Below are 251,319 nucleotides of genomic sequence, written 5' to 3'. Positions count from 1 at the left end.
CTCTTAGTAACAAATAAATTAAATTAACAAAATGATATTCTCTAATAATTTTTTAAAAATAAATGTTGGCAGTGGCGGTAGTGGAGGTGGAAAGTAGTAGTGGTGTAGGTGGTGGTGTTGGAAGGTAGCGGCGGTGACATTGGTGGAAGGCAATGGCGATGGCGGTGGCGATGGAAAGCGGCAGTAGTGTTGGTGGAAGGCGGTGGCAGTAGTGTGGTGGTTGTTGTCGAAGAAGATAGTAGTGTAGGTGGCGATGGTGGAAGCCAATGCAGGTGACTGTGGTGGTGGTGGTGGTGGAAGGCAGTGGAAATTGCAGTAGTGGTGGTGGTGTTGAAAGGCAATAGCGGTGGTAATGGTGGAAAGTGATGTGCGATGGTGAAAGTATGTGACAGTGACAATGGTGAAAGGTGGTGGTAGTGGTGGAAGGCAGTGGTAGTGGTGGTGGTGGTGAAAGGCAGATGTGGTTGTAGTGGAAGGTAGTGGTGATTTTTGGACTTGGAACATGAGGATTTTTTGGGAAGTTGATTTTTTAAAAAAATTTACTTAGGAATGGAATGACATTCCATATGTTTAGTTGTGAAATAGATTTTGAATAATATTTGCCTACTCACCGGTGAGTAAAAGAATTATGCTTATCACTCATATGGCTTAACAATATAGCGACAAGTGTCCCTCTGAAAAAAAAAAAAAGATTTGAAAATTTATTTAGGTTAAAACTAATAAAATCTAAATCAAATCCTAATTTAACTATTCTCTTTCTCATAAAATTCAAATCAAATAAAAAAAAATTATGTAGAAGGAATTGGATTAAACTTTTTTATGATGGTGAGACTTAAAAGTTCAATTGTAAACCTAACCACTCCCTGTTAGATAATTTGCATTAAAATAGACTTATTAACATTATTCAAATAAATAAAAGAAAGTATTTAGTCATGATTTGGTATAAAAATAAAATCTGTTTTCTTAAGAATTCTTTTAAGTTGATTAGTTATAAGACAATCATAAATTCATATTTATTTTCACATGTGGGACAAGACCCCATTAATAAGTGCAAACATCTACCTTTAAACAAACAATTTGGTCTTTCTTTTTCCTAATTTCTTTCCTTATCAACAAGAAGGCAACGAAGGGCTAAACAACACAAGCCACGCTCCAAAAGAAGAACATCATATATATATATATATATTAGTTCACGCAAAATCTTATCACCTATAATAAAAAATCCTAATCCATTTCCTTCTATGAATTTGATTTGAGCAAGTTACTTGTAGTTGTGATTCCTTATGACTTAGGGATTAGGGTAATAGGGCAGCATAAGAAAAAGATAGTCAGATATGGGTTTGATTTGGATCATATTAAATTTAATACAAATAACTTTTTAAATCTTTTGTTATTATTATTATTATTATTATTATTATTATTTTACATTGTAGGACACTTGTTATTTTGTTGTTGTACCATATTAGGATAAGCATGAACTTCCTATTCACCGGTGAGTAGGCAAGTATTATTCATAGATTTTTATTCCAATAAAATGATTATTCCCACTTTAAATTACATACCAAACAAATGAATGGTTGGAATGGGCATTACATTCCATTCCATTCCTGCACACCAAACATAACATAATGGTTTAATCTAAGTGGTATTTTAATAGGACAAAAGTATGCAATCTTTCTGAAATAATTAAAGTAGAAAGATTTAATCCATATGTTCCCTAATTTTTTTTGGATTTCTTTGAAGCAGCTTATGCTTATCTCCCTCTTCTATTGTCCAATAAAAGCTTCAATATTGCTGAATTGTAATCTCAGCTGCTGTAACTTCTATTTTTATATCATGGTACTAGGGGTAGCAATTTGGTCATACTCCCCTTTCCATCAATAATAGAATGGGTTTGGTAGGCCTTCAAACCATCACGATTTTGAGATTTTTAAAATTTTGGAAGGTTTTAGGCAAATTTTCAAATACGAGCACATACAAATCCGAAAGTCTATGACTCGTTTGTGAAAGAGGAGAGAAAAGTAAAATGTGTTTGACTTTGATTTCTATTTTTATTTTTATTTATTATTAATTTTTTTTGGGCCATGTTCTTAATTTGAGGCATTTCAAATTGAAGGCCCTACCTACCTGTGCCCAAGACAAGACCAGCCCTGCTTTAAATTATTAGGAGCGAATATAAGAAGGCTGTAGCCTTAGCTGACACCGCCAGTCGCCTAAGTCCCCTAACTAATAGAGTAGTATATATTTATACAAGCCTCTTAAAAATTTAATTTAATTCATCATATTACTAGGCCTAGCCAATAACATGTATCCAAAAATGATTAAACTCCTATTTTATATTATTTTTATATTTTTATTTATTTTTAGACACTTTTCTCTTCTGTCCCTCCCAACTAAAATCATCTCCGTCCTTGCAAACTTTCACTTCATGTGTATCTAACATAATGCTCCAAAGGATTTGAGTTAGTGTTTGGATCGTTTTTCTCAAATAGTTCCAACCATTTCTGTGAAGTGTTGCATAATAAACAATATTGTTAAATTATATTAAATGTTCTTCTCTAACAATTTATTAATGTTAACGAAATCTTGCTCATTGTTTCAATTTTTTTCAAAATAAAAAATCTTATTTTACTGTTTGCGTAATATTAGGTAAAAAGAGAAATCAACTAAAAATAGATTTTTATTTTTTACTTTGTAATTTTTCTTTTTAGTGAGACAGAGATTGCTAGAATAGAGGGGATGAACTTGGTGTGGGTCACGAGAATGAAAGGCATAGAGAATTTAATTTTAATTTTTTAAAAAAGGGTAAAAAGTAGAAGAAATTGTTGAGAACCGTTAAAGTAAATATTTTTTTTAACAATTTTTAGTAGGGCAAGTTCACAATTATAACAAAACATCCATAAAAAAAGTTAGAATATTATCCACCACTGATTCAATCCGTCTCTTCAGTCTTTTCAGTTTTCACGCAAACCACCCCTATACATATAAATAAATAAATAAATAAATATATATATATATATATATATATATATCTATATCATCACTTCTATTGTCACCGTCAGGAATCACGACAAAGGACTCATCAGTCCTCTCCCTCAAATCTTTCCATCGGCGCGCTCTCTCTATCGTGTGTTTGTGTGTGTGAAAAGTGATGGTTTCCATTTTCTCAATCATATTATTTAAAATAATTTCCTTATGAAATTGTAGTTGTTTTTTCTTATATTATTTTTTGTTTATAAAAAATTATTGAAGGAGGCTCAAATAAGGACACACTTGTTTAGAGAGCTGAGCACAATTCTACCAACTAAGTAATGAAAGGTATGTTGGCTGTTACTTGTCTCGCCCACTTGGAGAGCTGACTGATAATGTCGTTTTGGGTTGTTGGTGGTTACTTGCGTTTAAGCGTGTAATAAAATATTTGTTTTCTCTTCTGCATTTTTTTTTTTTTTTTCTTAGTTGGTTGTGCCTCCACTAAGACTACTTTAGGAAGTAAGGTCTAATAACCTAGGCCGTTGATTTATCTAATGTATTTTTTTAAAATAAATTGCATAAAATCTTTCTCCACTTTAAATTTTTGACTCAAAACACTTTTTTTTTTTTTTTTTAAAAAAAAAAAATTCACCCAAAACCTTTTAAACTATCCAATTATCGCAAAATGATTTATAATAATGAAAATGTCCGTAATATAAACTATAAGAAATTTAGGGGTTTTATTTTATTTTATTTTATTTTATTTTTTAATAAAGTAGAACTTAATTTTTTTTTTTTTTTAAAATTATACACCGTTAAATTGATGTTATAATGACAAAAATGTCACTTAATATAAATTTAACAAAAATTTGATTTTTTTTAAAATAATTATTTTATGTTCCTTTTTAATTTTTTAAAAATAAAAATTTAAGAAAATTTTAAAATTGTTCCAAGTCATTTTTCATTTTCTTATAGATGCAACATTAAATTTTATTTATAGAAATAATTTTTAACACCACCATGCTGAATGAGTTATTTATATTAATTTTAATCAGGACACTATTTTTAAAAATTTATATTAAGGGGCATTTTTATTATTATAATACTAGTTTGCAATAATTGGATAGTTCAATAAGGTTTAGGGTTATATTTTTTTAAGGAAGTTATTGTGCTAAAAATTAAAAGTTGGGGGAATTTTATTTAATTGTATTATTTTATTTAATTTTTAATTTTTAATTTTATTGGATAGTTTTTAATTAAAAGTTGGGGGATTTTAAGTTGATGTTTTAGATTTTTCTTTAAATTAACAATTGGGTTAATTAGGGTAGTTTTGATTAATTAAACAGGACATAACGAGACGGGAATGGACTTTCCAACATTATTCCTAGGACGGGGTTTGGTGATGGAACCGTTAAAAGGAAATAATGACCACATACATCAACAAAATGACGTTGACCTCACAGAACATACATATAAACCACACAAAATCATTGTCGAGAAAACACCAAATTTCAAGTGGAAAAATAAAACAATTAGCGTTAAATTATATGTACATTATAACATACCCTTGTTGTGACAAGCAAGTTGCACCGGAAGTTGCAGAACCGGCCCACTTGTCTAGATTCTGAGACAAGGTATGATGTTGTGTTACACTTGTAAGTGATTGTAGCAGCTGAATACTAAATTCAGACTCTATAAAAGAGACGTTGAATAGTGATATATCGAATAGTATTGCATGTGCCACCAGCAAATATATATTTTTTAAATTCAATTTATTTTTTTATTTTTTCTTTTAGATAACTCACATTTAAACGTGTGATTGTCACATTTAAGTGATTGTAGATGTTCGGTACTAAATTCACACTCTATAAAAAAGAGTACGTTGAATAGTGAGACATTACGTTCTTTTTAAGATCTCTCATCTTTTTTAGAGAATGCAGATATAATGTCCTAAAATATTACAAAATGGAAAAAAATGAAATATCCCAAAAGAAAATTAGACATTTATTTTGAGAAATGGAAATAGATAGTTGGCTTTACCACTAGTATCCAGTCCTTGATCGATTCAAAATGTTAAGTTTTTGAGTAATGTTACGTACCCATTCATATACTCAATATTCTTTCCATTTGAAATTTGATATGGGACAAGAACCTCTAACAAATACCACAATATAAATTGAGAAATACAAATTTAGTGGTATTAATTATTTTATTTTTTATTTTAAAAAAAACCTACCTACACATTTTGCCAACTTGAACATTCAACCTTCCACTTTCAAAAGTAAAATGAGATACCGATGAGCTACAATGCTTGGTACTATTTTTAGCTGACAAAATTTTTTAAAACATGAAAAATTAGTTGAGGGCAATTCTAAAGAATAGTAAGATAAATAATGGAGATTTTTTTTTAAATAATATTTTTTATTTACTCGCTCTGTCGCAAAATAATTGAATACTTTGGGACAATTTTGGGACGAAGGGAGTAATACATTTACAAAAACAAGAGGGGGCTGGGGTGACAGAGAGTGAAGAAATGAGAGAGAACCGATTACTTTCTTTTGGACCAAAAATAATATTATTGGAGACAAGAATATATAGTTGGGTAGTTTAAAAAATTGAGTGAAAAACACAGTGTGAGGATAGTTGATTACTATGGATGTGGAGTGGTAAATAATAAAAAATGTCTATCTTTTTATTTTTTGTTGTTTCAAAATAATTGTCCCAATTTAAAATTTAATGTAATATTTTTTAATATTCTTAATTTACTCTTCTTATCTTAAAATTATAAAAGCAATTATAATATCTGGACCCATCATAAAAGGATATATTTGAAAATTTCTTTCCTACCATTATAATAAAAAAAAATTAAAAATTACACACTTAAAACGTTAGATTCATAAGAAGGGATATTTTATATGGGACAGATGAGGTATTTATTATGACAATGAAGGCGCGGCATGGTACAAGCACCACACAATTAATGCAAGTCCATGTTATCATATCCTTCATTAAAAAAAAAAAAAAAAAAAAAAAAAAAAAAAAAAACAACTTTGATTCTTGTACTTGCTCTAAAATTACCCTCAATATTGACTATGTTACTATTCCTAATTGACACGATTAACGGTCTTCTTTGTAATGTCTGCGCCATTCTCAATATATATATACATATATTTCATTTTATGTCTAATTGGATTTACTTCAACCATTTCAAAACTAGTTCAATTCTAATTCTATCCCTTTTGTTTTGCCAGATATCCATCTCAACACTTGCATTTTTGCTGAGCTCACTTTACCCATGCATACATGTTTCTTGACTGGGCATAAATATTTAGTCTAAGAAAAAGAACAACTTATTTAAGGTCCGTTTGGTAATCGCTTTTGCTTAATTTGTGTTTTTGCTTTGACATGAAATAGAAGCATTGTTTTGCTTTAGCGTGTGTTTAACACTATTTTAAAGTTAGTTTGGTAACACAAATTTGTTGTAAAATTTTTTGAAAATAAAAAATATTATGATAGCATGTATTGGTAAAAAATGTTGCAAGTTTGAAAAATTAAATAGCTAATTAAAAATATCATTTTACAATTTATTTATTTATTTTTTTGAGATGCAAAAGCAACCTAAAGCATCATTTTTATGATTATGATTTTGACCTCTTTTTTCAAAAACGCTTCGGTACTAATCAAATGATAGCAAATTTTACCAAACATATAATTGCCAAACGGACCCTAATAGGATATGTTATCTAGTTGTTTAAAAGAAATAAAAACAGGAGCACCAATCATCGTATTAAAAACATAAGGACTATAAACACAAAAGGAAAAGAAATACTGTAATATATTAGTACATAATATTATCAAAATCATATTTAATTACTTAAGTAAAAAGACTAAAAATAATTACCAAATAAAAGAAATAACTCAATATTTTTCTAATAAATATGTTTTATGATTCGGAGTTGCATTAGAACAAATTAATAACGAATGTAAACTTTATTTACATCGTAAAGGCCATTTTTATGCGGGGTAGATATTGAGTGCAAGCACTCATTAATGATAATGTGTTATTTAAAAAAAAAAAAAATTGACCCACTTACTTATAAAATTGTTGATAACGAGATAATTTATTATATTTTATTGGATGGGTATATTAATGATGACGCATCCAATATTTATTGGTCTTAGTTCATTGACACTTGGTAGACCAATTCAATTTAGGTTCTCCAATTAAAAAAATGACCTCACAAAAATGTATTAATATATTAAAAAGAAATCTTAACAATCTGAATTGAACTAATCCACCACATATCAAATGGTTTAAAACCTTTTAATAATTTTTGATATGTAAGCCCAACCCTATATCTTGGATGATGACGAGAGAGAGGGTACTTCTCTTGCCTAAATTCTCACAATAGTTGGGTATTTTTTTAGAAGAGAAAACATGGCCTGCCAAACAATTTTTTACACGTCCAAAACAGGAGCAACACAAGCTGGAAGTTTAGATTGCTTGAGAAATGATTATCAACAGTATGCTAAGATTCACTAAAGCATTCTTTACTGTCATGGTCTTTTCAACCTATATGCTACCAATTAGTAATTTCATACAAATAAAAGAACACTTATTTCATAAAAAATTGATGAGCAATTTAACTATATTACTTTATCGACAGGACAATTAGTAATTTCATAGAAATAAAATGATACTAATTATTCTATGAAAATTGATGAGCATTTTATTTTTCCCTTTATCTTATAGTAGTTTTTAATTTTTTCATTTTTGGTATTCTAAATTAGTTATCAATTTTGAAAAGCCAAACAAATTAAATGCAACATTTATGTAATTATTCTTTTCAAAAATATTTTAACATGAGTTTTATATATTTAAAGTTTAAAAAATAAATTAATAATTTTTAAAAAAGGGCCAATGACAATTAATTGCATATCCTCCTTAAAAAGTTCAATGGCAACAAAAAAAAAGTGCGAATCAGTGTGACTAAATATCATATCTGCACGCTTAGTTGCAGTTTTAAGTCTTCTCAATATTTATTATTAAAGTAATAAAAGGTAAGTCTTGCGCTCCTAGAAAACTGGTAGTACGCTATAAAGTTGGTCGTTGCGCGTGTTTAAGCGCGTGATATTGTACTCTCAAAAAACTAGAAAACTGGTAATACGCTGATATTGTACTCTCAGAAAACTAATAATACGCTAGAAAGTTGGTTGTTACGCGCGTTTAAGCGCGTGATAACGTGCTTCTAGAAAACTGGTATTACGCTACACTAAAAAGTTGGTCGTTACACGCCTTTAAGCGCGTGATATCGCTCCAACAAAACCGGTACTACACTAGAAAGTTGATAGTACGAACACGTTAGGAATTTGAAGCACTATGCGTAGGTATATTGGTAATTTTATATGGATAAATTTGGAGATAGTGAGCGTCTCAATAATGCTATGTCACGGGCAGGCGTGCTTTGTCACGGGCAGCACTCGTGTACGGGCAAACTCATTCAGAATCATATGCCTGTTTCACGTGCAGCATTCCCATACGGCAGCGCTCATTCTGAATCATCATCATTCTACATGGCACAGAAAAAAATAATACACTTTAAATACGGGTGTGATGAGTTGAGGCATGTGATTCTCAGGCCGATGACCCAGTTTCGAATTTTCATTCTATTCGTTGTTTTAATGTTTTTTTTTTAAAATAATATATATATATATATATATATATATATATATATATATTATGAAATATGATACACTTCTATTATTATTAAAAGACAATACAGTTTTCTGATATGAAAGGTTGTTGTTACGAATGAAATTCTCAACTTATATATAAGCATCCTATGAAGTCCTATTGAGATATTTAACAATGCTTAACTTCTTAATCTTTTAAAAATTTTAAACACCATAAATATCAACAACCTTCATCAATATTTTAGAATCTTACAACTTTTTCTATACTAATGAGACTCCACCTAAATGTTGAAGACTCTAGAAATACTCAGCGCTCGCGTGTCACTTGATGGCACGGATCCCTCCAATTTTATTATTATTATTTTTATTTTGAGTGATAAAAATAAAAAAAAAAAAAAATGCTTACGGCTCCATATAACAAAGAAAAATATGTATATTTATCACAAAAATATGCATTATCAAAATGTTTAATGATCCTTAAAAATAAATGGTGTATGAATTTATTGTAAAGGAAAAAAAAAATTGTTTCGTGGCACCGTATAAATTCATATTCATTAAAATGTTTGTCTTCAATTTATAAATTCATGTTGGTAAATTCTATTGATCAGTTGCAGGTCTGACGGTTGTAATACATGGTGGGAAAACCGGTGGTACACTATCCGAACCCCACATTAACCTGTCTCCCCAATTGACGCAGTCCCATCAGCACAATTTCCAATCTGAGACAGCAAGTGGACTCAGACAATCATGGCAATCTAACGGCGGAAAAACGACTAGACATGAATCACAGATCCAACGGTCAGGAATCAATCACACCTCCACCAGGCTCACGTATACCAACACGTAGCACAACACCTCAAATTCCACTAATCCCCACTCGTACGCCTTCCGTTTTTTCTCGAAAAGCTCCGTGCAATCTTTTTTTGGCCTTCCTGCTAATAACAATACCCCCTCATCACACACACAAGCACACACACACCACACCACCCCCCTCCCCTCTCCCCCTTCTCTTTCCCTCTCTAGAACTTTCTCTCTCTATAATTGCTCTGAGGTCGCCGTCCGCACTGTTTGATCTGTCCAGGTAAAGTCAGTGCAGTGTCACCGACACCTGTTTGTCCTGCATGTGGGAGAGAGAGAGGAGAGAATGGACTGGAAGAGAAAGAGATAGAGAGATATATAGAGAGAGTATTTGTTGTGTATTTATTTTTTCATTTTTGGCTATTTGGGTTTGCTTTTCTTGTTCTGAGCAAACCCTAAATGGTGATGAAAAGTGGTAGATTTGAAGCCTTTCCTTAAATGGGTGTAACGGTTTACTCAGATCTGACTCATTTTTCTCTGTGGTACACATTTTTTATGATTTTAATGGGGTTGTTTCCTACCATTTTTGGGAAGAAAATCTTTTATTCCTTTTGACCCAATTTTTGTTATGAATTTCTCTTGTTGTTTTGGGACTTGTTGAGAACTGACAGAAGAGAGTGAGCACATGGAGGCAGATTGTATGAGTCCATACCATTGCTTTTGCGTGCTCACCTCTCTTTCTGTCAGCTTTCAGTGCCCAAATTCGATCCACTCTCAAGTACTTTCTCTCTCTATACATCCCTTTCTATTTTTTTCTGTTCCGAATGATACTCCATTTTTGGGCCTGTGGGCGTGGTAGTTGAAGCAGCACCTGAGTGTGATATAATTGGCTCTATTTGTCGATTTACTCTTGTATTACATGTTTAAATCTCATATATTTAATTGTATTACATGTTTAAATTTGATTATTTAATTATATATATTTAATTATATTACTTTTGATGGCTTTCTTTGAGAAGGTAACCCTAATTACTGTGCTAAATTAACGGAAAACATGTATTATTATGAGATCATTATTATCACTGACCCTTTAGATATATATATATAGCTATATAACTTATCTACCTAGCTATAGGTCCTATATCTATAGGATGGTCCCAAAGCATCTCTCTTGTTTTTCTCTCCTTTTTTCAGTTTCTTACATTTTTTTTTCATCTTACGCATGCTATGTCTACACGATAATCGATTTAATTGGAGTTTGTTTTTCACCTGAATTAAGCCATAATCTGATAGAGCTTGAACTCTCATTCCAAAGGGGTACTTTTTATGATTTTGCTTTTCACTAGAATTTTGTTGCTTTTGCTCTCAGTTTAAATGGGTTTTGATTCAAATAGCTCTCGGTTCATATGGGTTTTGCTTCAAGTGCTTGAATCTTTGTTTTGTAACACTCTTTCTGCAAATGGGTTTTCCTATGATCATGCTTTATTTTCTATTTATTTATTTATTTTGTTTGGATTTCTGATTTTGAGGTAATTATAAAAAGGGTGTGTTAATATTCGCTTGTTACCCTCTTGGTGTTAGGTGATGATGTTATATTAGAAATAGAGGACATTTTGGCTTTTATTTCCGTCTTGTTCCTCGAGTTTTTGCAGGTCAGCATGGATTTATGAAGGAATTTAATTTCAAGTTCTATATTAAGGAGGATGATCTTCCAAATAATTTAAAAGCAGGTATATATGGATTTTTTTTTCTGTTAAAATGATTTGTAATATTGTCTTCCGTTCTGGATTCAAATTGGTCAAACGAACCGATCAATTTGCAATTGTTTTAACAGCCTTTGTTGCTTAGCATTAGCAGTCCAATCAATGCTCAATTTACTATGGGAATCTGTTGCTTACTGTTTCATAAGATCATTTCGGCTAATTATTTGCTGGTCTCACTTGCTGTATTCACTTCTGACATTGTTATATTGTGTGGATTTGATATGAAAAATAAAATGGTAGTATGATTAGTATCAAAATCAAAGACCTAATTAGCTATTGCGTAGAAAAATTGACCAGTATATTAATATATGCAAATGACCAATGATGCTGAAATTATAGAGTTATGTCATCCACTTTTGACAAATTAGGCCTTTGTTTCTGACTATACTATTTAGGACTTTCTGTGCAAGTGAATCCATTTGTGGGTGAGTTATGTAAGCACTGGATGAGATTTTCTCTGTAGTATTTGTTCAAGTAATGTAGGTTGGTAAAGCTGACATACTGTTTGTGCATTTATAAATATTTTATTTTTTATGCCCTATAATATGTTTGATATCTTAGCGCAGACATTATGTGAATCTTGTCACATTGGATTATTATTATTATTATTATTATTGTTATTATTATTTTTTAAATTTTCCAATCTCGATAAATAGTCTATTGTGCACTTCTTGTCAATTAACCACATTGAATTTCAGTTGGTGCATGCAAACAAGAAATGAACAGTTACTGGCTGATGCACTTGGACTGGAGCTCAAGACAAGCTTGGGTTTTTTTTAGAAGCATACTGTTGTCGATTTTTCTACAAACAGTAGAAATTTACATTTTCATGCTATTTAAACATATAAACTACCACACTTAGGCACTCATATCGATGGCATTTAGGCATATGCTAGGATGGTTATAATAAATTAATTTATGTGACATTAGTGTTTGCTTTGGACACTAGTTTGTACGTTGTGTATATTGTCTTCTTATGCTCCATTGTATTTGCTTAGGATACTTAGCTTGCAAGGTTATTTGTAAACACGATTGGTGTCACTTTTCCTACACAGTCTAGATGTTTGTACAGTTCTCTTTCTTTTATAATACTGTGACACTTAACTAAAAGGATATAGTATCTATGCTATGGGCTCTTGTCGGACAACTACAAGTTCTAACTGCAAGACTGATTATTTTAGTTATTCCAAGGAGGGAGAGCAAGTCTGTCAAGCAGCGATTTAAATTTTGTTTTGACAATCATCTCTCAAATATAATTTTGATATTTAATTGAGATGAAGAAGCTAATTGAAACCATACGTTTTTTTCTTGCACCAGCTGTTGGGCATATTAAAGTGTCTTAATTTGTAAAGAATCATGGACTATTGTATCTTGCTATATAGAGATGGAGAAGGTTAATTTCTGTTTTAAGCTAGTAATATAACATATTAAGCAGTCTAAAATTATCTGATGTTAAAAAATTTAAGAAAGCTTCTTTTGCTTTCCATGAAGATGGGAAGTGATCAAGAAAGAAAATTTGGAATTACAACTTTTTTTTGGGATATATGTATAGATAGATGATCTTTTGTTTCTTCATGTGTCTTCTTTTTATTCATAACGGAATGGCTTGATACCATGCTTTTCAGCTCTCATGGTTAACTTACTACTTTAGACAAAAATTTTGCTACAATAATTCATGATTGTAAGGTACTGTCTTTGACATGTTAGACATTTTTTTTTTTTTTCTTAGTTGATACTCACACACACGTCTTTATTGAGACTTGAACCCCTAACCTCCCTTTGGGAAGTAAGGGCTTGATAGCGCTAGGCCACTGGCCCGATGGTATGTTTGACAATTTTCTTGTGGACACATTTGTGAGCATTATATCTAACAATTGAATTAATTAATTAATTTTTTATTTTATTTTATTTTGTTTTTGCAATATTCTTATGCAGGCTATGCACTATTTTGCTAGGTTTGCACCAGTTCATTCATGCCTAACTTTCCATGGTGATGCAAGAGGTATTTGTGTGAAACCATGCTCTGGTGATTGTATGTTCTACCATGTATTTGTTGCTCAGTCTTCCATTGTGGGATCATCTTAGTCACTCTCTTTTATGAGCATCCAACTAGGTTTTTGGTAATTTTTTTTATTTTATTTTTTATTTTTTATTGTCCCTCTCAAATTGTCATTAACTTTAATATGCTATAAAGATTGTTAGATTGCCCAGGTACATATTACATGTTGACAAAGTAGTACAAACTTACAATTCTGACTTATTTTATCAAAAAAAGAAAAGAATAGAAAAAGTTAGAACTTGAATTATTAACATAGTAACTTGAAATGACTATTTTTTCAGAGCTGAAGTACATACAATTAAAACAAATTACATAAAAGTTTTGTGTCCATTGAACAAGATAATAAATTTGTTCCAATTTGGGTATAGGAATTCCATTTAAGATGCTCAGACATCTTGCAATTGACTAGTTGAATGTAGGAGCTTAAATGAGGTGACCTGATTTGAAATTAGTTGCTTGAAAGTCTTGAAACTTAGCATATTTTATCTTTCAACTTAAGCTTGAGTTTTAGTAGGCTTGTTCACATTTGCTTGACGGGTTGATCAGTTGATGAGAAAATGAAACAATTAATAAGTTCCCTTTAATTATGTAAGTTTTTATTAATTTTCTAATTACCTCTGGATTGATTATAGAGAATATTGTTTAAACATTCAACTAGTTTCCTTTAAAGGCTTCCAAAGCTTCCTTTGACAAGGACGGATCTAGTATTGAGTTGTAGATATGTTCTACTTGTACAACTTTTAACAAAGTGGTTGCCTTTGTGATACTCACGTAATCAAAGAGTTCAGTGTTCTTCTTAAACACTGACTCACATACTTAAACTTGTATTCTTAATGTCCTAGGAATTGAGAAAGTCGATCTCTATCCGAGTTGGACACACTAACATCTACTTGTCTCAAGGCCACTGATTATAGGGTTATGTTTAACACAATCTCTAAAAGGATACAACATTGGACAAGTATGAAGTTATCATATGCAGGTAGGTTGCGGCTAATCAAAGCTATTCTTTGTAGTATTTAACAATTAGGGTCAAGCCATTTCATCGTCCCTAAAAAAGTTATCATTGAAATAAACTTTATTCTCAAAGTTTTTTTTGCCTCAGGTTTAGATTTGAAGAAAGGTGTGGCATAAATTGCATGGACGAATGTTTCCAGGACAACATTCCTCCAATGATTTGTATAATGGGAAGATTAGTGTTTTTAAGGCATATTTATATATATAAAGGTTAAAATGGTAAATTCTCTATATAAACGGGGCGGGGTGACCTGTGACAACCTGTTGATATGATTCTAATAGGTTTTTGTTATTTTCAAATCATTTCTCTCTCCTAACTCATCTTGAACCACAACCCTGCTTATTTGAATTTTGAGCTAATAAACTCTTATTTATTTCAACTATTTGAGGTTACTTCTGTCATACATTAAGAACTGTTTAGTGTGCTTAGTGTTACAAGGTGAACTTGTCCCACATAGCATCAAGATGGGGAGGCCTTGGGCATATATGGCTCGGGTGTTAGCCCCACCTAACAACTTAAGTTTTTTGGATCGGATCGCGAAGCACTCAACCTGTTATAGTTGCTATTAGAGCTAGACCCATTCCTTGATCAAACGTCATACCAAGCGTCCTGCCCGAAGGGGTCCAGGTGAGCCACCTAGGTATGTAGGGTGGCCTGATTTCAACGAGGGCGTTGCGAGTTCGAGTGGGGGAGAATGTTTTATGGTGGACTTGTCCCACATCCGATCCAGATAGGGAGGGTCTTGGGCATATATGGGTTGGGTGTTAGCCCCACCTAATAGTTTAAGCTTTTGGGTCAGATCATAAAGCATCTAGCCCGTTACATTAGTCTCACTTTTAATGCAAACCATGCAATAAAACTATGCTTGGGGACGTGATATTTGAACCACACAAGTAGAGGCCATGTGTAAGAAGAGGCTGGAGGAGAAATGAATGAAATTGTGTGAGAAAATGAGAAAGTATATGTAAGAGATGGGGTTCAAATGACACCATCTCTTTCTCAAGAAGGTAAGGGATGAAATTGGGGTTGTGAGAATGGATTTTGATTTGAGGGAGGGGGAACAACCCACTGATTATTAAAAATTTGGCTATTAACTTCTACAAATAAGTCTAGTTGATGAATTTCTACATAAGTAACGCTTATTTGATTTACCAAGTGTCCATTTGGAAACCAAAAATCAAGCCACATTATAGTGTTTGTTCCATAGCACATCCTATGTTTAATTAATTCCTTTGCTAGGTCCCTGAGCTTAAAAAAAATTTCTCTATGCCCCTGAACTTAGAGAAATAGGCTTAATAATCCAAAAGATTTTCTTTTTGATGAGGTATTTATGCATCCAAGCAACTCAAAGACTCCTTTCTTCATGAAAATATTTTCAATAAATGCTTGTGGTTTACAACCTTGTTTGTGATATGTAGCTGTACTATTATGCAACTTTTATTTTATCAATCTTTTTCTTAGGTAACATGAAGGTTTTTTTCAAGAAGAAAAATATTCAGTCTTCTTATCTTTCAAGAGAGACGATTATAAGATAAATAGTAGAGGAAGGCTACCAAATCAGGAAGCCCACAAAATTAGCAAATCAAATCAGCAAATCTCTAGGCTATAAAACAAGAAACAGATTCTACTAAAATCTGAAATAGTAATTTCAGATTTTATTTTCAAAAATAGAGTTTCCTAATTTATTTCCTAGAAATCCGACACCCCCCTTCAAGTTGGAGCGTAGATATCTATCATGCCCAACTTGCTTATAAAGAGCTCAAAACTAGGTCTGAAAAGTCCTTTGGTGAAGATATCGGGTATTTGTTGAGTAGTAGGAACAAAAGGCATGCAAACAACTCCACTATCAATCTTCTCTTTTATGAAGTGTCTGTCAATCTCCACATGCTTCATGGGATTATGTTGTACTGGATTTTGTGCAATACTTATTGCAGTTTTGTTGTCATAGTACAACTTCGTTGGTATGTTCATTGGCATCCGCAGCTCGTCAAGAATTATCTTTAACTATAGTATCTCATAAACTCCGTTAGCCACAGCCCTATATTTAGCCTCGGCATTGCTCCTTGCAACCACATTTTGTTTTTTGCTTCGCCATATGACCAGATTTCCCCAAACATAAGTACAATATCCTGACGTGGATCTCCTTTCAATAACTGAGTCTGCCCAATCAGCATCAATGTATGCCTCTATATTCTATTGTGTGGTCTTCTAGAAGAGTAAACCCTTGCTTGGTGTACTTTTCAAGTATCTGAGAATTCGATAAACTGCTTCAAGATGTTTCTTGTAGGGTGAATGCATAAACTGGCTTACCAAACTCACAATAAAAGCAATATCGGGCTGTGTATGCGCTAGGTAAATTAACTTTCCCACCAACTTTTGATACCGAGTTGTATTCACTTGACCACCTTCCTTGTCATCTCCAAGTTTCTAATTGGGATCGATTGGAGTGTCTGCTAGCCTACAATCGCTCATCCCAGTCTCTTTAAAGAGGTCAAGGACATACTTCCGTTGGGAGACAACAATCCCTTTCTTCGACCGATCAACCTTCATTCCAAGGAAATACCTTAGAGATCCTAAGTCCTTGATCTTAAATGTTGATGAGAGGGAAGTCTTTAATCAATTCATCTCAAGTACGTCTTCTCTACTGAGAATTATATCGTCAACATACACAATCAGTATTGCTATCCTCCCATCCTGTGAATGTCTTATAAACATCGTATGATCACCTTGCCCTTGAGTATACCCCTGGCTTTTAACAAACTGAGTGAATTTCTCAAACCAGGCTCTTGGTGACTGTTTCAACCTATATAAGGACTTCTTCAATTTACACACCTTTGTGCTAAAATTTTCACCAAATCCTGGAGGTACATACATGTACACTTTTTCCTCCAGGTCTCCATTGAGGAATGCATTTTTTACGTCCAACTGTTACAGAGGCCAGTCACGATTAGCTACAAGTGACAAAAGAACTCTTACATAGTTTAGCTTTGCACTGGGGCAAATGTCTCCATGTAATCAATGCCATTGGTCTTAGTGAATGCATTGGCAACCAATCGAGCTTTATACTGTTCTAGAGAGCCATCAGATTTATACTTGACTGTAAACACCCATTTGCACCCTACAGTTGTCTTTCCTCTTGGTAGATCAACAAACTCAAGACAGCCTCCTTCCACTCAGGAATTTTTAGAGCATCCTGCACATTATTAGGAATCTCCATACAAGATAATTGTGAGGTAAAAACACAAAAAATAGGTGAGAGATGTTCATATGACACATAATTGGACAGTAGATACTAGGTGCAAGACCTCATACCCTTCCGGACAGCAATGGGAATTTCAGAATCATCAAACTCAGGATTGGAATTAGACCCAGGTTCAGAACTAGAGGACTTAGAACTCGAAGATGAAATGGGCTGAACATGAGGTAAAAGCTCGGTGAGGAAATTATCTGGAGGGTTTACAGATTCTGAGCAGTGCAAAGGATTGGAAGACCCTTTCTCTCGAGTTGTCCTCTGTCGCGAGTAGACAAGGTTAAATGGTACCAACGCTGTGTTTCTTTTTCCTGTTTCTCCTTTATTAGTCATTATAGGATCATGAACATCATAAGATGGCATTGTAGGAAGACCTGCCTTTTCAGTATCTAAAAAACTCGACTCATTTTCTCCTGGTAAAATAAAGCTTGGGTTTTCAGGTTGAATAATCAAAGTTGGAGAAGGATCATTTTGCGAGTCTTCAGTTGGAAAAAATCATGAAAAACAGCCGAATCTTTGTTTTGGTTCCCCCCTGAAGATGAGGTGTGAAATAGGGATGTAATTAAAAAAGGGTAATATCCATGGTAACAAACATTTTTTAGGAAATGGGTTCAAAACATTTATACCTCGTTTGAGTGGGAGCATAACCAACAAACACACATTTTGTGGCTCGGGGTTCAAGTTTTCCTTGATTATAACTATGAGTATGAACAAATGCGGTACAACCAAATATCTTTAGTGGTAAAGAAGAAGAAAGCCGATTTGTTGGATAAAACTTATGAAAAACATCAAAAGTTGTTTCAAAGCTTAAAACCTTAGTAGGCATTCGATTTATGAGATATATAACAGTAAGAAGGGCTTCACCCTAAAGATATTTAGGTACCTGATCGGTAAAAAACAATGCCCGAGCTACTTCCAATAAGTGTTTGTTTTTTCTTTCAGCTAAACCATTTTGTTGCGGAGTGTCGACACAATAGTTTTGATGAACAATTCTTTTTTCAAGAAAAAATTGGCCCAAAATGTTTTTGAAATATTCTCGACCATTATCATTTCACAATATTTGAATATTTTTTTGAAATTGTGTTTGTTCCATGGTGTAAAAATTTTTGAAAATTGTTTCCACTTCAGATTTTTCTTTCATCAAATAAACCCAACTTAATCTCGTGTCATCATCAATAAAATTCACAAACCATTTTTTGCCAGAATATGTAGATGTTTTACATAGGCCCCAGATGTCACTATGAACCACAGTAAATGGTGTAGTTGGTTTGTAGGGTTGGGTGGGTTGGGGGGGGGGGGGGGGGGAACAAACACCACATTGAAAGGAAGATGGAATTTTATTCCGAAATAAATTGGGAAATAAGTATTTTAAATATTGAAAACCAGGATGGCCTAACCTATAATGCCATAACATAATATCGTTTTCTTTGGAAATAGAAACATAATTTAAGGAAGTACTTTGACATCGTCTACTTGAGTCAGGTCCATCGTTAAAATAATAGAGTCCATCTTTTTCCTTAGCACTGCCAATCAACCTCCCCGTGGTCAATTCCTGAAACTCACAATAAGAAAAGTAGAAATTAGCTTGACACTGATGATTAGAGGTAATTTTACTGATGGACAACAAATTGTAAGATAAATTGGGAATGTGGAGCACATCATATAGGGTTAACAACGGAGTGAGTTTCATAGTTCCTATCCCGGCAATTACCGAGAGTGAACCATCTGCAATTTTGACCTTTTTATTGCCTGCACACGGACTATAGGATGAGAACAATTTGGAACAACCGATTATATGATCACTTGCGCCAGAATTAATTATCCAAGAATGAACAGGTTTAGGAATAACACCAAAAAACGCAGTAGCAAGAGAGTTACCCTTCTGTACCATAGAACAAGATGGAGTTAAAGACAGTTTTGGAGAAAACAATTTGTACAGGTAAAAGAGACTACATTCGAGTTGGTAGAAGACTCCTGAGTCTCTTCAGGAGTGGCTTGGTAGGCGCGACCGTCATGTTTGGATTTTGGCTTCCAATTTACTGGTTTACCGTGAAGCTCCCAACACATCTCCTTCGTATGCCACGGTTTTTTGGAATGCTCGTACCACGATTTCTTACGCCTGTTGTTGTCAGAATCAACACCTCTTGACACAAGAGCAGAGCTCTCAGGTTCCAGGTTGAAACTAGGTTCAGTGTTGCGCAATATGATTTTTTTCCTTGACTTCTCACATCTAACTTTAAAAAAACTTCCCGAATAGAGGCAATGGTTTTCTGCCGAGAGTGCGGCCTCGGATTTCACCCAAATTTCGATTAAAACCGGTTAAAAACATGTAAACGCTGTCGTTTTCCTCTCTCTTCTTGTGGCGAGCGTAGTCGTTCGAATTCTCCCAAACATCATCATAACATTGATCAAGTTCATGCCATAAAGTTACCAATTCGTTTTAATAAGTAACATCGCGATCATTCTGCTTGGATTTCCAAAGTTGAGTTTTCAACTAAAATATTTGAGAAGAATTCTCCAGGTTCGAATAAAGATCTCGAACGGCCTCCTAGACATTTTGAGCAGTGGGAAGAAATAGGTGAAGTTTTCCAATGGTAGGTTCTATGGGATTGATGAGCCAAGCACAAGAGAATTTTCGGACTGCCATTTTTTCAGATTAGGGTCACCAGCAGCAGGTTTCGATATTTCGCCAGTCAAATGCTCAATTTTGCCTCTGCCATCGATCACCAATTTTATGGACTGAGCCCACTTGAGATAGTTGTGCCCATTGAGTTTTGTAACTGTGAGATAAAGGGCTGAATTCTGGGAATAGTAATCTGCAGATACAGGTTTAGGATTGGGCGGAATATTCGTGGGAAAAATAGTTTTGGAAGTACCGAAAGAGACGGTAGGATTTCCTTGGGCCCCGGTCATCGCCGACTTATACGATATCATCAGAAAATAGAAAAAAAAGCACAAGGCTCTGATACCGTGAAGGTTTTTATAAGAAGAAAAATATTTAGTCTTCTTATCTTTCAAAAGAGACATTTACAAGATAAATAGTAGAGGAAGGCCACCAAATCAGGAAGCCCACAAAATCAGCAAATCAAACTAGCAAATCTCTAGGCTAGAAAATAAGAAACAGAAACTATTAAAATCTGAAATAGTAATTTCAGATTTTATTTTCAAAAATAGAATTTCCTAATTTATTTCCTAGAAATCTGACATGACATTTAAATTTGTCACTTGTAAGATTGAGTGACAGTTAAAATAACCTTGATGAGTTGAAGAGCACTGACCCCTTGCAAATGAAAGGAATAGAAAAGTCCAGTTTTTGACTTTAACAGTGATCCCATCCAGTAGGAATGCACACGGTCCGGTTTGGACCGGATTGGGAATATTTTGGGACCAAACCATTTATAACGGTTCCACTATTTTTGAAACCAGACCATACCATAATGTCCATGGAATCAAACCAAACCAAACCATGAAAAATTTGTTTGGTTCGATTCGGTTCGGTTTGTCGGTTTCAGTTGATTTCCTTTTTATTTTATTTTAATTTAGAGAGGCAAAGTTTAAAAAAACAAAAAATCAACTAACATTGATATAATACGCAAAAAAAAAAGAAAAAAAAAAGAAGAATGTTAAGAAGAAGAAAAGGAAAGAAAATTGAGATATATTTGAACAGGGAAATTTTACTTTTTTTAAAAGAAATTTAAGGAATTTAAAGAACAAAAGAAAGAAAGGGGGCACGTGAGAACTTTACTTGATTTAGGTTTAAGATATGATATACATAAATAAATATATATATATATATATATATATATATATATATATTATATAACATAGTAACGGTTCGGTCGGGGCTGGTTCGGTCCAGCACGACCCTGAACCAGGACCGGACCGAAAAATTATGGTTCCATAATTTTAGGCCTAAGATCAGACCAAACCGCTATACAACTAGCCCAAACCGCCCAATTAAGTACGGTCCAGTCCAATTTTTTGGTTTACCGGATTTTTTGAACACCCTACCATCGACTAATGTCTTACAATCTCTGGTTGAGATATCCTTTAATGATAAGGAAAGGGCAAGATAAGTAATTGGGAGAGTACCAGACTCAAATTGAAGGGGCTTAAGATATTAGATTTAGTTGGATTTTCAACTCTATAGAAGAAGGCTAGGCTTCACATATATCATATATGTGGTAGTAACCACTGATTACTTCACAAAATGGGTGGAGGCAATTCCTTTAACTACATGTGATCAAGTTGCCATGTTTTATTTTATCAAGAAGTACATAGTACATAGATTTGGTGTATATCCTAGAGACTATCATCACTGACCGAGGACTTCCATTTATCAGTGAGATGGTACATGGTTTTTCAAGAGAATATGGAATATAATTGACTAATTCCATGCCTGATTACGCCCCTGATATGGTAAAGGCTTTATTCAAAGCTGGCATAAGTGTTTGCACAAATTTAAGGTTTCCATAGGAGAAAAACATGATGTTATTTGCAAATGCCAAGTGGCTTAAGGCTAGTTTGCTACACCTCTAATGGTACTTAAAGTTTGGGTTTTGGGTAATGGAGCTGTTGATGGAAAGTGTATCCAACCCTCACAATAACAATTTTGCCTCCTTTAGTTTTTACTTTGAAAAAATCTACCGATGCTTATTTAGTAATTTTTTTTCCTAGTTAGTATTCATACACCCCCACTCCAAGGAATTGTTTGCATCTAGCAGGAATTGATCCTGAGACTTTATGCTTCATGAGCCACCAGGGCCCGAGTCTTTTCCAACTAGGCTAACCCCGTGGGGTTAAGTGCTTATTTAGTATTGATTTCTATACATATTTTAGCAAAATCAATTCTACTTTTATTTTGGGTTTAAGCAATGCAAAAATATAGGTTTTCTGATGTAAATCATTAATGGTGCTTTAGTCAGGATTGAGGCAGTCAATGGTGCCTTATATTGTGTTTAGTCAAAGTCTATTAAGTAGTAATTATGTGTGGAAATCTGAATATGTCATAGGAATAGTAGAAGTTGTTATAAATGCTATGTGGGTAGTTTAAAAGTTGGTCTAGAGAACTGAAGTGTCATTAATAGTCTTAATATAAAAAGGGATATCCCTATGTATCTGCGGAATCAAATCATAATCAATATCAATTGTTATTATTAGTTTGTAAACTTCTCTTAAGCTTTTTCCCAGATTTATGTTTAGAAATCTAGACTCTGACGGTGACTAGAGTATTTATAGTCTTTCTTACTATTGTAAGAAGACTTTTGTTCAATTATGTTTGCTTCAAGTGGTATCAGAGCCTTTCTCTTAGATCTGTGATTATTGTTGATCTATGGCTAGGCAAAGAAACAAGATAGCCATAAAAGGAAACTGTCAAAATATGCAACAAAAAATTGTAACATCAAATTTCTCGACTAAGCACTATTTTAGAACAATATGGAGTCATTTCCCATATGATTCCAAATATTAGGTTAGAAAAGGATGCTTGTTAGAGATTATCATATGTACTCTAGAAGTCCAAAATAGAGAGTTGCCAAATCACAAAGCACATGGACATCAAAGGTGAAGCATACTAAAGAACCTGAATTTTGGTCCTACACATGTGAGGATTCAAGATTCAAGTTTGCTAAGTTCTTAATAAATGTAAACAACCACAATAATGATGGAAAATAACTCCTGGTTGAGGAAGATCATGGGAATTATGTTGATATCAACTCAACTTTTGATGAATCCTTCGGAAGTGCATATGAGGAAGGTGAGACATCGAAGGAAAATTTTACTTTCAGGCTTCAAGAATTTGACAAAAAAGAGGAAGAACATGAAGATGAAATTTCTTTAGTGAATAATAGTGTTGATTTGCATTGGGATAGAAGAAATTCAGGTGATGCAATTGAATCAAATAATGCAACAACTGAAGTTCAATCTACCTCCAATGAAGTTGAGATTAAAGAGGATAAAAAGTTGGGTAAGAGGAAAGAAGACAAACCTAAGGAAGCATTAAACAACTTATCTAAAGTTAAAGAAATTGTCATTGTTCAAACTATTTCTTATGGATTTTCCAGTAATTTCTTGGTTAACATCGTGCCTACTACAAGTGCCAATACTTTAGTTGCAAATCTAAATCAGGGTTTTGTTGCCAAGAGCATGGATTTCCATCTAATGCAACAAACTATGCTTCCTTTTGGAATGAATATAGGTGATGTTGCATTGTGGGAAGTTAGTGGCAAGGAGAAGCTTGCTTCTAAAAATTTCTAGGTCAGAGACATTGGCTCATGTTTAATGAATCTACATGCATTTTTGGGTAATAAGTATATTGCGTCAATGAACAAAGCAATATTGAGTCTCGATGCCATCCTTTTGGGTGTTGCAAATTCCAAGCATATTGTGTAGATATATTCCTATCATGGTGGTGGGGATATACAAAACAACCTAGAGATTGATGCTTATGTTGATCTTGCTTTCTCTTATCCAAAATAATAGTTATGTTTCATAATTTGTGGAGAGGACAAGCTCAATAATGTGCTCAACAGCACTCCCCCCGTCATAAGCAACCCTGCTTGGACTCTACAAGCTCTCACAGCTCACCAAATACAATAAAATGTATGAACAATAACAATACTCAAGCATACATAAAAGAGAAGAGTGGTTGTTCAGCTCAAAGTAACAGACATCACCCAATAGAACTCATTATGTAACAGTTAGGGTTTGAGGGGTATAATTGGAAATTCGTGTCGCTCAAATTCTGAGATTAATCCCACAACCTTAGATCCTCAATAAAGATATGCTCAAATGATAAACATGATAAATGTAACATGTATATAGCAATACAGAAGCAATAAGCCTATAACAGTAGCAACAAATGAAGAACTAGGGTTTTGCAAGGCCAAAAATAGAAATGACCACAGTCTATCCAAAATCCAACTTCAACAGCCTTAATTCAACTTTATAAATTTGCTAGGTTGTAGATCAATTATAGTATAGCAAGATATAACCATAGTGTATGCAAATCAAAAGGCTAAACCGGTAAAAGTACTCAAATCACAGGTCTGAGATGTGAAAATCATTTGCATCCATATATGTCTCAAGAACAAGTGCTCAACAAATGTAAATAGCCAAAATATACACGTCTGAATCTTGACTTGGTACCACAGCAAGCTCAAACCATAGTGAACCCCTAATCCAACCTCTACACCGACAACAATTGAACCTTAGGCTTCAACAGAACAATGTGATTATTATAAGCATTCTTCTTACTGGATTTTCAACTCAAATCATCTACTATAATCTCAGGAAGAATGAACAATTTTTAGCTCTCGAGTCTCACATAATGCAGGTTCACTTTAGGGTTTCTAAAGAGGCTTAAAGCAGCTGCAATGCTATAATAGTGTATATATACACTTAGCAATTCAATTCAAGTCCTATTTCAATAAGGAAATACACTTGGTACCTACAGCCAATGATTGGCTAGGGAATATTATGACATTCCCTCACTTGAAAGGACCAATGTCCCTTTGCCAACTCAGCCATTTTGTCTTCTAGTGCACCCAAAAAATCACTGCTCACAGCAATGTTATATCAACATTCTTATTCATAACTTAGAGCTTAAGGAATGTAATCTCAGTGTATACATTCTCACACTAGGACCATAACAAAGTGTCACACACCAGGGCTCTGAGTAGAAAGACAAACACCTCTGAACATGCCACTCGTCACTCTCAGCACAGAACTGTTGTTGAGACTATATAAATAGTAATGCTGCTCAATGCAGAGTTGTTTAATACAATATAACATGCTGGACAAATGTACTAAGATATAATGCAACTGTGAAATGACCACATTGCCCCTGAATAACCCTGTAGCCAATTTTAATTCACAGAACCTTAATGAACTCAGAAAATAGGCTATGAACTGAAGTAAAATCACAATGTACCATCTTAAATCATTATAAAAGAGTACTACAAGATGGTAAATGACTAAAATTCTCCTGAGAGATGTTATAAGCCACTGTGTACAACAATGGTAAAGAGAAAACACCTTAACAGCCTTGTAAAACATAGATTTGACATTAGAAGGGCAACCACAATGAAATGCAGGGACCAATAATCTCCCCCTTTTGCCTTTAATGTTAAAATCTCTCAGATGAAATAAGAGTAAGATAGTGGAACAATATCACCTCTCAAATGCATAGATACAGTAGGCAAAAATAGATAACATAAAGTGATAAAAATAGTCTTAAGGATAAAAACTATCCTTATTTCAGTCTTTTTCTCCCCTTTTTTGATAGTGAAGGGCAAAAAGTGAGAATAACCAACAATATAAGCTCAGTAGGGAGGTGGAACAACCTTGAAAAGGTCTCTAGGGGTTGAAAAACTCTAAGGAAGAAGAAGTTTGGTTATGATATCTGCAAGTTGGTGTTCAGTGGGCAGATAAGTGATATCAATTAGGGCTTTTTGAACCTTATCTTTAAGAAAGTGATACCTGATATCAATGTGCTTGCTTCTGCAGTGGAGAATTGAATTTTTGCTAATGGCAATAACACTTTGATTATTATAGAAGTAGGGCTGCAAATGAGCTGAGCCGAGCCTAGCTTTGGCTTGCTTGGGCTCGGGTCGCCATAATCAAGGAGGTGCTCGGGCTCGGGCAAGCCTAGAATAGCCAAGATCAAGCCAAGATCAAGCTCGGCTCATCAGAAAATCGACGAGTTCGGGCTCGGCTCGGTTCGGGCTTATCTGTAGATACACAACACACACATATATATAACGAACACAGAGATACACAACACCTATTATCCTATAGATATCCAGCAAACATATTTACAAGTATATATAATACAAAATGGATTAATGTATATATATAACACAAATATATCATATATATCAATGTGTGGAGCTATATATCAATTTGCTTCAATAAGTACATCAATCTTAAGAATCAGAATGTGAACTTTACTTTAATACAAGTCTATAGAACACATGTATGCCAGTAGGGGAGAGAAAACCCTAACGTACCTCGATCTGGAAGGAGAAAGAGAATGCATGAGAGAAACGGTACATGAGGTATTGACCACTTCCTCATCGGGGCCTGGAGGGTGAGATCGAGGCGGTGATGGTGTTTGAAAAGTAAATTTTATGAACCCTAACTCTTACTTATCAAAAAAAAAAAAAAAAAGATCTATATATATATATATTTATTTATGCACATACATACCTTCAGGTTGTCTGAAATCATCTACAGCTAGCAATTATTTTCATTACTCTTCCATTGTTGTCTTCATAATACGAAATATTGAAGGGAGGCCAGTGAAGGAAGAATGGTTGTAGAGAAGAAAAGAAGTGAATAGAGAAGATGAGAGTGGCTGCGCTGCGATGCTTATTCTGTGGTAGAGAATGAACTAGAGAATATGGTTTGTTTGTTAACATAAATGGGTTGGGTTTTTAAAATGAATATGGGCCATTTTTGTTTGGGCTTTGTTATTTTGATTATAGTAATGGTTTTCAAATGGGTTTATCATGTATAATTGTAATGGACTCATACATTTGGGCTGGATCAAAAACTTATAAATGGCTAATAAACGAGCCTTACATGAGCCATGTTCACGAGCCCATGCGAGCCGAGCCTAACGTTGTTCGGGCTCAACTCGTTTACTAAGCGAGCCTAAAAATTGGGCTCGAGCTCAACTCGTTTACTTAACGAACGAGCCCGAGCCGATCCCTTAGCTAGCCAAGCTCGAGCTGTTCATGAACAACTCGGCTCATTTGTAGCCCTATATAAAAGAGCTTTGAAGGGCCTGGGAATTGAAGTCTAACATCTAAAAGTGTTGTTCTCATCCACAATAGTTGTGAAACAGCTTGTGAACTTCCCCAATCTTTTGAGTAGGTTTTTGTCTTAATAGAAGACATCATTGCAAAGTGACTGTAATCTTCTTCATCTTCAACCTCTAATTCACTTATCCTCTTCTTGGCTCTTGTTTGAATGCCATCTTTATAACTCCAAATGATGTTTTCAGGTTGAACTTGTTTCTGCAAGATGGGATGGGTGGTTTCTTTGTGAATAATTGGCTCTGTATGTGAAGTACTTGCTTCTTTTTATTATGGTAGTGGGCATTCATCTTAAGTGACATGGGGTTGAAGATTCTCATCAAATTTCACATGAATGGATTTAACCACTTTGGAGGTTCTGAGGTTGTAACACCTGCATGCTTTGTTCTTGGTTGAATACCCCAAAATTATCCTTTCATCTGACTTGGAATTAAACTTTTCCAAACTGTCAATGTGATTAAGGATGAAACACTTGCTCCCAAAGACTTTGAAATAGTGGACAGTTGCATGCTTTCCGAACCATAATTCAAATGGTGTTTTTGTATGTTGTACGCAACGAAATATTTAGAAAGTTTTGTATTTTTAAAAACAAATCTATCTCTTTCCAACTTTACTTATTTTAACAATTAAATAATTAATCTTATGCAAGATAAAATAAAGCGAAGTAAAGAGTTAGAGCTGACACTAGGATTTTTAGTGAGGAAATCCTAGTTGATAAAATACATCAACTATTTGCACGGGAAAAATCTCGTGAACTAAAGTAAACCGATCCACTATGTTTGAAAGAAAGTACACTAAACTTTGACTCTGGCTTACACCATATCGTTCTACCGAACACCAATTACTGACATTCCTCTGGCTTTGCGACGTCCCGTCCAACAGCAACTTGACCTTAGGCTTATGCTTGATATCCGTAGAAAAGTAGCAGGTAGATCAAACAACACTCCACAAATGCTTTGACCCTTTCAAAGTGTGATCGTTTTTACTTCTGTTCTTCAATATCTGAATTTGAGGTAGAAGTAGATCTGCTTTTCTCTAATCGATGTAGATGCAACTGTATGATCGCAATCATGATTTTGAACAACACTTTAAACTCAATATGTGTTTATGTGTGTGTTCTAGAAAGACTGTCAGAGAAATCTCTTGGATTTCTGTAAAAAAAAACATCTTCCTAAGACTTTTAAGAATAATGAATTGATACGCCAAAAGCCATAATAAACCTAGATGTGTATCAGGGTTTATGTAGAATTTTCAAAGATCTAATCCTTTAAAACATCTTAAACCAAATAGGACTTTTGATAACATCTTAAACCAACTAGGAATTTTAAAACTGATCAGGACAAAGTTACTTAAAACTGGAACAACAATGGTACCGGTAGCCAACTGTGGAACTGGTTTCTAAATGACAGAATGGTTTTCTTCGATAAACAGCTTCTTGAACTAGTTCCCAAATATGGTACCGGTTCCCACTTGACATAATCCAAATAGAACTTGGAAATTCTGTATTTTGGTAACTTGGAAAATATACCTTGTTGGTATTGTGTCCTCAGTGGGAAATGACTTCCTAAAAGTTGTTCTTTCCTTTTTCAATGATGTCAGTTTTTTATTTCTCTAATCGATGTAAATGCAACTGTATGATCATGATCAGGATTTTGAACAACACTCTAAACTCACTATGTGTTTATGTGTGTGTTCTAGAAAGACTGACAGAGACATCTTTTGGATTTTTTGTAAAAAAAATCTTCTCAAGGCTTTTAAGAATGATGAATTGATTGTGCAAAGGCCATAATAAACCTAGATATGTATCAGGGTTAATATAGAATTTTCAAAGACCTAATCCTTCAGAAAATAAAGAAAATTTCGTGCATATGACTTTTGATAAAATTCTAAACCAAATACGAATTTTAAAACTGATCAGGACAAAGTTACCTAAAAATGAAACAGCAGTGGTACTGGTAGTTAACTGTGGAACCGGTTCCCAAAGGACATAATGGTTTTCTTTGACGAATAGCTTCTTGAATTGGTTCCCAAATGTGGTACCGGTTCCCACTTGACAGAATCCAAATAGAACTTGGAAATTCTGTATTTTGGTAACTTGAAAAATATACCTTGTAGCTATTATGTCCTAAGTGGGAAATGACTTCCTAAAAGTTGTTCTGTCCTTTTTCGATGATCTCACTATTTTGTCTTTTGAACAACCTTTCCATTCCGCAGTTGATATTGATCCTGATATGGTAACTTGAATTACAACTCGACTAGGACTTGTTTTGACATTGAATATTGCCAATTACAAAATTTATATCTTACAGTTTTGGTTGAATTAGGCCTTATGATGTACGTTGCAGTGCTAACAACTTCAGCCGAAAAACCTTTTTCTAAACATTTCTCAAGGAGCATGGTTCTTTCCATTTCTTGCACAGCTCTGTTCTTCCTTTCCACTACACCGTTTTGTTGAGGAGTGGCCACAGTTGAGAACTCTTTCTTGATCCCTCTAGTATCATAGAAGCTTTCAAACTCTCTCATTGTGAATTCAATACTAAGATCTAATTAGAGTTTTTTGATAGTGCACCCTTTTTCATTTTCAACCAATTTTACATACTTAATGAATTGTACAATAACTTTAGACTTATCTTTGAGAAAGTACACCCAAGTCTTTCTATTGAAGTTATCAATTAATAGCATGAAGTACTTGCTTCCTCTAATACTTGTGGTTCTGGTAAGGCCATAGAGAGTCATGTGAATTAAATTAAGTGCTCTAGAGGTGTTGATTTCTTTGCTTGGGAATGAGACCGTAGTTTGTTTGCCCTATTGACATGCTCTTCAAGTACGATCTTCTTGAAACTTGAGCTCAGGTAAACCTTTGACAGTTTCAGCTTGAAGATCTTAGAGATATTATTGGATTGAACATGTCTAAGCCTTTTATGCCATAGTATTCCTTCATCAACAATTGAGAAATTGTACTGAGCTTGAGGATCTTCTTTTGAGATTGTAAACCTTGTCAATAGACCAGAGAAGAGGACTTTGTTTATATTGAGTTCAATTACCTTGCATATATCTTTGTTAAAACACACTCTCTTTCTTGTATCTTACAGTTGACTCACACTGAGAAGATTGTGTTTGAGCCCTTTAACATACAAGACTTCAGTGATCTTAGGTTGTTCTTCAGACTTGCATACAGTTCCTTTGCCAACAATTTTAGCCTTTAAGTTGTCCCCAAATACCACATTGACTCCATCAAACATCTTTAAGGAAGTGAACTTGGAGCTGTCACCTGTCATATGTCTTGAACAACCACTGTCAACATACCATCTGTCATTGAAGTCGTAAGCTTTAAAAACTGTGTAAACCAACTTATTCACTGAATTAAGCTTCTTAGAGATCCACATCATTTTGGTCTTTACAAAGGACCCTTTGTCTTTGACTTTCTGAGCTTGTAAGAGGTCTGACTTCTTCATATACACAAGAGTGAACTTGATGTTTTTAATAGCTGTAGTGACAAAGTCACACCTGTTAAGCTTTGGTGTAGTGTAGGTCCTATCAAGTATCTCATACTTAGGCCTGGCAAACTTTATAATAGGAAACTTGGCATACACTTTACCAATGAATGAGTTTGTTTAGCCTTGGTTGTAGTGTTATAGATGTAACCCATGCCTATTTTGCCAATTTGCTTTGTTGTATTCTTCCAAATCTCTGCAATCTTAAGTGATCTTTCCTTAAGAGCCTGTGAGAGTTCTTCTTTGCATCTTCTGATAGTCTACATCTCCTTGTTGGATTGAAGCTTCAAAAGACTAAACATAGTCAGAGATATTGAACACAGTGTTGGCAGTTTTAACTTGATATGCTTAACAAATAACTCTTTAGACTTTTGCAGCTTTGAGTCAAGCTTCTTGATTTGAGACTTCTGTTGATCACCCCTAACTGCTAATTTTTTGCATTCTTCAATTATTTCCTCACCTTCAGTATCACTGTCTTTTTCCACTTCACTTTGATCTTGAGGGGTTTCAAGAATTGCCATGAACAAGCAATCTACCTCTTGACTTTCATCAAGTTTTTCTTTTTCAGGAACAACATCCCAATCAGAGAGCAAGGCCTTTCTTCTAAATCTTCCTTTGTTATTGAAAGTATCACCCTTTTTCAGTTTAGGCCATTTGAGTTTGGACAATTAACCATATAGTGACCAGGTTTACTACAACCATAGCAGATTTGGTTCTGTGATTATGTCCTCCTTTTGAATCTGAATCTTCTGAATTTTTTAGCTAAATAAGCCACCTCATCTTCTTAAAGATCATCATTCTTAGACTTTTGTTCAGCTTCTTCAACAACTTTTTTGGCCTTAAGAGTAGTTTCTCTTCTGTGTTGAGTGGGACACCAATCTTCATCTCATAGGCTGTAAGTGAGGCTTGAGGATCATCATTCTTCATATGAGATAAATCCTTATCTTTAAGAATAGTGACATTAGCATTGAACCTTTAGGTTAAAGACCTCAAAATCTTCTTGCACACTTTAGAGTCTTACATCTTCACCAAGAGCCTTCATGTTGTTCACAATTTCATTAATTTTGAATAAGTAATCTGAGGCAGCCTCATTTTCTTCCATTTTATAGCTTTGGACTTTCAGCAATTGACTCTTGTTATCCTTTATCACATTATTACCTTCATGAGTAGCCTTGAGTGAGTCTTACATTTCCTTTGCAGTTTTTCAATTTTTTATCTAGGTAAACTCTTATTGTTTAAGAGCATAAAACAGAGCATGTTTAGCCTTTCCATCATTTGCTAAAGTTGCCTTGTCATTTGTTGAAGGATTGTCAGGACTGAAAACCACAATGCCAATGACTGTAGCTTGCCACACATCTTAAGATTGAGACATTAGAAAAGCTTCCATCCTTGTTTTCTATGAATCATAATTTGAACCATCAAAACCTGATGCTTTGTTTGTAGCTTGGCCTTCATCCATTGTAAGGATCTACTGCAGGTTGGTTGAAACCTCAAAAAGGCAGACCAAAGCTCTAATACCAATTGTTGGACCAAGAGGTGGGAGGGTGATTTGGACTATTTGAAATTCTTCTTTAAGCACAGTGATGATTACAATATAAAGCAAATATACTGTGACAACAGGGTTTATAAGGAAAACCCTTTCAATAGGAAAAAACCTTGGTTCTTAGCCTCAGCCAATAAAAGCTCCACTAGTTGTATGCAAATAGTTACACACTTAGCTGTCTCACACTCTACACACACCCTTATATAAGTTGAAACACTAGTTTTCAGATCCTCGACACATACACTAACTTCACTAGTTGTATGCAAGTAGTTACACACTCGGCTGTCTTACACTCTGCACACACCCTTGTACAAGTTGAAATTATACATTATTTACTCTGAAGTCTCCTACTCCGGCGTCTGTTGATTCTTTTTCTTATCATGTTATTGGATCTTTGGTTTTTTTTTTTGTTAGGGATTCATGTTATGCCACGGTCATATCTTATTGTAGCGACACTTCCACGCCTCAATCTCCATGACGAGATCAAAAGCTGTATAATCGGCAAAGACATGGTTTTTATGGTTATCAAAGCATAACAGAACGAGAATTTGTCTTGAAATCATGTCTGGTTGGCCGTTTTGATTGAGATGTGGGGTGTATTGAGCGGATTGAGATGTGGGTGACGAAGGCTTCAATGGTTTCGTGTGGGGTGACAGTATCATTCCTATTAGAAGACCTCTTTTTGTTCAGGCTACCATTGGAGGTTGAGGCACTAAGGGTTTTAAATTTAGGGAAGAAGAGATGGGGAGATGCCATATTATCCATCGATGTTTGGTATTTTGCAGTAGGATGCTCAGCAGTGAAAAATCAAGAAAGGATAAGAAGGGTGGCGATGTATGGCTTGCCTCTTCATCTCTGGTGCCAGAAACTATTCGAAGCCATAGGAGATCTATGTGGTGGATTCAGAGGTGTGGGGGCGGATGATATGGTAGGAGGTGAGAGAGTTATCCTCTATATCTCTGTCGGAGGTATGGTACCAGAGTTTGTCTTTGTTGAAGACCAGCGAATGGCCTTTAAGGTCAATTTGATGGAGGAAATCTCACCTTGTATTATTCCGAAGTCATATTATGATGTTGATTAGAGTTCCCATATCATGCTTGACGAAAGAAACAAAAAAATACGCCGATGGTAGCTGCAGGTCCATATCAGCCCTCAAAGACTGAGACGAGTATATGTTGACGCATCGATCACGAGTGGATAAAGTAGACCCTCGAGCAGTGCACATAACGCCCTTAATCAGTGCCCTTTAAATCTTCGTTATGATCACCCAACTGGCTACCAACCACGTGGGTGGGTACTTGGCGTTACAGGCGCCTTTCATGCCAAGGTCTTTGATGGGCCTAAGTTTGGGCCTGATTTGAATTATGGTTTTGTTATACCTATGGATAATGGGTTGTTATTACGTCATGGGCCACAGGCTACTAAGGAGCCAGCAACCACTTATCCATCTCTTTTTTGAATGACACAACTAGCCCACAACCACTGCCTAAACCCAGCCATGCTGTTTCTTTAGATTTTAACCCACATCGTGGTCTTCACAGCACTTTTTTTAACAGAGTGTAGTCTTCGATGGAGAAGAGGAGATGGATGTAGTTAAGTGCCGATGGGTTGAACATGGATGAGAGGGTTTTTTGACACAATACGTGTTGTTGTCCTGCTGCTTCTCTTCCATCTGGTTATGTTATGCCAACTGATAGAAGCTTCAGACCAACCAGGGGCTCTCATCTGGTTCGTTGTGGACACATGTGGTCTCATAATGATAAACAAAAGTGGGTTCGCACATCTTCAAATAATGATCCAGGTATATCTTTAGCCCATCATCTTAGGAGCCCTCCCTATGCTCTTTCTTCTTCTATTCCTCCTTGTAGGGTGTTAAGGAGTGATGTTGAGATGGAGAAAGGTATGTTGTCAGTTTTATCATCGGTGCCCGAAGATGAGGTTGGGTTGAATGAGGAAGGGATAGCTGGTTGTGGGACTGTCATTCCTAAGTGCATTGACTCAGAAATCTGTGCGGTCAAGGATTCGCCTGAGGGGTTCACGGTCTGTGTGGGACGTGATCTTCATTTTCAACTGGCAAACGACTCGGCAATGGCTTTGTTGAAAGAGCTTCGTCTTTGTGTTGCTTTGAAGGGATTTAACTATTTACCATATGGAGGAGTAGAGGCGACTGATACTTTTAACTTTTTGAATTTTGGGAAAGGTGATTCTGCTATAGATACGGAATCGTAAATGGATATGACTGCAGGTGGAATAGACAGTGCAATGGAAGAGATCAACGATCTGGCCTTCATTCAGCAGGTCTGTTCCAACGAAGTTATCCCATGGTCAGTGACTGATCAATCTAATATGGGATTGGTGGAACTGCTGGCTATTGTATGACCCATATGCTTTGAAACAGTGGCTGATTTGGGCAAGGAATGGGTAGTAGCAAATATAGGGGCTACTAGCGAGCTACTGGGTGTTTCATCAGATGGTAATAATGAACCGACATTGTCTATCCTTTAAGCTATTGTAGAAGGAAGAAAGGTCGCAGTGGTTGATAAGGTTAAGAAGTTGAGACCCTTAGCGTCTTGGAAAGGGGTACAGGAGGTTAAGAATCTTATTTCTTATGTTAATTATGAAGGGAAGAGAAGGGTGGTAAAGGAGAGAGGAAGGACCAGAAGCAGGAGTGGTAGAAGGGGAGGATGGGAGATAATTTTATCTGGTTTTTAATGAAGCTACGAATCATTACTTGGAATGTTCGTGGTCTCAACAATCTGGACAAAAAAGGGTGGTGAAATTAGCTTTAAGGGTGGTGAAAAAAAAAGTCTAGAAGAAACTAAGATGGCTTCTATGTCAGATGGGGCTGTTAGTAGTCTATAGGGAGGTAGGTTTGTGGAATAGGAGGCCTTGGATGCTTCAAGTACCTCTAACGGGATATTACTTATGTGGGATCGTAGATGGTTGTCTCGAATGGATGTGTGGATGGGGAGGTTTTCTATATCCTATGTGTTCAAAATGGTGGAGGATAATTTTAGATGGGTTTTCACTAGGGCCTCTAAACTGGTAGTGGATAGCGACAGACTATTCTTTTGGGAAGAGCTTTGTCATGTTTAAGGATTGTGGACTCTTCCTTGGTGTCTAGGTGGGGACTTTAATACTGTTAGGATCCCGTTAGAGAGGTCCATAGAAGGAAGGTGATTTTTATATATGACTTAGTTTTAAGATTTTATTAATGGGCATTTTCTCATTAATTTGCCTATTGAAGGGCAGCCTTTACCTGGTCTAATAGTAGAGATACGGTCACTTTATCAAGAATGGATAGATTCTTGATCTCTGGAGAGTAGGAAGAGAAATTCTCGGATGTTGTTCAGGCGGTTTTGGCATGGGTCACCTCTGATCTTGTTCCTCTGGTTCTTAACTGCGGGGGGTTGAGGTCTCAATGTTCCCCATTTCGATTCGAGAATATGTGGTTTAGTGCGGAGGACTTCTAAGGGAGGGTACGGTCTTATTGGGAGGATGCTATGGTTATAGGGTCTTCCGGTTTTGTATTAGCTAGGAAGCTCAGAGCTTTTAAAATCGAACTTAAGAGGTGGAATAAGGAAGTTTTTGGGAACCTTGAATGGCGAAAAAATAGAATACTTGCTGATTTTTTTGAGATTGGGCATCTTGAAGAGTCGAGTGGGGATGTGGAGTCTTTACGTTCGAGGAGAGCTTCTTGTCAGGCAGACTTTGATGAGATTGCCTGTATGGAAGAGATCTCATGGCGCCAGAAATCTCGGGCTTTATAGCTTAAAGAGTGTGACCGTAATACAAAATTTTTCCACATGCTTGTTAAAGCACACAGAAGGAGTAATCATATAGGGCGAATTTGGGTGGATGGTTCGGAGTTATGGAGGGAGGAAGAGGTGTGTGATGTGATTGCCTCTTTCTATCAGAAGTTATACACTGAGCCGTTAGGATGGAGACCCAGGCTGGACGGGCTTGATTTCGAGACTATTTCTACTACAGATAAAGATGGTATTGGGATGCCTTTTTCTGAAGAGGAGATGCTAAAGGCATTGTCGAGTTGCAATGGCAACAAAAGCCCCGGGGCCAGATAGGTTTACTATGCAATTTTTGTTGGAAAGTTGGGAGGTGGTGAGAAATGAGGTGTTGGGTACCTTTTAGGAGTTTCATTCTAATGGAGTGTTCGAGAAGTCGTTAAATGTTTCTTTCATTGCCCTCATCCTTAAGAAGGGCGGTGCTTACAATATTTAAGGATTTTAGGCCAATTAGCCTTGTGGGTTATATTTACAAGTTGATTGCTAAGGTTCTCGCTCTTTGGATAAGGGATGTCATGGATGGTATTATTTTGGATTCCCAGAATGCTTTTGTTAGAGGAAGGCAGATTCTTGGCTCAGTTCTTATTGTAGGTGAATGTGTAGATTCTAGATTGCGAAGTGGAGTCCCTTGAGTTTAATGTAAACTTGATATTGAAAAAGCTTATGATCATGTTAACTAGAATTTCCTGTTGTATCTACTTCAGAGAATGGGGTTTGGAAATAGATGTAGGAAATGGATAAAGGCTTGTCTTTCGTCTGTTAAGTTTTCTGTTCTTGTGAATGGATCTCCTGCTAGTTTTTTCGGGTGTTCTAGTGGATTGAGACAAGGTGATCCCCTGTCGTCTTTTCTCTTTCTTGTCGTAATGGAGGGCCTGAGTAGACTTATGAGGAGGGCAGAGGATCTCGGTCTTTTCAAGGGCTTCAGGGTGGGCAAAGATTTAACTCATCAAATAAAGATTTCTCATCTCCTGTTTGTAGATGATACTTTGGTCTTTTGTGACACTGAGGTGTCTCAACTTCGATATTTGAGGTTCATTTTTGTTTATTTTTAGGTAGTGTCTGGACTAAAGGTCAATGTGGCTAAGAGCGTGCTTGTCCCGGTTGGGGATGTTTAGGACATTTTATCTTTAGTTGCAGTTCTTGGGTGTAGGGTTAGTTCTTTCCCTATTCCTTATTTGGGTTTGTATTTGGGAGTCTCCTCAAGGAGGGTGGGGAGTTGTGACTCTCTGTTAGATAAATATGTTAAGAGGTTGGCATGATGGAAGAAGCAATATCTGTCGAAGGGGGGGGGGGGGGAAGTTAACTCTTATAAAGAGTACTTTTTTGAGCTTGCCTACTTATTTTTTTATCTATATTCCAAATCCCATGCTCTGTTGTTGAAAGGATTGAAAAGATCCAAAGGAATTTCCTCTAGGGTGGAAGAGGCAAAGAGTTTAAGTATCATCTTGTTAGATGGGATTAGGTTTGCAAGCCCATTAGGTTGGGTCATTTGGGTATCCGGAAGTTGGTTCCTTTTAATCAAGTTATCTTGGGTAAATGGTTATGGAGATTCGGTAGGGAGAGGCACCGCCCCTAGAGAAGGCTCATCTCATGTCATTTTGGGGAGGAGAGTGGCGGGTGGTCTACTCACCTAGTTTCTATGGTGGGAGGAGTTGGGTTGTGGAAATCTATTCGGAAGGATTGGGATGTTTTCTCTTCTCATATTAGATTTAAGGTATATAATGGTAGATATGTTCATTTTAGGAGGATTTATGGTGTGGTGATCAGCCATTATCTCGCACCTTCCCAAGTTTGTACAGTATCGCAACTGATAGACATGCCTGCGTAGTTGACTGCTATCGACTTAATAGTAGTGGGATTACATGGGATATGAGATTTCGGCGTTCCTTTCAGGATTAGGAGGTGGATGAGGTTTGTGTTCTATTAGACACGTTGTATAGACAGGAGGTAGTTGGCTGCGGTAGCGATGATATTAGGTGGTTCCCTCATCCCATGGTCGTTTTGAAGTACGATCCTTGTTTTGATGCCTAACCAATTTCATAGGCATTGATTTTCCATGGAAGACTATATGGCGTTCTACTGCTCCCCTAGAGTGTCATTTTTTGTTTGGACAGTTATATGGGGTAAGATTTTGACGATTGACAATTTGAGGATGAGAGGCAATTGTATTGTTAATTGGTGTTGCCTTTTCAAAAGTGATGGTGCATCGGTGGATCATGTCCTCCTGTATTGTCTAGTGGCGTACGACTGGTTTAGGTAATACCTGGATCTTTCAAGGGATTGATTAATGTATGGAGGGGATGTCGTGTGAGAAGCAGTGTTCACGATTTTTGGAGGGCAGTCTCGCAATGCGTTTGGTGGTGCGTTTGGAATGAAAGGAATAACAGAATGTTCGAAGGGAAAAAGTCATCCATGGTGATGCTGAAACTTCATATTATTCGTTCTATTTTTAGTTACGTGAAGAGGAGTTCTTATTCCTCTCCCGATGACTTAGTTAATTTCTTGGATTCTTTGGTCCTTAAAACCCGGTTCTACTCTTGTTTCGGGATGCGTTCCCCTTTTAAACGCTTTTTAATTGATTATTATTTATAAAAAAAAAAATGTCTCAAGAACAAGTGCTCAAACCCTGACTTAGTACAACAACAAATGTAAATAGCCAAAATATACCTGTCTCAACCTTGACTTAGTACCACAACAAGCTCAAACCATATTGAACCCCTAATCCAGCCTCTGCACCAGAAATTTGACAATAAATGAACCTCAGGCTTTAAGACTAACTTATACTTGGTTTCATTTCTCACCGCATGTTGATTCTTCCCTCTTCTCTCTCTACCCCTCCTGTCGCCGGAGTCTTCTACTCCGGTGTCTATTGATTTTCTCTTTCTGGTGCTGGATCCTTAGGTTTTTTTTTGTGTTATGATATGATCGTATCTTAATGTTGCGACACTATCTCACCTCAATTTCCATGGCGAGATTAAAAGATGCACAATCGGCAAAGACATGGTTTTTAGGGTTGATCATAAAAGCATTACGGAAAGATAAGCCATCCTAAAATCTTGCTTAGTTGGCTATTTTAATAGCGAAGTGGGCAGTATCGAGGGGATCACGACATGGTCGATGAAGGTTTGGAAGGTCTCGAGTAGGGTGAAGGTATCATCCCTACCAGACGGCCTCTTATTTTTTAGGCTACCTTCGGAGGCTGAAGTTTTACATGTTTTGGATTTAGGGAAGAAGAGATGGGGAGACGCCACTTTAGCTATCGACGTTTGGCACTTTGCAGTAGGATACTCAGCAGTGAAAAATTGTGAAATCAAAAGGGTTGCGATTCACGACTTGCCTTTTCATCTCTGGTGTCAAAAACTGTTCGAAGCTATTGGTGATCTGTGCAGAGGATTTAGAGGTGTGGAAGTGGATGATTTGGTGGGAGGTGAGAAAGTTCTCCTTTATGTCTCTATTGGAGGTAGGGTACCGCAGTTTATTTATGTTAAAGATCAGCGTGTGGCATTTAAGGTCAATCTGATGGAGGAAATCTCACATTGTATCCTCCCGAAGTCCTATTATGGAGTTGATAAGGGTTCCCGTCTTTGCTTGATGAAACGAACAAAGGAAGGCATTGCTGGCAGATGCAGTTCCATCTTAATTCTCAAGGACAGCGATGAGTGCTTCTTTACGCGCCGGCCGCGTCTAAGGAAAGCAAAATCCTGAGTAATGCACAAAACGCCCTTAAATAGTGCCCAATCAAATCCTTATTTTGATCGCCCAATTGGCCGCCAACCACGTAATAAAGAATGTGGCAATACAGGCACCTTTTATGCCAAAGTTAATGACGGGCCTAAGTTTGGGCCTAAATCTGGGCTGTCTTTAGATGACAAGCTGGACAATGGGCTATTTACATTCCATGGGCCAAAAGCTAGTAAGGAGTTTAAGAGGATTGTTTCTTGGGGCCTAATAACAACTTTACTATTTCTTTTTTAAATGTTAAGCCTAATCCGCAGCCTTTGGCTAAGCCCAGTCACAATTCTACTTTAGACGATATTCCACATCGTCGTTGAGAATAGTCTTCGACAGAGAAGAGGAGATGGAGGCATTTAAGTGTTGCAGGGTTGAACGCGGAGGAAAGGGCTTATCGACATAACACTTGTAGTTTTCTTGTAGCTTCTCTTCCATCTGGCTCTGTTCTACCACCTGACAAAAGCTTTAGATCAACCAAGGGCTATTAGCAGGGTCGCCACAGTAGGTGGTCCCGTAATGATAAGCAAAAGTGGGTTCGTACGTCTTCTGATCTAGGTATGTCTTCGGCCTACCATTTTAAAAGCCTTTTATACACTCCTCTTCCTCCTTCTTCTTCTTCTTCTATTCCTTCAGTGATGAGGAGTGAAATTGAACTGGCATCGGAGAAGTGCAGTGAGCTTTCAGTTATACGTGAAGCTGAGTATAGTTTGAATAAGGAAGGGAGGGATGCCTTTAGGCCTGTTTCAGGGTATGCTGACCCAGGGAATGTGCAGTTAAGGATTCATATAAGGGGGTTACGGTTTGTATGGGGAAGGATCTCCATTTTCAGTTATCTAATGCTGAGGCATTGGCTCTACTTAAAAAGCTCCGTCTGCATATAACATTGAATGGCTTTAATTGCTTGCTTGTTGCAAGGGTTGCAGAGAATGAGTCCGTTAGTTTCATGCGTGTAGCCTTGGAAGGTTTTAACTGTTTGCCAACTAAAGGGACTGAGGAGAATGCACTTGTTAGATATTTGGCTAATGGAGAAGATGGCTATTTTACAAGTTTGGTGTATGATAATAGGGGAGATACTGAAGATGATGATGACCAAGGTTCTATCCAACAGGTTTACTTTAATGAGCTAGCCCCTTAGCTGGAGAATGAATGTTCTAATGTGGAACCTTTGGGTGTTTTGTAACCTGATTCTTCTGCAGATATGGGAAATGACTGCGTGATTGATAATATAGGGGTCACTAGCGAGTTGCTGGGTGTCTCATCAGAGGGTAATAATGATCAAACTTTATCTATGCTTCAAAATATAGTGGAAGGAAGAGAGATTGCTGTGACCACTGAAGTAATGAACACCAGGCCTCTATCTTGGAAGGGGGCACATGAGGTCAAGAATCTAATTTTTGATGTGAACTATGAAGGGAAAAAAGGGGTGGTGAAGGAAAGGGGAAGGACCAAAAGTAGGAGTTTAAAGAAGGAGGGAGGGGAATTAATCTTATCCAGTTTTTAATGAAGTTACGAATTATTACTTGGAATGTTCGTGGTCTCAATGACCTGAATAAGAGGGGGGTAGTGAAGATAGCTTAAGGAAATGGGGGGGGGGGGGGGGGCAGGTGGTTTGCTTGCAAGAAACCAAGTTAGCATCCATTTCTGACGAGGTGGTTAGAAGCTTGTGGGGAGGAAGGTTTGTGGAATGGGAGGCCTTGGATGCTACAGGTTCTTCGGGTGGAATTTTAGTTATGTGGGATAACAGATGGTTGTCTAAAATGGATGTGTGGATGGGGAGATTTTTTGTTTCCTGTGAGTTTAAAATGGAGGAAGATGACTTCAGATGGGTCTTTTCTGAGGTCTATGGACCTGTTGTTGATAATGAGAGGAGCTAAGCCACGTTCAAGGAATGTGGTCTCTCCCTTGGTGCTTGGGAGGGGATTTTAATTCTGTTAGGTTACCGTTCGAGAGGTTTACTGGGGGAAGGAGGTCCTTAGATATGGATCAGTTTTCTGACTTCATCAATGAGCATCTTTTCATTGATCTTCCAATAAAAGGTGCAGCCTATACTTGGTCTAGTAGCAGGGATCCAATTACCCTCTCAAGACTGGACATATTTATGATATCTGGGGAGTGGGAAGAAAAATTTCCGGATGTTGTTTAGGCGGTCTTAGCAAAGGTTACCTCTGATCATATTACTTTGCTTTTGGATTGTGGGGGTGTTCTCGTAGAACCTCGTTCTGATTTGAGAATATGTGGTTGAGATCGGAGGATTTGCAAGGGAAAGTTCGATCTTGGTGGGAGGGAGCGATGGTTACAGGTGCGTCCAGCTTCATATTAACACAGAAGTTAAGAGCTCTCAAATTCGATTTGAAGCAATGGAATAAGGACGTTTTTGGGAATCTTGAATAGAGGAAGAATAGAGTCCTTGCTGAATTTTCTGAGATTAATTGTCTCGAGGAGATGGGTGGGGATGTGGAGTCTCTTTGTACTAGGAGAGCTTCCTGTCAGGCAGTTCTCGCTAAGATTGCTAGCATGAATGAGATTTCATGGCGACAAAAATCTGGGCTCTTTGGTTGAGAAGGGGGGATCGTAACACAAATTTTTTTCACAGACTAGCTAATGCTCACATAAGGAGTAATCACATTAGGCACATTCGGGTGGAAGGTGTAGAGCTGTGGAGGGAGGAAGAGGTGCGTAATGGGATAGTTTTTTTTTATCAAAAGCTTTACACAGAACCATTAGGTTGGAGGCCCAAACTTGATGGACTCATTTTTGAGGCTATTTCTGAGTTAGAGAAAGATGGGCTAGAGTTTCCTTTTACGGAAGAAAAAGTTCTAAAAGCCTTATCAAGTTGTAATGGGGATAAAGCTCTTTGGCCTGATGGGTTTACTATGCGCTTTTTGATGGAAAGTTGGGCGGTTGTGAGAGATGAGGTGATGGGTACCTTTCAGGAGTTTCATTCTACTGGTGTTTTTGAGAAGTCACTAAATGCTTCATTTATTGCCCTCATCCCTAGGAAGGGAAGCGCTTCTGACATTAAGGATTTCTGTCCTATTAGTTTGGTGGGCTGTATTTACAAACTTATAGCTAAGGTGCTTGCTCAAAGTATGAAAGGAGTTATAGATGGGATTATCTCAGATTCTCAGAATGCTTTTGCTAGAGGTCAGTAAATTCTTGATTCAGTTCTTATTGCAGGCGAATGTGTGGATTCAAGATTGCGCAGTGGTGTTCCTGGAGTTCTATGCAAACTTGATATTGAGAAAGCTTATGATCATGTAAATTGGAATTTTCTTCTCTATTTGCTACAACGAATGGGGTTTGGAAGTAGGTGGAAGAAATGGATTGAGACATGTCTTTCGTTTGTCAAGTTCTGAATTCTTTTGAATGGTTCTCCCGCTGGTTTTTTTGGGTGCTCTCGGGGTATAATACATGGTGATCCATTGTCATCTTTCCTCTTCTAATTATTATGGAGGGCTTAAGCAGACTTATGCATAGGGCAGTAGATATTGGGCTCATTAAGGGATTCAGGGAGGGAAGAGATATAAACCATCAGATGGAGATTTCTCATTTGCTATGACACTTTGGTTTTCTGTGATGCAGATGTGTCTTAACTTAGATACTTGAGGTGCATACTGGCTTGTTTAGGTAGTTTCCGAGCTAAAGGTAAACGTGGCTAAGAGCGTGCTTGTCCCGATTGGGAATGTTCAGGATATCTCTTCTTTAGGTGCAGTACTTGGATGTAGGGTAGATTCCTTTCCTATTCCTTATTTGGGTTTATCCTTAGGGGTCTCTTCCAGGTTAGTGGGGAGCTGGGATTCTGTGATTGACAGGTATGCAAAGCGGTTGGTAGGATGGAAGAAGCAACATTTGTCTAAGGGGGTAAAGTAACTCTTATTAAGAGCACTTTATTAAGTCTTCCCACATATTTTCTTTTTATGTTCCAAATTCCATGCTCCATTGCTGAAAGAATTGAAAAAATTCAAAGGGATTTTCTTTAGGGCGGAAGTGGAAAAGAGTTCAAGTATCACTTAGTTAAATGGGAGCAAGTTTGCAAGCCTATGAAGTTATGTGGTCTTGGTATTAGACGATTGATTCCTTTTAATCAAGCTATCTTGGGCAAATGGTTGTGGAGTTGGTTAAATTAATTTGTTTAACACGTTTAACCATAATCAAGTTATCTCAGTGAAGAATGTTAACAACGTGTTCAATGGCAGAAAACTCTCTTATAAGAGCATTATTTGTGAGGTAATGTTTTGTCACACCACATCCTACGCTGTGTAGATATTCTCAGCTTTGCATACCTTCCTCTTGGTGCTCACGTTTTGCTCAAAATGTGTTTACGTGGTTAAAGGAGTGTCAACACATATAAGTGTCACCAAACCATTCCCCTTTGGCGATGTGGACATCACAAGTCTCCCTCACGGGCTTATGTATGCTTGCCTATTTTTGGCTGGGGATTTGCTCCGATATAATTTGTTACAACCCACCCAACATGTGTAGATATTCTCTGTCGTGCACAGTCTCATTTCAATGCTAACATTTTTCCTCAAAACACATCTACATGGGTAAGGGGTGTCCACACATATAAATGCCAATGAATTTCCCCCACCCCCTCCCCCTAGCGATGTGGGATTTCACAGTTGGACTGCAAGTTAGACTTCAGCATCCTCATTTTCTTTGTCGCTTTAGTTATTGTTAGGAGCAGCTTGGTTGTTTGAGTTGGGTTTTGAATGGTGTTTGTCCATTTGGTGGCAAAGTGGGGGACATGGGAGAGGTCACTTGGACAATGAGCGGGGTATGAGACTAGAGGAGGAAGTGGTGGAGGATGTGGAGGTGCTAGATTTTAGAGTCTTAAGGAATTGTGGGTTTTGGTTAAATTTCATCATTTATAAGTTTAGTGGGCATTTTGATGCCATTAAGCTCATTTTAATTTGTTTTTATCAATGCTATTAAGTAATGAGTTAAGAATTTGAAGAGTTGTAAGTCTTATTAATTACCTTAATTATGAGGTAAGTCCACAAGTCATGTGTTAACCTTATGTAATGATTAAAGGCATGAGAGGTCTCTACCAGGGGATGGGATGGGGGGTGTAATTACCTTAATTATGAGGTAACTCCAATAGGTTGATACTTATAAATTTTAAATTCTACATCTCTACTATCAAACCTCTAACTCTATCCTTAATTAATTGAATTTTTAGACTCTTTAGTTAGTCCTAATGTCCTACATTAGTTTCGTATCATAGCCAAGTAGACGTTATGTCTACACGATCATAAAAAGAGTTAGTTATTTCAAATTGTGGAGTAGCTTAATGCATTGAATGAGGTTGATTGCCTCAAGATCTCAATCCAATGGTGTTACTTAATAATTGACCCAAAGGGGGAGGGGTGAATTGAGTCTTTGGCAAATAATAAAAACTAGTTAAATTAATTAATTTATGAAAATGATAATGAAGTAAAAATAGAAAAATATAATCGAACCTGCACAAATAAACGTAAAGAGATAAGTAAGGGAGAATCAAACACAGTCGTAACGTGGTTCAAATCTCTTGCATATGTCTATACCTTAAGATGCCCTCTTGAGGAATTCCATATCCACCAAGTCTCTCCGTCATGGGGTGGAGAGAAAACCTTTTACAAACAAGCTTCACAAACACTTTCTTGTTAAGTGAAATATCCTTCACTGTAGTCTTAAAGGGTTACACCAACACTTTTAGAATCCCATAAATAAGGTTGAAGTTTGAGTACAAGTATAATCTCTCAAAGAAAAGATATTCAAGTGACAACTCATTATCTCAGAGTTACTAGTGAATGAACAAATTGAAATCTCAAATCTAGGGAACAAATGTTAGATAAAAATGTTATCTTCAATAATGAGCTTAATTGTTGGTTAATACTTATAAATGTTCATGTAAATGAGTATTTATAGTTTATCTAAGAAATATGGTCGTTTGGAGCTTTAATTGTATGAGGGGATAATTGAACTAGCCATTAGATTTTAAAGTTGTGTAAGTTAGTCCATTAACTTCTGAATGTTAATCGAATGTATCAATATCTTAGTCGACAGAATGAATGTGTCCAATAACTGTTTGAGTATACTATTAAAACTCAAATTAAGTTGGAAAATTTGATTTCTGGAAGACTTCGATTGGTCCAACATGCCTGAGAAATTAAAGTGAAGATCCTGGAAAACTTGGACCGGTCCAAATTTCCATGGACCGATCTATGTGCTTGTGACATTATGGCATGAATTTGGTGTCGGGTCACAACGCGACCCGTTTACGACCCGATGACCATTTGGATGAGCTTTATATGCATCAGCCTAAGGGGTTTGAGATTATGGGAAAGAAAGATCATGTTTTAGTACTGAAGAAGTCCTTCTATAGGCTGATGTAGTCTCAGTCTCAGTCTCCTAGACAATGGTACAAGCGATTTGACACCTTTATGGTTGGGAATGGCTATTGTAAGAGTGAGTTTGATAAGTGTGTGTATCAGAAGAAGCTCTCAGATGGTTAGTATTTGTACTTTTATTTGTATATTGATGACACGTTGATAGCTTTCAAGAACATGTCTGAAATCAAAATGTTAAAGGCTCAACTCAGTAGTGAATTTGAGATGAAGGATCTTTGTGCTGTAAAAAGGATATTGGGTATGGGAGATTCATAGGGACAGAAGAGCAGGAAGATTGTATTTGTCACAGAAGAAATACATTAAAAAGACACTGGAACGCTTCGGTATGCAATCATCAAAGCCTTTGAGTATTCCATTGGCTGCCCACTTTAGGCTTTTAGCACGATTGTCACCATAGATCGAGGGCGAGGTGGAACATGTCTCGTGTTCCTTATGCTAGTGTAGTTGGTAGCATCATATAAATTATTATTGCACTGGGCTGGACATTTCACATGCAGTTACTGTTGTGAACAGATACATAGATAGACCTGGGAAGGTACATTGGCAGGCGAAAGGATTAGTTGGAGATTGTGGAGCTTGCCATAATTTGAGCCAAGGTGGAGATTTATGATGTGGCCCGAATTTAGAGTAAGGTCACACCCGTTGGATGATCTTTGTGTGGGCCCAAGCCTGATCAGTACTTTCTTATAGCCCGATATATAAAGGCGTTTAGGGTTTGGAGTGAGTAAAGATTTTGAGACACTGAAAATCATAGAGAAAGAGTGAGGGGCTGAAACTTGCAATCTCCTATTTTTCGCATAGTGAAGACTTTCGCTGGTTATAAACCATGGATATAGGCTTTGCCGAACCATGTATAATTCCGTTGTGATCTTTGTGTGTGGCTTGTTTATTTTCTGTCATTATTCTTTGTTTTATCTTGGGTTCATTGTGTTTGTCGTAACAGTGCCTGATAATCAATTTCCTTTTTCACTTAGGACTTTCCAAAAAGCCCAGACTTGTGGAGTAAATTGTTTCTCATCGGGTTGCTTCTATTTTAGAGTTGGAAATTGTTTTGGTAACTCTTTGATAAACAATAATTCTTATTCAATAAGGAATTGAATTTGAAGAGACTGTATATAGAATATGGTTTAAATAATGTTTTAGAGGGAAGAAAAGTGTGAATTTTGAAAGAAATAGTGAGTTGGGTTTGTGAGAAGAGAAGTTAGTCTGTAATCCCTTGATATTAAAGTAAAGATAGTTGTTATTTGCGTGTGGATATGGGCAATTTGAACCTCTTAAATCCTTTCTTGTTTTTGTGTACGCGTGCTTTCATTTGTTTTATTTGCTATTTTTTGAGTGAGATCCTAGGGTAATCCGTAACAACTGGTATCAGAGCCATGGCTATAACTTTTACAGATGTAAAGTACTTGGTCGAAAAGTGTGATAGAAGAAGGAACTTTAACGTATGGTAAGTTTGGATACAGGATGTACTAATTTAATATGGTTTAGAAAAGACACGCGTGACAAACTAAAGGAGATTTATGATGTAAAGTGGGAAATGATCAATTTAAGGGCGATGAGTGCTATTCGATTGGCATTGATAGATGATGTGGTGTACGATGTGATAAAAAAAGCTTCAATAACAAACATATGGAAGAAATTGAATAATCTTTATATAGGAAAGAATATCACCAACCGACTAATCCTAAAACAAAAGTTGGACACATTTCGTAGAAGACAAGGTGTAAGCTTGCAAGAACATTTGGTGAGTTTAATAAGATTGTTTGCAACGTATCTAAATTTGATGTTAAGTTGAGTGATGAGGATAAATCTATTAGCTTGTTTACATTGGTACACTCTACTCATAAACATTTATGCATTACTTTGCTTTATGGGAGAAATACAGAGCAAGTTATTAGTGCATTATTCTCCAATGAAAAGTTAAATGGTGAAGATCAACATGATGAGTCTTAAGCTCTTATTGCATAAGAAAAGAAGTTTGGAACTCCAAGGAATTTTGTGCCATTATTAGAGAATATATGCTTTAATTGTGAGGGTAAAGGGGAATCTTAAGTGTTGATGTCCAATAGGAAAGGAGAATGCATCTGTTGTTGTGTCTAAGGATATGAGTGGGGATGTGATGTTGATGAAGTCCTTTTAATGGTCGACAACAAGAAAGAAACTTAGGAGTTGATACTTGATTATTCTTGTTCCTTCCATATGTGTCATGAAAAGTGGTTTACCTCCTGCAAACCTGTAGTTAGTAAAATATTTATGGGGAATAATTCTTTTAGTGATGTTGTAGGATTTGGAATAATCAAAATAAGGATAACGAATGGATTGATAAGGACCTTAAGGAATGTATGTCATGTTCCAAGTGTTGAAAGGAATGTGATTTGTGTAGGGGCTTTTGGATACGAAAGGTTGTTGGTGTGAAGTAAAGAATGGGTTGATGAAGATTAGAAGAGGGCCACATATCATGCTTTTGGGAAGGAAAGTAAAAAAATATCTATGTTTTATTTGAAAGTACTTGGGTAGATGGAGCAGTTGCAAAGATAAAATGGAATCCTATTTCTAGATCCACTAGAGTAATGGATGTAACACCAACCTTCAACATGAAAGTAAGGGAAGTCTGATTCTTTGATGTGAGAGTAAATTCCCTGTTTGACTATTTAAACTTAGAGTTTACTCGCAATAGGGGAATGTGATGGAACGACGAAGAACGACAGGAAGGAAAAGTTTTTGTTTGAGGTGAAGAAAACTTTATTTAAGATGGAGCTATGGAGGAGCACGAAAAGATGAAATTTGAGTCAAGGTGGAGCTTATTAAAGTGCGTCTTAAATTCAGTTGAAAATTTTAATTTTGGAAGATTTGGACCGGTCTAACTTTTGTGGACCGGTGCAATATGCCTGAGAAATTAAAGTGAAGATTCTGAAAAAGTTGTACTGGTCCAACTTTCCATGAACTTGACAAACTTCGTTAACTTTAACAAGTTGGTATCTAACTTTCTACAAAAGGTTGTGAAACGTTATTTAGGCCAAGTTAATCGATTCACTTGAAACACTTAATCGACTAACTTCGGTCAAGTATGAAAATTGAATTCTTTTTAGTTTGAAATGAGGTTAGACATTCTTCAATTCAACTAATGGCCTCATAGCCTAATTATGTGGTTCTAGGGACCTTTAAATAATATTTTTCAATTCAATTGTGGGTTCTAGAGTCCACTAAGTTCAAAGTTGAGCTTTTAAACAACTCAATTCAAAATTAACTCTACAATTAATTTTAACGTTCACCAATAACTAATCTACCCAAGTATTGATCTTAAATTCACTGAGCTTTATGTTCCATCATCATGTTCTGGATCCATTTCGACTTCTCCATTAATATATATGAATCGCTTGAGTATAGATTAAAACCTTATTAACATAAGTGAAAGAATTAGTTCTACACTACAATTGTTTGTTATCATCAAAATTACCTAAACCATTAGGTTGAAACATTTAGGTTAACAAATAATATTACAACCGCTCAGAGTGACTTGGATTGATAGTATTTTTATTCTGCTAACTCAATACTATCTTGTTTCATTTTCTTTAGAAGCTTATATTGATTCCTTTTGGGTTGATGCATTCTCCTAAGAGGGACATATACTCCTTGGGCGGCGTTGGCTTTATGATCAAGTTGTGTATCACTATAAAAAAAAAAAAGGAGTACATATACTTTATTGTTTAATAGGAAAGATTACTTAAAATATAATGGGGAGAAGCCTGTAGATGATGTGAAAAGAAAACAAAAAACAAGGAGAAGCCTATAGATGATGTGAAAAGCAAACAAAAATTCCTCTATCTTCTTACAAAGAAGAGGTTTTAATTGGAAAGTAAATAGGGAGTGTCTAATATATGTTGTTGTAGCGAAAGAAATAAAAGTAGTTGTTGTCCATGATTCTCTAGTGGCATTGGAGGTTGCCAAAATACTGTCTAACTTCTCAAATTTTCCTCCCAAAGATCTCCTTAATGAACTCCCGAAGACCTCCCCTAATGAGCTCCCTTCTTTTTGTAATATCCAACATGCTATAGCCTTTGTATTGGGGTCTCCATTGCCTAACTTTGCAGCTAATACCATTAATTCAAGCGGCCATGCAGAACATTATAGGAAAATTAATGAGCTATTGTTCAAAGGATTTACTTTTAAGTCCTTTCATTCTCTCGGCTTTTCTCACACCAAATAAGGTTGGTTGTCGGCGCATGTGTAGTGATAGTCGCATAACTTGGTTACAATCAAATATTGGTTTCCTATTCCTCAAATCAATGATTTGTTGGACATTATAGTTTGTTCTTTAATAAGCGCTAAAAAGTGCGCATTTAAACCCCTTAAGCTCGAATGTTTTAGAACCTTATTCTATCTTATTTTTCCGTTTTAGTCTAATTTCATATTATTTTCCTTTTAGGCACTTATCCCCAAAATAAGTCAATTTAGCTGAATTAGAGCATTAAAAGAAGTAATCTCAAGCATAGTGGAAGAAAGGAGCAAAATGGTAAAGAAAGCCTTTTATGATCGATCGATCACACTGTGATCGTTCTAACCCTGCCATGATGGAACGAACCCCTTGTCCTTATCCTTAGGAAAATTTTCTATTCGATCGATCCAACCTTTCCTTTGATCGATTGAACCCTTTTGATTTTAATCACACTGTGATCGTTCCAACCCTGCCATGATGGAACGAACCCCTTGTCCTTATCCTTAAGAAAATTTTCTATTCGATCGATCCAACTTTTCCTTTGATCGATTGAACCCTTTTGATCTTATCCACACTTATCACTTTTGTCCTTTTTCCAAAAATATCTCAGCCTTGTCCTTATCCAAAAAGTGCACCGCCATGGTTCGATCGATCCGAGCAACCATGTGATCGATCGAACTGCCTCAAATTGCGTAAAAAGGTGATTTCAAGCCAAGTTAAATATATACTCGTGGTACAATCATTTGAAGGTCCTTGGCACGAGGTCTAACCATTGGGTGTGACATTTGAGCTACCAATATAAGGATTTTAGCTATTTTTAGTAAGGAGGTTGGTTAGTTAAAGAGGCTTGGTTAGAGATTAGAGAGAAATATATAATTTGGGAAAGTTCTTCCACTCATCTAGGGTTTCAACCAAGAACACAAGAGGAGGAGGATGAATTTTACCATGGAGATAGCCCTTGAAGGTTGGATGACAACTTCAATGAGTGGCTAAACTATTCTCTTGGGGCTAGAGATAGCCATGAGCATGCCTCTTAGATTTTGATGTTTTGTAATTAATGGGGATTTGTGTTGTTGTATTTCTTGTCTTGACATCTTATATATATAAATCTTGTTTCTATAGTGATTTGTGTAGTTTAATACTTCCAATTGATCATTTGATTTTATTCATATGTCTATGTATGCTAGAATGAATGTTCATGTGTTTATCTCTAGATTTTGTGACATTGATGCATGTCTATGTGTGTTGATATTATAAATCTAGTGATGGTCAAGGCATGGTGCTTAAATGGGTTACTCATGTAGTTTATTTGATGGTTAATACTTATTTCTTGATGGATTGTGCCTTCTCCTTAGTTTAATTAGTTTAGTTTTCATGTCACTAGCTTAGTTGTAGTGTAATTGCCTTACTTTCTTAGATAGGTGGATAATATATTCTTGTTGTTTGATGTTCCGTGCTTATGAATGCAAGTGGTATATTTATCTAATTTGTTGAGTGTGCATTAATTGTGGGCTTATGGAAGGATTAATGGCTTAATTTGATATGTTGTGCTATTCACTAGGTTGACTAGACAATATATGCTTACTTGGTCATCCATGCCAATATTTCAATTAATGGCACGCACTTTCATTTACAACACACAATCCCCTTAATCCGTCAAATATTGAATGTCTAGGAAGGTAATGCTTAGTGGTGAACTTTATGATCCAAGACTCATCTCTCATATTCTCTACACCTTATTTGTTTTAGTTGTTTTACATTGCATTTATTTAGTTTAAATTGTAGTATAATTCAACCAACAAACCATCTTTTGATCATTCGACCTGCTAATCTAACAAATTGATTCCAAAACACACTTTCTTTCCCTTGGGACGATCCCTGCTTACTCTAGCTACTTTTATAGTTAGTAGTGGCAGTGGCATTCTATAAATTCAAACTTGGCCATACTACACACTTTATTGTGCAATTTGGGAGCACACGACCTAGGCCACACCAAGTTTTGGTGCCGTTGCCGGGGATTAGGCAATGCCGTATTTTGGAAACAATTAGGAATTAATACTCTTTTGATCGTGTTTTTATTTTATTTTATTTTATTTTACTTTGTTTACTTATTGTGTTTGTTTTTTATTGGGTAGGTGCATTGAGCCAAGGGAAGTGAAGCAAAGGGAAGTTCTAAAGCAAGGAAGCAAGTTAAGCTAAGCTAAGCAAAATCATAAAACGCTAAAAATAAAAAAAATATTTTGCAAGGCATAGCAAAAAAAATTGAAAACTAATTTGAAGTTGCTTAAGGACCTTTTGTGAGCTTTTCTAACTCTCTCTCTAGTTAAATCGTCAGCCCGCGTGGTGGCAATTTATAAATTCTTAGATAAATCGTGAGCCCGCGTGGAGGCAATTTATTTTTCTTGCATATTGTTGAAAGCATGGGAGTATGGGTTTGTTGTTAATTGCTTTGTGTTGCGAAGGAGGAGTGCTAGTTTTTGTTGATTTTGTTGTTGTGTTGTTTAAAGTTTTGTGCGGTCTTTTCCCTACTTTTCATCTTGACCACTCCAATGGAAAATTTAGAGGGTAATCTTGGTTATTTAGACCCGGATTTCATGGAACATCTTCCTTTTAACCAATTTCCTCCCGGAGTTTAAGCTCCAATTTCTCCAATGATCCTTCGTGATCATTACAATTTCCATGAATACCATGCACTGACTTGTGTCATGCTTCCTAATTTTGGGGCCAATTAATATGAAATTAAGCCCGAGACTATTCAAATGTGTCCACTTTTTTGTGGCTTAGATGATGAAGAACCATAGAAACATCTTGATGATTTTCTTGAAATATGCTCCACCGTGAAATACATGAATGTCTTAGAAGAAGTTCTTAGGTTTTTCCTCTTTCTCTTTACTCTTAAAAATAAGGCAAAACATTGGTTCAACAATATGAGGGCAAATTCAATAACTTCTTGGATACAAATGCAAAATGAATTTTTAAAAAATTTTTACCCCGTAAGTTTGACCAATTCAATGAGAACCGCCATTAGAGAATTTTCTCACGGGGAAGGAGAACTTTTGTATGAGGCTTGGGAAAGATTGAATGATTTGCTAAAGAAATGTCCACATCATGGCATTCCAAAATGGCAAGTGGTTCAATATTTCTACGAAAGCTTATCCGACATTCACAAGGACATAGTTGATACATCATGTGGAGGTTCATATTTTGGGAAACATAAAGATGATGTTTGGCACCTTTTTGAAAATATGAGTGAAAATTCATTGCATAAATATCACACTTCTCGGGTGAGTCATGATTCTAATGAAAAAAAGAAAAATTTGAGTGTGTCAAATTGAAAGTCCAATGGAGATTGTAGCCGAGGTCAAAACTCTCACTAAAAGACTTGATCAATTTTTATTGAGTCAAAAACCGGCTACTCAATCATCTCATTTTCATAGTTATCATCCTTATCATTCTTGTAAGCCTTGCATAACATGTTCAAGTGTATTTCATACTACTTTTAATTATCCCCATGGACATGTGCTTGATGAACACTATGAACAAGTCAATGTTACATTTGCTCACCCTCATTCAAATGCTTATATTCTGGCGTGGAGTGAATATTCAAGTCCTTTTCAAGCTAAAAATTTTCAAAGTCGGTATGTTCCTCCTCATCAAAGAAATGAAGGTTCTCAAGGATTTGTTTCATCTTCTTCTTATCATCAAAGAATGAATCACTATTCTCATCCTCAAGTGTATGATTCTCAAATTTGCCCTCATCATCCTCGTGCAGTTTCTAGTAATTCCACATTTGAAGATAAGGTTTTGGTGGCTTTGGGTAGTTTGGAAATGAATACTAAATTATTACATTTTTGTCAATCAATATCGAAGCTTGAATCCCAAATTGGGATGATAGCTAATTCCTTGAATGAAAGAGAAATTGGTAAACTAACTAGCCAACCCGAAAGAAACCCAAAAGCCCAATACTTTGTGGAAGCGAATCCTACATCGGGGTACCCTTCCCAAGAGCAAGTGTAAGCCATTACCACTTTGAGAAGTGGTAGGCAAATTGATAATAGGGTTGAAAAACCAAGTGACGATAGTGAACTGGTGCAACCCAAAGTTAGTACCCGTCCCATTTCTTATCTTTCTCCTACTTCCTTGGAAGAAAATGTTCCCATTAAGAATTCTCAATCTTCTTCATCATCTCCTCAAGTTGCAAAATCTTATGACCTAAAAGCTCCATTTCCATATGCTTTGAGAGAGACTTCGCCTTTTGGGAGGCAAGAAGGAAAAATCCATGACAATGGTGGTGTTTAAACAAGTTAACGTCAATCTTTCTCTCTTGGATGCAATTAGGCAAATTCCACCTTATGTAAAAATTTTGAAAGACCTTTGCACACAAAAGAGAAAGAACAAGGGACAAGGCTCTAAAAAAGTGTTCCTCACGGAGCAAGTGAGTTCCATCATTCAACATAACACTCCACCTAAGTTCAATGATCCCGGTGCTCCGACCATCTCATGTGTGATTGGAAACCATGAAGTTCGTAGAGCTCTTCTTGACTTAGGAGCGAGTGTTAATTTGATTCCTTACTCCATTTATGTCCAGCTAGGTTTGAATGATTTGAAGCCAACCTCGGTGGTGCTTCAATTAGTCGATAGATCCTTCAAAACACCTAGAGGTATGGTTGAGGACATACTCATCAAAGTTGACAAGTTCTATTTCCCGGTTGATTTTGTGGTTTTTGATACCGAACCGATTTCCAATCCTACCAACCATATCCCAATCATCTTAGGAAGGCCATTTCTTGCCACTATGAATGCAACCATTAATTGTAGATCCGGTGTTATGGACCTTTCTTTTGGTAACATGATGGTTAAGCTTAATGTCTTCAATGCGAGTTGACATCCTATCAATAAAGACAAGTGTTGTCTCATAGATGTCTTGGATGAAGTTGTCGAGGAGTCCACTCCTTCCATGATTATGAAAAAACCAACCGAGGACAATATTTCATCTCTCCTTTCCGAGAATTCTCTTACATCTTGTCTCCTTGAAATGTATGGGAATTGTGGGTTCGATAATGAGGGATCAATGAGTGAGGTAAGCAATTTAATGGAATCCGTTGCAAGCTTGGATTTTCCACCTTGGAAAGCTCCAAAAGAACCTCTTCTTCCACTCTCCAGCACTCCACCTGTTCCATCTTTAATCTCCCCACCTACTTTTGAGCTTAAAACTCTTCCTTATAATCTTAAGTATGTCTTCTTAGGCCCGAAAGAGACTCTTCCGGTCATCATTTCTTTAAGTCTTGAAGAAGACCAAAAGAATGATCTTTTAAATGTGCTTAAAGAAAATAAGAAGCTATTAGATGGAGTGTGGTGGATCTAAAGGGAATTGACCCTTCCATTTGCATGCATCGCATTCTCATGGAAGAGGATGAGAAACCTTTTAGAAATGCCCAAAGGAGATTAAACCCAAACATAAAAGAAGTGGTTAAGAAGGAAGTTGTAAAGCTTTTAGATGCCAGTATAATTTATCCAATCTCTGATAGCAAATGGGTGAGTCCAACTCAAATAGTTCCCAAGAATTCGGGTGTATGCATTGATTACCGGAAGCAAAATGCCACCACTAGAAAAAATCACTTTCCTTTGCCATTCATTGATCAAATTCCAGAGAGATTGGCCGGGCAACAATATTATTACTTTCTTGATAGCTATTCGGGTTACAATCAAGTAGCCCTTGACCCTTAGACCAAGAGAAAATCACATTTACTTGTCCTTTTGGCACATTTGCCTATAGACGGATGCTATTTGGTATGTGCAATTCCCTTGCCACATTTTAAAGGTGTATGATGTCAATTTTCTTGGACATGGTAGAAGAGTATCTGGAAGTGTTCATGGATGATTTTTCGGTCTTTGGGTCTTCTTTTGATGCATGCCTTAAAAATTTGTCTTTAGTGCTTAAAAGATGCCACGAAATAAACCTCTTTCTTAGCTGGGAAAAGAGCCATTTCATGGTTCAAGAGGGGATTGTTTTGGGAAATTTCATCTCAAAATGGGGTATCGAGGTTGATAAAGCAAAAGTTGAGCTCATTTCTGAATTGCCTCCACCTTCCACGGTGAGAGAGGTCCACTCCTTTCTAGGTCATACCGGCTTCTATCGCCACTTTATCAAAGACTTTAGCGAACTTGCTAGACCCTTATGCAATCTTCTTGCCAAGAAGACCCCTTTTGTTTTTTACCAAGCATGCCTTGATGCTTTTCATACACTCCGTGGCTTACTGTCATCTGCTCCTATAATGCAATCTCCCAATTGGTCATTACCTTTTGAGATTATGTGTGATGCTTCTGATTATGCAATGGGAGCAGTTTGGGGACAAAGGGTAGGTAAACTTCCATGCACCATATACAATGCAAGCAAGACTTTTTTGGGAGCTCAATTGAATTACACTCTATTACCGAGAAAGAATTACTTGCTGTAGTGCACACTCTTGATAAATTCCGGTCCTACCTCTTAGGGTCAAAAGTCATTGTCTATTCTGATCATGCTACTTTGAGGCACCTTTTGACTAAGAAAGAAACTAAACCTCATCTAATCAGATGGATTTTGCTTCTTCAAGAACTTGATTTCGAAATCAAGTATAAGAAAGGCACTGAAAATGTGGTTGCTGATCATCTTTCAAGGTTAATGGTAGAATTTTCCCCAAGCCCGCCAATTCGTGATTCATTTCCGGATGAACAACTCTTCTATTGACCTTAAGGATTTCATCCAATGACAATCTAGGTGTTTTGATGATAACAAACCATTAATGGTGTTTATGGATTAATGTTCACATTGAGTGTTGTAGATGATTCACTTTCAAAGAAGAACCTCATTGAAGATCATAAAGACCATTCCAAGAATTCCATTACTTAAGATCACATCTATGGAAAGCAAAGGAGACAAAGAAAACATGAAGTTGCAAGGAACCATCCAAAGATAGATTGGACATCAATGATCAAGAAAGCAACTTAAAGAAAGGAAGAATACCTCAAAGTCTAAAAGTTCATGAACAAAGCTTGAAGAAAGGGGTAGATAGCTTGGTGAGTGCTAGCTTTAATTGTAATGTTATTTTTGAAGTAACTTCATTTGAAAGATCATCTCTATAGGATCATGCTTATCATCATTATCATTCATATGTTCCTATAGCAATAGACTATGCACTTCATTCATATATAATTGACATATGGAGTCTTTGCTAAAGAATGAGTTAATTTAAGCTTGATAAGCTTTGAAAGATGTCATCACTTAAGCTATAAATGCTAGGACCATGCACATCAATTATATGATTTATTTTGGTCTCTAGAAAGTAAAAGTAAGGCATTAAACTTAATATTTCATCTTTAAAGCCTTCGTTACCATGAATTGTTAAATGACTCTAGGACACAATGCACTTGTTTTTTAACATTCTTATATGTCCCTAGACCCTTAGAAACTGGACTTGAACTAAATTGAACCATACATCAAAGTCCTAGGTTCTAGAAAGATGGCTATCTCATAAAAAGCAATTTTCAGCCCATAAAATTTTCAGACCAGCCTGTACTAAAACTGCTATAACTATTTTTGTAGTTGGAGTTTTTAAGTAAGGCTAGGTGCATTAGAAAGCTGACTTCGAGCTATTAAGTTTAGACTCAAATTTCACCTAAAAAGGATTTGAATTGAATGAGATATGAGCATCACAATATGCATGTTTCTGGTCTGCAAAATTTATGACCTGGTTGCACTAAAACGGCTATAACTATTTTTGTGGTTGGAATTTTTGAGTAAGGCCAGTGGTGTTAGAAAACTGACTTCAAGGCAATGAATTTGGACTCAAATTTCACCTCATTTGGAGTTAAATGGACTGAGTTATGTCCATTTGAAGTCATGCTCTTTTCTGTCCAGTAGAAAAATTTCAAGAGGAAGTTTGTTCATGTCGACGCCTACTAAGCTCATGTCAACCAGTATCTAGGCAGTAGCAAAATCTCAAAAAGAAGGTTATTTACGTCGATTGGTTTGTAGCATACATCAATTGGTTTAGGAAGAAAATGTCAACCGGTTTGTAGCATACATTAACCGGTTCATGCAAAGAGGTCAACCGGTTTATGCCACATGTCGACCGGTTCTAGTTGATTTGCAGATTTCAAACTGCAATGGCTCTTTAACCCTTTGGGACTTTACCATTATGCCCCCAAATGGCTATATTCTTCTAAGGGCCTATAAATACACATTGTATGCACATTGTGGGCATGCAAGAGAACCAACAGAGAGACCTCCCTTTGGGGATGGAAATAGTCTATCATTTTGATAGAAATATCTTCTAGGAATCACCATGAAGCATTCATTTGATATCATTCATGTGATTCATCTTGCAAACTTAGAGTTGAGCTTTCATTTGATTATTTCAATTGTAACTCTAAGTATGAGAGCTTTGATTTGTATATTTGTCTATTTGAGAGACATTCATTGGAAGCTTCATTATATATCCATTCTTGAGAGAAGAATACCAAGAAGTTCTCTTTGCAAGGGAAAACTTGTTTCTCTTTCTCAACCCATAAAAGAAAGAAGGTGTTTCTCAAATGAGAGCATTTGGTAGAGCTCTCCACCCATAAGAGTGAGCAATAGTTTCTTCTTATCCGTCAAAAGAAAGAGAAGAGAGATGGCTTCAATATAAGGTCGGTTCTTCACCCACAAGCAAAAACATGTAAAGGTTTGCTCTCCACCCATAAGGAGGAGCCATAGTGGAATCCTTGAGAAGTTTTCTCAAGGTATGGACGTAGGCCGAGGTTGTGCCAAACCATGTACATCGTGTGTCCCTTGGTTTGCATTTTCTTTTCTCTCTAATCTCTACTCTCTTTACATTTGATTGCATCTTTATTTGCTCAGTCTTTATATATCAAATGTTTAGTCTATCTTGAGTAGAATGAGTTATATATAAATCAATTAACTAGTATGTGAAGCTCAATTGATTATATGAGGAAGGATTGAATGAATGCTTGGATTAAGTTGAATGAGTGATTGATTTTAGCTTAAACTATATGTTTTATAGTTGATTTATATATAGCTAAAATGATATTGCATACCAAGTGTTTGACAAAATGCATATTCAACACATCCTTCATCTTTAGAGTTTATATGTACACCAAGTGTTTGATAATTTGCTATAAACTATATGATAATATGTTTCATGACATTTGCACTTTGAATATTTATCACATTAATATTATGCAAATGCTAATTCTAAATGATTAGTTGAATTGAATGCATTGAAGCTTAATGGAATTCATTTATTTGAATCAATGATAATCACACTTAGTTGCATAACTAATTAGCATGATTCAATATACAAAATGAATTAGTCATTTGCTAAAGTAGTCACCTCATGTGCAGCAAGCTCATTGTTTTACATTCTAAATTAAGTGATATCTATACTACAACTCACTAGAAAATCATTCATCACAATGAATTATATTTGGCTCTAAAGTATAGAGACAAATAAAAGGAGCCGAGAAGCTAAATCGAAAAAGTTTCATAGTTTGCCAATGACCCTATTCACCCCCCCTCTAGGGTCATTACTTGGGTAACATCTTCCAAATTTCATGGACAAATGCCTTGGTTCACTGACATTGTAAACTTTCTTGCAATTGGGAAGCTTCTAACTAATTGGTCAAGGCAAGAAAAGAACCGTTTCTTTGCCAACATTCGGAATTACTATTGGAAAGATCCTGTCTTGTTTCGATATTGTCCGGACAAACGTACAAATGGACAAATGCCTTGGTTAAGGCAAGAAAAGAACCGTTTCTTTGCCAACATTCAGAATTACTATTGGAAAGATCCTGTCTTGTTTCGATATTGTCTGGATCAAATAGTGAGAAGATGTATTCCGGAGAGTAAGGTACCAAGTGTCCTTGTGTTTTGCCATATCCTTGAATATGGTGGTCATTTCAGTGCAAAGAAGACTGCCTTGAAGGTTTTTCAAAGTGGGTTATTTTGGCCCACCATCCATAGAGATGCATACAATTTTTGCAAGGAGTGTGAGTGTTGTCAAAAGATGGGATCGATGTCAAGGAAAGATATGATGCCCTTGACAAACATTCTAGTTGTCGAAATCTTTGATATATGGGGCATTGATTTCTTGGGTCCTTTTCCTTATGCCCTATGGCTTTCAATTCATTTACTTTCCGTTGACTATGTCTTTAAGTGGGTGGAGGCTTGTGCTACCAAAACAAATGACCACTCCGTGGTTGTTCAATTCATTAAATCGAATATTTTTCACTCGTTTTGGTATGCCAAGAGCAATGATTAGCGATGAAGGAAAGCATTTTTGCAATCAATTTTTGAAACAATTATTCCTAAAGTACTCCATCTCACATAAAGTCGCCACCCCTTATCATCCTTAAACAAGTGGGCAAGTAAAAGTTTCAAACCGAGAAATTAAACACATTATTGAGAAAACAATGAACACAACCCGGAAAGATTGGTCACGAAAATTAAATGATGCCTTATGGGCTTACTGGACGGCATATAAAACTCCAATTGGCATGTCTCCTTATAGACTTGTATATGGAAAGCCTTGCCATTTTCCGGTTGAGCTAGAACATAAAGCTATGTGGGTGGTTAAAAAGCTCAATTTTGACCTTGACAAAGCCAGAGAGAATCGTTCACTTCAATTGAATGAGTTGAAAGAGTTGAGACATAATGCTTATGATAATGCCAAACTTTACAAAGAAAGAACCAAAGCTTTTCATGATAAACACATTGTAAAGAAATCTTTTGAACCCGGACAAAAAGCATGGCTCTTCAACTCTAGGCTTAAACTCTTTCCCAGGAAGTTGCGTACCAAATAGGAAGGCCCATATGAAATCATTTCTATTGCGCCCCATAGGGCAGTTAAGATAAAAAGCTTAAAAGTTGGCACCACATTCAAAGTAAATGGGCAAAGGTTAAAGCCCTAGATTGAAGGGCAAGTTTTTCAAAGACATATGGAAGTCGCCCTCTTGGTGGATCCTATCTATGAAGAAATCTAGAGTCTCACTCATTTTTTTTGTTTTCATCATTGTAGACTTGCTTGATTTAGTTGTGGTCTCATCTCAAAAAGGGTTTCTTGGTTGTTCGATCAATCACAAGGCTGTTACGATCGATCGAACCTCTCTGCAGACGAAAATCATCTCTCTGTCCCACTGTTCAAACTTTTTCTGTAGAAAATCAAGTCTCTGTCCCATCGTTCGAGATTCTCTGCATATTTTCAGGTCTCTGTCCACCGTTCGAACTTTATGCCCGATCGATCCAAGTAATCTTCGATTGATCTGGTTGACCCTTGATCGATCTCAATTCTGTACTTAAAATTTTTTTTGAAGCTCTGCATATTTCATCTCTCTGTCCAATCATTCGAAGTTGTTTACAAGTTATCAGGTCTTTGATCGATCGAGGTTTGATCAATCATCATCCGATCGTTCAGAATTCAAAAAAAAAAAAAAATTTCTTCCAAAGTGGCATTCCGTCTTGCTAGAGACATTAAACTTAGGACCCATATGACACATTGTGTCTTTTATCTCTTGTATAATCCATGTTCATTTTCATTTTTATTTCTTTATTTTTCTTACATTTTGTTTCATTGTTCATACTTCTACAAAAAAAAAAAAAAAATTTCACCATTGTGCCCTTATGTGTAGTCATGCATACTTTTATGCTAGGGCTTGATCTCATATCTCTCTTTCATCTTGTGTTATATTGCCTTAGAATGCATGATTTGATTATTCTTATCCCATTTGATATTTGATGTGAGTTTGTTAGTGTGGTTATTCAAATAAGTTGTTGATTCTAAGTTTGGGGGAGACCTTTTTCATATTGGATCATTGCCGGGCTTCATGCTTTCGCCAACACGGTATACTCTTTCCATCTTTTCCATTCTTCTCATTGCACATTGAGGATAATGTGCGGTTTAAGTTTGGGGGTAAGGTGTCTTTGTTGCCTTCTACTTAAAGTTGAGTTTTAAATGCATGATTAAGATTGGAGATCCATGTTAGCTATGATTTGATCTTTCGACGACCATAATACTTAAAATTTAAAAATTGCTTGACTTGAGAGTCCAATACTCCTATGTTAGCTATAATTTTGATCTTTCGAGGACCATGATACTTAAAATTTAGAAATTGTTTAACTTGAGAGTCCAATACTCCTTGTATGCCTTGTGGATGCCATGTAGGAGTAAATTTTTCGAAAGATTGATATCTTGCTTGCACTTGTGGTCCAAATCATCTTGATTTTATGATCGTTTTGATTGTGTTGTAACGGGCTTCAGTTGTCGATGGAGTCACTGGCTTGGTTACATGGCATGGAGCTCGAGTAACCAAGGTGGAGCCTTGGAGGTTTGACTAATCGAGTAGCGCAAAGTGTAGACAATCAGAGTTTTGCAGGAGAATCGTCAAGATTGAAGCTGCAAAGAATTGCCTTATCAATGTTGTGGAAGCGATGATTGGCTGACTGAAATTTAGTTATTTGCACACTTCTGCTGCCCTAATAAATTGGTATTAGAGTTTTCGGTTCGAAACAAGGATGTCGTCTAAGTTTTTGGAAAACGAGAAGTTTAACGGCAAAAATGATTTCAACTTGTGGCGGGTTAGGATTTAGGCTTCGTTGGTTCAATAAGGGTTATCCAAGGTGCTGAAGGGGAAGGATGCACTGCCAAAAAAGATCAAGGACAAAGATAAGGTTAAGGAGAAAACACACAGTACAATTTTGTTATGCTTGAGTAACGAGGTTCTGTGAGAGGTTGCTGGAAAGACTACGGCGGATGGGCTGTGGCAAAAGTTGGAGTCCCAGTATATAACGAAATCTCTTGCGAATTGCTTGTATCTAAAGAAGCGGTTGTTCACTCTTCAGATGCACGAAGAGTCGTCTCTGAAAGACCCATCTTGACGGGGAAAATAGTATCATCATGGATTTTAATAATATTGATGTCAAGATAGAGGATGAAGATCAGGCTATTATTCTGTTATGTTCTCTACCACCTTCATATGAGAACTTTGTCGATACAATGATGTATGATAGAACTGTTTTGTCCCTCTAAGACGTGAAGACAGCTCTAAATTCTAAAGAGTTGCAGAAAATGACGTTTAAGAGCAATATAGAAAGTTCGGCAGAGGGGTTATTTGTATAAAGAGAGACTGGGATTCGTACAGAGACAGAGTGAGGGACTGAAATCTTGTAATCTCTGATTTTACACATAGTGAAAACATACCCTATTAAGGACTTCCTCTTATCAAGATCTCCAGCATAATCTGAATTAACATATCCAGCAACACTCCCACACGTCGCTGCCATTGTCATAGACTAACCCAACATCTGCAGTGCCTCGCAAGTATCATATCCTTATACTAGTGCAGTTGGTAGCCTTATGTATGCTATGGTGTGTACTAGGCCAGACATTTCACATGTAGTTAGTGTAATAAGCAGATACATAGATAGACCTGGGAAGCTCCATTAACAGGCTGTGAAGTGGATATTACGATACTTGCAGATGTTGGGTTAGTCTTTGATAGAGGCAGTGACTTGTGTGGGAGTGTTGCTGGATATGTTGATTCGGATTATGCTGGAGATCTTTATAAGAGGAGGTCTTGACAGGGTATGTTTTCACTCTTTGTGGGAGTGTGATCAGTTGGAAAGCGACTTTGCAGCTCGTAGTTGCATTTATGTTTTCATTCTTTGATAAGAGGAGATCTTGGAAAGCGACTTTGCAGCTCGTAGTTGCATTGTCTACTACTGAGGCTAAGTATATGGCAGCTACAGAGGCAGTGAAAGAAACTATGTGGTTGAGAGGCTTGGTTGGTGATTTGGGCTTGCAGCAGGATGATTTGACTGTGTTTTGCGATAGCCAGAGTGGCATACATTTGATTAAAAATCAGATGTTCCATAAGAGGACCAAGCATATTGATGTTACGTTTCACTTCATCAGAGATGTGGTTGCACAGGGTGCTATTGTAGTGAGGAAGATTGGGACAGCAGAGAATCCGGCAGATATGATGATTAAGGTCATTCTTACACTTAAGTTCAGACACTATCTGGACTTGATTGGTATATACAGTTATTAAGGCCCTTAAGGGCATGTGAAGGCGGCCAAAGGAGTAGCTGGATGGAATTTGAGCTAAGGTGGAAATTATTGGAATTTGTGTCTTAAATTCCTATTCTAATTATGTTTTAGAGTTGTATTCTGTTTGGTAATTTGTTATATGGTAAGTCTTGGCCTATAAGAAATTGTAATCCTTGTCCAACAAGGAATTGGGTTTATAATTCTATAAATAGATACATAGGCTTTGGGTTGAGACTTATGAGATTAAGAGAGATGTAGTCTCATGAGGGAGTCGATATGCAGAGGTAGTTTATAGGTTGATAAAGTAGGAAAAACACTGGTGACACTGTTAGCGAGGAGATAGGCTCGTGGAGTGGTACATAGTGAAAAGACATGTATGTGGAATTGGTATTCTATTGTTATAATATCTCTACGAATCATAGTGGAATCTCTTCTTATCCATGGACGTAGGCCGGTTTTGGCTAAACTATGTATATCTTGTGTTTGTATGTGATTGCTTTGTTGGTTATTTATGTTTCACGCGCTTCCGCTGCCCCAACACCATCTACAAGAAGTTTTGAGAGCTCTTCTCCAAATGAAGCTTTACATGAACTTGAAGAAGTTTTCCTTTATAATGCCAAGTGTTGTGTTTTTAGGATTTGTTATTTCATCCAAAAGGATAGAAGCTGATCTTGATAAAGTAAAGCCGATCACAAATTGGCCGGTTCCCACCATATTGAATGAAACACGAAGTTTTCATAGGTGGTTATCATTCTATCAGCGTTTTATTAAAAAAAATCAGCACAATAATGAGCCCTATCCCCAATTGTATAAGGAAAGGTCAGTTTGGTTGGACAACTATAGCAACATAGGTGTTTGAAGAAGTGAAGAAAATAATGACTGCATCTCTCTATTTTACTACACCTGAAATTTTAAAAATTGTTTGAAGTAAAATGTGATGCTTCACATGTTGGAATTGGATGCGTCCTCAGTCAAGGACATCCAATTGCATATTTTAGTGCGGAACGAATGAAATAAAGCAAAAGTATTCCACTTATGACAATGAATTTTATGTTGTGATTCAAGCAGTTAATTACTGGCATCAATATCTTCTTTTCAAGGAGTTTGTGTTATATTCTGACCTCAAGGTGCTCAAATACATTAACTCCAAAAAGAACGTAAGCCACTGACATGGGAATAAGGTTTCATTTTTGCAAAGTTGTTTGTTATAAGGAATAAAACTTGTGTTGAGAATAAGGCAATCGATGCACTTAGTTGGGTCCCTCACATTATTTATTCTATGGTTGTGGAAGTTCTTGGTTTCGATATGCTTAAAAGTGATACTTATCTTGCACCAATTTTAGCATTATAAATGCTGATTTGATGGCCAGAAAGTAGGGTAAATATTGAGTATTTGTTGCATGATGGCTATCTTAAAGGTGCTTATAGGAAATTTAACTCAGAGTATTAGCCGATACAAAATTCCTTAGAAATTTAGCTCCACTATATATGTGTTTGACCTACCAAAAGACATAGGTATAAGTAAAGTCTTCAATGTCGAAGATCTCACCCTACATTCGAGTCATGTTGATGATCTTATTACTTGCCTTCCACCAGCCTAATGTTTAAAGGAAGAAATTGTTGATCACCAACTTGTTTCAATAAGAGGAGGTTCAAATTATTTTCTAAATGGATTACATATCCACTTTTGAGTGCACGTGGATTACCAATAATGAGTTCGAACACCTATCTCCTCACTTTTATAAGAAATTTCATGCCTTTTCCTCGTCGAGTTTTTCTAAGCCAGGGAGGATTGAGGATTCACTAGGCCTGCCATTAAGCCTTTTGTCAAGCTCAAAATTGGAAATGGTCGCAATTCAAATTTTTGGTTTGACAGTTGCTCCTTGCTTGGCCCACTGCACCTTCAAGTCTCATTACAGCAACGAATCTACTTTACATCTGACTCCAATATTACTCTCAATACCTTTATTGAAGGTTCGTCATGGGTATTTCCCCCTTCAATCACAAGAATCATCCTTAAAATAGGAACCCAGTCTCATTTCCCATCCCCTATTCCAATGGGCCTTACGTAATTTGGTCATAACCATCCCCTTACTCACACTCTAGGAATTTCTCTATTGCTCACACTATGAAATTCCTCCAGTATAACATTCTAACACACTAATGGCCTTATGTAATTTGGTCCACCGCTAAACATAATTTCATACTTTGGATGGATTGCCACATTCGATTATCTACCCTGGACTGTAAACTCATGTTACATCGGCAGATGCCTAACCTTTGCTCATTTTGTTCAGCAAGGCCATAAGCTATTGATCATATGTTTTCTCAATGCACTTTCCTCAGGCCCATTTGGTCCTTTATTCAATCGATATGTGCATTCTACACACTACCATTATTGTGGTTAAAAATGGTGGGTTGGGCATCTCAACACTAGAAAGTTAAATCTTCCAATATAGTTGTTTACAACCTATGCACCGAACAAAATAAAAGACCCTTCCAAGGAAAATTACGATCTGCTTCCTCTGTCTTCCAATGGACCCTTGCTTTAGTAAGATTGAAACATATGTCTTTCTCGTTTGTTAATTCTTCAATCGCCAGATGCATTGTTTCAAAATGTGAACTCCTTGCTTCTATAATTTGTCCCTACCAATGCCCCAGACTAATCGAATTACAAGTGATGCAGCACAAATGCAAGAGGATTTTCTTTAAACAATTGAAGATCTTCAGAAGATTAGATTGAAATTGCGTTAATAGGGGCACCATTGTTCATGGGTCATAAATCTGTTTTAATTTTATGTTTAGTGTTTGTCTTACCCTCTAGTTAAGATATTATTGCTATTTTGGTTTTATTTTGTAAGTCATGTGACTATTTAAGGTATGTTTTGTCATTTTTAGCTCTTTATTCTACTGGACAAAATACTAGCCTTTAAATTACATTTATTTAAAGGTCTATGGTTAAATCTTTTCTAGGGTATCCCTTGTGTCTTATAAAATGGTTGTTCCAAGTTGTAATCATCAGTTTTTTGGGCTTATTGTCAACATATATTATTTGTTACTGCAGCTTTTACCTCTCCATTCTTTTGGGATTGAGTTATGGGTGTTTAAGCTATTTTTATAGCTTGAATTATCTCTTTGTTTTCCCTTCTTCAGATTTATTTCTTTTCTTTTAAAGCTGATTGCATTAGTTGGTATTCGAGTAAGTTTTGGTTTAGTGTTTTGTGTTGGGATATTAGATATCCTTGTTAGGTTTTGCAACATGCCACCAAGGAGAACAAATCCACTTCGCAGACCAGCCGTTCGGCCTCATCAAGGCGCAACTGTTAATCAATAAGAAGTGCTTCCCATGATAGAAGATCTAAGAACGTAGATTGAAGCTTTAGCCCTGCGTTTTTGTTAATCCTTTTTGCAGAAACGCAGCACCCGAATCAACACCTATTCCATTTGAAGAAAGGCATTGGCATGGTGGTTTTAAGGTGGAAATTCCTAAATTCGCAGGATATCTTGGTGGTGGAGAACAACCACAAAAAGAGGAACCAAGTTATCATAATGATGAGGAGTCCAATGGGAACAATCTTTTCAGTCATGAGGAATCATGGTTTGAAAGGTTCCATCATGATTCCAAGAATGATTCAAAAAATGATGAGTCATGGTGTTCGTAACATCAGCTACCATATAACCATTTGTTGACTGGAGCAACTCTTTAATTTTTGATGAAGAACTGCACATTGAATCTATGGATTGGGATCAATTAGCAATCTTTGGTAAGGAAACTACAAAAGAAGAATTACAAAATGAAGGAGACTATGAGAATGTGGCAGTAGCAAAAGCAATGGAGAACAATGAAGTATTTAACCTTTTATCAACTGAAGTTTTGAAAAAATACAAGTCCAATCATTGGTTGGTGTTTGAATATTCGAGCACTAACAATGGATTTCCCTTTTATGATATAATTTGGAGTGAATTCTTGGAACACACTACAACTACTAGGCGGTTGGTGGAGGAAAAATTGAAGTTGATTAAATTTTTACTGGAGGATACGCGTTCCACTGAGTTTTGCAAATCTACCTAACTGCGAAGAAAATCCAGAAAAATTCATGTTTATTATGTAAACATATTATATGTTAGTATAGGAAGATTATTGTATTTGGTTCGAGTTCGGAAAAGAAAAAAGAAATGATGGAACTACATGCTCAGATTCTTTATTGATCGTGGACATTTGCTTCTAACTTGAGGACGAGTTTTCTTTCACCTAGAGGGACTGATGCTGCGCAAATGCAAGAGGATTTTCTTCAAATGGTTGAAGATCCTCAGAAGATTAGATTGAAATTGCATAATAGGGGCACCATTGTTCATTGGTTTTAAATCTGTTTTAATTTTATGTTTAATGTTTGTCTTACCCTCTAGTTTCGGTGTTATTGTTATTTTGGTTTTATTTTATAAGTCATGTGCCTTTTAAGTAAGTCATATGACTATTTAAGGTCTATTTTGTCATTTTTAGCTGTTTATTCTGCTAGACAAAATTTAGCCTTTAGATTACATTTATTTGAGGGGCTAAGCTTAAATCTTTGTTTGGGCATCCCTTGTGTCTTGTAAAAGGGTTGTTTTACGTTGTAATCAACAGTTTTTTTTTGGCATATTATCAATATATACTATCTGTTACTGCAGCTTTTACCTCTCCCTTCTCTTGGGATTGAGTTGTGGGTGTTTAAGCTATTTTTTTTTAGCTTGAATTAGCTATCTATTTTCTCTTCTTCGGATTTATTTATTTTCTTTTAGAGCTGATTGCATTAGCAAGGAATTCTCATGCTTCGTCATTGAAACCACCGGATTGAATTGATGGACCAACTTTTTGAATTTTTATCTTTTGGTTGGGCTTATTGCTCGATGTTTTATATATTCTGAAAGTCCATGGTCTTTATGGGTAAATCCCATTTATGGGTTTGTATAGTTTACTTACATATATACAATTAACCTTTCAAAAAAAAAAAAAAAGGTAAAAAAACCTTTTAAAGGTGTATAAATGGCGTGTAAAATAGATAACTAAGGCTCAAGCCTTAACTTGGCATATGCTAGATGATGGCGAGTCCACTTGGAATCTTGAATTATGATGCAATTAAGCCGATTTTATTTGTTTTTATTAATGTTATTAAGTCATTATCTCAATTATGAGGTAAGTATATACGTCATTATTTAACAAAATCCTACAAAGTGATGGGGGGTATAATCTTGATTGAATCAGTGAATGAATAAATAATCAAATGTCTAACGAAATTTCATTGTGAATGAATCACAAATTATGGAGGTGTGAGACCTTCATTAAATGTTGATGCCTAGAATTATTGGTCTGACAGTCTGACTCCAACAGGTTTCTATTATTTTATATCCTTTCTCCCTGATTTTAAGTTTTACATTTATATTATATGTGATATTGTGACCCGAATTTGGTGTCAAGTCGTATTTGCGGGTCGTGGTCCCTGTTTAGAACTATCTTGTAGCTTGCTATATAAAGGCGCTTAGGGTTTGGAGTAGGGAGAGTGAGAACACTGACAATCATAAAAAAAAAAGAGTGAGAGCAAGAGCTAGGATTTGGGGGTTGAAACTTGTAATCTCTTATTTTTTGCATAGTGAAAACTTTCACTGGAATTTCACCGTGGATGTTGACATAACTTGCATCGAACCATGCTAAATCTTTGTGTTCTTTGTGTGCGACGTGTTTACTTTTTTTTTTTTTTTTTTTTTGTCTTAATTCATGATTTGTTCTTGGTTTGCTACATTTGTCGTAACACTGTCAAACGTCAAACTCCAACCCTGATTAGTTAAATTTCCAACCACTAAACTCTTTTATTTTCAACTATTTAAGGCTGTTCCTAACTTGTACATCATTGAGTTAAATTTGAACTAGACTTATGGGTTATTCAAGTTAAGATGTTTATGAAACAAACATAATTAAGGTTAGCCTAAACCCGTTAATGTTGTGTTAGATTTTAGAAACTCGTTAATTATGAGTTGCGTTTGTGTTATGTTGGCATGTTGTACTAAATTTTTTCACTCCTAACAAACAATAAGCAATCACACAAGGACACAATATTAAACGTTGCTCACAATTCCTAACTTTATCTACGAATGAGAACAAATTGTCCACTATCCTAAGGAAATATTGTAAATTTCCCAAATCTTTCATCTTAAATTCCTGAGCTAAGCAAGCTTTTAATCTGGACACCTCCTTAAGACCATCTCATGTTTCCACAATGTCGTTCTAAATTAAGAACAGTGATCCTGCCCTTAGTATGCTTAATGACCATGGTATGATCAAAATTACTTTGCTTGTACTCAAACTTGATCATTGCCATATAAAATCAGTCCAACTAAGCTCCCAAGGACTGTTTCATGCCATAAAATGCCTTCTTTAATTTGCATACTTTTCCTTTAGTAGTCATAGAAGAAAAGCTTGGTGGAACCTCCATGTAGACTTCTTTCTCAAGATCTCCGTGAAGGAATTCATTTTTCTCATCTAATTACTGGGGACTCCACCCTAAGTTGGCTGCACATAACAAACACACTCTGACGTAGTTCATCTTATCCACTGGTGCATATGTCTCTGGATAATCGATGACATATGTTTAGGTGAACCCTTGGTAACCAAACGTGCCATGTATCTCTCTATAGTTCCGTATGCTTTGTAGAAAAAACCCACTTTAACCCCATTTTGTTATAGTTTTTGTTTTTGTTTTTGTCAAAGTGTTACAAGCACCCATATCCCATTCTTTCCTAAAGCTTTCATCTCTTATATCGTTTATTCCTTCCACTTGGGATTCGCAAGAGCTTCTTTCCAACTCTAAGGAATAGTTATAGAAGACAAAGAGGAAATAAATGCATGAAAGGGAAAAGATAAAGGATCATAGGAAACAAGCTTAAAAATAGGATGTTGAGTACAACTGCTGATTCCTTTTCAAGCAACAATTGGAAGATCATTATTATTATGAACAATAAGAATAAAATATGACTTATCACCTTATAAAAGAGGAGGTACATTGGGTCCTAAAATCGGAGTTGGAGAGTGCAGTTGGCGTGGTGGAGGCACATGAATGGAAATTTGCTTCATTTGACATCTAGCCGATGAGTATACCTCTTCAAATCCTCCTTATCTAATCTCCTATAATCAACGTGTCCTTCACCCTTCTTCCTTATTATAATCAACGTTTCCTTTACCATGCTCCCTTATTATGAATGATGTAATCTTCCACATGTTTTTGTAAATTCCTCCTAAGATTGAGCTTGAACAGGAATAGGAATGTAAGATTGAGAATAAAAAAACTTTTCTTCCTCCACCTCCCCCTGAAAAGATGGTTTGAAGGCAAAAAGAAAAAAAAGAAAAAAAAAGGGGCTTATACTCATGAAAAGGGGCATCTAAGCTAATAAAAGCTTTTTTAGGAGGATGATAGTAGCACTTGTATCCCTTTTATGTTGCCGATTTTCTAATAAACACACATTTTACTACATTGGGATCAAGTTTCCCTCTAGGCCATTGGTGATTATGAACAAAACAAACACATCCAAAAACTCATGGAGGAAAGGAATGAATGATTTCACGAACTTGAAGTAACTCAATAGGAACCTTAAAGTCAAGATCTCTCAGAGGCATCCGATTAATGAGGTATATAGCGGTGAGAACAACATCACCTAATAAAGTCTTGAGATGACCCATGCTGAATAGTAAAAAGTGAACTACTTCGAAAAGATGGCAATTCTTCCGTTCAGCCACGCCATTCTGTGCTGGTGTATTAGAACAACTAGTTTGTTGAATAATTCCATGGTCAACTGGATATGCTTGAAAACGTTTCATTACTAGCTCTAAAAATCTTGATTTTAGCATCAAACTGAGTATATACCATCTTGTGAAATATCTTAAAACAAGGGAACTCTTCACTTTTTTGATGTAATAAGTATACCCATGTAGCCTGAGAAAAACAATCAATAAAGGTAACAAACCACCGATATCTAGAAAGAGAAACAAACTTGGAAGGTCCTCGTATATCTGAATAAACAATCATAAAAGGAGCAATCCTCCTATTATTACTAATAGTATAATAATATCTTTGATGTTTTGCAAACTCACAAGCATCTCAAATAAAATTCGCTTTGTTACACTATTTAACTGAAATAGGAAAAAGTAACTCTAATGCACTAATAGAATGACGACCTAGATACGTAAGCCACTAATGTATTTGGTGAAGTGTATGTGAATTACAAACATGAAGAGACAAATAAGAAGAAAAGTTATCACAAAAAAAAAAAGTCTCGAGTAGATATAGACCACTATGTGCCTTACCACTACTAATCGTTCTCCCCATCCCCAATTCCTGAAACATATGATGAGTACAAAAAAATGTCACAGAAAAATTTAGTGACTCAATGATTTGGCCCACATAAAGCAAATCGGTAGAAAAATTTAGAACATGTAGTATGGAATAGACGAGGAACACTAGACAAGCTCCTTTCCAGAAATAGATGACAAAGAGCCATTTGGAACACTAACCTTATCACTACCAGAACAAGAATAAGAGGAGAAAAGATTAGAAGAACCTGTTATATGATTAGAGGCTCCAGAATCAATATCCCAAAAGGGTGGAAAGACCCTAAAAACACTTGCATATATACCTTTTTTTGAGCTAAATTAAAAGAAGATGAGACTATAGTAGAAGTTAGGGCAGATGGAGTACTGAAGCGAGCCATGATGCCTCAAAGTGTCTACAATTCATCTATAATGAGATGGGTAAAGTCCCCATTGTTTGGCTTAGACGTCGTTCTGAAACTCAGACATATGAGTAAATGCCCTTGCTGAGCTAGACCATTCTCCACCTTAACCTCTAGTGGGTTTTTGGCTCCCTCGGATCAGAGACTTCCGAGGAGGTCACCCATCCTAGTATTACTCGCACACTTAACTTTGGAGTTCTGATGGGTTTACGGTTATCACAGCTTTAAAAAGCGTTGTGTCATAGAAGGGTGTGGAACCTTACATATAACACTTCACCTTCCCCAATGATGTGGGTTCCCAATGTCCTCATTGGCCACACTTCTGCCTGGGCTCTAGCTCTAATACTATTTGTAACAACCCTCACCCTACCTAGACACAATATTGTCCATTTTTGGGTCCTCCGGAATGGAGACTTCCTAGGAGGTCACCCATCCTGGTACTAATTTAGAGTAGGCACGCTTAACTTTGGAATTTTGATGGATCCATGGTTATCATGGCTTTAAAATGCGTTGTGTAATAGAAGGGTGTGAACCTGGGTTCACGGTTATCATGGTGTCATAGAAGGGTGTTGAACCATACATATAACGCTTCATCTTCCCAAGTGATGTGGGATCATGACACTCTGTAGTCTGCCAGTGTGGTAGCTCGTCTAGTGTCTTGCACCTGCCCATATCACACCCGCCCACAGAGGTCGTCACACTTTAGGCTATCCGCAGCAACCTCTCTAGAATTTTGCTTTCTAAATCAGCCACGTTAACTTTTCCTAGAGCCACGTTAGTTTTTTTTTTTTTTTTTGGATGGTAAAGCGAACACACACACACTTTTTTGCCCACATTAGGGCTCGAACCCCTCCCCTCTTCTTTAAAGATGGGGAGGTTATACCATTGGGCCAAAGGCCCTTTGGTCCACGTCAGTTTTTCCACGAGCCACGTAGGCAGCTTCTGCTTTCCAGGTTTTAGCGCTGCAGTAGCCTCTTCGGATTTTTGCACTTTAAGAATAATAATATATTTTTTTATTACCAACAACTATATTTATAACGGATATATTATAACAGCTATATTTATAATGGTTATATTTTACACCTATATTTTAACAATTATATGTTTTTATCATATATAATAACTTCTTTGCTCATCATTTGAGAATCATCACTACATTAATCTAAAAACAATACATTATATTATGGAATAAAATAGCAAAAAAAAAAAAAAAATGCAATATCCACTATCATGTGATTAAAAACAATTACAAGTAATTGAAACAATACAATATCCAAGCCCGGATTAAGTAAATAAATAGGATATGAAAACTTTTGTCGCATAGATTCCGATATCTCCCATTGTCGCATACTAATCCACTATTGCCCTTCTACTGTTGGCATCGAATTTGGATATACTAGCTTGATCTCCTTTTTCTTTTCCCAATAGTTTCTCCTGAATCTCCAGCTGTCTTGTCTTTTCTTTATCCTTTTTTCTTGTTTTTCGCATTGTTTTCACATTCGCGAGATTATCTAATTCCATCTCAATATAGGATTTAAGATCCTTAAAACTCTTTGGGAATGAACTATGCATTGAATTCAAACTCGAACTTTTATCTCGACGTTGCTACGTCACTTTTCTTCTGGGTGGTCATTTAAGCGGTTAACATTCCTCAACATTGGGTGAATCATTTTTCCGATGTTTTATGAAGATTCAACTGAATTTGAAGTTGGTGGCGTAGCTGCATGACTACATGTAGTAGATTGCATATCTGCATCATTGTCAAATCCACTCTTTCTCTTATCTTATTGTTTTGGGTTGTTATTCCCGTCTTGTTCAGCACAATGCAAATGCCATTTACTGGTATTTACAAGTAATTAGAAGTAGAATGTTTAAAATATTTACGAGTTAAATTTAATACAGTAAAAAACTAACCATATCTTCATTGTTATAGCTACTAGGGTGATTCTTATTGATTGTAGCCATGCATCCAAAAAATTTGGTCATTATTTTCTGTATGATGGACCAACGATTCATCAGACAATTTGGAACCCTGGAAGATGGACGAACAAGTTGAAGCACATAATTTTCCTTCACTCGGTCCCATAGCTTTACCCTAGTTTGGTCTGCACCTATAACTGCATCACCGGAGATGGCTAACCAAGCCTTACGTAAGGACTATATTATTTATTAACTGATTTTTTAAATAAAAAGTGGAAAAAACAGCTTTAGGGGGTAATTGGTCAGCCAAAAAGGCCTTTACTTTTGCCCCCTTTGAAAAAAAAATAAAAAATCCTAGCCATTGCAAAACAATGCCGTTTTGCTTTTTTTTATTATTTTTAATTCCACCCTAAAAAATATTTAAGTGATCGCAGGCCGGCTAGCCAGGGTAGCGAACAGGCCCACGAGAGCTAATGGGCCTGCTTCCTTTAAACGAGCCCGCTGCAGTGGGATTTTGGGCACTCTCGCTATCACCACTAGGTCAAAACCCCCACTCTTGCCATCACCACTCGGTTATTGTGACCCGCTGGTCTCTGTGAGGAATGGAAGCTAAAACAGAGTTATTCTGAGTTATAGAGTGAAACATGGCACTTCTACAACTCTCCTCATGCCCGATATATGCATAAGCTTGTCTCAAAGATGGGAAGGGATTCTTACAAAGCACCTGAATATGAATCTGATCGTACTCCATGTTAAGCCGAGCTAAAAAATTATACACGCGCTTCTTATCCAGAAGTTTTTGAAATTTGACACTATCACTAGCACATTTTGGTTCGAAGTCCTATAATATTCCAACTCTTGCCACAAGATTATTAAACTCAGATAATACTATGCAATAGTCATATCTCATTTTTTGTTTTAACGGACCTTCTTTCGTAATTCATAGACTTGTGCATCATTCCTCTAGACTAATTATGAGATACATCTGTCCAAATGTCACGGGCTGAATGAAGAAGGTATCCACGAATGATTTGTGGTTGCATGGAATGTAGTAACCCAGACATCACCTATGAATTGTCTCATACCCATTGATCATAACAGGGATAGGATGACTCTAGTTGCACTCTTCAATCAAAAAACCACACAAGCCACATGCCTGAACTGACAAACGGCGTGATCGAGACCATGCTAAGTAATTGATTCCGTCCAATGGCCAAGACACAACCTAATCCACCTTTTTTAGTACTTGTAGAGCTGCCACTGACTTCCGACATCATATGTGAAGAATAAATACAAAATCCAAAGACCAAACAACGAATCTAAAGGATGAACCCAACGAGAAATCAACCCAACAAACACATAATTACCAAACTTGAGTTGGATGCTTCAAATCATGCAACAAAATCAACACTGCTTAGTCGCATCCCTCTGTGATGGATGAAAGCAAAAAAAATCCAACAAATGAGACTCCATCAACTAACGATCCAGGGTGAGGAATTTTAAGCCCCAACATGCTAACGTCAGCACTGACGCTAACATCAGCACACTTCTAGGCCTCTTTCAACTCTTTTGAGTACCGTAGAGTCCTTATAATATTGAAACCTAGCTTTGATACCAAGTTGAAATTATATTGTAAGGTTTTGGATGATTTATGTTTGGAGAGAAGATAAAAGTAAGAGAGAAGATGACATAGTAGAAAAGAGAATAGAAGAAAGGGTTGTAGAGTAGTTCTGACACCTCTACTCCCATGTATTTATATTAGATAGAAATATAATTAGAATAATTGTGGTAAAATTCCACTGATTATGCCCATTGGTTAAATTTCACTAATTATCCCACCGATTATACCGACTAATTATGCTTATAATAGGAATATTCCAATATATTCCAATAGATGCATGATAGTCATGATTCTAAGTATGTTTGATATAAATTTTGATAGCGATTGTGAAGTATAAACAAGTCTACTTAAGGATGGTAATATTTCTTGGGATGCCTCACATAATGAATTTGTTAATTCTAAGTCTCATTGTGATGAATCTAATTTCGATTAACGTAAAACACGAAAATTCTTGTATTTGCAAATAACCCCCTTGATCTTTAAAAAAAAAAAAAAAAAAAAAAAAAAAAAAAAAAAAAAAAAAAAAAAAAAAAAGAGAAGCCCTAAACTATAAAATATAACAAATAACCTTTCTCCATCATTTAATGTGATGAAATTACATAACTAACCTTTGAATATGAGACTGAAAAATTTACTTAAAAAGTGATTTTGCAATATAAAAAAATATCCAAAATTAAGTAATATCTATTGTTGAAGCAACCCTTCTTAGAAATACTTTTGTGTAAATATATGACTTTCTCAACCTAAAACTATAAGATTCTAGAGTTGTCAGATAAATTATATCCAATGGAACTTGAATTTAGGAGATATATTTTGGAAATTGCCAATCCAAAATTCTAATTGCTAAACTAGGAAAATAGAAAATATTTTACTTAGAAAAATAAAAGCTTTGGAACAAGCTACACTGTCTATGGAGATTGCTTATTTCCATAAATGACACCAATACCTCTACGCCACTAGGTCTAATATTAGACATGGATTTGATGGGTCCAATTAGGATTGAAAGTAGAAGTGGTAAGAGGTATATTCTAGTTATAGTTGATAGTTTTTCTAGGTACATGTTGGTTGCATTCTTAGGAGAAAAATTGATGCCTTTATCAAAATAATTTGTTAAAGAATTTAAAACAAAAAAGGTCATAAAATTGACAGAATTAGAAGTGGTAATTGTAGAGAATTCCTTCGAGAATATATCGATTACTGTAATAATCTAGGAATTAAACATGAATTCTCTACAGATAAAACATACCTAAATTATAGTTGAAAGAAAAAATGAGAGTAATTCAAGTGTTTTATGCTTAACACTTGTGGTTTGACAAAACATTTTGGCCCGAAGCAATTAACACAGCATATAATGCACTAACAAGATTTTATTTGAGGCCAAGCATTGAAAAGACACTCAATAAGAAATATGGTTTAATATGAAGCCTAATCTAAAATATTTTAGCCTAATGTAAATGATATATTATAAGAAGTATATGTGGAACAACTGAAGGCATTTATTGCTCATGAAAATCCTAATTATGTATTTTATTTTAAAAAATGCACTTTATTGCTTAAAACAAGCTCCATAAGTGTGGAATGAGAAATTAACTACATATTCGTTAAGAGGAAATCCTGATTTTATTTTTTTTATTTTTTTTATTTTTACCTTGACAAGAAACAAACTCATAAACCCTCTTTGCCTCTATGGGAACTTAAACCATCAACCTTCTAGTTTGGAATATGAGGAAGTACTACTAGGCTACAACCATTGGTAAGGGTTGATAAGATTCATTCATAAAGAGGGTGGTGAAGATCTATTAATTTCTCAAATTTATGTATATGATTTAGTTTTTGGTTCCACATCTGATAAAATAGCCCATTAATTTTCAAAACAAGTGAGAAATTTTTTGAAACTAGCATGGTTGGTAAATTTGCCCTCTTGGGATTAAAAGTTAGGCAATTATATGATGGGATTTGTATTTCTCAATCTAAGTTTGCTAGGGAATAGTTAAGGAGTAGTTTGGGTTATAATCCACTAAACATGTAACCACTGCTATTAGTGTAGGAGGTAAGGTAAGTAAAGATCCTAGTGGTATGCGTTGCAATATAGAATTATAATAGAAAGTTTTTAATTACTTGTAGGCCAAACACTGCATTTAATGTTAGTTTGTGCACTAGATATCAATCTGATGCAATAGAGTCACATATACGAAGGTTGTAAAATGAATAATAAGTTATGAAAATGGAATTCTAGATTTTGGATTAAGATATTCTATTTACTTATATTGTATATTAGTGGGATACATTGATGCTGATTGTAGGAAGCCTAGATGCTAGGAAGCGTATATTTGAACTTGGGCACAAACTGAGTGGCTTGGTCTTGAAGAAATATAATTTAATTTCGTAATCTACAGTTGAAGCTAAGTATATAGCAGCTGAGTGTTGTTGCATGCGACTTCTTAGATGAAAGAAATATTAAATAGACATTGGAATCAAACAAGGAACAATGTCTATATTTTGCGAGTTGTGGACTTAAGGAACAAAATGTTACTAACCTAGAGAAAGTTCATATTAATAACCAATAGTTTTAACCATTAGACGTAGCTAAATTTGAATATCTAATGACTTGTTATAATTGATTTAAGTTTTATTTATTTATTTATTTATAAATATATAGGAGTATTGCTCATGTACAGAGTTTTTTGTTATTGGATAACGAGATGAGGCAAAAATTAGAGTACAAAAGGCTCTTAATTATGTGGGAAAGAAGTTTTTAAATCGTCTTTGAATTAAGTTGAAAATTAGTTGATTTACTCCTCTCCTCTTACATTAGTTTTTGACATTGTTTCTCTAGTATATACAAATAATCATGCAAAAAAATAATATTTTGATTTGTGTTGAAACATGGATTATCTTGGTAAGGAAGTTAGCATGCCCATGCATGCAAAGGACCAAGGAAAAAAATACTGTATGTAGCAGCATCCTGAGGAAAAGGAAAGAAACAATAGGCAAAAGAAAATGTAGCCGATGTATTTCTAACCTTGAAATTGGCTGCTTATATGATTTGTTTGTAGCCACCCGGACAAATTAAAAATATATGTATAAAAGGTGTAAATTATTTTCTATGGTAAGAGTGTTAGGGTTGTGACTCAAATTATGGTGAAAAAGTGGAACTGGTTCCATTTTAATGGAACTTGTTGCACTTGGACAGAATGGTCAGAATAGTGATTCGAAGAAGTGGAACCGGATGCACTTTAGTGGAACCGGTTGTGCTTGCCTGATATGTGCGGGAGACAGTTTCCTTTTCTAGTTTAAGAAACCAGAAGACTTGGGAAAAAAGGTTGAAGATTTGGGAAATAAGTTATTGTAGAGTTGTAATTGATATGGTAACTCCTTGTCACAAGTTGGGAAATTTTTGTCCAACAAGGAATTGGGTTTGAAGAGATTATGAATAGAGATGGGTGTGAGAGACTAGGATTGAGAGAGAAAAGAAAAAAAAAAAAAAAAAAATTGTAGAGAGAAAAAGTGAGTTAAGTTTGTAATCAATTTTCGCCCATGGATGTAGGCAATTTGTTAAACTACGTAAATCTCGTTTTGCTTGTGTGCGTGCTTTTATCTGATCTATTTGCCAATAGTGTGTGCAATCCTAACAAAGAGCTGCCGGTCCATTAGTGTGCAAGTCAGAAATATTTGGTAATAAAAATATAGGAGAGAAATTCAAAAGAGCGTGTTGATTTTTGTTCTTAATTTCTTTCTAATACATTTTTTTCTACATTCTTGAATGAGATTTCTTGAGTGGGATCTCTTGATATTTGCTTATTTACAGGATACTTAGGCCTAGTAGATAGGTGTAAGTACAGCTATAGGACATTTAGGTGTAGAAGAAAACATAGTACCAACTGTTATTATTAAAGTAGAAATATAAAAAGAAGAGAAAAGAGGGAATTGCATAAAGGCTTGAATGAGATGAATTACCCATTCACAGCTCTAGTATTTATAGATAAAATGAGCACATGTTCATATTACAAGAAAGGAAACAAAATCAAATCATTGCATATTCTATGCCTAGACATATGCGTAAATAAAGTCAAATACATGATTAGTGGCTATCATATCTCACAGATAATATGGTAAATCGCATCCCATGATTTGGGCCTATCATATCTCAGCTATTATGGTAAGTTATACCATAAATCGTGGTATCATAAATGCTAACACTCCTCCTCAAGTTGGTGTGTGGATATCTAAAACGCCCAACTTGGACAATGCATTCTCAAACACAATCTTGCTGACGCCCTTTGTAAGAATGTTTGCAAGCTGCTGAGAGTTTGTGACAAATGGAGTGCAAATTTGACCAGAGATGATCTTCTCTCGAATGAAGTGACGGTCCACCTCTATATGCTTAGTCCTTTCATGCTGAACGAGATTTGCTGCTATGCTAATGGCAGACTTGTTATTGCAGTAGAGTGAGAATGGAAGCGACACTAGAAGGCACAAGTCTGTCATCAAGGTTTTCAGCCAAAGCAACTCACCTGCCCCAAGAGCCATAGCCCTATACTCTGCCTCTGCACTAGATCGAGAGACAACATCCTGCTTTTTACTGCGCCAAGTAACCAAGTTACCACCAATAGTGGTACAATAACCTGAAGTAGACCTCCTATCTGAAATTGATCCTGCATAATCAACATCTGTCCAAGCCTCAACACGTAAGTGACCATGATTAGCAAACAAAATACCACGGCTTGGACACCCTTTTAAGTAGCGAAGAATCCGAATAGCTGCATCAAGGTGTGGGGCACGAGGAGAGTGCATGAATTGACTCACGACACTCACGGCATAAGCAATGTCAGGTCGAGTTATGGATAAATAGATGAGCTTCCCCATAAGTCGTTGATACTAACCAATATCTAACAACAACTCTCCCTCAGAATCAGCCAATCGATGATTCTGCTCAATCGAAGTATCAGCAGGATGAGCGCCAAGCTGACCAGAAGCAGAAAGCAAGTCAAGAACATACTTGCGTTGAAAGATGAAAATGCCAGTCTTGGAGCGAGCCACCTCAATGCCCAAGAAGTATCGTAGGGGACCAAGATCCTTAATCTCAAACTGACGGCCAAGATAGCTCTTAACCTCATTAATTCCGGTAGTATCATCGCCGGTAAGAATAATATCATCGACATACATAATGAAAGCAACTGTCTTACTGCCTGAATGACGTAAAAACATGGTATGATCAGCTGCACTTTGATGGAAACCAAACTTGAGCATAGCAGTGCCAAAGCGATCAGACCAAGCTCGAGGAGACTGCTTGAGGCCATATAGAGAACGACGAAGACGACATACCATACCAGAATGAGTAGGAGAATGAAAGCCCGGAGGAGGAACCATGTACACCTCCTCCTGCAAATCACCATTAAGAAAGGCATTCTTGACATCTAACTGAAATAGAGGCCAAGACCGAATTGCAGCAACAGAAAATAATACGCGGATGGTATTCATCTTGGCAACAGGGGCAAAGGTCTCTTGATAATCTATGCAATAAGTCTGAGCCTAACCCTTGGTAACCAATTGGGCCTTGTAACGAGCAACTGACCCATCTGAATTATGCTTAACTGTAAACACCCAACGACAACCCACAGCCTTTCGTCTAATAGGAAGCGAAACCATGTCCCAAGTCTGATTTTTCTCAAGTGCTTGTAGTTCTTCTGTCATAGCATCACGCCATTGAGGTTGTGCTAGCGCATCTGCAACATTGGAAGGAATAGGAACCGAGGCAACAAAAATAAGAAAACTCCGATAGGAGGGTGAGAGAGCATAATCAGAAACAAAATTAGAAATAGGGTAAGTACAAGAACGTTTATCCTTTTGAAGAGCAATGGGGCGATCATTAAGCGAAACAATAGCTTGAGAAGGCAGAGCTGGTGCCGAAGGAACAGGGCAGTCAATCGTGGGAGTAGGAGCTTGTACCTGTTGTCTCCGATTATAAACCTGTGAAAAAGGAACAATTCTCCCTGCTAGAGGGGTATCACGAGGAGGAATTATAGAAGAAGAAACAGGTAATGGTAGAGAAGTTGAAGACGGAAGAAGGTGATCATCCATTATATTCAATAGGAACCATTCACTCTGAGAACCAACTGAACCACTATAGTATGGTGTATGCTCAAAGAAAGAAACATCTATGAATATAAACCGCCGACGACTGGGAGGATGGTAACACCTATAACCTTTTTGAGAGTGAGAATAACCTAAAAACACACACACTTCAAAGCCTTGGGGTCAAGCTTTGTACGAGTTTGCCCCAATTGCTGAACAAAGCACACACACCCGAAGACTCGTGGAGGAATAAAAAATAGAGATGAATTTGGATGTAAGATTGAGAGTGGGGCTGCAAAGTTAAGAATCCCAGAAGGAGTCCTATTAATGATGTTAACAGCGGTAAGAACTGCATCTCCCCAAAATGACTGGGGAACATTCATGCCAATGCAGATTGCTCTGGCTAAGTCAAGGATGTGGCAATTCTTTCTCTCAGAACGACTATTCTGTTGAGGAGTTTTAACATTAGCCAGCTGATGCGCAATCCCAAATTCTGTACATAACCATTGTACCTACCCATAAGTGTACTCTGTACCCTGGTCAGATCAGAATTTTTTAATGGTACAACCAAATTGAGTCTGAACCATTGTCATAAAATTTTTAAAAATGGTGTATACCTCATTTTTGGTTTTTATAAGATAAACCCAAGTAACACGACTATGAGAATCAATGATCAACACGAAATATCGAAATCCAAGACTAGAAGTAACTGGGCAAGGACCCCACACATCTGAATGAACAAGTTCAAAGGGTGTTAAAGCAGATTTATTACTACTAGCAGGATAATTGGAACGAATATGTTTAGCCATATGACATGTTTCACAGGATAAATCTGACACTGCCACGTTATAAAATAAGGAAGGAAATAAATGTTTCAAATAACCAAAAGAAATATGTCCTAAACGCATGTGCCAACGCATAAGCTGGGCTTTATTAGATGAAACAATATTAGAAAATGAAGCTGAATGTGCTTGCGGTGACAAAGGAGCATCCAATAGGTATAAACCGTCCACTTCACGCCCACTGCCAATCGTCCGTTTCGACACCAGATCCTGAAAAATACAATAAGAGGGAAAGAACGTTACACTACAATTTAATTGTTTGGTAACGCTACTAACAGAAATAAGATTTGTAGTCAACTTTGGAACATGAAGTGTATTTGATAAAGTTAATGAAGGAGTAACTGATATGTGACCCTTCCCAGCAATGGAAGATGGAGAGCCATCCGCAAGGCGGACCTTGCGTTGGCCAGAGCAGATACTATAAGATTGGAAGAGTGAGGACATACCAGTCATATTGTTTGAAGCACCAGAATCAATGATCCATGGTGTTGAAGATGTAGATATGCTATGTGCAGACGCAATAGTACCTGAGTGGGCATAAGTGGAGGTTGGTTGAGATGATGCCTCCATTTGGTTGAAGAATTGCTTGAACTTGTCCAAATCAGCTTGAGTCAAGGTAACTGTGGCAGAAGATGTAGAGGCAGGGTTGTCAGGAGTTGATAACGAGACTGGTTGTGTAACAGAATGTGCAGAGGATCGAGGCTGTTGTTTTTGTTACGGTGGACGTCCATGTAGAGCATAACAATGAGATTTGATACGACCAATTTTTCCGCAATGGTCATACCGTCCACGTTGTCGTCCTAGAGGAGGACCGATGGTAGTGCCCTGAACTAACTGGGATGGTGAAGTTCCTGAAAGGTTGGGAATCCGAACTGCCATAGCAGAATGACCAACAGAAGCAACACCTAATGGATGAGTCCAGCGGCTCTCATCTGACAACACATAGGAATATGCATCCTCAAGAGTAGGGAATGAAGATAAGCCCAATAAATGAACACGAGCATACTCAAACTCGTTGTTCAACCCGGCAAGAAACTGAAACACTCGATTCTTTTCCACAATTCCTGCAGATAAAACTGCATCATCTGGATCCTTCCAAGAGTGGAAGGAATCATAATATGACATCTCCTCCCAAATAGCACGAAGCTTGGCGATGTAACTTGAAACTGTTAAGTCACCCTGAGAAATCCTGGTGATATCTCGCCCCAGCTGGAAAATTCGTGCATTATTTTGCCTCTGAGAATAAGTGCGTTGAACTGAATCCCAAATCTACTTAGCAGTCTTCATAAACATATAGCCAACAGTTATGTTTGGTTGCATCGAATTGACTAGCCAAGACATAACCATAGCGTTATCTGCAAACCACTGTGGATATGCCTTCTCTGACTCAGCTGACTCTTTCTCAAAACCAGTAATATAGCCAATCTTGCCTTTGCTACCAATGAACATCTTGGCAGACTGTGCCCAAATCAAATAGTTGGAACCATCCAACTTCATTGTGGTGATTTGAAGTCCTAGATTTTCTGATGAGTTGGTGGAAAAAATGGCACCACCACCCACAGAACGTGAGCCAAGAGAATTAACAGTCGAGGACCCTGAATCTGCCATAATCTGTCACACGACAATAAAAAGAACTCCAAAAACACCACAAATTCTGTTAATAAATCAAAGGGTCTCCTCAAACCATTAACAATGTCTCCTTAGACCATTCCTAAAAAAATCCAAATACATACCTTTTTTAAGGAGCGCTGCCCACTTACATATAGCCAGACAGCCTCCTTCTTAATATTCGGAACCTTTTTGTAAACTAATTTTGTTTTTTTTACCCAAACCCTTCTAGGTGTTGGAAACCAACTATCCCAATTTACGTAACCCTAGAAGAGTGAAAAAGAAATTGTAAAACTTAAAAATACCTATTTTCGATTACAAAACAGCAACACAGAAAAACATGTGTAAGCAATGTCACACGATGTCACAAACAGCCTAAGGTAGCTGTCGCACAAGTAGCAAGGCTGCTGAAAGGTGTGGAAAGGTGTTAGCTCTGATACCAAGTAGAAATATAAAAAGAAGAGAAAAGAGAGAATTGCGTTAAGGCTTGAATGAGATGAATTACCCATTCACAGCTCTAGTATTTATAGATAAAATGAGCACATGCTCATATTACAAGAAAAGAAACAAAATCAAATCATTGCATATTCTATGCCTAGACATATGCGTAAATAAAGTCAAATACATGATTAGTGGCTATCATATCTCACAGATAATATGGTAAATCGCATCCCATGATTTGGGCCTATCATATCTCGGCTATTATGGTAAGTTATACCATAAATCGTGGTATCATAAATGCTAACAATTAATATTACTATTATTAGTACTGTTAGTAGTAGTATTATATCTTATTTTATTGTGTATCAGTGTTAGTATTACATTCCATATTATTTTTTGTTTTCTCTAATTATTTATCTTTTTAGTTTTTTTATCTTGACTCGCCTATTGCCAATATCTAAGGCCGGATGTGAAAAGTACCACAAAAATAAGTCACAAAAAATTTATCTAGTAACATAGAACATAGGAACATTAATCGATAGTTGCAATGAACTAGTGGATACCTTAAAACGAAGAAAAGTCAACATAATTTGCTTACATGAAAGTAAAAAAATAAGGAAAAAAAAAAAAAAAAAAAAACCTAGAGAGATTGGGGAGGGATATAAGATACAAGCTTCTCTATTCGGGGGGAAAAGGATAACCAACGAAGCAGAGTAGGCATAGTAGTTGATCACTACACGAGGGATAAAGTCGTAGAGGTGAGAAGACAAGGGTAAAAAAGCTAGATAAACATATCTTGAATATAATAAGTGCATGTGCTCCTCAAGGAGCATTAGATGACACTATAAAGAAATTTTTCTGCATCTTTTTAGATGAATTAATACAATCTATATCAAATGATGAGAGTATTTTGGTAGGTGGGGGGACTTTAACAAACATGTAAAAGTTAATAGGTTGGGATATAAACGAATCCATGGAGGATATGGTTTTGGAGAGCAAAATGAGATAAGAGAAATAATTTTAGACTTTGCAAATGTATATGACTTAGATGTAGCTAATACTTCCTTAAAAAGAGAGAAAAACATCTAATAACATATAAAAGTGGAATGAGTAAAACATAAATTGACTATTGCTTGAATGGAAGAAGGGAATGGACTTCATATAAACGATTATAAAGTAATTCCTGGGGAGAGCGTCTCAAACCAACATCTTAACCTAAACCAAATTAGATGTATTAAGGACATAGTTAACACAATATTACTCAAATAGAGCGATATATTAAATAGATGGAAAAATTACTTTCAAATTCCATTAAATTAGGAATACCTTAAAGAAGAAGTAGAAGGAAATGAAGTTGACATAGGAATAATTGATACAATCACCAACAAGGAGGTAGAGGACACACCTAAGAAGGGGAGTAATAAAACGGTAGGCCCAGATAATATTCCCCTTAAGGCTTGGCGAACGTTAGGTAATGAATGGCTAACAAAGTTGTTTATTAATACCGTAAAACAATATATGATGATGAATGAATGGAGAGAAAGTACAATAGTACCACTTTACAAAAATATAAAGGATATACAAAATTGTGGCAACTATAGAGGAATTATATTAATGAGTCATACAATGAAAGTATGGGAAAGGGTAATAGAACAAAGACTAAGGAAGGAGTCCATGGTATCAAATAACCAATTCAGATTTATTCCGGGGAGATCAACAATTAGCTAAAACACATAGAAGTAAGCAACAAGACTTTCATATGGCTTTTATAGACTTAGAAAAAACGTAAGACAGGGTCCTAAGAGATATAATTTGGCGGGCCCTACAAATAAAACAAGTTCCCTTAAAATTTTTAAAAAGAATCCAAGATATGTATATAAATGCAAAAATCCATAAACATAGGATTATACAGAGGATGGATTCTAAGCCCTTACCTTTTTTGTAATAATCATAGATGAAATAACAAAAGACTTCCAAAATGAGATTCCAATGCGTATGATGTTTGTCGATGATATTGTGCTCTTGGATACCTCTAAAGAGAACTTAACAATAAAACTAAAAATGTGTAAAAATGCTCTAAAATGGAAAGGATTGAGAATTAATCGAACTAAAACTGAGTATATGGAGTGTAAATGTAACAAAGGGTTGGACAATTATAATATAATGATAGAACTTCAAAACCAAAAGGTTACTCAAAAGAATTAATTTAGGTACCTAGTGTTGATAATATATATATATATATATATATATATATATATAAAGAAAAAAAAAGGAAAAAAAGAAAAAGAAAAGAAGAAGAGATAGATAATGACATAACTAGTAGAATAGGTGCGGGTTGGACAAATTGGAGGCAAGCTAGTGGAATATTATGTGATAAAAGAATCACACATAAGCTAAAAGGAAAATTTTATAGGACCGTTATTAGACCAACTATGTTGTATGGGATAGAGTGTTCCCTAAAAAAGGGACAAGAACAACACCCTCATGTAGTGGAAATGAGAATGTTAAGATGGATTTTTGGAATGACTAGAAAATATAAAGTTTCTAATGAGAGTGTGAGAGAAAAATTAGGTGTAGCACCCGTTTGTGAAAGAATTAGAGAGAGTAGATTGAGATGGTTTGGACACATCTATCGGAGACCTAGAGACACGCTGATTAAGTGAGGGAGACTAGTTGTCATAGAAGGTAAAAGACGGAATGGGCGACCCAAAATAACATGGGATGAGGTTGTTAAAAATGATTTTAAAAAGTTAAACATGGTAGGGGAAATAACATGAGAGAAAAGATTGGAGAGAGAGAATTCAAGTGGCCAACCCCAGTCATGTGGGATTAAGGCAAGGATGATGATGAAGATGATTTATGATTCATGCTTTATGCTTTATAACTTTATATCATTTTATTTATATATTTTTATTAGACAGTATTATGCTTTGGTAAGGTGATTAGGGTTTTCTGGTCAAGTCAGTCATTCTTATGTTTGTACTATTTCATTTTAAGTTTTGTTAATTGATTGATTGAAGCAATGAGAGTGGAAACTCAATCAATCAACCTATTTGGAAACACGTGTTTGGAAACTCTCTCAAAAGAGAATTTTAAAAGAATATAGCTTCCTATGACACCATTATAAATACGTGGTTATAGTCAATCTAGAGTATCTCTTCAGGTTTCTAACACATATTTGAAAGAATATTTATTTTAGAGAGAAAGAAAAGCTTTGAGATTTAATCTGGGATTTATCATAGACCATTAAGAGATTCAAAGCAAAGAATACATCAAAGACAGTCAAACAAATCAATCAACCAAGCAAATCTTATGATTAAGGATTAATAATAAAGTTTGTAGTCTAGTAGCAGCAGAGATCGTGAAAATCTTCTGATATGAGTTTGGGTCAAAGGTAACTAGGGAATTCTTAGAGTAAAGTCTGTTCAATGTAGTCTTTAATACCTTTCTCGTAGTGGAAGTAATAAAAATCTAGGAATTAGAACCATGTGGATTGATCATGGGTAGACTTGGTCCAGTGATTTTTTCCCTTTTAATGTTTTCCACATAAAAATCTTGTTCTTTTGTTTTCATTTACGTATTGTTTTACGTGTCTCTGTAATTGCAATTGAGACATGTGTTTAATTAATTAACTAAAAATTGAACAAGTATTAACAAGAATCTAAGAAGTTAATTATACATATTAATATCCAATAGACTTATTCACCTTCTCTCTAGGTATAATTGAATCGTGCATACTTTGACATAACAGAAACCTGAAACGGTCCTACTATCCTCTCATTATATCAAAATTTAGGCCAATTATACTTGGAAGCAAGAGTTAGCCGGAACTGTCATTGGAGGCAAGCTTATTGTTAGAATGGACCTTTTCAAAAGCAATTTCTCTAGCATTCCAGTTGTATTATTTTTTACAATGTGCCATTGGAGTTATGGACCAAGGATGGGCTAAGTTTTGTGGTTACTGTTATTGAAAACCTTCTTACCCTGATTAGCCTACTTGAACTAAGAGTAGGCTTACATATGCTCAGGTTTATGGTGAGATTAATTAGCACCAACCAAGATATTCCCAAATCCCTTGTGAGATTCAGGATGAAGTTCTTTGGGAACAACAAAAATGACCAACATTGCATAGCTTTTGAACATTTATTGATATTTTGTCTCTCTAATTCAAATTCTTCTCAGAATCCCTCAAAATCGAAGAAATTCAAAAAGGAGTAGAGATCTATTGGGAGGGTCAATGCCAATTCTAGTGAATGGCAAGAGGCTCCTCAAAGGAAAGGGGAAGATATTGTTGATCCTTCTATTTCTAAAGATCCTTCAAATAAGGGAAATGGATTCGCAACTACAAACACATGAAAATCTTGTCTCACTTCCCTAAGAGGGGTGTGCTTAGCTTGAGTATCTTGAAAGCCATGAGAAGACCGATGTGTCCTACTTGGGAGAGCCCATAAGAATTTCTCATAGAGAAATGTTGAAGATCCAAGTCCTTCTAAGGAGGGTAGTTACTCTAAGGACTCTTGTCCAGAGGACTCTTGATTAAATAATATGTTATGGACTTTGTTGAAACAACCATAATTATTAACTTACAATACTGACTTGTATAGTTACTCTTAGGAGGGAGAGCAAGTCTGTCAAGCAGTTTGATTTAAAGTTTTTTTAAAGCATCATCATTCAAAATTAAATTTGTATTAGAATTGTGATGAAGAGTTAGTTGAAAATCTGAGTTTTCCTTGTACAGGGTGTTGGACATATTGAAGTAGCTTTGTGCATCATCGAGGAAGATCATTTTTTATTTTTTGGTAAGTTGTACTTCATTTCACAGTAATTGAATATTTGGGATTTTTAACAATTAAGCTAATAATGTACATATTCATAAAGAGATGAAATTTGAACATATCTGATGTTGACTCATTTTCGTGAAACTGATTTGGTTTTAAATAACAATGGAAGTGATCAAGAAAATTTGGAATTATATAAAAATTTAATATAAGATGATTTTGACAATGTATATCTCACCAGTGTCCTCTTGACGACTACTTAAAGTACATCAGAATGGCCTCATATAGTAATTTTGATTTATTATGTTTAATTTTATCATTAACTCATAACTTCCCATGGTGATGAAATATACATGTATTTTATGTTTCTAAATGGCTAAAAAAGCGCTCCAGTGATTCTGTGTTATACTATTTATCTGTTTCTCTGTGATTAATGTTAGGCTTATCTTAGTTACTCTTTTCTCTGGGCATTCAACTAGGATATTTGGCACTTTCTTATTGCTCCTCTCAATGTAACAAAATATCTATAATATATTATAGAGAATTTTAGATTGCCTAGGAATACTTATAGTAATAAGTATATCAACTAGGGCATTCAACTATGCATTTTGTCAACATATAATATACTATATGTTGACATAGTAGGAATACTTATAGTAATAAGGTAACCTCAAATTGCCAATTTCTTTTAGCTAAACCACATACAATCAGAACAAAATGCATTAACATTTTTGTTCCCGAAACAAAATAAGAACTTTGTAATTGTTTTGAGTTACATTTATAAATTCGCTGATTTTGCTATTGACTAGTTGAATGTGGGCACATAAATGATTTGATTTTAAAAGTAGTAGTTTGCTGAAAATCTTCAAGGTTAGCATGGTTTATTTGGCAGCCTGAAACTAGGCCTGGGCATGAGCTTTAGTAGCCTTGTTCATGCCTGGTTCTATTAATCGAGCTTGCTCAGAAGGCAAATCGGGCAATTAATAAGTAGCCTTTTAACTGTAGAAAATATTATTAAATAACTAATTGTCACTTTGTTTCTAAAATATTGTTTAAACATTCTTTAGTAGCCTTTTTAGGAGTTTCACAAACTTCTTTAGACAAGGGTAGATCAAAATTCAAGCTGAAAATCTTTTGGTTATTTTCTCATCGGTAGAACTCTTCACAAAGCTATCCAATATGTCATGGACTAGAGTTTAGAATTCCCACATAACATTAGTAACATTTTACCACTTCCCTAAGAAACACTTAGTAGTTCCAAAGCTTAATTAATTAGTACCCAAAAACAAGAATGACACTTTTGACTTTTTCCCCAAGACACTTTCCAAAGCACCATTAATTATTTGCATCAGACCCTCCTCCTTGAAAAAAACTCGCCCTCAAGTTTGAAGCAATTTACCCTGATCTATTAAAATCCTGAATAAAACCTTTCAACCTTTTTTTCTTATTTTCCTTACTCAAACAAAGCACAATAATCTTCTTTCACTAGCAAAGAACATCTTTGCATGACCTTCCCGAGCCTTGTTAGGAATCGTGGTTCATATTCCTATTTTAATTAGGTTTTTATTTTATTAGCTAATTTCTTGTCAGACAAGTCTTAAGTTCTAAGGAATTTGTGCCAAAGTGAAGATTAAAGCTATAATGAATTATCTGATCAATGCCGTGAGAGCAATGATTGGCTTGATGAAATTTAAGCTAAGGTGAAGATTGTTAAAATTATGGCTTATATTCCTATTCTAACTAGGTTTCTATTTTATTAGGTAAAGTCTTGGGTTTTAAGAAATTGTACCTAATCCTTTCTAACAAGGAAATGAGTTTGGGACTCTATAAATAGATACTTAGGTTATGGGTTGAGACTTATGAGTTGAGCGAGAAGTAGCTCGTGGGGGTTCAAGTTGATGGGTAGAGGTGTAGTTACACATTAGACTCTATAAATAGATACCTAGGTTCTCTACTATTGTAATATCTCTACATGATATAGTAAATCTCTTCACATCTGTGAACGTAACCCTAATTTTGGGTGAACCGCGTATATATAGTGTTTTTTTGTGATCGTCTTTGTTGTTTAGCTTTCGTTGTACCCCTATAAGTGGTATCAGAGCTAATGGTTTGTGTTGGGACGCTTGTTCAAAGAAGATCCAGAAAAGACAATCGGTCTCAATTCTACGACAAGGTTCAGTTGCAAGTGGAGGCAATCAATAAGCGTGTTTGATCACGATGGTCAGCAAATCATGATAGGTTACATGGCATGGAGTTCAAGTAATCAAGGTGAAGCCTTGTAGTTTGACTGATCGAGGTGGGGATAATCAAAGTTTTGTAGGAGGATGAAAAAGATTGAAGCTGCATTGAATTGTCCAACTCAATTGTTGTGTTATGGGAAGTGACAATTGGCTTGATAGAACTTGAGCCAAGGTGAAGACTGTTAGGAATTATGGCTCATATACCTATTCTAATTAGGTTTTTATTTTATTAGGTAATTTCTTGTCAGAAAAGTCTTGGGTTCAAGGAATTGTATTCCATATCCAACAAGGAATTGTGTTTGGGACTCTATAAATAGATACCTAGGTTGTGGGTAGGGATGCCGCTAGTCAGCTCTAGATCTCAAGTTGATTCCCAAGTTAAACCTTTGGGCGTCTGGTGGTGTTTATGGCTTGAAAGAAATAAGAGATCCTTTGAAGGAAAGGAGACTCCTATTTCCGTGTTTAAGTTCTTCATTATTACCACTCTATTTTGCTTGGTTGTAGGGAGAAATTATAGATATTTAGAAGAGATAGTTTATTTCTTCAACTCTGAAAGAGTTTAGAAGCCCTATTTGGCCTTGTGTAGTTCTCTTGGGATGTGTTCCCTTTTTAAGCACTTTTAATACAATCTTACTTTTTAAAAAAAAAAAAAATGGTTCCCACTTTCTCACCTTAAATCCACAATATGCAATTTGAACAATGATGGTTGCCTCAGCTTTTGACACTTTGTTTGCTGCTTTTTCAGACTTCTCCTCTTCCGCCTTCTTTTTTCCTTGATATTTTCCTTCATTGTTATCAAATTCTGGAAGTAATGAAGTTGAATCTACCCCCATGATTTCTTCGTCTTCATCTACATTTTTGAAAGATTCATCAAATGTTAGGTACTTAGCAGACTTGAATCTTGAATCCTCACGTGTAGGACCAAAATTCATGTTTTATAGTACTTTTAACCTTTGATGTCCATGTGCTTTCTGACAGTCTAACTGATGTGGAAGCACTACGTTTTGCACTTCTGGATTGCATATGTCACTGAAATCTTTCTTTAGTAAGTTGTCTTATCCAATTTTCACCGTGATGTGCTTTTGTTTGTTGTCCTCTTTGACCCCAAAATCCTTATTAAAAGGAGAAATGATTATTGTTCTAATATAGTGCTCAATCGAGAATGGAGCTAGCAGCATTACCCTTTGAACCCGAGGGTAATTGATCTTTATGGTGCTTCCTCTGTTAATTTGATGTTGTATATTTTGAAAATATTCTTTTGAGGCTATCTTGCTTCCTTTCCTAGTCATAGATCCATAATAATTACAGATCTTACAGCGAGGCTTTATTGGAAATGCTCTGATACCACTTAAAGCAAACAGAAAAAAGGCAGAAGTCTTCTTAAGAAAGACTAGGGTACTCGAATCACCGTTGCAACCTAGATTTCTAAAGGGAAATATGGAATCGCGTGATGGGAAGTTTAAAATTTGATAATATTATAAAAAATAATATGGATTTAAGACTTGGTTACAATAGATAAGACGGAAGTACCTTTTATAAGACAACTACTAATGACACTTGACTTCTCCTAAAATGACTTTTAGAATTCCCACACAGCATTATTGTTGCAACAAACATAGTGAACCTAGAACAACTTAGGAATCTAGACAAAAAAGTATACACGCTACGCACAAAGAACACTAAGATTTAGCGTGGTTTGACACAAGTTGTGCCTACGTCCATGGTGAACATCCCAACTCTCGCTTTCACTCTTCCTTTGTGATTTTCATTGTTCTCTCAATATTCCACCCCAAACCCTAAACACCCTTATATATCGAGCTACAATAGAGTACTAAATAGGGGCCCACAACCCGCAAGCAAAAAGAGGGCTAAAGTTTTTCCATTTCCCTAAGTAGCGCTACCAACCCCAGAGCTTTGAATTGTTAACATTTTACCACTTCCCTAAGTAAATACCTGGTAATTCCAAAGTTGAACTAATAAGTACCCAAAAACAAGAATGACTCTAAGGTTGGGATGTCCTTCCTTGGCCTTTGGCCCTAGGGTATGCCCTAGTATTTTTACTTTTTTTTTGTTTTTGTTTTTTCTAGTTATTTGTACATCTTTTTTGATCCTATACACTTTTCACTTTACCCAAAAAAATAAAGAAAAAAAAAATAAGACAGAAATACCCACACCTGACACCTTATACTCCAATTATTACTCAACATATTTTACAGCCAAAACCCAAGCCATCTTAATGTGTGTGTCCAAGATCCACTTATCATGCTTCCTCACTCGCCATTAGTGTTTTTCTAACTCCACTAACAATCTCTATTATCTCTGTGAGATAGGACAATAACACCTTCACAGACCAATAAACTCCCTCACAAGTGTACATTTATCTCATTCTCCTAAGTCTAAAAAATGAGCTAGATATCTATTTATATTGTCCAAACCTAAGTCACAAGATTCGCGTGTATTGGGTGCCGCTCCGTAGCTCAAAACGCAAATCAACGCTTTGGGAGCGGATGTGGCTATAATTCGCGAATTCAAGTTTTACAATTCACAAATTCAGATTTAAAATTCACAAATTCAGATTTCCAAGTTCGCAAATGGAGAAGTAGACGAAGTTTTTTACATCTGAAGAGAGGAAGAAGAAGAAAAATGATTGTTGCATCAAAGAACCTGTCCAATCCAGAGGCTTAAGAACTTGAATAGAAGCTGAAATCACCCTATTTGATTGGGAATGGTAGAGAATCATCGGCCTCCACCTAGACCACCAGATTGATTCGTCCTCTTCTGACCATGGCTTATCGCATGCCAAGTTTGATATATCCTGTCGTTGTGCCCTAGCCTCCGTTGAGGTTGAGTGGTTTGTTTGGTGCTATACTCATATGTATTTAGATGATGTTTTCTTGGGCCTCTTGTTTTTAGGCCTTTATTATTGGCCTTGTTTTGTTCTAAATGTATTCTCCCAATGACCCAATATATATTTATCCAATCAATCTATAAAATTGCCTAACTTTCCTAAAAAACATATATATATATATATATATATATATATATATATTCAGTATAAAATAATATATTTGAAATACAATAGCAACAAAAAAAAATATTTATTAAATTAATATAATCATATTTCACATAAAATAAATATATAAACATTAAAATATACAATATATAGGTCCTCCCCCCCTCTTACCTAATTGTAAACTTTGCCACTCTCGCGCTCCCACTCCCGCATTATGCGACTTTCGTCCAAACCCTAAATCCTTTTTATCGGTAAGGTTAATACAAATCCTTGTGAAAAAAGATTACAGTTACTTAGAGCCTAAGCATTTCTTAGTAAGAAATCTTCTAAATAAAATAAACTTTAAATTTGAAACCTAACTAAATTACGAGTTTCAGACATAAATTCCCAACAATTTCAACCTTAACAAATTTCGTGAACTTATTGATCGCTATTTCTATGGCAATTGAACATCACACATCGTAAAATCTGTTATGAATCCATGACCATAATGATAAAGTGCAAGCCAATTTTTACTTGGTACTGGAATTACATTACAACATCTATTAAGGCTTTTCTTCTATTTTTTGAATTTCTTTTAAATAGAACCGAACTCAACAAGACAAACCTTGGGCACCACTTGTTGCCCATGAAAATGCTTACATATAGATCCCATCCCAAAGAATAAGCAAATCACTTACGAACACAAAATCTTACGCGATTTGACAAATCTGTCTGCTTCAATAAGAAGAGATAGTCCGCTTCAAATTTCATTAAGAATTACAAAAGTAGAAAAACACACAAGTTTTTACTTTATTTCAGAATATTACCGTATATGTTTTTTAAAACTTTTGTAGACAGCCTCTGGAGTAAACATGGATCCCCCATGATATTCACTCCTTAGAAAAAAATATTTTCCTTTTCAAATTGATGTGTGTCCATGGAAAAGAGTTGGTTCTTGAGAATCGTCCTTGATGTATTATAGGGAAGCTTATTGTGTTGAAACCTTGGGAAATAAAAGTGTTAAGCTAGTAATGGAAAGGCTGAATAACATTTCTTTTTGTAGCAAAATTTCCATATTTTTCTTTATCGATATGTGGACAAAGATAAATCTGCCTGCCAATACTAGTTCTATGTAAATCCTATTCGATTAGATGAGAAACTACTTGAAGTCACATTACTTTTGCTAGAGTTTGTGTGGAGATCTTAATTGATGACGCACTCCAAATTCAAGTAATGTGGATTTGGATGGGAAATACATGGATTTTAGGGTTGAATACCTTGGAAGCCACTTGTATGCAGTGCACACAAGGCTTAGGTACTGTTTGACACTTAATTATGAATATCATTTGAATATCAATTTGACACTTATCTAATTAAGTGTTTGATAATGCAATTTAAATATCATTTAAAAACGCAAGTGCCACTTGTATGCAGTGAGCATAAGGCTTAAGTGTTTTATATAGTAACTTCACTTATCACCAAAGGCTGAACACTTAAAACTAAAAAAGATATCTGAAAAATCTCAATTAATTGTTACTTAAAAACCTCAGCACTTAAAATTTTCAGTGTTATCAAACAACACCTTACTATTATTCAAGAATGGAGAGAAGTGATGCAGCCTGAAGAGACCCCCAAAGAAGAAATGTTGATTGGGTGGAAGTCCAAAGGACGAAGCCTATAAATCGAAATATGGCAACTTCAAGTAAGAAAGTGGACTTTAAAGATGAGGTTAAGAATGTTATGGGTTCATGCAGAGATGAAGAAGTTTGTGGCAACATGTTTAAGATCCTCGATTCAAAATTATCCCCAAGAAATGTGGTGCTTCTGACATTAAAGATTTTAGACCAATTAACCTAGTGGGTTGTATTTACGAGCTCGTGGCTAGGGCTCTTGCTCTTAGGATAAAGGATGTCATGGATGGGATTATCTCGGATTCCCAGAATGCTTTTGTTGAAGGATGGCAAATACTTGATTTAGATTTTATTCCAGGCAAATGTGTTGATTTCAGATTACAAAGTGGTGTTCCTGGAGTCTTATGCAAACTTGACATTAAAAATGCTTATGATCATGTGAACTGGAATTTCCTGATATATTTGCTATAGAGAATGGGATTTGGAAGCAGATGGAGGAAATGGATAGAGACATATCTTTCGTTTGTCAAGTTCTCTGTTCTTGTGAACGGATTTCCTGCTAGTTTCTTTAGGTGTACCCGGGATTTAAGACAGGAGATCTTTTATCATCTTTCTTTTTTCTGATTGTAATGGAGGGTTTGAGCAGACGTATGAGGAGGGCAAAAGATCTCGGTCTTATAAAAGGCTCTAGGGTGGGTAGAGATTTAGTCCATCAGTTGGAGATCTCCCATTTACTTTTTGCGGATGACACCCTGGTTTTTTGTGATGTTGATGTGCCTCAACTTAGATATTTGAGATGTATCCTGGCTTGCTTTCAGGTAGTTTTTGGATTGAAGGTCAATGTGGCTAAGAGCGTGCTTGTCCCGATAGGGGAGGTTCAGGATATTTCCTCCTTAGCTGCAGTCCTTGGGTGTAGAGTGAACTCTTCTCCTATCCCTCATTTGGGTTTGCCCCTAGGGGTTTCCTCTAGAAGAGTGGGGAGTTAGGACCCTGTGATTGACAGGTATGCGAAGAGATTGGAAGGATAAAAGAAGCAATATTTGTCTAAGGGGGAAAGTTACTCTTATAAAGAGCACTTTATCGAGCCTTCCCACATATTTTTTTATCTATGTTCCAAATTCCATGCTCTGTTGCTGATAGGATTGAAAAAATACAAAGGGATTTCCTTTAGGGCAGAAGGGGCGATGAGTTTTAAGTATCACCTTGTCAGATGGGAGCAAGTTTGCAAGCCCATGAAGTTAGATGGTCTTGGTATCAGGAGATTGGTTCCCTTTAATCAAGCTCTCCTAGGTAAATGGTTGTGGAGATATGGGAGGGAAAGACATCGCCCCTGGCGAAGCCTAGTTTCATGTCGGTTTGGGGAAGAGAGTGACGGTTGGTCTACCCGTCCGGTTTCTCTTATGGGAGGAGTCGAGGTGTGGAAATCCATTCAGAAGGGATGGGATGTCTTCTCTTCTCACATCATATTCAAAGTTTGTGATGGTAGATGTGTTTGTTTTTGGGAAGACCTATGGTATGGTGACCAGCCATTATCTCGTACATTTCCCAGATTATACAGTATTGCAGTTGATAGACATGCCTACGTAGCTGACTATTATCGACTCGATAATAGTGGAATTACGTGGGATGTGTACTTTCGGCGTTCTTTTCAGGATTGGGAGATGGACGAAGTATGTGTTCTTTTGGATATGTTGTATCGGCAGGAGGAAATTGGCAGAGGTAGTGACAATCTAATAGGTTTCCCTCTTCCCATGGTCGTTTCAAAGTTCGATCCTTGTTTCCATGTCTATCTAACTTTGATAGCCTTAAGAAGTGGTGTGTGCGATTATTGGAAAGGATGTTGTGTGAGAAGTGGTGTACGTGATTATTGATTCATGCTTGGAGAGGATGTCATGTGAGAAGTGGTGTACGCGGTTATTGGAGCATTGTCCCACATTGCGTATGGTGGTGCATTTGGAAGGAGAGGAACAGTAGAATGTTTGAAGGGAAGGAGTCGTCCTCGGCGACGATGAAACTTCATATTATTCACTCTCTTTTCAATTATGTGAAGAGGAGTTCTTGCTCCTCTTCTGATGATTTAATCATTTTTTTGGATTCTTTGGGGCCTTAAACCCCAGTTCCACTTCTGTATAAAGGACGCGTTCCCTTGTTGAACGCCTTTTTTATTTAATTTTTCCTTTAAAAAAAAAAAAAAAACCTCAATCGATCAGATCGTAGCTTTTCTCCCTATCACATATGTCTCGCCTTCTAGCATTGATAGCGGAGGTAAGAATAGTTGATTAGTGTTTTTCTTGTGCTAGAGTTTTTTTTTTGCTTAGCCTCTTGGATTGTTGGAGGATTATCATAGGCTCGTAGCTCTAGCTAGCTTTCTTCTTAGCAGCTATTTAGTTCTGTTGTGTCTTGTTTCAAAGCCTCCTACTTGGATTGTGAGTGGTTTAATGTGTTGTTTAGGTTCTGCAAAACCTACAGGCATGTTTGGGATTCTTTTATTTTTTTTCCTTTCTAAGACTTTCGCTTTATGCCTATAATGACTTTTTCATCAAAATCTATTCATGGAATCAGTCATTGCACTGTAAAACTGAACCAGTATATCAACTGTAATGTATAGAGTTATTGTGTCCACATCTAACTCATTTGGGATTAGATTCTGATTTTAAAGTTTATCTTGATCTGTTTAAATCTTGATACCTTGCAAACATAATAATTTTGTGGTGAAATATATCTCCGATTTGAAGCTAAATCCTTTGAAAATGAAATAATTTGGGCAATTTACCTAGCATTGAATAAGGTTGTGCGTGTAATACTGTTGGTGTTGTAATTCTATAATGAGGTGCTCCGATTTATGTTTGTTCTATTTCTCTGAAGGTTTGAATATTGTCATGAAAAGTTACGGAAACAAAGTGGGACAATTCCGTGGAACATCCAGTTACTTCTTTGTTGATTTGGTAATCATTCTCTGTTTGCTTTAGTCTTTTTTCTTGATCTTTTCATTTGTTTGACAAAGTACATTGTTTTATATTATCTCATTAAGTTATCAGGATTCTATGGAAGATCAGTGGAGGCCCATAGGATTGGAATTGTAGGATCAAATCGAGGAGAGTAAGATTCTATAAAACTAGTACAAAATTAACTTAAACTAACTCTTAAAGTTATTTTTCAAAATAAATAGAGGGTAAGAATCAATTTTCAATATTATCAACATGCTAGCAAATCTCAATGAGCATTAAAAGATACTAAGAGAGTAAGCCACATGACAAACACTTGAAACCAATTTTTTTATTTCCTCCATACAAGAATTTCAACATAACTGTGAAGCAGAATTTCACAGAAGCAATTAAACAAAGCCTAAACTATTTAAGAAGAACAATTTAGTTACCTATTTATCTAAGCAATTTTGTTGGAAAGACAATTTTTTGGTTAAGAACAAGAGTGAGTGTGTGTCTGATAGAGAGAGAGAGAGAGAATAAAAAACAAAGAGCCTGTAAAAGACTATTCTCTAAAGAGAGACCTTTAACTAGTTTTTGTGAAATTGTTAACCAAACAAGCTTTTGTACTGATTTATGATTTTCAGTTATATGAAAACAGAATACTCTATTCTCAGAAAACTAAACCAAACAAACCCAATGCTCTATTTTCTTCGTTTCTTTTTCTTTTTCTTTTTCTTTTTATTTTATATTTTTGAAATAGGCAAATAATAGGTGGGGCACCTGAGCTATCTCTTTTTTTTTTTTTGTTTTGAAAAAGAAAGAAAAATAGAGCACAATAGAGGAAAGTTTTGAAGTTTTGGGTCATACCTTTGAAGTTCAAGTTTGATTGAACCTACCATTGAAGTTAGGTCTTTGCTTTTTGTTCCTTTTTAAATGCAATTAGGCTAAAGTGTTGGACTGTATACTTAAAAACCTTAAATTTATTTGCAAGAATGGGTTGTTAGCTCAAATAAATATAGAAAAAGAAGAAAACAATGTACAAAATTTAACAGGAACAGTAGGATTGCAAGATCCTACACGATTCTACAATTCTAATTCCAATCCTAATGCGATTTGAATCGATTTAGATCGTACAATTTGGATCAATATTTTAACAACCATGATTAATAAACTAATACCTTATGTAAGGGGAAAAAACTCCACAATTTCAAATATTTTACAAGTCATAGATGATAGACTATACTATTTCATGCATATCTTAGCATAGACAAAATCTGTACCATGTCATACAGTAATTTTTTTTATTATTTTTTTCAAATTGTTGTAATTAAACCACATTGATTAATCTTGCTTTTTTTTTTTTTTGGTTGGATATATTATTCTGCTATTGTTAATGTTTCTATTGACACTAGAAATCACATTGTTATGGTGTGTAAATTGATCCATTCAAGTAAGAAAAATGTCCATAAGCATCCAAAATAATATTGAAACAAAATGTCTATGCAATATCGTGAGTGACATTTTGTTATGCTAGGGTTGCTGTGATTTTGGGCCCGAGTTTAGTATCAGGTCGCGTTGACCCATTGAATGAACAAGTAAAATTTTTAACTTATTTTTTGCTTTGCAGGTCATGGACCTTGTTTAGTACTCTATTGTAACCCGATATATAAGGGCGCTTAGGGTTTGGAGTGGACATTGAAAATCGCAGAGAAAGGGAGTGAGAGCAAGAGCTAGGGTTTGGGGCTGGAACTTGTAATTTCTTATTTTTTGTATAGTGATAACTTTTGCCAGATCTCCACCGTGGATGTAGGCTTTGCCGAACCACGCTAAAACTGTGTTCTTTGTGTGGCGTGTTTACCTTTTTGTCGTGTTTCTTGATTTTTTCCTAGTGTTGTGTTTATCGTAACAAACTGGTATTAGAGCTTTCGGTTCAAATTAGGGATGACATCGAGAATTGAGAAGTTTAACGGCAGAAATGATTTCAACTTGTGGTGGTCAGGATGCAGGCTCTGTTGGTTTAACATGGGTTATCCAAGCGCTAAAGGGAAAGGATGCACTGGCAGAAAAGATTAAAGACAAAGATAAGGTTATAGGGAAAGCCCACAATACAATTATGTTGTGCTTGAGAAATGAGGTTTTGCGAGAAGTTGTTGGAGAGACTATGCCGGATGGGCTATGGAGCAAGTTGGAGCCTCGGTATATAACAAAATCTCTTGCGAACTGCTTGTATCTAAATAAGTGGTTGTTTACTCTTAGATGCAAGAAAGTTCGTCACTAAAAGACCATCTTGACGAGGTAAACAATACCATAATGGACTTGAATAATATTGATGTCAAAGACAGTGGATGAGGATCAAGCTATTATTCTGTTGTGTTCTCTACCACCCTCGTATGAGAACTTTGTCGATACGATGATGTATGGCATAACTGCTTTGTTTATAGAAGACGTAAAGGCAACTTTGAATTCCAAAGAGTTGTAGAGGAGGACGTTTGAAGGTAATATAGAAAGTTAGGCAAATGGATTGGTTGTTAGAGGGAAAAAGAATCAGAGGAATGGTCCGGCAGGAGAAATCATTCCAAGTGTAAGAACAAAACGAAGGTGCTGAGATGCTACATCTGTCACAAGGAAAGACACTTCAGGAAAAACTGTCCGTAACATAAGAAGGGAAAGGGAAAATCCTCTAAAGTTGATAGTGTGGTTGTTATGGAGGGTAATGATTCAGATGGTGATAACATTCTCACGATTTCAGTTGGCAGTGCTCTTTTATAGGTTCATTGATGGAGGGAAGTTCTAATGGGCATTGATGCATCATGCAAGGTTGTAGGTATTGGTACAGTTCGAATGATGATGTATGATGGCATAGTGAGGACATTTACTGATATCAGTACGAGAAGAAGACTGAACTTTTGGAATGGTTAACGGAAAGGTTGGAGAGATGTAATTTCTATACAACTTACAGAAAGAAACTTAAAATGTTAGAGAGGGTGTAACTTAAATATTTAAATAACATTCCCCCTCACGTGTGGCCTTCTTTTGGTCCAACACATGTTATTCAATTTTTAAATAGGTTGACGGTAAGGTTTGAACTCGAGACCTTTGGCTCTGAAACCACAGTAACTACCATCTACTCTAAAAGCTTAAGCTGTTAGAGATGGTGTAACTTAAATATTTAAATTCTTCAACAAAGATACTTGATAGTAGGGCTGTGACCTTTCATGAGTCTGCGATTCCTACTCCGCAGAGAGAGGTAGATGATTCAGGTAGAGCTCAAGTTGTCAGTAAGTAGGTGGAGCATGTAGAGGTTCAATTAAAGGATGGTCCTAATCGGTCAACTAATGAGTAGGTGCAGCTTCGGACTATAAGAGATGCACAATTGCAGCAGTTTAGTGTAGCTAGAGACAGGCCTAGGAGGGGGACTATGCCACTTTAGAGGTATCGATTTTCACATGTTGATTCGATCGCTTATGCACTTAGTGTGGCAGAGGATATTGATGAACAGGTATCGTGTACTTATCATAAGTTCATCACAAGTGGAGAGTCAGTATAATGGTTTATTGCCATAAGTGAGGAGATTGAATCTCTTCATAAGAACCAGACTTGAGAGGTAGCTAAAAAGGCTAAGGGTAGAAGATTATGGGTTGTAATTGGATCTTCAAGAAGAAGGAAGGAACTTCAAGAGTGGAAGATGCGAGGTTCAAGTTATGCTTGTTGACAAAGGGCTATACACAAGGGAAGGGGTGGACTTCAATAAAGTGTCTTTTCTTGTGGTGAAACATAGCTTAATCGGTGTTACTTACTATGGTTGCTCTATATGACTTGGACCTTAAGTAGCTGTCAAGACTGTTTTCTTGCATGTTGAGTTGGAAAAGCATATTTATATATGCATCAGCTTGAGGGGTTTGAGATTCTTCAAAAGGAAGATCATGTTTGCCTACTGAAGAAGTCCTTGTATGTAGGGCAATAAATGAGCCGAGCCGAGCCGAGCCGAGCTTAAAGGTGTTTGGGCTTGGCTCGACTTATTTCAGGAGGAGTTTGAACTCGACTCGAGCTTGATTGAGCCGAGCTCAATGTTGATCGAGTTCGGCTCGGCATAATTTAGCCAAGCTCGAGCTCGGCTTGACAAGCTCATTTACGAGCCATCAATATAGACAAACACAAATCTTCAAAAATATATATACACACACATTATATATATATATATACGCATACACAATTAGGATATATATATATATAGATGCGTATAATAACTAGGCTAATATGAGAGCAGAGGGAGAAAAAACGATGAGAGTGAAATTTTAAAACACAAAGAAAAATGTAAAACTAATCAGTAACTGACTTGAAAATCTATTATAAGGAGTTTTATCAGCGTTTTAGTCGTCATCGCCTTTGACTACTCATAGTGGTTACTATATTTGTGTTTCGATATCGTCATCGCCACAACGCCGCTGACCTGATTTGCTTGGATTGTCCATGTTGTGAGATTTGTGTGAATGAGGAAGTGAGGAAGAGATAGATATTAAGGTTACCAATTTGCAAATGGACGATGGGCCCTTAATTGGATGGGTTGTACCTGTTTCAATTTAAAAAGGACAAAAATATATGAACCTAGTTGAGTTGGACCAGTTTTGGGCTGGTTTAAAATTATGGATTGAAATGAAACTAAATGTTCTTTGGAAAATTTTATTAGGCTTGAACTCATAATTATAATTTAAACATATATATATTAATGTATATATATTATTACATATGCTCGTGAACACGTTTCCGAACTTTGTTCACGAACAAACGAGCCGAGTATAAGGTTGTTTGAGATTAGTTTGTTTATTAATCAAGGTTGAAAATTCTGTTTGAAATTGGTTCATTTATTAAACAAATGAACACAATCTGAGCCTTTAACGGACCGAGCTTAAGTTGTTCGTCAGAACATTTGGTTCATTTACAGCCCTACTTGTATAGGCTGAAGCAATCTCCTAGATAGTGGTACAGGTGATTTGACACCTTTATGGTTGGGAGTGGCTAATGTAGGAGTGAATTTGACTGTTATGTTTATCACAGGAGGCCTTCAAATGGTTTGTTGTGTTTGTCGTAACAGTTGCTATACTGAAGTTTCTGCGCCACAATACTGGGTTAGGATATATGTTATGGGCATTGTGGAGATGTGTAATTTTTTTTTTTTTTTGGAACTCAGAACTTCCCTAGGCAGGGGGCCTTTGGACCCACCCTAGGCTACAAACTAAGGGTGCAATGCCTAACCCCATAGGATGCACCATGTAATCCGGGGGTGATAAAGGGGGGCTGACAAGGCTCGAACATTGGACGAAGTAACGCCCATGCTCTCACCTTACCAACTCATCCAAGCCCCCAGGGGCGAGATGTGAAATTTAATTTCAATAATGATTAATTTAGTTGCTTTAAGAAGGGAGAACAGGTCTATCGAGCATCATGATTATTATTACTTTATTTTTTTGGAAACGATACTCTTTCAAATAGAATTATAAGTTATTCAGATGAAGGGGCTTGTTGAAACACTATCCTTTCTCCTTGCACATGCTTTTAGATATATTGAAGCAAATTTGTAAAGATATGTGGAGTAATCTATTTAAAGGAGGAGAAAACTTATGCAACCCTATGTAAGAAAGAAATGAATTGGTACTATAATTTTGTCTTGAATATTTGGTCTGCTGTACTTTATTTCACATTTCTTGAAAAATGTGCTCTTTTATAAATAAATAAAAAATACTAAGTTTGTTAGATATATTTTCATAAATAAAAGTAATTTATCACAAAGCTTTCTTTTGTTTGCCACGAAGATGGGAGGTGATCAAGATAAGAAAGATTAAGATATACAAATATTAAGCTATGAACAATTTTAACAAATTTGTGTCTGAATTCAAGCTTAATGTGCTTGTATTGCTTGAAACAAGGGTCAACCAAAACAATGTTGATGCAATCCATATGGTAATTGCTCTCACTAATGGTCACTATCTGTGATGTTTCCAAATTTTACCATTTTCCAATTTCTGGAATTTTCTAATTTTTCGAGGGCATTTTCATCTTTTCTCATTTTGTGTGCCGGACATCGTGGGATGTGATGGGTGTGTCCGAGAGCTGGTTGGGGTATTTCATTGAGTTTAGCACTCTTTGAAATGCAAGGGTTGCCATTTCGGTATTTTTCCGTTTTTCAGGCCGGACGGTCCCTGGTGGGACCCGCTGCCGGGACTATTGTGTACGTGAGTTTTGTTTGGGTCCAGTTGTACCTCATTTATTTTATTTTATGTATGTTATGTGGTTGAAAATTTTCATGTGTATATATATATATATATATATATATATATATATATATATATATATAATTATGGTGTAAAAATAAAGAATAAAAAGAATTTTTTTTTAAATTAAAAAGTGGTAGGACCCACCACTTTACATATATGTGGCAAGGAGACCACATTTGGGTCTCACAATTCTCTCTTCTCTCGGCTTCCTCTCTCTTCTCCTCTCTTTTTCTTTTTTTCTTTTTCTTTTCTTCTTAAATTTCAAACTACGATTACTCCCTCAATTTTGTGAGTTTTTGAGTGCCGTTTGTGGCAAATTAAAGAGCGTGCCGAGATCTACGATTTGATCAGAGCAATTCTTCATTTGGTGCACTTGGAAATTTCAAAATTTAGGGTTTGGATTGGGCTCAATTTGGGGGTTTTGCTTCCTTTTGAGGTAGGGGTCTCTGATACACACATTCTTTGATTTTTGTGAATTTTCTCCTTAATAATTGGGCTATAGCATGTTTAATTTCATGGAAATTGTTTATGCTTATATGAGTCTTGTGTATTTAATATGATAATTGTATATCATGTGATAATTGACCATATGTATATTGTCTATTTGAATTGTATGAGATGGCATGCTAAAGTTGAATTTATATGCTTAAATTTCATGTGTAACTACATAACTCTGTGTTATTAAATGTATGTGACTATGTTGTTGATTATCGTGTTATGAAAAAACATTTTTTAAGTGATTTTGTTCCATGCCTTGTGTATTTAAATTACCGTAATTATAATGTGAAAGCATGGTACATGTATTACACAAATTTCTCTTAAATATGATATATGGTTTAAATGTGAATATGTGAAGAATTAAGGCATGGAAAGGCATGATGCATTCATGCATGACATTGGGCATGAAAAGGGAAAAAAATTTGAGTTGAAATGGAAAAAAAATTGTTTTTGAAAGAAATAAAAGAAAATATTTTGGGAAAGGTTTTGATGGAAAGTTTTGCGAAAAACCTGGTCGCCTAGGAGATTGCCTATGGGTCCGTGGCGTTGATGTGATCTAGAGAGAACTAGGGAGACTGCCCTAGCGTGGTTGAGTTAACTAGCCCCAAATGATGCCCTGGAGCTTGCCTTGTGGTCAGGGACAGTTAGCCAATCCTTCTCTCGTGCCGCCACGGAGTTGCCATGGGACGGGTTGCATTAACAGTTTGGAAATGATGGCAAAAATGGTTTTGGTAAAATAGGGAGTGACATTGCATAGCATTGCATCTCATTGCACTGCATAATTTAATTATGACTTAGATTGTCGAATTTGTTGCTATGTTTACCCCGGTATGGTATGATCCCGCTTCTTTATTTTTCTATTCATTGTGTGGATTCACGGGGTCATAAGAGGTGTCTCTTAGGTACCACCTACTGAGAAATTTGCTGACCCCTTATATTTAATATTTTTCAGGACATGGAAGGGAAGTGGCGGACGACGCTCCTCCACAGGGTTCGATGGGTTAGTAGACCGTTTTGACATACTTTGTAACTATGATCTCATTTTATTTATTATTATTATTATTATTATTATTTTATAAACCCTGCGATGATACGTATATTATGTATTCACATAGGAAATGACGGTAGTGCCCTTAGTTGACCTCGAGTTCAGGTAAGGACCTGGTTAACGATTCAGACCCTCGGGTTCGAGTTGTTACACTATCACACAGTTATACACTCTCTCAATTAGGCAGGATTTGTATTTTGTGGAGTCCTGATAGTATCTCCATTAGTATCAAGTAATCATCCAAACTAGTCATACATTGCCATTCATCATTGATGGGAAGTGATACCTCCTTCCATCTGTCTTTTGTCTATGTATCTAACTTTATTGTTGAAAGAAGGGAACTTTGGTCCATTTTAACTCTATAAGCTCCATCTGTCCACTCTAGTCCTCTTGGGGGACTTCAATGCAATTTCACATGTAAGTGAAAACTTTAGTGGAGCTAGCAGATGATCTCCAGCTATTGAGGACTTAGGAGAAGGCCTACAACTCTCAGGACTGAAAGATTTGAGATTTTCTGGGATTTACCATATATCTAAGAAGCACAGACACGGATATGGGACACGGACATGACACAACACGGACACGGCGACACGGCGACACGGCAAATCCAAAAACATTAGGACACAGACATAGCGGGGACATGGCAAATAGTATATATATATTATATTTATATGATGTAGTACTTTAAAATTACTGAGTGTAACTATTTTTCATTAACCTCATAATGAAAAAAATACACAAATCATAACTCATTTACTGTAATAGTGTAATGACTGGCCCTTAAATTTCTATTTGTCTTGTCTAAAATTGCATATTAACCTTACAAGTTTAAAATTATTATGTACTGACTACTTAAGTGAGTAAAAGTTGTTAAATAACTTTACATATTTAAACTTTAACCCAACTTTCTTTCAAAAAATTTTTAGACCCCCAAAAATAAGACACGTGTGTCGGACACACACCCCTGGCGTGTCTGACACGGATTCTTCGCCCATTTTGGTGTGTCCTTGCTTCCTAGCCATACATGGAACAATAAAGTGAAGGAATTTCCAATATAACAATGAAGATTAACAGAACACTCATCAATTACCAATGGAACTCTACTTTCCCCATGTCTGAGTGTTAGTTTCTCCCACCGGGGATCTCTGACCACAATCACATCTTCCTCAAGCTTATCAAGCCAGCTACAAGGAAAATGATTCCTCTCATATTTTTCTACCATTGAGCCTCTCATCCTCACTTCCTATCAACCATTTCAAATACATGGAGACTGTTTGTCCAAGGAACCTCCATGTTTCAAGTGGTCAAGAAACTGAAGATGCTCAAACAACCCCTTAAGGAGCTACAGAAACTTAATTCCTCAGCTGTCTCTGACCTCTTAACAAGAATCTCTGCAATAAAACAGAATTTGCACTCTTGTCAAGAGAGCCTTGATTTGAATTCTATGTGTTCAATATCACTGAGAAGCGTGGAAAGAGAACTAGTGTCACAATACCTCTCCCTATGCTCAGCAAAGCAGGTTAGGGACAGTAACAATTCTTTATTCTTCAGATCCATTTATTGAAGTGAACAAATCAAAATTGAGGTTAGTGAGAACCCACCTCATTTCCTAGGTAGAAACTCCATTTCCCCATTCATCCAAAACTCAGTCCCATTCCAATTCCTCTACTCTCTCTCATCTATTCCTTCAAACAAAGAGATAAAGCTTTGCCTTTTTGGTCTTGACAATGACAAGGCTTTAGGCACTATTGGATACAATGCCTATTTCTTGAAAATAAAAAATAAAAAATAAGTTTGGCTTGTCAGTGGTTTTGATGTCACTAAGTCAATTAGGGATTATTTTTTTTTCTAGTGGGAAGCTACTAAAAAAGGTCAACGACACTTGCATTGCTTTAGTTCCTAAGGCACCAAACCCTTCAAACCTAAATTACTCTAGACCTATAAATGCATATACTTCTTGCTAACAACCTCATGTGTAACAGGTTGGGTGCTTCGCATTCCGGCCCAAAAGCTTAAGCTATAAGGTAGGGCTAACACCCAACCCATTTATACCCATTACACTTTCTATCCGGATCGAATGTGGGACAAGTCCTTGTTTTAACATTCTCCCCCACCCAAACTCGTAACGCCCTCGTTGCGGTCAGGCCACCCTGCCTATCCCGGATCAATGACTGAGTTTGGCTTTAATACCAACTATAATGGGTCATGTGCTTCGCGTTCTGACCCAAAAGCTTAAGCTATTAAGTGGGGCTAACACCCAACCCATTTATACCCATTACACTTCCCATCTGGATCTGATGAGGGACAAGTCCTCCTTTCATCTCATGGGGATAGGTGAAAACCACATTTGGACTATATGAATTCATACATTTTCAATCTAGATTTGATGAGAGTCAAGTCAATTTTCTTAACAAAATAAGGAATGGTGTTCGATTTCCAGTGAAACAAGGCCTATCTATTTATTGCTGTTGAATAGTGGGATTATCTTGGTCGCTGTTTTTATGAGCATTCAATTAGAATCTTTAGCAGTTTATTATTGTTTTTCTAAATGTAATATTTCACTTATAAATGCTATAAAGAATGCTAGATTTCCTAAGAACATATTACATGGCGGCAAAATAGGATTACTTCCAATAACATAATAATTTGAATGATCAATTCTTTGGAGCTATTATTAAATATGTTATAAGAGAATTATTGTTAAATTGGAATTACATCTATGAGACGGTACATTTAGAACCTGACTAGTTAAATTTAAGATAAATGAGATGATTTGAGTGAAATTTAGTTTATTGAAACACTTCAAGGAATGATTTACCTTCTAAGAGCTCTATCCCTTCCCATGCAAAAATACGGTTTGCCCTTTTAATGCAATAAAACCATTTTTCATGCAAAAATAATCTTATGGACAACTAAATTAGGTTAAAAATAAATGAAACACTTACATGAGAACATGAAAATTAATTGTGATGCAACCAGACCGAACCACGCAAAATTTTTTCCTCACTTGAGTTCAATTAAAAATCCTAAGTTTGAGTGATCAACAAAGTTATCCAAAATACTTTTTACCCTTGGCATCTTCATCATTGTTGATCAACTTCAGAAGTCATCTCAAATGGATCAAGAGGTGATCAATTCTATCTAAATGACTTAAAATAAATAAAAAGTACAGAATCTGTCTTTTGTTACAAAATTTGCCAACTTACAAAATACCTTTCAGTAAGGTTATGTCTTTCCCTAAAATGATGTCTTTTAAATTTTAAATACCAATGTAAATAAAACTTTTCAGGAAGGTTTTGTCCTTTATAGAAAGACACCTTTTAATTTTAATTATTATTATTATTATTATTATTATTATTTTGACAAGTCAAGACACTTTTTTAAATTTAAACACCAACTTATATATAATGTATATATAATTAATTTGAAAACATATTTTTATATATCTCCAACAGAGGTAAGCACTCACCCTTTCAAATGCTGTGCTGGTGGTTAACCACAAAAGCCCAAAGATGTGTAGTGATTCCAGCTCTGTTAGACGCCTCCAGATTGGGAAAGCTTAAACCACCTTCTGATTTTGGCTTGCAAACATCACTCCAAGCAACCTTAGCCCCAGACTTCTTCATCTCTACGCCTGATCAAAGAAAATTTCTAAAGATGCCATTAATTTCTCTTAGACCAGATTTGGGAAGCATGAAAATACATGACCAAAAGGGTTATATTCTGACTATGATAGATTTAACTAGATGAAGACAGCCAACATTGGTTACTCTTGCTAGTTCAATGGCCTATTTTATGAGTAATTCTTTCCATAAGGGATTAGAATCAGTGGTCTTCAACCTAGTGGAGATATGGAGAATTCCCAAATGCCTAATATGAAGGTTCCCTCTCTTAAAACTAGGAAGATTAAGGATATTGAGCTTGGTGGAGTGATATCGGACAGATAGTGCTCTAATACCAAACTAATGTAGGACAAAAAGAAAGAACGGGATGAGAAGACAGAAGATGAGATGATGCTAAAAGAAGGAGATGAGAAGAAAGATGAAGGGATAGAAAAGATAGGCTAATGCTCCATTTGGTTGAAGTGATGGAAAAATAAACGAAAGAGAGGGGGAGGGATGGATAAGGCATCCCTTAGGAAGGGAAGGTGTCTCCCTTACTTTTTGTTTGGTTGAATAAAAGGGATACTAGAAATAATGGATGGGGTGACACCTTTTTTTTTTTTTTTTTTGTTTTGGTTTGGTTGGAAGGAAAAGAAGGAGAGTTTTTATTTCTTTTTAGCAATATATCCTCACTACATAAAATCTATATCTACACTATTATAAAGGTTTTTTTTTTTATTTTCAAACATTTTTCATATTTTGTAAAATACAAAAAGAGAGCTTTTCCCTTTTCTTTGAAGGTTATAAATATTTTGGCATGAATGTTAATTGTGTGTTAGTGGGATTTTTTATTTGTGTAAGTGGGAGACATGTGAGTTAGAACAGATCGAAGACCGTATCGGCGAGACTAATTATCAATTTTTTATGGTAATTCTATGATTTACTGGAATGCCTGTTACGAACTTTGTAGAGATGAATTAGCATTCCAAGTTTTATCTGAAGGCCATTCTACAGTAATGAACTTCAACTTTCTTTTGATGTACCTAAAAGCAAAAAAAGGAATGATGTTTCTATCATTGTGTTGTTTCTTTGCCTTTTTGCTATTAAAGTGTAATACCCCTAATTTTAAAAGGATAGTCTCAGCATTTTAATTTTTATTTTATTGGCTTTTTATTTGTTTAATTGCTATTCTTGTTTGTTTAATTGTTTAATTGCATTTATTAATTGATTTTTGAATTAAATTAATTTAATGGTTCTATGTGCATTGTTAATTTATTTAAATTGTTAATTGTTGTGTGCTATTTTCCGTTAATTGTTAAATTATAGTTCGGTTGTTAAATTAGGGTAAGTTTTGGATTTTTATAATTAGGGTTTCTGTTAGAAGTCCGGTAGGTGGAATGTTATAACATGGATTTTATCCTATGGGCCGATTAGGGTTTAACTTGGATTAGGGTTTCTGTCTTGGATTACCATTAGAATTAGGTTATACTTGTGCCTATATAGATACGGTTATAAGCTGTAGGAAGGGTTGGAAAAACTCTATTCACGTATCAAAGCTACAGAGAGATACAGAGTGAGATTTTGAGAGAATAGAGCACGTTCGGTGTGGGGTTCGACTGAGGCTTCAAGGTCGGACCTAGAAGAAAGGAAGAACAGAAGTAAGAGGAGGATAGGCAGTAGTTTAGTGTTGCCGGAACAGTGGACACGACACCGAGATTTCAAAACTGAAATCACAGGCAAGTTCTTTTCTTCCTCCTTCCCTCTGGCTTATGTTCTATGCACCTAGATAGTCTTTAGGGTTTAATTAATCATTAACTGAGTTTTACATGTATATTAGATGCTATATTGATGATATATATGGAAATCTGTTAAATTATAGTTTGGGCATGTTTGATTTCAGTTGTATTCTTAAAGCATGCTTAGTCTATAGAACTTGTAGTTTTTGTATTTAATTTCAACTGCTGTAAACATACCATGGGGATTATACTAGACACAGTTAGGACCCTTAGGAACAGTTTAAAACCAAATAGACAGGTTGGGAGCGACCGGAGACGAAGCAGAAGGTCGCAGAAGTTGCAGCGGTTGAAGACGGCTCTCAGAGGAGGTGAGAGCCGGCTCCATAGAAGTGGGAGCCGGCTCCCACACATGTAAAGCCGGCTCCAAGGTCCTTGGAGCCGGCTCCAGGCTGATTAGAGCCTGCTCCCAAAGTCTTGGAGCAGGCTCTTTTCAATAGTAAGCATTCTGATATTTTTTTACGAGTTATGGTTACTGTTGGAGCATGGGAACTGTTCTGAAAATTTTGGGACTTCACAAAGGGATTAAATGGTTTATTTTGGGTGTTATTAAGACCTTAGATTGATCAAGGTTGGCCTCTGAGTCAGTGGGACAAACGATATTAAATTAATAAACTTTCTATACGGTTAACGGATGAAAGACGGATTAATTGCTTAACTAAATTTTAGCAATTTAATGGGATTTAGGATGTTTATAAAACTCATTTTAAAATGCATGATAGGGCCATCTATGTATTTGTTTTGATCTATACATGCTTTGGGATGCTAATTGCCGAAATATTAAACCTTTTCTGCAATTACTTGGATTACTGTTGGATTGCAATTGCTAGAATAATGAAACGTTTTCTGCAACTACTTAGATAATGGTTTGGACTGTAAATTACTAAATTATGATTTATATATTGTAATTTACATGGATATGGAGGATTGTATGCACCGGTATGAGACGGTGGCATACTAGGGACGGTTTAGCTTCAAAACGCTAAGACCTAACCTATCGGATTAATGGAATGGATTGTAAACTATTGAATCCTAAATTGAGTGACTTCCTGGTTTAGTTGGTTGTAATTAAGTCATATCAGCTGAATAAGTTGAATGACTAACTGGACTGTGTTTCGTATGTCACCTCAATGAACAATTGAATGACATACTCTGGATTTGGACGGACTTTAGATATATGATTATGGTACCACGAGATGAGCTTGAGTCTCAGGCTCGTTGGTTAGGGTGCGTATATGCAGTGGATGCGTAGTTGGATATAGTAGGTTGAGGTGTACCCTGTTAGGTCTAGGTACTTATGCCCACCTTTGGGTGCGTTTTCGCACGTTGCCTTCTATTCAGGTTGAGACCCCTATTATAGTCCAGTGAATGTCCCTTAGTGTGGATATATATATATGTATGGACTAAATAGATATTGTGAGGTATCTAGGGTGTATCTGCGTATCGGGTCACTGCATGGATTGCAGTTAGATTAGAACTTGTTCGTGGGCTAACCCACTCTTTTATTCTTTTCATGTACAGGACGGTTCCAACCTTAGAGCTTGATCGTGCTATTCGAGGACAATTCCTCATTCGTCAGATTATGTAGGACTTCACTCGATGTTTCTGTTTTATTTACTTTCAGTTATTTTAGTTCAGTTGGGATTTTATTTAGGGGTCCACTAGATGGATTCCCGAGTTGTACTCTTGGAAGTTTTGGATGTTTGGATTCACTTTATTCATTACCATTTGGAGGATTTGATAATGGATATTTCTGTTAGCTTTATTCTATTTCTTATTTCATTTAATATTCTGTGTTCGCTTTAAAATACTTTAATTGTTTGATATTTCCCTCGGGTTTGGGCCTGGGCTTGATCAACCCGTGTCTCGGATCCAAGGGGTATCACATAAAGGGCATGCCCAAACTAGTTCTTTGGCTTCTCTTATTGTCTGTCTTCTGTGATCTATTATAAGTGATCACTTCTCCTTGTACTTTATTGCATCATTTATTTTTATAAATTTCCAACAGTTAAGGAAAAAATGAATGAAGAACTATAGTGAATTGTGTGTAAATATATGACATTACCTTTTTGTCAACGATGGTGGTGCCAGGATACTTAAAGCACCCCATAATCGACCACCGGATACGTGCAGTCCCCGTTCCACGTGCACTCAATAATTATCGGGAAAATTCTCTAGTGGTGGCCTCAATGGGATTCAAACTCCTGAACTTCATGTGGGATGGGAACTGCCTGATGGTGGATTTTGAGGTGCTCTAAGAGGCCTAATACTGCCATCATCGACAAAAAATAAATAATAAATAAATAACTATTGTACTTTTTGCTAAACCTTCTCTTTGAATTGGTGTTACAGAAAGGGATTGCCTATATGGAGTGAACAAGTGAGAATTTGCTCTGAGAATGGACTTGAAGGTCCTAATGATGATGGGTACAGTTGGAGAAAGTATGGGCAAAAATACATTCTAGGTGCCAATTATCCCAGGTGAGAAGTCTGTTCTCTTATCCTGCATGAAAGTCACAAGCACCACTCATTCAACCATCCAATCATTTGCTCTCTCTCTCTCTCTCTCTCTCTCTATATATATATATATATATATATATATATTACACATGATTATACACACACACACACATATATATGGTCCTACACAAACATGTATGCACTTCCTTCCATATGATTCAAACTACTAACTCCATCCTTGTTTCAAATGTCCTGCTTAGATTGCCTGATACAAAAGCTTTATAATATATACATCATAGTACTTAACAAAGCAACTAAAAGGAGACACATTTTTGTTTGTCATCAATTGTCATAGCATTAAAGTGTGATTACTAAATGTCATGTTAGTGGGAGTAATTAGGCATTTATATGACCAATGGGCCAGTGGCGTAGCGGTATCAGTCTCTTACTTCCCAAAGGGAGATCAGGGGTTCAAGTCTCAGAAGAGACAAGTGTGTGTGAGTACCAACTAAGAAAAAAAAAATAGGCATTTATATATAATTGGTTACATATTGAATGAAATATAAAAAAGAACATGTATTGATCAAACTTCAAAGTAAGACTAATTTTTGCGAGAATGTTGGAATGGCCATGGCCATTGGCAAGGAAGATATTTTTGTAGTCGTCAGTGCGTTTCAAAATAAGTGAGATTTTTGCGAGAATGTTGGAATGGTCATTGGCAAGGAAATTTTTTTTGTAGTTGTAAACTACAAATAATAATAATAATAATAATGGGTACCAGTGATACCAATAGGCCGGTGGCCTAGCGGTATTAGACCCCTACTTTTCAAAGGGAGGTCAGGGGTTCGAGCCTTAGTAGAGGCATGTGTGTGTGAGTACCAGCTAAGGGAAAAAAAAAGTGTTTCAGAGATAGAACCTTAATTTAGCCATCGATATGGCTATCTCCAGTTGTGTTTTGAAATTCTAGGTAAATAAGGTGACTAGTAAGCGATTTAACAATAAATAAATGGATAATAAGTACTAAAATGTTTGCACTCTTTATATTGCATGACATGTCTTTTCGAAAAAGAAAAAAAAAATATGTGTTGCACATGATAGAATGTTATTATATTGTTCCTAGGCAATTGAGAAATATTAGCGGTGATGGAAGCAATGGTTTTTTGAGCAAATATAACTTGGTAGCAAAATTAACTATCTTATTGAATTTCTTTCTTTGTTTTCCTTTCTTTTCTTTTTTTTCTTTCTTTTTTTGTTGTTTTTCATTTGGCGCACAAAGTTTTCATTATGCGCAATTGCATGTACAATTTTGCTAGTTATAAAAAACATGTGTTTTTTTTTTTTTGGAAAGGTCAAAATTGTATTTTATATATTTAGATAATTATATATTCACTCTTTCTCTCCTTTCTTACTCCTTTTCTTTGTTGGGTTGTGGCTCAAATTCTTGTTAAGAATGTATTCTGAAAAAGTGCAACTAGTTGCACTAGCCTAATAAGTGCAGGAGACAGTTTCCTTTTCCGTTTTGGAAGGTTGAAGACTTGTGGAGCAAGGCTGAAACTTGTTGAGGAAGTTGTATCTCATTAGGTTTCTATTTTAGAGTTGGAAATTGTTTTGGTAATTCCTTGGTAGGCAAGTTGTGGTAATTCTTGATAGGTTCAGACTAGTAATAGCTAGATTTGCTTCTCTCAAGCTAAGAAACGCTACTGAATTGAGTAAGATTGGCAATGTAGAAGCTATGCAACAACTCTTCATACAAGGATGTCATACGCAAGAGGTCAATCATGGTTTCTACTGCAACAATGAGTGGATTTGTCTGTTACAACTCTTGAAAGGTTCAGACTAGTAATAGCTATATTGACTGTGCAAGATGTTGGTGTTTTGTATTGTTCTATGCCATGGAAGTCTTCTTCCCTTTGGTTTCTTTGTTGTTGTACATATTTCTTATTTATAAAGCGTACCCTGTTAACCAAAAAAAAAAAAAAGTTGTGGTAATTCTTGTCCAACAATGAATGTGTTGAAGACTATAAATAGAGGTGGAGTTGGCTGAAGAAGAGATAGAGAGAGAGAGAAGATGTAGGGCTGAAAGGGTGAGTGTTGTGAGGAGAAGAGAGGAGAGGAGTGAGTGTATATAATTCTTGGGAATGTAGCCTGAGAAGAAAAGTTTGAAGAAAAGAGTGAAAGAGTGTGGGGTTTTGACATATGTGGTTGTATATATTCTCTTCCTTGATACATAATAGTGAAGTCTTAGAACAGGTTATTCAAAAGGATCCCCCATTCTTCCATTAGATATTCTTCTTTTTCATGGATACTCGGGTTCAAATACCCATGGATTCGTTGTTTGCTTACTGGCTTCATATAATTCAGAAAATACTAGTTTTCTTGAAGCTTCTTGCTCATATCTATCATCAAAAGGCACTATTCGATAATGTTTGTCTAGCAGCCCCTGCTAACCCGAGTGAACATTCAAATATCTGCCCTACATTCCTTAGTGAAGGTACTCCTAATGGGTTGAAGGCCATATCAATAGGTCTTCCATCTTGCAAATAAGGCATATCTTGTCTTAGAATTTTTTTTAAAATGATACCTTTATCTCCATGTCTTCCAACTTCTTTATCACCTCTTGTTGGATCCATCTCACATCAATAACTCAACCCCTACTCCCTATAGGTAGTTTTAAACAAGTCTCCTTTGAAGTAGAAACCTAAATGCCAAGTATCTCTCTCCATGGACGTAGCCCTAGTTTGGGTGAACCATGTAAAATATTGTGTTATGCGTAGATGTGTATGATTATTATCTCTATGTATGCTTGTGTTGATTAATGATGTGATGATGATGCTTCTACTGTGCATGATGAAAAAGAGATTTAGTTCTCAACAACAACCAGCCAAGAGCTGGTTGGAGGGAGTTAATATCACTAACATTCTTTCCTTCCTTCCAACCCAAGATGAGAAGGCTCATTCACCCCTCCTCTCTTCCATCCTTCCTCAATCACGATAATATTCCAATAATCAAAGCTGAATTGTTTGATTATATATGAGCCTTTACATAGTCATAACATTGAGCAAACCCTAATAAATTGTAAAACATGAAAAATACCAAAATAATTATAAAACTTTAAAATGTCAAATTAATAAAAATAAACAAAAAATAACCCTAATTACGTCAAATCCCTAATTATATTTATCTTTTTTCCATCTCCAATAGTAGTAGGGTCATGTCCTCATGAGGCTCTTGGGTCATGTCCCGTTCTCCATCATGGAGGGATCAATGCCTAAGAAGAGGACTGAACTTTTGGAATGGTCAACGGAAAGGCCGGAGAGGGAAGAAAAAGGATAAAGATCATCTCCAATTTTATCTTGAAGTGAGATACTTTAGTAATTTCTATATAACTTACGGAAAGTTAATTTATGAAATATAATTAAATGAACTAACTGATTGCAACAGTCCAACATTTGCTAATATTTTGCAGAAGTTTTATAAATCATATAGTGCCATGAATAAGAACAATGTAAACGGACAAACAAACGATGTAGTTAAGCAAAAGCCCTCCAATGTTTTTGTTTGATAAATTTTTCGGTGTCTAGAGTACATGAAGCATTATTTTGAACTAGAATCATATCCAAATAAGGTTCCATTACTTCATTTCATTTCTTTTTGAAATGCATATATATCTGTCAAAGTATCTCTGTTCCTAAAGTGCTCCTAACTGCACTTGCCATTACGTGAGAATGGTGCTATGAAAGCAGTTTAGATGATTCGTGAGGTGATGTGTAAATGAACAGGTCTACTTTCACATTAATGATTTTGAACTCAGAAAATGACCAAGTTAAAATTGTATTTAAGCACCCCATTCCTAAGCAAAGCTTCTATCACTTGGCGTGCTTTCTGGAATAGACTCAATAACCTTGACGGTGACTCAGTTTCCTACCTTCACATCCCCATTGCCTGCTACTTTTGCACATCCCACCTGAGTCCATTAATCATCTCTTCTTCCACTGCCCTTTCACTGAGTTCATTTGGGCACACTTTCAGCACTCAGCATGCTCATATTGCACCCAATTGTTGGTCTGATCTTATTGACTGGTGTGCTGTCCACTGAATCTCACCGAGGAAATCAGATAAGTTTCTCCTCCAAAAACTGATACTTAATGCTACCATTTACTCTATATGAATGGAAAGAAACTCAAGAGCTTTTAGAGGAAAGCTTTAATCTCCCCAAACTCCTATTAGAAGGATCAAGGATATCATCAGGAGCAGAATCAATTCCACTAAGCTCTCAGACAGTTCTATACTGAGAATTATTGATGAAGCATGGGGGCCATAATTCCCCTCTAAGTAGCAGTGCCTTCTATCTGCTGGTGAAGCATAGAATTGAGATGGTTTCTGGACTTGTATGGCAGTGACATTGCTTGACATTGAGTTCATTTCTCTAGTTGTTATCATGTCTATTTTTATCTCCTTTTCCGCATCCTAGCTTAGGCTATGGCGTTATTCTTTGCTTGTGTTATATGTTATAATCTAGCCTAGGCTGTGGGATATGTTTTCCTTGATCAACTTTTGCAGCTGCCTGTTGGGCTACTTGTTTGTGCAGCTTTTCTTTCATTTATTTATTTTTTCTTTTTTTATACAACTTACCAATTACCCAAAAAAAAGAAGTTAAAATTGTATCCAATTTCTTCGTAAAAATTTAGATAATCAATCATGCAAATAAACTCAATAAATTAGTAAGTTAAATAGCAAAAGAAATGAGACAAACCAGATATTTTATTTGGAAAATTCAATAGGAGACAATCAGATATCCAGTTCCATAAAATTCACTACTATGTTGGAGAAGATGTTACAACACGAACTCTGAGTTAGACTTCGTACGGAAGCACTTGCCAAGACTCAATTGCTAAATGCCTCAGACCTAGACCTGGTCTACACTCAGCACACGAGCCCAGTATCTGTCGACACCTCATTGATGCCTGAATATCCCAAGAGCTGTGGCTGATCCATCAATGCAATCATCATACCGGACAATAGGTCTTCTTCTACTCCTAACTTTCGATTTTCAAAAGTAGAGCAGATGATGACTGTGATGGTTGATCAAATTCAAATATCGTTATGGGTCTCCAAGTTCTGAGCTCCCAATCTGAATCATAAATTGAAAATAATTTTTATATATTACTCATAACTATTTGAAAGGTAAGAATAAACAAGAATTATTTATCCCTAAAACTGTTTAATCAGTTTCTCTCACTTCCTATGTATGTCTCTATGTGAGTGTGTCTCCTTTTTTGTTTTGGTTAAACTATATGTATCCTTCTACACTTAGGAATCCTATATTATGTAGAAGTATCAAAATCTTTGGCAAGTGACTCGCATAGATTCACAAAGAACATTTTGAACAACTCATTACAACTTTTATTTTTTTTATTGAATTTGTCAACACAATTGACAATTTTGACCCTAGCAGTATATCCATGGAAATACCTGCTTGAGAAATTTTTTTCCCTGTTTTGCTTAAAGTCTCATTGTTAGCCAGTATGAGAAGCAAATGCTAGACCTAGGCCAACTTCAAGGTTTATAGTGCTGGTTTTTTTGCAGTAGAATTGAGAGCATACTATAATAATTAATAATGAATATCAATCCGAATCACGAGTTATAGAATAGTGGTTGTTGAGTGACGTTGTTGATTAAAGTATCAAGGTCAAATGAGGATTGTATTTAGAGTGCTTGAAGTAGTTAGGCTTTTGGTTTCTATTTTATTTTGGTAGTTATGTTTCATAATACAGTGAGTAGTATTCCAGCCCATGGGCAAGGCTACATGCAACACCTGATAGTTGCTATGGGGGGTATCACCTGTCTAATTGAGGTGAGAGGCCTTTTGCGATCTCACACACCTCCATAGGAGGATGCAGCATGGGTACTGCTAGTGCTATACCATTATGACATCTGAGATATCGTGACCATAATTTGTGTTTGGGAACATAGTTATTTACAAATGATGATGTTGTTCTAATGTTGAAAAGAATTCACCAAATTCCTACATAACTCCACAGATGGCATATGTTACATATTTTTGAAGCTACCACTCTTTATTTAATGTGTCCATTCACACATTAGATTTTTTATTTTATTTTTTCCCTAGTTGGCAATCACACACCCCACCTCCAAGAAATTATTTGCACATAGCGCACACATTATAAATTAAATTGCTGAAAATGTGGCTCTTAGAGCTGAAATGTCAATTTTTTTTTTTAGTTAAAGGTTAAGCTTGTATAAATGAAGAAAAATGTACAAGAGGGACCTATAAGATAGGAAACAACAAGATGCACAACAGCTGCAGAGACCCAGCGAAAAACAAGTGATAGGAATCCAGACCTAGCAAGCAAAATACAAAAAAGGCTACAGACTCAGCCTTCTGCAAGCTCAAGTAAACCTAATGCAATACAAACATAAGAAACAACCATCCAAGCATCAACCAGTAAATACTTCCATTGAAGGCGACCAAGTTTAAGGGACAATTAGAGCCTGAGCACAGGCATAGCTGCATCCATCCAAGAACAGTTTCTGCAAGTCTTCAAGTCTTCTAACATTCCTCAGATCAGAAGCATTCTTTAGCTTAATTGAGGCTAATCTTCCTTTTAAACATTTCTTTATCTGAGAAATGACTGAGGTTGGGGATGAGGATGTGTTCCTGAAGGCCCTATTATTTCTTTCCATCCATAGAAAGTAGACAGCAGCAGAGAGTAGTAACTTATGCACCAGAAAATCATTAGCACTCAATTTAGTTTTAGGTAGGATAACTTTTTCTTAGTGTTGTTTTTTTAATTTGGTCATGGTGTAACATTTTTTAATTTTTTTTTAGGGGTCTCTGCTTGATCCTATGGTAAAAGTTCGTACTCACAAGCATGAGGTTGTGTTTGAGATTAGTCACTTAATGGAATAGAGTGCCAAAGACCAGGTTTTATTTCCAGTCTTCCGCTCTGCAGCCCGCGTAGGCAGGACACAGTGAGTAATTGCACTAAGAGGTGTGTACACCATTACCTTTTTTAATTTATTTTTATTATTATTATTATTATTATTATTATTATTATATATCAGGAAATGGAATTTCGGTTCTTGAACATTAAACCCAAGAAATACAATTCTGTTATGTGCCAAGGAAGCAAGATTTTCTTCTTCTTTTTTGTATTATTTATTTATTTTTTGTTGTCCCATTTATGTATTGAAGAAGCATAGTGGATGCATAGAATTGGACATTGACACTAGTTTTTCCTTTTTGTCTTACACAATTAAATATAGATCACTACTTCAAAGAGTGTGCTTATATAGGGTATGTATTTTCAAATATATATATATATATATATGTAAATTCCATTATTCAACTGATATATTGGGAAGAATCTCTCTTGCAGGCAAGAATCAAGGCGTGCAAATAACTATCAATGGCGACAATGATGACAACAAGAAAGGATCATAACGACGAATCAAATCCCTATTCTATTCACTTCTTCAACAACTCCAATTTTTTTCCTATCCTTACGACATGGGTTGCAAATTAAATATTGGAGGTGTGCAAAACTGTGCGCCGAGTACTTATTTAATTATTCCTCTTCATAATGCTTATGTCTCTATTCACTTCTTCATCAACTCCAAATTTTTTTCCTTTCCCTACAGCATGGGTTGCAAATTAAATTTTGAAGGTAATAAAAATTGTCTGGTATTCCTAGTATAGGTGCAACTCATTATTGAATCAGTCTGAATTATGGAATGATAGAAAATGCTGCCTCATTGCCTTATGCGAAATACTGATGCAATTGCTAATATGACCTAACATTTCTATTATAGAAACATGATTAAGCAGCATCTTCACTGATTCGTTGAGAATTTGATCACTTCGTCCCATTACTCTGTCCATTCGAAGTATTATTTCCCGAGAATTTATCCTAATTTTTGACCAGTAACTATGACACTAACAATCAAACAAATATCTATAGTTAAAAGCTGAATGTAAGTCATCTCTCTACATACAAATTTATATATATCAAGCAATTAACATTATCAGTAATCAGTATAACAAGATTAAAATATGCATTATCTGAAAAAGTTTCTGATTTCTCACATGTGGATTGTTGCAGAGAGACCGTGCTCGAAATTTTCCACACTGGAAACATTGATTCATAGGCTTCGTATCTCGCCAAGGACCCAATCCCAGAATGGTTCTGACTTTGGAATGCCATTGATGTGCCAGCAAATGCTGCTTTCTTGCATCTAAAGGGGGAAAGAAGAAGAAGAAAAAAATAGGCATTTACTAGGTGTTATCTCCATTTTACCTAAACCACCGAAATTTATACATATACATATATATATGTGTGTGCATATGTTTACTGGTATATATATAGCGAAAGAGAGAGAGTACATACCTTTTACTGTGACAATGGTTTGGTGAATATTTTCAAAAGTGGTTGCCATTTGAGCGGACGTTTTATCCTGGTTTTGCGAAGTGGGGAAAGTGACCCAGTACTGGTTTATTGCAATTGGTGGAGGAGTGAATTTGTACTTGAGCGGGAAATTTATAGGGTCAAGCACAAAACTGTACTACCATTACTGGAACGTTATTACTGGTGATTATGCTTTTGGTCCTACACTCTCTTATCAGTCTCTGTTTGATGTTATGTTTTTTTAACTTTTTGAAAACTAGCCGTACCTTTCAAAATTTGAGTTTTTTATTATTATTATTATTATTTTTATATAATTTTTTTTTTTTTTTTCAGTTTTAAATTTGTTTTGGGGGCCAATGGTTGGTGTAGATTAGGGAATGAAATGTCTAGAGTGCAAAATGTGAGAATGTTGGTTCGATTGTTCAAAATGTAAGGATGTTAGTTCGATCGTTCGAATTTGAAAGTTAATCATTTTGTGCATATTAGACGATATGAAACAGACGTTTTATATTCAAATTCAAATTTTATTGGTGGGACCCATATCTATTCTATATAATAAAATATGCTGGATTTGGGTTGGACAACGGGACCCATTTTGATGATATATAGGACCCATCATTTTAATTGATTTGAGGTCGATTTTGGGGTAAAATCTTTTCCATTTCAAAAATTAGTCCAGGAGTAATAATATAGTTGAGTCCAGTCAAAAGTTTTCAACTAAAAAAGATTAGATTAGCTTGTAGTTATTGTCCACTATTATATAGTAATTTCTTAGAATTGACGTAGCCTATAAAACCAAGAGATTGAATATAAGATAAAATTTCTATTCTGCCGTTTTTTTCTTCCTAAATATGTTAAATATGTATATTTATCTCCTAAATTATGTATTTGAGTTTTGGGCAACATAAAACGTACTGTGCATTTGCGTACCTCTCCATTTTTATAGGCTAGAAGTGTTTTTTTCCTTATATTTCATTTTGATATGTTTATTATGTATTGATTTCAATAATTGCCCTGTTAAATTTACTAGAATTTTGAAGGCTGTGAAACTTTTATTTTGTTTAAAACAGTATTTTATAATCAAATATACAAAATCCTCCAACCAACTAAAAGCCTTTGTAGTTCATGTATTACGTTAACGATAAAAACTCTAGGACAGCACATTTGGTCTCTCTCAATTTTATACTCACAGAAATTTCTTTCCTTGTCTTTTTATTTTGAATTGTTAATCATATATTGATTTCAACTGGCCTGTTATGATCTTATAAATTGCTTAATATTTTCTTAAATTCCGAAGGTTTTGAAAACGTTGTGATGCTTTATTTTGTTTAAAACTGCATTATAATTAAATGTACAAAATGCCACAACACTTTCTACTTTCTAGTGTTGAAGAGATGATTCTCTGTCAATTGACATGTTAAATACCTTATTATATTCCCTATTAAATTACACAAGCATTTTTATACATGTATATGCCAAATTGCACTAAACTATCCACTTAACTATATATATATATATATATATATATATATTAATTTTATCAACAAACACATTCAATTTACCAAAAGTTGCAAATTACACGTCCAATTTACCATGATTAGCACTTACGAAATGTCACCCAAGAGGAGGCTATGATGATTAGCACTTAGAAATGACACCCAAGAGGAGGCTATGAGAGGTATGCTCTCGACGTAGAGAGTGAGACAGTGAGAGTCGTCTCATAGTAAACTTGCACCTTGATATGTTGAACATGATGCATGTTATCCGGATGGGAATCAAGATAATTCAAGTGTATAACTGAAGATTCTCAACGTAAAGAGTGAGACGGTGAGAGTCGCCTCATAATAAACTTGAACATTTATCAATCATTGGATCGATATGCTCGAGGAAAAATCTTATCAGGATGGGAATCAAGAAAATTCGAGTGTAACTGGAGGGGTGCGAAGACATAATACTCAAGACACTCGTGATAGACTTGCCCTTTTGCAAAATTCTTGTACTAAAAGAGAGTTTTATAAAACATAAATTATAGGATAAATCTCTACACCACAAACTACAGTATAGAAAGTGTCCTCCAGTAGTTCAAACAGTGTGCAAGAAAATTGTACATAAGTTTTCTTAAATAGGTAAAAAGGATAAAACAGAAGGAAAAGGAAAATGTAGAACAAAATCTGGCCTAAGGTTACACAAGACTTTTTGTTTACTAAACCTACGACATTGCACCGGGCACCTGAAGACTAGTGCAGCACCTGCCAATGAAACCTGCTCAGCATTTTATACACCTTTTGAGAGAACCCCAGCAGCAAAGAGAAGATTTCTTCGAGAGAACTGGCGCAGACAAGGCACACACATTTAACCAACCAGAAATTCTTTTCAGCAATTACAATAAGACAAACAATTAAGCATTTTTTGTGTTTACCTGCAAAGTGTAGACTGGAGTGCACTTGGTAGGTAGAGTCTTCAAGGATCTGAGTCTGTTGGTATTTCCAGTTTTGCTGATAGAAAAGAGTACAGTCCATCAAATATTTTAAAGCAGAGACGGGTATTCATGTCAATTGAAATTTTAGTTTCGGACAAACTTACTTCTCTTCTGTTTTCGGCACCTTTGTGCTAGCAGTCACATCCCACAATTTTACACAGCAATCAGCAGAGCCAGATGCCAGAAGCGATCCTTCACAACTAACATGGTAAACAAGTATGAATGGAAGGAGGTAAGTTCCTTGATTTTAGATAAAAGGTTCCAATATAAGTTGGAAAAATTGAAACCTATTTCATGGATATCTTCCATTGAAGGAAATGGATTTTCACCTGAAAGCAAGTGTCCATACACAGGTGTTGTGACCCATCAAAGGGGTGACACAACGACCACTTGAGAGATCCCACATCATAATCGTACCGTCTTCATCACCAGATGCCATGTAACGACCATCAGGTGACATTGCCAAAGATAAAACCATACTTCTGTGACCAATGAAAATCCTAACGCACTCCCCACTCTGTACATCCCACAATCGAACTGTTTTGTCACTAGATCCCGTTGCAATGTAGTTGCAGTTTGCATGCCATTGTACACACTGAAAAGTGAAATCCAACATTAAGAATTTAATTTGTGAAATTAATATTAAAAACAATCCAATTAAAAAGCCAAAGACCCTTGCACAAATCAAAAGCAGCAGCAATACCAAGAGCGGAATGAATCAATATTATTCTTGCAGATTAAAATCCCCTGGCCCCTGGGAAGTTAAATACGAACATCTACTTCCCAATTTTACATGGAAAAGAGTATCGTAATACTGGTTATTAAAGGTGATAGGCAACAAACAACAACTATATAAGAGCCTTGTAACAATGAGCACCACCCCCCGTTTTGTGTGTCTAACAAACAGGAGGAAGATTCTTAATAACAAGAGAACATCTTGCACGCTGCAACTACAAGATACTTGTTTCGAATAAGCAACCACCATATAGATAAAACTTGGAGTTTAAAGTATTATGTATAATGCTGGATAAGAGGTGATTAAGTGATTATTTTGGTTATGTTTGTCAGATGGTCAATAAATGAATAAACATACAGATAAATGAAGTGAGAAGTGATTATAGAATGGTGTGTGATATTTGAATACCAACCAATTAAATGGAAAACTGAAGATATTTCATGGCTCATAATGTGGGGCAATCCAGTAACAGGTCAACCATGTTCACAAGCAAATATAACAGGTCAACCATGTTCACAAGCAAATATAACTGAAATAAAGATGTTGATAAGGATCAATTTGGAAAGCTAGGACACAGAGCATGCATGAAAGCTGAAAGAAAATCAATTTAAGGACAATATGAAAAGGAATCTAAGATCATTTCGTCAAGTCGAAAGAAAACACAATTGCGTCGGGTATACAGGACACACAGGAGTAATCATAATGAACTTAAAGAGTGTTGGAATGACAAGAAGGCCACAAGGAATGCGACTTAAGGCTGTGATAAAATAAGCATACAATTCATCAAAGTTAACAAATACGAAACGTAATCCCTAAAAAGAAGAAAGCTATATGGTGGCCTTCAATAAGAAAAGATAGTCATGTATAGCACAAAAGGGAGTAAAAAAAATATTCATATAGCCATTTCCAGGGATTATTTATCCATGTATAAATACTAGTGGTTGATTCACATATTAATAAATTTAACGACCAGATTGATGATTTCTTTGCAACCAAGACCATAACAGACCTCATCATGTGAGAAAGGACATTTCTTTTTCATCGTCATCATTAATAATAATTGCAGACATGATGACAATGTTGCTTACTGTCTTGTTCCCACTTGTCCAACTGTTGCTGAGCAGTTTTTGGATATCAAACGGACCTCCCCAGAAGGTAATTTTAATGTGGCCGATTTCCCCTCTTTTGCAATCAGTTTCACTACAACACCCGCTGCTCTAGCTAATTGTCCATCCTTTCCAAGTGTGATTTCTATGTTATGCATGGCCGTGCCTAGGGGCATATCGGTTGTAGCAGACTCTTCTTTTTGATCAATCAAAACCCCTTCACAAACTGTACAAGCTTCTTCCAAAGCATACGGCCTTCTGGATGTAGATCTCTATACAGATGGATCTTATATATATCATATAATGGAGTACCACACGAGTGGATATATGGGAATCCAAATCCACCGAATCACTACAAAAAAGGTATAAAGGAGCTAGCAAATGAATGGAAAAAAAAAGGAGCAGCAGTTACAACAGCCGAAGTTACCACATACTCAACCTTAAGAACCCACACAACAATTCATAAACAAAACTGATATGCTTCTCACAAGTCAATTGCAGAGGAATTCCGAATTTTTTAGTTTTTTTTTGGATAAGTAATGATTGTATAAAAAGCGTTCAAACGGGGAACGCATCCCTCAAAAGCCACACAAGGCCAAATAGGGCCTCTAGCTCCTCCAAGGATTTACAACAAAAAAGAGTACTAATAATAGAGAAATTCAACATCCGATAGGATTCTCCTTTCCTTCAAATGGTACTCCAATTTCTTTCAAGCCACCAGACGCATAAAAGCATAACCCTCAGAAATCACGAACTTAGACCCCACTATACAACCTCTCCAAGCCTCAACCAAGCCTATGAAAATAAGTAGGAGGCTCGACAAAGTACTCTTCATTAGAGTAACCCTTCCACCTTTAGAAAGATACTGCTGCTTCCAACCGGCCAACCTCATCTCATATCTCTCGACCACTAGATCCCAACTTCCCACTCTCCTAGATGGAGTCCTAAGAGGCAAAACAAGATAAGAAATGGAAAAGGAGCCAATAATGCATCCCAAAATATAAAGCTAAGGTGGAGATATAAGTAACCTCCCCAACTGGAACTATGACACTCTTTTTCACATTCACCTTCAAGCCAAAAACGAATTGAAAGAAAATCAAAAGGCATCTCAAGTATCTCATCCGAGACTCATCCACATCACAAAAAACAATCATCTACAAACATAAAATGAGAAATCTCCAACTGACTAGCAACATCCCTACCCACCCAGAAACCTCTCAAAAAGCCTAAGTCCACTACCGTAGTCATCATTCTGTTGAATGGACTAGGCCACAACATGGCTTATGAGAAAGCCCGCAACTGACTGCCCCACTTTGACCAAGCCCAACCTCATTATCAAATTTAAAATTTGAACCTCCAACTCGTGCATCATCATGTGAGGCATTTGCTATCACCCGCCCATAACAATAAGGCTTCGGTTGACAACCACGTGTCACCCCATTAACCTATCTATCCTACGCTCCTTCAGCGCATGTAGGATCGATCGTCCCTGTCCTTCATCCACAACGCACTTTTGCAACTCCAATCTGTGATCTTGCCGACCCACTTGACATCGCATCCCTTCCTATCAAAACGATCGACTTTCGTCATTTCCTTTCAAAGCATCCGATCCGAGCACCAAACATGGAGCGATTTCTTCCATCAACGAGACCTTGTAGGCAACCTAATTATCCTCCACAATGATGAACACCGGAATATCCCCTCCCTCGGCGACGATGAGGATGATCGTCTCAGTATCACTCATTTCGTGCACCTCCACATCACGAAAACCACCACATAAATAGCTGTTGGGCTCAGCGGAAGCGCACGAATAAGAAAGTTTCAATGAAAGCCAACAAAGTAATCACACACAAACACAAGATATACATGGTTCAGCTAAAACCAGCCTACGTCCATGGATGAGAAGAGATTCTACTATGATTCGTAAAGCTATTTTTTTTTTTATAAGTAAAGCTATTCGTAAAGCTATTACAACAATAGAATACCAACCCCACCACTCCACGAGCCCATTTCCTCGCTTCCAGCGTTACCGGTGGTGTTTTTCGTACTCTACCAACCCTCATACTACCTCTACCCATCAACTCCCCCATGAGACTACATCTCTCTCAATCTCATGAGTATCAACTCAGAGCCTATGTATCTATTTATAGAGTTAACCAAACTCAATTCCTTGTTAGACAAGGATTGCAATTTGTTAGGGGCTAAGACTTGCCAAACAAGAAATTACCAAATAGAATACAACTCTAAAATAGAAACATAATTAGAATAGGAATTTTAGACACAAATCCCAACATCCAAAGGCCTCAAAGAGTTTCTAACACCATAGATGCAAAGGAAGGCCATACATAATGATTCTCCTTTTCTTTCTCTTCTTCCACCATCCTGAACATCCAACTACAAGGTACCAAACATCTATAATCAGTTGCACTTCTCCCCACTTCTTGCCCGATTTTAGAACTCTTAGTACTTTAACTTCCAATGGCAATCTGAACAGTAGAAGTCCGTCCAGCAAAGTGGTTACCAACACCCCGCAAGAAGTCTTCCATACCTTCGTAGCCCACTCCTAAATCCTTCAAAGACTACCCACATCTCTGTCAAATCGTCCAACCAGACAAGATTTCAGCACAACCCTGCGGATCGTTGAAGTGTGTTTATCAAACCTGGAAAACACGTCCTCTGCTTGCCGATTGCTTTTAACTTCACCTTTAACAGCCAGACGAGGTAGTTTTGCTACCTCAAGAAACAAGTGTTTTCCTCCCTCAACAGCTGTCATGGCTTCTTGTTTGCCTACATAAGCTCATGGGCGTTCCAAAGAGTTCTTGGACCTGCTGGTCCTCGACGCATTGCTGGAGTCTGAAGCATGTGATTTAGCCTATGGTTAGGCACCTCCACTTCCAAGTGATGTTTCCTCTCTTTCAAGATGTCACTGAAAAGACACAAAACTGCGCCCACCAATACCTGCCTAACAGTTCCATCGGGCAGCCCCCTTTATCAGCAACCCGACAGATCATTGACTAAACTCAGCATGATCTAATGGACATAAAAAAGAAACAATAATATATTCCATAAATCTCTCACCTCAGAGCAATGCAACATAGATGATCAACTAATTTCTCTGTTACTTTTGCACAAGCAGTGTCAATTAGGCAGAAATTTTCCCTTCCTCACTAAATTATTCATTGTCACTATTTTCTTCAATGCATCTGTCCATGCAAAGAAACCATCTTACAGTGTACTCAAGATTTCCATATTACCCTTTCCTAGGAAGCTTGGGTCCTCTCTCCATTTAATACCTTATAAATGAGCTTGCCCAAAAAATTCCACTTTTAGAGACCTCCACCTTAATAGTTTCACTCTTCCACACGTAATCATAGCACCATCCACACCAAAACAAGGATCCCACATGCTACCTTTACTTGAGAAACTAACAAAATATGCAAAGTGAGCCTTTTATCCACTGCAAAACCAAATCGCTTAGCGAAGATTTCTTCGGGAATTGCATCCCCACACCAAATATTATGCCAAAATTGCACCCTCTGAAATCACCCACACCCATTCCAATGCAACCAAAAGTCTATCATACTTCAACAAATCATCCCACTCCCTCCAAATATCTTTCCATAACTCCACCCACCAAGAACTTCTTTTGTTCATCTAGTTGCCCCTGGCCCTCCAATATTTGCCAGAACCACCCTCCTTGCATACCATAAAACAAACTGCACTTCATATTTACTCATCAAAAATTCCAATTCCTACTTTGAAGGTACAAGACAAATGTGATATAGTCGTTTTGGTATGTTACCTGGATAAAATATCTGACATATGTACTTCACAAAAATTCCAAGAACGACTCAGTTTCCTATATTCTGGGATCTAGCTAAACTATGAAGATTTTAAGGGCAAGTAAATGAGTGCTCAAGAAATGGTTTTAATATGTTTCAACAGAGATTTTGCATCACATCAAATAGAAAAAATAAAGTCCAACGTCTAGATTAGAGGGGGCACGCACACAAACACAAGCACACATAAATGGGGAGAGAGAGAGTAAAGTGCTCACATCGACGTCAGATAAGTGTCCTGCCATTATTCTTAAAGGCTGTATTCTGTCCATAGACCAGATCCTAGCAGTTCGATCATGTGAAGCACTGGCGAAATAATGTCCTGCAGGACTAAACTGCATTATGAAAAAAAAGTAAGAAAATAAGGTCCGACATTAGCATGTCCTAATCAGATGTGTTTTGTATGCTGATGTGTGTGTCAATATAAATAAAATAAAAAAAGGAAACATGACATGAACAAGAAATGTAGAGAACATTTTCACCCCAAAAAAAAATGAAGAAGAAGAAGATTTATAGAGAACAAGAAAAAAAAAATGCACTGCAGTCATTCAAGTTAAACTTAGGCTAGATGGCATGCGTTAATCCCTTTGAAATAATTGTCAAATACATATGGTGGTAGACTAGTAGCAGTAAGAATATTGAGCAGTCCTATGCAATGGCTTCACAAGTCAACCATGCACTGGAGCAATCACCAATATATCAATGATATACAAGAAATCACCGACAGATTCTGTTGCATTACTAGTGCTGCATAGTCACCAATTTTTTATTTCGCCTGTCATGCTTAGTGCCTTTATCTTTACTTATGTAGGCAGTCTCAAATTTGGAAAAAGAGGAGGATTGTGTTAGGTTGTTTGACAGTCAGGATAAAGTACAAAAACTTCCATTAGGTCTACATGAACATGTATTCCAAGAATATGTGAGTATAAGTTAGGGCATTCCCCTTAAGCAACGGATTGCATTTGCTTCCAGATACTTCGGAAAATGAGCAAGGGAGAGCATACGGTGCCAGATGCAGTGAAAAGTGGGCAAAGGTTCCAACCTTTTTCTGGATCAGTGCAGGTAAAGAAGTTAGCCAAGGTAGTAGGCTTAGAATAGGAACTTGGAATATAGGAACATTGACAAGTATAGAATGGAGCTAATAAGAACTCTGATTAGAATAAGAGTCAATATAGCGTGCTTACAAGAGACTAAGTGGGTAGGAGAGATAGCTAGAAAAGTTGAAAATACAACATATAAACTATATTACACTGGAAAGATAGATATAGGAAGAAAAATAAGGATAGTAGCTAAGAATTTAAAAGAAAATGTTGTTACAGCTATTAGAAAAAGGTATGGGAAGATATTAGTAAAACTTGTACAAGGAGCAACTATTGTTAATATAATTAGCACTTATGCACCACAAGTAGGACTAGACAAACATATTAAAGCACAATTTCTAGAACATATAGAGGAATCAAGAAATACCCGAAGGAAAATAATTATTTATAGAAGGAGATTTTATTGGCCATAAAAGAAATGATCATGGAAAATATTAGGTGCATGGGAGACAAAGATTTGGAGATGGGAATGACAGTGGAATGGCTATCTTTGATTTTTTTTTTTTTTTTTTTTTTTTTTTTCCCTAGTTGGTACTCACACACACTTGTTTCTTTTGAGACTTGAACCCCTGACCTCCCTTTGGGAGGTAAGAGGCTGATACCGCTAGGCCACTGGCCCATTGGTGCTATCTTTGATTTTACAATAGCATATAATGTTATAGTGGCAAATACTTGTTTTAAAAGAAATGAACATATTATAATCTTTAAAAGTGGATTCAATATATGTCAAAAAGTAGATAGACACATGTGCAAAGATTGTTAGGTTATTCTAGGAGAGAGTTTAACATCTTGATAGTCCTAGACATGTATAAAAGACAATCAAGAAAGAGAAAGAGAATTATAAAGCCAAGAATTAGACGGTGGAATTTGAAAGGGGCGAAGTAGAATTATTTAAGAATAAGATGTTAAAATTAAAGGCATGAAATAAAAGATGAAACAAATTTAATGTAGAATAAGGCTGAAAGTATTAAAAGACCAACAAAAGAGAAAGGGAGATGGCCATCATCTAAGGCAACTTGGTTGTAGGATGAGGATGTCCAAACATCTTAGAAACGAAAAGCTGAGTGCTACAAAATTTAGTAAAAGACTAAAAATGAAGAAACCTTTGAGAAATACAAACATGGAAACAAAATAGTTTAAAATAGTAGTGAGGGAACCTAAGAATATAGCATATGATAGAATTTTTTTCGAACCTGCTAAATTAAGGAAGATGAAACTAGAGATTTCAACAAAATTATGTACATCAAGAGTGAGGATCTAAGGGTTTTAGTGAAAATGATGAAAGGGGAAATATGCTGGCCCTGCTCAACTACCGGTATACCATCCAATGGCTTGACTATGCTTTATGAAGGACATGGCAAGAGGCTTTGCATCCAATCGTTCTGCCTTAGCTTGTAATTCCTTAGATAAAGAACCCATTAAGGGAAAGGAGGTTGGGAGCTACTGGGATTTAGGAGGCTGGAGGCGCTTTCTGCCACTATGGAAAAGTAGACATTTCTCTCTGGGAAAAACACATAAGATTTGTTCTCACTCCGATGTGAGGCAGTACTTCTTGAATTCTTTTTTCCAAGTCCTCCTTGAACAGAGCTCTTTACGAGTAAGTAGCTCCATCATCCTTTTCTGGGTACGTATGCTATTCAAAGCATCATGAAAGTCTGGGTTAACAACGATGTGGCTAATGCTTCTTGGGTATTATGACTCCTTTCTCCACCTAGTAGCTGTATGAGCGGGAACGTCTACAATTCTTTCTATTTGTCACTTTCCAGGATGGGACTAAACTAATAGGTATATCGCAACATGTGCTTCCTCGCTTGACTGAGCCATGGCATACTTGGCTGTGCTGACAGCATAGCATAGAGAATTTTACTGTACACAAGTACTCTCGGTCAATCATCTCATTCTCCTAATGGATATTCTCCTCGTACATGCGGCTACTAGAAGTCTAGGGGGGCGCCTATCGAGATCCGCCCGACAGCAAGTCCGTAATTTGGCCTTACCTTATGACCTTGGCCAACTTTCTTCATCCCCACCCTTATCCCCTCACAAAAGCAACTCACACATCCTCATTCTGAGGAAGCACTATATGTTCTCCTTCATGGATGGTTTTTCTGGGGATTGACAAGCATGTCTCAGCAAGAATAAACGACAGGTTCCTCAATTGACTAACTGACCTATCTGTTTCCGCGCCAGGCGATCTCTTTCCTTATTTTGTTAACTGATGTCATGTCAGCAGGTTCTTATGCGGTAAGTTATACCATGCTATCTGATTGATGAAGAAGATGTAGCCTGGTCGACCAAAGAAAGTATTGAAAATTTAAGGGAGGAATCAGGGAACAAAAATCTTTCAATAACTGATGTTGCTTCCTATTATTGAAGATTTGGTATTAATAAAGGAATCAGTAGAGAAAAATCCTCCTTGTTTCCTATTTTCTAATTCTTTTCATTCTCATAATTTCTTCTCCTATATAAAGGAGCCTCCACCATTGTATTTTATATGAATTGAGAGAGTATTATAAAAGTGATGTAGCCTTTTGGGCTCTTTGTCCAGTGAATGTAGGCCCTAGTGGCTGAACTACGTAATATCGGTGTGTTCTTGTCTCATTTCTCTCCTCGCTTCCGTTTTATTATTTAGAACATGGTATCAAAGCCTAATTTCTCTTCCTAAGTTCGGACCCATATTTTGGGGTATTCTCTTAGCATCTGAAATATTGTTAAGGGTTTCTCGATGCTATTTGAGACTTGTTTGGGCTGCTGGTTTGTTCGGCAGTAATGTTCTTCGCCTTTTCCGTGCCTCTGGCAGTTTTTATTGACTTGTTTGGGCTGCTGGTGTGTTCGGTAGCATTGTCTTCGTCTTTGCCGTGTCTCTCGCAGTTTTTATCGACTTGTTTAGGTTTCCGGTGTATTCGATAGCATTGTCCTCGCCTTTGCCGTGTCTTCGGCAATTTTTTGTTGACTTGTTTGGGCTGTTGGTGTGTTCGATAGCATTGTCCTCTCCTTTTTCGTGTCTTCGACAGTTTTTATCGACTTGTTTGGGCTGCCGGTGTGTTCGGTAGCATTGTCCTCGCCTTTGCCGTGTCTCCGGTAATTTTCTGTTGACTTGTTTGGCCTGTCGATGTGTTCGGTAGCATTGTTCTTCGTCTTCTCTCTTCTCTCTTCATCATTCACACTAGTTGTTACTCGTCATCTCAATGGCAAGTTGGGCATTCGTGCTCCAACTCGAGGGGGAGTATTGAAGATTTAAGGGAGGACTCAGTGAAGGAAAATCTTTCCGTAATTGATGTTGTTTCCTACTATTGAAGATTTGGTATTAATAGAGGAATAAAAATCCTCCTTGTTTCCAATTTTCTAATTCTTCCCATTCTCATAATTTCTTCTCCTATATAAAGGATCCTCCACCATTGTATTTTATATGAATTGAGAGAGTTTTATAAAAGTGATGTAGCCCTTTGGGCTCTTTGTCCCGTGGATGTAGGTAACCACGTAATATCGGTATGTTCTTGTTTCATTTCTCTCCTCGCTTCCGTTTTATTATTTACAACAGAAAGAAAAAGAGGTAAACCGACACCCAACTTCCTTGTGACAGGCGAATGGATGTCACCGATATTTACCAACTCCCTTGTTAGTAAAAAGACCTTTATATTACTAATAAAAAAAATGATGAAATTTGAGAAAGATGGAATATGTTATTCCGCAGGACAGTAAATGCGAGGTAAAAAATACATTGAGTAAGATGAAAACATATTCAGATTTCGTACATGAAAACAGATTAGGCTTTAAACCTAATGGCATTCGATTGATAGGTGTTTAGGAGATGATGGGATGTCCTGGCTAACAAAATTGCTCAAAAAGATGATAATAACTAAAATTGCCTGATGCGTGGAGTAAAAGGTTAAAGATAAGACAGACTAACTAAATATATGGAACGCAACTTTAGTAAAACTAGAAATACAAGCAAGAATGTAGTAAAAATCGAGAATCAAGATATATCACAAACCTAACATTTTAGTTAGAGACCCGATTGTGTACAGAGACAATATTAATCATAAAATTAAAGCAGGATGGATCAAACAACTACAAGTCTAGCCATACTTTATGAGACAAAATGTTGGACAACTAAAAAACAACATTTTCATAGAATGAGTGTGGCAGAAATGTGAATATTGAAATGCATGTATGGCAAGACAAAAAAAAAAAAAAAAAAATGAATCCATGAGATGGTTGTACTTGCACCAATGAAAGATATAAGGAGAGAACCAATTAAGATGGTTTGGCCATGAGCAGCGATGTCCAAAATTTGCACTGGTTTGGAAAAGTGACGTGGTCCTTATTGAGGCTAATGCTAGGGGAAGGAAAAACCAAAACTAACATGGGTTGAGATAATTGGAAAATATATGATAGTTTGTTGTTTAACTGAGGTGATGGCCGCTAAAATGGAATAGTGAAAAGGGATTCATGTAGCCAACACCAAAAAGTTGGTGAAAGGCTTTGTTTAATTGAGTTGGATCACCAATTATACATTTCCAGGTAACATGCCATGTGCAATAAATAATATCAGTTTAAACAACTTAATACTAAAATCAAGCTAGAATAACCAAGACATTAGAATTCGCCCTCGATTTCTCGTAAACAATCTCAATCATATAGTTCATTACCAAGGACAACACATCATGGTAGTGACCAGGGCATCCATTACCAACACAAAAATTTAACATAAAACCAAAATCAAAAGGCAGCATGTATCATGATGAATCCTATATCAAAAAATTTTACCTGAACATCCCAAACAGGGTAATTGTGACCCTTGTAGCAAACGAGATTTGCATTTAATTTCGTGCTCCATAATCTAACTGCAGAAAATTTACGCAATTTTTCAAGTTATACAGTAGTTTCAGAACTAAGACTAATTTCAGATCAAACATGCAAAAGAATCTAAGTTTAGTTAGAACCAAATCTGCAAAGAGAGAAAGAAAGAACAAAATGGAACATTACAGTTAGGGAGCACATACTTGTTGAATCTGATGAAGAGGATAGCAGATAATCCCCAAAAGGACTAAAAGTGGCTGAATAAATGGGCCCAGAATGACCCTGAAATAATGTATAAGGTCTTCTTCCACTGTTCTCCCCAAGTAAATGCTCACTGGGAGCCAAATCACTTTCACCCTGCAAAGTAGCTGACACTAGAAATGTTTCAAACCAGAATTTATTTCTATGCATAAGAAACAAACAAGCTTCTTTTGTTTTTAATCCCCTTGATAAGTCAATAAGACAACAAACAAACATATGTACAAAGCAAGTTGATTTATGGACAAATTGATATCCAGAAAAGAGATGTTTATGACTTGAATCTAACAATTCATTTTACAATGATTTAAAGAATTTTCGAAACTCTCCTTTAGCTATTTAAACAGCAGCTGCAAAACATTTTAAATTAAGTTTCTTAAGTCAATTTAGGGAAGTATGTACAAGAATAAACTTAAATCAATTTTGACAGGTACTCTCAAGTCTCAACTAAACCGGACTGGAGTAGGGTTAGATTTTGACACCCACTACAGTAACAAATGATACTTGTACTATTGACTCAGCATTTTCACAGACGACTTCAATACACCAAAACTTTAAGCTTCAGAAGTGATGAGTAGAAAAATTAAATATCAATTGCCAAAATAAATCGTCCACTGGGTATTTGAGCTCCAAGTAAACTAATTTCTTTTGGGTGGTAATCGTTCTATAGACTACAGCACAACTTTATAGGCAAAAAATGTTAGCCATATCCAATTATGATTCAATTTATCTCAATATTATGCATTCAATTTTTTTCATAAGTAAGTTGCCTATTTGGATCTTCGTATCCTATATATATATATATATATATATATATAAATCTAATGGCTTACCCATGTAACAGGGATTGGGGGATACGGGACTAGTGTAAGACGGGAAAAAAAGAAACACTCTTATGAGCTGTGTTACCAGGATTGATTTAGGGCAGCACTAAAAGGAGCTATTTAAACAATGATTGTAATCATTTAATTCATCACTGAAAAAAGTAAAACTATTGACTTCTAGGATTTAAACGGTGTAAGAAGGAATAGAGCATGGGGGTTATGATCATGGTTATCGAAATTGCAATCCAGATCATGGGGTTGCACAATCTTATTGTCCAAACTAATCAAGTCAAATATGATCATATGAAAAATTGTACAGAAATAAGATCCCCATAGGATCATTCAAGATCCTAGGATCAACATATGATTTGTTTCTTTTCATATGGTACATGAAAACATTCGTAAAGTAGATAAATTTAAGACCTTTTATCTAAAAGTGTTGGTTGATAGATTGTGTAGAAGAAATTTTCTAGGTTTATTTCAATAAAACTAACTTTGGAATTATAAAACATAGAATTCAGCAAGGTGAAATTAGAATAGAACGATCTGAACCTTGGTCTTCCCATACGTAACCTTGCTTGCAAATTGCGGGTTGTTAATGTTCTAGACCTACATTACCAAATTTGGGCAAATCTGTGCATGAATACATGTGCCTTACTTCAGATGCATAGCTTGCAAACCAATAATGAGCTTCTCATATTTTTGGAATTCATAGACCACTTTGATGAAGTGGAAGGCTATACCACCCTGTCCCAAAAGCACCAATGATGTTGAGGATTCAGTCAGGACATGGTCTTCAAGATATCTCTCGAGTCCCGATTGATGATTGTATAGAGAAGATTCCAAGTGTGCCACAACTATGGAAGTTGGAATTTTGCACAGGCGTGAGATCCTTGTTTTCATGCAAGTCGTTTTTAATGGGTTGTAGACGTCAACTTTGGTGATTTTGCTGTCATCAACCATCTATCCCTCAAACAAAGATCTCGAAAGTATGGTTAACAACTTAACCGTAACTTGTGTACATGGTCACTCGTGGAAGGCTCAACTACGTTTTGACAGGTTTACTATAACATTGGCATACCTACTATTGTCAGTCACCGGTGGAGGTTCGACCACATTCTAATCGATTTATGATACATAATCTGTCTAGTGTTCCTGGTCACCTGTAGGGGCTTGACTGCAATGTGATCACTTTAGTCACTTTGCGGAGCCTCAACTGCAAAGTGATCGGTTTACCTACACTAGGCTTGCTTTGTATATCTGGTCACATTGGAGCCCTGACTGCAATCTGATCAGTTTACCTACAAATCTTGGTACACCTGGTCACCTGAGGAGCCTTGACTGCAATCTGATCAGTTTACCAACACTAAATTTGTCTAGTATATCTTGTTCATGATGGAGCTCCAACAACCACCATTAGGTTTTTGCACTGAGTAGTGAGTATGTCTTTCCACCAATGGAGTCCTTACAGTTACTAGATTGACATTCTTCACTCAATGCATTTGTTCACCCATGGAGTATGATAGCAAGTTCAAAAGCAAGATGGGTGCCCTTCAAGATTTTATAATTTGCTACAAGGCCAGGAAACTCTGCTGACCCAAGATATTGACGTAGAACCTACTCTAGTCATGAGAGTGAAAACTCAAAACTTTCTCAAAACAAAACAATCATCCATCAGTTTAGCCGTTCATAGTTTATACTCTTGTGGGCTGGGAGTATTGCACAGTTTAGACTAATAAGTTTTGGAGCATTTGGGTTTATGTTTAAGCTTGGAGATTAATTAGAATCATGTTAAGGAGTTTTAATAATTGAGGACAGTTTAGGCTCGTGTAAATGAACACTCTGGACAATTTAAATTCGTGTGAGGAGCATTTCAGATAGTTTAGGCTCGTTTTAAGGAGCATTTGGACCTTGTGTAGCTTTTGCGGGTTGTAATCCCCGTTCGATCGCTTTTTAATACAATATTACTTATCAAAACAAAAGTTAAGGAGTATTCTGGACAGTTTAGGGTTGTGTTGAGACGCATTTTAGATAGTTTAGGCTCTTGTCAAGGATCATTCTGAACAGTTTAGGGTCGTGTCGTGAACATTTCAGATGGTTTAGGCTCATGTCAAGGAGTATTTTGAGGACAATTTAAGTTTGTGTCAAGGAGAAACTCCTGAAATTTTATTTTGCAAAGAAGAAAGGTAGATAAAATGTTAGACGGTGAAACAAATGGACAGCTAGGGTTTGGGCGTTCGTTTGTGGAGGTTGTACGGCTGCCTCGTATTCCCACCGACAGGGAGGTCATAGTCACTATTTTTATGTGGCTGAGAGTGTTATATGGAAGGGGTGAGAAATGCTTGTGGGTTGACAGAGAAGTGGGTTCTCTGGCTTAAGTCGAAGCAAGAGCATCGAAGGCATGGAAGGTTGCTTGTGGTGTTGCAGTATCTCCATTGCCGGATTCCTTGATGCCATTCCACCAGGAGGCTATTAGGGTTAAATGGAGGGGAAAAGGGTAAGGGGGAGACGACGCTACATTTGGACATTGGTCCTTTCGAGTAGAATGCTTTGGCTTGTTGAGGAAGAGAAAGGATTACCACTGCATTTGTGGTGTTACCCTTTATTTGAGGCCATCAGTGATGTTTATGGGGAATTTAAGACTCTGGAGGCAGATGACTGTGCTATCAAGTGAAGTTGATGGAGGAAAAGTTGTCAGAGCTGTATCTGATGCGGCATCCTTAGTCGGTAGAGATGATAGCTCACTAATTCTGGAGGATAAGTGGTGGCGGGTTTTTTTTTTTTTTGGGGGGCGGGCGGGCGGACTTGGTAGCAGAAAAGATAGGGAAGAGTCGAAGCTGAGAAAGAAAGTCCGAGATTAGGATTACAAAGATTGTGGGTGAACAGAGGTAAGGAATGAAGTGCAGCGCATGAGCTTGAAACGTGTGGAAGGGTGAAAGATGGAGGAGGGACACTTGGCACAAGGAGGCAGCCCATTCGTGCATGGTGGAAGCTAGTTGGGGAACATGTTGTGAAGCAGATATTTTTAAAAAACTAGGGAGAGTAATGTACATCTCCTTTCTTCTTCTACTCTGGGGGAAACTGTAAGGGGAGAAGATGGTGGTGGAAATTCCCGATGGCAAAGGAATGAGAGTTCGATGAGAGAGACTGTGATGGATGTCGAAAAAAATGATGATAGTGTGACAATTGGAAGGGAGGGTAGTGTGCGTCAGGAGGAGGGAGAGTCGGTTCAAATTGCAGTGTTCGAAAGGAGGATGGTGCAATCATTTTATGCTAGGAAAAGGAATTCAACTGAGATTGGAGAAGGAATCTACTGCGATGGCAGAGTTGAGATTACATGGTGATATGGGAGACTTGGGGAAGCTAGAAGAAGGAAATAGGTTAGTGAATGGAGACGCCTCTTCTGATGACGGTATAATCTGAGATTCGGCAGAGTTTCAGTAGTTTTCTAGTCTCTTTGTCTGTCACTCTGTCTTTGATGTGTTGAGTGGCCTTCTATTTATAGGCCAAATGCTGGAATGTTTAATTTCCGTAATTAAGAGAAATTTGTCTCTTTTTATATGGAAATAACTTTAAATGTGAATTTGAATTGTAATGCTTTCTATAAAAGTCAGTACCTTCAAGATTCTGATAGGTGCCCATTCATAGGACCCGCATTGATGGAATTTATTTGATCAAAAGATTGACTTTTTGACCAATCGAATAGTGAAAAGACCATCTCCAAATTTAGTGTCCACGCACGCATGCATGAATCATGTTAACTATTCAGCTACATTTACATCTGTGTTTCGTAAAAAAATCTGTAATCATGTGAGCTTCAGAAGGCATTAAATTTCCCCATATTACTAACGGGTCCTGATATTGTGATTTCAAATTCAGTAAAAATAAAATCTACCTAAATTCATATAATTTCTACCTACGTGTACGAAAGCTTGGACATAGCTTGCTTACAGTGAAAGTCCATACCGAGGGGTAGGTTGAAATTCTCATTAAGAAATAAATTTGAACAAACAACGTGCAGGATGCTGCTATTGAGATTTTGGGAGGAAACTTGCAGAGTTACGAGGCAAGATCTCTAGATGGGAAGAAATCATATACAAATGCGGTCACAAATTTAGTAATTTCATCCTACTGCAAGCAGTGAAAACTGCATCAGACACTCATTTTGGTCCAATATCTGGTAACAATTATTTCTAGTTTTTCATAGATCGTCTGGAGAATAAAAATCAGTTTTTCTAGTCATATTGTATTGGTAGATGCCTCATCACAATGCCAATAATAAGCAGTATTAGGCCTATAGAAGCAATGGCCAAGGCCAATGCTTAAAACTACACTAATTATTCTAGTTTTATACTTGTGTCTATAGACCTAGGCGATAGAGCTTCTTTTTCCTCGAGTTTTTACTCATAATAAACACACCTGATAATAGTTTTTCGCTAAATCTTTTCTTGCATTTATAATAATGCAGCAACAATAAGATGTATTTTTAAAGACCAACACAATGGCATGTCCCCAAGCAAAAGTATACCACACCATCACACAGAAACAGGAACATATCATAAAACACTTACAATTGCCAATTTGTTGCCCAAGCTTTGCCATGTCCCAAACCTGTGGACCACAGCTTGAGCATTAGCAAACAGAAAAATTCACTAGATGCTTATTCAGCAAGATACATTGACAGAGAATACAACCTTTAGTGACGAGTCTGAGAATCCACCAGCAACCAATGATCCATCATGAGATATTGATGAGCAGTTTAAACTAGAAACCATTTGACATACAAATCAGAAATTGACCACAGAACAAAGTTCAAAAATACTAAGTCAAGAACCAAGTGAAAGACGTACCTGTTATGTGTGTTTATAAATGTATAGAAGCTAATTGAAGGAAGTGCCACACCACTTAACTGCACGCGGTTCCTTAGGTCTTCAAGGATAGAGTGTTCCACTTCTGTTGGCCTGAGATGGAGAACAAACATTACCAGAGCATGCAGTAAAAAATTCAGCTTAATGTCATTGACTTCTTAACCTGAGACCCTACCAAAAGCCAATTAAAAAATACTCCATTCATAATGATGGTGAAGTTCTAGGTGATATTATCAAGTAAATATTCCCAAATATCTGAAAATGGTTCCACAACAAATGCTACAAAAGAAAAATGACTCCTCCAAACGTTTCATTTTCCATTTTGCCACCTCATACATTTGTGGCCTAAAGTGATTGAGGAAGGGTTTGTGTGCACAAACATATTAGTACTTGTATACATGTTTAAGTACCATCCACTTATGCAGACATCTGCATAGATGTACTCACAGAGAAATAAAGACAAAATTATGAATACTTAGGATATATTATTAAGTACTATTACAATTTACCATAAAATATAAGATAGTAGAAATATAAAAAGAAGAAGGAGAGAATTGTGTAAAGGCTTGAATGAGATAAATCACTCATTCACAGCTCTGCTAACAAATATAAAGATTGATTAAGACACTAACCTATCTAAAAGAAAAGGAGAAAATAAAAATAAGTAAACATCAGATAAAATGGCAGGGGTTCAGATAAAAGTGCAATTTGGCTGCTGATATAGCCAAACCCAGTGTTGGCTGCTGCCAGAGCAAATGCTTCTGTGGATGGTTATATTGGATCTTCAGAGTTTTGCATTGCTCTGGCAGCAGTCGGTTCCACTTTGGCAATAGGGACTCCCTTTAATATAATACAGTAAAGAGAAAAAGTGAAAAAAAAAAGCATGCTTAAGGAATATTCGTCTCCCAAAGAGTAAGTGGAAAATGTTCCTTGCTCTTCCATTTTTTCCTTGTCATCTCTTATTCCCTTTTTTCCAATTAAAGTTGATAATAAAGTTTTCAATTTCTTCTCAGTTCTTTCACCACCAATCAATTAGGGTCACATAACATTTTAACCTTCTTTATCAATCAAACGCAGCAGTTCACCATGAAAGTGTGATATAGTAGAGTAGGAAACACGACATATGGGAAGGAATTTTGAGCACGTTTTACTTAGATATTGTTCGACAAATTGACTTGGGCACCAATTTGTTTATGCAGTAATGAACTTTACATAATTTGGAAGCAAAAATTAAAAGAAAATGCTACCTACATACCAAAATAAACAACCCTTTTGGGACTTTAAATTTTGAAGGGGTCATGTACTAAATGTTCGTCTCCCTTGGAAATTCCAAAACTACTAAAACTTTTGGGATTTACTTTATTATTGGGGGAAATTTTCAAAACAAACATCTCCAGTAATCAAGTTTGAAAGTACAAAAGCAAAAATTGTTTTTCTAGTATTAAAAAATAAAAATAAAAATTTCTTGTGAACTAAAAACTTTACCCAGAACAGCACCATAAGTAAAACCACACCAACAGCCTACAACACTGGTGGCACTAACACAATCACCATCAACTACATCAATGCCATGACTGCATACCAGCTACAACATTTATCCACAATCAAACTCTGCAACCACAAACAAATCTAATTGGCTGATGATGAACAGTATCCCATCCTTGGTAACCTAAAACTCTAGGTGAGGTGACAAATGGCACTCCTTGGGAAAGGATTTTCATTCCTTGGGAATTGTCATTCCCATTCTAAATGTCATACCAAACAAGGGAATAGTTGAATGGAATGCCCATTCCATTCCATTCCTGCATACCAAACTAGGCCTTAGCGAATAGAGAAGCCCTCAAGTGTATCTGTTGGAGATACTGACTGAACAGAGTGCAGTTGAGATCAATTAGGACCCAACATAAAAAAAAAAAGACGGTGAACTCAACTCGTTTCAGGTTCAGTTGGGAGCTGACTCAGAACTGAACCAACCAAGGTCCAAACCGACCTAGGTTGATTATCGAACTGACCCAGACTAAGGTTTGGTAGTATGGGTCAATTTCCATTTTGAGGATGTAGCGGTTCAACAACAAAAATATACCAAATGTAAAATATCGCTAAAAATATATATCTAGGACATATATTGACAGATATATTAAGAAGATAGTATAAATTTACTTCATGAATGCACCATATATTGGTAGCAGTTTACAATCCATTTCTTAATAGCCAATCTCTCTAACCCAACTCAACCAAAGACCAACTATTAATCCTACATGAATCATGTTTCACCGATCCGTTATTACTAGAACCATAGTCTGTGATTGTTTTGTGATTGTAGATCATTAATATCCTACATCTGTGAGGAAAATATGAAACGGGGTTTCTGAAAAATACATTACTGGCAATGCAAGTTCTGGTTTTACACGTGGCGCCACAGATACAGTTGTGACCTCAGTACGAGCAGCTTTCCCTGTTGCACCAACCATCTTGTCCTTCTTCAACTTTTTGAGCGAAGCACCTTGCTTTCCTCCATCAACTGATCTTTTCTGAACAGAAATTAAAATTTAAAGCAAAAGCAAGTATCTGAAAAGCGTTTGGTGAATGAAGGATTATGAGGGACGGACCTAATGCATTGGCCGGGGGGGGGGGGGGGGGGGGGGGGGCAATTGTCCCACTGAAATTTTTTTTTATAGTAATTTACCCTTGTTAATTTGGTTTTTTCAATTATATACCCGTGAAATATTACTATTGCCCCCCCACCTAATTTTCTGGGTCCATCCCTGGATTATAATACACACACGCAAAGAAAAAAGAAAAGCTGTAGGCATTCGGAAGCATGTTTTTCCACCTTATTCTCTTCCAAGTCCCCTTCCTTTGTTTCTCCTTCTGCCTTTTCCGAATCTGAAAGCAAACCCCCTGCTTTCTCCAAACGTTCTTCTAATGAATCTTCTAGCAACTGTTGATGAACATATGATAAATGCTAAAAGTTCAAAACAAATTAAGCACTGAAAAAATTAAGGATAAAAAATAAAAGATACTAAGGAAACATATAAGCTTCAATATATTAAAAAAAAAAAATACATCATCTGCAGTAATATCTAGTTCAGGAGGAAAATGACAAGAAGCTCACAACAAAAGAAACCTTCAATTATAGGATCCTTACATCTTGTTATTTGAAATTAACTATTTATAGGAACCTATGTTTTATGAATTTTACAAAATTTTGGGGGGCCCATGGTCCCCACATAGTTCCTCCCCTGATCCTGAACACGAGACATCAAAAGGAAGTATTACCCACACAAAATATTCATTTACAACGAACCTACCAGAGTAATTCCTAAAAATATATCAACTACAGTGGGTGATGCTTTTATCCACCTAACCCCTTCAACACTAAAAGCCAAAGCCTGCAACACTATATTTTATCAGGCAACTTGAAGATGGATATTTACTATATAAAAACTGGTCTATTTCCTCCTATGAATATTCTGGCTAACAATGAAGGTACTAACTTCCCTTAAATCTATTCCTGAATTCCAGTTGCACCAATGTTCTACTTTCTTTATGACAAATATTGACACATGGCAAACTCTTATCAAGAACTAAAAATTAAGAAGATGATAACTAAGCAATCCTTTACACCTATAAAATCACACCAAATATGTTTCACAACAAAAATAAAAGAAAAAACTTCTCTACAGCAATTAATAATCCTTTGAATGCTTTCTAACATTTAGAATTCACAAATCCAGTAAGCACACTATTGCAAACTAGGAAATCATAGAAAAACAGTTACTAAGAAGTATAGACAAGGACACAAGACAAGGAGAAGACACAACATGGACACAATAAATCATTATTTTTTAAAATAAAATAAAATAAAATAAAAGTAAGAAGCTGATAAGGTGAGGCCACAGCAGTAAATAAATATTTTTTATATAAAAAGAGTATGTTAAAAATGGAAATTTTAATTTCATATAAATAGATGTAATGTTCTGTGATTGTAACATAAAACTTAAATACTTTTTTAATCCTCCTTGTTGAATAGAGAAAGATGTAACAAGGATTCAACATATATACATGGCACGTATACATGTATATATCTGCATACATGCAAAAAGTACATGCATATATACGTACAACAATAACAACAATCAAAGTCTTTCCTAACACCAATGGGTCAGTGGCCTAGCGGTATCGGCCACTTACTTCTCAAAGGAAGGTTAGGGGTTCGAGTCTCAGAAGAGACGTGTGTGTGAGTACCAATTAAGAAAAAAAAAGTCTTTCCTAACAACTTGGAGGTCAGCTACATGAATACTAATTTTCCATTCTGCTCCAAGGCTATATCCTCAGTGAAACTACATGTTATCATACCTTTCCTTACCAATTCTATCCATTTTGATTTTGGTCTTCCCCTTCCCCTAGACCCTCAATATGAACCATGTCACTCTTCCTAACTAGTGCACTTAGTAATCTTCTTTGCACATGTCAAACCATCTTAATCGATTCTTTCTTACCTCATCTCCAATTGAAGCTACTTCAAACATCTCGTGAATTTGTTCATTTTTAATTATATCCTTCCTCGTCTTGTAGCACATCTATTTCTGCCACACACTATTTATGCATATGTTGTTTTTTAGTTACCAAACATTTTCTACCATAAAGAATGACAGGTAATAGTTGTTTTATAGAACTTCCCTGCCAATTATAAAGGGAAACGTCAATCATACAATACACTAGCCGCACTCCCCCATTTAACTCATCATGACTAGATTCTACGATTAACTTATATCTCTAATTTCTCCTTTATCATGAAAAATTGAGCGTAAATTGTGAAAATGTTTCACTTTTTGGATCTCTTGATCTTCACTACTTGCCCATTTATATTTTTAGAATTACTAAAATTAAACCTCACATATTGAATTGAATTCTCACTTATCTTAAATCCTTTAAATTCTAAAACTTCCCTCCGGGCCTTTGATTTAGAACTTCTTCACTGGTTTCATCATTTAATACAATAGTATCAGCAAACACATGAGCATGGAATCTCATCCTGAATGCGTCTTGTCAATGTCATCCATAACTAAGGCAAAAACATAGAGGCTTGATTTCGATCCCAGATGTAAGCCTACAATAATTGAAAATTCACTTGTTCGTCCCATAGACATGTCCTTATCATATCAAGGTACCTCTTTGCGACTCCATATTATTATCTCTGAGTACATTAATTTAGGATTTCTCCAAATCAATCAAAATCATGAAGATCTTTCTTCTTCTCACTATATCTTTCCATCAGTCTCCTTAATAAGTAAAATAGCCACCATTGTTGATTTCCCTGGCATGATCCAAATAGATTCTCTGACTAAAGTTCCCATCTTAGTCGTTCAATCACCATCTCCCAAAGTTATATAGTATGACTCATTAATTTAATACCACGACAATTAGCACAACTTTGTAAATCCCCTTTATTTTTATATATAGGCAGTAAGTTATTTTTGCACCATTTATCAGGTATATATTTAGTTGTTATTATTTTATTAAAAAAATTTGTTAAGCCTCATGTCATAATCTCATAAACACTTCCAAACCTCAATAGAATGTCATTTGGTACCCAGGAAAAAAAAAGAATGTCATTTGGTCCTAGAAACTTTCATAATTTAATCTTCCTTATTGCATTTTTACATCTTTGTTTAACATCGTGATGTTGTCATCTTTAATTAAAATCCTTGAATTTTTCACTCCTTGTACATTTAAAATAATTAAAATCTCCAATTTCATCTCCTTTCGTTACCAAGGGCCTTGCGGCCTAATGGTATCTCCTCCACATCCCAAAGTGGATGGTGAGAGTTCAAATCCCCAAAGGGACAAAGTGGGTGTGTGTATTTTTCTTGCCATTGAAAAAAAAACTCCCTTCCGTTTAGAAACTTTACATATATTCTTCTCCACATCTTCGTACGGAATTTAGAATTAGATCGCAGTATGTTCTATATTTAGCTTCTTTCAATACCTTTTCAACTTCTTTTTTACATCTTTCTATTTTACAAAGGTCTAGTTTTCTGCAAAATAATGAAATATATAACGTTCCAGTTCTATTTTTGTGATGGTTTGGATATGTTCTCTCCACAACCAAGTTTCTTTTATAATGGTCCTTTTCTTATATATATATATACACACACACATATCTATTTATGCGTATGATTACACAGAAATTTAATGACTCCGCTCTTATTCCTCATGCCTACTCCTAGTCTCCGCAATAAAACCTTCATATACACTTCTGTCTTTAAATATAGTCAAACTCTAAATTTTTTTTTTTTTTAATTCTTTAATTTGATTTTCTTACAACTATTACTTTTTCTTATATAATATTTAAGATTCATTATGTTATCATACCTCTAAGAAGTGTCAGTCATTTATTTATTTTTTTGATAAGTAATAATCGATTAAGAAGCGTTCAAAAGGGGAACGCATCCCATAAACAAGAGTGGAACTTTAAAATATTTAAAATTAAGAACTTTATTTTTAATTTATGAACAAAAATGTGAAGGACACGTGTACGAGAGTGGAAGTGCCCATATCTTAGAAAAGTCATACAGACACGGGTCCTCTTGGAAGTGTTTGTGATCTTCTTAGGCAGTTATTCACTTGCATCCCTTTTCCCCCAACAGGTCTCATTTGCAATCAGATTATCCTTACAGTGACGTATATGCTTGTTATGATTTCCTCTACTTCTAAGAGAATGACCATTGTCACTTCTCCTACTGTCCAAAGGAATTCCAGATGTAAAGCAAAACAATCAACCACTAGCAACAATAATTTATTTTGTTTGCTTAGCAAATTTAAAGAGCAGAAGTCAAAGAATCCCAAAGTCAATATTTGATATGCAACAAACCTAGAACTACAATGCTTTCCAATATTTATTTTACCAAAGCCTCGACATATAAGAACTAGGCTGCTTTATTGACTTACTCCCCAATGTATTTCTTTTTGATTTATCAGATTTGCTGCATCTTGGCCGCTCCCAACAAGTGTAACAACTTCTGCATCATCAGAAATTGAACTAGGCTGTCCAGGAGAAACTGTCAACAGATATCATAAGCTCAATATATCTGCTCAAAAATTGAAGGAAATAAATAAAATTCCAATATGTAGTTTAATAAAATTTATTTTATGTGAATACAAAGATATGGAGTTAAAAAGCTGTACCTTGGAAGTTAATATGCTCATTGATAATACCAAGTATTATAATGGACTCAGACTTGTGTAAATATTGCAGCAGAAGGTCATAAGAGTACTGGAATAAAGAAAAGAAACCATACTCAGCTTTCAGCCTTTCCCTTTATATGACCCCATATTAAGAATAACAGGCACTGGTCACTTAAATTATAATCTTTAAGCTATTTTGATAAAGAAAGCAAGCAATGAAAATAAAATAAGGCCTCAAGATATTAAAAAGTCCACCAAAAATAATAATTATATTGACCAAAGAACTAGTTATCGCCTAGCTTTAATCAGAAAGATGAAATAATCAACGGGGCACAGAAGTGCCTTTTTCATTAATATTAAAAAAATAAAAAATAAAAAGCAACGAATGCCCAAACCCTAATTCATAATAAAAATGGTGGCATGAACCACAAAGTCTTAAGCTAAGCTCATTCAGAATGTCCTCTGGATATTAACTGAGCAATGGCTTGTTGATAGACATGTTTAATCATTAATGGCTCCTAATTCATAATAAAAATGGTTTAAAAGGGGACTCTAGCAGTTCCCTGCTTGCTGCATTACAAACATCCCACCCCTCCTCATAATTTGCTACTAAGTTAATGCAGAAACTAAATCCAGTTCATCTATTCATAGGTAAAATTTAAAGTGAAGTTGAATAAGTTCCCCTCTCAAAAGTAAGATAGGCCAAATTACTCATGAGAAGGGAAAGAAGAGTATAAAGGTTGAAAGTCATGTACTGCTACAAGAATTTTAGAAGGGCCATGACATTGCCTCAAGGATTCAGAAGAAACGGTGAAGCATTGGAGCTTTCTAATTCTGTTATCAAATTGACTACCATGCACTGCCATACAAAAATTTTTCGAGGCAGGGACCATAGAAGCTGGGTTCTTTCCATATCAATCTCAACATTCTCATTGATACCCCCAACCCCAGCCCCAGCCCCAACCCCCCCCCCACACCAAAAAAAAAAAAGGTAACGCGAGTCAGTGCTTACATTGAACACCACGTGTTACATAAATTTATTATTTTATTTAGAGATTAAAATTGAAAAATTAAATAATCATAATATTTAGCTGAGTCTGTGTCTCCTCAGTTTGAGGATTTGATAAATTAGACACTTAGCTGTTGTTTGATAAAACTAAAAACCACTGAAACTTTTCAGAGCTGAATTGTAAGTGCTGAAGTTTCAAGCTATAATTGCAATATTATTATTATTACTACTATTATTATTATTATTATTATTGTGAAATTTAAGTATTGAGCATTCAGGGGTAAGCTATCACTTAATTTTACCTCATTTTAACTAACACTGATTTTTCTAAGTGCCATTCAAAATGCGTTATCAAACACCTTATTTTTGTCTTTTTTTTGGATAAGTAACAATTTTTTAAAGGCACCCAAGAGGAAAGCGCTCCCAAGAGAATACACAAAACACCAAAGGCGGCCAACTATAAGTATCCTGCAGTTATTGAAAATTTTCTAAAAGTTTTTGAAAAATTTCGATACTTGGTCCTATATCAAAACACCAATATGAAAATTCTAAGTGTCCCATTTTTTTTTTAAAGTTATAATTCATTGAAGCCTGCTCAAGAGGGGAGCAATGTTACATTATTCAATAAACGTGAGACCCCAAGTTTTATTCTTATATTAAAATAATGGGTAAAGGGTTTTCATTCAGCTTTCCAACCAAACCAAGTATGCCAAGGAAATCCCATAGCAACATGACTACAAAAAGTGGAAACTTAAATTTGAAAGGCAAATAAAAGTAGTCCAGTCAACAAACAGTAGATGATACTAAATAGATTAATGACAATAATAGACAAGAATTTATATCAGATATGTAAATTATATGTGTGTATATAGTTCGGTCCATATTCGGCGAGCAGAATTGAGATATAAATTGCAAGTAAACCTTGCAAATGTAGTAAAATCTTGAAGTGCAGCTCAACTCCAATTTACTGAATATTGAAAAGAAATTAAATACAAAAAAAAGGTCAAACCTCCCTCTCTGGGGGGTAACAGGAGATACTACTCAAGCTGACAGCTGGTGGTGTGTTAACGTATATCTTTAGAACAAAGGAAACAAGTGTTGGCAATGTAAAAAAAGCACAGGTACATGTTATCAATGATTAAAGATGAATTACCACAAATAAAATAATCAAAGTAGAACTGGTGCTAGAACCATGTTTTAGTGAACTAGAACTGGTGCTAGAACCATGTTTTAGTGTCTTAACCAGTAACCCACAACAATGGAGATATATTTTAACAATGAAATATGCTTCAAACATTTTTTTCTTTTTTGATAGGCTAAAAGTTGGATAAAACATTCGTATCCAAAGCTTCCAGTAGATTATAATTTTGCAATCTAATTCCATTAATTACATGGACTTAAGAATGTCAATGCCCTAACTTCTATAGTAGCATAAGCTGGACATTTGTTTAACATAAGCAAATAAATAAACCTAACATGCACACCTATAACTAAATAGGAGTTAATAAAAATAAATAAATAAAAAAACACCTGGCATATCTTTATATTTACTTTGCTCTGCCTCAGACAATGAGCAAACTCCATCTCCTGAGTATAGTAGAAAAAAGGTTATTAAGGACGGATTTTATTTCAACACAGAAACTACGAAATGTAATATGACAGCCTAGGATAGTAATTAACCTGCAGATGAGAAGGAGAAAGTACACCTTCCAACTTTTGGAGGTCACGTAAATGCATCATCTCATGGTCTTCACGGAAGCTATTGAAAAAATTTCGAGCTGAGAATTCAAACATTGTTATCCAAAACTAAAGTCAGAATATAGAACACGCTAATGGGTGAATTAGGCATGCTTGCAGTGTAAGACACAGATTAACATGAAATACAATAATTACAAGTTATACCTTCTTGAATATGACCTTTTGCCACAAGATCCATGAAACAGTGTATAAATACTGGATAGAGTACACGTAGCAACTCATGCTGCACAGTTGAAATACAAGCCGAGTAAATGAACCTTAGTATGACTATTACGTATACAAGAAATTGAACTCAAGAAATTTAGCTGATTTAGGTAAGCCATTCACAACTACGTGTATTAACAGAATAGCAAAAACAAATCTTAGGTGAATCAAAAGGAGCATGCCATTATCTAAGGAAGCTTGGTAAATAAACCGGAATGCTATAAAGGTTGGAAAAAAACTAGAAATAGCAAAACCTTTGAAAAATACAAAAATGTCAATATGTTTAAAAAGTAGTAAATGAAGCAAATATATATATATATATATATATATTGATTATCAGGCACTAAAAAGGGGAGCGCATCCCAAAGAACAAAGGACCAAAAGAACCCACTATATTGCTAAAGAATCTACAAAATCAACTATATCCCTCACATATTTACAATTTGACCCCTATACCCAAAAGAATAGAGAGCTAAGGATAGAAAATTTCAACATCGAAGTTGGAATCTCCTCACCATCAAATGTTTGCCTATGGCACTCCCACCATAGGCTCCACCAAAGACAAAGGGGCGCCACCCTCCAAGCAACATGAGCTTGCCTCCGAACTATACAAACTCTCTAAGCCACAAGCATGCTTGTCAGGGACTCCGGCATAACCCAGTGAACACCAAACAAAGCAAAAACCATTGCCCAGCCATCCCTAGCTGAGACAATGCAAGTGAACATGACTAACCGACTCCTATTGACGATAATCTCACGCCTCCTCCTCAGATTATCAATCGTCAATATCCTCCACATCACCACTGTCCACCCAAAAAAAGGCCAAGGTGCCTTAGTACACCGGACTACCTTCCATGTAAAAGAAGGCCTAGGAGCATCGACCACCAATCTTCGATAAAAGGACCCCACTGCAAAAAATCCCAAGACTAGAGTCCATCCAACACAAAACTATAGAACATATGATGATTTGTTCTAAACTAGGCACAAAAGATGGGGAGAAGAATATGTATAAACTTGCTAAACAAAGGGAGAGGAAAACTAGAGATTTTAGCCATATTAAATGCATCAAGAGCGAAGATTCAAGGGCTTCAGTAAAAGATGATGAAATTAAAGAAAGATGGAAAAGTTATGTTGACAAATTGTAAATAAAAATCATTTAAGAAGTTCAGGATTAGAAGAATATAAAAATCTTAGGGATAACATATTTTTCCGTAGGGTCAAGGAGTGTGTGGTTAAAAATGCATTAAAGAGGATGAAATCACAATGGGCTTTAAGGCCTGATGATGTTCCAATTGAGGTTTGGAAGTGTTTAGGGGAGGATGGCCTGTTTTGGTTAACAAAATTGTTTAATACGATAACAACAACTAAGAGAGTGTCATATCAATGATGCAAAAAGTATTTGAATACCTATATATAAAAATGAACAGAACATACAAAGTTGTAATAATTATTGTGGCACTAAATAGTCATACTATAAAAATGGTAGGAGAATGATTGAACAATGACCAAGACGGGAAACTGGTTTGTCAAAATATCAGTTTGTTGGATTCAGGTCGGGGAGGTCAATGATGGAGGCTATTTACTTTTTAAGAAGACTAATAGAAAGATATAGGAGGAAGAAGAAAAAAAGATCTCCATATGGGTTTTATTGATTTAGAGAGAGCCTATGATAGGTTCAAGAGATCTAATATGGGTTTTAGAAAAGAAATTAGTCAAAGGAATAAATTGACATAAAAAAGGACATGTATGATGGATGTGTGACTAGAATTAGAATGACTGTAGGGAAAACTTCTTTTTTTTTGATAAGTAAATAATGTATTAAAGAGCGTTCAAAAGGGGAACGCATCCCTCACAAGCTACAAAAGACCAAATAGGGCCTCTAAACCCTCAAAGAACCCAAAAGATCAACAAACACCTCTATGGATTTACAATTTCTCCCTAGAACCCAACAAAAAAGGGTGCTAATAACCTTCTTATTCATTGCCCTTTGGCTAGAGAGTGTTGGGTTTTGATGCTTGGCTTATTTGGTGTTTCTTGGGTTATCCCTGGATCTGCTAGAGGGTTGATTGAGGCGTGGAGAGGTTGCCCTATGGGGGCTCTCAGTCAAGATGCGTGGAGGGCTACGCCGCTTTGTGTGTGGTGGTGTTTATGGCTTGAAAGGAATAGGAGATTCTTTGAAGGAAAGGCTTTGTCGATTTCGGTGCTTAAATTCTCGATTATTTCTACTCTTTTTTGTTGGGTTTCAGGAAGAGATCATTGTTCTTTGGAGGAAGTAGTTGATTTTTTAGCCTCTTTGAAGGCTTGAGGCCTTTGTGGTCTTTTGTATTTGCTTGGGTTCCGCTCCCCTTCTGAGCATTTTTTTTATAAAATTTTTACTTATCAAAAAAAAAAAAAAAAAGAGGGTGCTAATAATGGAGAACTTCAAAGACCCAATAGGATTTTCCTTTCCTTCGAAAGATTTCCCTATTTCTCTCAAGCCAAATGCACCACCAAACGCATAAAGGTGTAACACTTTAGAAATCACGGACTTAAACCCCCACTGTACTACCTTTCCAAGCCTCCATCAAACATCTGGAAGACCTTGGCATAACCCACTGATACCTGAACAACACCAGCATCAAAATCCAACAATCCTGCGCCACTGGGCAATGCAAAAGAAGGTGATCAACCGTTTCCTCATCATTCTTGCACATAAAGCACCAGTTAACCACAATCTGTCTCCTTCTCCTTAGGTTATCTTGAATCAAAACCTTCCTTGAGATAGATGTCCATGCAAAAAGCGCCACTTTGAGAGGAGCATTTGAACGCCAAATAGCCCTCCACGGAAAGGGGGGGTCAAAGTATCCGAAAGACATCTATAAAGAGACCTAACATCAAAGCGACCCTGAAAAGAGGGAAGCCACACCCAAGAGTCAGAAACATCTCCCATGATCTCCTGGCGATACAAGAGTTCCAAAAATCCAATAACATCCTCAATCTCCCAATCCTGAAAATGCCTCAAGAAAAGAACATCCCATACTTTAGGCTTACATCAAGGCTCAGAATTAAGCCCGTAACCTTTTTGCCTTAGTTATGGATGAGCTAACAAGACATTCAAGATGAGATCCATGGTGTATTTTTTGCTAATCTTATTGTTTTAATTAACAAGACAAGAGAAGGGAGTCAATGTCAAATTGGAGGTTTGGCGGGAAGTTCTAAAATTATAAGGTTTTAGGAAAGTAAAAATAAATTGAATGCATGGAGTGTAATTTAAGTAAATCTAGAAATACAAAGGAGGATGTAGTGAAGATTAAGGATCAAGACCTGTGGGGTGGAGGGGAGAATGAAGATGGATCAAAAGGTGCCAAAAAAAAAAAAAGTGACATTTTCATTATTTAGGCTCAATCATCCATACTGAAGGAGAAATTGGAGATGATGTTAATCATAAAATCAAAGCAATGTGGGTTAAATGGAGGAGTCCATCTAGTACATTATATGATCGACGTATACTTATCAAAAAAAATAGTATATGATCGACGTATCTTGTTAGGATTGAAAATGAAGTTCTATTTAAACAAATTAGAGCAGTCGTACTCATTGAGACAGAATGTTAGGGAGCTAGAAAACACCATATGCATAAAGTGTGTGGCAGAAACACAAATGTTGAGATGGATGTACGACAAGACAAGAAAGAATAGAATTAGAAAATGGTTTAAGTAGCACCAATTGGCGATAAAATGAGAGAGGCTGGGACTTGCCCAATGGCTCGGGATAGCTGGGACTTGATTTTGAGCTTGTTTGGGATGTAATGGGTTATGCCTTGGTCTTTGAGACGCATGATTGAAGCTTGGAGAAGTTGTACAGTGGACTCCCAAGCTCGTTACTTTGGGAGGGTGGAACCCTTGTGTGCCTGATGGTGCTTGTGGAGGGAGTGGAATAGGAGATCCTTCAATGGTGAGGAAATTTCTATTGGTGCACTGAAATTCTCTATCATTAGTTCTCTCTTTTTGTTGGGTTCCTGGGAAGAATTGTAAATCTTTGGGGGCGATAGTTGATTTTTTGGATATATTGAGACGTTAGGGGCCCTGTTTGCTCCTTGGGTAGCTTTTGCGGGATGCGTTCCCCCTTTGTTCGCTTTCTAATGATTATCTTACTTATAAAAAGGAGAGAAATTCAGTTAAGATGGTTTGGACATGTGCACAAAAGACCTTTAAGTGCACCAATTAGGAAGAGTGACATGGTCCATATTGAGAGTAATGCTAGGGGAAGGGAAAAAACAAAGTTAACGTGGGTATAATTAGTAAGAAATGATAACATGTGGTTTGACAAAGGCTATGGCCTTAGCGCAGAATGGAAGAATATGATTCGTATAGCCAACCCCAAGTAGTTGAAAAAATGTTCTGTTTGTTGTTGTTGTTGTAGGTTAGCCATTCACAACATCAAATCAGATCAGACCATAGAATGGTATATCGGTATGCTCAATAAATGTGAAAGGAAATTATAATAACAGTATCCATATTTGGGAACAAAACTTTGACTTGTACAATTAAAAGTGCATATAAGAAACCACAATGTCACTTAAAAGCTTCGGCAGTTTTTTTATTTTAACGTCTCTAAAATAATAAAAATTAACCTGAACTCACTGGACATAACCTTCAAAAGAATAGTCATCTTGTCAATTGTAGGCTGTCCATAGATCCTTACAAAGTAAGTGGAGGAAAAACCAGAAGTTGTGCTCAACAGAGTGAGACTCTTGCTCGTGGTGATGTTTTATCTAGACTACTACCATCCATTGTTCCTGGAAACACTATATGTAACTAAGCAAACACAATACTTTCACAAAAGTGGCTGCAGAATGTTCAGTAGAACAGTTTGAGAAGGGTTAACATATGGTCTAATTAGATCTACAAATAAATTATGAAAATAGAAAAACTAAGACCAGAAAAGAAGTTGGTTTCAAACTAGGGGAGTTAGGATGAACTTCAAAGATGCATTTAGAATCTAAAGCACCTCAACGAAGAGTCGTACTTAAAGGCATCTAGCAATCAACAATTAGGTAAGGCCTTGACATGAAGATTCAAGGTATAACTAAAGGGCACCATTGTTCCTAATTACTACACCTTGTGTTAGGAGACTAACCAGCGATTTCTTTTTTGTCATTTTTAATCATAATTCAATTTCTGCATCGTTTTGTTATATTTAACCAATTTTTAATTAAAAGCCATGTTATGTTTGTTTTCTCACTACCTTGTACAATTGATGTATTCAACTCCGTCCCACAAAAATGTCTACCTTTCCTTTTTTTTTTTTCTTTTTTTTTTTCTTTTTTTTTGATAAGTAAGATTTTATAAAAAACGCTCAAAAGGGGAGCAGATCCCAAAGAAACACAAGGACCAAAAGGCATCTCAAACCTTCAAAGAGGCCAAAAAAAACAACAATCTCCTCTAGAGATCTATAATCTCTCCCTGAGACCCAACAAAAAAGAGTGGAAATAATATAGAACTTAAGCATAGAAATAGGCTTCTCCTTTCCATCGAAATATCTCCGATTTCTCTCGAGCCAAATGCACCACCAAATACAAAGAGGCGTAGCCCTCCAAGCATCCTGAATGAGAGCCCCAACATAGAAACCTCTCCAAGCCTCAATCAACCCACTAGAGGAACAAGGCATAACCCAATGGACCCCAAATAACCGAAGCATCAAATCCCAACAGTCTCTAGCCATGTTGCAATGTAACAGAAGGTGATCAACTGTCTCCTCATCACTCAAGCACAAATAACAACGATTGACCACCGCCTAATTCCTCCTCCTTAAATTATCCTGGGTTAAAATCTTACCCTAGACAGAAGTCCAAGCAAAGAAGGCTGCCTTAAGGGGAGCCTTAGAACGCCAAATAGACTTCCAGGGGAAAGGGCCTCTAATACCAACCGAAAGACACCTAAAAAAGGACCTAACCTCGAACCTACCCTGAGAGTTAGGATCCTAAAGCCAACAATCAGAATCCCCGACTATGATCACCTGGCGATACAGAACCTCCAAAAAACGAGTAATCTCCTCAATCTCCCAGTCCTGAAAGTGCCTCCTAAACTGAACATCCCATGTCAATCTCCCATTATCAAGATGATAACAGTCAACCACCATGGTCTACCTTTCCTTTTTTGGTTGTCCCAATTCAAAATCCAATGTACTATTTTTTTAATATTCCTAATTTACCCTCCTTGCCTTGAAGTCATAAAAGCATGTCGTCCCACCATAGAAGGGCATATTTGGAATTCATTCTCTACCAATATAATAAAAAAAATTAAAAACTACACTCTTAAAAAGTTAAGTTCCCAAAAAGGGACACTTTTTATGGGACGGAAATAGTAATCAATGTGGTGATAAATTAATAATAATAATAATCAGCATGGAATATTAAAGTTTTTTCTTTGGAGAAGTACTTTGGTATGCTTTTAAAATGTTGAACAATATGTTCATATATATAAATATTTTCTATTCTTATAGAATATTATATAAAATCAAAGGCTTATGCCTTTTGCCCTGAAGCCTCCACCACACCACACCACTGTAGCTTAGGATTCTAATATAGTTGTTCTAACCCACTTTCTACCTTGGGTATTTTCCTCTTGGGGGCCACTTCTTACCTCTGTATTAGTCTTTACAATCAAATTAAATTGTTTACGAATTTACTGTTTTAGTCCATCAGTTACCATGTTGGGGGATATTCACATCCTCACTTAAGTTGTCAGATGATTTGCACATCGCATCCTGAATTTTGAATAAAATTTACTAGGAGAATAACCATAGATTTGAGAGAACATAAAGGTTGAGGTTCATCATTACCTCGATGGGGGTATTTATTGGAGGTACACTTGTAGAGACTGCATTGTATTCTACCACATGATACCATACAAGAGAGGAACATTGACAGCAACACATAGTGAAGTACAATATCAGGTAAGGAACAAGTATGAGAAACCCAAACGAACCCAACCTTGGCTATCAGGTGCATGTACTGCTCCAAAAGATGGTAAGACAGTGTCTTATGTTATGATTGCTGAAAACTTGAAGAAACTGATACTATATTATTGAATAATCATAATCTCTGAATTACAATGCATATATACACAGAATATGCCCTAACTAAAAAGATGAGAAAGACAAGACTGCCCTAACTAAATAGATGGGAAAGACAAGACTACCCTTAATATTAAAATAAATCCTCTAACAATTGCAACATTATTTTGTAATTCCATGTAGAATCGGGGAACAAAAGGAAGGTCACAAGCCTGATTATTCCAGGATTTCCTTCTCCAGAGCAAGAGATCAAATGAAAGAGAATATTAGGCACCAAGAGATGTCGTCGCCTATTATCTAGCTTCTGAACATGAATATTGTAGAAGATGAACATTGTCTCCGCCATCCAAATCAAACATATTTATAAAAATTCATTAACTTGAAAGATTATTTTTGTTTGATGAAAATCTTTAGAGATAGATCTCCTTATCCATGAGAAGTGAACGACACCAAAACTCGGACACTTTTTACCAAGTTGCAACACCACATCTCGCTACAATGATAAAGCCAACATGTGTTAAAACATGTTGGGCAAACACTTCTACAAAATGATCCAAAACCCATATTAAAATGAACATCAGCTGGTTGAGTTATTTAACTTATTTATAAAACGGTTCTAATATTTGAAAATCTAAATCTTACGCAATTGCATGACCAAACCACATGGTAGCTAATTAGTGAAAAAATTTCACATCGTAAACTAAACATTTTATCCATTTGCTCACCAATACATTAATAGAACTATAGGAATTGTCATGTGCCACTCGTGTGCTCCTCACCTTTCATTATCCTCAATAACCTACCCACCTCCCCCCGTGCATTTCTTGTTAGCTATCTTCCAATTCCCACAACTCCACACATTAAAGTGTTAGTAAAGTCTTACCCAGGAAGTGATGAATGAGTTTGGCATGCCTGAAATGTGCCTGCACTAATGTTATGCTCTTTTTAAAATTTTTTTTTTTTTATAGTAAGAAATTTATAAAAAGCGCTCAAAAGGGGAGCGCATCCCAAGGGAACAAAAACAGGCCAAAACAGCCATTACACTTTTAAAGAGGCCAAAAAAATCAACTATTTCATCTAAAGATCTATAATCTCTACCTGAGACCCAACAAAAAGGAGTGGAAACAATAGAGAACTTAAGAAAAGAAATAGGCCTCTCCTTCCCCTCAAAATATCTCCTATTCCTCTCAAGCCAAATACACCACCACACACAAAGAGGAGTAGCCCTCCAATCATCACGAACATGGCCCCCCACAAAACACCCTCTCCAAGCCTCGACCAACTCTCTGTCAGAGTGAAGCATGACCCATTGGAACCCAAACAAGCCAAGCATCAAATCCCAACAATCCTTGGCCATGAGGCAATGCAAAAGAAGATGGTCCACCGTCTCCTCGTCCCTAAGACACATGTAGCACCGATTGACCACCACCTGATTTTTCCTTCTCAAATTATCCTGAGTTAAAATTTTGCCCAACACAGAAGTCCAAGTAAAGAAGGCCACTTTGAGAGGAGCCTTAGAACACCAAACAGACTTCCACGGAAGGGTCCTCCAGGCTCCACAGAAAGACACCTGAAGAAGGACAGCACATCAAAACGACCCTGAGCACTAGGAGCCCAAATCCAACCATCAGACTCACCAACCATGACTCCCTACCGATACAACTACTCCAACAGACGAATGGCATCCTCAACCTCCCAATCCTGAAAGAGACGCCTGAACCGAACATCCCACACCAGTCTCCCGCTATAAAGATGATAACAGTCAACTACCATGGCCTGCCTATTCGAAGCAATCCTAAACAGCCATGGAAAAGAGAGAGCAAGAGAAATATCTCCACACCAAACATCCTCCCAGAAACTGATCCTCCCGCCATCCTTGAATCTAAAACGGACATTCAAGGAGAAATCATACCAACCCTTCCGAATGCACTTCCAGACCCCCACACCCCTCAGACCACGCACCTCAAGAGAGCACCACCCTCATCTGCTCTCCCCAAACCTACTAGCAACAACCCTCCTCCAAAGCCAATGCCTTTCCACTCCAAACCTCCACAACCATTTTCCAAGGAGAGCTTTATTGAAAGGCACCAATCTACGAAACCCCAACCCACCATTACGAATAGGCCTGCAAACATGCTCCCACCGAACCAAATGAAACTTAAACTCCTCCACTCTGCCCCCCACAGAAAATTATGCTGCAAGCGCTCAATTCTCTCAGCCACAGAGACGGGAATCTGGAAAAGCGAAATAAAATAAGTAGGAAGGCAAGAGAGGGTACTCTTAATTAGAGTGACCCGCCCCCCCTTGAAAAGATACTGCTTCTTCCAGCCCGCAAGCCTCCTCTCAAATCTATCCACAACTGAATCCCAAACTCCCACACACCTCGAAGGAGCTCCCAGAGGCAAACCTAAATAAGAGATCGGAAAAGAGCGAGTGCGACAACCAAGAATACTAGCAAACAAGCCGATCTCAGGAACCTCCCCAACTGGCACCAAAAGACTCTTGCCAACATTCACCTTCAGGTCGGAAACAACTTGGAACCAGATCAAGACACATCTCAAATACCTGAGCTGGGACTCCTCCGCATCACACAACACGAGCGTATCATTAGCAAACATCAAGTGAGAGATCTCTAACTAGCTAGTAGCATCTCTTCCCACCCAGAACCCTCTCAAAAAGCCCAACTCAACAGCCCTCCTCATCAACCTACTAAGAGCCTCCATCACAAAGAGGAACAAGAATGGGGAAAGTGGGTCACCCTGCCTCAAGCCCCTTGAACTGGAGAAAAAACCGGTCGGAGCTCCATTCACAAGAATTGAGAACCGAGCACTGGAGATACAAAAATGAATCTATTTACTCCATCTTACTCCAAACCCCATCCTCTCCATTAGGTAGAGAAGGAAACTCCAACTCACATGGTCATACGCCTTCTCAATATCCAGCTTACACAGAACACCTGGAACCCCACTACTCAATCTGGAGTCCACACACTCACTGGCAATAAGAACTGAGTCAAGAATCTGACGGCCTACCACAAAGGCATTCTGAGAATTAGAAATCACACCATCCATCACTTTCCTCAAACGAAGAGCAAGGACTTTGGCAATCAACTTGTAAATGCACCCTACTAAAATCCCGAACATCCAAAGCCTGCTCCCCCCCCCCCCCCCCCTCTCCCTCCTAGGGATGAGAGCAACAAAGGTGGCATTCAAGCTCTTCTCAAAAGACCCCTGGGCATGGAAAGCTTGAAAAGTGCCCATCACCTCCCCTTTAACCACCTCCCAGCACTCCAAAAGGAAACACATGGTAAACCCATAAGACCTGGGGCTTTATCCCCGTTACAGCTCTTCAAAGCAGACAAGACTTCCTCTTCAGAAAAAGGCTCTTCCAAGCCCGCACACTACTCACAAGAAATGGTGTCAAACTGAAGCCCCTCAAGCGGAGGTCTCCACGTAGCAACCTCTGTGAACAACTCCGCATAGTACTCAACAATACCTTTGCACGCATCCTCCTCCTTAACCAGAGTCAACCCATGCACCCGAATCCTCCCAATATGATTACCTCTTCGATGGGCATTGGCCAATCTATGGAAAAACTTCGTGTTTCTGTCGCCCTCCTTAAGCCACAAGGCTCGAGATTTTTGTCTCCACGAAATCTCCTCCATGATAACAATCTCAGCAAACTCCGCCTAACACTTCGCCCTCCTTTCCTTCAAATCGTCCCCCAAAACCTCTTGACCCTCCATCCTGTCAATATCAGCAATCTCAGAAAAGACCCGATTCTTCCTCCAAACAAGATTCTCGAACACCTCTTTATTCCACATCTTAATGCTTTCCTTGAGAAGACGCAATCTCCCTGCAAGCATATGACTAGGGGTGCCAACCACTCCAAACCCATCCCACCAGCCTCGAACCCTATCCCGAAAACCTTCAGCACGAAGCCACATATTCTCGAACCTGAAAGGAGATCTACGTCTACACAACCCACCACAGTCCAGCATCAACGGGACATGGTCCAAAATAGGGCGAGCCAAAGTAGCCTGAGTAGCATCAGAGAACATCTCCTCCCAGTCACCTGACAAAAGGAATCTATCAAACCGAGACAGGGTAGAAGGAGAACGACCACTAGACCACGTAAAAGGACCTCCCTCCAAAGCATCAATAAACTCCGGAAAGGCCTCCACGTCAGTCGTCCATCGACCCCCCGTCGATCTCTCAAAAGGAGAACGACCAACATTAAAGTCACGACCAATACACCAAGGTAACAACCATCGTCTTCGGACATCCCCCAGCTCCTCCCAAAGAAGAGTAAGCAACGAATCCTCTAAAGGCCCGTAAACTCCTGTGAAGACCCAATGCAAACCATTCTCAATGAGCTCGAACACACAAGAAATAGAATACCTCCCAAGCCGAGAGTCCACCAACGACACCCATCTGCTGTCCCACATAACAAGGATACCACCCGAGGTGCCAGAAGCATCCAAAACGCACCACTTCACAAATCTACCACCCCAAAGGCATCTCACAATCCAATCCGTCATCGAAGCAATCTTAGATTCCTGAAGACACACCACATGACCTCCCCCTTTTCGAATCACAGACTTGATCACTTTACTTCGCACCGGGTCATTAAGGCCCTGGACATTCCAAGACAAATTTTTAGCTTCATAGGGAAACAGTAGCTAAATCCGTCCCTCCCCTCCTCCCACCATCCCTCACCCTGGGGCCCCTATTCCTTCTTTCATAAGTCACCAACTCAGTGTGGCATCTCACATTACGATCATCCATCCCATTCTGAACCCCACCCCTGCAACCCATACTTTCCTTCTGTTGTGAAAGAAGGACATCATGAAACATACTCATCGCCTTCTCCATCTTGCCCTCAAAAGACACCCCCAAAAGAGAACCCACCTCTCCACCTTTCTCTCGCAACCACTCCTCCTCCACACCTTCTCTTCCCTCAAAAAAAGGACCCTCCACACATTCCCCTTCCGGTCGAACAAAAGCCAAAGGAGCACACAAAACAGCCTCCTGCTCCAAACCATCCCACTGCACCAAACCCAACTCCCCAGCCACCGAAGAACAAGCATCACCCTCCCAATCCTCATGGACAGAAGTGGAAGGGGAGCTACCAGCCAACGGAGTCCCGAACTCCTCATCCGACAAACAGCCCCTAGACTCACTCTGAAAATTCCTCGAAGCTAAGTGAGCCTGCAAGTCATTGATCAAAGGGGCAGCAGAGGCATTGTCAAAAAAGAACTGTAAATCCCGCCCAACACAAACCGTGACTCCCTCACGGGTCAAATGAGGAAACCGAGACAACTTGCAGCCTGTCCATCCCCATGCCAGACATCCTCTTTCACCATTGAAACCGCCTCTAAATCCGGAGAAAGCCTTTTAGAGAAGGAGGGCAACCCTCCCTTCTCCAACCCCGACACCCCAACAGAAGGGGAAGAGAACGAAGAAGAAAGCAAAGGGGCCAAACTAGACCGAGAGAAAGACTTACCCGGAGATAAATCCGGTTGCTTAGACATCACCCATTTCTACTTTTCTTTACGAGACCATTTCTTACGCAAAACTGGGAGAACAACCTTCTTTTTAGACCTCAACCGGTGCCCCTGAACAGGGAGAGCAGCTCTTCCACCATGTCTAATGCCCCCGAAAGAGACGTAGAGGGCTGTTGATCTGGGCAAACCACTAAAGAAGAAAGAGCGTCGAACCAGTTCTTAACTTGCAACCCAGAGCAAACAGAAACAACATCCGGCCCACCCGCCGAACCGCAATCCGATCCACCCAACTTACCGCTTTGCAGGCTTGAAGAAATACCCAAGGAACAGCCCTTCTCGGGCCTCTGGGCTATCACACGAGGCCCAATCGAAACAGGGTCAGCAACACAAGAAGAATTAAGCCCTAACACCAGCCCACCCACAAGCCCATCAGCACAAGAAGCCTGCTTAGCCTTGACAACCATTTTTTTGAAAAAGAAGTGGATACAGCTGTATCCCACTTCCAACGGCCGAACCTTGGACACCAACCACGTGTCCTAGGTCCATCCCTTCCCCACCCACGCGTTGCAGGCACATGAAATCCACGTTGGTATCTTCTCCGATCAGCAAACTGGACGGCCGGCAAAAGTCCATGGCCTCTGAACTCACCGAACCTTGGGAACGTCCTATTGCCTGCAAGACGACACAACTCCGGTGAGGATGAAACACCATCTCTCCTTTTCTGAGAGAAAATCCTTCTGAAGCATTCCGTATTCCTATCCCAAAGCAAATCTCGCCACTCCTTCCATTTCTAGAACTTGTACATCCCCTTCTTCCCCAACGCCTCCCATCTCAACCAATCAGCCTCCTTTAACAGGTGCGATCCATCTCCACCTTCCAAACCATCCGTCGTCGGGACAAGCACAGGATGCTTCTCCTCCCAAATAGCCACTTTATAACAGAACTTATCATCATGGATGAAGACGAACAGAGGGCAAACACGGCCGGCCGAGACTGTGATGCGAACCTTTTCCGCATCAAAGGATTCACTGGCTTCCACCCAAATAAAGCCACCACAGAGATCCCCAACTGTCACAAACAGAGAATGCTTCCAAAGGTGGAGAAGGAGTCCGTATAGCGTGACTCTTTTCAACCCCTTCACCTTCAGCACTCCGGAGTAGCCCACTCTGAAATTCCAAGCATCCACTCAAAGAATGGCCCTTCCCCAATCCCGTCGCCCCTCCTTGAGAACCCTAGCTGCCTCCGCCGAAGAAGGAAGACGAAAGAGAATCAAAAAGTCCGGCAGAGGCGACACCATCACACCCGAAGCGACCTTCCAAGCATGCGTCGCCCAAGCAGCGATCTGAGCCCTATCACCCACCTCCTTATCGAATTCACCCACCAAACACGAACGAAGATCATCTTCTCTCCTTCTAACCGAATCATCATCCAGAAAAAATGGAGTCCCTCTATATGTAGAAGAAGATCTTGCAGACTGAAAAAGGCGAGGCAAACGAGCAACCTCCACGAAAGAATGCATGCTAAGACAAACCCCAAACCACGAAATCAAAAGAGACCAGAAAAAAGTAGCAGAGGATTTCACTGGAGTTTATGACTCCGGTGACTGGTCGGAGTAGAAGACTCCTACCGCATCTCTACCACCAACTCACTCTCAGACCACAAATTCATTCGCCACTGTAAAGAAAATCCTATATGCATATTTAGAGAGAACGTAAGTTTCATTATGCCCTTTTTAAATTGCTCTGTACATCCATAAAAAGAAATACCATGGATTAGTATTTTTACATTTCTTAGATCCTAGAATGCAACCTCTTGAATTCATGCTTACTTTTACTTTTATATACTCTTAACTTCTTTGGGAGATTTATTAAGTTCCATTTCAATTTTTTCAACGAACCAAGGTCTCGGTGAATCATGTACCAAATGTTCAGTTCTTTTGTTGCTGCCTTCCATTCATCCCCTATCTTCTCTTTAGCCCTAATGGAGCTAAGCCTGCCATTCCCGTCCTTCCCCATCCCAACCCAGATTGGGTTTGGAAGTGATTGTCTTTCACAAGAAGAATTCAGGATAGGGGTGTCGCATCCAAAACCCACTTGTTCTCATTCATACATATAAGGAAGGTGATGCAAGTCCAATTCAAGAAGTGACTATGGATATTTTAGCATAAATGCATAAAACACCAAAAAAACTAAGCAATTTCAGAAAAAATGCAACTCATAACAAGTTACCTTGTACAAATCCAGTGAGCTATAAGTCCATGACCTTAGCTTGCTATATCCCTCTTGATATTGTGCAGGAATATTTTCTGGTCTGAATAGCATGAACACTCATTAAAAATTACAGAAATACACTCTATAAAAGGGACATGTATTTATAACCAAGAAAGAAGTACATGGCTACATGGCATTCCATGGAATGAGAACACTCACATTTTAGCATTTTTCACAGTGCTGGAAATAGCAATACATGTCAGACGTGAAATTTTGAGATCAGTCACAATTTATCCTTTTCAAATGAGGACAATAGTATCAGTGTCCTCCTTACATACAAATTTACTATATTTCAATATCACCAATTGTAAAAACTAAAAAATAAAATAAAAATAAAAACAAAACACACACACTTATAGAGGAAAGTTTGGAGGCCTTGAAAAATTGTAATTAAGGCTCCAGCTCGTAAGGTATGATTATGACATTTTTTCAGTAGAAATGGGAAGTGATAAGTCTGGATGTTTTGGCCACATTAACTACTTCCATGAGCATGGATAATTTGAGAGAGGTATCATTTCAACCTTTGTTCTGTTGGTTCCTAGGAAAGGGCAACAGTTTACCTGAGGACTTTTGACCTATTAGCTTAAAAAGGCGCGTGTATAAGTTGATAGAAAAGGCGGTGACTTAGTGTCTCGGAGAAGTGATGGGAGCAATAATCTCGGAATATCAGAAAGTTCATGAGGGATTGCCAAATTCTTAATGTGGTGCTAGTAGCGAACGAGTGCTTTGATTTATGGTTGAGGAGCAATGAGCTTGAGACGCGTCCAAATTGGACAATGAGAAAGCTTGTGATCATGTGAAATGTGATTTTTTTTATATGTATCATTGATTGGATGTCTTTAGATTAAGTGGGGGCAGTCAATGGAATTCTTTATTTCCACAGTCTAATTTCATGTTCTCATCGACAGAACTCCAGCAGGCTTCTTCAGGATTTCTAGAGGACCAAGCAAGGAGACCCACACTTGCCTTTTTATTCATTTCGGTGATGGAGACCTTCAGTCATATGATAGGAAGGGCACTGGAAGGTGCTTTGCTCAAAGGATTCCAGATTTAATTAGTTAAACGGTCCACTTGGCAGCACAAAGGAAGGAGAAACATGTTGAGTTTGAACATCAATTTGAGCAAGAGTGAGCAGTTTCACAAGGTGAGGTGGAGGGGGTACAAAGGCAGGAAATTTAGGGAGTATAATAGGAAGTAGAAAGTATTGAGAACATTTAGAGCACCCTATTTGGAGCTTCCTTTGGCTCTTTCTTCAAGGCAACCACAATATCAGATACTATAATAAATTGATTCAAGAAGAGGCTTGCAGGATGGAAAAGGCAATTTTTACCCATAAGCAAGAGGCTTACACTCATCAAAGTCACACTATCGACCTTGCCTAGATACTTCATGTCACTCTTCCCGATCCCCAACTCTGGTGAAAAGGTTTAAAAGCTTCTAATGGATTTCTTGTGGGAGAGAATTGGGGGTCCAAATGTCATTTTGGTTTCATTGGAAAACTATATAATACCCCTGTTCCAAAAGGGTGTTGGCATACTAAGGAGGTCCTGCGCTAGTATGAAGTAGGACTATCCCTTTATGCAAGATTCTCCGAAGAGGTCAGGGTTAATTCTCGAAGAATATCAGGTCTGTGGTGGAAATGGTTTACGTGTTAGATCTTGACACAATCTTTGGTGCGATGAATGCCATAAAAATCTCAAATTTCTGGACCAGGCTACAGTGAAATTCTCACTGGACTACTTTAGACTATATGAGAGAAGGATGGAGTGGGATGGTGTGGAATGTTGTCTTCCATAGGTCCGAGCAGGATTTTGGAACGGAATGAGATTTGGGCTTTTATGTTTTTACGTAATCTAGTCATCGGTAATGAAGAGGATGATGCTTTGTGGTGGTTGATGGGTGAGATCAGGGACAGGAAATTTTAAGGATGCCATCTATTAAGTTCTTCAAGAAGGAGGTCAGCAGAGAACTCTAGATAACCTATTGAAGAAAATTCAATAACAGCTAACTGGTGTTACATGCATAAGTAGGATGAAATAACATGAGTTATTTGATGTTGCACTGTGCAGTGACTAAATGCCTGTAGGACTTTCTGTTTACTCTGTTTGGATTTCATTGGGAAATTCCAATTTTGAGAAATGATCTTCATTATAGGGTAAGGAGGGTCAAAGTTTTGTTCAACTACAACCAAGTTTTATGTAGCGCTTGCCAACTCACATCTCAAAATCCTACCAGTACCTACTATAACACCAAAAATTGAACTTCGTGGTACAAATGAGACATCTTACCTTATCAAAGAAGGAAAAACAGAAAGGAAAGAAAAGAAAAGAAGAAAGATATCTGACAACTTACAAGTAAATAATTAAGCTCTAGACATTTTTATCCACTTACAATAGCAGTTCACTCGATAACAAATCCCATAACACAAGTTAACAAAATGAAGATCTTGTGAATAAAAATAACTACTATGAGTTGAGTCAACCAACAGTCTAGTATTTGTCAATAAAAAACAACTTAGAACTTAAAAGGAGAATGCACCCCAAGACGATTCATGAGCAAAAAGGGTAGTCCAACAGCTTCTTTTTTTCTCTCTCTCTCTCTCTTTCTTTACTTTCTTTTTTTTTCCCCCCCTTTTTTGGATATGCAAGACACTACACACTATTTTCTCCCCAAGGGGACATGAATGACCCTTAACCTCTTCTTTGGGAGGCTGAGGAGATAGCTCAACCAAATGATCAGTTTTTTCAACAGGTCAATTAGAAAACATATCAATGCTGGAACTTGAACATGAAAAAATACAAAATAAACCTAAGTACTTAACAAAAAAAAAAAAAAAAAATGAATTAGCTTCCAAATATCCAAAAACCCCAATTTGCAAACAAGTCAGGACCAGTGGCGGATCCAAGGGGGGGCTTGGGTGGGCTTGAGCCCCCCCAAAAAAAATTTTTTTTTTTTAGTATAGGTATATTTAGCCCAATGTTTTAAAAAATAAAAATTACTAGTGGTATTAGCCCCCTAATTTTAACCCATCCAAACAAGCCCAATATCTAAACCACAATTTTAAAACAAAGGCCCAACCAAATAAGTCCAAGCCAAACAAGCCCTAAACAATCACTAAGGCATAGCACATAGAACTCCTAAATTCCTAATCTTGCACAAATCAGAGAGCTCACTCCTTCTCTCCCTCTAAAGTCTAACCCTATTTCCTCTAAAAAATTTCAACTCTTTAATCTTTCGATCCCCAAATCCCCCTTATTTAATATTAGCCCCCCATTAATAATTCCTGGATTCGCCCTTGGTCAGGACTCCACCATTTTAGTTCTATAAAATATCAACAAATATTTCAAGAATTTATACAAGATTGGGGTTCCTTTTGTGTTCCCTTAAGTTAGTGACAACCCATAGAAGGACTTACCTAGATACAACACCCACTAACAACCGTAATGCCACATAAAGCTCATTACACGAGAATGCATATAGAAGTTCCTTTAGCTATATGATCAAATCCCAAGAATTTCCTAGTTTTAATTTTTTCTAAGAAGCCATTAAATTTCACAACACTCAGAAGTTCCTGAAATGAGCCAAAAAAAAATTTAACAAGTTCCTGAAATGAGCAATAAAAAATTTAACAAAAGTAATTGCAGATTGTGTTGGTAATTGAACTATTTCACACGTAGAGGTAGCTAACAGATACATATACAAATATATATATAGATAAAGAGAGTGGTGAGTTGGTTAAAACATACTCGGTAACTGAGAGGATGTGTTTGGCAATGTCGGGGTCGGTCTGGGAATTGGCGGAGTTGGAAGAAGAGTTCTTGGTGTGTTGCTGTTCTTCTTGGAAAGCGAGCTCTGTTTGCTTGAAACCCTTCTTCTTCAGATACGCAATTACCGCTTTCTCAATCTCTTCTTCGTCCATTTTTCTTCGCCACAACCAATCTCTCCTTTCTCTGTGTTACTGTGTTTTTTTTTTTTTTTCCTCTCTCTGAAACTCCAATCAAGAAGGGTCAAGTCAGATGTTGGGAGCTTTTATCAGGTCTCGCTGCTAAGAGTTGGGCCTAACGCGCAGTCCAATAAAATTCTTATAAAGAGCTATTATTAAATTTTGGATGGCCCAATCCAGATCTAGAATTTGGACCGACCTTAATGGGCATGTTTGGAACGTTTTTTGTTTTTGCGTTTTGTTTCCCCCAAATAAGACTAGTGTTTTATTGTACAATATTTATGAATAATAATCTAAAGTATGTTTAGTAATGCCTATTTGTTATAAAATTTTTGTAAATAAAAACATAGAATAGGTTTGGAAAGAAATTGTTGCAAGTTTACAAAATATAATTGCTAGTTTAAAAATGTCATTTCAAAGTTTTTCAAAAATAAAAATAAAAAAATTTGTATTGTTCATTACTACAATAGTTGTTGCTACAGTGCGTAAACATGTAAAAACACGAAATAGGTGTTTTGACTTTTGGCTCTCGGCATTGTACAAAATAAAAAAAAATTTGTCATACGCGTTTTTTCTACTGTTTACTGATACAGTACTCAACAAAAACAAAAACATCAAAAACAAATGTGTACCAAACAGCCACTAAAGTGTTCACGTGTTATAATCGTTTAGTGTGCAGTAATGGAATGGAATGACCATTGAATTGCCATTTCTGAAAATCCAATCTACAACTAAACCTATAGAATGGCCATTCTATTCCAAAGTAATTTTTTTTACAAAAATCAACTTTTCAAAAAAACTTTCATGTTGTCCAAAACCACTATCATCACCGCCACCTTTCACCATCACTACCTCCATTGTCTTTCGCCACCATCACTGCCCCTGCCACCATTGTTGCCATCTTCAACCACCACACCGCCGCTGCTTGCACTACCTTCCACCACTGCCACCTCCATCGTTACCACCACTGACTTCCACTGCCAACTCCATTGCCTTCCACCACCAACGTCACCATTACCACCACCACTGACTTTCACCACCGCCACCGCCACCGCCTTTCACTGTCACCTCCACTGACTTCCACCACAACCACCTACACCATTGCCGCCTTCCACCGCCATTGCCTTCTACCACTACCACCACCACTTTCACTACCGCCTTCCTCCAACAACACCACTATTGTTTTCCACCTCCACCACCATCGTCGACTGCCATCCACCGCCACCATTTCATTTAAAATAATTATAAATTTTTGTTATTTTGTTGATTTAATTAATTGTCACTAACTAGGGGATTTTGGATAATTCAATTTGGAATTCGTTTCATTCTAAAATTTAAATTGGTGAAACCAAATTTTAGAATGGTTATTATCATTACATTCATACCCAATTCATATTTGCAACCAAATAATAGAATGGGAATGGTTATTTCATTCCATTCTCATTTGTATTCCATTTTTTTTTTTTTTCCTTCCGTGATTCAAATGAACAGAGTCCAATAAAGACTAGGGTAAAGAGTAAAAAACCCTATCAACTATGGGCGTTTTGCAAATAAACCCCATAAACTACAAGAAACTCCCTTGAACTATCAATTTGTTACAATTCAGGACAATCCGACAATTGGGTTTATTTGAAAAATCAAAAGACAATTGTACCATTCACTAAAACTACGTCGTTTTAGAACTTAAACACTTACTTGTATGACGTGGCAGTTGTAAGCTCAAAGACCAATTACAACATGACACCTCACCCAATACCATTCTCCTGATTTCTCTCTACCACCATCAGATCCATCAACATCAATCCGGTCAAAACCCTCCCATTCTCTCTCTACAATCATCGATGCCTCTTCCATATTCTTTCTCTACAAACATAATCCAATAAAAACCTAATATGTCCCATATATATATATATATATATATATATATATATATATATATATATAAGGGAAAAGATGGCTCTGACAAGTTACCAGCTTCATGATCGATTTGGTCCCTCTGTAGACTTGATAACCTTACCACCATCGGAATCGCCTACTGAAAAATAATTTTGGGGCGAAATTCCGGCGTGCATGAACAGACCCAACTACGGCAAAGATTTGGCAAGGAATATAATGGTGAGAAATTCCGATGGCAATAACAAGAAAATCTTTTTTTCCTTTTTTTTATCTCTAGACTTTGGTAGCAACAACAACGATAAATGTTTGATAATCTGCGATGGCGATGACGATGGTTGTGATAAGACTGTGATGGTGTTTCGACGGCGAACACTTTTTTTGAAAATTCTTCAATTATCAGGCCAATCTATAATTGAAGAATTACACAATCACATGAGCAATATAAATAGAGCTTGTGGGTTAAAAGGTAATATATGGGTAATTTAGTGTTTTTGTATTATAAGGGTTATATAGTCATTTAGAAAAGAAAAAAATGTGGCACACACGCGCATAATGACGGTCAAAAAAATTTCTACCAATGACTGGATTGGGTTAATTGCAACTAAGTTACTTAGTTCGGGGGGTTATTTGCATTTTTTGTACTTCAGGGAGGTTTATTGCATTTTGGCCCGTAGTTGAGGAAGGGAAGGGGGGTACATATGCGTAACAACGGTATAAAAAATTACTGCTTTCTCTATCTCTTCTTCGTCCATTTTTCTTCACCACAACCAATCTCTTGTTTCTTTGTGTTACTGTGTGTGTGTGTGTGTGTGTGTGTGTGTTTTCCCCTCTTTCTGAAACTCCAATCAAGAAGGGTCAAGTCAGATGTTGGGAGCTTTTATCAGGTCTCGCTTCTAAGAGTTAGGCCTAACGCCTAGTCTGTGATACCCCTCGATTCTAGAGCCACGGGTGATCAAGTTCGAGCACAGATCCGAGGGATACCAAACAATTAATATGTAAAAAAACACGGAATACAAAAATGAAACAAGAATAAAATAATAAGCTGAAAGAATTCTAAATTAAAAAAATCCTCAAAATATTATACATTGATATAATATTAAACTTTCCAACTCCGTACAACTCGGGAATCCATCTAGTGGACCCCTAATAATCCCAAATGAAAGTAAAATACAGAACCAATATCCAAAACTAAAATAAGAACGGAAATCCTATGTAGTTGGAGGAGTGAGTGTAATACCCCTAATTTAAAAGGGCAATCCTGGAATTTTAATTTAATTATTTACGTGTATTTTTTTTAATTTAATTGTTTTATTTGGCTTGGTGGTTGTGTTTCTTTATTTATTTGCATTCTTTGTGGATTATTTTATTTAAATTGTGTATTTAATTAAATGGTTTTATTTTTATGTTTTTGGTTAATTATTTTAGTTTATGTTTATGTAATTAGATTTTATTTTATTTTAAATGGATTAAATTATTTACGTGAGTTGGTTTATATTAAGGTTTTACTTAAATTCATCGTATCTTAGGTTTGAGCAGACTTGTAGTTGGTTTAAGATTTGAATTTAGGGTTTCAAATAAAACCTATAAATATATAGGTATACGTCTGCCAAGGGTTTTTGTAAACCCTATTCACCATATTCACGTACATGGAATACAGAGAGCAACTGAGTGTGTTTTGTGAGACAAAAATACAGAGAGAACCTTAAGAGATTAAGGGAGGGATTCAAGGAGGAGTTCTGGATTTAACTGGGAACGGCAGAGATTGATAACAACAATTGACATTGCCAAAGTTGCTAGAGACGACAGCTTTAGATTTCCAATTGGAAATCAGAGGCAAGTCTTTGTTCTTCTCTTTCCCTTTAATTCGTGTTTTGTGCATGCCTAGTTAGACTCCAGGAATTTAGTAAAGGCTAAAACGGATTTAAATAAATGTAATATCATGTTTTCTATTCATATATGAATTTATTTGATCTCATTGAATTGACTGGTGCATGAACCTGTGGTTTCTGTGTTTTGTTCCTCTTGTTGTTTACATTAAGTTTTGATTAAGTTGAGATCATGAACAAGTATTGATGACTTGTAATTAATCTGGGACTAAAATTTAACCCTAGAACAAGTATTAAAAATAGTGTTTGAGTTCCCTGAATTAATCTGTTTTGAAATTGTTTAAAAATTTCTAACTGGACCTTCTGTTGTTGTTTTAAACGGTGTGTTCAATTCATGTCGTGGTTGTATACCAATGATTTAGGGATAATCTGGAACATTAATTGAACCTTAGAATAAGTATTAAAGGATTTACAGAGGCCTGAGTATCGCCGGATGCGAGGAAGACGAAGTAGAAAACCGCAGAACGCACCGGAAAGAAGGAGAGCAAGCTCTCAAAATGAGAGAGCCAGCTCTCTCATGCAAAGAGCCGGCTCCAAGGAGCATGGAGCCGGCTCCATGCTGCAAAGAGCAGACTCCCTAAGTTAGGGAGCCGGCTCCAACATTAAAATAGCAGGCTCTAAATTTTTATAGAGCCTGCTCTCACCCAAATGCACATAGGTTGGTCTTTTAGGCACTGCTTGGACTGTTCAAATGATTAACACTTCGTATAAACTGTTTTATTGATGTGTTGGGATTATAGTAGGCTTAATATATTATGGAAAACATTAATCCATGATTGAGCATAGGAATGGAACAAAATAAATCTAAGGAAAAACGGTAGATTGCAAACTGTTTTGGACATGTAAATTATGTATTGGAGCTTAGCAAGGTTGTTATATATGATTTAATTATATATATAAATCATATTTTCATAGTATTATAAGTATAGTGAATTAACTAAAATTTCTTATGCGTAGCTTGGGTATAATTGATACTTAAATTTTTATTAACTGTATCAATTCATGAACTACATTGGAGAATTTGCTAGGTTTATATACTGGAGTTTAGCAAGGTTGTTATATATGATTTAACTATATATATAAATCATATTTTCATAGTATTATAAGTATAGTGAATTAACTAAAATTTCCTATGCTTAGCTTGGGTATAATTGATACTTAAATTTCTGTTAACTGTATCAATTCATGGACTATGTGGGTGAATGTGAATGCTTGAATGCTTGAATTTAATATAGCAGTTTGCATTATTGGAATTGGATTGTAGGCTCTATATTGAATGACTGTTATATGTATATGCATAAAATGTATCATGTGCATATTCAGGAGTATAGTTGATGACTACTTAATATTGTAAGGTTGACTGTGTTAACTGGAGGATTATTTGTACCGGTATGGGACGGTGACATACTAGGTAAGGATTAGTTCAAACACTAAATCCTACCTAATTTGAAAGGAGTTGGATTAACCATAAAAAGGTTAAGTCCTACCTATATAGATGTATATGAACCGGTATGGGACGGTGTCATATTAGGGATGGCTTAGTTCAAAACACTAAGACCTACCTATATTGGGAATGGATTAGTTCAACACACTAAGTCCTACCCAATTTAGATTATGGTATGGATTAACCACAAAGGTTAAGTCCATCACCTATTTGTGTCATGTCAATCAAATAAATTGAATGACCTACTATGGTTTCAGGACAGATTTGTTATACATATATCAGACCACTATACAGATGGATGATGTTTTGTTTTAGGAGTACGGACTTTATATATTTATTACATGTGCCATGGTATGAGCTTGAGTCTCAGAATCATAGTTAGGGCTCGTATATTGCCTAGGATGGATAACTGGACATAGGTGTTGTTCCCTGGTAGGTCTAGGTACTCATGCCCACCTTCGGGTGCGTATTCGCATGTTGCCTTCTATTCAGGCTAAGACAGACCTACTGGACTAGCGAGCGTCCTATAGTGTGTACTATATACATATATCGACTACTCTAGATATTGTTGAGTCTTCCTATGATGTATCTGCGTATCGGATTACTGTTTGGATTGTAGTAGATCAGGACTTGCATGTGGGCCTGACCCACTCCTTTTTTTTTCAGGTGTTTATCAGATCCAAGGTTAGAGCTTGGACGTGCAGAGCAGATACAGATACTCATTCCTCCGACTACGTAGGAATCTTCTCTATATCAGCTTTAGTTATTATTTCAGTTTTCCAGTTTCAGTTTGAGAACTTTTCATAAGGGATCCACTAGATGGATTCCCGAGTTATAAACTATGGAGGTTTTGGAATATAGATTTTTATTTTAGTTTCTCTCAGCTTATTATATATATATTTTTTTATTTCATTTTGTATTTTATGTTCGTTTTAACATATTAATTGTTTGATATCTCTCGGGATTGGGCCTGGGCCTAATCAACCCGTGTCTCGGATCCGAGGGGTATCACAGTGAGTGACTGTATCTGCTCAGCACGATCAAGCCCTAAGCTTGGAACTGACGAACACCTGAAAAATAAGAGTGGGTCAGGCCCACATGCAAGTACTATCCTACTACAATCCATACAGAAACCCGATACGCAGATACATTCTAGATAGCTCAACAATAACTAGAATAGTCTATATATGTATAAATATACACACTATAGGACGCTCACTAGACTATAGTGTAGTCTCAGCCTGAATAGAAGCTAACATAGAAATCGCACGTAACGTGGTCATGTATACCTAGACCTACCGGGGAACAGCAACTATGTCCAGTTACCCATCCTAGGCGATATACGCACCCTAACCATGATCCTGAGACTCACGCTCATATCACGGTACCATACGTATATATATAAATCCTTCCTAATATAGAAAAAAAAATAAAACAAACATCCGATATGTCGTTCAACTGTTTCTGAGCGAGAGCAGGCTCTCAAAAGTTGAGAGCATGCTCTATAAAAATGGGAGCCTGCTCTAAGGATTTGGGAGCTGGCTCCACACTCCTTGGAGCCGACTCCATCATTGAGGGAGCTGGCTCCCTCATTCAGGGAGCCGTCTCTCTCCCTATGAGCCGTTGTACCTGTTCTGATCGTCTTCTTCGCCTCCGATGCTATCTAAACCATTTGTACTGCTTATATATATGTTATTAGGGTTCAATCTTAATCCCAGATTAATCATAAAACATTGTTATACAACCACAACATGAATTGAACACAAGCTTTTAAAACAACTGCAGCAGGATTCAATTATAAACTTTAAGAAAACTCAACCCAATTTAATTCAATGAAATTAAATACAGTTTAAACATGCATAAAAGATATGTTTTAACATTAATTAACCCCTGGAGTCTACCTAGGCATGCACAAAACACAGGTTTAAAGGAATAAGTTAGAATAGAGACTTGCCTTCGGTTTCAGTTTTGAAACCTTAAACCTTTGTCACTGATGATTCCGACGACCTTGGTTGTTTTCCTAGACCTTTGGTGCTCCTGGTTCAACCCACAAACAAGCGTCAATTATCCCTCCTTGATTCAGCCTTTGTCCCTAACCAAACCCTAACTTTCCTCTCTCTGGTTATCTCTCGCAACTCTCTCTCTGTTCGTAAAACTGAATAGGGTTTTCTTAACCCTAGTACGACTTATAGAATTATATTTATAGGCTTAGCAAACATAACCCTAATACAAATTATATTGAGAGAAGGAGAAAGAAAATACAATTAATTATATAGCTAAGTCGCCTATAATAATTACGTGAACACCTAAAAACACACACAACCCTAATATGCTATACCAAAACTGATCCTAATTAATCAACGAATAAAAACAAATAATTAAATTGCCACCTAAGCATACAATTTCCACGTAAGCATACATTAACAATTAAAACAAATCATTTAATTAAAGAAAATAATTAATTAATTAATTAAATTAAATTAAAATGTAATTAAAACTAAATATCAGGACTATCCTTTTAAAATTAGGGGTATTGCATTCTTCCCCCCTAACAAAAGGAATTTCGTCCTCGAAATTCGCTCTTACTTTCTTTCATGAGTTCAGGAAACTGTGAGCGAAGTACATTCTCCCGTTTCCAAGTAGACGCAACCTCATTGTGGTGACTCTACGGAACACGCACTAAAGGGATAACCTTAGAACGAAAAATCTGATCCAGATGGTCGACAAAACGATACAGTAGCTCCAAATATGTTGCATCCGGTATCTATACCAGGGTACAAATCCATAGTCCGCCAAGGGCACACAGAATTCCTATACATGCAGCGCTTAACAAGTTGAAAACGCTAAACTATAGGCTACTGCCTAAATTGATAAACCAAAATCCATGAAAAGTCAATTTAATATGAAAAATTGACCTTCCTCCAAAAAGCACATTGCTTCCTATATGGAAGACATCCCAATCAACCATTTCCTGATAGAAAATTCTAATGTACGAATTCAACTATTTAAAAAATTAGACTGTCGCCTCCAAACAGCGCACAGGATTTTTCTCCGATGTATCCTTAAATAAAGTCAAGGTCTGATTATATAACCCTCGTTTCCATGTCAGACCAACAAGTGAGAGATCTACACTGCGTAATATCCAAAACCTCAACCGTTGTCACACTAGCCTCCTTGTGCTGTAATACCCCTAATTTTAAAAGGATAGTCTCGGTATTTATTTATTTATTTTTATTGTATTTTTTTAATTGTTTAATTGATTATTTGACTAATTGTTTATGTGTTTAATTGAATTAAGTGTTACTTGATTAATTGGCTACTTATTTATGTGTTATTTGTATTTTGTCTATGTGTTATTTGTATTATTTGTTTAATTAGATTGTGTGCTTAAATGATGTATTTGATTAATTGTAATTAATTGTAAATTAAATTATTAAATATTTTATTTTATTTTATTTTATGGTTATGGTTAGTGGTAATGGGCTAACTAATTGGGTCCCATGGACTACTTGGATAGGAGGTTGGATGGGTATGGATAATTACCCAAGGATAGTTCTATATGTATATATATAGATATATATGTATATACATATATATAAAAAAGAAAGTAATTTATTAATATTATAGTAACTTTAGTATTAATAAATAATCTGATATATATATTTTATATATTTATATAATAAGGATACGTAACATGTTTTAAGTTACCTTTTTAATATTATGGTAACTTTATTATAAATAAATAATCTGATGTATATATTTTATTTATTTAATGAGGATATAGATAGATTATATACGTAACATGTTTTAAGTTACCTTTTAATATTATGGTAACTTTAGTATTAATAAATAATCTAATGTATATATTTTATTTAATTAATAAGGATATACATAGATTATATACGTAACATATTTTAAGTTACCTTTTTAATATTTTCATTTTATTTTTCTTTATTAAGTTGACTTGGATTGGGAAAAGGAATAGGGTTATTATTTAGCCTATAAATACACAACTATAGGTTGAAAAATGAGTGAAAATATTTCACGTAATATATTCTAGAGAGAGAGAGTTAGAAAGAGAAGGAGAAAGAGGAAGGAAGGAGGAGAAAACCCTTTAGAGATAAGATCTAGGAAAAAGAAGTTTAACTTTCAATCCGAAAGTTTAAGGTAAGTTCTTCTTCTATCTCTTTCCCTTTGATTCGTGTTTCTATACATGCCTAGGAAATTTCAGGATTTATTAAACACATAAAATTAAATAATTATGCATGTTTAATTGGATTAGAACATAGGTTTTATGAATTTGGTTCATATCTGTTCTTGTGTTTTGAATTGATAAATGCATAATTTTGATTTGATTTTCGGTGTAAATTTTTACATGTTTAAATTATGTACATTTCATATCGGTGGAATGATGGAACGTAGAAACATGCCTAGGATTCCTGAACATTAAATAGGAACTAGGTTTGGGTTTAAATAAATTTAAATAGACTCAATCATAATGATGCTTGCTATTTGAATGTTTTAAACAAACGAATGAATTTAATCTTTTAATATGTTTTAACAATTGAGATTAAATGTGTAGGATGAATTGGATATGGAGAATGCTTATTTGACGGTATAATAAAATATCATCATATGTATAAGATTCAGTTTATGTAGGACATATGATATAGGAAACTTAAATAAATAATAAGTCATTCCTATTTTGTGATAACTTGAAGTCATATTATCATAGTTATTTCTGGATTGTTTGATGTATTTCCTTAATCGTTACATCAATTGTTGAATTGTGTGATTTAATGCACCGGTATGGGACGGTGGCATTCTAGGGACGGATTAACTTATCAGTTAAGTCCTACCTATTTTATATAAGGGAATGGATTAACTAAAATGTTAAGTCCTACTTATATTCAAGTCAGGTGAGCTGAACAAGTTGAATGACTTGTGGATGATTAATTTATACCGGATAAGATGGTTACTAGATTATATATATATAAGTATGGTGCCATGATATGAGCTTGAGTCTCAGGATCAATGGTTAGGGTGCGTATATCGCCAGGGATGTGTAGTTAGATATAGTGTAGTTATGTACCCTGGTAGGTTTAGGTATTCATGCCCACTATATGTGCGTTTTGCATGTTACCTACTATTCAGGTTGAGATAACCCTATAGTCTAGTGAGGTTCTTTAGTGTGTATATATATATATATATATATATATACGGACTACTAGTTACTGCTGGATTGACTAGGATGTATACGTGTATCGGATCTTTGCTTGGACTGTAGTAGAGTAGAACTTGTTTGTGGGCCTGACCCACCATTATTTTTCAGGTGTTCGTCAGAAGTAGAGGTTGTTCGTGCTGAGCAGGGATCAGTCTACTTCATTCTTCCGATGCTACATAAAAGTTCCTTTACGATTCAGTTTCCTGATTTAGACAGTTATTGCTGTCATTTGTTTAGTTTGGATTTTCTAGGAGTCCACACAGTGTGGATTCCCGAGTTGTATTTTGGAGGATTAGTTGTATCAGAAGAGTTTATTAATTAATGAAAATATATTCTGAGGTTTATTATTAGATTATCGTTTTAGTTTCTTGTCAACATTTTATTTATTCTTCTTTATTCTTTTGTACTCTGTGTTCGTTTATTATCAATTTGTTTTGATATCCTCGGGTATTCGGGCGTAGGCCTGGCCAACCCGCATTCGAAAATCCGGGGGGTATCACATGTGCCAACAATAATACAGATAATAACTGAAAAACGAAGTAATATTTTCAATTACCCATGCAAACTTAGGATATATGTCCTAAGCACATCCTCCATGATCAAATATAATGTCTCGATCAAATCTCCCGTCTAAAGATGCGAAGCAAAGTTGGTGCTCCAACATCTTCAAAAAAATTCCTTTGACATAGCACATTTTCCTACTATAATGAGTAACCACATGCTATAACTCCGTTATCAGTGCAATGTAGAACTGATATGAAATGCCAAAGTAAACAATACTAGAATTAATGTCCACAAGCGAACTGGCTCTATCTACCATTCTTAATCCATATGGAATTAAAATTCCAACCAATGTTGGTAATTTCTACCAACCTTCCACTCCTGATTAGTCCCACTTCCGCTTTGATATAGGAAGTGGCTAAAACCTCTAATGATATCCAAGTATCAATATTCCACCTTGCTAACAAGTGATACACTTGGAGACAGTTATGTACATGTCCCTATCCGTACCGCTCACCAAAACTAACATTGTATGTCGTGATACAACTCATAACCATTTGATTGCACCGTAAAATTTATAAATTTTACATCCCAGTCACTCCGACCTTCCTAGCATCTTTAAGACAAACTACTAATCCTCCTTCAGTACCCTAAGTTCATCTGAGTAAGGTACTACCTCCTCCAGGGTCAGCTCCAATATTCTAAGTTGACCTCTTCAATTTCCTTGGTAACAACAAGTGTTATTTTTATACATGCTAAAACTCAACTGATTGTGCAAAAACCACTAAAGGTTCAATTACCATATCGGTTGATAAAATCATCCGCCTTTCTATTACTTCCACCAGACGAAACTTAATGCAAAGTGTGAATTACCACATCTATCCATCTAAGCCGTCTCGTGATCCATGCTATTCGTATGAACTGATATCTTACTAGTTCTAAAATAGACAAAAGGAAGCTGATTTAATTTTATCAGTCAAGCAATATCCCAACCAAAATCCTGACCCTTGTGTAGAATCAGCAATCTCTCAACTAAATCCGCATAAACTACTCTGTCATTCCCACTCTAGTATGAGAAATGGCTGTAAGGATCTAGCGATCTCTGATGGTCCATCTGGATTATCTAATAGATATCAGACTTTGAGACAAAATCACTGTGTCCCTTTTCCTGCTTGTCCTCCAAATATCTGCTTCATTTCGTGAAGCATCATGTGTCCACCAGAATAAATAAAGAACTAAGAGTTGTGAACCTCAATCTTTACATCCTTCGTCCGATTTATCTATAGAAAGTACCGTTAGTCTGGTACCACCAGCTTTCATCTACACCCATTGTTTAATTTGGAGCATCGTCTAAAGCTAACTCTGTACAAAATCTATACATTCTGATCCGTGATAAACTTACCAATATAGAAAGTCAATTGATAATTCTATTTATCAAAAATCAACTAACTACAACTTTTCAACATACATCATGCACCTCTTCTTTATTTAGGTGTTCGGTCTCACCTTCATGTTTTTAACATCCTACTTCTCTAACACAAGTTAGTGTCTATTAGACTTCCTGTCTAACTTCAAAAGAATACGGACTCTTTCCATCCTCAAAATAGTCAGATTTTTCCTAGCAACAACTATTTGTTGCGAACTGTGACTAAATTTTTTTCCATATTATTTATGCAAATGAAGAGACTTTGCTTCTTCCTCGATATGCAATCCTCGGCAACTCCTCCTAATGACACGCCCTCATGAATAAAATTCTTGATTAAGAATTGACTGATGACTAGTTAGTCCGTCTATTATCCTTAGTCGGTGTCATTCCAATAAGTACTTAAATCAATATAAAATCCTCCTGCCGACTTGGGAACAACTGTTGAAATTTCTAAGAAGATGTTCAACAAAGTCAGTACCTCCGATAAATCATCGTGGCGTTAAAATATATCAAACTAATATAGATTATTTGATTCATACTGCTGGTTTAATTATCCCATCCCGAAAACATACCATAAGTACACATGTCTAGGTTCAATAGATTGGCTAGAATTATGTATATCTACCAAATCCTATGATCACATGCTCACAATCCTAGCGTAAATAACGTTATTCTTCTAAAACAGTAGTTGGCTGATCATACACTTGTGTCCCCAACTAAACCACATTCCCAATTCTGAATAATTGACGAAAATGAAACACATAAGATACATACAATAAAATAAAATACAATCCTACTTAAAACATCATTATTTCTAGAAAATAAAGTCTCTTTTGGAATCAACCTTACCAGATTGGTTCAAAATTTCATTTTATAGTTTCATAGGTAATCATCCAACTTCGAAACATATCATTTAAACATAGCTTAAAAACAAAATCTATTTGCCTAAGCAAATACTAAAGGCTTAACCCTCATCTTCCTTATACGTGGAATGCAAATCGTCCATCGTAGCTTTATAAAGCAACTTAGAATGTCACAACCTAATCCCCATACTCTCCGGAACGTGATATAAAATCATTGCTTCTTTTCGATAAAAACTCCATCCGATCCTAAACTCCAGAAGAGTACTTTTTATCTACCTCTTTTAAAGGTAAAACGAAAGTTTAATTATATGTAGATTGATCCACACCAACTCTACTAGTATCATTCATTATACTACTAGCGAATAAGATCACTCTCGTGCTATCCTTCAACTTCAAGATTCAGTATCCCCTTTCTTGGATACGTTGAAATCTCCTCCATTAGCATCTCTTTCGGCCTCATCCTCTTCGATTTTCTCCTTTTTGAGAAAACTAAAATCGTATAGGCCCAAGATGCGGTGACTTATCACATACACCTAAATCCTTCATTGGCTTATACTTTTAAAAGTAGTGCCAACCAGAACGAAACCTTCGATCCCAAGTTCTGCTTCTAGCAAAGAACTTGATAACGTACTCCTTTACTCCTTTAGGTCGGTATCATTTTTGCCTTGGACCCCATCCTCCTCCTAGTGTCAACCATTCCATAACTATGGAATATAATTGACATCTGCTCCTCTTAACGAATCGTAAACAGAGTACAAAGAATCCTACTATGGTTCTAAGTTTTAAGAGATGCAACGCAGAAGTCATATAATGAAAGACACTCCTAAGGACACTAGAACCTAGAGTGCTCTGATACCAACTATGATACCCCTTGATTCTAGGGTCACGGGTAATCAAGTCCGAGCACAGATCCGAGGGATACCAAACAATTAATATGTAAAAAAATACGGAATACAAAAATGAAACAAGAATAAAATAATAAGCTGAAAGAATCCTAAATTAAAAAAATCCTCAAAATAATATACATTGATATAATATTAAACTTTCTAACTCCGTACAACTCGGGAATCCATTTAGTGAACCCCTGATAATCCTAAATGAAAGTAAAATACAGAACCAACATCCAAAACTAAAATAAGAACGGAAATCCTATGTAGTCGGAGGAGTGAGTGACTGTATCTGCTCAGCACGATCAAGCCCTAAGCCTGGAACTAAGGAACACCTGAAAAATAAGAGTGGGTCAGGCCCACATGCAAGTACTATCCTACTACAATTCATATAGAAATCCGATACGCAGATACATCCTAGATAGCTCAACAATAACTAGAACAGTCCATATATGTATCAATACACATTATAGGACGCTCACTAGACTATAGTGTAGTCTCAGCCCGAATAGAAGGTAACATGCAAATCGCACGTAACGTGGTCATGTATACCTAGACCTACCAGGAACATCAATTATGTCTAGTTACCCATCCTAGGTGATATACGCATCCTAACCATGATCTTGAGACTCACGCTCATATCACGGTACCATACGTATATGGATATAAATTCTTCCTAATACAGAAAAAAAAAAAAAAAAAAAACAAGCATCCGATATGTCGTTCAACTGTTTCTGAGCGAGAGTAGGCTCTCAAAAGTTAAGAGCCTGCTCTAAACACTTGGGAGCCTGCTCTATAAAAATGGGAGCCTGCTCTAAGGAGTTGGGAGCTGGCTCCACACTCCTTGGAGCCGGCTCAGTCATTAAGGGAGCTGGCTCCCTCATTCAGGGAGCCGTCTCTCTCCCTATGAGCCGTTATACCTGTTCTGGTCGTCTTCTTCGCCTCCGGCGCTATCTAAATCCTTTGTACTGCTTATATATATGTTATTAGGGTTCAATCTCAGTCCCAGATTAATCATAAAACATTGTTATACACCCACAACATGAATTGAACACAAGCTTTTAAAACAACGGCAGCAGGATTCAATTAGAAACTTTAAGAAAACTCAACCCAGTTTAATTCAACGAAATTAAATACAGTTTAAACATGCACAAAGATATGTTTTAGCATTAATTAACCCCTGGAGCCTACCCAGGCATGCACAAAACACAGGTTTAAGGGAAGGAGTTAGAATAAAGACTTGCCTTCGGTTTCAGTTTTGAAACCTTAAACCTCCGTCACTGATGATTCCGACGACCTTGATTGTTTTCATAGACCTCTTTTGCCCCTGGTTCGACCCACGAGCAAGCGTCAATTATCCCTCATTGGTTCAGCCTTTATCCCTAACCAAACCCTAACTTTCCTCTCTCTGGTTATCTCTCACAACTCTCTCTCTGTTCGTAAAACTGAATAGGGTTTTCTTAACCCTAGTACGACTTATACAATTATATTTATAGGCTTAACAAACAAAACCCTAATACAAATTATATTGAGAGAATGAGAAAGAAAATACAATTAATTATATAGCTAAGCCGGTTATAATAATTACGTGAACACCTAAAAACACACACAACCCTAATATGCTATACCAAAACTGATCCTAATTAATCAACAAATAAAAACAAATAATTAAATTGCCACATAAACATACAATTTCCACGTAAGCATACATTAACAATTAAAACAAATCATTTAATTAAAGAAAACAATTAATCAAATCAAAATGCAATTAAAACATTTAATTAAATACCGGGATTATCCTTTTAAAATTAGGGGTATTACACAGTCCAATTCTTATGAAAGAGATATTATTAAATTTTGGATGGCCCAATCCAGATCTAGAACTTGGACGGACCTTAATGGGCCTATGTTGGAACATATTTTGCTTTTGCGTTTTGTTTTTACCCCAAACAAGACAAGTGTTTTATTGTACAATGTTTTGAATAATAATCGAAAGTATGTTTGGTAATGCCTATTTGTTACAAAAATTTTTGTAAATAAAAACATAAAATAGGTTTGGAAAGAAAGTGTTGCAAGTTTACAAAATATAATGGCTAGTTTAAAAATGTCATTTCAAAGTTTTTCAAAAATAAAAATAAAAAAATTTGTATTGTTCATTACTGTAGTAGCTGTTGCTATAGTGCGTAAACATGTAAAAACATGAAATTGGTGTTTTGACTTTTGGCTCTCGGCATTGTACAAAACAAAATATTTTTTATCATACGTGTTTTTTTCATTGTTTACTGATACAGTACCCAACAAAAACAAAAACACCAAAAACAAATTTATACCAAATAGGCACTAAAGTGCTCGCATGTTATAATCGTTTAGTGTGCAGTAATGGAATGGAATGACCATTGAATTGCCATTTCTGAAAATTCAATCCACAACTAAACCTATAGAATGACCATTTCATTCTAAAGTAATTTTTTTTACAAAAATCAACTTTCCAAAAAACTTCATGTTGTCCAAAACCACCACCATCACCGCCACCTTACACCATTACTACCTCCATTGTCTTTCACCACCATTGTTGCATTCTTTAACCGCCACGCCGCCGCCGCTTGCACTACCTTCCACCACCGCCACCTCCATCGTTACCACCACCGCCACCTCCGACTTCTACCACTGCCACTATCTTTCACTGCCACCTTCATTGCCTTCCATCACCACTGTCACCATTACCACCACCACTGACTTTCACCACCGCCACCGCCTTTCACCATCGCCTCCACTGACTTCCACCACCACCACCTACACCATTTCCGCCTTCCACTACCATTGTCTTCCACCACTACCACCACCGCTTTTGCCATTGCCTTCCTCCAACACCACCACTATTGTTTTCCACCTCTACCACCATCGTCGACTAACATCCACTGCCATCATTTCATTTAAGATAATTATAAAATTTTGTTATTTTGTTGATTTAATTAATTTGTCACTAACTGGGGTATTTTGGATAATTCAATTTGAAATTCGTTTAATTTTAAAATTTAAATTGGTGTAACCAAATATTAAAATGGTTATTTTAATTTACATTCTGTAATACCCCTAATTTTAAAAGGATAGTCTCAGTATTTCTTTTATGGTTTTCTTGGATTTTTAAATTCATTATGTGTTTATTTGGTTTTTTTGTTTGATTGGTTAATTGTTTAATTGATTTATTTGTTTAATTGACATTATTTGTTTAATTGAAATTATATGTTTAGGTGGACTTGAATTAAATGTTTAAATTATTTGTATTTTAAGGATGGGATTGGATAATATAGATTAATGGATACGGTTGGAGGGTTATACATATGGGTGCGATACCCATGGAGGGTTATACATATATATACGGGTATATATGTATCTAAGGGTGGTTTAATTATTAATTATTATTAATGGTTAAATTAGTGTCATTATTCGGTATAGGACATTATATGTATATATAATTATATTTTATTTTATTTTGTTTTCCTTAAGTTCAAAGACTTGGAATGAAAGAAGGATTAGGGTTTGTATAAGCCTATATAAATATATGTGTTATGGCTGTCAAGGGTTAGAAACCCTATTCATGTAAACATAGTGGCGGAGAAATACAGAGAAGTTTGAGAGAAACTGAGAGAGGGAGAATTAGGGTTTGGTTAGGAACAAGGGCTGATTAAAGGAGGGGTTATTGACGCTTGCTCGTGGGTTGAACCAGAAGCAACGGAGGGTCTATGAAAGCAACCAAGGTCGCCAAATTTATCGGTAAAGAAGGTTTAAGGTTTCAAAACTGAAATTAAAAGCAAATTCTTTCTCTAACTCTTTCCCTTAGACTTGTGTTCTATGCATGCCTAGATACTCTCCAGGAATTAAACGGACATTAAAATTGATTTAGTATGCATGTTATTCAGAGCTTAAACTATTGTTACATGTTATTAATTGAGATTGAATTATTGTATCAATTGTTTCGTATTATGTACTTTAATTGTTGTTAATGATGCATACTATGTTTTAAAAGTTTTTGAGATAATTTTGGGACATAGATTGATCTCTGAGAACCTAAACAAAACATTATAGAGGGTTTTTACCATCATCAGAAGTGAGGAAGATGATAGGACGTAAGGGTAGAGGTGGCTCTCAAAGGGATAGAGCCGACTCCCTTTATTTTTTTACTTAAGGCTCTCTAGGAGGGAGAGAGCCGGCTCTCTAATGGAGGGAGCCGGCTCTATTAGAGAGAAAGCTAGCTCTCCACGAAGGAGAGTCGGCTCCATCAAGGGAGAGCCGGTTCCCTCTTGCGGGGAGGTGGCTCCCCTTTTGTAAATACACCGGTTGGTGTATTTTGACAGGTTTTTGTGTTTCAGGGGCTCTAGTGTGATTTTGGAACTTGTTTGGATGGTTTTAAATAATTTAAATAAGCATGATAAAATCCCAAATGATTAATCTATGCTATGAACTTGAACATCATGAGATTTAAAACTAAATTTGCATGTTATTAATGGTGTTGAAGGATTTAATTGCTTGCTGTCATGCTAGCGAGTTAAATGGATGGTTATAAATTTACGCTTGTATTTTACAGTATAATGTGCTCAGTAGATATCTAATTTTTCATTATACTCATCTCTGGATTTTAATTGAATGATTATATTTATTTATGTCCTGTCAATTATATGGATTTTGCGTATTGTATCACTGGTATGGGACGGTGGCATACTAAGGACGAATTAGTTCAAAATACTAAATCCTACCTACTCTGGAATAAGGGAATGGGTTAACTATAAGGTTAAATCCTACTTATATGTCGTGTCAAGGCAACGAACAGTTGAGTGGCACTACTTTGGTTGTGGATGGATTTTAAATAATATATTTGTGGTACCACGATATGAGCTTGAGTCTCAGGATCGATGGTTAGGAAGCGTATATGCATTAGGATGTATAGTTGGCTATGATGGTAGAGGTGTACCCTGTTAGTTCTAGGTACTCATGCCCACTTCAGGTGCGTTTTGCATGTTGCTTACTAGTTAGATTGATACCACCTAGTAGTCCAGTAAGAGTCCCTTAGTGTGGATATACTTATTTATGGACTAGTTAGTTATTTTTGAGTTGTATAGGATGTATCTGCGTATCGGGTATCTGTTTGGATTGTAGTTAGAGTAGAACTTGTTCGTGGTCTTGACCCACTATTATTTTTCAGGTATCGGACAGTTCCAGTCTTTGAGCTTATTCGTGCTGAGCAGAGACGGTCACTCATTCTTCTGACTACGTAGGCCTGCTATTTATGTTTTAGTTTTGGATTTCTTGTTTAGTTCAGTTATTTTCAGTTGTGATTTTTATTAGGGGTACACTCGATGGATTCCCGAGTTATTCTATTATTGGAGGATTTTATGAAATATATTGGAGGATTATTCAATTAGCATTTTTAAGGATTATTATTTAGAATTTTTTTCAGCTTAATTATTTATTCTTTATTTCATTTGTACTCATGCTTGTTTAAATACTTAATTGTTTGGTATCCCTCGAATCTGTGTTCGGACTTAATCACCCATGGCTCTTGAATCGAGGAATATCACACATTCCTACCCAATTCATATTTGCAACCAAATAATAGAATGGGAATGGTCATTTTATTCCATTCTCACTTGTATTTCACTCTATTTTTTTTTTTTTCCTTCCGTGATTCAAATGAACAGAGTCCAATAAAGACTAGGGTAAAGAGCAAAAAACCCTATCAACTATAGGCGTTTTGCAAATAAACCCCCTAAACTACAAGAAACTCCCTTGAACTATTAATTTGTTGTAATTTAGGATAATTCGGCAGTTGGGTTTATTGGAAAAATCAAAAGATAATTGTACCAGTCACTAAAACTACGTCGTTTTAACACTTATACACTTACTTGTATGATGTGGCAATTGTAATCTCAAAGACCAATTACAACATGACACCTCACCCAGTACTATTCTCCTATTTTCTCTCTACCACCATCAAATCCATCAACATCAATCCGGTCAAAACCCGGTCTCCCATTCTCTCTCTACAAACATCGATGCCTCTTCCACATTCTCTTTCTACAAACATAATCTAATAAAAACTTAATATCTCCCGTATATATATATAAGCATCCTTTGTGTGTGTTTATACACACACACACACACACAAAGAGATAAAAAGAAGGCTCTGACAAGTTACCAGCTTCATGATCGATTTGCTCCCTCTGTAAACTCGACAACCTCACCACCATCGGGATCGCCTACTGAAAAGCAATTTTGGGGCGAAATTTCGGTGTGCATGAACAAACCCAACTACGACAAAGATTTGGCAAGGAACATGATGGTGAGAGATTCCGATGGCAACAGCAAGAAATTCTTTTTTTCCTTTTTTCTATCTCTAGACTTTGGTAACAACAACAACGATAAATGCTTGATAATCTACGATGGCGATGACGATGGTTGTGATAAGACTGTGATGGTGTTTCGACGGTGAACACTTTTTCTAAAAATTCTTCAATTATCGGGGCAATCTGTTATTGAGGAGTTACACAATCACATGAGCAATATATATATAGGCAAAGGAAGGGAAAGAGACCGCATGACGAACAATAATTTTTATTTTTTATATCATAAGCTTGAAGAAGATGAACAATAATTTATAATTTTGGGGGAATATAAATAGGGCTTGTGGGTTAAGGTAATAAATGGGCAATTTAGTATTTTTGTATTATAAGGGTTATATAGTCATTTAGAAAAGAAAAAAAACGTGGCACACGCGCATAATGACGGTCAAAAAAATTTCTGCCAATGACTAGACTGGGTTAATTGCAACCAAGTTGCTTAGTTCGGGGGTTATTTGCATTTTTTGTACTTCAGGGAGGTTTATTGCATTTTGGCCCGTAGTTGAGGAGGGGGAGGGGGGTACATGCGTGTAACAATGGTAAAAAAAAATTTGTTGGTGACCGAACTGGGTTAATTGCAACCAAGTTGCTTAGTTCAAGGGGTTATTTGCATTTTTTGTACTTGGGTTGACCATATAATTTTTTTTATGGGTAGTGTGATTCTCACAAACAAATTGATACTAAATCATGCCAATATCTTGTTTTGGGAAAGATAAAAAAATATTAAGAATGTATTATTTTATAAGTATTTCCTTTTTACTTGGAATATGAATTATAGATCAATTTTTAGGCCTACTCAAGAAGCTGAGTGGCCCCTCCCTTACATCAATTTTTTTATAAAACTTTAAAAAGTTACGAAAATTTTAGTTATTAATTATAAATTTAGAATTTCTTTGATTCTTTTTTAAATGTATGTCCCTCACTTAATCTTTTACTCTGCTTTAAATAGCACTTATTCTTTTAAGTGGTATCAATGTTGCATTGTAACGCAGATGACTCGAAAGTTCAGTTCGACTAATTTGACTTCTAACACTTTTTGCCTTGAAAAAAAAAAATTATGTCATTTTAATACTATAGATGCCGCAAAAAAAAAAAAAAAAAAAAAAAAAAAAAAATCAACCGTGATCCAACTTTATAAATTATGGATGATAGCAGGAATGTAACGGCCCTCACCCCACCAGACAACATTGTCCGCTTTTGATTTATCCCGAATTTAACACTTTACATTTTCACACCCAGGCAATATGGGACTTGTGAGCGTACGTAACTCGCTCCAGAACCTTGGCTCCCGCCCACTGAGCCTTACCATCAAAACAATAAACAAATAAATAAAATAAAAATCATAATCAATTGAGTATCGTGATAAGAAGGCTAAAAGCCGAAGAAGTTGAATTAGATATGGGGTGGGCCTTGACTCGAGGGGTTGCTTGTGAGGGTGAGGCTCCTCAAAAGAAAGAAAATTTCCTCACGGGGCTGCAACCAACAAAAACCAAGGGGTATGTACATTATTGAGTGGGACTGTTTGGGCCCACTATGTGTGCATTTAAACCCTCTAGCAACTTTAGTGTGGGCTTGGAAAGCATCTCCAATCACATGGGCCTGGATGGTGATTGTGTGATGCAGTGTAATTCATTCAGGTCAATATCTGCCACACTTTTTGTAATCCAACTTGTAATCTTGTTTGTATTCAATTCTTCCTTCGTCTGTCTTCTTTTCTTTTCTTTTCTTCATTTTTTTTTTTAAATTTTTAAAATTTTTTAATGTATGTTGATCATCAATTTTGACAAATTTTTTTTTATATAAAAATTTCAAAATACTCTTAATATACTTTTAAAAATTCAAGTCAGTGTTTTTTTATTTTATTTTGTCTTAATGACATTTTAGATATTTCAATATTAAAATTGACAAAATGTCATTTTTTGTTTACTTTGAAAAAATGTAAGGAGTTTTTTTTACCACAACATGAAATTTTCAAATACTAAGAATTTATATGCACACACAAATAACAAATTTTTTTTTTTTTTTTTTTTCACATCGAATTGCTTAATTTTTCAAATTAAACAAATAATAACATTTTATCAATTTGAAGACTGAAATACTTAAAATGCCCTTAAGACAAAATAAAATTAAAAAAACCCTGACTTCAGTTTTATGGGTATATTGAGAATATCTTGGGTTTCTTTAATAGAAAACTTGTCAAAGCTGACTGTCAACATATATTATGGAATAATTTGTACATAATTTTAAATATTAGCAATTTATATGCACATACTAAATAACAGAATTATAATAATTATTTTTTTGCACATTTTTTGTATTGCAGTAGGATTTTCGCACTTTGTTCTTAGAGACTTGAGTCCTGACAACCTCATTCACAGTGAAAAAAAAAAGGAGGAAGTGTGAGGAAAAATGACAAGAAGATATTGGAACAAATCAACTCCACGATGCATCATTCCACATCAACAAAACCTAAAATTAAAATTATCATTAACTTTTAATCTCCCTTTGCTTTCATCACCAATTAATAATTGATATATATAATGCACATCTCTGCAACTCCATTGAACCCATTTAAATTGGTTAATCACTTACTCTTACCATGTTTAAAACATTAGAATATCGATCAAATAATTAGGTTGGTTACTCCATTACTTTAAAAAATCAATGTCATCTCCACCAATATATATATTACATTGAAAGCCACCAATGCAAGACATATAAAACACCATCCCATAGGTGAAAAAACAATAACAGGATTGAGAGAGAAGCACAAAGACATATAGGAAGTGTTAATGGTGACTTGTAACAAGGTTGATTTGTCCCATATTGAATTTGGATGAAAAAAATAATTGAGTATAAAAAAGTTGGCATGTAACACTACACAATAGTTTGCGTTTTTGGGTAAATAAGTAAGCGCTCACATGTTACAGTTGGTATAAGAGTCAGACCTAATCCTTAATCTGATGCTACGTCAAGCGCCCAACCCGGAAGGTGTCTGGGTGAGCCACCCTGGGTAGGCAAGGTGGCCCGAGTCGCAATAAGGGTGTTGCGAGTTTGGGTGGGGGAAAAATAAGGTCATTTGTCCCATATCGGATCTGGATGAAAAAATGATTAGGTATAAACGGGTAGGGTATACAGCACTATTCAATAGTTTGAGTTTTTGTGTATAAGCGTCCACTCGTTACATTAATAGTATAGAAACGATAATAGAAATTAAAAAACTTAGACGACGATGAAAGAAAGAGTGATAAAAGGAGACGATTTAAAATGTAAATTCCACCAATAAAACGTCTTTTAGTCGTCACAAGAGTTATAAGCTCTCCTTATTTAATATATGAAAATGTAAGTGAATCATTTAATATTTTTTTTAATTCAGTAGTTAAATATGGAGAACTCTGGACAGAGGAGCTCTTTGGAGCATTAGGGCCTGCTTGGTTTGTAATCCTAAGAACATATTTCTATTTTAAGATAACAGACAACTGTATACAAAACTCTGTTTGATTTAGTTTTTTGAAAATTCAGTTTTAAAAAGGTCTGTATTTAGAAAACTGTCTTTTATAGTTATTTGAAAATAATTTTTATTTTTTAAATTTTTAAGAACTATTTTTAGAGTTACAAACCAAACACGACTTACTTATTTTTTATTTTATTTTATTTTTTGGTTTTTGATTTTTTAAGCCACAAGCTATTGTCATCGAAAACCAGAAAAGTCAACTTTTGGGGAAAAAAAATCACAATGTCACATTTGGTAGTATTTCTTTACTTTTTATTTTATTATTATAGTAGGTGGAGAGTTTAAATCTCATACTGCAAAATGAGTGTGGTAATTTATTGCTAAGGTTAAAAAATCTGAAACTAATTCGGACCAGAGAATTGGAATCGAGAAAATTGGGTCGTCATATTTATTTATTTATTTATTGACTTGCTTGACAAGTGGCATCCGTATTATTTGTTGAATAAAATGTAAAAGAAAAGCTGACCAAAGCATCTTCATCGATGAGATCACTTTTATTTTTAGTAAAGGCTTAAACTTCAACCTTTTACTTTAAATGGTTAAAAAATATCGTTAACCTATGTGATTCCAAAGATAGAATTGGTGCAAAACCAGTGGACAGAGGTGGATGATTAAAAACACCTGATAGGCTTGGCTTCTTTCATTTGTTGGCCAACTTTTGTTTTATAAGATTATGTGCAGACAAATAATATGATAAATTAATCGAACAATCGTTATCTTATTCACCTAATTAACATTAATTCCTAAGACATTATTGTGGGTGATGATGCAATTGGTTCCTCCACGTACTTCCGCAAGATATGCTTCTTTTCGAAAGTGATTACGTTTTTAACATAGGAATATCCGAATACAAACATACTAAGATGAACAAATTAGGGTTACTTACCAAAAAAAGAAAAAGAAAAAAGAAGAAGTTATCAAATACAATGCATCTCCTTTTTTAACATTATAAAAGAATTTTAGATATATTTGGCAAAAGCAGCTTTCTGCAACTTAATTTACAAGTTATGGTTTATGATAAGATACATTTGGTACGTCTTATATTCTATCCAAAGTAACAGTACGACATTAATAATGCACAGCATCACTAATATAATATGTGTGTGTATATATATAACTGCCACTTGATTGTATATGGGACCCGAAAATAACGCGCACTAAGTGGGTGATACGAGGTGAGCTGGTGGCCCAGTGGTTGGGCACTCATGGGGTGATACAAATTACAATCATCAACGTTGCTGACCTTAGGCTTTGTTTGGATTGAGGGAATTGGAGAGATTTGAAGAGAAAAGAAAGGGAAGGGTAGAGTTTAGTGTGTTTGGGTGGAAGGAATTGAGAAAAAAAAAAATGATTTGGAAGGATTTGGAGGGATAAGCTATCCCTCCAAATCCCTTCAGCACAGTAAAAACAAATCCTCTAAAAGTTGAGAAGATTTAAGGGGAAAGGATAACAAAGACAGAATTAGCCTTCCAATTTCTATATACAATTTAGGGCAGCAGCTTCTCAATCCTCTTCTCTCGCATCTGCAAAGCGCCGCTCCTCTTCTCTTACTTCTCCAACAAAAACTCACCTGCTTTCTCTCATCAAGGTATTAACCTCTTCTCTTGCGTCTCCAACAAAAACTCACCTGCACTCTCATGGGATCATACATCGTGATCTGAAACCTGGTAATTCCTTCATTTCCAATGTTGGTGCATTGAATTCATGCGGTATAAAAATGTTATGCATGAGAAATCGGATTCATGGAAATGTCTTATTCTCAAGCAAGCAAACTTGTATGAACATTCATGTTGAAAGATATCAGCTATGATTTTTTTTTTTTTTTTAAAGAATTCAAACACGCTAGTTTGTAGCTTTGCATGATGGAATCTATGTAGTTACTGAATAATTGATATAATACCCAATTTATAAAATAGTACGAGGAAAAAGAGTCAAATGCTAGAAAAGGCCTTTGGATTCAATTTCGATATTTTGAAACTGGAAGATCCATCAGTTCACACTTCCGGATCATTGTAGAGTTTCTGAAGTACTTCATTGAAATCACTTCCAATCATTGCTTTTGCTCCCTGTTAAAAGTTCATAGATGCATTTTTGTAGGTCTCTGCTGACTTGAGTCTTGTTTATGAATCGTTTATATAAAGGCTCTAGAGAGATCAGAGTATGACCAAAGTATGAAATAAAGTAGCAAATGTATATTCATAGATTTGGTGATTTATTTCTATTAATAGTGCTTTCTTTGTATCCAATGCTTAGTAGTTATGCACCGATTCTTGGCATGTAAAAGGTGAAAGTTTCAGAGACTTATGTGTGCATTTCGTTTTGTGGTAATGACTTCGTTCTAAAAATTCCGATATTATAGGAAGGACAGATTTAAACACATCTCATGGTTCTGGCAAATTGAACACTATTACAGGTACTTGGGAGCATAGGTAAAGGGTTTGGAGTCTTTCGGTGGCTGATTTCACCCTTCATCCTTTAAAAATAAATAATTAAATAAATAAACAATTATGAGTAAAACAAATAGTTTTACCCTTAATGTTTCAAATTGAATACTGTTACAAAAAATCTCAGTTTTAAAAGAATAAAAACAATTTTTAAAAAAAAATATATATAATAATCATTAATTATCACGACTGTATGATTAAGTAAATGTAAGAGTCAAATATGTCATTTTTCTTCCAAATTTTGTGTTGCTTGAAGAAATTATTAAGTGGTTGTTGAAATGAGATGTCCCAACAATTGAACTGTCAAAAATGTTGAATAGGCAGTCAACTAATGAGTTGTAAAAGCATTAATAAGGTTTGCCGGCAAGTTCTTCTTAGCTTTATATATATATAAATCTCCATCCAATTGAGTGAGAATAAAACTTTCTAGACAAATTATAAAAGGTCTTTTAAACCTCTAATTTGTAGAAGTCAAAGTCAAGTCTCTTCCTACCACGTTATGATCTCAATCCATTGATTGCTTTATTGGACAGTTCAGATTGATCAATTTCAACCATTTTGTGCCAATTTTTTTTTCTTCGAACATGTATATCGGTCATACAATATATATATTATTTAAATTAGAAATACGATTTAAAAATGAGATATTTACCTCTAAAATTTGTGTCAACACTGTATGTCACTTAATTACCTCTCTAAAATATAAACTTGATCAAACACATGATCACTGTTTCACATACTAGCTACATTACACCATAACTTACTAACAACTTGCATGACTTTATCTAGGTCGGGGATTAATAAAAAAATATCGAAATATTTAAGTTTAAGAAAGTATGGTTGAAGGCATACAAACAATATATTATAAATAATTATTGACGTATATAAAATTAAAATTAGAAATTACCTCTCTAAAATATAAACTTGATCAAACACTTGATCACTGTTCCACATACGAGCTACATTACACCATAACTTACTAACAACTTGCATGACTTTATCTAGGTCGGCGATTAATAATAAAATATTAAAATATCTAAGTCCAAGAAAGTATGGTTGAAGGCACACAAACAATAGATTATAAATAATTATTGACGTATATAAAATTAAAATTGGAAATTAAAGTAATCAATTTCATGGCATATTCTTTATTGGCCATGTTCTAGTCGTTACCTTTGGCAGTTAGCATTATGAAATTATATTAAAAACTTCATCATCATTATTTTTATCTGTGAATATAATCAACGGTATCTTATATGAATAGAATCGAATACATAATTTTTTATTTATTTTTAATTATAAGTCCATAAGAGCCTATCAAAGAAGTTTTATGAAATTTTAGAAAGGCACATGTTAATTTGTTAAGTGTAAAAAAAACCCCTCTACTATCGATATAGTGCATATCAGTCCCTATGTGGTAAAAAAAAACTCTTATACTATCAATTTGATACGATTGGGTCCCTGATGGTGTAAAATGACAATAATACCCTCACTTCAGTTGAATAAATTAATGATTATAATACCAGCCATATAAAATAACCTTTTTATTCAAATTTGTATAAAACGGGATTTGTTTGACAGAAAGATAATATAAACAACCAAACATTTCTTTTCATATTTTAAAATATAAATAAATTTGTCCTTTATATATATACACACACATATGTGCACATTATATATCATTAGGGCAAATCTATGGGTTCCCCGTTGTTTTTTTTTTTTTTTCTTTTTGTTTGTTTTTGTTTTTGTCTTTGTCTTTGTTCTTGTCTGAATCAATGATTAATGGGCATTGTAAATTGGGGAATGTGGTTGACTGCTTTGTACCATATAAATGAATATGAGCAAAAAACGATAGTGAAGGTAGACATGCCTAGAATCGGGAAAGAGGGATTGGAGATTAAGATAAAAAAGAATGCCATCCAAATAAAAGGGAAGGCAAAGGAAAAAATTGAAGATGCGGAGGAGGATATGGTGGAGAGGATCTACACCGGCCTTTTTTTTTTTTTTTTTGGAATCAATTTTTTTTACCTCTTTTTCATCCACATGCCTGCTTGTACATAACCAAATCTTCCTTTGGACGAAAAGAGCAATTCTGACAAGTATTTTCACTCTAAATTTGCCAGCTTCACTAATCAAAAACCTTCAACAACAAAATTAATCGAGAATTAACCAGATATTTCAGACCAAATGTGCAACTCTTGAATCACCAAATACAGGTACACCACTATCTTCGTCATGGCCGTGGTCACCACCGTCGTGCGCCACTAATCATCGCCATGAACCTGCCGTCGTCGTGAACCACCTCGCCGTTGTGATTAAACCTGAACCTCGCTGCGAACCAACCTCGTCGCTGTCGTCGGAGTTACAGCGGTAGGGCGTCAGATCAACTTGCACCAACAATAGGGGCGCGTCACGTTCACGCGTCACCTTCAGTATCACGCACGCGCCGCCCTCTGCTATTCTCGCCCTCAGCTCCGCTGCGACTGTTCACACCATTCCAGAACCCTATTCCTCTTCCAAGAAAACCTCTTCTTTGACGGCGCCGCCTCCGAGCTCTCCTCCACACCGCCAACTCGCTCACAGATCGAAGATCCTCCAAGAACCGTCCTTCACCGTCCTCATCTCTGCCGGATTCTTGCATCGCCGTTTCTCTCCACCGTTCTCATGAACAGGAAATATAAACAGAGAAAGAAAGAGAGTAGATATGTGTGAGATTTGAGGGAAACGGGTTTAACCCGCAAAAATGGGTCTTGCCCATCTTAATGAGGGGTTTTAGTTTTGGACAGGTGTCATTCTCAGAGGCAGCCACGTCATCTTCCCTGCGCAGGATGTAAGCACTACTCAACACAAGGGACTTTTATGCACAAATGCTGAGGGACTTTTATGCACATGTGGTGAGGGGCAAAATGGAAAACAAAAGGATAAAATGGGATTTTCAGTTTTACTTTTTGTAAAAAGTTGTCAGAGGACCGATTATGCATTTTTTTTGAATTTTGTAGACTTACATGCACTTTTTTAAAAAGTAGGGACTTGTTCTACACAAAGCCTATATATGAAATGGGTTTTTTGCATTTAACCCTAATTTGTTCAATATTTTCAATTTCAACTACTCATGGAAGTCTATTCATCAGGGTTTCCAAATTTTTGGAGGGCCATGGTCCCCCTAGCTGGTCTAAACGTATGCGAATTTTGTATTGTAGCATCTTAAATTTTTCACTTAGTACCGTGTTGAATATGCAAAATTTTAAAGTTTGACAATGATAAGTGTCTCCCTGATCTTAATTTGATGTCTGTCCCTAACTCATAATTATAAATTTATCGTGGTGGCTATGCCCAGCCAGACCTTTCGATTTGCATTATTGTACCAAACGAAAATTGACTTAACTTCCACGCAATTTATTGTGGTGATTATGTGCACAATCCATCTCTTCTTTTTGAGAAGGCGTATTTCAATTCATAGAATTTAAAAAATGTATAAATAAACCTTACGTTTTGATCAAAATTGACAAAAGCAAAATTAAAAACCTCAATTTGTCCTTTTCTCATATCACCAAGCTAGATCAAAAAATATGTTTTCTTTTACTTTGTCTATTTTTTTTTTTTTTTTTGTATGAATCATATAAAGTGCAAATATTTATTTCTTTAGATCATAGATTATATGAATGCTTTACAGTTTTGGTGTTAGTATGAAACATATTAAATGTAAATATTTATTTTTATAGGTCACAAATTATATGAATACTATACAATTTTGTTTTTAGTACAAATCATATTAAATAAAAATATTTATTTCTTTAGGTCTGAAATTATATGAATACTATATAGATATATTTTCATATTTTATGTAATGCTTTCAAATTATTTGTTTATTCTGCCTAATAAATTATGGTAAGGACTTTCTAATTTTTCAATTATACATATAAAATCATTTATTTTTACTTTTTCAAATATGTTCTTTAGTTTTTTTGGTCTATGATGAAACAAAATAATATATATATATATATATACATATATATATAATATAGCTATGTTATTTTTCATAAAAAAAAAACCCGGTCCCCATGGTACTGTTTCACACTACTGATTAATATGAAAAATAAACATAATTTATTGACAAGAGGGTTTCGTAGTCTTTTTATGCAAACAATGAAGTATTTGCACCAAATTAATAGTATAGGAAGTTTTATACCAAATAGAGACCTTTTTGCGTTATATCAATAGTAGAAGAGGAGTTTTTACACTTGACTCTTAATATAAAAAGGAGATTTATAAGAAATTGTTTCACAAGTTACTTCGTACATACAAAAGACTAATTTTGAGGGTTGCATTAGAGATTTCATTCTCACCGTCACCAATGAAATTATGCAGTAATGTTACATAATAAAATAATAAAAATTAAATAAATTCCATCTAATATGGAACTTCAACCAGACTGAATTGGTTGTCATCACTAGAAAACAAGGTAATGACCAAGTTTAGGTGCAAATCAACCCTTCATTTTATTACCAATGGTTGTAATCGAATGATATTTTTAAAAATTTTGACAGTGAAAGATTAAGAGTTTAAGTTCCTATAAAAATAAATTGCGGTTCATATGTCATTTGTAATGTGATTCAAGTATTTATGGAGATCAATTTTAAAGAAGAAATTTCCTAACTTGTTAAAGAAAGTATTGGGGGAAGAGGATGAATTCAACCATGAAGAGAGCCCTTGAGGGTTGGATGACAACAACCATGAGTGGTTAGACTATTCTCTTGGGGCTAGAGATAGCCCCAAGCATTGGATACTCAGATACTAAGGATGTAATATGCAGACTAATGAGAGATTGTAATTTTTTACTAAGAAAAAATAGGGAGTTTTCATTTATCGGTAATACATTCTTGAGTGCAGGGATATTGAAAATTTTTTGTCGAACTAAATAATATCATATTAGAACACTTTTATACTCTCAATGATTTGTAGGCCTGATCACGGTTCAGATCGGTTCGGTTTGGAGCTAAAGATCAAGCCAAATCGGTCCCCACGGATTGGTGTAAATTGAAACCGAACCAATCCGTGGGGGTCTTCAATCTGAACCAAACCGATCCATGAAGTAACGGATCGGATCGATTCGGTTTCCACGAATTGTTGTTAGGATTTTGAGCTTAATCTCTGGTGGTTTGGCTCTTCTTCTTCTTCTTCTTCTTTTTCTTCTTCATAGACTCACACTACAGCATTCGAGATCATTGTTGACACCATCAAAACCGTTGATTCAGCCTACCAAATCAGATCCGATCCGATCGCGTTTGTGTGTGTATATATACACACAAATGACGAAAGCCTGTAGATTCAATCACATAGATTGTTGGAATCTGAGAAATGGATTCGAATTAGTCGAAAATGAACTCTGAGATTAATAACAACTAAAAGAGGCTGGTCAGTTTTTTTTTTAAGAAATTGAAATTATTTAAGTGCTAATCTTTGTATCAAGATACAAAATTAAGCAATTGAAAAGAAAATAGAAAGCAGAAAATTGGACAAAAAAGACGAATCTGATAAGATTGTTTACCTTCACAAACTCAATTGTTGGTTTTTTTCTCCATCACCGGAAAAGAGGTAGAAGCAGAGGTCGCCGTTGTTTCGAATTTGGTGAACGATGGTTGAGAGGTGTTGGATTGAGAGACGAGAGATTGGGAGGCGAGAGATTGGGAGAGGCGAAGAGTGTCACAGACTCACAAAGGCGAGAGGAGAAGACCGAAGAGGGTGAAGAGAAGATGTTGAGTTAGTGAGGGAGGCGCGGCTGAAATAAGATTGGAGTAATGTCGTAATGAAGAGGCGAGGCTGAGTTAGGGTTAGGTTAACATTAAAAGAATAATGAATAAAGATAAAAAAAGAAAAAAGAAAAAAGAAATACGATATACCATTATTTTGTATATATATATAACATATATTAATATATTATTTAGTAACGGTTTGGTTCGATTTGTCTAACGGTTCGGATTGACAACGGTTCAGTTCGGATCGGTTAACGGTTCGGATCGGATTTTTTAAGGTCCAATCCTTTAATCGAATCGCGGATACAAAATTGTAGATTTTTCAAACCATCACCAAACCATGAGATTTGAAAACCGAACCGAATCACACGGATCAAATTGGTTTAGACCTGATTGACGGATTATTTACTCACCCCTAATGATTTGCCCTTGTTTAGAAAAATGATTCACAAAAGTACACCTGTTCTATGATTAATAATTTAATAATAATAAAATGAAAGATTAGAGAACAAAATAGAAAAGGAAACACATCTGGACAAGGGATCTGGGGAGAGGCAAAAAGTACTGGTTTTGTTTACACGACTTTTTGATTCCCTAAATCACTAATTGAGGCGTGTACACAATTTGATAAAGGCTCCAATGGGGTTCTCATTTTTATATTTCCTAAAAAGTAAGAAAGGAGCATTAATATTTAAAAAATTCTCCATTTCGGCTCCAATTTGTTTGCATTTAAATATTCTTTAGAAATATATTTTTATTAATTTTTTGGTGTTTGATTGTTAAAAATTGAAAGTAATATATTTATTAAGTAATTTCTTTTTATATTAAAACTTAACAAAAATTTATTATTTATTAATTTTTGACAATTTATTTTACATGTTTATTACAATGGACTCCACTTAAACTTTTGTCAAATAGTGAAAAATAAAAATAAAAAAATTATTTTACTTTAAAAGAAAAATATATTTTAATTTTGTTTCCACTTTATTATGAAACAAACAAAAAAAAAAAAATGATCAAATTATTCCCTAAAAATTATTTTCTAAATTTTTGAGGATTAATTTCAGAATTACAAACCAACCAAATTCTAAAATTTTCACCACTTTAAAATTCAAACTCAACTGCTAAAACAACATGACATCACACAAAACAATGAAGAAATAACTATAGAGAATCACCGCCAACCAAAAATGATTAGAAAAATGAATAAAAAAAATAAAAAATAATAGAATATACATGATGAGCTGGGGTCGATGTCACGAATAAAAAATTTCTATATATTTACATATCAGCAAGTTCGAGAGTTCATCATATGGGCAAGTATGGACTGTACTTTATTTGACTGTACTTTATTTGAATCTGGTATGATAAAAATAAAAAATAAAAAATAAAAAAAAATTGTTATCACCAAAGTATACTCATGGTTAACTCATGTACTCATTTATTAAATTATTTCTTTCAATAAATTAAATAAATAATGATGTCATAAATTCAATAAATAAGAGTGCGAAGCAGTGCGCCTTCACATGATTTGAATTAATTGAAAGACAACCTCATGAACGGAGTCCAGAGTAATTTGGTAGAGTAGATTCTCTTAATTGATTATTCTCAATTTTAAACTTCGATCATCATATAAAAAAGTACAAGTAAATAGATGTCATTCAATTTGTGTAATATTATAAAATAATTTATTTATTTATAAGGAAAAGTCTCATTTTCTTGTTCCCATTTGTCGTACTCTCTCCTATAAAGCTCTTGACATTTGGTAGTATTTACTTTGCCATTCTGTGTGCTTCTTCCTCTTGCCCCTTCTTGGAAGTCCCTCTTCCCAAAAACCAGGTGCTCTAATGGCTACAGGACACCTCCACTCTCTCTCTTCTTTCTCTCTCTACTCCAACCTCGTTTAACCCGCTCACAGATTCAACTTAACACCACCATCACCATCTCTCCATGGATCCAATAAAAATCAATATATCCTCAGTTCTTTCATGGATTCCTTTAAACCATCCATCACCCAAACACACTCTCCAATCCATTTCATATTGAAAAAATATTGATCAGAACACAGCTTTTGTCCATCAATTCAAAATGGGTATTCACCAATTCCACTGAAACCAACAATCACACACTGAAACACACAGTTAATTGGTCGAAAATGGAGGAGAGAAACATACTGTTCGGGAAGTACGAGATGGGGAGGCTATTAGGCAAAGGCACGTTCGCAAAAGTTTATTATGGAAAAGAAATCATTTCCGGCGAGAGCGTGGCGATCAAGGTGATCAAGAAGGATCAGGTGAAGAAGGAGTGCATGATGGAGCAGATCCAGAGAGAGATCTCCGTCATGAGGCTGGTCCGCCACCCCAACGTGGTGGAGCTGAGGGAAGTAATGGCCACCAAGACCAAGATCTTCGTGGTCATGGAGTACGTCAGAGGCGGCGAGCTCTTCGCCAAGGTTGTCAGGGGCCGACTCAAGGAGGACTTAGCGCGCAAATACTTCCAGCAGCTCATTAGTGCTGTGGATTACTGTCACAGCCGCGGTGTGTCACACCGCGACCTCAAACCGGAGAACCTCCTGGTTGATGAAAACGAGAACCTCAAGGTCTCCGATTTCGGGCTCACCGCCCTCCCCGAGCAGCAGCGTCAGGACGGGCTCCTACACACTCAGTGTGGGACCCCGGCCTACGTTGCTCCCGAAGTCCTAAAAAGGAAGGGCTACGATGGATCCAAAGTGGACATATGGTCTTGTGGAGTCATACTATATGTCCTCCTTGCAGGGTTTCTTCCCTTTCAGGATGAGAATCTCATGAACATGTACAAGAAAATCTTCCAGGGTGCCTATGATTGTCCTCCTTGGTTTTCTCCGGAGGCGAAACGGTTGATATCCAAGCTTTTGGTGGTGGATTCCAACCGGAGGATCACAATTCCGGCCATAATGCGTGCGCCTTGGTTTAGAAAAGGCCTTTCGGCATCCCTGAACACCTTTTCTATTCATGACAAGTTGGAAGAAAAGGAGGAATTGTTGAAATCGTCTTCGTCGTCGCCGGCATTTTTCAATGCGTTCGAGTTCATTTCCTCGATGTCGTCCGGGTTTGACTTGTCGAGCTTGTTCGAGAGTAAGAGGAAGACCGGGTCCATGTTCACGTCGAGGTGCTCGGCCACGGCGATCATGGCGAGGATCGAGAAGGCGGCGAAGGGGCTGAGTTTTGGGGTTGTGAAGGTGAGGGATTTCAAGGTGAGGTTGCATGGACCGTCGGAGGGCCGGAAAGGGAGGTTGGCGGTGACGGCGGAGGTGTACGAGGTGGCGCCGGAGGTCGCCGTCGTCGAATTTTCCAAGTCCTCCGGAGACACTTTGGAATATGCCAAGTTCTGTGAAGAGGACGTTAGACCTGCCTTGAAAGATATTGTTTGGACATGGCAAGGAGAAAATGTGTGTAGCAATGATAGTAACGGTAACCATAACGGTAATGGTAAAGTTGACGGGACAACCATGACATAAGACAAAGCCTCAAATTAATCCTAGCTTTTTTTTAAATTACATGTTTGCCTTTTGTAGTTCCTTGTTTTTGAGTTTGTTTTAGTTTTGCAAAACGATGGGTTAATATGATTTGTAAATGATACAGTATGTGATAGTGAACATGAATTTGATTACAAAGATACAAAGTCTGATGAGGAGTTAATTTTTACACAAGCTGTTTGGGTGTGTTTTTTTTTATGCATTTTAATTCAATGTACATTTTATTGCTATCCATCCAAAATGCTTTTCTCTTCAAGATTTGTTTTAATAGAGAGTTTTTTTTTTTTTTTGTTAAAAAAAAGCAATTCTATATATATATATATATATATATATTTTAAATTCCAAACAATTAAGAAATTCGGGTATTAGATAGCTGTCGATGCGTTCAACAAACCAATATTGGGCCCACGTTGCCCCATTCAACAAGAATACATATATATATATAAACTAGGATGGAAATCCAACAGATGTGTGTTTATTAATTGTACTAATTTATTAGTGGCATTGCATTTACGTCATCCATATCCCTTAAATATTATTTTCAGTTGGAGGATTCTACTGTCAAAATAACATACATTATCATTATCATTATCATTTTGGGCTGTAACTGTATTACTCACTCCATTATGTCACCCAATTGTATGGTATGATATTATTCATTTTTGAACTCGAACTTGCGTAATTTTGTTTTTGAATTTTATTTTAAAATGTTTCATACTAATTGGAGTGACAAATGGAATTGTTCACCTATATAGTACTTCCCTTTTTCACACCCAAATTATGTGGGATTATATACCCGTAATTTATTTAGTGTGATAAAATATTTGTATCTTTTGCATTCGCACACGACATATCCGCCCATAAAGTAGCCACAATCCACTCCCTAGGGGATCAAAATTCTTTAATTTGGAATATATGTTATATATTGGGACATTGGCATTGTATCACAACATTTTTGCATCTTAACTTTTTCCTTGTCGACATTCCAACATTTTCTTAACATGCATCCCAACATCTTCTTGACCTATATCTCAAATTATCCTCACCAACTGGGACGGATCTACTGTTGTGCCAGAAAGGATTTTTATCCCCCTAGGAGGCCAAACATTCTCGTCAGCACACTTAGACTCTGATATAATTTGTAACGACTAAGATTTAAAAATAAAATAAAATATTAATATTAAATACTTAATTAAGGATGTTGGAAAATAAAATTTTAATTTTAAATCCTGTTATTTTATCACAAACCGAGTTTTGGAGACAATCATCGTGGACAAAAAAATACTAGTTATACCGTGCATGATTCTGAGAGTAGTCAGTTACATGACGTTCAGAAGTACGGAATTGACACATTAAAATAAAAAATAGAAGTCGATCGGAGTAGAACTATCTACTGCAATTCCAATTCCTCCTTTAAGGTACTAATTTCAATTCCAATTGAATGTAGCGTAACATGCTTTCAAAGATGATGTAGCATTGACAATAATGGCATTCTATATATTTTATTTTTGTTCAATTTGTTGGTGTGTTCCATTATTACCCAAATTTAATTGATTGGCTGTTGACCTAAAATTCTTTAGTAGGTGTTTGGTTGGATATTGTTTTAAGTCATTATCAATGTAATGCCATTTTTTTTATTTGAACTTATCTTCAACTACAACAAGGTTAGAGATCATTTTAGAAGGGCGGTTGTTGTTGTTGTTTATTTATTTTTATTATTTAACAGTAAAGCAAATTTATCTATATAGCAAATATATACGGTAATATTTGAATGGCCTAATTGGTAAAGTGTTTATCGTACATTTAGAAACAACCAAACAACCCATGTACAATCTAATCCTACTTTGTTAGAGGTCATTTATTATTACCTTAAGAGAGTAACCATACAATTTATGTATTATTTTTATTGAAAAATTAGTAAGCTGAGGCTTACTGGAACCCCGACTTTGCCTAATTTGAGTATAGTACGAGGCTAATCCAAATAAAGGTTAACCTAATTAACCCGATCAAGTTCGAGCCTAGCTAACTCAATTAATCGATCCTAACTCAACTAATCAAAGAAGAACATTGGCTTGGAAAAATAAGTTCAAGTTAGGTTCTTCAAGTTGTAAGTCTGGTTGGATTTTAACTTTCGTTGTGTTTCATAACTTGAATTAGGTTATAATGCTGGTTGTGTTCTCAATCTGATCATTATGCATATACATTTTATGATTATGACATGGCACATGTAACTACCAGAAACAAACTATCCTTCACTTATTTTCTTTCCTAGAAAAGAATGTAAGGGATTCCAAGTTTGGCCAGAAAATATTGGAAGAACTCTTGATTACTAGAAACGTCATTAAATAATGAGATCCAGACAATTAAAGTGATGGGCAAAATAACTGTCAACCATTTAATGCATTCAAGTGAGACTCATATTAATTCGAAATGTTACATTTGAAATGCAAACATGTGCTTTTAGGCGGCATGTTCTTGATTTGGAAGTGCACCAAAATTGATTTTCTAATTCGACAATTCAATCATTTATTTATTTATTAAATTTTTTTGAACTTAAGGCTCCGTTTATTTGTTTAAGTATTTTTTGGTTTTGAAGGTAAGTTAAGTATATTTAAATAGGAAAAATGTACAGACCCATATGGGTCAAAAGATTTACTGAGCCTTGCTCTTACAGAGCCCATTGGAAGGGAACCCAATTTGCTTATCCTTGGGCTGCTTTTAGGTTATTTTTTGGTGTTTTGTTCTCATAAGATATTTACAAAAAAAAATAATATTAAAATTTAATAAAAATAATTTATTTATTAATTTTCGACAAATTATTTTACACGTTTAATCCGATGAATTCGACCTCAATTTCGACCATTACCAAATACTAAAAAAAATACATATATATATATAATTTACCGAAAAAGTAAAAATAATTTTCCGTTGAAACAAACTAGCCTAAATGAGCCTTCCGGAGGTGTTCACATGGTTCATGTAATTATTCCACACTACTTTTGCTTATTATATCTCTCTATGTATGTGAAATTGTGAATGTATTATATGTAGCTTTATGTACTCGAGATTTGTGTTCTCGAGATTTCAATACCTAGCAAGTTTAGGTTTTGCTTGTGTTTTAGAGTTTGATTTCTCAGGAGTGTTGGCCTAGTCGACCTCATCCGAGTTTTGTGTACTCGTTGTAATTTTGTTAACGAATATTTTATGTCATCATCAATCATCATTACTCTGTCCACATAAATGGGTTAAACACCTTGTTCTTATCTTAAAATTAATTAATTTTTTCCTAAATTAAAATTAATTTCAATAATTTCATCATAACTTTGTCCAAATAAATGGGTTAAAACACTTATTTCGTATTTTAAAATCATTTTAAATTACTTCGTTAATTTTAATTAATATCTCTGTCTCTTATATTAATTTTTATTCATAAATACTAATTAGTTTTACACTATTTTATCAACATTGCTCTTCATTTACATATTGAAAATTATTTTCTCAATTTTTGTCATTCTTATAGTATAAATCACAAATAGGTTTTAGTCTAGTAGATTAGTGCTTCCCGTGAATTTTGAAGTGCCAGACTTCTAAATTGAAAACGCAAAAACCTTAAATCAATCATAGAATTACATTGTCATTGGTCCACATACCATGTCGCCCAATACGGCTGATGGAGGAAGAAGAGTGGATCCTGATCCAAATACCACTGCCATTTCTGCCAGGTGAATGTTTTGTTTTGTTTTTATAAATAAACAAATATATATATATATATATATATATATAAGTGTGTTTAGTAACTCAAAACATTTTTTGTTTTCTGTTGTCAATCCTTAAAAAAAAGAAACAAATACAAAAATCATGTTTAGTAATTTGTTTTTGTTTCCTCTTAATGAAAACATTCCTCATTTTTATGAAAGAAAGAGAAAACATCAAAATGATGTTTCCTGTGTTTTTTCACTGTAGCAGAGGAAACGTTTTCACCACTATTTCTCTCGTTTTTTATGCAACAACTGACATTACTCTTCCATTAATACACAACCACTGACATTATTCCATTAGAACTTTTATATTATATATATATACATTAAACAAAATCTATTTTTCTATTATATATATATACATCATACAACTATATGCCCTGTTTTTTTTTTTTTTTTTTTTTTTTTTTTTTTTTTTTTTTTTGTGATTGTAATACATGTATTGGTTGTGGTTTGTTTTCAGATTTTTTGTTAATATATATGTATATATATAATCTATTTATATATATATATATATATATATATATATATATATTATACAATTGTACGCTTATCTTGCCCTATATATATATATATATTTTTTTTTCCTTTTTAGATTTTATCTTTTATTGTGATTGAAAGTTAGATTTTGATAGATGGATGAAAAAATAAATTAAAAAAATCTCCAAAAAAAAAAAAAAAAATTTGTAACAAATGTTTTACTAAACACTACTTTTTGTTTTTTGTTATTAAAATGGTGTGGCAACAGCAAAGGTTACTAAACGTTATTTTTGCTTTCTATTTTTACTTCGAAAAACAAAATTATATTTCTATTTCTTTGCGACTGCAAAAACAGAAAACGAAAACGTTACTAAACGTACCCTTTGTTTGTTTGTTTTTATCTGAAATTTAAATTAGTATAGATGAAGTAAATATGTAGATAGTGTATATGTGGCCCAAGAACATCAGGAACCAGATCAACCCAAAGAAAAATACAAAATATAGCCCATACTATAGGTAACAAGTCGAAGCCCAAGCCCAAAGGAAATTTAGGCAAGAAAAAAGTTGACGCCCAAACTAGCAAAGGCCAACAAGGGGTGGTTTGTTCACTGAACGAGTACTGTGTGAGCAGGGGCGGAGCCAGGATTTTATTTCAGAGGGGGCACAATGTACTTATTTAATTTTTTTTTTTAATAAATATGACAATATAAATTTTTTAAATCAAAAAGTCAAATAAGAAAAAAATAGTTGTAAAATAATATGCTAAATAAATACCGTAAAAAAATATAGTTACAAATATAAGAATCAAAATATTACTTAATAATACTTTAATTAAATACAATCACAAATGTCATCGATAAAAAGAAATAAGTTTAAAAAAATAGAAAAATACAGAATTATACATAAGTGAAAAAAGAAATTTTTTGAAAAAGGAAACGAAAATTAGAAAAGGAAAAATATATTGTATACTTGAAGAAGGGATATATGTAATTTTTTTTTTTTTTTTCAAAAGGAAATTAAAAGAATTTGAAAATTTAAGGGGGGGCGCTATTTAGAATTACCATGTAAATATATATATATATCAAAAATATATACCTATGTATAGTAGGTTAGAGTAAAGCGAGGGGGGGCACGTGCCCCCTCTGGGCCTTAATTGGCTCTGCCCCTGTGTGTGAGAGAAACCTGAAATCCTAGTTGATGTCACCACTTGCCGGCAAACATCACTGCCACCAAACCATTGCCACTTGCCACCACACCTTGCACAAACACTGTCTTTTTTTTTTTTTTGGCGATACTAATATATATAAATGCAGATATATAGGTTCATACTTGAATAAAACATAATAAAATTCAAGGTGGACTGAGAGAGGTAGAAGCCCATGCAAATTCGAGAAAGAGAGAGAAAGAAGATGACAATACAAATACACCATTGACTCGCTTGATGAAGGTGTGAAAGTGTAGGAAAAATAGGGGTGTGAGAGCATAAGAGCTCTCTATGTTGATCTAGGAGCAATGGAGGATTGTCCCTCTCCTTCATTGCTTTACATTCTTCTCCTTTTTTATTTGCCTTAGAGCTTCTCCTTCTATAGGAAGTGAGACGCTGGATGGTGTCATCACGTATGATTTAATAATTAAAAAAATAAATATTTCAAATAATTATAAGATGATATTAATTAAGATGGGTTAAATTATTCGGAAGTTAAAATGATATTTCTCTCTATAAATCTGGTCGAGTGTCAATTCGACGGATTCTGAACTTCAACCACAAAATTAAGTAACTTTTCGAATCTCAAATAATAATTTACTCGAGATATGCTGATGGTGTGGTAATTTTGACCATTAATCATAAAATGTGGATCATTATTCTTGATGTGGTGTATATCCGTTTGATTAAGTTAGGTGGACTTTCGCTTAATTTTTCAAAAAAAAAAAAAAAAGTTAGGTGGACTATTAATTGTTGATAATGTGGTATTTGCCATGTTGACTTGGGTAAACGGGACACTCACAATAAATATTATACACTCATCTTTTGTAGCTCATCAAAATTTCCAATTGGTTTGAAATTAACCCTTCAAAAAAGTAATCCAGTTAGTTAATGGGAGAAAGAACAATCAAATGTATACAACAATACATGTATTACTTATTGTACGTCTTTGCAGCATATCTGCTCAGCCTAGATTCTATATGGCGTATTGTGAATGTTTTGGAAAATTTTGTTGAAAATTTTGTACTACCAGAGAAGTTAAAGATGAATTTTCCATTATAGAAGAAAATTTTGGTCTTGAATGAGAATGTGGGGTCTGCGATTTATTAAATTGCAGCATAGTGCCTTGGAGGATCCTGAGTCGGTACCATTATGCACTTATGCTAGACGTTTCTAACTTCTAAATTTTCTTTTTGCTATAAATAAGTTGACTTCTAAGCTTTCTCAATGTTCTTCCTCATCATTTCTTTTTTACCTTTACTTTTAGATATGGGATTAAATATAATTCCAAATAGGAATATTGATAAAATATTTAATGGTGTTTGCATATTCAATATAAATGGTATATGTTATGAATGTGAGATCCACCTTATTAACCTTAATACAATGTATCAAGGATGTACAAGAATGAAATATACAATCATAGATATATATGTGTTTGGGTCCACAACTAATTAATTAGCAAGTGGGTACTTCAAGTGGCCTCCGGTGCATGGTTCCCAAGAATAGCAAAGTGGGTATTGCATGTGGCCTCCAGTGTGTGGTTTATTTCTATTGTTTTTGTTTTTGGACGGTTACAGTGTTGATTTTGGCAACAAAAACATATTTGGCGTGATCTTATTTTATTTTACACAGTACTAAAACATTTCGTGAACAGTAACCCAAAACCAAAACACTAAAAAGTTATTTTTTCTTATTTTAACAACTGTTCATTGCCCAAAACCATAACAGTAGCGCAACTGTTCTGACATCGTTCCCAAACGTGCTTTTGATTTTTTTCCAAAATAATCCTACGGCAAAAACATTGTTTCTGTTTTAGCAAAAGATAAAACGCCTAAAACAAAATGAATGCCAGGCGGACCCTAAGAGATTACTTGATACAACAAGTTGCAACCTTTACTTGCTTTGCAAGACCAGCTGTGACTATATATATGTGATGTACTCCATAATGTATGCTGCACAAACGAAATCAATAAATTACTTCTAAATTCTCCTCTAAATATTTTCTCTCTCCATATTTTTCTTAGCTTGCATCAATACTTTGTTTTTACAATACGTTATCAGTACAAGCTCTAACCATTTGAGATTTGAACAAGAAACTCTCTTTCCTTCTTTCTATCTCAACTCTTTATATATATATATATATCTTGCGATATTAGTTTTGATAGATTATTGGGTTTGCTTACTTTACTGAAGAAAATTGTATTTCTCACTCCAAACGGTAAGAAAATCTTATTTATTTATTATTGTTCATTAATTAATTTGTCTACTTAAGTGATATATGTGCTTATCATATGACCGATTTTACCACCTTTATTATTTAATGATTTAATGACCGGTTATACCGTCTTTATTACTTAACTTATAATAGTTCATATTATCTTGTTGTTTCACTTTAATGGCATTTTATTATTAGGATATATACTTATTTTTATATTATACTAAAATTGTGTTCTTATATTGTTATTACATATAGTTATTCTAAAAATGTCAAACTTGATAAAGCTGGAATTCGTGGCCCTGAACATTTCCGGCAAAAATTATTTATTTTTGATTTTGGATGCCTAGATCCATTTAGATGCGTCATGGGTCTTGGAATTGCAATGGGTCTTGGAATCACAATTCAAAAAAAAAAATGATGCATCATCACAAGATAAGGCAAATGCCATGATTTTTCTTCATTGTCATATTAGTGAGGAGCTAAAAACTGTATATCTCACTGAAAGAGATTCACTGAATTTGTGGAAAAATTTAAATGAAAGATATGTTCACCAGAAAACAGTTATCCTCCTAAAAGCTCAAGCTGATTGGTAGTAACTGCGGTTGCAAGATTTCAAAACTGTGGCTGAATACAACTCTGTTTTATTTAAAATTAGCTCTACACTGAAATTATGTAGTGATATTATCATTGATGAGCTTCTATTGGAAAAAACATGCACCACATTTCACACCTCAAATGTGTTTTTACAGCAACAATATCCAGAGCATAGATTTGAAAAATATTCAGAGCTAATATTATGTTTACTTGTGGCTGAACAAAATAACGAGCTTTTGCTAAGAAACCATCAGTCCCGTCCAACTGGATCGATGCCGATCCCTGAAACATACGTTACCCGTTTCATGGACGTGGACATGGGCGTGGTATTGAATATGGCTATGGTGGTCGAAATGGTAATGAATATGGTCGTGATAATCAAAATAGTCACAATGACGAATATGGTCGTGGAATAAATCATTCTTATTATCGTGAAGGTTATCAATCCTCAAATTCTAACAATTAGAGATTCACCCCATATCTCCGAAAAAGGGATTATAATGAAAAGGGGAAAAGTATGGCCTAAACTTCAAAGACAGATATAAATATTTGTTATCGGTGTGGAACGATAGGGCAGTGACAAAACATATGACATACGCCTAAACACTTGTTTGATCTGTACCAAGCCTCAGTGAAGGAAAAAAGGAAAAAGATAAAAATGAATTTTACTGATTTCAATGAGTTAGTGGATATCACAAATCTGGACATGTTAGATTTTTTTGAGGATAGTGATGAAAAAATTAGCCACTTGATTGGTGATAGAAATGTACACACCAATTAAACTCTACTTTCTTTTATCATCTTATCATTAGTCTGTATTTTTGTTGGTGCTGTTATTTGTTTTTATTGTTGTGCTTGTACTAAAGTTTCTTTAGTTACATTTGAATTAAAAATTTCTTTTGCTATCTTTGTATTTAAAGTTTCTATTGCCATAATGAAGTCTAAATATGAACTTTGCATGATATATATAGGCATGGATCTATCAAATGTATTGGTTAATGGCAATGATATATGTCTTGCAGACAGTGGAATGACACACACAATTTTTCGAGATAAAAAATATTTTTCCCGCTTAACATTGACTGAGGCTAGTGTTAGTACAATTTCAGGTCCCACGAGTTTAATTGAAGGCTTCGAAAAAGCTGATATTGTTTTACTATGTACGTGGGACAATAATACACATTGATAATGCCTTATATTCTATTAGATCTCGAAGAAATTTGTAGAGTTTTAAATACTTACGTTAAAATAGGTATCATATTGAGACCACGAAGGAAATGTGGAATATTTCTGTATTACTTCTAAAAAACATGTATTTGAAAAATTTCATGTTTTCTCTTCTGAGTGATAATATACAACCATCAGGACAGTTGAGTCAAATGCTGTAATGCACCAAAATTTTTGTGACCCAAAACTTTTTATACTTTGGTATGATCAACTTGGTCACCCGGGGACTACAATGATGTGTCGAATTATTGAAAATTCACATGGGCACCCACTAAAGGATCAAAAAATTATTTTATCAAATAATTATCTATGTATCGCTTGCTTACAAGGCAAGTTGATTATTAGACCATCCTCTTCAAAAATCATTGTTGAATCCCCCACTTTTTTACAACAAATTTACGGGGATATATGTAGGCCAATTCATTCACCATACGGACCATTTCATTATTTTATGGTCTTAATTGATGCCTCAATACGGTGATCACATGTTTGCTTGTTTTCTACTCGTAATGTTGAATTTGCTAGACTCCTTACTCAAATTATCAAATTACGGGCACATATTCTCGATTATTCAATTATGACAATTCGTTTTGATAATGCCGCTGAATTTTCTTCTCAAGCCTTTGATGACTATTGCATGTCAGTTGGAATTAATGTTGAACATCTTGTTACAAACACTCATGTCAGTTGGAATTAATATTGAACATCTTGTTGCACATACTCAAACTCAAAATGGTTTCGCAGAATCTTTTATTAAAAGACTTCAGTTAATTGGTCGAACTTTACTTGTGCAAACCAAATTACATGTTTTTGCTTGGGGACATGCCATATTGCATGCGGCATCATTAGTTCGCATACGACCAACTGTTTACCATAAATCTTCACCATTACAACTTGTGTTTGGACGATAACCAAATATCTCTCACATACGAGTTTTTTATTATGCCGTATATGTTCTATTGCACCACCACAACGCACAAAAAGGGATCTTCAACGTAGACTTGGAATATATATTGGTTTTGATTCTCCTTTTATCATTAGATATCTTGAACCCTTAACAGGTGATTTATTTAAAGCACGATTTGCCGACTGTCATTTTGATGAGTTTGTTTTCCCACCATTAAGGGGAGAAAAGAAATTTTCTGAAATGCATAATGAGATATTTTGGAATGCCTTAATATTATCTCATTTTGATCCTCGCACAAATCAATGTGAAAAAGAAGTTCAGAGGATTATTTATTTGCAAAATGTTGCAAATCAATTACCTGATTCATTTACTGATACAAAGAAAGTAATAAAATCATATATAGTAATTGCAAATGTTCTAGCAAAAATTGATGTCCCTATGGGAAAATTTGTTAATGTTGCGGCAAATGCATCTAGAATACACCTGAAACGTGGAAGTTGGTACAAAAAATGTTGTTCCTCGCAAGAGAAAAACATAAAGAAAAGTTGGTGCCACAAAAAGAGCAATATAAATTATTGACAAATATGAAATTATAGCCCTTGATGAGGCCTATGTACCTAAAACTGATGAAATGATAAGCCTTAACAAGGCAAAGACAGTAAATGATGATAATGTAACCCTTGATGAGGCAATGGTACTTGAAAATGATGAGATCTTACTAAATTATGATATAATATAGAATAAAAATGAAAATATTGTCGACAACATATTCTCATATTCCGTTACTCTTGAGATTGAAAATGAGAATTCAGAATCTCGAAACATCGAATAATGTTGACGAAGAATGATTGGCCGAAATGGAAAGAAGTAATACATGCAGAGCTAAGTTCGTTAGTTAAACGAGAAGTATTTAGACCAGTCATCCAAACACTTAAGGGTTTGAGCTTGTTGGATACAAATGGGTATTTGTATGCAAACGTAATGAGAAAAATAAAACTGTGAGATACAAAGTTCGACTGGTAGCTTAAGGTTTTTTACAGAGACCTAGTATTGATTATGATGAAACATATTCTCCGATAATGGCTGCAAACACTTTTAGATTCATAATACATTTGACAGTCACAGAAAGATTGCATATACATCTAATGGACGTGGTAACGGCATACTTATATAGATCACTATATAATGATATTTACATGAAGATTCCTGATGGTTTCAAAATGCTAGAAATAAAACCATGTAGTATGTTGTAATACCCCTAATTTTAAAAGGATAGTCTCGGTATTTATTTATTTGTTTTAATTGTATTTTAATTATTTAATTAATTATTTGACTAATTACTTATGTGTTTAATTGAATTAGGTATTACTTGATTATTTGATTATGTGTCTATGTATTATTTGTATTTGTCTATGTGTTAATTGTGTAATTAGATTATGTGCTTAAATGGTGTTTTGATTAATTGTAAATTAAATGTTTTCTTTTCTTTTATTATTTTATTTTATTTTTCTTTTATGGTTATGGTTAGTAGTAGTGGGCCAACCAATTGAGTCCCATGGACTACTTGGATGGGAGGTTGGATGTGTATGGATTATTACCAATGGATAGTGTATGAATATATATAGATATATAATATATACATATATAAAAGGTAAAGTAATTTATTAATTACTTTTATGGTAATTTGGGTAATAATATTTAATCTGATATATATGTTTGTTAACTAAATAATAAAAATATACATAGATTTGATACGTGTTATGTTTTAAGTTACTTTATAATATTATGGTAACTTAAGTATTATTGGATAATTCATTAATAAATAGTGGAATGTGTATAATTTATTTATTTAATAAACATATACATAAATTATATACGTAACATATTTTACTTACCTTTTTAATATATATAAAAGGAAAAGTAATTTATTAATTACTTTTATGCTAACTTGGTTAGTAATATTTAATCTGATGTATATGTTTTATATTTAAATAATAAAAGTATACATAGTTTTGATACGTGTTATGTTTTAAGTTACTTTATAATATTATGGTAACTTAAGTATTATTAGATAATCCATTAATAAATAATAGGATGTGTATAATTTATTTATTTAATAAAGATATACATAAATTATATATGTAACATATTTTACTTACTTTTTTAATATTTTAATATATATTTTTTTTAAGTTGACTTGGATTGGGAAAAGGGTTAGGGTTATTTTATTTAGCCTATAAATATATAGTTATAGGTTGTAAAAGGGGGTTAGAAATATTTACGTGATATATTCTAGAGAGAGAGAGCTAGAGAGGGAAGGAGGAAAAGGAAGGAAGGAGGAGAAAAACCCTGTAGAGAGAAGATCAAGGAATAAGAAGTTTAACTTTCGATCCGAAAGTTTAAGGCAAGTTCTTCTTCTATCTCTTTCCCTTTGATTCGTGTTTCTGTACATGCCTAGGAAATTTCAGGATTTATTAAACACATAAAATTAAATAATTATGCATGTTTAATTGGGTTAGAACATAGGTTTTATGAAATTGGTTCATATCTGTTCTTGTGTTATGAATTGATAAAATGCATGATTTTGATTTGATTTCTTATGTGAATTTTTACATGTTTAAATTACGTATTTTTCATATATGTGGAATGATGGAATGTAGAAACATGCCTAGGATTCCTGAACATTAAATAGGGACTATGTATGGGTTTTAATAAATTTAAATAGACTCAATCATAATGATGCTTGCTATTTGAATGTTTTAAACAAACGAATTGATTTAATCTTTTAAAATATTTTAGCAATTGAGATTAAATGTGTAGGATGAATTGGATATAGAGAATCCTTATTTAACGGTATAATAAAATATCATCATGTATAAGATTCAGTTTGTGTAGGACATATGATATAGGAAGTTTAAAGAAATAATAAGTCATTCCTATTATGTGATAACTTGATATCATATTTATCATAGTTATTTGTGGAATGTTTGGTGTATTTCCTTAATTGTTATATCAATTGTTGGATTGTGTGGTTTAATGCACCGGTATGGGACGGTGGCATTCTAGGGATGGATTAACTTATCAGTTAAATCCTACCTATTTTATATAAGGGAATGAATTAACTAAAATGTTAAGTCCTATTTATATTTAAGTCAGGTCAGCTGAACAAGTTGAATGACTTATGAAGGATTAATTTATTATATAAGGGAATGGATTAACTAAAATGTTAAGTCCTACTTATATTTAAATCAGGTCAGCTGAACAAGTTGAATGACTTATGGAGGATTAATTTATACTGGATAGGATGGTTACTAGATTATATATATATAAGTGTGGTGCCGTGATATGAGCTTGAGTCTCAGGATCAATGGTTAGGGCGCGTAAATCGCCAGGGATGTGTAGCTAGATATAGTGTAGTTGTGTACCCTGGTAGGTCTAGGTACTCATGCCCACTATATGTACGTTTTGCATGTTGCTTACTATTCAGGTTGAGACAACCCTATAGTCTAGTGAGGTTCCTTTAGTGTGTATATATATATATACAGACTACTAGTTACTGTTGGATTGACTAGGATGTATACGTGTATCGGATCTCTGCTTGGACTATAGTAGAGTAGAACTTGTTTGTGGGCCTGACCTACCATTATTTTTCAGGTGTTCGTCACGAGTAGAGGTTGTTCGTGCTGAGCGGGGATCAGTCTACTTCATTCTTCCGATGCTACATAAGAGTTCCTTTATGATTCAGTTTCCTGTTTTAGATTACTGTCATTTGTTTAGTTTGGATTTTCTAGGGGTCCACACAGTATGGATTCCCGAGTTGTATTTTGGAGGATCAGTTATATCAGAAGAGTTTATTAATTAATGGAAATATATTATGAGGTTTATTATTAGATTATCATTTTGGTTTCTTGTCAGCATTTTATTTATTCTTCTTTATTCTTTTGTATTCTGTGTTTGTTTATTATCAATTTATTTTGATATCCTCGGGTATTCGGGCGTGTAATACCCCTAATTTTTAGAAGGATAGTTTTGGAATTTATTTAATTGTATTTTTAAGTTTAATTGATTTACTTTATTTAATTAGGGATTTACTTTAAGTTAATTGTTCTATTTTCTCTAATGGTTTTAATTTACTTCTTTGCTTATGATAATTTGACTTAATTTACTTATTTGTTTATGTTACTTTGAATTTATGAATTTAATATAAATGAGGAATTAATGTGGTGTAATTAAATTATTTTAAGTTAAATTAACTTTAAATTGGTTTTCACGTGAATATAGTTTCACGGGGTTTATAGTTTGCATTGACAGCCGACAGTGTATAACCTAGGTTTGGTTATGGGCTGTATTATACATGGATTAGGGTTTAAAGTTTAAGTTTATAAATAGGCTCATTACGGTGGTTTAGGGTTTAGAGAGACAATTAAACAAAAGCGTAAGGAGGCATAGAGGGAACAGAGAAAGAAAGAGCAAACAGAGAGGTTACCGGAGAACTTGTGAAGAACCGTCGGTGTAAGGCAAGTTCTATAACTAACTCTATCTCTTTGACCTGTGTTCTTTGCATCCCTAATACAGTCTCAGGATGAAATAAAGATTAAATTAAATTGCTTTATACGTAAATTGCTTCATAACAGTATGTTTTCCTGTATGTGTGTTTTATTCGTTTTTAAACTGTTTGTGTTTAATTTTTTTTTTTCAAATTGAATTTAATTAATGAATAATGAATTGAAATTACTTGGGAGCATCTTGGGTTTTAGTTTTAAACTGGAAAGAAAGTGGGTTTGAAAGATTAAACAAATTTGAACAGTATATGTTATTGTATGGGTTTTAATCCACTTAGAAACGGTTTTGCGAAATTCTTGTTTCATATGGTTTTGAATAATAAGTAATGAATTGATTAAACTTTTGAACACCCAAGGACTTAATTTTAATCAGCAAGAAATTTGGTTTGGAGGATCAACACAACCGGACACTGCCGGAATTGGAAAAACGACGCACAGGGGAAGGAGCCTGCTCTATTTCAAGTAGAGCAGGCTCAATTAAAAAGTGGAGCAGGCTCTACTATGTAGTAGAGCCGGCTCTACTTACTAGTGGAGGCAGCTCCACTTTGTGTAGAGCCGGCTCCTTCAACAGGTTTCAGTTCTTCGCCTTTTCAGTGATGGTTTTGGCTACGGGTTTCAGAATTTGGTGTTTTTAGATGCTATTAGGAGCTATGCAGGGATGTTTCAGTAGCATCTAAGTCCTATTAGAAATTCTGAAGGTGTGATGATACATAATAAATTACAAAGAAATCGGTAGATTTAAGCCGTTACAGTTTCAGGTGAACTTGTGGACTGTTCTTGGAGGCAGAGGGTTTTAAGTGCATAACCCTATGAGTTGCAATTTATCTAGGAATGGTAATATTGTTAAATCATCTTTCTGTAATTTAAGTTAAGTTTATTAGATTACAGAATGATTATATATATTCATAAGTGACGGTAAGACACTTTTAAGGAAGTTTACATGGTTGAAATTTTGTAGATGATTCAAGTTGATTAATTTTAAATTAGCAACTAAATTAGGAGTTTGATATGTAAATCATATATCAATGGTATGGGGATTAAGCCTATTAACTAATATAAATTCAGTTAATACTTAATAAGGAACTAGTTGATGTTTCCAAGAATTTGTTTATGTCAACTTGTGGGATGTTGTGGAGTAATTACAAGTAAGCATGTATATACTATTGTTATTATTATTATGCTTATTGTGAGTTACAGGATGATTATATTTCTTCTCTGCACTTAAAAATTTGTCAGAGAACCAGGTACTGGATGTATTGAACAAGCATGCTAATTAAACATTCTTGTTATGCTTATGATTGGATATGTTGATATTGATATGTTATGCTATCATATATATATTATCAATACTGGATGGATGGTTTGTATGCACTGGTATGGCACGGTGTCATATTAGGGGGATTAGCTCAAAAATGCTAAGTCCTACCTACTATGGATTAAGGGACGGATTAACTACAAAAGTTAAGTCCTACCTATATTTTGTGTAAGATCAATAAATAATTGAGTGGCACTTTGGTTTGGAATGGAATTTAAATATATTTTTATGATGCTACGATATGAGCCTGAGTCTCAGAGTCGTTGGTCAGGGAGCGTATATGCATTGGGATGCATAGCTGGCTATGATGGTTGGATGTGTACCCTGCTAGGACTAGGTAGTCATGCCCACCTTTGGGTGCGTTTTCGCATGGTGTCTACTAGTCAGGTTGAGACAGGCCTGTAGTCCAGTGAGAGTCCTGTAGTGTGATTGTATATATATATTTTATCTACAGACTATTAGCTATTGTTGGATTGGTTAAGATGTACATGCGTATCGGGTCTCTGCTTGGGTAGTAGTAGTATAGAACTTGCATGTGGGCCTGACCTACTCATTATTTTTCAAGTATCGGACATTTCCAGTCTAGAGCTTGTTCGTGCTGAGCAAAGACGATCTTCCATTCTACCGACGACGTAGGACTTCTTTCCAAATATTAGATTTGGATTTTATTTTCAGTTTTTACTTTCATGTAGTTTGGGATTTTTATTTGGGGTCCACTAGAGATGGATTCCCGAGTTGTTAAACTGATGGAGTTTTGGATTATTAGATTCTAAGTATTTAATTTTAAAGGATTTTACTTTTAGTTTCTTCCAGCTTAAACTTTATTTATTAAATTCATTTTGTCATCTGTGTTCGATTAAATATTAATTGTTTGATATCCTTCGGATCTGTGCTCGGACTTGATCACCCGTGGCTCTAGAATCGAGGGGTATCACAGTTGGTATCAGAGCACTCCAGGTTCAAGTGTCTCTAAGATTCTATTGAATAAGTCTTCCGCGTAGCGTTCTATCTTGTTTAGAGCTTTAAGATTAGGATTCGTTGAATTCCTTTACGGTCCGTTTACAATCGTATTGATGTTTGTCTTTCTATGTTAACAGTATGGTTAACGCTAGAAGAGGATAGAACATGAACTGTCAACAGAGGAGACTGGCACGTAGGCAGCAAGAATGCCTGCGACATCGGCAAATGGGGGAAGAGCAGCAAATGCCTAGGTTTCAGGAGGAAGATGGTTAGTTGCAGATCGAGCATGAGGAAATTCAACATACTCAGGAGTCTCAGGAACAGGCCTACAATCAGGGCAGGGATCCAGAGGATTCTCCTCAGTTAGTATACATCATTGCTCAGGCTGTAGCTGCAGGCGAGCAGCGGCACCTCAGAGTCAGCTATATGTACAACAAACACTTGAAGCAGTACCAGTGGTGCAGAATGTGGTTAAAGTTCATTGTTTTGGCTGCGGAGAAGATAGGCATACATCCAACCAATGTCCTGAGTTAGCCCAGAGATAGCAGAATGGGGTACCACAGGCAGAACGGGATCAACTACGGTCTAACCAGCAGAGGAGGCCGTTTGGTACTTTTAGGAGTACTTGCTATACTTATGGAGAGTACGGTCACACTGCTAGGTAGTGTCCTAGACGAGGAGGTATCGGGCCATCCCAGTAGGAAGGTACTAAACCGCAAGGAGGATGGCTCTTTTAAGAGTGATTTTTGGTTATTGATAGTGGAGGAGATTTTAATAAAAGTGTGGTATGGATTTAAACACATACACTAGTTGTATGTTAAAGATTATTTACAATTATTCGTTTGACAGTTTATGATTTGGAAAAGTTCTTAATACAGTAAACTAGCAGTTTTGGCTATTTTTGAATTGTGCTGTGTGATAGTATGCTTTGTGGTATATATGGTTTTTATTAAACTATAATGGGATGATTATGTTGTATTAATAGATGATTATCCTAGTAGAGTGATTGGGGTTTGTAGAACAGCCAAGCAAATTGTTGCTTGTAAATACATGGTGTGGAGACAGGTTAATTACCAAGAAGTTTATAAGAGAACTTGTGTAAATCAATATGGTAGGTTTGGTTTAAAAGGAGGAATTCCCAGGATAGAATAATAATCTAAATTGGGATGATTATGGAGCATTTCGTTTTACCTTATGTGTTTTACTCTATGAAGTATTTAGAAACATGGGATTTTTATGGATTAGTTGGTGACACGTGTATGCAGTAGACCTCAGGATATTTCTACATGGTTGGGCAATACTGCCATTTTTCATGAGAGTGATGTGCCTGTGACACTAGATATTGGTAGACTCGGATTTCTAGTCAATCTTTTATCCTAGACATGTACACTTAGGACGGGATACTTGGGATGGATTGTTTACCACTGCCATGCTCAAGTTATTCGTTTTGGGAAGGTCTATTGTGTTCACCATACTTGGCCAGGATATTTACATTGTCGTATGCCGCGTTTTAGTGGAGTCATTGGTACTTATTTGTTCATGTGGAGGAGGGGACTACTGTATCATTGGATAGTATACCGATTATACAGGATTTCCCTGATTTGTTCCAGGGGATTCCAAGGTTGACGCTGAGTCGCGAGATTGACTTTGGGATTGACTTAACTTCAGGCATTACGTCTGTTGCTAGAGCACCATACTGGATGGCACCAGTGGAGATGCGCGAGTTGAGGGATTAGATTCAGCAGCTACTCAGCCAGGGTTTCATTCGCAGGAATACTTCACCCTGGGGAGCACTAGTGTTATTTTTGAAGAAGAAGGATGGTTCGCTCCGCTTGTGTATAGATTACAGGGAGTTGAACAAGGTTACGATTCGTAACGAGTATCCTTTGCCAGGATTGATGACTTGTTTGATCAGTTATGGGGAGTCACATACTTCTCCAAGATTGATCTGCATTCTGGATATCATCAGTTAAGGGTTAGGGAGCAAGATGTTCCTAAGACCGCATTTCTTACAAGATATAGATCTTATGAGTTTCGTGTCATACCGTTTGGGACGACTAATGCACCCGCAGTGTTCATAGACCTGATGAACGGAGTCTTCAGGGTTTACTTGGATCAATTTGTCATTGTCTTCATAGATGACATTTTGATTTACTCGGGATCAGAGGATGATCATGTTAGACATCTTCGGATAGTCTTGTAGATGCTTCGTGAGCACTAGTTGTATGCCAAGTTCGAGAATTGTAAATTTTGGCAGCGGGAGGCGAAAAGGTGAATAGCAGTAGATCCAGCCAAGGTTTTAGCCGAGGTTGGGTGGGGATAGCCTACTTCACCTACCGAGATTCAAAGTTTTTCTCAGTTTAGCGGGACATTATTAGAAGTTCATCCTGGGGTTCTCTAAGCTAGCTGGACCACTCACGCACCTTACTAAAAAGGGTGTATAGTTCGTGTGGGATGAACACTATCAGTGAGCTTTTGATGAGTTAAAGACTAGGTTAACTTCTGCACCGGTTTTGTCTACCCCACATAGTGGGATAGAGTATCTTGTACACGCAGATGCTTCGTTGCAGGGTCTTGGATGTGTTTTGCTGCAGAAGGAGCGACCGATTTCGTATGGATCTAGGAAGTTTCAGCCGCATGAGCTTAATTATCCAACGCATGATTTGGAGTTGGAAGCAGTGGGGTTTTTTTTTTTTTTTTTTGTTGCTTCACGCATTTGGAGGCATTATCTGTTGGGTGAGTCCTCAGGTTGTTTAGCGATCACAAGGACCATTTAGTGGTACCTTCTGCTAATGATTTGAGGAGGGATGTGATGACTGAGACTCACTACTCTGAGTTTTTGTTCATCCAGGAGGCGACACGATGTATTAGGTTATGAAGCGGCAGTTTTAGTGGACAGGTATGAAGAGGGATATTGCTCTTTTTGTCTCACGATGTAGTACTTGTCAGATGGTCAAGATTGATCATCAGAGGCCGCCAGGAGCTCTACAGACATTGTCGATACCAGAGTGGAAATAGGTTACTGCAGTTGGCGAGACTTTACATTTCAGAGATTGTAAAGCTGCATGGCATTCCATTGTCTATTATATTGGACAGGGATTCAAGCTTTGTGTCAGGATTTTGGAAGAGTTTTCAGCAGACTTTGGGGCACAGAATTACACCTTAGTACTACTTATCATCCTCAGACGGATGGACAGACTGAGCAGGTAAATCAGATCATGGAGGACATTTTCAGAAGACTATGGGGATGACACCATTTGCGGCTTTTTACGGCCGACCGTGTCGATCGTCTATTTGTTGGATGGAGGTTGGTGTGAGAAGATCCTTGGGTCTAGAGTTCATCAAGGATACTTCTGAGAAGATCACTCTTATTAGGGATTGCATGCGTACTGCCTAGAGTAGGTGGCAGACTTATGCGGATCGTCACATTCGTGCTTTAGGGTTTCAGGTTGGGGATCAAGTTATACTCAAAGTGTCTCCTATGAGGGGAGTAATACGTTTTTGGACGGAAGTGAAGTTATCTCCGTGATTTATCGGTCCATTCATGATTCCGGATCGAGTTGGAGCTGATGTTTATCGGTTGGCACTTCCAGATAATTTGGATCGTGTGCACAACGTGTTCCATGTTTCCATGTTGTGGAAATTCCTGCGAGATATAGATCGGTATCAGTAGATCGATGTTGGGGAGATTGAGTTGCAGCCGGATGCAACTTATTTGGAGCTACTGTGTCGTATCGTCGATTGTCGGGATTAAATCTTTCATAATAAGGTTATTCTTTTAGTTCGTGTCCAGTGGGTCATCACAATGAGGCTGAGTCTACATGGGAACAAGGGGACGTCATTCGCTCGCAGTTTCCTGAATTTTTGAAAGAAAATAAGAGTGAATTCCGAGGACGGAATTCCTTTTGTTCGGGGGGAAGAATGTAATACCCCTAATTTTTAGAAGGATAGTTTTGAAATTTATTTAATTGTATTTTTAAGTTTAATTGATTTACTTTATTTAATTAGGGATTTACTTTAAGTTAATTGTTTTATTTTCTCTAACAGTTTTAATTTACTTCTTTGCTTATGATAATTTGACTTAATTTACTTATTTGTTTATGTTACTTTGAATTTATGGATTTAATATAAATGAGGAATTAATGTGGTGTAATTAAATTGTTTTAAGTTAAATTAAATTTAAATTGGTTTTCACGTGAATATAGTTTCACAGGGTTTATAGTTTGCATTGACAGCCGACAGTGTATAACCTAGGTTTGGTTATGGGCTGTATTATACATGGATTAGGGTTTAAAGTTTAAGTTTATAAATAGGCTCATTACGGTGGTTTAGGGTTTAGAGAAACAATTAAACAAAAACGTAAGGAGGCATAGAGGGAACAGAGAAAGAAAGAGCAAACAGAGAGGTTACCGGAGAACTTGTGAAGAACCGTCGGTGTAAGGCAAGTTCTATAACTAACTCTATCTCTTTGACCTGTGTTCTTTGCATCCCTAATACAGTCTCAGGATGAAATAAAGATTAAATTAAATTGCTTTACACGTAAATTGCTTCATAACAGTATGTTTTCCTGTATGTGTGTTTTGTTCGTTTTTAAACTGTTTGTGTTTAATTTTTTTTTTTCAAATTGAATTTAATTAATGAATAATGAATAGAAATTACTTGGGAGCATCTTGGGTTTTAGTTTTAAATTGGAAAGAAAGTGGGTTTGAAAGATTAAACAAATTTGAACAGTATGTGTTATTGTATGGGTTTTAATCCACTTAGAAACGGTTTTGCGAAATTCTTGTTTCATATGGTTTTGAATAATAAGTAATGAATTGATTAAACTTTTGAACACCCAAGGACTTAATTTTAATCAGCAAGAAATTTGGTTTGGAGGATCAACACAACCGGACACTGCCGGAATTGGAAAAACGACGCACAGGGGAAGGAGCCTGCTCTATTTCAAGTAGAGCAGGCTCAATTAAAAAGTGGAACAGCCTCTACTTTGTAGTAGAGCCGGCTCTACTTAGTAGTGGAGGCGGCTCCTTCAACATGTTTCAGTTCTTCGCCTTTTCAGTGATGGTTTTGGCTACGGGTTTCAGAATTTGGTGTTTTCAGATGCTATTAGGAGCTATGCAGGGATGTTTCAGTAGCATCTAAGTCCTATTAGAAATTCTGAAGGTGTGATGATACATAATAAATTACAAAGAAATCGGTAGATTTAAGCCGTTACAGTTTCAGGTGAACTTGTGGACTGTTCTTGGAGGCAGAGGGTTTTAAGTGCATAACCCTATGAGTTGCAATTTATCTGGGAATGGTAATATTGTTAAATCATCTTTCTGTAATTTAAGTTAAGTTTATTAGATTACAGAATGATTATATATATTCATAAGTGACGGTAAGACACTTTTAAGGAAGTTTACATGGTTGAAATTTTGTAGATGATTCAAGTTGATTAATTTTAAATTAGCAACTAAATTAGGAGTTTGATATGTAAATCATATATCAATGGTATGGGGATTAAGCCTATTAACTAATATAAATTCAGTTAATACTTAATAAGGAACTAGTTGATGTTTCCAAGAATTTGTTTATGTCAACTTGTGGGATGTTGTGGAGTAATTACAAGTAAGCATATATATACTATTGTTATTATTATTATGCTTATTGTGAGTTACAGGATGATTATATTTCTTCTCTGCACTTAAAAATTTGTCAGAGAACCAGGTACTGGATGTATTGAACAAGCATGCTAATTAAACATTCTTGTTATGCTTATGATTGGATATGTTGATATTGATATGTTATGCTATCATATATATATTATCAATACTGGATGGATGGTTTGTATGCACCGGTATGGCACGGTGTCATATTAGGGGGATTAGCTCAAAAATGCTAAGTCCTACCTACTCTGGATTAAGGTACGGATTAACTACAAAAGTTAAGTCCTACCTATATTTTGTGTAAGATCAATAAATAATTGAGTGGCACTTTGGTTTGGAATGGAATTTAAATATATTTTTATGATGCCACGATATGAGCCTGAGTCTCAGAGTCGTTGGTTAGGGAGCGTATATGCATTGGGATGCATAGCTGGCTATGATGGTTGGATGTGTACCCTGCTAGGACTAGGTAGTCATGCCCACCTTTGGGTGCGTTTTCGCATGGTGCCTACTAGTCAGGTTGAGACAGGCCTATAGTCCAGTGAGAGTCCTGTAGTGTGATTATATATATATATTTTATCTACCGACTATTAGCTATTGTTGGATTGGTTAGGATGTACATGCGTATCGGGTCTCTGCTTGGGTAGTAGTAGTATAGAACTTGCATGTGGGCCTGACCCACTCATCATTTTTCAGGTATCGGACATTTCCAGTCTAGAGCTTGTTCGTGCTGAGCAGAGACGATCTTCGATTCTACTGACGACGTAGGACTTCTTTCCAAATATTAGATTTGGATTTTATTTTCAGTTTTTACTTTCATGTAGTTTGGGATTTTTATTAGGGGTCCACTAGAGATGGATTCCCGAGTTGTTAAACTGATGGAGATTTGGATTATCAGATTCTAAGTATTTAATTATAAAGGATTTTACTTTTAGTTTCTTCCAGCTTAAACTTTATTTATTAAATTCATTTTGTCATTTGTGTTCGATTAAATATTAATTGTTTGATATCCTTCGGATCTGTGCTCGGACTTGATCACCCGTGGCTCTAGAGTCGAGGGGTATCACAGGGCGTGGGCCTGGCCAACCCGCATTCAAAAATCTGGGGGTATCACATATGTCTTTAATAAAATTACAATATGGATTAAAGCAATCTGGGTGCATGTGGTACAATCGCCTCAGTGGGTACTTAATAAAAGAAGGGTATGTGAATAGTCATATTTGTCCATGCATTTTAATTAACAAAATAGAATCTGGTTTTGTTATATAGTTGTAGTATATGTTGATGATTTGAATTTGGTGGGAACCTCTGAAGAACTCCTACAGACTATCACTTATTTAAAGAAAGAATTCAAGATTAAAGATCTCGGAAAGACAATTTTTTGTCTGGAATTACAAATTAAACATTTATCAAAAGGAATCCATATTCACCAGTCAACATATATAGAGAAGACCAGTTCTGAAGCGTTTTTATATGGATAAAGCCTATCCCTTGAGCTCACCAATGGTTGTCCGATCACTTGATGTTAAGAAAGCTCCTTTTCAACCTCGAGAAGATGATGAGGAACTCCTTGGTCCTTAAGTACCATATCTTAATACAATTGTTGCTCTTATATATCTTGCAAATTACACATGACCTGACATTACTTTTTCAGTCAACTTATTAGTAAGATACAGTTCTACACCAACCTGTAGACATTGGAATGGAGTCAAACACATATTATGATATCTTCATGGAACAATTGATATGGGATTATTTTATTCAAAAGAATCAAAATCCTAGTTAATTGGATATACAGATGTTGGGTATCTATCTGATCCATATTAAGCCCGATCACAAACAGGGTATGTATTTACTTGTGGTGGCACGGCTATCTCATGGCACTCTATAAAATAAATAATGATTGCCACTTCCTCAAATCATTCTGAGATACTCGCAATTCATAAGGCAAGCAGGGAATACATTTGGTTGCGATTTATAATCCAACACAATAGAAACAACATGTGGCCCCTCAACAATAATGGATAGCCCCACAATATTATATGAAGATAATGTCGCATCCATCGTACAAATGAAAGAGGGTTATATCAAAAGTGACAGGACTAAGTATATCTCACCAAAATTCTTTTACGCACATGAACGCCAAAATAATGGTGAAATTGATATTCAACAAATACGTTCATGTGAAAATTTAGCAGACCTATTCACTAAGGCACTGCCAACCACGACATTCAAGAAATTGGTACACAACATTGGGATGCGACTACTTAAAGAACTTTGGCATTGATGGGGGGGAGTATTTAATTGAAAAAATATTGATATATACTGTACTCTTTTTTCTTCGCTCAGGTTTTGTCTCAATGGGTTTCCTAGTAAGGTTTTAATGTGGTAGTTCTAACCTATGCAATACTCTTTTCTGACACACACAAGAATATTATACTCTTTTTCTTTCGTTATAGTTTTTTCCCACTAATTTTTTTCTAGCAAGGTTTTAACGAGGCATGTTCTTAGTGTAGTATTGTGGATCCCAAGGGGAGTGTTATGAATATGGGATCCACCGTATTAACTTTAACGCAATGTATCAAGGATGTATGAGAATGAATTATACAATCATAGATATATATGTGTTTAGGCCTACGTACAACTAAATAATTAACAAGTGGGTACTGCAAGTGGCCTCTAGTGCGTGGTTCCCAAGAATAGCAAAGTGGGTACTGCATGTGGCCTCCAGTGCGTGGTTCCCAAAAATAGCTAAGAGACTACTTGATATAGTAAGTTGTAACCTTTACTTGCTTTGCAAGACCAGCTGTGACTATATATACGTGAAATATTTGGACCTGTAGTCCAAACACCTAAGGGTGTCAAGCCTGTTGGGTACAAATGGGTATTTATACGAAAACTTAATGAGAAAAATGAAATTATGAGGTACAAAGCCCGACTAGTAGCTCAAGATTTCTCACAGAGACCTGGTATTGATTATGAGGAAACATACTCTCCTGTGATTGATGCAACCACATTTTGATTCATAAGACATTTAGTAGTCACAAAAAGATTGCATATGCATCTAATGGACGTGGTTACAACATGTTTATATGGATCATCAGATAATGATATTTATATGAAAATCCTAGAAGGATATAAAATGCCTGAAACAAAATTACGTAGTATGTACTTGATAAAATTACAACGATCCCTATATGAATTGAAGTAATCTGGGCGAATGTGGTACAATCACCTTAGTGAGTACTTATTCAAAAAAGGGTATATGAACAATCATCTTTGTCTATGCATTTTTATTAACAAATCAGAATCTGGTTTTGTTATTGTTGCGGTATATGTTGATGATCTGAATCTTGTGAGAACATTGGATGAGATTGAAAAGACGACCATTTATTTAAAGAAAGAATTCGAAATGAAAGATCTTGGAATGACAAAATTCTGCCTTAGCCACAGGTTGAACATTTTTCGAGCGATATTCTCATCCAACAATCAACATATACATAAAAGGTTCTGAAACGTTTTTATATGGATAAAACCCATCCATTGAGCTTTCCAATGGTTGTCCGATCACTTGACGTCAAGAAATATCATTTTCGTCATCAAGAGGATGATGAAGAACTCCTTGGCCCTGAAATACTCTATCTAAGTGTGATTGGTGCTCTTATGTATCTTGCAAATTGCACACGGCTTGACACAGTATTTTCAATCAATTTATTAACAAGGTACAGTTCTGCACTAACTCACAGGCATTGGAATGGAATCAAACACATATTGCGGTTTCTTCGCGGCACAATTGATATGGAATTGTTTTATTCAAAAGAACCAAATTCTTAATTAATTGGATATGTAGATGTTGACTATTTTTCTGACCCACATAAAGCTCATTCACAAACAGGATATGTGTTTACTTGTGACGGCACTGCTATATCATAAAAATCTATGAAACAGACAACGATTGCAACTTCTTCAAATCATTATGAGATACTCGCAATTCATAAGGTAAACAGGGAATGTTTTTGGCTGAGGTTAAGGATCCAACATATTTGAACAACATTTGGTCTCTCATCAATAAAAGATAGCCCAACAGTATTATATAAAAATAATGCGACATGAATTACACAGATGAAAGAAGGGTATATTAAAAGTGACAGGACTAAGCACATCTCACGAAAATTATTTTATGCACATGAATGCCAGAAAAAAGGATAATATTGATATTCAGAGAATATGTTCATGTGAAAATCTAGCAGATTTATTCACTAAAATGCTTCAAACTATAACATTCAAGAAGCTGCTGGTGCACAAAATTAGAATGCGTCAACTAAAAGATCTTCAGGGTTGAACTAATGCAGCAATGAGGGAGAGTAATTAATCGAAGAGGTATTGACATACTGTACTCTTTTTCCTTCGTCTAAGTTTTGTCCCAATGGGTTTTCCTGATAAGGTTTTAATGAGGCAGTTTTAACCTATACAATACCATTTTCAGATACACAAGAATACTGGACTCTTTTTTCTTCGTCCAGGTTTTGTCCTAATGAGTTTTCTGATAAGGTTTTAATGAGGCAGTTTTAACCTATACAATACCATTTTCTTTGTCCTACTAGATTTTCTTTAGTAAGGTTTTAATAAAGCATATTCTTAGTGTAGTATTGTGGATCCCAAGGGAGAATGTTATGGATGTGGGATCCATATGATACATTTGTGGATGTAATCTTTGAACCTTGCATCATTGTTTACATCATCAATGATAATCCCTTTTAGTGGTGAACAAGTTTGTTATCTTGGCTTTACAGTGGAAGCTCATCCTTGAACCTATATATATCCATCATCATTGTACTCCGAAATATAGAGAAAAATGAAATAGTAAATGAAAATGATTATATTACTTTCTTTTATCTCTATTTTTCTCTCTTTATATATGCTATTACACTGTCTATAATATATAAAATTATAATAGAATCATTACAAACCTTAAGAAGAACAAAGATCCAAATTTCTACACGGATGAACAAAAAGATCACATCAAGCTGAAATTTAATATCCGTCACATTCCCATCCCTTGGGTTAGGCCTAGTAGTGGTAGGACCAAAGTTGGTTGAAGCGTACACAAAACCCACGTTTTGGACAGTCTTATTAGCATTGATTGGGCTTGGGGGACTATTAAGCAGGCCCATATGGTGCTGCACCCTCCTGCAACCACTAGAAGCTTCATCCGGGCATATGTAATGGAAACAAATACAAATACAAACATCACACTGAATACAAAGTTTTGAAATGGTTGGGCTTATATCATACATCTATGGATGAAGATAATAAAGAGATTTCACTGTATGAGAATAAAAGAGATGCACAAGTGTAACAAGCCTCTCAAACGTGTTTCAAAATTTAACCTTCACAATATAATCCCTAGTACCTTGTATATGATGTAGACACCCCATTTTTCCTCCTTTCATAAATTTTCACAAGTCTGAATTATTGCTTTCGGAATATACTTCTACATACATCATGTGAACATTTCATCTTTACACTCCGTAATTCCAAAAAATCCGATAATTACAGTCTAATATGAGGCTAAAGACAGTTATGGGTCAAACCAATCATTCTTACTGATTCATGGGTCCTGAATGACCCAACTTAAGTCCCAAATGACTCAAAATTGTAGGTGTACGCCACTCCAGAAGCCCTCTATGCCGAAAAAGAATAGTGAATCGGTGGGTCAAAAATCACGGATGCTTCCTTATTTCATTACCTTGTACTATTACATCATTCATGTTTTTTTACAAAATTTACATGCTTATCACAAAAATTGTGTGACGAGACAGGACAAGAAAGGACACTATAAAATTAATTGTAGCTTTCTCCAAACTGCCATGTTTATTTTTTTTTTTTAATTTATTTTTTAATCAAAATTTTCAAAATTAAATATTTTTCTAAAAACTTCCCATCATTAAAACTTAGTAACGGTAAAACATAACTCTAATTTTCTTGGTTTTAAAAGATTCAACATTATCATCGAACAAAGGGGTTGGGCATTAAATTGTTTAGAAATAATTTCACTCACCACCTCTTAGATTTGGCTATTTTTCACTTTCAAATATCTTTCGAAAAGTTTTATTTTTTTTATTTTCCGTTAAAGCCTCCCTTAAAAGAAGTGGAAAATACAACTTTGCCCCTAATTTTTTAATTTCATTTATTCCAAAATATTATGTTGCTTAAATGACAATTATGTCCCTACACCCACGTTACGTCAGCGCTCCGTCTGTCTCGTTCTGTTCATCAATTATTCCTTTTTCCGGACTCTTTTCTCAGCTCTGTTTCTGGGTCTTTTCATTCATCTGAACAAGCAAACAAAATAATCGATCTGGGTATCTTTAATCCATCAAAACTAACAACACAAATACATCAACCAAATCAAAGTATCACCATTCCCATGGATTACAGAACCAAATGAATATTAACACCACACCGGCCATTGATTACAGGACTCATAGACAAAATCAAAGGAGAAAACAGAGCATTAAAATTCCTTTATTCCTTTAACCATCCATTCATAAATCTTTTGGTTCATGAATTTTTCCTCTATTCGATTACGATTTTTTATCTTTAATTTCGCATATAAGCCCTAGTTTTCTATCTCAAAGATAAATCGTCTACAATGGACTACTTGGTTAGGCACAATCGGATTGTTCCCAGCAAGTTCATTATTGAAAGAAAGATGCTGATGCAATGGATTACCTTTTCATATGTCTTCCAGTAACTGAGATGTTTGACATGCTTTCTTTTCCCTCTTTGGTATTTGTTGGGTACAACATGAAAGAAGTGTAACCGGTAAATCAATATATGTAGAAACAATGGCAAGCTTCTCTGCATATTAGCCGCCCTTGCAATTGGTGTTGTGTTTAGAGGAGGAAACAAAAAAGACTTCTGAGAATGAGGAACTTCTGTTTTTTTCAGTTATCAGGGATTGTTTGAGAAATCATTATTCTATAATGGACTGCTTCAGAGTCATTATCTTCTGTGAATTTATTCCGATTGTTCTTCTTATTTGGCCTCATCCTTGTCATGTACTTCAGTTTTTCCATCTTTATTTTAAATAAACCAGATTTCATAATATATATATATATATATACACCCGGTTTCAGCTTTTTGTCATGACTAAGATTGTTGATGATTTGAAGCAAATAGTGGATTTCTGTTGTTTAGAGTGTGCGAGAGTTCATGTAGAGAATTTGGGTGGTTTAGAGGTTTTTTTTTCGGTAAATGTGTTGTTTAGAGTTGTTTGTGATGCCAAATCAAAGAGAGAGAGAGAGAGAAGAAGATTCAAAGAATTGAAGAACATGAGGGATGAGAGAACGAGAAGAAAGTTGGAGAATCCTTTTGGCTTCCCGGATTCAATAGATTTAGAGAGAGGATTAGACCCAAAACCAAAACCAAAGATCGAGATATAGAATCAAAGATAGAGAAAGAGGAATTTAGTGACAGATCAGACGCCATATAGATATGACTGTGTGTAATGTGTATATATATATATATCTATGTGTCTGCGTATGTGTGTGTATATATATAATTTGTAAATTTATAAATTTTTAGGAGTATTTTAGTCTTTTAATCTAATTTTTTTTTAGCTCAAGGGTTGGTTTGACAAATTTAAAAGGGCGATTAAGTTATTTTATATCGTGTCATGTTCAACTAATGGTTGGGGTGTTATTGAAAAACTGAGCAAAATGTTATGATGTGAGTGATATTTACTTTTAAAAAATATTTAAAATTGATATTTGACCAAATCTAAAGGTATTAATAAAATTAATCCAACTGTTTAATTTTGAATTCACTCAACAGGCGTTAAAAAGCCGAAGCACATCACATTTGGTTAAAAAAATCATATTTCAAACATGATTGCGACTTTTTGTGAAATTTTAAAGAATAAAAACACGATAATTTTATTTTAGCACGTGGTAATCATAATATTTAACGAAATACTTCAAGGGTGTCAAGCACCTTACCTAGCATAATTGAATCACTACACCTTACCTAGCATAATTGAATCACTAATTTCATCAATCTCAGTGACGTAGACTTACATGGAGCCACTATAAAATGACCTTTTTAAAAAATCATTTTGTGAAATGTATCAAAACTTACTCCCCTCCTTTTTTTTTTTTTTTTTTTTTTTTTTTTTTTTTTTTGTAAAAAAAAATATATTTTTTCAAGGCGACCTAACACACTTAAAAATAATTTTAGGTTGCGACTCCATGAATCTCTACATAAGGCTCTGCAATAAATTATTTTTGTCGCATTAAGTCAACGTTTTAATTTTAATTTTTTATTTTTTATATATATATATATATATAAAAAATAAAAAATTAAAATTAAAACGTTGACTTAATGCGACAAAAATAATTTAATATATTGTCATCGGCAAAAAGCTCACATACCACTTTTTTCATTTGAAAGCTCAAATTCTTACCATCCATTTTGGGAAGTAGATGATATACTACTAGGATATAAGACCCTTACTAACGTTTCAATTTGTATTCTTCCTTTTCAAACATGAGTTTTTTTTAAAAGTAACCCTCAAAATAGTGCGAGTCAAAAATCGAGTGCTATATATATTGGGGTACAATAAAGACTAGCTAAGAACCAGGTCAAAACGACACACAAAAAAATAAGTTGATTTGTGAAAGAGTTTTTCTTGTCATGTCCACGTGGTAAGTACCAACGTGGCCCACCCAGAGCTAATCTTAGGAAGTAATAAAGTTTCATAGGATCTTTCTGTCTAGATGCAGGTAATCTGCATCTTTACAAAAAGGTCTACGAGATCAATACGTTTTCTTAGAATAGAGATGAGAAATTTTGCTATTTAGAATTGTTACTCAATATAATTCGAAGTTAAGCCAAGGCTTGTATTCCACTGATATTTTATCATCTTCAAATAAGAAACTTTGTTATTTAGAATCGTTATTAAATCTATTTCTAAGTTAACTCAAAAGTTTCACTCTAAAGTAAATTGTGGAGGGTTCAAGTCTTTATAGTGATAAATGAGTGTGTAAAAATAAATTATTTTTGTCGCATTAAGTCAACGTTTTAATTTTAATTTTTTATTTTTATATATATATATATATATATTTTGTTATCGGCAAAAAGCTCACATACCACTTTTTTCATTTGAAAGCTCAAATTCTTACCATCCATTTTGGGAAGTAGATGATATACCACTAGGATACAAGACCCTTATTAACGTTTCAATTTGTATTGTTCCTTTTCAAACATGAGTTTTTTTTTAAAGTAACCCTCAAAATAGTGCGAGTCAAAAATTGGGTGCGATATATATTGGGGTACAACAAAGACTAGCTAAGAACCAGGTCAAAACGACATACAAAAAAATAAGTTGATTTTGTGAAAGAGTTTTTCTTGTCATGTCCACGTGGTAAGTACCAACGTGGCTCACCCAAAGCTAATCTTAGGAAGTAATAAAGTTTCATAGGATCTTTCTGTCTAGATGCAGGTAATTTGCATCTTTACAAAAAGGTCTGCGAGATCAATACGTTTTCTTAGAATAGAGATGAGAAATTTTGCTATTTAGAATTGTTACTCAATATAATTCGAAGTTAAGCCAAGGCTTGTATTCCAGTGATATTTTATCATCTTCAAATAAGAAACTTTGTTATTTAGAATCGTTATTAAATCTAATTCTAAGTTAACTCAAAAGTTTCACTCTAAAGTAAATTGTGGAGGGTTCAAGTCTTTATAGTGATAAATGAGTGTGTAAAAATGTTTTTTTGTAAAGAAAAATTATAAATAAAAAAATCAATTCTAAGTTGTGAAGCAATTGCAAAATATAAAAGATGCAGATACATGATTCCAATATGTAAAGTATATAAATGTTATCTCTTGAAAGATTCGAGCCCAACTCAACACAAAAGGCAAGGCAAGTCTTATCGGAAAGGCCAAGTCTTGAAACATTTTGACTGCTTTAGAATTTTGACCAACGAAAACTGTACACGCGTATAAGACTAACAAGGCCAAAACCTTGTACATTTTCACATTCTTTAGAAATTAAAACAATCAAAACTGTACACGCATTGGACCAAACTAGGTCTTTGCCATTATTCGAGTCACAGTCAACAAAGTCAAGGAATCACGATCACTGCCGTATGGGGACATGGAAAAAGAGGGAAAAATGGATGACAAAAACGCAAGGTTGGTTGGTAGAGCCACACGGTTCAAAGCCGCGTGGGCAGAGTGGACAAAATTGGGAACAAGAAGACCTAGAAGACAAAATTATATTTTAGGTTTTATATATTTATTTATGTCTCTTGTGAATTATGCATTGCTAATTTAAAGACTTTGTGTGAGTTCGAAATGAAATTAAACTTTATTTGATCTATACATTATATGATCAAATAAAGTTTAATTTTATTTTGAACTCATTATTAAGTTCATTTGTTACATTTAATTTAGAAATGGTTCTTGGAATGATATAGGAGCTTATCAATTCGTATAATATATTATATATTGACAACCTAAAAATTTAATTTACTATAACTTAGATTATTTTTATTAAATGATCCTATAATTTTCAACAAGTTAATTTTATTTTAAATAAAGATCAAATATGCATTCAAAAAAGGTTTAACCACTACAAGTGTCCATCTAAATCTAAAATGAAAAAGCCAATCACCACATAATGATGATTTACATTTTTTATATAAGACTAGCTAACACAATAATGCTCCCATAGTGATCAAAGTTCCGAAGTCCACTCCAAGTCCACAAAGATAATTTTGGGGTCTATGTTTGATTCATAAAACCTATTAAGTTCACACTATTTAGTCCATATATCATTTTTTATTTTATTTTTATTTTTTATTTATTATTGTAGCCCCTATCTTGAAATTTCATAGGACTCTCAATTATCTATTGTTAACTTTTCAACATGACAATTCTCTCTAATTTTATCTCAACATTGACTTCTTTAGGGACCAGAATAAATGGACCTCGACTTTCCATCCAAAGCAATTAAACCACAGAGCCGGACTCTCTCACACACAGAAACAAACACATATATATATCACCAATCTTTGTTCTTTCATTCGGTAGCACTTGAGAATTCTGCAAACTTTTGCGAGTAAATTTTCAAGTATTTCATCCTAAAATTGCTTAGTAGTTGCTTTATATATAGCTGAATCATTATGGACTATAGTACTTGTGTAGACACATCTCTCAGCATCAACCTCACTGCAGTTAATCCTTCGAGGCACATAGATGAAACTCCAGAGAGTGGAACTCATGAGCACTTGTTTCCAATTCTGAACCGGAAATCGCAATATGATCAAGGAGATTTTGTTGGTTTGGAAGGCAAATTAGCAGAGAAACAAGAGGTGAGTCAATGGACAAGGTTCATGCTATATATATATATGTGTGTGTGTGTGTGTGTGTTGTTATGTAAATATACTAACTGTATTGAATTAACATTAATTCGTGTAGCATGCAAGTTTTCTTTCATCTACTAAATATCCAAAATCCCATTCTTGCAACCAGGTCAATCTTCTGGTTGAAGAGCTGAATAGGGTAATCTTTGAGAACAGAAGGTTAACTGAAATGCTTACCATCGTTCGAGAGAAGTACAATGCTTTGCAAAGCCATTTCATGGATTTGACAAGCAACAAGTCTGATTCTGAACTTGTTAGATTGGGGAAGAGAAAAGCCGACGATGAAGATTGTGGCTATTATATTTGTACAAACAATGAAGATGCAGAGAACAGCTGTGGTACTAAAGAAGGTTCATGTAAGATGCCGAAGGAAAGCTTCAAAACAAACACATCACGAGTTTGTGTCAAGACGGATTATGAATCCGTTAAAAGCCTAGTAAGTCCTGAAACATTCATCAATTAATCGTGCTTAAGAAAATTAATGGATGGAAAATGATAATATACAATTTCTTGATGCCGTGAAATCTAGTCATTTGTGACAGATGGATATAAACTGTTATAAATCATTAGTCATTTGTAACAGACAAAATAAATTGTAGGGAAAAATCTTTTTTGTGAGACTTTTTTCCTTATGTCACAAAAATCTATATTAATCTATATTTAATATAGATTAATATAGATTTTAGTTAATATGCCAATAATCTATATTAATCTATCAGATAGAACTCGAATCATCATAGATTTTTGTGACACAAGGAAAAAAGTCTCACAAAAAAAGATTTTTCCCTACAAGTTATATGGTCTGTTACAATAAAAAACACAGCGAAAATTCCAAACAATCTGTCACAAATGCTTCTATTTGTTGTAATGGTAGACAAGCTAGCCTTTCCAAGTACTGTACTAAGAACCCTATTTGTTTCTTTGGTTAATTTGTATTACAGACAGTAAAGGATGGACATAGATGGAGAAAATATGGCCAAAAAGTTACTAGAGATAACTCGTCTCCTAGAGCTTACTATAAGTGCTCTTTTGCCCCAAGCTGCCCAGTCAAAAAGAAGGTGAGCCAAATCCTACAACACCTCTTTAATCGACCTTTCCTTTTTCTTCAAAAAGGAAAAAACATACAGTAAAAAACTTGTAGTTTTTCTAAGAAGTATATTGTGTATTTTATTTGCTTTGTTATAATTTTAGGTACAAAGAAGTGCTGAAGATCAATCTGTTTTAGTAGCCACATATGTAGGAGAGCACAACCACCACCACCACCCCTTTCAGGCTGAGTTGTCGTTGAGCACAAACCAATGTGTAAAGCCTGGTTCAATCCCTTGCTCAACCTCCTTGACCTCTTCAAGTTCAACAAAAACTTTAGATTTCATCAAACCGGGACTGTGTGGCATCGCGAAAAATTCTACCACGGACATTGAAGCCCCGGTGCATGAACAGTTCTTTCTCCAACAAATAGGCTCTTCCATGACAAGGGATTCAAGTTTCATGAGATCAGGACTCACAAAAGTCATTAATCCGGGAAGAACTTTGGAACAAAATGGGATAGAGTACTAGTGAAATCTCAATCTATAGAATACAATTTGATATTTGTTTGACTCTTTAGGTAATTAGAGTATTGAAAATAGATTTTTGAAACTGAATGCCATAGTATATTTTATGTTGCTTCCCATTTCTCTATAAAATGGTTTTTAGCTAGTAAATTAAGTTGGGATCGATGGAAGTAGTTACAAGTGAATTTTTGTTTGGAAGAAATTGTATTGAAGATGATATTGATATAGCTAAAACGTCACAAAGAATCGAAGTAGCATATCCTCTTTTCAGATATATGGGAGGTTGATGGCTCAAGTTTCCAACGGGATGAATGAGTTTGTGTGAGAACTAATTACCAGGAAAAGAAAAATGTTATATAGCTAAAAACTAAAGGGTAAATTTCACTTTATGCAACAGATTATTCCTTGCCAGACTATGTCCTTTTAATACCTAAAATGACGCAAACATTTCATAGATAAAATTGTAAAAAAGTCGGGAGGAAAGTGGGATTTCGAATAGGGAATAGGGATGGTAACGGGGCGGCGTTGACTAAACTCTACTACGCCCGTTAGAAAATTCGCCATATCAGCTACAGCCCTACTCCGAAGCGGGTTTGTAATTAATATACTATCTCCGCCCTTACTCCAGCTGACAAAGCACTGACTCCGCCCTGCAAAATTCGTTTAATTGTGGGCTGGGGTGGATTATGATACTTTCAATATTTAGTAAAAAAAAAACTAGCCCAATGTAGTCAAATTGGGCTGATAAAATAAGTTGGTTCAGCTTTTAAATCATTACATAGTAAATATTAACATATTAATTGACACTTAGTAACATGGGTCCTAAAAATATTAAATATATATATAAATTTTAAATGTACATGTATAATCGGGTTGGAGTCGGGGCGAGTTTATCTCTAAATCCGCCTCCACCCCAAACCTGCTTTGATTTTTTAATTATTTATCATACCCACCCCAAACCCATTTAGGGGACTATCAAATTCGCCTTTAATGCTTGCAGGAAACCTGTCACGTCGGGGGGAATTACCATCCCTAATTACAAAACATGGAGGGGTGACCGACTAGTATATCACTATAGAATTGGAGGGAGTCGCCCCTTGCGAAAATGTTTAGATTGCACCACCATACGAATATGGTGTCGGCCAGTCGAACAAAGAAATACTGTAGTTCGCGATCAGGAACATGTCTCCTAAATACTCCATCTAATGGGACGGGCGCCCTTTATATTTGATCTCGAACCAATTTGTACTTCTGACCCTAGTTAGTTAATTCGCGTATGATACGCGAATTAAATGCGTACGTACGAATTTTGGAAAAATACTTCCATTTGCCGATTAGAGTTGAAAGATACGGTAAAATACGCGTTTTTTTTTTCCATTACCCTGTATCTAACGCGTTTATTCGTTTTAGTCGCTCCGTTTAATTCGTAACCTAATTATTTTATTTTCTTTTCGTTCACAAACTTCACGTTTCTAATAACCTATTTTTCTGAAATACAAATTACCGTTTTTTCTACCCTTTTTTGCTTCTATAACCATTATCTTTCGCGCTATCAAAATAATATTATTTGTTGTGCAATCTTGGGAAAGGTTGTGACCATTCTCTCACTCAGTTGTTCTATATTCAAGGTATCACTTTCTTTTTTTTTTTTTTTTCTTTTTTTTAATCTCTTATTGTTGTCACTCCATTGTATGATCTTTAATCAAAATAATGAAATATATATATATATATACACACACACACTTGTGGAATACTATAATCTTGAAGAATTATAAGTTTTTATTGATGTTTGTAGATATTTATAAATTTTTTATTTTGTTGTGAGATCTTTTAAATTTTGTTTGTATCTTTATTGTTATTATTTTAGAAGTTTGTAAATCACCACACTCCCTAGATGTTTTAGTAGAGTATCACATTATATACTTATGAATTTATTATACATATATAGGCTATTAAGGAAAGATGGAAAAAAAGAGGGATGCATTTTGGGATCACGTTGAACAATTACAAGGTCGTTTCATGTGTAAGTATTGTAACTTAAACTATCCTGGAGGTATTTCAAGAGTCAAATCACACTTATCTGGGGTAAAAGGTAGAGACATTGAAATTTGTTCAAAAGTACCTCAAGAGGTTCAAGCAGCTGCAATTTTAGCAATTGGTGGTCCGAACAAAAAAATTAAAACTATAGTTACTCTAATTGATGTTGAGGAAGGTGGGTCTGTTAGTTTTTCCTCTTTATCTTCAAAAGGCTTACAACAATCTACCATGCCAGAAACAATTAAGAAGATGGATAAGAGTGAGGTGGATAAAAAACTTGCCAAGCACATTATTTTGAATAATATTTCATTTAATGTGGTTCAGACTCAATCTTTTATTGATTTCGTAAAAAGTGTTGCTGAATTTGAGTCAACATACATAGTTACTCAACTTTACGCACAAAGCTAATACCAGATTTTAGGACAGAAGTAGAGGCATACATTGGGAATGTGAAGAAAACTTGGGTTGTTACAGGTTGCACACTAATGTCAGATATATGGAGTGATATGAAGCAACGTGCCTTTATCAACATAATTGCATATTCACCTGGTAGGGCAGTATTTATGAATTCATTTGAAATTTCAAAGGATAAAAAAACAGGTGTTTATCTAAAAGATATTATGTCATCAGTAATTGAAGCTATTGGACCTAATCACGTTGTGCAGTTCATTACTGATAATGCATCAAATTTTGAATCAGCTGGTGACATGCTTATTGGTAAGTACCCTCGTATGTATAAAACATGATGTGCTGCTCATGGGATTCAGCTACTATTGAAAGATATTTATTCTGAAGTTTTGTGGATACATGATATTATTGATGATGCAAAATTAATTGTGACATATTTGTACAAGCACACTATTATTTTGTCATTAATGAGAGAACACACAAATCATAAAGAACTCAAACATCCTTGTGCGACTAGATTTGCCTCCAATTTTTTGATGGTTCAATCAATTTTAGAAGTTGAAGATGGATTGCGATTACTTGTGGCATCTTCTGAATAGAGGGGGTTGGATTACAACAAAAGAGGGATGGGACTAAAGGTTGCTAGTATTATTCAAAGTGTTGAGTTTTGGAGTAAAGGGAAAGAAGTAATACAAACTCTGGAGCTTTTAGTTAGAGTTCTTCGTTTGGTTGATGGAGATGGTTCAACTGCAGGATATTTGTATGAGGCGATGGAAAGGGCAAAAGAAACTATTAAACAACGTTATTGTATTAATCAAGCTAATTACATGCAGATATGGGTGTTATTTGAAAAACGGAGAATTGAAAATGTAATCCACCCAATACATGCAGCTGCTGCATTTTTAAATCATGCCTTCATGTGTAGCGAGGACTTCAGAGAAAATCGTGAAATGAAAGACGGTATAGATTTTATGTTAGGAAATTTTATTATTGAAGAAGAAAAGGAAGATTTTATTCGAGAACTGCAATTTTACCGTATGAAGACCATAACTTTATTCACAAATACAACAAAGACAATGTTGAAAACATCTCATCCTCGTAAGTTTTTATTTTTATTTTTTAAAATATCTTGCTAAAATTATAATAAGCTTTATATATTTAGTTTTATTATTATTATTATTATTTTTTATTATGTGTAGGAGTTTGGTGGGATTATTGTGGAGATTATCTTCCTCTGCTACAAAAGTATGCCATTCGTATATTGAGTCAGCCTTGCAGTTCTTCTTCATGTGAGAGAAATTGGAGTGCTTGGGAAGCTGCACAAACAAAGAAAAGGAATAGGTTGGCACCTACAATGTTGGACAATCTTGTATACGTAAGAATGAACACAATGATGATGGAAAAATTCAAGACACTCGAAGCACAAGATTTGGAGCCAATTAATCTTGACAAACTTAGTGACAATCTTGAATATGTTGATCATGAAGAATTGGAGGATTATTCCTTAGAGCCAACAGATGACGTTTCTAGTGATTTAGTCACCAATAATGAAGATCTTTCTTGGTTAGATGGTGTTATCTAAATTTAGAACAATTTTTTATTTTTATTCTGGGTAACATAGTTGATTATTTGAATTAAAATTTTTTTCATTAATTTTGTGATGAAATTGATCATGTTATGGACATATGGTTATTGTTTCATTATATTTAGATAGTTTATTATTATTTTTTTAATGATTATTGTGATAGTGTCAATTGTAATATATTTATTTTATTATTTATTACATATTATTTATTTTCCTTACAAATATATGATATATAAGAAAATAATAAGATGTGTATAGCCGAATTTTTTATCCCGAATTTCTAGTGTATATAACGTATTATATACGTACGTATCCGTATTCGTATTTTTACGTTTCTGTATTTTTGTGCCGAATTTTTTAAACGTATTTTTTTGAAAAATATCGAATTATACTCGTACGTTTCCGTATCCATATTTTTTCCGTACCGTATTTTACTAACTATGCTTCTGACCACCAAATGTCATTGATACGTTTTCAGTCTGATTTGGCTCTAAAGGACTCATTCCGATTGGAAACATGTGCCGAAAAAAAGAATTACGTAGGGACTTAAAATCATTTTTTGGAAAAATTTCATCTTTTAGGGCCTTTTTTTTTGCCTTATTTTCAGCGCTATAGAAGTCTAATTTTTTTATAATCTTTGCTTGAGGTTGGAATGGTTACGATTGAGATACATCTATTAAAAGTATATATGTTTAATGTGACATTTAAGATATAATAAATCTTATATTAATATATCATAATTAAAATAATTAATTAAATATTTAATTAAACATGCAAATTAGACCAATAAAATAATAATTGGATCAAGGCTAGTATTGGATATTATATTCTTAAGAAAATTTACGTTCCGCATGGTGTTGATAGACTCTATGGCGCTTGTCTCCCATGATATAACGGTGTACATCCACCAGTAGCAGCAATTCAAACTCGTGGATACAGTGAACCTTTTTTGTGTAATAATCTCTCTGACTCAAAAATGCTTTTATACTATATAAATGCTGAGAAATGGTTCGGACCAATTTTAATATGACTTGGTGAACTTAGATTAAGGTCTAAGTGACTCAGACCACTTGACCTATGGTTTGAATCCACTTGGGTTGGGTTCAAGTTTAGAGAGGGAGAGAAGAAAATGAATTGAATCACTGAATTATGGTAGTTTAAGGGAGTATTTATAAACATAGAAGTGCCTTTTCGGATTGAGTACGTCTCATCATCACTGAACACAATCATTTATATGTATTCATCATCAGACATACCCACTCTAACAAGTTGCAATGGTTCACATTGAATATGTTATGTTTGTTGGTTTTGAGTTGCATATTTTCATCCCATAAATAATGAATGATCACACTTGTTCAATCCAACACATTAATATGGTGAAGGTACAACCTAAACGTAGATAATCACCATCTTAAACTTATGACAACAACTATATTTTTCAAAACGTGTTAAAGAATGGATGGACCATTCACACTAGGCGTATCAACTGTATATGTCTTTCATGTATTCTATTGATAACTAATCAAACAATTTTCATTCACAAATTCTAACTGTGGCTATTTTAGATTAGTAATTAAGAACTTACCACAAATTTTATGTTTTATCTTTTTAAAAAGCATTTTAGAATTTGTTTGGAGTAGGCTATGTTTTAAGGTTGTATACTTTACAATATAGGTATAGGTTTCAACAGTTTTACGATTATTTTATCAATAACATAATATTTTTCAAAACTTTGTTTATTCAATTTTGTACAATGTCTTTCTCAACAAAATTTGTTTCATGAAAACCGTGAGAGAACAAGAAAGGAAATAAGTCTTTTATTGTGCAAAAAAAAAAAAAAAAAAAAAAAAAAAAAAAAAAAAAAAACTAAAGTCCTGTTTAACTTTTAAAAAAAGAAACATAATGGATTATTATTGACTCACTGGTTCTTTCATTTTATTGTTTGAATAGATATATAATCCTACTCACATTTTACAAATTATCCACTAAAAAAATTGAACTCCTCGGTATCATTGAATTTCGTCCATTGGTGCAATAGACCATTTTTTCTATATTCCTTCACTTTTTCTATATTGGCTCATTTTTAAACTAAAAAAAAAATCAATATAATAAAAATTACAAAATAACAAAAGTTGAGGGGGAGCAATTGCCCCCACGACTCAACCA

General features: G+C 35.7%; 4 protein-coding genes and 1 long non-coding RNA gene across 6 annotated transcripts; 4 read left to right on the top strand and 1 right to left on the bottom strand.

The window, feature by feature from the left end:
- The first annotated feature begins 9,587 nt into the window (after nt 1–9,587).
- On the top strand, nt 9,588–125,197 carry LOC132283212 (uncharacterized). Its single transcript, XR_009471971.1, has 11 exons — nt 9,588–11,192; nt 13,161–13,227; nt 52,683–57,606; nt 90,634–90,694; nt 100,405–100,484; nt 108,189–108,236; nt 115,201–115,263; nt 116,032–116,160; nt 122,990–123,152; nt 123,540–123,695; nt 124,263–125,197. It is a non-coding gene; the product is annotated as an uncharacterized LOC132283212 (long non-coding RNA).
- Nucleotides 125,198–126,575: 1,378 nt separating this feature from the next.
- On the bottom strand, nt 126,576–173,581 carry LOC132282487 (transcription initiation factor TFIID subunit 5). 2 transcript variants are annotated; one of them, XM_059784190.1, is made up of 19 exons: nt 173,319–173,581; nt 169,531–169,612; nt 154,681–154,759; nt 154,459–154,556; nt 154,309–154,365; nt 151,770–151,857; nt 151,533–151,642; nt 147,412–147,519; nt 146,958–147,109; nt 144,561–144,671; nt 144,405–144,474; nt 144,282–144,321; nt 138,832–139,002; nt 138,596–138,672; nt 132,944–133,060; nt 127,374–127,639; nt 127,149–127,244; nt 126,985–127,060; nt 126,576–126,893 (listed from the first exon to the last, which is right to left on the bottom strand). In XM_059784190.1, the coding sequence occupies exons 1-19, from the start codon at nt 173,489–173,491 to the stop codon at nt 126,840–126,842; spliced, it is 2,025 nt and encodes a 674-aa protein (XP_059640173.1). In that variant the 5' UTR covers nt 173,492–173,581; the 3' UTR covers nt 126,576–126,839. The 2 variants fall into 2 exon arrangements, with proteins under 2 accessions (XP_059640173.1, XP_059640174.1); XM_059784191.1 differs by having other exon boundaries at nt 138,832–138,996; nt 173,319–173,580.
- A 33,924-nt stretch (nt 173,582–207,505) lies between these two features.
- LOC132284173 (CBL-interacting serine/threonine-protein kinase 25-like) lies at nt 207,506–209,436 on the top strand. Its single transcript, XM_059786249.1, has one exon. It carries the CDS (start codon nt 207,904–207,906, stop codon nt 209,242–209,244), a length of 1,341 nt encoding a protein of 446 aa, XP_059642232.1. The 5' UTR covers nt 207,506–207,903; the 3' UTR covers nt 209,245–209,436.
- Nucleotides 209,437–242,955: 33,519 nt separating this feature from the next.
- On the top strand, nt 242,956–245,520 carry LOC132285475 (probable WRKY transcription factor 40). Its single transcript, XM_059787666.1, has 4 exons — nt 242,956–243,519; nt 243,680–244,006; nt 244,512–244,628; nt 244,762–245,520. The coding sequence occupies exons 1-4, from the start codon at nt 243,331–243,333 to the stop codon at nt 245,125–245,127; spliced, it is 999 nt and encodes a 332-aa protein (XP_059643649.1). The 5' UTR covers nt 242,956–243,330; the 3' UTR covers nt 245,128–245,520.
- Nucleotides 245,521–248,194: 2,674 nt separating this feature from the next.
- On the top strand, nt 248,195–249,150 carry LOC132281325 (uncharacterized). The gene is made up of 2 exons (XM_059783040.1): nt 248,195–248,666; nt 248,768–249,150. Exons 1-2 carry the CDS (start codon nt 248,195–248,197, stop codon nt 249,148–249,150), a joined length of 855 nt encoding a protein of 284 aa, XP_059639023.1.
- The last annotated feature ends 2,169 nt before the right edge of the window (nt 249,151–251,319 follow it).

The sequence above is a fragment of the Cornus florida genome, unplaced genomic scaffold (genome assembly GCF_030987335.1).
Source record: "Cornus florida cultivar Cherokee Brave unplaced genomic scaffold, ASM3098733v1 CherokeeBrave_3.0.0_Hap2_Chr11, whole genome shotgun sequence".
In the NCBI taxonomy this organism is placed as follows: Eukaryota; Viridiplantae; Streptophyta; class Magnoliopsida; order Cornales; family Cornaceae; genus Cornus; species Cornus florida.
The sequence above is the reverse complement of the archived record's forward strand: the minus strand, read 5'-3'. Positions and strand labels throughout refer to the sequence as shown.

Bases quoted from the DNA above. Each gene is read 5' to 3' on its own strand.
- LOC132284173 (XM_059786249.1), top strand. From the start codon at position 207,904: ATGGAGGAGAGAAACATACTGTTCGGGAAGTACGAGATGGGGAGGCTA.
- LOC132282487 (XM_059784190.1), bottom strand. From the start codon at position 173,491: ATGGACGAAGAAGAGATTGAGAAAGCGGTAATTGCGTATCTGAAGAAG. The intron at 144,672-146,957 runs GTATTTTTCAGA...TCTCCATCTCAG, and splicing joins GAACTTGCATTGCCAGTAAT to GCCAACAGAAGTGGAACACT. The intron at 127,640-132,943 runs GTGAGCACTTTA...TTCACTTTTCAG, and splicing joins GACACTTATCTGACGTCGAT to TGTGTACAATGGCATGCAAA.
- LOC132285475 (XM_059787666.1), top strand. From the start codon at position 243,331: ATGGACTATAGTACTTGTGTAGACACATCTCTCAGCATCAACCTCACT. The intron at 243,520-243,679 runs GTGAGTCAATGG...TCTTGCAACCAG, and splicing joins AATTAGCAGAGAAACAAGAG to GTCAATCTTCTGGTTGAAGA. The intron at 244,007-244,511 runs GTAAGTCCTGAA...TTTGTATTACAG, and splicing joins ATGAATCCGTTAAAAGCCTA to ACAGTAAAGGATGGACATAG.
- LOC132281325 (XM_059783040.1), top strand. From the start codon at position 248,195: ATGGGACTAAAGGTTGCTAGTATTATTCAAAGTGTTGAGTTTTGGAGT. The intron at 248,667-248,767 runs GTAAGTTTTTAT...TATTATGTGTAG, and splicing joins GTTGAAAACATCTCATCCTC to GAGTTTGGTGGGATTATTGT.